Below are 288,358 nucleotides of genomic sequence, written 5' to 3'. Positions count from 1 at the left end.
TCAACAAAGATTATGCATACTGTATATTTATAATGCTAACTGATCTGAACTGTGAGGTGCCCCGAGTATGCTCATGTTTAATGCAATGTTGACGGAAATGGAGGGTTTTTCATTCACAAAGCACAAGCCATAATCCACCTATTTTATCCAAGTCCGCAAACATCTGCCGGTACTTTAAATATATGCAAAAAGCTTCAACTTTTAACGGCCTTTCCTGTTTTAGTTACTGATTCTGCTTTAAAAAATCCTCGGTTCTTCAATTAACATTTTAATATTTAGCAATAACATCGAAACCATTTGGCAAATTCCGCTGCAACTGCAATTCTGAGCGCAGGCCGGTGATGGCTAGTGGAGGGAGTATGTGTGTGTAGAGTTATCAAGAAATCAAAGTGAACGAGAGTGTTGTTTTGACTTTTGCAGATCAATAATGCTGATGAATAAATAGCAGTGGTCGCGCTTGGTTCTTCACTTGTAAATTCACTCCTTCAAGTCAAGTTGGAGACAAGGCCAGCGTAAAAGAGGGCGAGGGAAAAAAGCAGATCAGCCTCTCCACTCGCAAACAACACTTCTGTACTATTTATTTTTGCAAGCAGATTATTTTGAAGCTCGGTATTGTACTGATAGTGTACTTTTTCGCCAGTGTGGAGAGGAGAGACAGCCCCTGTGTCATCTTTAATTAGCAAATTCTCCCAGCGTTCGCGGACACCTTGTTGACACATCCATTCCACATGAGCTATCGCTGATTTCCTTTTTGAATGCAATTTACATAATTATAGCTCATCTAGTCCCCACCAAGCACATGTCTCTGAACGCCATGTTGCTCGCAGTGGAGGTAGCATCAGGAAAGCCATATTAGCAAGAAGGGGAAAAAAAACACTTCAAGGCTGCCGCTTCCATCTGCATTGTACGATACATAAGGGTCTTCGCAAAAACACCTCCCTCACAAGTACAGAGTGGATGTCTTCGCCTGCAAAGATGACCTAAATTCAAGTCGCTCCAACTATACATATCGAAGTTGATCCATCTTTAGTATGCAAAACCCGCAGTGCGCCGTTTCATTCCTAAACATAAATTCTCGTTTATATGCAAAAGTTTAGGGAGAGGGGAAAAAAGAAAAAGACAACATTCTTTTGCAGTCAGTGTTAATGGCAGCATTTAAAGTCAAACAACCACCAGTCTCCCCGAAGAACAATAAAAGATGACAGCCTGAATTGGCTCAGCGTACATTATCATAGCGCACTAGCTTTGCCTGCGTATCCTGTGTCCTGCTCCATCTAATAACTTTGTTTATGCCTGCTTTGGGAGACGTCTACAGAGACACCTTGAATGCTTCGCAACAGCTCTGAGCCCCAACATAAAGACGAGAAATGAAATATTCACTCTCCTTATTGTCTCCGCAACTCCAGGAGAAGAATCAATAAAACATCACATTGGCGTCTACAGTGAGTTTTAAGGTTTCCGATGGGGGATAGAACGGCTCTCCGCGTGACGTCGGGGAGAAAATGTGAAAAAATAAAAACGCTCTTTAGGCTCGCTGGGTGCAAAACAGCCCAGTTTTATTTTGATGCTTGGAATTAATCAGAGGAGTGCATCTCACAAGAACAAAAAGATCCGATGGTGCCTGAGGGAGCTTCAGCGGTCATTGGAGAATTGAGTAGTTTTAAAAGCGTAGTACGATATCTGTAACGTTAATTGATTTTTTTTCTCGTTTAGTACTCATTTTAAAACATATCAGGTCCCAGATGTGGAGTCAACCAACTTCAAAGTGTTCCAAATAAGTGTTGATGGAGCAAGGATTGGTTAGCAAAGGTCATGACCCCAGGAAGTGCGTCGAATCCTGCAACACAATAGGGCAATTACACGGATCAGATGAGCTGGGGTCTAGGTACCAGTGGAAGACAAAAGGCAGGGATAAATGGAGGAGCCAGTGACCCCATTACCATGTTGTGTGTGAGGTGGAGCAAATCCCATAAGCTTCTTCTCTATACATTAGACAAAGAGACTAAAAAGAACAATTCAGGGTTTTAGGTCGAATGTAACCCAGATAGTTGTATGTATATAAAACATGTTGTAATGCTATGCAAATCTCATATACAAGGTTGTCCATTGCACATATGGTGTTGACGTTTTAGATTTAAATTTAAAGGGGCGCTATGAAACTTTTCTGGTGGCGGTCCGATGTTATTGCTTATCTATCTTTATTTATTTATTCATTTACATGTTTTATTGAACATAAATAATGCATAAACAGGCTCGCCTCTCCAAAGATCTCACCAAAAGGACTGAGGAACATTTCAAGCAAAGCATTAACATCTTCATAGAGATAGATCGCAAACCCCCAACCAGGAAAGTTACATAACACAGCTTTATGCACGAACTGAGCAAAGCAATGAAAAGACTAGCAATGATTATTTTATTTCCTTTTTGTGGAGCATCTTAGTAAACAGAACATTTTAATTATTTAGGTTTTCACTCGTTTTGATGTCCGTTTTCTTGTCTAGTTGTTTGCCACTGGGTTTACCGTTCACAGCGATGCTTAAAACATATAGGCCCATCAAAGACATACTTTTAATTGCATTTCGTATCTGAACAAAGGCGACAAGTAAAAGATTCCAGCTGATGTAAATAAGCTCACAGGCACTAGCTGGACCAGGGGTGGGCAGTTATTTTTTTTCCATGGGGTCACTTGTGAAATAGAAAATATGTGGAGGGCAAGACCAAAATGCTTAACTCATTTCTGCATAATATTAACTGTATTTCTTTATTAAAAAACAAAACACTGTGAATAGCAGTGTTTTGATGAGCTGGTAAGACTTTAATGTTATGGTAAGAATTTATGTTATGACAAAGCAATGAAAAAGTGAGGTTGCCTTACAAAAATATCATTAAAAAAACACCTCTAAAATAAAAGCAATGCAATTTTAGTCCATGCATGAGGTAAAATTATAAGATATGTTTATTTTGTAATTCCAAAGTAGCTTAAATGGGTCAGTCAGAGTCAACCAAAGGGTCGTATGTGACCCAGGAGCTGTACAATGCCCAGGACTGAGCTAGACCAATGCTGAGATGGTGGAGTTTTAACAGTTCTGACATCTAAACTCAAACTCAGTCTTAGTTACAGGGTAAATTCTCTGTATGTAAAAAGCAGTTTTCTGTTGTTTTGTTTAGTTTTTCATAGGTCCTATATTACGCAAAATGGATTCTTGAGAGGTTAGAGCCATGTTAAAATATTGTTACATCATCAAAAACTTACCCGTAGTTGTGTTTTGTTTTTGTTTTTTTGAGTAATCCTTTATAGTTAGTTTGTCTACATCTTCAAAGCTTAAAATGCTCTATTTCACCTTGTGATGACATGTAGTGGTAGTTTTCAAGATAACTACTTAGCTACATCTTACCTTTAGTTCAGTAGAGATTGAGAATTCCAGATCTGAAATTATCCAAATGATTCTAGTGCATGTGCATGGAGTTTAAAAACACAATGGAGCATTTCTTGTATTACCACATGACATCACAAGGTGGAAAGAGTGTTTTCGGTTTGAAAGAAGAACTCAGTCTAAATATTCAGGGCTTGTGTGTTAAACATGTGTAAATGAAACAAAACATAACTCTTTTTTTTTTGATGAGGAAACAACATTATAACAGATCAGACGATAGTGTAATATGGGCCCTTCTGAACTTCAAATAATTAAAATTCCGTCAGTGCGATTCTTGTCACTGTGTTGTATAAATGTATTATTTGTTGTTATGTCTGTTTTGCAATTAAACAAACGTTCATAAACAAGGTCAAGACCTGCTTAGCTAAAAAGTCTGTTTAGAGTAAAAATATTGAACACTATTGTAGCAAATGGCTTGTATTTCCTTTTGCTGTGTTTCCCTGCGCTTCACTCCCGCACAGTGTAATTTGCCTGTGATTTCTAATCTTTATGACAGAACGCCGAGCCGAGTGCTTTCTCAAACGCAGACGATCGCGGCGTTTCTCCAGGCACATTATGGACCGCAGTGATTAGAAGAACTTAAAATGCAAAGGCATCCCTTGAAACTGAACGCATTTACAATCCCATTAAATATGGAATTGTGTCTGTGGGCCAACAGTAAATTTGAAATATCTTCCCTGCAAGACTTTTTTTTTTCATCCTTTCTTCGTACTATTTCCTTTTTGCTTCCTGCACTTTCTGAGGGATTCTGTTTGAGGCACTTGAATAATTGGCAAGTAACTTTTTAATGAAAATAGCTTCACTTGACATAATTATGTTGGGCGAGTCAAAAGGATGCTATCACACTTTTTGATCAGCATCATGTTGATAATTTTAATGACTTGATTGTGAGCCTGGGTAAGTGAGTCACTTTGGCAGTAAATGTAAATGATTTTATGCTAAATGTGTTTATATTTTTCCACTTATTAAAGGGCTCACATTATATTGGATTCTGATCTGTTATTATGTTGTTACCTCATCAGGAACATAGCTGGAGTTTCATTCTCATATTTAACATTTAACACACAAACCCTGGAACTGCCAATCTCTAATGAACTAAAGATCAAAGGTGTTAACTTGAAAACTACCACTGTATGACATCACAAGGTGGAACCGAGCATTTTGAGCTTTGGCGATTTATTCATACTAATATACCAGGATTACTGAAACATCTGTGAATGACACAAAACACAACTCCAGATGTGTTTTTGATGAAGTAACAACATTATAACAAGACTTAAAGCTCACAAGAGTTAATTTTGTGTAATATAAAATCTTTAAGGTTGTGCGTGGAGTATTTACAGACTGCCAGCACTGTGGTATTTGGCCAATGTTTGGATAATCACAGAACTAACACAGAGATAACAGATAATAATTTTTTCACTAAATTACTCCCACCAAATTTAGTAATACATCCAAAAACTCACCCAACACTGATGACAGTGTTGCTGAAATTGTTTTTTTTTTTTTTTGCTTGGATAAATGTAAAATCCTGCCTAACACCACAAATTAAAACCAAAGCAAATCTTCAGGTGATTAAAATCATGGTCACACTTTATTTTTCTGTAAACTTTACCAGTAATGTAACAACATGTACCTCAAACCGTAAACCCATAATTAATGACACATTTTGTAGCTTGAAATAAATGGAGGGATTTGGTAAATTCAGTAAATCAGTGGATATTAAACAGATTTTTCTTGTTGCAACTTGCCAGGGTAATGTGGGTGAAGTGTCTTGCCTAAGGACACAAAGGCAGCATGCACTCGGGTGAGGATGCTGTGCTGAATATGGAGCAGAAATTATTTACACTCAAAGCCAGCGAGCCGGTTCCAGAATTGAACCCCAGACCTCCTTTCTCAGAAGAAGAAGCACTAATTAATATGCAACCTGCGATTTTCTTTCTTTTTAAAATGTTCCTTTGTCCCTTGAACTGACAAAAATTTCGACAAATAGCTCGCAATACGAACAGGTCTTTGGGATCACAAAATCTTTCTTTTTTTTCACAGCTGAATTAATTCTCAGTAGTTTTCCAACCTCCCCATTACCAGACAGCGCAATTAAACTAGAATATGCAAATGCGTCTGCCGGTAACTGTTTACTCCCAGGAAGAAGCACCATCTGCTAAATAACCTTTACCACCGTTAAACAAGCATTTAGTAGCCTAATCATATTTACATAAACAACAGCGTGCCCCAGTTCAAGCCGCTCCTGCATTGTTGTACACAGCTAACTATTTATCACTGTAGCCATTTGACCTGGTTTAATGTAATCCAAAGAGACTCGCCCACACTGAATCCACATCACCTCTGTTCTCATTAGGAGAAAAATCAGCCTACGTATGAAGCCGCGCCAAAAGAAGAACTACTTTTTTTTTTTTTTTTCCATGCATACACCGAATCCCCCTAGCGGCTTCCTTCTATTGCTATGGCGGCAGTACTGTCAGATAATGTATGTCTCTACTTTGAAATTATGCATGACTACCGCAAGTGTGTTTAGGTTTTTTTTTTTTTTTTTTTTCCCGATTTGATTGTTTTGATACAGACAGGAGACAGCTTGAATTTGTTCCAATTATGAGGCAATGTAAGTTGAACAAAGGCAACCCACAGACTCAACAATAAAAGAAACACAGTGACAACAATGGAGTCATCTGTGTCTACAAAGTGCGCTTCTTTATTTTATTATTATTTGTGAATGTAAAGTAATTGGAATGTGGTTGGGTGCATCTGTTGGATTTTAATGGCATATTCGAAGAACTACGTGGGAGTCTCGTGTGGTTAACTGAGACGGTGTTGTTTACTCATCAAATATCATAGGCATATTTAGGGACAGCTAATCATCCAAGCATAACTGCATATATGTACTGTATATTTTGTATTTATGTCTATTTTCATGTACCTAATTTTAATGCATGCCCCTATTTTTATTCTACCGTAGTTTATATTCTTACTTTTTGTTTTATGTTGCAGCATAACACTGAAGCGAGTTCCTGTTTGTGGATTTTGTTCACTGACAGTGGCAGTAAAAATGATTCTGATTCTGATGTGGTTCTGCCAGTTCAAATGTAAAGTTTATATTTCTCGTTATTTTCTTTCAAATCCCTTGTGGATCAATAAAATGTCAACAAAAGTAATTTCACTCTTTTCCTGTCTGTCCCAAGCATAAAAATGACAAAGGTTACTGTGGGAAGTGCATCTGACTTAAACATATTTGGAACATGAGTGCAAAAGGAAACATTTTACTTCCTCATAAAGCAATTATTTTATGGACCCTCACTGAGGAACCCATCTCCGTGATCTTGCTGCTAATCATGGTCAGGACTTCCTCAGGATTGTACATATGATACTTGTTTTGGGTTGATGGAGGAAACTGGAGTCCCTAGTGGAAATACACCCAGACATGAGGAGAACATTCAAACTGTGCACAGAACGGACCCGGGATCAACCCTGGAACCTTCTTGCTGTGAAGCGTGAGAGCTGGGCAGTCATCCTCTGTGCTGCTTTGGTTCAGCTGACATAATTTTGGAGCTAGGCCAATAAAGTAGTTAAAGTAGATTTTTTTGTGAGTAATACTTATCCTGCTTTTGGACTGTTTTGTCAGTGGCATGAATTGTGCCAATATTATCATTTATATTTTCTTCAGTGATATATCATCCCTCAGAATGTGTTCGCATGACAAGCCTGTTTGGGCCGCTGTGAGAAAAACTACAAGTAAGATACAAATACAAAAAAAAACCCTCAAGGTGTCAGTAATGAGACACATTTGATAATTTACAAGTGAGTGAGACTTGTGTTCTTGTGGTTCAAATGTATAGACCGATTAGATCCAGTGTATCTGTCATTACAAAACAGAGCCAGTGCACACAGCTGAGGAGTGCACTCTCACACTTTTTATTTTGAACAAATCCTCCTGTCTCCACACAAATCAATAGTGAGACACAGAGAGATTTAATATAGAATGCTGTTATTATTTTCAGTGACAGACGTAAATGTGCCAGTGAGGGCTTTTGCTTTGGGGCTGCTGGAGGAACTACACAGTCACATGGTACACAATGTATCACTCAAATATCAGTCACATGATAAACTACGCAGTAAGAAAAATACTATGTGCTATTTTTGACAACCCAGAACAAGTATCTGTTGAATACTTAAAAATATATGACAATATTTAACCAGATTTAACCATGTGACCAAGTTATAGTACAGCACAGTATAGATTTATTGTTTAAGCGGCTCTTGAGGACAAAATAAGTTTGCTGCACAATTACTGCATCTAATTATAAGCCGTTTTATATTCAGATGATTAGGAAGAACTCGTTGGCATGCTAATTGTCGTTCTTTACTGTCATGGGAGTCAGTCAACACAGGTTCCAAGTGCTAAACTGCAGAGCAAAGCATTATGGGAACCGCTTTGTTCCTTCAGCTAACTTTATGAATCAATCATGGCCCTTTATTCGTTTGTTTGTTTATTTCTAATATATTTATTAGACTGTGACTCAGAGCCAGCGTGAATGTTTAAGTATGTTTTTATTGTCTTAATGTGCATTGATGCCAAACCTGAAAATTGCTGCAAAACAAATCTACCTACAGGTATAAATAAAACCACCTGAACCTGAAGCTGCCAAAACTCTGCACTGTTCTCTGAGAGCTGTGAAAAGCACTTAAGTAATTGCAGTGAATAATTATATGTTTGTAACCCATAAGGGAAGTGAGGAATAACTAAAATATATACATTTAAAAAATACATTTGGACAGCAAACCATTTAAAATCAGATAGTTCTCTTATTTCACTTTCCACAGGACACTAAAAATCAAGAAAAGAGCCTTCAACTTGCCAAATGTGATATATGACCACAAGGCTACTTCTAATAAACTATTCCATTAAGTCTAATACAGAAGCAATACAAGTTAAGCTTTAATAAATGAAAATAAACACCAGCATGTGTTGTTTGTGAAGGGGTTAACTTACTCATGTGCATCAGCCTGCTACATCTGCCAGTTTGCATCAGGTAAAAGCAATGTTGACGAATACTCACTATCTTTGTGTTAAGGTAATGGAGGAAATGAAGCAGAAACCTGTGGAGACCTGGTCTGAACTGCGGCGCTTTGATGGTGATGGTGATGAGGTTTGCCACAAGTGTCCCAGTCTGTCACAGCTGTCAGCGCTCGTCTGCTCTCACATGTACTGATGCATGTTTGTTTAACTGTAAGCACATTCACTTTGTACTGCCAATGGTCATTCCATCAGGGACAATAGTGCCACAGCTTATGGCCTGGATCAGCTCACAGGAGAGCACAGAATCATTTTAGATCCAAATATTTATTGACACGGGTTGATTGTTTCCAATGAGTAAAGCAAACACAAAAGTATTTTCATGTGGTTATTTTCTTTCACAATTGAATCTGAAAGTTTTTTTTTCTTCGCTTGCAATCAGTTTTGTTTTGAAAAACTAAGGTATGTAACTTACTACTCTTACTATCACAACAAGGCTTGGGTTGCCAGAGGACACATACAAGTTTTATCTCATTCTCACTATATGGACAAACCGTGGCTCATGTGAAAGCTCAGAACCTCCAGAATTCACTCACTAAACTAACTGGAAACTAACTGGATTTCAGCATTGAAACTGGCAACACAAATGACTCACGTGAGACTCAACATAAACATGACTATTACAGTATGTTCACAAGTACACTGTTTGGGCTATACTTCCTTGTGACACAATCCCAGTCTTAAACCAGCAACTCTCTGGTTTAGTCCATGCTTAAACCCCTACACCAGTGTTTCCCCAAATTTTTTTCTGGGGACCCTTATTTTAAAAGTTACAAACCTTTGCGACCCAAGTCAGTCACAATATAAAGGTGGATTTGACCATTATTAAACATTAGTGAAGATATTTTTATTGTTGACTGAGTGATTGTGTCTCTCTGAACAATTAGTTCAAGTTTTAAACAATAAAACACAGTAACTGAACCAGCAATAAAAGGGATCCATAAGTCACCTATTTAGACATTAAATGTCTTTTTCTTTTCAACATTTAATTGAGTCAGCAATATTGGAACAAAATAGGCAATAAAATACAAAAAGAATTACACAAATATTAGAAATTATTCAAAACATGTCTTAACATTTCAGCATGTGTCAGAACTGTAAAACCAAAATAAATCTCTCGCAATCCACCTGAGGGACCCACCTGATGAGTTCTGGGTTTGACTCCATGAGAACTGTACTAGTCATTTCACGTCTCGCACAGTAAACATCTGTTTCACTTTATGACTCAGTTATTTCTTTGCTATTTGCAAATAATGAAGATTGGTGACTTGTTTAAATGCTTGAAATCCAATTCAACAACATGTTTTCTTTGTTAATTAAATAACTGTGCCTCTAATTCACATAATACCCCATTAAGAATATTCCCCTGTATACAATTGCCTTTGGTACAATAAGTCATGTGTGCATGACTTTTTCCTCCTCCACTGCACAAGTCCCCACATTTGAAAACCTTTTGTCACAAGAAACTGTGTTGTAATCAACAAGTTAATTACAGTATTCAGCGTAACTTAAAATATTATCACGTTAACAATATAATCAGCCATGCCTTGTTCGCCCGGAGTGATAATGTGTATTTTATGAAGCAAATGCATGGAGTCATACTGGGTCTTTCCATTAGTCGTGAGGCTGCTTCAGTAATGTGTCCCTCCTACCATGTTGTTTACCAGAGCCCGTTCCATTCCCATACGCCTCAGTGGGGATTTCTACATTGTTTCAGATAATTATTGTTATTTTAACACCAGAGCTTTAAATTACACTTACTGCCTGAATTGTACCAGCGGCATTATAGCAATCTAATAAATCGTTCATGGCAATACGCTGGAGCAATTATTCTTAACTACCGTACTCCATATCCTATTAAAATGCTGCTCTAGATAGGAGATAATGTCTGAGCAAAGGTCCACCTATGTATCTTATTATAACTAACTATATGTCTAAGCTGCGCCTTGTGTCTGTGATCGCTCTGGGCTGCATTCGGGAAAATGAAGGGAGAAAAATCCAAACATTATTTATGATGATGAAGAAAAATCAATCAGAAACTCCAGCTGAGGTTCCGCACCACCTGACAGGAGCGCGCCTGCCGCCCACACCTAATTGGTGGAAATTCTGTCTTATTGAGATACGTGTCAATAACAGTCCGACAAATGTTTTGGTGCAAGCAGAAGGTTATTATATTTCGCTCATCTACAGACTAACGAGCTTTGACTTGTTGACTCCAGCTTACAGTGCCCTGAACCCAATGTGCATTCTACTGTAAAAGTACTTTCTATAGGCTATAAAAAGTGTGTACCAGGAAAGTTGGAACATGGTGTAAAATGTGTGTAAAACAGAATGATCTTTGCAAATCTCAGCATTATTTTTTTATATAAGAAAGAAAGAATAAAATACAAATACCACAGAAAAAAAGTGTATTATGGTACAGGTGCCATGATTCAGGCAATAACAAAAGTATATTTAAAAAAATGTTTGATCAGTTTTCTATTTTCTTTCATACATGAATTTTAATGTTGTGGTTGGTGGCTTCATATGCAAAATAGCCTATATATATATTTGGTTGAAAGTTCTTTTACTATATATTTTTCATCTGTTTCGCCATTTACAATCTGTTTTGGTGAAAATCTAGAGTATGTAGGTTGCTACTGTTACTGATTTTTTTTTTTTTTTTTTTTTTAAAGATCTATCACAACTGAGCATGGGTTGCCAGAGGACACATACAAGTTTTATCTCATTCTCATGTGAAAGCTCAGAACCTTCAGAATTCACCCACTGAGCTGCAGAGGCTGCACTAGCACTGATTCATGATTGGCTTGTGCATTCTACTGTAAAAGTACTTTGTATAGGCTATAAAAAGTGTGTACTGTACCAGGAAAGTTGGAACATGGTGTAAAATATGTGTAAAACAGAATGATCTATTGCAAATCTCAGCATTATTTTTATATAAGAGAGAAAGAAAATAAAATACAAATACCACAGAAAAAAGTGTATTATGGTAAAGGTGTTATAAATGTTTGATCAGTTTTCTATTTTCTTTCATAAATTAATTTGAAAGTTGCGGTTTGCTTAATAGCCTTATATGCAAAATAGCCTATGTATATTTTGGTTGAAACTTCTTTTACTATATTTTTTCATCAGTTTTTCCATTTACAATCGGTTTTCTTGAAAATCTAGGGTATGTAGGTTGCTATTGTTACTGATTTATTTTTTTTTTTAAAGATCTATCACAACTGAGCAGGGATTGCCAGAGGACACATACAAGTTTTATCTTATTCTCATGTGAAAGCTCAGAACCTTCAGAATTCACTCACTGAGCTGCAGAGGCTGCACTAGCGTTGGCGTCATGACTGGCTGTACTGTAAAAGTACTTTCTATAGGCTATAAAAAGTGTGTATCAAGAAAGTTGGAACATGGTGTAAAACAGAATGATCTTTGCAAATCTCAGCATTATTTTGTTATATAAGAGAGAAAGAATACAATAAAAAGACCACATATCAAGTCTGGGGTGACCAAAAGTGTATTATGGTAGTGGTGCCATCTCTCAGGCAATGACATAAAAAATGTAATGTTCAATGAGTGAGTGAGAGGAACTGCTGTGGTAACTGATAAAAGAAAGAAGATATAAATGCAGAGACTGTTAAATATTTTATGAGAAACTATAGCTATTGAATGTAATAGAAGCTCAAAGGGGGCAACAAAAATGAGTGGGTTAGCCTTGCCTTTATACTGTTGTACTGTACTGTGTTCGAAAATATTTAAAAGTGCACTACACAACTGCTTGTCTCCATGGGGATGATGAAATGTTCCACAGTATGTTGTTAAACGCAATAAATGCAATAAAAAAGCGGTAACTTACCCGGATGGCATCATCAGTATATCTACATGAAGAGAGATACTGTAGCTACATGGAGAGAGATACAGTATGTTTAATGCCATATTGTGGAACATAGCATATATACCATTTAAGAATGAATGAATGATTGTTTATTCGGACAGTAATGCTTAGAACATGCACAGAAAATGTATATTCATAGATATAACACAAAAAGTAAATTTTTCTTTTCGATAATAATAAACAAAAATAAATGTCATGCAGTTTTTACTTGTGTCCAAAAAAGGAGTGGGAGGAAGTAAATACTTATTTAACACCACTCCTTTTTTCTAATGTCCGAAATTACCAAAGAACATATAGACTTCTCAAAGTCAAAGGTCCTGTATTACGCAAAAATGACTGTTATAATGTTGTTACCTCCTCTAAAGCATACCTGGGGATGTGTTTTGCGTCATTCTCACATGTTTAAGTAACACTTTCTTATTAGTTTGTACATCGCCAAAGCTCAAAATGCTCTGTTCCACCTTGTGATGTCATGTAGTGGTAGTTTTCAAGTTAACAGTTACCTTTTATGTTTTGTTCAGTAGAGATATGCAAGTCCAGAGCTGAAATGATCCAAATGATTCTAGTGAAGGTGTACAGAGTTTAAAAACACAGTGGAGCTCTTCCTGTATTACCACATGACATCACAATGTGGAACAGAGCATTTTGAGCTTTGGCGATGTACAAACTAATACAAAAAGGTTACTTAAACATCTGTGAATGATACAAAACACATTTCCAGGTATGTTTTAGAGGCAGTAACAACATTATAACAGTATTTTTTGCATAATACAGGACCTTTAATGCTGTATATGCTACTGTATGTTCCATGATGTGTTTTCTGTTTGAGAGAAGAACTCAGGGTTTGTGTTTTAAATGTGCATGAATGAAACAAAATACAACTCCAAGTATGTTTTTGATGAGGAAACATTACAAAGTTGATAAGACAGATAGAAAATAGTGTAATATGAAGACGAGCAGCTGGCGATCCCTTTAACACGAAAGTTGCGTAGTCCAGCTTTAAATAACATTCAAAGATTATTGCTGGTATTTGCATTTTTATTGGGGTTGGGTCTGGTTAATACCCTGCATGACTAAACCTATTTTCCATGTTAAAACCCTTGTAAGTGACTTGACCCTCTTGCTCCTATAGCCACAAAAGCATTAGCGACATCTGGTTTACAGGTCTGGACACAGGGCTTATCTTAGGGCGCCATTTCAAGTTCATCCATAGGTTAACAGACTTGCCTTGAGGTCACGACCGCAGAGAAGTTAAAGATTAAATGCCAAATGTATTTTTTTTTTTTTTTTTTTACAGATTATGGTTTGGAGAAATCAGAATGTATATACAATTTTAATGTGTACAGTGGATTGTAGTCACTTAACAAAAATCCTTGAGCCCGTACACAAAAGCATATTAAGAACAATGGGATGACAGAAACAAATGTCCCTGGGCTGGCCTCATAGTGTTCTTGTGCAGATAAAGCATTGCATAAAAATACAATCTTCGAGCATGAAACAACGGATTTCTCCAATCCATAAAATATGAATGGAACTACTAGCGTGAAAATATGAGACAGTTTAAATAGATTAATTTCTTATTTTTTTCTATATTCACCTTGAGTTCATAAATTAAAGGGTCCATGTTACACTATTTTCTGATCTATGTTATAATGTCATTTCCTCATCACAAACATACCTGGAGTTGTGTTTGGTTTCATTCACATGTTTAACACACCAATCCTGCATATTTAGGCTGTGCTCTTCTCTCAAATTTATAACACTGTCTTCCACCTCGTGATGTCATTTAGTGGTAATACAGGAAGGGCTTCAGTATGTTTTTTTTTGTTTGTTTGTTTGTTTGTTTGTTTGTTTGTTTGTTTTTTTATACTCCATACACCTTCACTAGAATCATTTGGAAAATTTTAGATCTGGAATTGCCCATTTCTGCTGAACTAAAGGTAAAAGGTGTTTTAAGTTAAAAAAATAAATAAATAAATAAATAAAAATATTGCTTCGTGACATCACAAGGTGGAACAGAGCATTTTGAGCTCTGGAGATGTAGACAGACTAATAAAAAAAGGCTCAAACATGTGTAAATGAAAGAAAACACAACTCCAGGTATGTTTTTGATGCAATAACAACATTATAACAAATCTCACAAGAGTCAATTTGGTCTAATTTAAGACCTATAAGCCTGAACTGAATTCACTCAAAAACCAAACAAAAATAGTATTAGGTTAAATAATAATAATAATGTCTATTGTCTATATAATCCATAAAAGTTGTGTAAATGGACTTACTAACAGAGCTGTGAGCTCAGACACGTCATTGTCAGTGAGATGGAGAAAGATCAGCACCTTGGACAGAGCTCTCCTCCAGCCTCTTTAGGGACTGTATTCTCCGGAGACTCATTCAGCTCTGCTCCAAGACTGAATGTTAGCAAAGCTATTCATAACTTTTCTATATATACATCTAAGTGCACAGACATATTATGTGAAAATGATGGCTATTGTACAGGCCTGCATTTCTAAGAGCATCATCAAAGTTTACATCAGGTCGAAAGGGTCAGAAACAGCACAATACATGTTTACTCTGACTGGTTTCGCTAGCACTTTAACAGGTTGTTTTTAAAGGTGTCCTTAGGTCTCAGTTTTCAGATTTGATTGTGAAAAATGTATTAAGCCATTTTAGAGGTATTTTATTGACCGATAAACCCAGGGGGCGGGGCAAAGTGTATTTATTGACATATAGTGGGCTACTGAAGAAAAGCAAATCTGTACCTCATCGTTCATCTTTACGTCTCCTGTCTGGCATCTGCGTATGTAGATGCATATTTTATAGGACAGTGAGATCTGGATTGTACAAGCAGCAAAGTGCTATAAACCCAGGAGGCTGCACATTTCATGCAGACTCAAAAGGCACGATGACGTGTTTTCACCTGTTTCCTCAGTAACCCCAGAGTTACCTGAAATATGGTCCACGGTGTGTGCTTTTCCACATCTTCAGAAAGTGCCCTTTGCTGTAGACAATAAGTGATGGATGGGGCCACCGCTCCCTCACGCGAGCTGACAGTTCATTATGGACTATGTCACCCGATAATTAAGATGTTCTCAACCGAATAAACGCTCGCTAGTTAGAAGCAATTGAGCTGTCTATGCTGGTACCCGTGCGTAAACCCCGGGGCACGTAGAAAGCACTATCTAAATAAAAACATTTTTTTGGTAAATGTAGCCAGTGAGTCTTAAATAGCTGTAAAAAAGGTGATCCGGGCGCTGGTAGTGTCTCCAAGCAAGAGCCTATCGCTGCTGCGCTCTATTCTGTAAGTTACTCTGAAAACAGGCTTAGAGGGGGTATTTTTAATTCTAAAGCGAGGGATTGGTCACACTTCTTCTCATTAGCATGAGGAGTCGTATAAACCCCGCCACTGCAGAGTTTGGAGCTGTTGAAGGCGAGGCAACAAGCGTATCTGAGTGGCTGCTGCGCGCAAGGAGCGAGTAACTTTCACTTTGGGCACAGTTGTGAGTTGATTAGAGCGGCGGGCGGCTGTATGGAGAGCTGGCTCCAGACGTGAGCGCAGGGCTTTCAGAGAGGATGAGGCTGCGCACCAAGACGGACCGCTCCGCCAGCACGATGGGACTCGAAGACTTTCACTTATCTTAACCGGTGGATTTTCAGCCTTTTTCTTTATCAGTTTTTCTTTGTGTTTCTGAGTGCGTCTGAGGGAAATACTATCCGCTATCAGACTAACGAGGAGAACGCACCGGGTTCTGTCATCGGAAACCTGGCCAAGGACATGTCCTTGAGTCTGTCTCACTCCTCTAAGTCCAATTTCAGGATGATGAAACAATTCAACGATTCATTCATCAGGGTGAGAGAAAGCGATGGGGAGCTCAGTGTGGGGGAACGAATTGACAGGGAGAGACTGTGCAGACACTCTCCACAGTGTCTCATTACTTTTGATGTGGTCAATTTTTCAAAAGAGCGCTACAAATTGATTCACGTTGAAGTGGAAATAAAGGACATCAATGACAACTCCCCGGAGTTTCCAAACAGGGAGTCTATAGTGGAGATCTCAGAGAACGCGGTGGTGGGCTCCCGGATCCCATTAGACCCGGCTGTAGACGCGGACGTGGGCTCCAACTACATTCAGAGCTATCAGATCTCTGTCAACAGTCACTTCAGCATAGATGTGCTCCAGAGAGCGGATGGGGTTAAATATGCGGAATTGGTGCTAATGAAGGAGCTAGACAGAGAGACTCAGTCCTCTTACACTGTGGAGCTGGTGGCCACAGACGGGGGCAGCCCGCCCAGATCCGGATCCGCCAAAATCACTGTGAAAGTGACTGACTTTAATGACAACAGCCCCGTGTTTGACCAGAGCAGCTTCTCTGTCAGTTTGCCCGAGGACGCCCCAGTGGGCACCGTTATCCTGGACTTAAACGCAGTTGATGCCGATGAGGGACTGAATGGGGAAGTAGTGTACGCATTCGGAAAGGTTTCTCACGAAATAAGAGAACTTTTCCAAGTGGATAATAAATCAGGACACCTAACTCTAAAGAACCCGGTGGACTTTGAGGAGAAACGCACTTATGAGCTTGATGTGCAGGCGACAGATTTGGGCGCAAACCCCATTCCGTCTGTGTGCAAAATCATAATCCACATAACGGATGTAAATGACAATGCCCCAGAAATCAGCATCACCCCCATGACCTCCATCACCACGGGCATTGCGCACATCAGCGAGGCGGCGGAGAAGGACAGCCTCGTGGCGCTCGTCAGCACCTCGGACAGAGACTCCGGGGTGAACAGCCAAGTGCACTGCACGCTCTACGGACACGACCACTTCAAACTCCGCCAGGCGTACGAGGACAGCTACATGATAGTGACAGCAGCGCCGCTGGACAGGGAGAGAATCAGTGAGTATAACTTGACTGTGATGGCAGAAGATTTTGGGACGCCCCCTTTGAGAAAAATCAGCCAGTACACTATTAGGCTGACGGACGAGAATGACAACGCCCCCCACTTTAGTAAGTCTGTCTATGAGGTGTCAGTAGTGGAGAACAATGCCCCCGGCGCCTCTATTACCACTGTGGAAGCCACTGACGCAGACCTGGGGCTAAATGGCAAAATCACGTATAGACTGGTGGACAGCGTCATTATGGGCTCCCCTGTCAACACGTACGTCTCACTCAACTCAGTCTCTGGTTCCATATACGCGCTGAGAAGTTTTAATTATGAAGTTATGAAGCAGATAGACATCCACGTAAAAGCCAGTGATGGGGGGTCGCCGCAGCTCCAGAGCACGGCTGTCATCCGGCTAAAAATAGTGGACCAAAATGACAACCAGCCTTCTATAATCGAGCCCCCGCTTTACAAGGGATCTGCCGAGGTTTTCCTGCCCAAAGACGCACCTGCGGGCTACTTGGTAACCCACATTAAGGCCACAGATGCTGATGAAGGCATAAACGCGCAGCTGTCCTATAAAATAACCGAGGGCGGACACCTGGGCTTCTCTATTAACAAGGACACGGGGAAATTGCACGCGAGCCGGCAGCTTGCGTACGATATTTCAGACAATGTCAAAGTCACAATAGCAGTGAGCGACAATGGTTTCCCTGCGCAAACTTCCACAGCAGTCATCCACTTGAGTTTTATTGAGGGGAGTCTACCCAGCATGCCTTCCTCTGTGTCTGAGAATAGCAGAGAGGATTACTTTGAGTGGGACATGTCTGTGGCCATTATTATCGTCCTGGCAGGAAGTTGCTCTCTCCTCCTCTTGGCTATCGTCCTCATTACGACCATTTGCAGCCGGCGCAGGAAGGAGCCAAGGGAGAGCTGCTACGAGGAGAAAGAAGACGCACCAAACGTGGAGAGGAAAGTGGAAAGCGGCCATATTGATTCATTGATCGCCAACCACAAAGGCAAAGTGTTTGATGCCCATCCATTTCCAGAAACAGCTCCTCTGGCGAGCAGCACCACCACCACGGAGGCCCGGTGCGAGGACGCCAGGCAGACTCCAGGCATCTTTGAGCCCAACAGCAGGACGGTGGAGGGCAAATTAAAGGTACAATGTCATTCAAACACTCAGACAAACTTTGTAACTATGAGCTAGAAAAAGAATATTGGCTATAAAACATAAAAACGAATCACTTGTGCCTACTCCAAGCTTTTTACATTGAAAAACTCACAGATTTTTTGCACTTTATACATTTAGAGAAGGCCATTGAAGTGTTTTGCCCAAGGACACAAAGGCAGTATGCATTGTGTATACCTCAGCTGTACCAATGGCACACTACAAGATACACTTAAAAGCTTTAATGCGAAATGAGAAATAATGAGAAATTGTAAAAATCTGAAATAACTTGGGGTACACCTCTGCCAAGGCACTGGTCTCTTTCGTGCAATGGAATAATTTACAGCACAGGCCTGGCCCTGAACACTCAAAATGATCTAGTTCATGCATCATTTCTGTTTTTAAATAGCAAATAGTCCATGAAATACTGCTTTGGTACTACTAACATGCTCCTTTGACTCCACAGGGCTACTCCACTTTGCCGGGGTATGGCAAAGAGACAGTGAGGCCTATAACTATCTGGAAGGGTAATTCTTTCACCACCATCTCGGCCCGGGACCCCCACATCAGCGGTAAGGACAGCGGCAAAGGGGACAGCGATTTCAACGACAGTGACAGTGACATCAGCGCAGACGTCCACAAGAAGGAGTCTCCGCCCACAAACAGTAAGTCAGTGCAGGATAGAAAACAGAGTGATGAAAAGTTTGGTCCGTTGCCATAACAATCAACAGTTCAATATCTGAATATCATATGAAAGCTGAAATCCACGAGTAGATACAAAGGGTCAAAAGCCAGTGTACATTTTGTGTAATTCCAATGCATGAATAACTAAAGGGAAAGTTAAGAGTAAGTATTATTTTGAAGCTTTTTGGAACTGCTTTTTGGAGACATACTGCAAAAATTATAATAATGAACAATGAAGATGAAAATGTACTTCTGTCTAGTGATTTATAGTAATTAACCCATATAAAATATTAACTGCAAAGGGTGAAAATAATAAAAGTAGTAGCCTTCTTTGGCATCCAACGCACCACTCTAGGCATGTGTTTCATTTCCATAAGACAGAAAGCATCTTGCAATAAAAATATCAGAACGTAATTGGTTTTTTTTTATTTATGAGAAAACTTTTACAACATGTTGTTCTGATATCTGGGCAGATTAATGAGAAATTGAAAAAAAAAAAAAAAAAAAAAAAAACACTTATTAGAAATACTAGGAAATTATTTTTTAGAACTGGAAAAGAAATTGTTGATTCAAATCCTACATAAAGAAATGAATACAAATTACTGTGCATAGAAGGCAGACCGTTTTTGTAGTGACCCTGGAACAGACACATTGAATAGAAAGAAGGACGAATAAAAATGAATTGAAACATTCAAACATGACATTTAAGACTGTTATCCAATATGTCCTCTTAGTAAACACAGCCTAGACCATTCGTATAGCCAATGTAAAAGGTTGAGCAAACATGAATTGTGGGTAATAGGTAATAGAAAGGACACTTCAACGCTCTCTGCCCACTTAACCTGGCCATGCATTTAAATAGTTTCTCAACCTTCCTTCTTTCTATAGGTTTATGGGCTTGTACCAGTGAATGTAAAGTGCTCGGACATTCGGATCGCTGCTGGAGCCCCTCTGCGTCTAGACCCAACACCAGCCTGGCCTGCGCACCGCACCTGTCCTCGCACCTGTCCACGCACCTGTCCACTTTCAACAAGACTGCTTCACTCCCAAGGGACGCACGTCGGGAGAACTACTACCCCTCTCACATACCCAAGCCAAACGCACTGCAGAGCGTGTACGAACAGGTCCAGCACCAGGAATTTGACTACATATTAGTCGGTCCACCCACACCGGCTCGGATACAAGAGACAGATGAAATTTCCATCCCTGAATACAACAATTCATAAAAACTGTAAATGTTGTGAGAATAATTATGTACAAAAAAGCTTTCTTCATGTTGCGGTGTTTTTTGGTAATCCGTCATCTGTGTCTTGGCTCCCGTCAGACTGTTTATTGTGTAATATGCAAGATTTTGTATATAATATATTTTTCATATCCATGTACAAAGACTTTATTACGGATTTTCAAAAAGCATGTGTTATTAATATATTAAGGGGCATGAAGACCTGTGAAAAAATCGAAAGGGGGGAAGTCTCTGCTGTGAAAACAATCAACTTTGTTTGTGGAAGATTTTTGTCACACTGTTGCACAAATAAATGGTTAAATTAAATATGATTTCTGGTTGGAGGTGTGCGCACTGAGTAATGCAGACAGTCTCTTTGTCACGGCAGCTCTTTTTGGGTAGAATTGTAGTCAGTAAGCATTTGTGACAGAAGTAAAAAAAAAATACTAAGAAACTGGACAACTGGGCTCAACTCAAACCATGTTAAACGTCCTATATTACTAAAATTTACTTTTGTGAGCTTTAAAGGTGCATTATGTAACTTTTTGGCTGGGGGTCCATTACCTGCATGTTTCTATGGATATGTCATTGCTCTGCCTGTAATGTTCCACAATATGATATCAAACAGCTCTACCTCACATTTATTCAATTGCAGGTGCTTTCATAGCTGAAAAATACCTAGAAAAACAGGCATTCTAACTGTGAGCAAGGTTGCCACTCCACAGATCTGACCAGTAAGTTGATCTGATTTGGTCTCCATGATAATAGAAAGGTTTAATTCCATACTGTGAAACATTTCAGACAAAGCAATAACATCTCTATGGAACATGGAGCAAGCATTTGATGGACCTTTCATCAGAAAAGTTACATAGTGCAGCTTTAAGTCATGTTATAACATTGTTACCTCATCAAAAACATACCTGAAGTTGTTTGGGTTTTTTTTGGTTCATTTACACATTTGAGTAATTTTATTATTAGCCTGTTGATGTCTCCAAAGCTCAAAATGTTCTGTTCCACCTTGTGATGTCATGAAGAGGTAGTTTTTAAGTTAGTCAGTTCCTTTTATCTTTTGTTCAGTAGAGATTGGCAGTTCCAAGTTTGACATTATCCAGATGATTCGAGTGAAGATGTATGGAGTTTAAAAACACAGTGTTTCACTTTCTGCATTACCGCATGACATCACAAGGTGGGACAGAGTGTTTTCTGTTTGAGAAAATACCTCAGCCTCGATATTCAGGGTTTGTTTGTTAAACTTGTGTGAATGAAACAAAACACAACTCCAGGTATGTTTGTGATGAGGAAATAAAATTATAACATAAATCAGAAAATAGTGTATAATGGCCCCTTTAAAGTGTTTTATTGTGGTAACTTGGCAACATAGAATGCATGGGAGGCACAAATGGTTGAAAATTGGCAAGTGATTATGACAGAATAATAGAGAACACATTGCAGTTTGTTGGGTAAAACAAGTTGAAATCAGGTGAGCATTTTTATGTTCTCGGTGTCTCAGATGGGAGAGTCATTGTCTTGTTGAAAAGTTGGCGGCCAGCGTGTATTGTTATTGTGTCCTTGGGCAAGGCACTTCATCCACCCTGCTTTAATATGAATGTCATGAGAGGCTGTTGAGACAGATTGGCAGCCGCAGCTCTGTCAGTTGGCCCCCTGCAGCTACTGTTGGAGCTTACCTCCCTCAAGTGTGAAGTGAATGAAAATGAAATGTAAATGTTCTCTGAGTGTCCAGAAAAGTAAAATAATAATCCAAAGAAAAATTATATTATGAACACTTATAAGTAGGGATGTAACAATATCCAAATCTCAGGGTACGATATTTATTGCGATATTTTGTGGAGGCGAACAAAATTTGAATATGCTCCTCTTAAAATGCCTTGAAAAGACTTAATTCAAAGAATTAAGAACTGCTATTTCTTCATGTAGTTTGCACCAAAACAGAGCAAAGGATCTTGGTCGATGTAGTTCCCTCTGTTTCTTTAGCTATTGCTGCACCATAACAATGAATTTAAGCAAAGAAAGTTGTGATTTGACATATTGTGATGACCCACGATATTATTGAGAGACTTTTAATGATACAATGTCACTTTTATCACATATTTTGGTTACTGTTACACCCATTGTTATAAAAGTTTTGTCCAATCAGAACATCCTAGTCTTTTCTCAAAACTATCATTTCAAATCCAATGTCGAGAGGAAAATGCTCTATGCTCAATCGAAATTTTTAACAAACAATAATGAAAAAACAAAGTAATTTTCAACACATAAAATTGTGATTTCTTTGTGGTCCTATATTCCACAAAATGGACTCTTGTGAGCTTTAAACCATGTTAGAATATTGTTACTTCAAAAACAGACCTGGAGTTGTGTTTTGTTTCATAATCATTTGAGTAACATTTTATTATTAGTGTGTCTACATTTCCAAAGCTCAAAATTCTCTGTTCCACCTTTTGATGTCATGTAGTGGTAGATTTCTAACTTAAACTGAGTAGAGTTTAGCAATTCCAGCGCTGAAATCACCCAAATGATTCTAGTGAAAGTGTATGTATTTTAACACAGTGGAGCCCTTCCTGTGTGGCCATATAATATCACAAGGGGGAACAGAAATATATGCAGGGTTTGTGTGTTAAACATGTGCGAATGATGAAACAAAACACAACTCCAGGTCTGTTTTTGATGAGGAAACAGCATTATTGCACACACTAGATCAGAAAATATTGTAATATGGGCCCTTTAATATCACCATGTTACAAGTTTTGATACAGATCAGACTATGATTCAAATCTAGTTTTTATATTAGTTTTAGCATCGATCAAGCAGTTGAACAAATGAGACACGTGGTCATATTGTTTTGCCTGATGTGAATATACTTTGTCATGACCAGCAGTATTACACGTTATGGTCGTAACGTTTTGACTGATGAGCCGCTGTGTGGGTGTCCAGGCTTCTTGTTAACTCCCTATTGTCCAACACAATGACCTGATTTACCCGGCTGAATACATGCGTAAATCCGCTTAATCCACAAGAAATAAAACCTACTATGTTTTCCTATTTCTTACGATCACAGCAAAATTGACAGCAAGCATAAGCCAATGTCACTTTCTTTTCATGGTACACAATGTTGTTAACTTGGGTCAAAGAATCTCCTCACCTTTCTGATTGCTTGGCAGCCTAGCAATTATCCCAAAAATGTGCTCCAATCTGTTTCCAAGCAACAGCTGCATGGCAAATTTGAATCCATTTTATTCTTATGTGTGTTTTCTTCCTTTAAAAGTTATGATAAGAAGTAAGTAACCTTGACCAGGCCATCCTGTTGCCAAACCATAAAATTCGCTATTACAGAGGAATAATAGAGAGTGGGCCCAAAAAAGATGTTATTGTGTGAGGTTTTCATAGGTGAACTTGACATTAGATAAGGTGCAGCATGTTTCTGGGACATTCATTGGACAGTAAATAACATAAAAAAAATGTAATACTTCTGTTTGTCGCAAGTTGCTATCACTACGTAAATGCAGCTACTACTTGTATACACTTAAACTTGTATACACTTTTCATAATTTTTCTACTAACTTTTTTATTTCAGAAGTATCACTATTGGATTTTTGTATTTTATTTTATTTTTTACCACCACTATTGGATTTGTAATTTGGTGTGTATAAATTTGATACTTGGGGTGTTCTACATGTATCTCTAATGGTGGAATGTTTAGGAGTTACCATGGTGATTCAATGCACACATTAGTCAGCAATGCCAAAAAACGTTTTCAGACAGTTTGAAAACTCAACAAAAAGCACTAAATTGATTCAAACAACACATTATAACACATTTTCAGGAGTCTGTGATCAATACGAGTGCTCATTGTCCTGTTTAGGTGTTTGATTTTCCACACAAAGAACGTGATTAACTGAAAAAGTCTTGGCTAATGCTAAGTAGTTTGTGTCTGTTATTTTAAGTGAGAGGGACTTGTATAACAGCACAAATCACCTCACATGTAGTTCCGGTTAAATCAGTTTCAGATTGTGTTAAGACAAAGCTACTATTAAAGGGACAGTCTGGAATTTTGGACATAGGACCTGATTTCCTAGTGAGCCAGAGTGTGCGGAGACACTTTTTAAAAATATTCCATAAAGTCCTTGTATTTGCAGAGGTCGCTGGTGCTAGGCTAGCGCATGTCAATTGCTATAGTTATCCTGCCACTGTCTTACCCACTCCACAAAGCGTCTGAAGTAAATCTATTATTATGTCAGACTGCTGATGTGAATGTCTCTGTTTGAAATAAAATTAACCTTGCATCCATGGACTGTATATATGAGTGGACATAGCTAACGCGCTAGCTGCCACGTGCCAAATAAGAAGTGTGTCAGGAGGCTCTTCCAGCTCCTTCTGACTCTGGCTCCAATTGACTTACATTTGGATCTTGTGGCCTCTTTCTCTGTAACTGCTGCAGTGAGCCTCATCAGTTTGGTCTTAAAACCCACTCTAGATGATCCTGATTTTTTTTTTTTTTTAATTGTTGTTGTTGTTATTTTGTCCATCAGAAAAATCCTATTCTTAACATAGAGCCTGGCTCCAGATTCGCTTCTGTGACCATTAGCATCGCAAGCCTCATTTGAGAGGCACTGAATGCTATGGGTGACATCACACTCATGCAGTCCACTTCTTTTATACAGTCTATGCTTGCATGAATGAATTCATGAATTGTCGCATGTTGAGGGACTGTTTTCTCAGCAGCAGCGGAGTTTTACTTTGCCGGTAAGATAGGTGCTAGGTGATATTAGTCCGCCGCTGCCAAGCTTTCTATCAGGAAGTACAACTCGCTGCTGCTGCTCAGACATAAATCCTTCAAATGCAAGGTTGGTTTTACTTCTAAAATTATTCTATCAACACAGACATTTACATCGGCAGTCTGCCATAATAATAGATTTGTTTTGGATGTTTTGTGGAGCAGGTAAGACTGTTTTTAGTGGCAGGATAACTATGGCCATTGACATGCACTAGCCTAGCACCAGCGACCTCTGCAAATACAAGGACTGAATGGAATATTTAAAGAAGTGTTTCCACACGTCTCCAACACTCTGGTTAACTAGGGAATGAGGTCCTATGTCCAAAATTCCGGACTGTCCCTTTAAAGTATAGCTTGAGTTAGCATCACACCCTCAGGGAATGTTGACGATATGACATCAGCTGCAAAGTATCAACACTGCAGCTAAATACCTCAACAAGAAAGATTGTATACCTTCTATTTACAGGGTGGAAAAAAAAAAAAAAGGAAATACTACCAATGCTACAAAATCCTGTTGTTTAGTGTTTGTTTGTGTCTAAAATGAAGGTATATGTACTGTATCGCCATGGAGACGAGCAGGTAACATCACTAGGTCAGCTCTGTGAAGTAGCAACTCCCCCTCACAGTTTGGAGCTATAAGACATCTATAATTAGTGAAATGCCAGTTAGATGCTGTACTGTACACCGTTGCTTTTCCAACACTGTCGAGAATTCCTTTTCTTTACACAGCTTGAAGACATTTTACAGTAACGGTAGAAGGCAAAAGTAGAGCAAACTGCATATAACACTTCAGTAAAATGTCAAGAAGCACAATGCGGGTTTCTTCAAAACAAGCCACTTGATAAAACCTCTGAAAAAGTCAACATGACACACTGAAATCTGCTTCATAAATAATACAGACACGCAGTGCAAAATTGAGCAGATTTACAGCTGAACAAACTGAATTTCTGTCAAAACACTATAACAAACACCAGTGCGTAATTGCATTCAAATAACACATTTTACATTTATTTGTCTTAGAAAAGGTGACATTTGAAGAAGCAGAGAAGTGGGTGAGAGGTGTTTTCCCAGTATCATTTTTTAAAATAAAAAAAATAAGCTGGTTGAATCTTGTTTTGAGCACATTTCTTGCTGCACAAAATTGTAATGAACTGTAATTAACGGTGCACTGTGTAACTTTTCTGATGGAGTATAAGGACAGCCTCTCCATGCAGATCTCATTGCTTGGTTTGTAGGGATGTAATAGTATCCAAATCTCACGGTACAATATTGTCACGATATGCATCTCATGGTACGATGTTTACTGCAATATTTTGAAGAGGCTAGTATAATTATAGATGGGACACTTTTTTACTTATAAAATACCTTGACAAGATTTTGGTGTGAATTATTACTGTCATAATCCAAAGAATTCAAGTAAAAACATATCTCTTCCTGTTGTCTGCACTGAAATGAATCATGGGATATGTAGTTCCCTATGTTTATAAGCGGTTGCTACTGTAAAACCATGCATTTAAGCAAAGGAGCTTGTAATTCGATATTATTGTGAGACTTCTGATGATACAATATCATGATAAAAATAATGATACTGAAGTGCTGCACTGGATCAAAACTTACGCATACAAGTGTTCATCAAACCGGAGGGCTTCAATTCTTGTGGAGTAGAAATAAGGATGGCAGAAGCACTCTGATTTGCAGCTATTAATAAACACATCGCAAATCAGCGTGCCTCTGCCATCCTTATTTCTACTCCACAATATCATGATATTTTGGTTATTGTTACATCCCTTTTGGTTTGTAATAGAAAATTATTGTAAAATAATTGTAAATAAAAATTCAATTCTGTCACTGGACAAAAGTTTTAGATTACACAGACATTTCAGTTTAGAATGTATGAATGTTTAACATTTTATTTTGTTTTCATTGCTCAAAAATATGTAGTACTTACTGTGAGCCTCTCCCTAGATCTGACCCTTAACTTGGCCTCATCTCACCACCTGTATGATGAAGATAGATACATTTAATGCCATGCTGTGGAACATTTTAGGAAAAGCAATGAAGTAGGTAGCATACTCGCCACCAGAAATGTTACTTAGTGCACCTTTAAAATAAATCTCAAATTGTTAAGAACAACTGTGACACAAAACTTAAGAACAACGGAGAAACCTTACCCAGTCCAGGAATCCAACTCCAAACATTCTGGTTATGAGGCAAGAGTCCTAACCGCTGCACACATCTCAGGGGCTTAAAGGCTGAAGAAGTAATCTGCAATCTCACCAGATACCTCCATAAATTATGTATCCCACTCTTAGCTCTTTATATCCATACTATATATTGAATAATGAATTGAATTTTCTCTGGTAAACAAGTCGCTTTCTGAAAATGTGCTCAAATTTGTAACAAGATGAAAATTTAAACTGTCTGGAGATAAAGCAAGGGCTCCGTATCTCACTCACCACAAACTCTGTATAATTATTTTTTAGTTTGATTGCATTTTTGTTTGATTTTAATTTGAAAGTGGTTTACCTGTAATTCAAAATGCATTTATTTAACTCACAAAGATACACGATTTCCTGCAGCATTTCTAGTGTTTCATAAACACTATGCACAATACAAAAATGATAATTATGATCAAGGATGAAAAATACCTAGTGTACCTGAGTGTAAATTAGTGTAATTCCAGCATGTAATTGTACTTAGTTCCATTTAAAATTATACAATCATACATGCTCAGTTCCACCTTGTGATGTCACCAAGAGGTAGTTTTCAAATTAACAGCTACATTTTACCTTATTTTCATTAGGGATTCGCAATTCCAGTTCTGAAATTATTCATATGATTCTATTGAAGGTGGATGGAGTTTAGTGGAGCACTTTCCGTATCGCCACATGACATCACAAGGTGGAACAAAGTGTACTAAACTAAGTCTAAATATGTAGGATTTGTTTGTTAAACATGTGAATGAAACAAAACAACTCCAGGTATGATTTGATGTATAATATGGGCCCTATAAAACTATTTAATTTAGTTCTACATAGTTTAATGGATTTTGTGTTGTGTAAAAAGGTGATTTAAACTAGTCACTACTAAGGATGTAACAATAATCGAAATATAGTGGTATCATATCGTCAAAAGTCTCACAATAATATCTTGGGCTCTCATAGTATAACGAATTACAAGCTCCTTTACTTAAATGCTTAAATGGTTTTAAGGTAGCAACAGCTTATGAACATTGGGAACCACATATCCCATGATTCATTTCAGCGCAAACAACATGAAGAGATATGTTTTTTATTTGAATTCTTGGGATTATGATGGAAATAATTCACACCAAAATCTTGTCAAGGTATTTCAAAAGCACAAATGTGTCCTATTTACAATTATATTAGCCTCACCAAAATATTGCAGAAAATATCGTACCGTGAGATGCATATTGTGATAATATCGTACAGAGAGATTTGGATATCATTACATCTTTAGTGATTATGTAGTACATTGAGTAGTAATAGTAGTACATTTTTGTATAGTGTATTTGGCAGCAGTACTTCATAACTGAGCAAATCCTACACATGCAACTGTCCTTTCACGAGAGTACAAACTCTTTCCACCATTGATTATGATTGAGTGGGTATGTTGATTGGGGGGGCTTCAACCTCTGTATGGAACCGGTTGCCCTGACAACAAAGTAGGCTCTCTCTGGCCAGTTCTGAAGCACTTACCAAGAGGATGGCCGTCTTGCTTCAGCTGCCTATTACATCCCATATAAACGCCACAGGTAACGTTTATATGAAGAATGTGTTGCATCAACTGGACGTCATTCCCACATTAGTGCCTGCAGGCCTCCCAGCTTAACCTGAATCTGACAGAAACATCAGACTTATAGGAGAAACTGAACCAAGCACCATGCAAGAGCCCGGGGAAAAAGTGGACTGTTTCCAACATCCTATCCCAGTATGTAAATTCTCTATTTATACTGCACATTTAGTCACATTAATTCTTTTATTAGGGTGTGGAATAGATGTTAATTAACTGACTAACTCCAGATTCTTATATACAAGGTTACAGTGAGGTTACAGAGAAGGCTACCCATCTTTCTCGGAACAATTGCACATCCTCCCACTGTACTGTCTAATGATTGCATTTACCATAAGAGGTCAGTTTTGTAACTTTTGCATTTTCTTCAGTAATAATCAATTTGACCTTTCGTACAATGTTACATTATAGTCTCCTAAACACTCAACTAATAACTAGAGTAGACAGATATATAAAAAATGCATTTATATTCATAGTGCAATTATGTATTTTTTTAATTCAGTGCCACTTTATCATAACTACACCTTACTAAAGCATGAACAAAGATATGATAATGATAATATGATGATGGACAAATTATAATGGACAGTGGAGATAGAATGATTCAGGTTTACTAACGACTTAATTACTCTAACCCCTTGATGAAACTATTTGTTCCTTACGTCTTGGTTTGTGCTTTATTAAAGCTAATTCGGATTATTAGAAAATGTTACCACAACAATAACCATCGTTTGAGGGAAAGAAGCCTTTACCCCTGAACTAGAAGCTCTTACAGTACAACAATTATATACATATATATTTACCATTGCATAATACCATTGAATGCTAGAGACCAGTGCCTTGGTAGAGGTTGTTTTTGCATGTATGTTACTTTTGTATTCACATTGTAGAGTGTCAGATGAGAGGATGGAGCCTTTATCCTTGAACTTGAAGATCTTGCAGTAGGGCTACATTTATGGATACTATATTTACCATTGCATGCTAGGGGCTCAGTGCCTTGGTATAAGTCTTTGTGTGTGTGTATTTTGACTGTGTGTGTTTTTTTTGTTTGTTTGTTTTTTGTTTTTTTTGCCTTGTATATATGTATTCACATTGTGGAATACAAAAATAACCATTTGAAAAACAGGAACCATTTCCCATGGACTAGAAGATCATACAGAGGGCATGTCTAGATTCTACATACATCATTACTGGTCAATCTTCCAATCAATACTGGAACCTAAATGAACAGTTTTTCATTTTAAAAGGAGCCACATTTAATTCAGTTCATTAACAAGAAAGCAAAATATACACAAAATTGACTCATATGAGCTTTAAATCATGGCATAATGTTGATATCAGAAGTTTGAGTTACCCTGCATTATTAGTCTGTTTACATCTCCAAAGCTCAAAATGCTCTATTCCACCAGCTAGCGTTCACCTTTTGTTCAGTAGAGATTGGACTTCCTAGTGTACACACCACTGCATGTTAGGACCAGCGCCTTGGTAGAGATCTATTTTGTGTATACTTCACATTTGACTACTCTTCACCACTGTGCAACAAAACAACAATAACCATAATTTCAGAAGTGGAGGCCTTTACCCCTGAGCCCCTCTCCGTGCTCAGTAATGTGTATTTGCTCTCACTTAAAGGTCTACATGCCCAGCCCCGGCCGGTCCTCTGCGCTCAGCCCTCTCCTGAGATTTGGCGCCCTGGCCCTGGTCCTCGCCGCTATTTTATTGTTATGCGCATCTGTGGCTGCTTTGTTCTTCTGGAAGGTCACGGAAAGAAACGTAAGCCTTATCGCTAACACTGTTGATGAGTGCATGCAGATCCCAACACGAGATACAGTAAATGTTAATTGCAACCGAGTCTGATTAATGATGATAATTATGCGGATTACCATAATTACTAAAGTTACTGTGTGTAGATGGCGAGGCTTGCTTCGTTTCACCATACAAATTGCATTACGGGTAAATCACAAGAGGCGGTTTTAAGACTTTTTATTTGTCTCCTAATGAGCTTATATTTGTGAGAGTGTGTTCTTGGTTGCTTTTGCAGCTAGCATCTTTTTTTGGATTAAACTAACCCATCCTCTTTTCTGAACCGCCTCCAGGTTTACAATGTGCGCTACAGTATGAACATCAACGGCGAACTGAGGGAGGCATCGGCGGAAATTGATTCTGACAATAACCTGGAGAGATTTAAAACAGGGGAGGGGGCTGAGGCGTTGGAGATCCACGATTTTCAAAGTGTGAGTGAGTTTGTCCTTGTTCTGTTTTTTTTTTTTTTTTTTTTTTTTTTTCCGCCTGATGAGACTTAGTGTGTGCTTAGCAAAGTCGCGCGGGCCTGAGTGTAAATATGGCATCTCTGTGATTTGGAACAGGGAATAACGGGAATCCGCTTCTTCGGTGGAGACAAGTGCTTTATAAAATCCCAAATCAAAGACGACCTGCCAGACGTGGAAAGTGACAACACGGAGCTACTGACGCCCGACCCGGTATTTACAGAGACACAAATACGCGCACAGTGTTGCTATTTTGCGTTCCGTCTCAACTTTTTCAAGGAACGCTGTGTGCTTTTGTGCTATACAGAGAGATGAGATCCTGCCTGTGAGATCCGAGGAGCAGATCATGACATGGGTGGCTTTGGATCGGCCAGTGACGGACACAGAATTTCTGAGCAAAAAGATTATAAGCCTATGCAAAGGTCTGCCCATATACTGGCTCGAGCCTGCCTCCCCTAAAGGTGATATAACACAATATTCATTTCACAAGTCTAATGATGTTCTTAATGTTGCACTCACAGGAACAGTGTGAAAGAAAAAGCACTCACCTCAGAACTAAGACACACTCTGGACATTACAGCACTGTGTATTTGAAGGTACACTATGCAACTTTTTGGTTGGAGGTTCGTCACCTGTTTGTTTCTATGAATATATCACTGCTCTGCCTGGAATATTCCACAGTATGATATTAAAGGAACAGTCTGGAATTTTGGACATAGGACCTCTTTCTTAGTTAGCCAGAGTGTTGGAGACATGTGGAAACACTTTTTTAAAATATTCCATCCAGTCCTTGTATTTGCAGAGGTCACTGGTGCTAGGTTAGTGCATGTTAATGGCCATGGTTAGTCTACCACTAAAAACAGTCTTACCTACTCCACAAAGCACCCGAAACAAATCTATTATTACGCTAGACTGTCGATGTAAATGTCTGTGTTGATAGAATAATTTTAGAAGTAAAACCAACCTTGCATTTGAAGGATTTATGTCTGAGCAGCAGCAGTGAGTTGTACTTCCTTATAGAAAGTTTGGCAGTGGCGGACTGATATCACCTAGGACCTATCTTACCAGCAAAGTAAAATTCTGTTGCTGCTGTGAAAATAGTCCCTCAACATGCGACAATTAATGCGATGCAAGGTTAGTTTTATTTCAAACATTATTCTATCAGCACAGGCATTTATATTGACAGTCTGGCGTAATAACTGAATTGCTTCGGGTGTTTAGTGGAGTGGGTAAGACTGTTTTTAGTGGCAGGCTAACTATGGCCATTGACATGCGCTAGTCCTAGCACCAGCGACCTCTGCAAATACAAGGACTGGATGGAATATTTTAAAAAGTGTCTCCGCATGTCTCCAACACTCTGGCTCACTAGGAAATACGGTCCTATGTCCAGAATTCCATACCTTCCCTTTCAACAGCTCTACCTTACAATTATTCAATTACAGGTGGTTTTATAGCTCAAAATACCTAAAAACAGGCATTCTGACTGTGAGTGGGGTCGCCTCTCCAAAGATCTGACCTCTAACTTAGTCTGGTTTGGCCTCCGTGAGAATAGAAAGGTTTAATGTCATACTGTGAAACACTGCAGACAAAGCAGTGACATCTTCACAGAGAGAAAAGCATTTGACTGACCCTCCACCAGAAAAGTTACACAATGCATCTTTAAAGGCCAGTACAGTAATTGAGCAAAATTTGCCTTGTCTCAGTACAGATATATCGTATAAGCAGCTCAAACTATGTCCCCCGTGTACTGTTGATATCCAATTATAGTGTTTTACTCTATGATAATCAGGAAGTGCACTGTTAGCATGCTAGTTGTAGCAGTGAAAAGCTCTTATAAACTAATCACAGTGAATAATTAGGATACTTGGAATGCATAAGGTAAGTGAGGAATAACTTTGGACCACTGAAAACCTTTTAAAATGAAACACTGTATTTCACATTTACAAGGAGGTAAAAATCAAATACTGCACCTTTAATTTATAATAATGAACCAATTTTATTAATAAATCGTGACCCTCTTCCCTTCATTACAGCTGCAGTGTTTTTGTGGTTCATTAATAGATACATTTAACAACAACAATTAACAATAAAATAAAAAAAAATAAAAAAATGCTATGGTAGACAGATGAGTTGATTGTGTACTGGCACCATTACTTAAATCATGTACAAAAGCCCACTAGAAACTAAAATACTGTAGTAAATATTTTCATCTTGTGTATTATTTTCTCGTCTATTATTATCTTTACCAAATATTTTTATTGTTAATTTAATTATCATATTTATTTGGCATATGTATGTTTTAATTGATAAGTGCAGATAATGTCACTTGTAATTGTTTTCTGAAAATAATCCAATTATTATCACATGCAGTGTTGGTTTTAATTAATGTAAAACAACTACTAGATGGAGAAGTCCACATTTACCTTCAGTGTAGCCTTCGGAAAGTTTATGTGTGTTTATGAATGTATACTGAAGGTCAGAAGGTTAAGACTTAATAAAAGTTTGGATTTGTATTCAATCAATTAGAACATTGAGCTGTACCACATCGTTGAAAAGCCTGGCAATGAACCTGATCAGGCCTTGGTAAAGTACAGAAAACACAAACTTAATGGTACATCAGTGGTACGAAGATAATATAAGAAAGTATATGGACAGTTATATGGATCGGACGAGAAGTTAATTTTATTATTATGTCAAATAGTGCAGCGAGCGGAGTCAAGGCAATAATCTGTAGCCAAGATGTAGAAGTTTTAGTGGTTCTCGTATAGAAGGAAGAAAACAACAATGTTAAAGGTGCACTATGTAACTTCTTGTTTCTATATGAGTATGAAATTTCTCTGCCTGGAATGTTTCACAGTATGATATTAAATACAGCTTTACAGGTGGTTTTATAGCTCAAAAAATCTTGGAAAAACAGGCATTTTTACAGTAAATGTGGTTGCCTCTCCATAGATCTGACCTGTAACTTGTACTAGTTTGGTCTCCATGAAGATAGATTATGTAACTTTTCTGGTGAAGGGTCCGTCAAATGCTTTTATTATGTTATTGATTTGTCTGCAATGTTTCACCATTTGGTATTAAACCTTTCTATCTTCATGGAGACCAAACCAGACCAAGTTACAGGTCAGATCTGTGAAGAGGCAACCCCATCCCACAAATCAGAATGGCTGTTTTCTAGATATTTTTGAGCTATAAAACCACCCGTAATTGAATAAATGTAAGTTAGAGCTGTTTAATGTTAGTGTGATTTATCAGCTGGTTGACTTTGTGGAAACCGTCTGACCTCCCAGTGTTAGGATTCATTCACTCGACGGTAGGCAGGTGCTTTTTTGGATTTGGGTGTGACGTATGTAATGCTTCACTAACGGGGCTTACTGGAATATTAAGCTTTTCCCAAATCCCGCAGGAAGAAGGGCAATAACGTCTTTCCCCTTGATAAAATTCACCAAACATTCTCTTTGTTACAGCTTTAAATCCTCAATCTTGGAAATCGTTGTCAACACAGAATGTATGGCTCTTTGCTGGTTGGCTGGTGCCTGGACTTGCACTTCCAGGGTTCTTGCAAACCGTCTAGTATATTCCCATTCCTAGTAGCCGGACCTAGTTGCTGGAGAGAAATGAAACTGAGTGGAGGCACTAGGTGACGCCAGCTTGGCTTGTTTAATGTCATACAGAGCAACGACATATCCAGAGAAACAAGCAGGTGATGGACCCTCCACCAGAAAAGTTACATAATGCACCTTTAAGTCTAACTGAGTAGTGCTATCAGTTAGCTTCACACCCCCAGAGAATAATGATGACACCAGCAGCAAAGTATCAATACTTTTACTCAAGTATATCACACGATTTAGATGCAACCAAAGTCCAGTCCTTTCATGTTCCGAATCTAGTCCGACGCCCTTGTAAACTGTAAAAACCTTGATGTGAACTTGACTCAGACATCCTGAATATACATCGCATTTAGAGCCAAAACTCGTACTAATATTAAAAAAGAATGATGGTGAAATATGCAGGAGCACTTGCTAGTATCACTGCTGCTAATTGAATAATTCAGAAGGCCTCAGAGACGGCACAGACTATGTACGCCCCGCGCTGGGAGGACGTGCATGGCGCCTTGGTGATGTTGACCCAGTACCCAGCGTCCCTTGTGGTGGTCCTGACAGATGGAGCGAGGCAGAGGAGGAGGAGAGAGGCGGGGAGAGGCACGCGGCAGTTTAAACCGCGCCGGACCAGGCCAGCTGCCGGAGAGGAGAGGGGCCCCGACCAGGAAGCCCCCAGAGCCGCAGAGGAACAGGAAGACAATGGACCACAGTCTGCCGGGTCAGCATTCAACCCCGAAAACCCATACCATGTGAGTGCCAATGCATCCATATCACTGAGACTGAGAGGGAGGAGACTCCATCTAAAGCAGTAATAGCAGCACACAAGAAAGATACAAGTGCTGAGTTCAGCTAAGGAAGTTGCAACTTGTTAATTGATTTTGGAGAGACTCTATAAACCTAATTCAGACAACTGGTAGGACAGCAAAAAGGGGGGAAAGGAGCAGAAAGTTCAGAATGATAATGCAGATAGTTCTACAGGGAGTGGTTATCTGAGTCTCATTCTGCTTTCTTATTGGATTTTTTTTTTTTTTTTTTCATAAAATGTATTGCATATATACATAACACATTATTATAAACATACATATACAATAAACATTATTATTTGATAATTGGCTTGAGAACAAAATATCAAATGACAGCTTCAACAAACTGATCAATATGTACAATGTTTTTGTAATCAAGAGTACGTTAACCTTAAAATTGTCAATAAAAGCAGTATTTCATTTGAACATATTTACCTCACATCTGGGGAGAGAGACTAACCTGATTCATTAGCTGGTTTCACTACATGGAAACCGTCTGACCTCGCAGATTTAGGATTCGTTGACTCGATGGCAGGCAGGTACTTTTTTTTATTTAACTAATTGCTGCTATTTGTTCATGACGTATGTAATGTGCCAAATACCGTAGGAAGAAGGGCAATAACGTCTTTCCCCTTGATAAAATTTACCAAACATTCTATGTTGTTCCAGCTTTAAATCGTCAATCTCGTTGCCAACAGAATGTATGGCTTCTTCTACATCCATTTCGACCACTTTGTTTACTTTTGTGCTGTACCACAAAAGGGACCAGAGTGGCCTTTGACGTCATGGCTTCACAACTCTTCGCTGATTGGCTGCACGGTCTAAAACCTCCGAGGTTCTTGGAAACCTTCTAGTGTATTCCGATTCCTGAACTAGTCGCTGCAGAGAAATGAAATTGAGCGAAGACACTATGTAGCGCCAGCCTGGCTAGAGAGAGACAGCATTGTGTATGAAATTTTAAATAAACCTCTATTCTACTTTTAATCTAGGTGTGCACCAATCCAGCTTTTTCAGTTCTTATACCCATTTCGATACTACAGCATTAAGTATCTGGTAATATCCGATATAAACTGATACCAGTGCAGAGACTGAAAAAAGCATTTATTTCCTTAACAGCTAAAATAAAATCAGAGAAAACTGATACAAATGTGTCACGTAGCTGTAACTTATCTCTCAAGTAACCACAGAACAGCTTTGTATAAATAAAATTCAAATATTATCCGATTTTCTTGGCTGAATATGACCAGTCAATAGTCTTATTACATCATTTTCTTGGCCCAACCAGTGTACTGGGTGAACAGATTTTTGGATCAAAGTAGAAAAATATTTGCATTGGTTCAACATATATGGTATATAAGGTTACAGCTTGCGTCATACCCATAATACACAACATAAAGAGGTAGACAGCTAAATTTAAATTCAATCATTGTATTATCAGTGTTTACTAATTCTCCTTGCAGCTTGTACAGTGACCTTCCAGTTCCAAGAGGACATGAACTCCTAAAAAGTTGGGCGAGGGACACTTTGCTCAGTTAACAGGTGTTTTACAGCTCCAAAAAAAATCATTCAAAACTCCAACTACTTTATAGCTCTGCTCAGAAGTCGACATTGAGACGCACCTAGTGAGTAGCAGCTGTTGCTATAGAGCTGCAGTTGCTATGAGTAGGTGTGGTATTAGCTGTTGTAATTACAGGTCATGGGGATAGCAGATGCCATTTTAACTTGACGAACTTGTGAACTAAAATGGGCAAAAGTCTGGCTGCTTATAAATTTTCATGTTGCCTAAGAGAATAGACTCACATTTCGGAGCAGATGAGAAAGTTTTGGTGAGGTATTAGAATTGCAAATGTGGATGGATTTGTATAAAGACTTAGACTAAATGAGCAGTGCTTTCAAAACATCGAGTGTATATTAAGTCATGTTTCCATATCTAAGGAGGTTGATATGGGCCTGTGTGGAACAGAATGGCTTGGTAGCTATAGGTAACCTCATAAAGAGACCTCCCCTGTGCAGCATGGACCACAGCATCTGCTACCTGCACTTTCATTTTATCTTTCCTTTTGCCTATTTCTTTTTACAGTCATCATCTGGGCTAGAGATGGAAATTGTAGGGTATCGCGAAACATGATACAGAATGCAATACAACACAAACATTTCAGCATTTTCATAATATTTAAATTATACAGTATTACTGGAAAAGCAACCCACACTCTCTAAATTGTTACAATTGTAACTTAACATACACTTAACTTGTAACTCTCGAAATGAATCTGACTTCAGTTTATGGTCAAGGTACACTTTATTGTCCCCATAGGGAAATTTGTCCTCTACATTTCACCCATCGTTTAGTGTCGCCCAGGAGCAGCGGGCTGGGGACCTATCTCCATCATCATGTGCTTGGTTTGACCAGCTGGAGGACTTGACCTATTGTGCATGTTTTGGGTTGATGAGGGAGACATGTAAACTCCTCACAAGGCGACCCGAGAATCAAACTCGTAATCTTCTTCTTGTGTGCTTTCCACTCAGCCACTGTGCTGTGTTTGCATTAGCACAAAGCCAGTGGTGTTATTTGCTTTTTTTGACGTTTACAGAGTGTAGATTGGACATACAATTTTTCCATACTGAACAGAGAATGTTTCTGAATTGCTGATATGTATGTGCAAGCTTGAATAGTGTTTTTTTGAGTGTCCATTGTCCAGTTTCTGCATTGTCCTGTCCTGAGTGCAACCTGCCCCAGGCCCAGTGTAGCTGACTCATAAATCATGTGTAATGTAAACATATCAGAGAGCAGCAGGTGTCACACTTTATCTCCCACAACAATGCCACAACGGGCGAGGGGGGTCTGTCTATCATCACATGTGTGTGTCTCCAGCAGACTCAGAGCGGAGGGGCCAGCGAGGACGGCGCTATGACCTTTGACCCCATGCTGGACCACAGGGGGATCTGCTGCGCCGAATGCCAAAGAGGCTACACCCACTGTCAGAGGATCTGTGAGCCGCTCTATGGACACTGGCCCTGGCCCTACCACCACAGGGGCTGTCGGGTGGCATGCCGCGTGATCATGCCGTGCCGCTGGTGGGTGGCACGAATCCTGGGCCTGGTGTAGATCCAGTCAATCAATACTCTATTATTATTTTATATCTCTGTCAGCCTGCAAAATATAGATGTTTGTGAGGCAAATCAGGCTGTAGTGCACAATACAATTATGGAAAATGTTTTTATCAATTTTATCATCAAGCCAATGTACTGGCAATGTAACGTCATAATGGTACTGTGTAACTGAAATATGGACGTGTATATCATATCTGAAGATTAATGTTATCATAGAATATTATTATTATCCTGATCTCAACATATCTGTATTTTTTGTTTTAAGCTGAAATGACTTTGGCCATCTTTGCTATTTTTTTCATAACATTCTTTGCTGATGTGCACAGTGCTGTGTGCACTAATTAGAATCTTTCATTTATTTCAAAGCAAGAATCCCAAGACAGAATCCAACCAATTTATTAGCACCAAAGTAGGTCTGTAACCCATACTCCTCATTTACTGACCAAAACTGTGCAACATTTTCTCTGATTGTTTGTATATTACAACTGTACCATCCAATTTTTATTATGGAACAACTTTTTATTTCTGTCCTATTTTGCAAATCAGGTACAGAAGAACATTTGATCTGTACATTCTAAAATACTACATATCTGAATTTGTATTAAAAGAGCTGCATAGATAGCTGCATAGGGGACACAGGTGCATTTTGAATGAAGTGCATATTGGGCTGAATGAATTACTAAGAGCTTTCCACTTCCTTTCCCTCCCAGACGTGTACAACTCCTTCTGCATAGTCAGATTAGAGTACATAAATGCCAAATACCTCTTTGCCGTAGCAGATTTATCACTGTGCTATATACAGTACTATATTTGCTTCATGTAATACAGAGGCTTAATGCACTGTACTGTGAAAAGTATGGAGGAGATCCAATGTGCTGGAGCCGGCACCTTTTCTGCCTGAACTGGCTTCAATAAAATCTAATTACAGTACATACGGGCTTTGATGTAGATGTTTTTGTGTCACATGTTGTTTCCATGGTTCCACTGGGTGCTTTTCTGATCAAACTGAAGTGACAGCGATGGTTGCCATAACTTCCATTCACAGCTCCGAATCAGTCTGAGGGCAATGCAATTTGTGCACACTGACATCTGCATTGATGTGAACTAATGCGAGATGAGTGTCATGGCAGTGATGGAAAACATCCCACAGAAAGTGACGTTTTATTAAATAAATAAACATTTTCCTATAAGGCAAAATCTAGTATATTTGTAGAGGCAACAAAAACACCATAGAAATCTGCTTTTCTACTGATCCAAGCAGCTTGTGAAGGGGTCCTGAATGTAGCGAAATCAAAAGGATTCAGATGACTATCGCTAAAGACATGTGCCAAGTTTCTAAATAATTAAAGGGAGCATGTTGTGATCAAGACGATTTCACAGAGGGTGATTCGGGCTCATGAAATTACAACAGATGTGAAAGTGCAGCGAATGTGCGGCTAAAGTCTCATTGAACCAGAGCAGTGAGAGGGAAACACAACACAAAGAGATGCTTGTCTCCGTGTTCAGAGATGGTCGCTGGTTTTGGTGGGGGTAGAGGTGCTTATCACATCTGCACCGCTGATAAGACGGCCTCTGTGCTACCGTAGGCTATATAATATTAATCCCTCTCCCACGTCTGCACATGCACTTAAAGGAAGGTGACAAGCATGACATATCCAGGACCTCCTGATGGCTCGTGCTCTGGAGTGCAGCCGCTAAAAGAGCCCCAAGTACCCTCAAGTGATGTAAATTTGCAGGGGGAGTCCAATTTCCATCACAGCGCTGTCACTGCTATGGTCATTAAACTAAATCATCCTGCTGTGTGTCACACGGCTCCCATTTTAAAGTCCCCTCAATAATGGAGTTATACTTGGAGTGCAGATTGCAGCACAACACCGACTGTGTGACCTGACAGCGGCTCCACCACTATCCTCCACATTATTTCATCTCTAAAAGTCACCAGCTGACAGCGCCAACACAAGAACACCAGAGAATTATTAATGAAGCCCAGGCGTTTATTTTGGAGTCTGATTTGCATTGGCTCGAGCATAATGTGTGACGCGTGCTACTGCAGATCTGAATGTGACATGATATGTGCCTGTTGCTGTCGGCACTTTAAGAATATGTTGATGCAGCCGCACACGACAAAAAGCTCCAAGACTGAGCAAGACAAAAGGACATGAAACACACAAAGTGAAAAGGGGAGAACACTACAGCACAAGCAACAACTCAGAATGGCATTTAAACAAAAAATGTCTCTGAACAACAGGCATTTTGTTATCCTGAGGCCCTGTTTTTAGAAACGTGTTTCCTTTAGCCATTCCTCTTCTAAGAAGAGAAATGTAGCCCCACGGAGAATAAGAAAAGTAATGTGTTGAGGGCGGCTTGGGTGTGTGAGACAGTGGTGCCTTTTTGTTTGTGTCCGCTTTGGGCAAGGCTCACCCTGGGAGCCTCGCAGGCCGGGGAACAAACAGAGCTTTGTGAGCACTGACCCACTGCGCCCAGCAGACTCTGTGCTAACCTCCACTCCAGCGCTAATAGTGCAGCACAGGCTGAGCCCACGGCAGCCCAGGGCGAGGAGAGCTCACATCCACCTGTGCTTTCATCATGCCCCATCAAAACAAGCAGCAGTGTGAGAGCCCAGGTGAGCACTGAATCAAAAGCTCTATGTATATCCTCTTGGCCCCAGCACAATGCATTCAAGAGGCACTGATTTATTTGGTGTGCTAATCAAGGCTGCGCACTCCCCAGCACTCCCCATAAATATGTCAATAGCTTGTCATAAATTTGCGCGTTGTTGCCCAGGAGGCATTAGAAGTGTGAATAGCAGTGTGAAGTGAACCACTCCACTAACCCTGTCCTACATTTGATTGCATGTTTTCCATTACATCCAGGACATGAACGAAATAAATAGTAGTGACAGTCCATTTTGCACCTTAACCAGAACACAGAAACCCTTTTAGGTTCAGCTCATTATGTTTTTCTGCAAGAAAGCACTGCACTACATTTATGGATGCTGGCGTGCAGAAAAACCTGTAACATTCAGTTTTGCAGAGGTAGTAACAACCCAGGCACCTCACGCTCCTGTCTTTTTTTTCTTCGCTGAATTGGTCAGGAATAACATGGCGGGACGAGGGGGGGTCTGGTACAAGGCTTAAATGCTTTTTAATCCCACGCTTGAGTGACCACTCGCAGCACTGCCCGCTAGTACTCTGACTCCTGCTGCCATTTACTGGTCTCTCAACTTACTTTGGCATTGACTCTCGGCTTCATTCCACATATTCCCGTGCTTATTTAATATGCAACCTCCAAATGAGCATTAATGAAAAGCCCGGTGGTATTGTATGATGAGGTTGTCTTGTTTGTTTCACTTTAACCTGTAAATATTGTCCGTAGAGGCTGGCTGCATCCAGTAAATGGCACTGTCTCTGTAATGAAACATTATAGCCGTTCTCCTGGTAACTCAATTACAGGGCTCACTGCAGGCCCTCTCCTGCAGATTGCATAGGGTTGCATGGTGTCCTCTTCTCTCACAACCCCAGACCTGTGGAGAGATGTCGCTCTAAATTGGAAACAGAGTGGGACTCACACATTGTTTTTTTTTTCTCTCTTTCTCTCTCTCCTTTAGCTCACAGTGTACGTGTGACAGTTACCGACCACACTGCAGCAGATGTCAAGATTTACTTACTAAGCAGCTCACTTATCTATAGGACACAGCACAGGTCCTACCATAACTACATATTAAAATGGCCGACTCCCTGTCCATATTTATAGCCCAATCCGTCAACTTTATATAGAATATTTTTGAAGTATTCCCCACACTGTGTTATCACCATAATCATATTCCAGATTTAATTATTCATAAGCTCAGCTAATGGTGAATCAATTATTTGCATAACATTAACATACATTTGTAGATTATTTATAAGTCTTAAGTTGCTCTGTAACAAATATATTAGTCATCTATGAAACAGCACAGAGTATATGTTAGCGACTGTCACAAGCCTGTGCTGGTGAAGGTACATGTGCTAGGCTAAGTGCTGTCAAGGTAAACCATGCTGCTAGTTAGCACTGGGTTGGGGCAGAAATGTCACGTTCTTGGCTAATGCATGGGTGGATTAAATGACAACTAACCAAAACATTTTGGAGCTGGTCTGTGTTACTCTATTAGGTACACTACTCAAACAAAAACAAAAAAAAAAAAAATATTTGTTTGTTTTTCAGTCTACCCTTGATTAAGTACAATGTTATTACAGGCTGTTTCTTTGGATTACATCAATGACGTTATTACTCGTTTTTATAGTATACTGTGTTACTTTTGGGTTATATGTAATTCCAGGTTGTCATTTATTGTGTTATATTTGGGTTACATCTTATCAGTGTTGGGAGTAACGCGTTATAAAAGTAACGAATTACAGTAATGCATTACTTTTTGCTGTAACGCAGGAATGTAAGGCATTACAGGGGAAAAAATTGTAATATTTTACTCGGTACAAATGTGAGTAACACGCGTTACAATGTTGTTGTTTTTTTTACCTGGATTGAAGTGGTGGGTTTTTCTTCATACAAATTCGCTAAAATCACCTCGATATCAGCAGCGGTGAAACGCCGGAGATGCGCCCTCATAGACCTTCAGGAACTCCACGCTGTTTAGACCTGGTTTAGACCTGGGTCAGTTCTGGTTTAGACCTGGTTTACACTCGTCCCTCCCTCTATCGCAGTTCACTTTTCGCGGTCTCGCTGTTTCGCAGATTTTTTTTTTTTTTTTTTTTTTTTTGTGTGCAATTTTGCATGCCTTTTTTTTTTTTTTTTTACATTGTATGAATGCGTATTGCGTTCCTCCCGCTGCGTCCTGACTGGCCAAGGGACTCCTGTCTCCTGAACAGTACAGTACAGTATGTGTTCAGCTGCCAAATTTAAATACATGTTCAATCTCTAGCAGTGTGATTCTGAAGTGCTGTACGGTTGCAAGTTTTCTCCCCGACGAAACCCACAACGTTGACGAAACGTTCTGCACCGACAAAGGCTCCTGCGCTCGCACCCAAAAGACAGAGGAAGATGCAAACCATCACACAAAAAGTTGGACTTCTGGACACGCTGAAGGAAGGTAGAAGTTATGCGCTGTAACAGACTCTTGCACCGGCTCGGGTACCTGCAAATAGTTGCTGAAATCAGGGCCGCGAGCCCGAGCATCAGGGTGTCATAAAGAGCGATCGGGTGACAGCCGCTCTTACCTCCGTGAGGTGCGGAGCAGAGCCGCTCCTTTCTCCTGCGGTCACCTTCGAGCCCGTCCCGACAGTGAGTCCTGTTTTAGTCCTAGTTCAGTTCTGGTTTAGTCCTGGTTCAGTTCTGGTTTAGTCCTGGTTCAGACCTGGTTTAGTCCTGGTTCAGTCCATATACAGCGCAAAAGTTATTTTGGTGAGAGTAACTTAAAGTAATGCAATAGTAATGTAATGCCTTACATTTTAAATGCTGTAATATTGTAATGTAACGAATTAGTTTGAAATGACAGTAATAGGTAATAAATAACGCATTACAGTTTCAAAGTAACTTGCCCAACAGTGCATCTTATTACATGTTGTATGTTACATGTTGTATGTTGTGTAATGTTTTGGTTACAGGTTGTTACACAGTGTGTTACATTTGAGTTACAAAACATTATTATTATTATTATTATCATTAGTAGTAGTAGTGGTAGTAGTATAGTATTATTATTATTATTATTATTATTATTATTATTATTATTATTATTATTATTTTATGTATGTATTTAATTTTATTTAATTTTATTTTTTTACAAGTTTTTAAATAGTGTGTTATGTTTGGGTTACATCTTAATACATGTTGTTATATAGTGTGTAATGTTTTGATTACATGTGTTACCGTGTGTGTGTCACATTTGGGTTGCATATAATTACAGTTTCTAACTTATTGTGTTACGTTTGGGTTATAACATGTCATTACAGGTTGTTATTTGTTATTACAGGTTGTGCTTGAAGAGGTAGGTACATAAATACATGAAGCACAGTGTAACAACATAAAGTGTCAATGAGAATCCTGCCCACTACTATGGCCTCTTTGAGTTTATATCTGGAAATATTGCATTATTTCATCACCCAGGGCCTTGGTTTATTTTCCTACGTGCTTCCAAGCCACTGTGTTGACTGTCACATCGCCGGCCAATTAACCCTGATTGCCATGTGGTTTGTCACATTGTCGGCGAGTTGTCTTCACTTCAGTGTGATCTTTGTTGCTATTACAGTCAAGTCACACATACACAAATATTTATACCAAACAGTTGTAGTTCTTTGCTAACAATTTGTATTTGCCAAGAGGGTGGCACTGGTTTAAGCATCAACATTTTCCTAGCTACTAACAGAGGATTACCTTGAAAGATTTGCTCATGTACCTTCAGCTAATAACTCCTTGTATTCCACTGCGCCTTGACCAGAGTAACTTTGGATTATCTACTCATCAAATTAAAATCCATTCAGGTTGACAAAAATATTGTTACCAGGATGCTAATACTAACACTTGAATATTTAATTGGGTCAGAGTTGGACCATGCTATTCAGTTTTACAAGTAGACCACATGATATATTAAAGGAACTACGATTATTTGTTGTTGAAAATGATATTCAGTTCTCTAAAAGTATAGCATTTTATAAGGACTGTGGTATCAAAACATTTTTCTTGGTATGGAAATATATAGAAGCCTTTTAGTATTGTGACAGTAAAAATGAAGTGACATTCATCGTGTACTGCTGTGTGACATATGATTCTGTGTGAGAGGTACAGGCCTATAACTATAGCTAGTTAATCTTGGTTTTGGGCAGATGCCAATTTTCTGCAATCTTCCTCCATGTATAATTTATGGTGCTCATTTGAGCCGCAGATAAAAAGATGTTTTTCTTCATTGCCTCATTTCTATCCATTTGAGCTGAAGCATAAACCATTCCGACCACAGTACAAACCAAAGCAAGCCTCTCTATGGGAGTTGGTAAAGGCCTTTTTTATTGACGCTGATGGCTGTTAAGTGAACTCCAGCTGCTTGCCCATTACGGTCTGGGAGGTTTGTCAGGGTTGCATTGGGAGATGGTGTGTTGTTGTCAAGCTATTGGTGGCAAGTTTCGCCAACTTTGAGCAGTGCAGCAGAGCGTAGGAGCAGAATTAAGGCACTTGGGAGCCAGCACAAATGTCACCGTTTTTTTGTATTTTCACCAGAAATGCAACCTACTCAAACAACATGGAAATCTATGGCAACTTTCTCTGCAAGTGACCAAAAGCCAGAGTAGTACTTGAGATAGGAAAGATAAAAATATTGGTTTACTAAAATATCAGATGTTGGTGACATGCAGTAAAAAGTGTCTGGGTCCTAAAGTATTTGTGGACACAGTAGTGAAGGGGTAAATGAGATACTGTTGGATACTGTGGTTGTGTAGTCTGGTGATACACTTAAAGGGCTATTTTCTGATCTATGTTAGCAGAAATTCAATTTGTCAACTGGGTAAATGTTTATTTGGTCGAATACATTTTGCAGCTCATCCAAGATGCTTCTTCAGTTCTGGTCAGATGCTGGCGGACACTTCCTTATATCTGCCTGAAAGGAGGAGCTAACTACAATGAAACTACTTTGAAACTAACATATCTACTTGTTTACAGTTTCTGTTTGTTAGCTAGACCTATTGAACTTGCTCTGAGTGTGAAGTCTTATTAGCATAATCATTCAGGACCATAATGGAGCTTTCACACCTCTGGGTCTGACCTGGCTATCACAATTGTTTTCTTTGTTTGTTTTGATTTAGGTTTGAGAATGGAGTTGTAAATAGGAGATAGATGGTGTCTGAGTTCTTCATTTCTGTTTAACGAAGGATTCTCTTTCTAATTAAAAATAACTTCTTTAACTCCCCTCTCAAACCAATTCTTTTCTCTGGCTAAGATCTGTACCTCACTGTCCTCAAAAACGTGGCCCTAGACTTTTAAATGGAGATGCACAGCAGACTGAGGTCCACTATTGCTCTCTCGTCTATGTTGGTACATCCTCTGGTGAAGTGGCTGTCTCGTTTCTCCAATGTAGCACTCACTGCAGCCTTCACTACACTGAAAGGACTAGACCACATTGCTTTGTTTTCTCGTCAAAAACATACCTGGAGTTGTGTTTTGTTTCATTCACTTTTAACTCTCAAACCCTGCGTATTTATTCAGAATTCTTCTCTCAAACAGAAAACACTTTGTTCCACCTTGTCATGTGGGGATACAGGTAGTGCTCCACTTTGTTTTAAACTCCATTTCAACCGTGAAACAAAACACAAATCCAGATATGTTTTTGAGGAGGTAACAGCATGACTGAAAACTGAGATAATAGATAACTGAGATAAGAGATACTTTTGTGTAATATAGGACCTTTAATCCAATAAGGGTCTTGAAAAACATGACATAAAAATATAATGACAGTTCTCACTTTTGACATCATTGTTTTTATTACTGTACATTTTTAATCAATATTATATTAAGACTGTAAAATGTCAACACGTATTTCAGTAATAATTGAAAAGAGACCGGAAATAAGTATGAAAGTCCCACTGCTGTTACATCTAGGCCAATAGAATCAATATTAAACATATCACTGTGTGCATTAGTTAATACATTTTCAGTTGAGTTTACACTACAACGTATCCATCCTCCAGTGGAATACTTTAAAAGGAGCTATACATAGACTGCAAGCACAATCAAACCAGGACTTCTCATCTGCAAAGTGTGAGAGAAACGCACTGCGCTCCTCCACAAAGCTATGTCAAGGGGCTTCCTACATGAAAGCCAGAGTAGTCCAAAGAGTTGTGGGGAGTACTGACAAAGTTTATGAAGAAAAGAGTCAGTTCTTTTTTAATCCTCTGCAGCACGTGGAAATATGAAGGCATCTGCGGGGGTAGGCTCTGTACTTAAGTTTTTACAACAGGCTCATTATCTCTCTCCACTCAGATCAGATCCAGGCTGGAGTTTGTCACAGGCAGGCTCTGCTCCCCGCCACGAGGCATCACACCAATTCTCCTGCAACACTACTGTACATAATTGCCATATGGACAGCGTTTTGAGCCAGACCGAAAGACTGAAAAACCCTCCAGGCAGATTCCCCAGATAACTAAATGAATATTTTATCTCATTTCCATCTCATTTGCACCGCATTATTATACAGGACTGGAATTTTTAATTAATTGATAGAGCAGATCAAACACAGGTTTACACTTTGATTTTCGCCGCGCTGCTATTTTGATAATTTTCATGACATTTCCCCCCCTCCCCACTAAGCTAAGTTTCGAATTTGTTGCATCTCTGTAACTATAAAAGGACATACTGCAAATTAATGACTGTCAGTGCACGTGAAATGGTTGTCTTGGATGTAAGAGCGGCTCCAATGAGAAGTCCTTTTACCTGCCACCCCACTGATTAATTAATTTCACAGTATTTAATTAAATCCACAGTCTGGGGAGTCGGGGAGGCACAATGGGGGGCACTATCAGGGTGTGTGTGTCTGCAGATTGTAAAGGAGGACTGAGGCACTGCTCGCCTGACAGCATGAGGGTGTCACTGTCATCTGGCAGAGGAGCAGCAGTGGTGGCTTCAGACACCTACCACTGAGCTGTTTGTTCATTGTCGGATTTTATTTAAAGTGGCAACGTGTCTCCATTTGGGATTTAAAGGTCCCATATTATGCAAAATTCACTCTTGTGAGCTTTAAGCTGTGTTAGGATGTTGTTACCTCCTCAAAAGCATGCATGGAGTTATGTTTTGTTTCATTCACACATATTTGAGTAACTCTTTAATGGTAGTCTCGTTACATCTCCAAAGCTCAAAATGCTCTTTTCCACCTTTTACTTTTTGTTTAGTAGACATTGGCACTTACAGGGCTGAAATTATCCAAATGATTCTAGTGAAGATGTATGGAGTCTAAAAACAGTGGAGCACTTCCTGTACTACCAGATGACACAAGGTGGAAAAGAGTGTTTTCTCTTTGACATAAGAACAGCGTTTGTCTCCTCCTTTAAAGTCATTTCTGGGTTTCAGATGAGGTGTCAATATAACAACAATAGGATTAATTCTATGTTTTTCAAATGTTTATGAAATCTGCAAATCAGATTTCATAAACCAATGTCTTTATAATGCAAAACTCTGGCAGCAAGTCAAAAGTCCACTGTAACTGTAATGGACTGGTGTGACTTAGATGTTTGCCAATGATTGCGCCAGTGAACACTTTATAAGCTGTACTAAAAGCTCTAATATACATTTTTATATATAGGCGGAATAAGGATGAATAAATCAGAAAAGGAAATCAAATGGTGACTCACAAATATAAGATTCAGTGCAATACAATATCAGTCTAAGATGCGGAGACACTGCTATGGTTGTCTTTTTGAATCAAAACTGTAATGTTTTTTCACTGTGTTTTATTGATATTACTTATTGATTGATTCCTTTATTATCTTTAAATGAGAACAGAAACAATGAAATAACAATTAGTAGCTCCCTTTGATGTACACACCACATATGAAAGACACCACATTTAAAACAGAATTATTTAGCATACTGGTCGCTGTTTAATAATGAGTCTGGGATAAAGATGAATTGAATTATCTTTCAGCATGGACAATAAAATAAGCAGAACTTTTGCTCAACTGTAAAAAGTAGCCAAAACAAATACATTAATTTAAAAAAAGAGTGCATTATTTGCCCCTTCATTTATTTTGAATCAACACAACAGTTATGCATATTATTAGACAACATGTGGGGTACTATTTTGCTCCAGGCCATCGTCAATCACGGTGTTTGCCTTTTCCATCACACTCCTCTGACACATGCTTGGGCGCTGCATTGTTGTGCTGATCGTGCACAAACTTAAACATGTAATGTCTAACCACCAGCTTCATCATCAAAGACTGTTTGTCTGAGATCTCCCTGATGAGATTAGCGCACTCATTGCTATAGCTGCAAAACTACATTAAGGTCACATCTTCATCAGTGCAGGCCAGTATATAAATCAATATTAGGTAAAACAACAGACACAGTGCTTGAAGGTTGTGTCAGAGTATATCAAGATTAGCTCCGTACTGTTTTGGTCTGAGTAAAGCACTATAGGGAGGTAACAATAACTGAAATATTGTGATATTGTTTTGTACAAAATCTCACAATAATGTTGTGGGCTATCACAATATATCTAATTACAAGTTTCTTTGATTAAATTAATAGTTATGATGAAGCAACAGCTAAAAAAGAGGGAACTACTGTACATAGACCATGATCCTTTGCCCCATTTCAGTGCCGACTTGACATAATTCTTTGGGTTATGACAAAGCAAAGGATTATCAAGGCAGGAAAATGTAGCACAATGTTCACAGTTTTCCACAAAATATTACAATAAATATAGTGCCTTGAGATGCATATTGTGGAAATATCATGTCGAGAGATTTGGATATCGTTATATCCCTATAAAACACACCAGTAGGGGGAGTCAAGAGTAACTGCAGAGAACCAGAGCCTTGATTAAAAGGCCCATATTACACTATTTTCTAATCTATGTTATAATGTGTTTCCTCATCAAAAACATACCTGGAGTTATGTTTGTTTCATTCACACATGTTTAACACGCAAACCTTGAATATTTAGGTTGAGTTCTTCTCTTAAACAGAAAACACGCTGTTCCACCTTGTGATGTCATGTGGCAACACAGGAAGTTCTCCACTGTGTTTTTAAACCCCATACACCTTCACTAGAATCATTTGGATGATTTCAGCTCTGGAGTTGCAAATCTCTGTATCTGTTAAACTGAAAACCACAACATTTTGAGCTTTGGAGATGTAAACAGCCTAATAAAACAGGATTACTCAAACATGTGTTAATAAAACAAAACACAACTCCAGCACACAACATGCTGTAAAGCTCACAAGAGTAAATTTTGCATAATATAGGACCTTTAAAATATGTGAAATAAAGTATGGTACCATGCTGTCTTTACCTCATTATAAATCATTTTAGCTATCATAAACTGAGAAGAAAGAGTTAAGAGTTGCAAACATTTGATTTGTTTATGCTTACTTCATTCACTTTTCAATTACTTTTATTCCACGGTCAAATGAAATACCACAGCGCTGACTCTACTCAAATTGGGACTCAAAGGACCTTGTAAATAAGCATGCCCCCATGTTCAAATCAATTCTGACAAGCTGAAGATTCATTTAACTGAAGGAAAAACAAATGTGTCCTTGAGTAAAATATATATAGTATTTGCAAGTAACATTTTTCACCAAGGTTTCACAGTTTTCTGTGTGAATAAAGAAAGGAATAATAAGCGACTGTGTTCTTTTCTATACAACGTTCACCCTAATCAAGTGAGTATTTCATCAAAGTACATAGCATTAAATTGTACAAATGCTTCAAGTGTTGAAATTCGTATAAATGAATGTAGGTCACAGCAATTTCCACAGTTTATAAAGTCCAAATCCCACAAGAGTGACTCCTCAACACATTTTTATTCCCAAGTTCCGCCGGTTCAAAACGCATCCCAAATTGCCATCAAGGTAAATGAGCAGTTTGAACTCTCTTATCCAGCCCACTGAGGTTGAATCCAACAGCCAAAGCCTCTGAGACCCACTTCCTCTTATGTGAGAACAGAGAGGTGCAGGAGAGGGTATCTTTAAAAAGCACTGTGTGTATGTGTGTGTGAGTGTGTGTGAGTTGGGGTACACACAACTTACTTCCCTCCACTCATACTCGGTAGCAAAGCTAATCACAAACAAACACATTTGCAGTTGGATGCTCTGTTTGTCTTTACTTTACAACTTTAAAATAAGATGAGCAAACAGAAATGTCTTTAGCGACAGCCTTAATCAAATGTTTCTTCTCGGAGATAATCAATTAGATGCTTACACAGCCACCCACCAGCTTTATGTAAAATGTATAACCATTTTTTCCTTATGTACTTATATTTCTCGCCAAGAGCCAGTGAAGCAACAAATAGGAGACTGCATAATAGGCCCCATATCACAGCGCAAGAAAGCTTTCATTCAGAGCACTGTTTGAAATGCAAGGATTTCATGTCAATTTTAGCCAATCCCTTTAATATGCCAAACCATGTGAAAAAATTTACATATACTAATTAGTCAATTAAGTATGTACATGCATGGGCACAGGGGATTTTCTTGCTATTTAGAATGTGTGTATGATGAAAACATGAAATCAGCTTAAGAGCTATTCTTGTAAAAAGTACACGACAAGTCTGTATAAACAGGGAGGGTGTTAATAACTGAAATTGCATTCCACGCTGACAATGAAACTCTCTCCTGGCAGCGGCCGGTGCACATTTGGATGTACCTCAAGTCAGCTGGCATCTCTACAACATTTGTTCATTTGACCAATGAATTTACAGCAGCCCAACTGGGGAAAGATGTTAGATGAGATTCTGATTAGGACATTTTGGAACAATTCACGAGAATGTCCAGCCAAAATAGCTCAACATTAAAGTAACTGTAAGTGCTTGAACAACCCCTACTCCAGATTTGATTAAATAACAAAGGAATGGCTATTTGAAATACAGGTGTGTGTTTTAAAAGGCAGCACTGGCATTACACAACTGACAGGAGCTCAGTCCCAACAGCAGTCAGAGGTTGGTGGTGCGATTCCAGCTCCCACAGATGAATAGTGTCACTTGTGTCTTTGGGCTAGACATTTACCCTGCCTCATCCTCCAGTGTCTGCGTACACAGCTGTATGAGTGTGTGTACATGAGCGGTTCCTCTGAGTGCACTGAAGGTAGAGCTATAAAGAGCTATATACAGACACAGATACAGATATTGATCTTATAGAATCCAGACAATATATAGCAAACAAACTACGCATGTGTTTCTTTCTCCTCTGGTAACCTTTGCTAAAAGTTTTTATGAACATCCGCATTTACATAACATTTACTGCTTACACATAAAGGGTAATTCATTATTATAAAACAGTTGATTCAAAATGTGGTTTGTTTGCCTGAGCCAATTACCCCTTATCACTGTTTTCAATTGAACTTTCTGTTATCTTCCAAACAAACTATCAAACAGACAAACAAGTTAGACATACTTGGTCATTAAGGGTCTCTTACTATCTTATAATTGGTGTTTTCTGGACCTTTTGTGAAGTTTTATGAAGAAATTATATTACACACAAATTCTTTTTTGGTTATTTTTTTTTTTAATGCAATCAAATATTTTAAATTCACAGAGAACAAACAGGGGCTACTTCCTCTCTGGGTAAGCCACACGCTACACCCCAGTGCTTCACCTAATTACATATTGTGGAAAGGTTTATCAGAGAAACTAATGTTTTTTTTTAAACTGAAAGCAATTAGAGTGCACTGTACAGCGCAGGAGAATTTATGTAGCTAATACTTGGACGTGATAAAGTTTAACAGTACATAAAAGAGAAGAAATAGGTTTAATAACACCTTCAGAAGTGAAAATCTCTACACTACAAGAGAGTATAGAAAAGCCATATCTTCTTCCTTTTATCGCCTGTCTCGTTCTCCTAACATCACAAGGTCTTATTAGAGCATTTCCCTGATTCCTCACAAATAGTTGTGACTTGTGCACTTGCCATTCTTTGAAAACTTTTAATAGGCGTTCATTCCTGCGCACGGGTCGAGACAGTTTTGCCGACTGATCCAGCATTAGCTGTGGGAGCTGCTGTATTTGTGCTTGCCTTGTCCTGTGACAGAGAGACCTATCAGGTGCTCATCTCTACCCCCTCCCCTCTGTGCCTCTCCTCCTGACCTCATTCTGTCATCTCCGTTTTCCTTCTTCCCCCCTCTCAGGTCTTTTATAAAGTGTCTCCGTGCATTACACATTTAACAATGCATTAAAAATAGGACACCATCAATCAGTCATTCAGCACCAGAGACGCAATCTACTTGTGCTACTGGGTTTTATGCCATTCTCAAGGTTTCAACAGCCGAGGGAAGACGATAAACTCACTTGGAGCTGTGTGTGCGATAAAAACACACATTATTAGCCTGATAACTCAACAAATCTTTTCAGCAATAATCCTGACACACCATTGGTCAGATTTATGCAGGCCATCCATGTCCAGTCTATGGGGAAATTAAAGTTATTCAGTAGCCCGGCCATGACAAGATGTGGGCTGATGGGTGCCAGGTTAACATCATGGCCAAAACAATGATTTGAGCAGTACGCTGATGCATGACACAGGAAAGGTACGAGCTAAAATCTGATGTAATGGTTCGGAGTGAGTCAGCCCCGGAGGGCGAATAGTGTGAACGGTCTGACTCCAGGTTGCTCATGCTGGAGCAGATGTTCAGGCGACGACAGGAGTACAAAAGACGTGCACGACGACATTCACCTCGGCTTTATATAACCCCCCAAAAACTTCACAGAGATGCCACAAACTTGTGCAAGATATTACGTATATGTGGTATTACGATTAAATATTGCTGTCATAATGACCTGCTATATTGGGATGTTCCCTTAGGCATATGAAAAATTTAGACAATGTTGAAATATTTCTGCTTAAGTTTGCTCCGTTTTCCAGACTACAAAATTGGGATGCCCTCACGCTGCAGTTCAAGTAGTCTGTAACACTGCACACTTGAAAACAATTTGCACACATTAAAACACATCTCCGCCACACCCCCAAATAAGATTTTGTGACAACACAAAGGATACAAGCTAGCTTCAATCTGAGGCTATTAACACATCTTAAATTAGATGGAATAGGGTCAAAAGAAGGTGGGAATTCTAAGTGGTGCAGTTTTTATGTTTTGTTAAGCTATTAACTTTATAGACAACAAAACACTCTACACAGTTTAAATTTTTTTTGTCAAATTAAAGGTGCACTATGTAACTTTTTGGTGGGGTCTGTCACCTGCTTGTTTCTATGGATATGTCATTGTTCCACTCTATGACATTAAACAGCTTTACCTTACATTTATTCAATTACAGGTGGTTTTATAGTTCAATAATACCTTGACAAACAAGCATTCTGACTGCAACCAGGATCGCCTCTCCACAGATCTGAACTATAACTTGATCTGATTTGCTCTCCATGAAGTTAGAAAGGTTCAATACCATACTGTTAAACATTCCAGACACAGCAATAACATCTCCATAGAGACAAGCATTTGATGGACCCTTCATAAAAAAGTTTGACTATGCACCTTTAAGGATTCAAATGTCTTTATTAGCAAAAACAAAGGTGAACACATTCAAAAGCAAGAATTCTACATTGAGAAAATGACACAAACATAAATGACAAAAACATAACGTCAGCTGCGTGTTCTTATTTGTGACTATTTACAGAAAGGTGTTTGTGTTGTTTATGACAGGGAATCATTGGTGGTGTTGCTGAAAGTATTGTGCAGTTTATTTTTACATTTCACAGTGTCCTTCTGAACATCTCTGTTCACTCAAAACTATATACACGTACAAATATACACACAATGTACAGTACTGGCAGGGCTCCATCTGTGCTGTGGCGGTGCTCTGAGGTGTTTTCTCAGGTAGAGGTGTGGTCGTGGGAGTCCAGGCTTTGATGTGGATTCTCCGAGGCCTGATCATGCATTCTGGACTTCAAAACAGACTGCACTTCGTCACGCGTAACAGCTTGAAGAGGTAGACGCCAACTGCACAGGCATGCCTGGAGGGACGCGCACACACAAAAGGGGGTTTGTGCAACACATATTTACGACACAAGAAAAAAGGGGCCACATTAGAACAAGTGTTGAGTGGAGAAGTGGCAGTATAAATTAACTAGAGTGAAGTAATCGCAGTTCACTTTGACATTGTGATTTATGGAGAAAGACTGAGATCATGAACAGACTCAGAGTTACCTACCATCATTCCGTTTGATCTATGCGTTCTCATTTTTTATGTCTGTTTTAAGATTTTGTTTTTTCATAAGTACAAAGGATGCTGTACTTAACCCAAAAGTTGAATGCATACAAAAAAAAAAAAAAAAAAAAAAAAAAAACGAAGCGGAGGACGAACCTTGGAGTACTTATTTAAATGCACTATGCTCCCTTCTGATGACAGCTAGTGCGAATCAAAGTGTATTTTGGATGTGCACTTTTTGATCTGAGAGTACAATAAAATGCTTTTGAATTATTTCCCTTTTTCAAAATTGCCTTGAAGCCATGTTTTCTTGCACCTTGTAAGACATCACTCTGATTCACTGACAGTCTGTCTGGTAGCTTGCCAAGCATCAGCCGTGTTTTTTCCACACCATTCTCACTTATCCCCTAAAGACATTGTTTGCTTCTGTCTGCCCACTTTATAGACATGAGTCAATATGTCCTCCATGACACACGGGGCTAATCAAAATGGTGCCCTGATGATGTTCAGACACTGGCAAAACGTCATGTATAAATGAGTAGCAAATAAACCAGACCCAAAATCTAGTAACAGTAACAACATTGTAAATCTTATTAAAGGGTCCATATTGGGCTATTTTCTGATCTCTGTTATAATGTTTCCTTGTCACAGACATACTTGGAGCTGTGTTCTGTTTCATTCACACAAGTTTAACACACAAACTCTGTGTATTTAGGTTTGTATTTCCTCTCAAACGCAAACACTTCCACCTTGTGATGTCATGTGGTAAAGTGTTAACCAGGCTGGCGCCACCTAGTGCCTCCGCTCAATTTAATTTCTCTCCAGCAACTAGGTCAGGAATTGGAATACACAAGATGGTTCGCAAAAACCCGGAAGTGCGAGTTCAGGTACCAGCCAATCAGCAAAGAGCTATACATTCTGTGTTGGCAACGATTCCTGAGATCGAGGATTTAAATCCGGAACAAAGAGAATGTTTGGTGAATTTTATTAAGGGGATAGACATTATTACTCTTCTTCCTATGGGATTTGGGAAAAGCTTTATATACCAGTTAGCCCCGTTAGCGGTGCATTACGTATGTCATAACCAAATAGCAGCGATTGGTTAAATGAAAAAAAGTACCCGCCTATCTTCAAGTGAACGAATTCTAATGCTGCAAGGTCAGACAGTTTCTACGAAGTGAAATGGGCTGTTGAATCAGGCTAGTGATGTGTAAGTGCTCTACTGTGATTTTAAAATCCATCCTCCCTGACTCAAATCATTTGGATACTGAACTAAAGGTAAAATGAGCTGTTAATTTGAAAATTACCACTACATGACATCAGAAGGTGGAACAGATCATTTTGAGCTTAGAAGATGTAGACAGACTAAAAGTAAAAGGTTATTCTACACAACTCCAAGTATGTTTTGGATGAGGATGATGATAACAACATTATAACATAACTAGAAGCTCACAAGAGTCAGTTTTGTGTAATATAAGACCTTTAAAATCACTGTTACTACCAACAGGATAGAGCACATGAAGCAATTGTAATTATTATTGCTGTAATGTTTTAGATTTTGATGTAACAAAACTACAATATTAACTAGAGTAGGTAATATGATTAAACACTGTTCAATCAGCATTTTATAACTACTACTTATGCTCCAATTGAGTAATGTCTAGTCTAGAATGATGTAATGCTGCAAAACTACAAGCAATCAATGCATCCAATATTAATAAGACATTACTAAAGGTCCAAACCGAGTCATTTATGGACATGTTGCAAATACAAAAAGTGAAAAATTCTTCTTCAGTGATTTTTATAACTGCTTTGTAGCTTTTATTGCCCCATCAAAAATCTAAAATGTATTGCGGCTATTACACATAAAAGTCTCGCCTAATAAATTTTAAATGTTCAGCTGAAAATATAGTTATATGAAAGAGAGTTGCAAATGACTGTATTATGTGCTTAATAACTGAGCGATTACATCTTCATATATAAAAGTGCACTGTATTACTTTCTGGGGGGTCCACCACCTGCTTGTCTCTGTAATGATGTTATTGCTTTGTCTGGATTATTCCACACTATGCCATCTTATACTCATTAATTTAAAGTTGTTTTTATAGCTCAAAAATATCTTGAAATACATGCATTCTTACTGTGAGTGGGGTCACCTCTCCATAGACCTTAGCTGCCTGACAAAAAGTGAGCGGAGCCTCTACCAAAAATGTTACGTGGTGCATCTTTAAGCCAATAACCAGGGAAATAACTGAATACATGTGCCAATAATACATATTCTGAACACTAATTTTGAGTAACTGTATACTGATAACGTTACTCTTTTTCATTTCTTTCATACATTTTTTAAAGTATAAGGAACACATACCAGTACTTGATCACACAATTTATAGAAATGTATAATTTTTCCTTCTACGGTTATAGCTTTGTGTTGCATTTTTTTTGTATGAAAAGCCCTCTATAAATAAAATTTGACTGAGAGCAAACGTAAAAAACAAATATAAAGCTGTTTTTAACCTTACGTTGCGCACTGACACTAATTTAAATGCAACTCTGTGTGAAAATATTCAAAATACAGTGTTCTGATTGAATCTGATCAGAATATGTTACAAAATACATTTTAATACAGGTATTCAGTATTCTGTAACTAAATACATTTTCAAAGTATTCCTCCCACCCCTGGCAGTAACACAAAATTAGTCTTACCTTGAAACATCTTTTAAATCTTTTGCTGACAATGTACAAAGCAATGGGGTTGATGCAGGAGTTGAGTGATGCCATATTGATGCCAAAATAATCCAGTACCAGAAAAACACTGCAATGAAAAAATACTTAGAAAAACAATTTGAGGATGAAATAATTAAAATTTCTCTTAAAATTTCTCTTCATTTTGCACCTCAGAAGCTGACACCTATTGGGATCTTTGTGATCGTAAATTGTTTTTTTCAAGATTCTGCTGAGGTACAAAGGAAGCCAGCAGAGCGCAAAGACAATCACCAAACAGAAAACAGTCCTTGCAACTTCTCTTCTCTGCAATGGCAAAGATATGATCAGTCCAGTTAAGAGTGATAGTAAAGCTATAAAGATGATTTATGTGAGAACTGGGTACTTGGAAATAACACAAGTGACAAATGACCTGCTTGGTGTGGTCGCTTAGAGCCTCAGAGTTCTTCCTCAGCATTTTCGTCGTCATGAGAGTGTAGAATACAGCGGTCCAGAGCAGAGGCATACAGAAGTAGAAGCCAAAGAGCCACCAGTCCTTCCCTGATTTATACAACTGTGGATAGGGCAAGACAGGTAACTCAGTCAACCTATATGTGCAGCCTGACAAGACAAGACTCTGGGTTTGCTCTTTCTGTGTTCAACAATACATATCAGTCATACAAAGCTGAAGGCATGTCACTGCAGTTTTTCTGATGAGTTTTACATTTATGTTTAAAGGTGCATTGTGTAACGTTTCTGGTGGAGGGTCTGTCAAATGCTTTTCCCTATGGCAGTGTTAATGCTTTGTCTGAAATGTTTTTCAGTATGATTTTAACTTTGTATCATCACGGAGACCAAATCAGACCACTTTAAAGTCAGATATGTAAAGTGGTAACATAATTCATGTAAGGTAGAGCTGTTTAAAGTCATACTGTGGAATATTCCAGGCAGAGCAATGACATATCCATAGAAACAAGCAGGTGACGAACCCCCACCAGAAGGTTACATAGTGCACCTTTAAAAGAACTACAACTACATTAATTACTGCAGAAAAAATAGAAAAATGCTACTGCTTTCACTATTATTAAAATTTTTTAAGAATGTTTTACCTTCAATAACTTAAAATAACTATAATAACTTTAACATAACATTTGGTTACACGAACATAATTCTAAAGTCTAAATCAGTGTTTTGTCCTCACACAGTATACTCGCTGTCCACTATCTCAATACAAAAGAAATGTTTGTATCCGGTGGGAACAATCACATTACCTGCATGAACTTCGAGTTTTGCATGGGGTGCAGGAGGCATATTCTCAGATGTGTGCCTTTATAGTCCATGGTTATCATATCAAACCCCACCACTTCAGGCACAGCCAGTATGAGGGAAACAACCCATATCAGGGCTATTTCGACCGCTGTCCATGCTGAGACCCCGAGGCCTTTGATTCGATTCCAGGATACTACGGCACGGTATCTGCAAAATCAATACAAAAAACTGTTTTGGCCTAGGGGACTTTTGTCTGTAAAAGTGATACATAGTTTGGCCAAAGAACATTTCAAGGGCTAATGCTAAACAAATCTATCCGCACAGATGTAGATAGTGTGGGGAGATTGGGCACTATTCTCTTGTTGAGTACAGCTTATCTCCTTACCTGTCAACACTTAGCGCGCACAGACTCAACACTGTGATGCCTACTGAGGTTTTCTGCACAAAGGGGACAAGTTTGCACAGCACCAATCCAAAGGGCCAGTCCTCTGCTATCAGCTGTTACCAAAACAAGCACGGCAATCAGTTCAAGGTTAACTTTTAAATTGAAAAGAGAAACAGCAAAAGAGTTTGGGTTTTGCTTTGAACAGCTCACCCTGTAAGTGTTGATTGGGATGTCAATCACAATGTGGAGGAGATCTCCTAAAGCCAGGCTGGCGATAAGAATGTTGGGCCCACTTCTCATAGACTTGTTTGCAGATATGATTTTTAATAAGGCTGCATTCCCCAGGATTCCAACCACAAACACGAGGAGGGAGACGGCAGTATTGACATATTTGAAGGCGTCTCTGATTCGAGCTGGCTCTGAGCACATGGGAGGCAGCGGTGCTTTTGGTCCTGCTACTCGAGGTGGATGGATTGAGCTGTTGGATTTCTGTTTTTCTTGTATTAAAAGACCAGGGGACGTGGTGGTTCCAGCGAGTTCAATTACAGAGAGTGGTTGTGAATGCTGATCACTGCCTTCTCCTGTGACCAGAATATTTCCCAAACAAAGAGCAAGCAGCACAGTCCACATTGTTGTTGATTTTCCTCTCCAGGCACAGAAAGGATTTGGAACTGAAAAGAAAAAAGAGTGGAAATAATTAGCACGCTGAGATTTATAACACGCGCCGCCGGTGAGGTAAAGGATTAACATTAAAAAAGCAAACATAAATAAGCCTGATATATTGTGATACACTGAATACCAGTTTACCTTCAGAAGAACACCGCCAAACGCAGCATGAAATAGCTCTGTGTAATAACTACAAAACAGGCAAGATGTTTAACACAAAGACAGCTCTGCCATAAATGTTGGAAGCCTGCAGAGGAAAATGTGTCTTTTATAGGAGCCAGGTATTATTGTCAGCATTACTCATCGATCTGTCAGTAGTGACTGTAATTACTTCCCTTGATGCATCACCCAGTACAAAAGCATGCTGTTGTAGAGTATTGTCTGTTATCACCAAGTGAGATCATTTTATAGGTCTCAGGGAAGATCTGACGTTACAGCTGTTTGTCCTTCTCCTACTCTAAGGGCATTTTCTTATTTAATATAAGGTTCTATACAAGCGCATTTGAGGCAAAATGGCTGGCTCTTTTTAAAATCACCTTTTCACTCTGAGCTATTGTTCGAAAATATAATGGAATTGAAGCATATGACATTTTAGGCGAACAAGAAGCAAGGCTCCTGCCGGGCAACCACAGTAGAACAATAACAAAAATGATTCAAATAGAATCATACAATATTCACTGAATGTCCTCTGGAGGTTTCTGTTGGATGACATATTGTGTGTTTTTTTAAATGAGCCAGTCGGCAAGATTCTATGCGCGCGAGCGAGAAAGAGAGCATCTGAGAGTCGTGCTGAAGAAGGTGACTTCTTCCCTCGACAGCTTTATGACAACCTGCAGCGCCTGGAGGTGGAGCATGAAACATGTGACAAGCAGAAGGATCCCATTGTTAATATCATATCCGACACCTTCTCCTGCGCTCTTTTGAACATGGAAATTTGTGCTCCTCTAATGTCAAGTGACCTTCACGATGTATGTGCTGCCACTTCCCCAAGAACAACCGATTAAAGAAAGTGAGACAGCTGAGTGGGTAGGGAGAAGTATGACATGTGCACTGCTGTACATTCTGCATAGTCTGCATTAGTGTCACCTTTTCTTCTATAGGGGATTCGGAGACAGACGTGTCCTTCACCTGTAAAGAAACAAGAAGATAAGCTGCTATTTCCAATAGTTATGCCATAATACACATTATGATATGCTAAACACTTCATACTCACAAACACTTAAAATGGAAGAAGCATAGTTGCAGAAGGTTAGTAGAAAATGTTCAGGTAATACAATGTTTCAAAAGGACATAGTAAAACTAATAAATCAGGGAGCTTTCTAAAAATCTTGCAGTTCCTCATAATAACATAATTTCCATTTCCTACTTTTCTTTTTAATAATTTAAAATTGAATTAAACAGAAAATGGAAGCAACAATAGTGTACAAGGACATGACCAAACAATTTGAATCTTTGACATAACAGCTGGCCGGTCGCTACAAATTTCAATGCCACTATTTGTGCTCAAAGATTGAGAGTTCACCACAATTTCAATCTCAATCAAACTTTCCTGATTAAATAATGTTTAAATAAATATTATACATATTTTGACACTCCGTCTGTTGCCTTGGGGGTCTTTGGAAGCTACATTTTGAATTAAAACTTAATTTAAAACATTATTATCAAAAAGGAGATTTGGCTTCATACTGACATATAATATACACAACTGAACATCTACATATAAGCTTTTTAAAATGCATCGATTTCCATTTGCAAGCTGATTTTTTCCTTCCCAAAAGAGATTCTCACAAAATGTTCGATAAAACTTTTCCAGGTAATAACCTCTGCTGCAGTCCTTGCTTTCCCTCTTGCTATCTGTGCCCCATCTCCTGATCACAGTCAAGTTCATCCAGGCACAGGCGCACAGGGGTGAACATTCATTACTTGTGAGAGCCAGACAGATTGGAGGTGGGTGGAGCAGAGCCTTTCATTCAGCTGTCAGGGTAAGCTATGTCATCACTCCGGGCGCAGAGGGGGTCACCTGTTCCTGCCCTCTCCTGCCTCTCCTGACTTAGACATCTGTCAAATTCCTAATTATTTCTCTTTTTGTACAGTTCAAGAGAAAATCGAAACACCAAGGCACAAGTGCTGAACACGGACACCGTCGCTCATGTTTGAAAGGTAACCTGCTCCAGAAACTGTGTGCCAAGAGAGTGTCAGGCAAAATATTTCAAGTCAGTCAAAGATTTCAAACATTTGTACAGTTTGTGACATTTGAAAAAAAGTGAAAATTCTCCTCAGTCATTACTCTTAGCTGGAACATTTTATTACATAAGACAGAAAGGTGAAGCAAAAATGACAAAAATTCAAACTTGCACAATCACGCTAATTACTAGAATAATGCAAATTATACTCACATGAAATTTGTTAGTTGACGAGATTTGGGTCATATATCTTTATCTCAAATAATCACTAAATAGAAAAGATAAAAACAGTACAGTTTGCTCAATGCATATTATAAAAAGTATATTTTCAGCTTAATCTAGCTAGCAAAATTAGAAACAACTGGCTTCTGAGTGAGTGACACGTGGAACTAACCAATCACAGTGAAGTGTGAACTCTCAGAAATTGTGATCAAAGTAATCTGAATTACTTTGTAAAAATTAACTGATATGTTTTTTTCATATTGTTTAGAATTAAACAAACCGATGGCAGATAAGCTTTGGTGATATTGTTGGGCGATATTTAGGTAATTTAAATTTACTTCAAACTCACCCAAAGCCCCTTTTTTTTAACCATAAACCTTAAAGAATACTGTGTTGTCACTTTTTCAGCATGTTTCAGTTCTGTTTTTGCACTTAAGTGTTCAAATAAAGCTTCATGGTTTAGGCACCCAAAATATCAGACTTTGCTGGAGATGTAATGCCAATATCCAATAAGCAAAAAGACCAAATATCGGCTAATCGATACATCTAATTACTGGCATATGAAATGTTGGTAAAGTTCAGGAATACATTCTTTCATACATCTTTCTAAGGACATCTATCATTATATGTAGAACTGCACAGTATTCAAATAAATACTTTTCATTACAGACCTTACCGAAAAACAGGAAAACCTTATACTTTTAGCATTATCTTGCTAACAGAATAAAAAACTGTGTTGAAAATAGGCTCCTTGATAGAGGGTAAAGTGCATATATTCCCTACCTCTCGTCTGGGTGCGCCACACTCATCACAGCCTGAACAAAGTCCTCATAGTGAATAGGTACTGTCGATTTAGTCCAGTGGCTTCATATTGGTCATAGCGCCTGGAAATGATAGTGATGGCCTTTTTCATTTTCTCCCAGTAATAGCCCCATGTGCAGGCTATGATATCAGAGGTGGAGAGGTGATTGTGAATCTATTTTTCGCCGCGATGTAGGTTCCAGAGGTTGAATCTAAACAGGATGTGCATCTTGCTCCGACTGGCCACTGCTAGAGGCTTTGTCAGCCCATTCGCAGCCTGTGAACTGTTGGAAAATGAAATAAGGATTGAGAGTGCGAGGCGGGCCCTTTTTGGCACAACGAAAATAAATTCTCTCCAAAAATAATGAACAGTCGTGAGAGCTTTTATAGAATCTCTTTTTGTTTATAGCAACAGTCATTGAGCACGTTTTTTGTATTTTTAGCTCTTTTGTTTGTGGGTAAAACAATGAAAGACCTTATTATAGAATAGAGGGAGAAATAGGCACAGGAGGAGGCATACAGAGATTGGTGTGGAGCCTCATACAGCTCGAACAAGTGAGAGGGAATAGGGAGCAGAGAAAGAAAAGGCCAGAGAGAGGCGAGTAATGGGTTCTTTCTCAAAGTCCTTTCGGAACACATGGTGAAAAATTACCTGCATTTACTGTTACAATTTGCTACACAGGAGGCTGCAGATAACTATATATTTAGCTGGACTCCATTACATGTGCATTCGGACAGACTTAGTTCCACTAGCAATGTGGTGTAAGATATTTTTCTAATGTCTTCTTGTCTTCTATCTCTTAGCAGCTAGGAGTATGTATCTTTTTTTGCTTGTTATAAATACATGCTTATTAGGGCTGCACAATATATTGCAAAAGTATCGATATCGCAAAATTGACTGACGCAATAATCAATATTGCAACACATCGCAGGAACACAATGTTTCTCCATTTGACAGTTTTTAAAGTAAAGCAGTTTTTTTTTAAAGAATATGTCAACATTTCCTTAATTAAATCCTTATTAAATCCAAATTTAGCCTGTATTAAGACCTGGTTTTGTCTCACATAGTAAATTAAAGCATGTGATTTAAAAAAAATATTGTTTTATTATAATTTAAATTATTGCGATATTATTGTTTTGCCCTGATTATTCCACAGTATGGAAATAAAACAATGGAGACAGGTTAATGGTCAGATCTGTGGAGAAGCAAACTTGCACATGGAAACACTTGGAAAGAATTTATGCTTTTTAAGATATCTTTGAGCTATTAAACGCCTGTAATTAAACAAATGCAAGAGGAATATGCTTAATTAGCCAGGCTGGCACCACCTAGTGCCTCCACTCAATTTCATTTCTCCCCAGCAACTAGGTCAGGAATCTGAATACACTAGACGGTTTGCAAGAACCCCGGAAGTTGTAGACCATGCACTGGCCAATCAACGAAGAGTTGGGAAGCCATGACGTCAAACTCAAGCGCCTGTCTGAGTCCCATTTCTGGTACGGCACAACAGTAAACAAAGCGTTCCAGATGGCCGTGGATGTGCATTACATACGTCACAAGCAAATAGCAGTGATTGGTTAAATAAAAAAGTACTCGCCTACTGTTAAGCGAATGAATCCCAATGCTGCGAGGTCAGATGGTTTCCACGAAGTGATGAATCAGTCTAATGTTTAATGCCCTACTGTGGAACATTTTAGGCAAAAAATGTACATCTCCATGAAGACAAGCAAGTAGCGGACCTGCCACTGAAGAAGTTACGAGGTGCTCCTTTATCAGCCACATCGCATATCACAAAATTCTCCAATATCATTCAGCTGTAATATAGATTTACATAACATTTTGGACACTTAAAAACTTTTCATTGCATTATTATTCATTCACTCCCCACACAACAGATGCCCTAGAGTTGACTGACCGAGATGTGGCTGTCAATCTGCACCAATGTCCTCAACAACCACAATCACTCACCCACACACCACGTTCAAGGTGAAGTGAAGTGTTATGCTTAAGAAGTGAAATGATCCGCTGGCCAGAGCTGGGATCTGACTGCCAACCTTATGAGACACTTTTATCACCTTTTTTTTTTTTTTTTTTTAACACTGGATGCCTTTCTTGTTGCAACTAGCCAAATGTGAAGACTGACAAGAATGGCCTATTCAGGGGAGCACTGCTGGGAACATCTGACTCAATTGTCTAGACTTTTTCCAGTGCAGAAATCCCTTATCAACTCTCTATCAATGCAATTTATTTTCCTTTGAATGACTTTGTGTATGAATTGTACTATACAAATAAACTTGCCTTGCCTTCCCATATTTATGTTCCCATGTTTGAGGATTAGACATTTTCAAGTGAATTGGAAGGTTTACAAGTCTGAGCATATTATGTTGCCTAATGTATAATAAAAACTCACTAAGAAAAAAACAGCTTGATACTGAGGTAAGTGATGACTCACCTTGAAGATTTAAAGGTGTACCGTGTAACTTTTCTAGTGGAGGGTCTGTCAAATGCTTTTCTCCATGGAGACATTATTGCTTTGTCTGGAATGTTTGACAGTATAATATTAAACCTTTTTATCATGGAGCCCAAACCAGAACATGTCACAGGTCAGATCTGTGGAGAGACAAGTCAGCTCACAGACTGCCTGTTTTTCTAGGTATTTTTGAGCTATAAAAACACCAGTAATTTAATCAATGTAAGGTAGAGCTGTTTAATGTTGTAGTATTGCAGGTGGACCTTGTGAGAAGCAACCGCTTCACTGTTGCCATGATATCGGAAGTTTATGAAGAAAATTTCCACTAAACCAAGTAGTTTAGGTGCCTTCTATGACTGTCAAGGATGCACAACCATCCCCCGCTTCCCTTCAGCTCTCTGGGCCCTAGAGCTGATAGGATAAGATGGATAAAGACTTGTATGCAAGCAAACATTCTTTAACTTCTCTTATACAAAGACTCTCCAAAAGAGCTATAAGATCTACAATGTTTCTCCTACAAAGAAACCAACTGACTGAAGTAAATTCTAATAAACTGGCCATAACCAAGACAAAAAATCTCAGCTAATGGACTTTCTCCACAGAAAGAAGAGGAATGGTGTAAACTGTTCATGCGGTGAATATTGGCAACATTGTTTGAATATTGATCTGTAAATGTCATGTGAATATCTTTTATTTGTGTAAAACTGTTAACGGTTCCATTATAATGGTTGATTTGGTTTAACATTCCCCCACTAAAACTTAAGTGAGTAGTTACAGCAGGATATAGACTGTTTTCACTGAGAAGACCCCACTCAGTTCAACGAAACAGTTCAACTCGGACCTTCGACCAGAGAGGACAGAGAAACAAGGAGACACAGAGCAGCTCGTTATCTTCTTTGCTGGACAAAGAACATTCCAGAGAGACAATGCCCAAGACGTTAAAACTTCCAGTTCTCTCTTCCAAATTTGTGCGGGTCTTTTTGTAGGTTATCTGAACAGAAGCGAAGCTTTCATATTTTTCAAAATGTATATATATGCATTTTTTTAGTCAATAGCCTTTTTGGCTTAATGGGCCATATTCTGTGACCTGTGCTGTTCAGACCTTATGAACACTGGGAAGGTGTCTTCTGCTCCTCTTTAAACAGAAGACACAGAGGTCCTTCAGCCTGATGCTGCCTGAGTCTGGAGATATTGTTTTACATCACATGGCCTCTGTCCGTCTCAGCTTGTTTGATTCTTCAGACCTGATTCCCTAAGGACTTCAGACCTCCAAACCATTGGACCTCTGGACCACACTGTGGCGAACATCTCCACTCCCTCTGGTCATATGCACACGTATCACAGATAGGCTTAATTGATCAGTTTAGACTCAACACATAACTATAACTATAACTATATAACTTTTAAAGTTGTACCTAATCTCTAATCTTTAGACACCAATCTAGAGTATCTTACACTCATTTGCGTATTTCATATCTAAAAGCGGTCTGTCAATAAATATTCATAAACCACAGTTTGCTTTGGTGAATAGTGATGTTATTTCCATATGTGGGTCACTGATATGAACAAGAATTTACAAACATTCAGAACCATTGTTTAATTAATTAATTTACTTAGATAAATGGTTATATTGGTTTGGTAATATTTCTCAGCATTTGTTGAGTGGTGCCCCTATATTTCTAGTCAAAGCCAAACACTCACAAAGGCCAAGTGAGCCCTGCTTTAACTTAGAACTCTTAAATTCCAATCTTTAAAATTAACCTCTTTATTATTATTGCAGTGTCATACTGTGGAACATTCCAGGCAGAGCAATGATATAGCCATAGAGACAAGCAGGTAACAGACTCCGAACCCAAAAGTTACATAGTGCACCTTTAACGTTAACCAAAACAAACAAAACATACTTTTGATTAGAACTGTTTCTGATCAAAGGAACAAATATCAGTGTATTACCAACAATGTGGAAGTGGAAAAAGCACTAAAACACTAAAAGTTGAAGAAGATGTGAATTGTCATCTCACCTCATGTCCAGCTGGAACAAGTAATGTTTGTATCCTTTTAAGCAGGCCTCAAAGTGGGGATCAAGGACTGGGTCAAAGCACTTAACGAGAGGCGTCGCTCACTTGCTCCCTTTGTGAAGAGAAAAAAGGTTTGCACAATGTTAATGATCCTTAATAGTGCGAGTTGTCCTTCTGGGAAAGCTGCCATTATTATATGGTCTGTAGAGAGAGTGTTTCACTTACATTCTGTTGGAGGACAAGGACGTGGAGCCTTGCGTCAAAGGCATTTCACTGATACAGGCCACTATCACAGGAGAGATGGGAGTTACCAAGCAGCACTAAGTCTTTAATTGGATAAATAAAAGGCTACTGTTTGGTTATCTTGACATTAAACAAAAGATTTAGGAAAAAGTAAACACCATATAGGACTCCAGAGCATATAGGGCTGATTTTGAACATCGTCTGATAACATTTGTGTTAGAATTCAAAGGGTAAACACCACATTATCATATTCCTATAATAGCTATGGATATTTGAGTTGCTACAGTTCTTTTAGACCATGTGTGGCAGCATATGTGGCAGAAAACCTTCCAGAAAAAATACTTTGAAGGAATAGTCCATTTCATCACCAACCGAAACACCAGAGCGAAGTGAAGAACGAAACCTGTTGTGTTCACCTGGAGGACAAAGAAGGAAGGACACGTTTGGCTCTTCCTCTCCTCAAACTGCCCTGACACAGATCTGCTGACCTGACATGACCAGTCCTCATGTTAAACTGCACTGAGACCTTTAACTGTAACATAAAGGTGAGAAGAAGAGTAAATGTTGCTGATCAGTCAAGTATCTCTCCTGGAATTGGGACTGGGCCTTGAGATAATGGAGTACTTTTACATATGGTTGATATTTTTGTCTATTTATTATGTTCCATTAAATTTTAAATGTGTTGTTGATTGAGTGTAGAGCTGCCATAATCAGAAAAGCAATGAATCACCATACTTACCGTGCCACATTGGGCAGACCATTACAAGGTCGGACAATACAAGTGTACAATGCATTGTGTTTGGGCTGTTGTTGAACAAGGTAAGGTAAGGTAAACGTTATATAACTACACTGCAACTTTAAGACATGTATGACGTACAATTCCACACACAATCACAGTCACTCAGATTATTACATACAATTTAGCCCCATATGTAGAGGATCTGCTTCCTGGTTATAAGATTGTACAGATCTTCAGTATAATCGTCAAAACAATACAATAAACATTAATAGGCCAAATGTTAAATAAGTAATGCCCAAAAATATTACTAAGTTACAATTATCTTCCATCCACAGGTCATCACTGAGATACTATGATAATATAATCACTGAAATATGTTGCTCCTCTCTCTGTAACTGCTGCAATGAGCCTCATCATTTTGGCTTTAAAATGTTCGTATTAACCTGTTCTATATGATACTAATGATACAATATTGAAATCTCCAAATTCGCCCCTATAAATGATAGAGATATAGATATAGATATATATAGATAATAATATTTTTTATTTTATTTTATTTTTTATTTTTTTTGCATTTTTTTATTGCGTGAAAGTCTGACCCGGTGACCAGTGTAGTGCCAGTGATGAACTTTGGTAAATGGTTAAATGGTTTGGCTGGGTTGGCAGAGACGGTCTTAAAATGATCACAGCTTCTTGGCTTAAAACATTTTAGAATCTGTGGTCTCCTTGACTTGGGTTATTCTAGTAGGAGTCTCTTAAGTCCTCTTCTCCTCTTCAGTCTTATAGTCACCATAGACTATATAAAACATGGATTAAGGGTGCGTGACGTCACCCATAGTGTTTGGTTCCAGTTAAATAAAGCTCATGAGGCTAGTAGTTATGGGAGCAAATCTGGACTCATTGCAGCAGTTACTGGGAGAAGGGCGACAATTTTTCAGTGTAAAGTCAACTGGAACCGGAAGTGCTCCCATGTACTTCCTATTTGGCCAGCCTGTTAGCTCTGCCCATTTATATATAAAGTCTATATGTGCACAGATGTCTGCTGATTTTTCTTTTTCTTCCATTCATCCTCTCTCTGTAGGAGCACTATTTCCTTTCCATTTCCTATCTCCCTGCAGGCATTATTTATTTATTTATTTATTTTTTGACTTTCTTTCTTCTAACCAGGCTTTTGGCTTGGCCTGCCACTCCTCTTCTCTCTGTTGGTAGGTCTACATACTGACCTACAACTCCAGCTCTCTCTCCTCCTTCATAACTCCTTCATGCCTGAGCTTGTCTGAAGACAAAACACTAATCTAATTGAAGTAGGTGCATGGATTGGATTTGTGTCTGAATGTGATATTAAACAGAAATTTGCCACAGAATCCTTAAATTTGTTTGTTAAAATATTCTGAAAAGTTAAGCTCCACCCAGTATCCCACACCATGGTAAATGTTGCTAGGTTACAGTGTGGCCTTTATGTTATTATAAAAATACACACATATCAAGAGATACCGTAATGATCTCTTTTTCCCTGAGTTTTTATCACAAACTTTTTTCCTATTATAGGTACCATCTGAGGACTTTGAAAACTCACATTCAATTAATTTTTCCACTAATTTTAGATTTTTAAAAATAGCCACCACGTATTGTTAGTGCATAGTTTTGTTACTGTATACTGTGCATTGCACTGCTGTATTCTTTCATTCATTCACAATTGTAGCTGTAGTTATCTCTTATGGGTACAGGAAACAATAATGCACAATTGTGTTCATAATTGTTCTATTTATGTTATTTTCTAAAAAGTTTTATAAAAAATACAAAGTTCAAGGACAAATGCTTGGTCTATACATTTTTTTCAGTTGTTTAATGTAAATTAACACAGGTTATGGGCACTACAAACTGCAGATTGGTGCACAAAGAAAGAAAGAAACATTCAGTTCAGATCTTTTCGCAAATATTTCCTTTGATTATTTAGAATGATTAGAACACAGGCTCTTAAAAAAATAAAATAAGTAAGCAAACAGCCCATAAATTAGTATTTTGACGTTTGATGTGCACACGTGACTTCACCCACAGGCAACAAGACTCGTTTATCCATGTTATAAAACCAATGAGACTAAATGAGAAGCATATATCCCAATTTAGCTAACCGGAAGTGCCTAGCCTAATTGTTTTTTTTCATCATTAGGGCTATTTTTTACATCTGCTCACCTTTTCTAGGCTATAGGCCCAGTGTGTTCATCTCTGTCGTGTCTTTGGTAAAGGCGGCTCCAGCTGAAGGTCACTGTTTGAGTGGCACGAGGGTGTGGATTCTGACACGCCGTCCGCGCTCTTCCACCTCTCACCCTCCCTCTCCTCCCTCTCCTCCCTCTCCTCCCTCTCCTCTCCCTCCTCTCCCTCCCTCTCCTCCCTCTCCCTCCCTCCCCTCCTCCCTCCCTCCCCCTCCCTCTCCTCCCTCTCCCCCCTCTCTCCCTCTCCCCTCCCTCTCTCCCCTCCTCTCCTCCCTCTCCCCTCCCTCCTCCTCCCTCTCCTCCCTCTCCTCCCTCTCCCCTCCCTCTCCCTCCTCTCCCCCTCTCCTCCCTCTCCTCCTCTCCTCCCTCTCTCCCTCCCTCTCCCCTCCTCTCCTCCCTCTCCCTCCTCTCCTCCCTCTCCCCCCTCCTCCCTCCCCCTCTCTCCCTCTCCCCTCTCTCCTCCTCCCCCCTCTCCCCCTCTCCTCCCTCTCCCCTCCCTCTCCTCCCTCTCCTCCCTCTCCCCTCCTCCTCCCCTCCTCTCCCCTCTCCCCCCTCTCCCCCCTCCTCTCCCCTCCTCTCCTCCCTCTCCCCTCCTCTCCCTCCCTCTCCCTCCTCCTCCTCTCCCCTCCTCCTCCTCCCTCTCCTCCCTCTCCCCTCCTCTCCTCCACTCTCACATTCACTATACAGTCCGTGCTCTGTCCCTCCCCTCTCTCATATACAATATACCAGTCTATGCTCTGCTCTCACCCTCTCACCTTTACCTCTGTGGAGATGAGGCCACGGCCCCCGGATCAGCATGCCCGCGCCCCACGCTCCAGCGCGTAAACGTCACCTCCGTGCACCGTGTAACCAGAGCGCATATACAAACATGTGGTGGGTTATACGTTGTAGACCTGCGGGGCCAGGTCAGAGCCAAGCGAAAAGAAGGTGAAGTGAAAAACATCCTGTAAGTGCGTATTCTTGTTTATGAGATTGCTTTAGATTCTCGTTGTTTCTATATTTTGCGTTGAAAATATGCTAAGCCAGCTTATAACCTTATTTCCCAAGATAGGCTGTCTTTTTAAAGTAAGCTCTGGCTCCTCATTTCACCTGTATCAGCTAAGGAACAAAGGTAACACTTAAACAAATAGACTAGGTTACAATGTGTACCTGCACCTGTATCCCCTTGAATATCTATGTTCATTAGTCCTTGAAGCCTGTTGCTGGGCAGTCTAACCTCAGAACCTTATTTTCCTCGAAACATTAACAAAGAGTTGTCCCTTTAAAATGAACAGCCTTTTTGCCAGTGCATCTAAACTATAGCCTGCTACAGCCGTCTTGTTCACCTTTCCTTTCATCAGTCTTTCATCTCACATCACATGTGACATTTGGCCGCCCATTCTAAACGGCCTCACCTCTTTTCCACACTTTGGCCTGATGACCCTTTGTAATAGCCTTTCAAAGATTCTATTATTTCATCCTTTAGGAAACGAGTGCTAGAGTTGTGACATAACCTTGCCGTGTCCAAACAGACAACAAAGATCTTATTTAAAATGTAACCATCAAGTCGCAGCTCCCTCTAATCATTAGCAGTAAATCCAGTGTTAGCACCTGGAGTGTCCTCCTCTCTCAGACGTATTGCTAAGTGAGGTGTCCTTTTTCTATTGCAGCCCATTTGTCCACAGACGCTTAACTGGCCAGCCCTGGAGAAATATGTGGGGATGAAGAGCTCCAAGATTTACTCCGTGCCTGGCTAGATGCAGACCTGTGACATAGAGGCCCGCAAATCAGCACAACATTAAGCCCCAACTGCAGCAAGAGTCAGCCAAGGCACAGCAGGTAAGACAGAAATATATAGAGAGGGTCCTCGGAAAAGAAATGCTATGTAATTTAATAAACAAACAAGCATAAACTGTAAGCTGAAGAAAAAGTCCTTCAAAAAGAACTGGACATTGATGTTCAAAAGAGCCAGCAGGCAAAAAGTTATACTGTCTGGAGTTGGAAGGCTGATCAAACTAGTCTGTCCTCATTTACAGCAGAATGAAAGTAATTAAATAGAGATAATCTAAATCAAGTATAGAACAGGACGACTTCAGGTCTAATCTAAATCAGGTCTAAAAGTAGATTAGTTAATATTCATTGTAGATCTAAACAACACTCTAAATTACAGAAACCCACAAGCTGAACAAGAGCTGTCCAAGTACCACCTGAAAGAGCATATGCACCACCAATAGTCCACATCCCACAGTTTGAGAAACACTGCAATAGTCTGTCAAAGTCTGATGGTAGCTCTGTGCAACTGGCAGAGGACAAACTGAGCTCAAAGTAGACTTAAATGATGGCTCAGGAAACATGAGATGAGATCTATTTATAGACAACAGTATATGCCCTGTGGAGTAATGCCAGTCTGTCCCAAATACTACATTATTCGTTTAAAGGTATAGAAGAACAAAAGAGGACATTATGCACATTTAGGCTTGTTACTAATAGGCCATTACAATGTATCTGAATTGGTTTTCCATAAAATTAAACTGCGCTATTATCTTTTTTATTTATTCCTGTGCCTGCTGCTGCAAATTGAGGCTATTTTCAGCCATGTAAACAAACTATTAGCTAAAGCCGGCTAGAACATTCAGTGTTTTCTCACCCTTTATTTGCAATTAATGTAATTTAGCTTCTACCAAAGCACACGGGTTGTACACAAATCAATTAGCACTATCAGGACAAATTTAACACACTGCTCACAGCCCGCTATAACCATCAAACCATTCAGGACAATTTGTTGCTAAAAGAAAAGCAAGATATGATAAAATTGACTTAATGAGATTTATAATCCACTGGGACAAGCAGAGACACAAAGAGGAGATAAGAAAACAAAGGTGGATTTCAGGCTAATTGCAGTTTTCTGTCAGTCTCATACTAGTTTTAATGGGGGTCTTTGGAGACATATTGTTCTGCGGTGGTTGCTATGGTACAGCAGGAGCAAAACATGTTTGTATCTGACCACTCGCGAGCTGTCGGAATTCACTGTATCTTCATCTTTTGTTGTGGTTAGGGGGCTGGGCAGGGTGTTACCGGCTTATTTTCACAACATATCTTCGGGAAAATCCCAAGATGTTTCACAAAAACATCAAAATAAGAAACACAAATTGGTATAGATTCAACCCAAAATACAGTATTATATTTGTATGTGTTTATATAAATTTCACAAGTTGGCTGATTTTGACATGTCCAGATACTTTTAAAATTGTATTATTCTTACATTTATTTGTCTTATGAAGTCCCAGAGGCTAGTAAAATCACAGGGTTGGGTTCAAAAAGTAAACTTTGAAAACCAAGCCAAGGTTACCTCTCTCACACCTTTATCTTTCGACTGGTCTTGGGGCACAGTTGCATTATTCATTGACTCCCCACACACTGATGGCTCTAAGTTATGTGTAGACACTTTGTAGAACCTTGACTGTCAATTTGCACCCAGAGCCTCCTGCTTCAAAACAAAATCACGTGAACACTTTAATGCGAAATTGGGGTTGCATGAATGGGATTCGAACCTCTAACCTTTCAGTTACAGAGTTTGCTCCAGATTGGACTTGAAGAACTAATTACTGAACATTAGATTTGTTTTTAGGGACGCGCCAATGCAGCTTTTTCAGTTCCGATACTAAAGCGATACTAATGCAGAGACTGAGAACAGCATTTATTTAGTTAAAACAGATTGAAATGTTTTATGTGGCTGTTATTATTCCTCAAAACATCAAAGTTCAAAATATTATGAGACTTTCTGTGCCGCCTGCGACCAGTAAATAGTCCAACCAGGATATCTGCTGAACCGATATTTGGAATCTTTGCACATCTGATTCAGCAGATTTCTCAGAATTGGTGCCGATATTCGATATTGATATCAGATCGGTGCATCCCTATTTGTTTTACACGCATAATTTATTTATTGTTTAGTTTACAATTGGAAGAAAATGCAGTTTGAATGAAAACTTCTCATTAAATGTAACAATTGTAAAGAAACTGTATAAAAAATTCAATACTGATTCCACTATTCCAGTTGTTTTGGCCCATCATGGCAATCTATAATACATTAACACTTCACTGTTCATTCAAGTTCACTCACAGCATTGCTTGTGTCTCTTGAGGCATTTGCAAAGTACCGCATTTCCTATTTCCACATGTGTCTCTCTCCGCTCAACAAAACCGAAACAAACTGAAAACTTTGTCAAGGTAAGAGTAAGAGTTCAAATCAATAGGTTCTGAAATAATGTTCCTTCACGATAACATGCATTCATAACAAAAAGTTAAACTAATGCATTCCACAAAGCAAGTCAAAACAAAACCTTTGTGAGAAGCATTTCCATTAACAATAAGTGCCATTCTTTGGAGCATAATAGTGGAAAGAGATTTGTTGTGACAGATGAATTTTTATCACTGTCTGAAATAATGCATTCTATTGTAGTTAGCCTGTCTTATCAGCTGTATACTAGCCTATATATTGTGTATCTTATAATCTCCTTGTGGTGTCACCTCTCTGAATCCGCAACAATGGACGCATTTGACGGAAGAGCGGTCGCCAAGATCAGCACACTTAGACCGTGGCCCGCCGACATGAAAGACTGTATTGAAGGTGAGATTTGTACAAAATTTATGCAAATTATTAATCCCTTGACCTTGGCTGGTAAATGGCGGTGCATGTCAGAGATAATCTTTCATTATTTTTGCATTTGCAGGCCATAAATATTCAAACCGAGCGACATCAAAAGCCTCTTCGAAGAATTGGGAGGTGACATATGAGCAGATGCGTGTGTGTTAAGGTTGATAAATACAGGAGTTTTGGCTTCCCTGCAAGTATAAAGTCAGACTGTGTGGAATACCATGTCCTTGACTTGGTAAAAGCTTCACTGTGGGACACTGACAGGTGAGACGTATTCACTCACATCCTTTAATGTTTTCTTTACACACTTAGAACTCAATGCGATTTCTCCTCTTCTTAAAGATTTGTGAGCGAATTAAAGTTCTGCTTGCCTTCCCTGTCCTTGTCACTGCGTTTTATCCCAAGTTTTCTCTTATGAATGATGATATGACACGGTACCCAGAGACATTGAGTTTCGCGCTTGTGATTTATTCATATAGCACAAATCAACCTCAAAGAATTTAATACATTATGAACTGACTTTGTTTTTTTCTCCCTACAGAACATTCGTAAAAACATGAAATTGAAGATCTCCCCGGATAATTAAGTGGATTGGATTCACTTTGGAAAGGAAAATCTACCGTGCCCTCCTGCATGCCAACTACGAAGCGGAGATGTCTCCAACTAATCAGGACAAGGTTTGGTAGAAAAGTGGCATTCTTAAAATACCTTCTTTGTCTCTTCTAAAACTATAAATAGAGGATTCTTTTAAAGGAACGTGCAATTAGTCTACGATTTCCACATATCGTAACTGTCACTGATGCCGCCTGGCGTTCCAACATACCAGATGTTTTTTAAATACCTCATTAACTGCAAAATGTGACGGCTATTTGTACGTGACAGTAAAGGCAGAGTAGGGTTTTTAAAAAGGCACATTTTTGTCAATAATGTTTTCAGATCACACTCCCACGCGGGGCTCAAGAACGCTTCAGAAGGAGACAGTGTTGAACATTAGTTATAAGAACTGCCAGCAGGCTCAGAAACCCCAAGTGACCATTGATCAAACAGGCGGATTTGACCTAGAACAGCAGGGAGAGCTAGCAAGTTGACATTACAGTTAATATGGTCACATGAAAGACGCACTAAATAAGACATGTGGTATGGGAAATAGGCTACATAAAATAAACATACCACTTGCAAAGAATACTAAAATACCGTGTAATGTAAGGTCTGAAATAAGGAGACACATGGCTGGAGAATTCTGTATAGGTCTATTTCCAGTCTTATGGGTTCAGCTGTTAAAGGCATGAAGTTATCCAGACAGTTGATGAAGGGCGCGGCGTAGAAGAATCCACGCCTGATAGAAAACCAGTAAAGCAGAAAGGCCAAAGGTCAGGATCACCCTTGTCTAATACTGGTTTAAACACTAAATGGTTTTTAAATTAAATTCTATGCCACCGAAGCTCTTTCCCATTTTCAGAGTATACTTGAGACTGGCAAGGGCTGAACTTTGAAAGAATATGCAGCCGGTGTGCTGTGAGGGGTCATCCAGAAAAATGAATGGACACAGGTTTCAGAAAAATTTTACGCATTTATATTAGGTCTCTGATTAATATGTACGTATTATTGAAATATGACCTTTAAATGTCCAGGAAAAGTATGTTTTTAAATGTATAGTAGTAATGATGCACAAGCAGCTGTAAAACCTACTGACAGTGTATAACTTAAACATTTCATTCTTAACAATATCATGCAAACAACTATTTTGAGTACAACACTAAGAATATGTCTATATACACATTACACATTATTTCATTTCTCTGCATTTACTAACATTTAGGAGTGCTCTAAAAAGTACATTAGTCATGAGTCTGAAAAATGACATTTAAAAATCATATTTTTACTTCCCATCTGAAAATGGTTTACTACTTTGCCCACAGCTGTTCTCGGGGCTGTCTACAATGGTATTGATGGTCAAGGAAAACAACTTTCTCATTTGACCTTCACACCATAGGGAATTCATTAGTTATCTTAAGCAGAAAAATATTCAGCTTTTAGAGCGCCTACTTATCTGCGCGAGAGCAGACAGATATGATGACCTATGTGGATGAGGCAACAGCACTCTTCTATAATGCTTATTGTTCATGAGCGTCTTCTTATAATTAGGCTGAATCCAGCATCTTAAACAGGCACCTGGGTAGTAGTGCAGTGCCGCTGGGAGATGTGCTGGCTGGATAAGCAGCCAGATCCACCCGGGTAACCCCTTCGTCTGACAGTAAACCCCAACGTCAACCTCCAAACCCAAGGGAGCATTTACCCCACTTTCCCTGCTCGGAACCACACAGTTCACCTTATTATGAAGTCAAATGTAAAGCATCTGACTCTGTCGCGTGGTTAATATTCATTTGTAGAATGATGCAAGAAATTGACAGAGTTTTTGGCCAAATAATTGAATGTGGTTTGAATTTTTTATTTCCTTGCTGTCACAGTTGAATTGAGGCAAAGGTCTGGTGCTGCCAGGGCCTGACATGCTTCAGAGGTATTTGCAGCAGAAGAGTGCAGAGATCAATGCCCTGCTCTAGAACATGCGGTCCCTCATCACCTATCAAAAGACTGTCAGTCCACGGAAGGTCAAGCCCCAGCAAAGCCTCATCTCACAGATGGAAAGACAGAGGCTGCCAATGAAAAAGCCACTGTCTGCCAAGAAGACCCCTAAAGCCGATAGTGTCCTTGAATGGCGGCGCCTCATTTGTGTGAAATGACTCTTTAGTATTCTGTCAATGTAAATGCACCAGCATGCCTGGTAGAAGGAAAGCCACAGAGCATCATTAATCTTGTTTTAATCAGAAAGTTCATAAATAGTAGAGCTGTACAAATCATCTCACATAGAACACATGAAAACTAATGTTACTGACAAGAGTCCTGCTTCCTTTGTTACTCGTAGGAAACATGAATACAGTGCAAAGCTGCTTAGGCCAACAAATCGGTATTTTAATGAACCTAGGTATAAAACAAATGTATAAAACAACTCTTTATTTTTACATATTTGCAACAGAATAACAAAAATAGTGTGGGTAAGAATGTGGAAGTATGTTACAACTCAATTGTTGTGAGGCTTTTAATCAGGGGGGACCAGATGGGACCTGAGAGCCTGGAGTTCAACTCGTAATAGAGTTCTTTTAAATATTACAAGTCTGTTGCATTTTAAAATAAATGACTAAAAAGATTTTTGCAGCATGTTGTTTTTACCAATCCATCAAAGAAATCTAAACGAGTACAAGTTGATCAATAGGCCTTTACCTGGCTCATGAAAAACTCTTACCAATCTCCAGTTAGCTTTGTGAACAATGCATCTTCCCACCACCCTACTACACACTAGTAGTGTACAACTTCTTCATATGCTTTAAGAGATATGTGCTCCTTTATTCAGAAAGTTCTCTCCACTGCTACACATCACCCGAATGGCAGTATTTTGATGCTATAAAATAATACCAATTCATGTGACTGTCTTGAACCCACTAGAAGCCTGTATCTTTGGTCATGTGCAGATTTTCCCCGCTTGCACCGTTCCCCGCGGTTCTCTCGTCATCTCTCAGACCTGGCTCCTGGTCACGGCCGCTGTTGCGACATCACAGTGCCATCCAGCTCGTTCCTTTGCATTTCAACACCAAACTCAGGTATTACTTATTCGCAGACAGCAGAAGGTTAATCTGAAAGAGAGAGCCAGGGAGACGAGAAATTGAGTGCTTGATGCGGGCTTAAGCTGCTATGCGTTATCTATCTGGCAGTAATGTCTACTCAGGTTGCTGTTAGCGCTGAGGCTGTGGCGGGGATCTTATTAAACCATGCTGGGTGCCTTTTGGGGCTGTACCTGTTCCATAGATGGACATGCGATGATTTGAAGGTCCTCTCCGCTGTATTCCTCCTGAAGCAAAGAGTGCAGTCTCTGGAATACCTGCTGGATGTTATTCTGTGGAAAAAGCCATCATATTACCCCGTGGTAGAGAGAAATTAACACTGCATTTCCATCTGGCCTCCGTCCCCTCGCCATCCTGTTTCCATGTCAACCACTGAATTTTGTTTCTCCCCTCTCATTCAGGTTCACCTGGCACCTTGATGAACATTACACAGGCAGCACAAATATCCATCTATTAGAGTTCAATTATGCTAATAGCTCGTGGCTAAAGGCACAAGCTGCAGGACCGGCTCACGTAAAAAGGGTCAGAAAAAAAATCATTTCAGCATTCAGATTGGGTTTCTGTCCAACACGGACTAATTATGAAAAGAGGGTTATTTTTGTAGGACATTTTTGCATCGGATTGGATAGATTGGATGTAATACCTGGTACACCTTTTTATTTTAAATCTGTACTAAATTATTACTACTGCCATGTAAAATTCATCACTGTCTGAATTTAAAAAATGCAAGGGCTGCTATTAAATTTGTTTTGACCTTCCCTGTGTGATTGAATACGGCAAGTCGTTCAAAATTATTATGGTTTTCAAACAATACAAACTGGTGGTTTGCCTTTTTGCCCACATACCCGGACAGGCTTGAAAAGAATGAATTCAGTGTCTCTATTGGCCAAGTACAAGGACATGCTCTGCAAAGTGCTTGGCAGCTTGCTCTTCATCACTCGGTAGGTAGCCATCACTATATCGTTGATCTTTGCTGAAAAGAGAAAAAACACTGCTGAGGAAAAAAAAAACACTGACATGCCCTCTAGCATGTGCTATAGAAGTTTTGATGAATTACGTCGGGGAGCCAGTGGCATTTCCTAAGACAAATCTTACCTGGCTGTGCCCAAGGTTGCTGAGCCAGATTGTATGTCGGACCACCTTGAATAGCCGTCGTTTTAAGAGCTGCAACCTGGACGCAGGAATAACAGAACAGTATTGGATTAAGTTGTATCTGTATTGTAGAGATGTTTTGGCATTTGAGAATTTGTTCCAGAGTTTGGGGGAAAAAAAACAACTGTAAAACATTCTGAAAAAACATACCAAAAAACACAAAGATAAGTTTGGCTGTCAATATTTGAATGACCTGTGAATATTTTTCTTTGTGAAAGGTATTAATGGTAGATGGTGAAGGTCAGAGCATGTTATTGCTGCCCCTAGTGATGTCTTCCTTGAGCCTGGTGTTACCTTGGTGAGAAACTCCTCAAGGCTCCCCACAAAGATCTGAGTCTGCTGCTGAATGAACTGCTCACAGCTGAACTTCAAGTGCCGGTCCACATCCTTCTTAGAGTCAATGTAGTGCTCCTTTATCTCTGGTGTTCCCTGGGGGCCACAGAGAAGAGGCTTTAGCACTACCAAATGACGTTTGCCCATAAAGGGAGCCATCATAGTCTATAAAGTGTAGTGTGTCCTTAATAAAAAAGGGGCTGAAATACCCACCTCCAATAGGAACTCCAAGATGGCATTGTGACTGTTAAGGTGGAAGAGTTTGGGAACAGCCCTGGGGTTGAGGATTTTGAAGGCAGCATCTGAAACAAAGAACACACAGGTTACACGTGGGTTGGAGCAGCACCAGAGTGCCCTCTAGTGCCACAAATGTTGCATGACCTTGACTGGGATGCAGAGAGGAGGAGCTGCTCTGCCCCATCAGCCATCAGTTAATGTACATAATGGTGTTGCATTACACTGTAATTTCCACATTAATTGTTGCCACCGGTGCATGTGATCGGCACAAGTTGCTTAATGAGCATGAGAATGTAATGACCGGCTTTATGAAGCTGAACACCAATGTTCCCCTGCACCTTTAATTATCTTACCTCGTGTTTTCTTCAGGTCCAGTGAGATTTCCTTGATGGCAAAATCGGTGTGAAATGGGGCAATCTGTTCACGCATTATCAGCAGGTGCTTGATCAGGAAAAGTTGCCCGTCTATTTGTGTCTATGGAAAAAAAGATAGCGCACTGTTAAATCCACACTGCAGGCTGCCAAAACAAAAGGGCATCTGCTGACTATCCGAGCTTCAGAGGACATAAAAAGCACTGGCTTAGAGACGATAAGGGAATATCGCTAATTAATAACTGCTGTTTAATCATCGCTGCTGAGGGAGGTGTTAGTGTGACAAAAAGAAGAGGCAGCTTAAACTATTTATTGCTCAGCTAAAACAATGGAGAAAGACATCAGCAGTGGGAGGAGGAGACATATCCCTGGAGACTGATGTTACAGCTTTAATTTGAAGTGTTAGAATGAGATGGGCCAGTTGCCACGGATATTGACGGCAATTTTGAGGGTAAAAAAAATAAATCAATAAAGAAAGGTCTGTTGACTGCCTTGTAAAGCATATAATATGTCTATTAAATTACACTTGAAATGGCATTCCATCAGCATTAGTTAATGCTCCTTTCACTAGTAGCGAGAAAAATAGATGAAAGCAATATGATATTTTTGGGAATGGGACATTCCTAGCATTTCTGACAAGAATCTCAGAGCTAAATAGATAAATAAGGAAGAATTTGCACCTTGTTTTTGAGGATGATTTCTGAGGCTTTGAGCAGAGATTGGATGCAGGCAGATAAGGCTTCTTGAGATAAACCTTGGAAGACAGCACGCTGGAAAATCACAAAGTTATATGAAAAACAAAAAAATAGAAAACTCTTAAACAAAAAAACAAAAAAAAAATCCTGAAATTGAAATTGCAAGTTGGTACTGTAAGATTTTATAAAACATAAAAGTAAAAAAAAAATATCTACAACCATGCCCATGTGACAAATTTTGCATTTCACAGTACGGCATTGAACCCTTCTATCATCATGGAGACCAAGCCAGATGATGTAAGATCTGTGGAGAAGCAACTGCTCACAGTCAAAATATGTTTTTCTAGGTATTTTTAAGCTAGAAAACCACCTTAAATTTAATAAATATAATGTAGAGCTGTTTAATGTCATACTGTGGAACATTCCAGGCAGAGCAATGACATATCTATAGAAACAAACAGTTAATGGACTCCCTACCAAAAAGGTACATAGTGCACTTTAAATTAGCTCTTTATTTCCAGTTCACCTTAGATGTTTTTTTTCATATAGTTACAAGAAAGCATGTTTTTTGTTTATATCAAAGTGCATTCAGACTCACATCTATGCATCTGTAGAGCTTGGAAAGACAAACTAGTGTTCGTCTAACAGTCGGGTACCACATGCCGTGCAGATCAGCAGGAGAGATGGACGTTTGTAGGCGAGATGATTCCATGCTTCCTGCACAACATCAAAGGTGTTATTAGGCCAATTACAGTTATAGAAACTCACAATTCAAGTTCAAATGAGGAGACACTGACCAGCAGTACTGTTCCTTCTACTGTCACCTTCCTCCAGTTGGACATCAGAAAACGAGGCTTCCTGCGACATCTGCTTCATCTGCTCCTCCTTCAAGCTCTGAGCAATTCTCTGTAGAAAACAAAACATGGGGAGACAAAAGATTACATCAAAAGGGATAGATGTTAAAAAACTCATTTAGGCACGGCAGTCTCAAAGGCAGTGTTTCTTGTACAAGTGCAGGCATTTTCAAGACCTTGCACATTCAGATAATCAAAGCAGTCAACATAAAACAATGTGAGTCTTTCAAAGAGGTGAAACCTTGGCACTTGCAGATATTGAAACTTTAAAAGAAATGTAATTTAAGTTTGTGCGTTTCTGACATTTACAAGATCCACTAAAACTTTCTGTTTAATTATCCAACTTCCACCCATCACAGTATGAAGACCGAAATAGAAAAAAATGTGATTCAGAAAATGTTCAGTGTTAGGCTCAATATTATAGCAACACATAGTCCATAAGCAACGGAAAATGACATGTAGTGTATGCAATCACTGACTTACACTATTCATATACATGGAGGGTGAGTGAAGTGTGTTGCCAAAGGACACAACAACAGTTCGCACAAGAGTCACATGAACACAGTTTTAACAGTAAGAATAGTTGCACCATAAAATAAATTTGACTAGCACAAATTTAATTACAGAAATGTTCATTATACTAAACTTTCAAACTTGATTTTGATACTAAGGATTAGACTTGATACTCGGTACCAATTCCGATACCACAGTGATGATAAAAACACTCTTAGACAATGGAATGTGATTTTTAACATTAAATAACACTAACATACTTTATTTTACTTTACCATGCTGATTTATATCTGTGTAATCCCTCAGTCATCCAGATAAATCCCAGAGTGGTTCATGGGCGTACACAATGTGGTCTTATACTTGTTCTGATACAGCTCAACAGCTCAGGATCATTCTACAGCTATTCATGATGACTAGTTTCAATACTAGTTTTAGAATTTTAGTATTATTTAGTATTTTATGCTTTGACAACCCCAAAATTAAACCATAATGTTTTAATATTTCTTGTCATGCATGGGACAAACCTTCAATTACTGTTCATTCACAATCTTCATGCTTTATTTACATAAAAATCTGGTCTTGATAATAATATATTATTAACTATTTAAAAAATAGCAAAAATGAAATAGTTTTGAGTCTTTCCTTTTGATAACATTGGTTTCGATAATTTAATTCACCTACAACCTGGAGAGTTCCCTTATATTTATTTTTTTATGATTAATTTTTTTTTTTTTTTTAATGACATACCTCCATCATTTCTAATTTTTCCGGATATGCCAGATCTCCTGGAGCCGGGTTGTATCCCGTGATGTCTGTCTGGATGTAAATATGCGTTCTATACACAAGCCGTTCCTGAACATCCTCCAGCATCTGCTTCACCACCGCATCAAAGGCTCCCAACTGTGCCGCTGTGTAAGAGGAGGCAGAGGTCAGCTTACAGGTGCACCACTGACAAAACTCACAATCCTTGCCTCTAAATACATCTATTTGATACAAGGCCTGTGGGGTCCGCACACTAAAGAGACTGAAAATCGATGTGGGAGTAGGAGCGACCGTGAAAGTAAAAAAGGAAAAAAAAAAAAAAAAAAACTCTGAGCAGGTGACAGAATGAACAAGCCATGGTGGTGAACAATAAAAGTGTCAGTCTTCATGTTTCAAAGAAAAGCGGATCACGTAGCGGAGCGGGTTCCAAAAGCACATACTTTCACTTGGAGTTCTCTGCTCAAATAACAACCTACTTCACTGACTTTTTACTTGGATTTCTTTGTCACAGAAGCATTTAAAGTTAACATTACAGGAGGTAGGTGGTACAGGTGGGTGGTAATCAGTGTCTTTTACTCTTTTGAAAGAAAGTGTACCTCTAAGAGTAGTAGTGGTTCTTTTTTACTTGTAGTTATTCTTTAATATTGAGTATTCTCCCTCTTTTTTGAGGGAGAACTGGTAAGGCCTGTCACGGTAACACATTTCTAAGTGTGATATATTGTTCCAGAAAATACCACAACAAGCAATGATACTGAAACTACTTTATGCCACTGACACAATAACTCTAAAGCAGAGATTCCCACTTTAATTATTTATTTGATTAATTTAGCAGGGGGACAGTGTACATTAATCAACATCTCTGTAAATGAGAGGCTATTTTTCATCTGTAGTCCCTGGACAGATGGTAAACATGGTCACCCTAAAAACACAACAATAAGAGTAATCCATATTCCTAATGTTCAGTATAATTAAAAATAAACGAGGGGAAAAAAAATAGAATAGGCAACTAAATTTTACTTGTACTCGAGTAAGATTATTTTTAAGTAATGATACTGAAATATTTTTTGGGGTACTGTACCAGCCTAAATGAGAACTAAAATAAATTTCAATAATAAACATAATTTGGCCATTAAAGTTGGGCATACCATTGTTTTGAACGTGATCTTCCAACATTTCGTTCTTGAGGATACTGCAGAGCTCTGAGAGTGTTTCCAGGTGGATGATGTGGATAATCATTGGCCGGAGGACGTCATATAAAGACAAACACAGCTTCTCTAACAACTCGCTGTGGGAGAACAAAGACACTTTAATCATTGTTGTACTTAAGAATTATCTAAACTATATGTCCGTTTGCAGAGGCCAAACAAAAGAAAGCTAATAATGGCTCAGAGTGAATCAATAATAGAAAACAATGTGTCTTTACTGTGACAGTGAAGAGCTATTGGAACTATCAAGTACAGATTAGAGCTGAAAATGGCATATGAGCAAGGTGAGAAAACGCCTTCAGCAAACATAAAATTATTGTGTTGGCTGACATCATGTGATCATTAAGTGCTCATATTACGCTACTTTCTGATCTCTATTCTCTGTGTTTCCTCATCACAAACATACCTGAAGTTGTATTTTGTTTCATTCACACATGTTTATCACACAAATCTTGCATATTTAGGCTGAGTTCTTCTCTCTAACAGAAACAACCTTGAGATGTAATGTAGACCTTGAGATGTAATGTAGAAATATTGGAAGTGTGCCATTATGTTTTTAAACTCCATACACCTTCACTAGAATCATTTGGAACATTTCATCTCTGAAATTGCCAATTTCTACTGAACTGAAGGTAAAAGTACCACTTTTCTACCACTGCATGACATCACAAGGTAGAAAAGAGCAATTTGAGCTTTGGAGATATAGACAGACAAATAATAAAGGGCTACTCAAACATGTGACTGAAACAAAACACAACTCCAGGTTTGTTTTTTGATGAAACAGCATTTTAACATGACTTAAAGCTCACAAAAGTTTGCATAATATAGGACCTTTAAAAAGTATGTCACTTACTCTAGTTTGGGCGTAGGCTTGGAGAAAAACTCATTATACAGTTGGTGTTCATCCTGGCACACATGCACCATGAAAGCACAGCCGCTGCGAACCTGTACAAACAAAAGCCATGATGAGAACTGTTGACAATGCCTGATACAGTGTGGCTTTGGCTGTGCTTCAAAACACAAGAACACTTTGCCTGTAAATGACGCAGACACCAATTAGGACAATCATTAACAAGATGCATAACCTTTCAAGTTTCATTTAAAAAAGCTTGGACAGGTGGTGCGCCAAAGAGGACGCCTTTCAGTGCATGGAATTCTGACCTTTAATTATCACATCCCCATCAAGCCAATTAGTGTGATGTTTTAAATGCCAAAACAGTGTCAAATAGGCAGTCTGGTAAGGTGCCAGAATTTAATATTACTCTCTGTGAAGTGTCAAGAAAGTAAGAACGGGTTAGGCTGCAATTATTATGCAAACCCTTAGGTCAGTTTCATTTCTTATGACTGTGCAAACCACTGATTAATAGCACATTGTTGTTGAACACAATTAGCACGTCAGTAAAATGATTGAAAGGCATCATCAGATGTCTAGTCTTTTTACTCAGTAGAGTTTTCGCAATAATAATCTGAGCAATTAATCTAATCTAATATTCTACATACAATGTAAACTGGATATTCTACATACCAGGTATAAATGATAAATTATTGTTAATATGAAAATCAAATTAAGAAAATGTACCCTGAAAAGTATGTTTACCAATACTGGAGTTTTTAGAGCCCAGAGGAAGTAGCCAATGATAAGCTCTGCTGATATTAAAATTATAAATTTAAATTAGTGAACCAATAAATTTGTGTATCTCTCATACTTAAATTAATTTCAATAATTTACAACATATTATTAGCCAAGCAACAACATTTTGTAGTAACATCATCTTTGGGAATCCACAACACACACACACCAATGTATGCCTTTATTACAGACTTGTGTCCTTTTATGTCTATGACCAATGCTAAAATGTATAACCAACAAAGAGGATTTTTTTTGTTAATAGGCAGCTTTTGGTTTGCTAAACATCAAACATGAACAAATCTCACAGTAAAAAGTGACCACAGAGAGCCATAATAATGAACAAAGCTATTGGGTTGTCTGTAATAATCATTCATCATGTGCAAAGGGTGGAAAATTCTTGCAAAAAATACAGATAAGAAATGAAGCTGTGTCCTGGCCAATGTAACTCTTCTTAAATGTCACATGACAGCGTGCAAAGGGCAGCTTAGCCGTGCCTTACCAGAGCGCAGTGATCTTTGCTGTTTTGGTTGGTCAGGTCTGTAATGGTGGATGTAATACTGGGGCTCAGCAGCTGCTCTCTCTGGTCTAGGTAACACTGGTGAATCTCATCTAGGAGGTGCTGATATCTGCTCAGAAAACAAAAGAAATTCATTTTATGGAGCTATACGGATATAGTATAATGAAAAGAAATATATACTGCTTAGACTTACTCAGGAATTTTCTCTGCTCGCTGTTCAATCTGTTCAATTAAAGTCTGAAGAGGCATATGCAAAATTAATTGACAGAATTACACAGAGAAAAATGATTCTCCCATATTGTTTAGGAGAAGCAGTAAACTTACTCTAACTTTAGGCGCAGCTGCTCGAAACTTAACGTAATAAAGTGTAAAGGCATTGTCTGCATTTGCCAGGCCCATTGGATCCTACAATAGCAAAAGGCATATTCAGTTGCAGATATGCTAAACATTTATGAGAGCTGTGTTACTTACCCTTTTTGTTAATTGACTCGTAAGGTTCTGCATAGTGTTTACAATATGGATCTTCATAAAGTGCATAGCTTTTGAAAGACATTGTTTAAACTTGGCCATATAAACAGGATAATCCTTAAAATTAGGCTGTGAATAACAAACAGTATTAAATCCATTACAAAAAATAAAAACAGACAATATTTTGATACTATGCAACATCATAAGTAAAAAGCAGATACTTACATGGGAGGAAACATATTCAATGCAGTCATCAAGTTTAGAAAGCATTGGTATAAAGCCTTCACTATTTACAGACAATGTTGGTGAGTTTAGTTTCTGAAAAGGAAACAAAATATTTGAGAGGTTATGTTCTCTAAAAGTAGCATTAATATTCTGTTATTGACTGTGAATTCTAAATGAAGAAAAGTGTTTTCATGGGTTAATGTTGGAGTGCAGATTTAATTCTGCATTTAACAGATTTACAAAAATGTGTGAATGTTAATTTGGCCTTTGTGAATCATTAGCCAGACAGTAAATCTAGAAAAAAAATAAAAATAAAAATTACGCAATTAGTGAAACTATATAATATTTTATTTTTCTGCAACACAGAGTTTTCTTTGAAAATGCAACTGAAAAATAAAAGGTCAATTTTACAAGCAAAAGTAACTGCTTAACCAACAAACAAATTGTTATTGGCAGACTTACTGTGTTTATGTTTTCTAACTCATTAAAATATGACAGCTTCTGTTGAATGTTCTCAGCCAGGTCAACAAGCTCAGACTATGGACAGAAACACAACCCAGTATTACATGATGCCTTGTCCTTATAACCATCCTCTTATTAAGGTAGCAGCTTACCTGCTCTTTGAGGAGTTGTTCACAGGCCTCGTGGAGAGTACCGGTCTTGTTAGACACAAAAAGGTACTGTTTCTGAAGTGAGTCCAGCTGGTCTAACGCAGCACTAACATCTTTAAGAATAGCATCACATTGCTCTTGGTAGCAATATAGATCATCCCTTGTTTTCCTGAGGTTAAAATACATAGTTTGTTTTTAAGAGGCTGCTATACTTCATAGCACTTTAAGATTTTCAAACATTGTCATAAAAATGTATATTTAGAAGAAGTATTCCTATGTATCTACAAAGCAATGTTAGCTAACATTATCCCTAGCTTAAAAAGGCACAATATCTCTTATTACGTATCAGTAAAGTCAAGCACCTGTATTTTGCGATATCATCTTGGTCCATGCTGGCTTGTAACTTGGCAAACCAGGCAAAAAACTGCAAAACATGCAAGCCTCATGATGTCAACATCACTGTTTTTGACCAGAGGTGTACTGTGCAGATATTACATGACATTACGTGCGCTCACCTGCTGCGCGGTTTCTATCCTGTCATTCTCCATGTCCAGCATCTGAAAGCCCTTGAGCAGCACGTCCTCTGTGGACGCGGGCACTGTGGCACTAAAGGACTGTAAGGATCGGGACGACAGGCTGCACAAGTCTTCAATGGGGAGCTACAAAACACAACACTGACAGCTCATTTGTTTGAACACTTGACGTGGCGGAATGACACTTACAGCGTCCCACCATGCACATTATGAAACAGAGCGATGGCATATTTCTTTTTTCCATAACAGTTACAATGCAAGTTAAAGGTGGCACTATTATTATATTTATAATATCAACACAGACTCACAGTCTAGTAAGTTAGCAGCAGGCTAACTAGCCTTAGCATCTCACCTCAGAGGGGACAGGCAGCGCCTCTGCGGCGGCTCGCAGCTCCAGCACAGAGTCCATCTGCCGCTCCGTCAGAGGGGCCATGGCGTCCGTGCGGCGGTCCCACAACGACAGCTTCTCCCGGGTTTCTTTATCTGTCAGATCCAGGAGGGACTGCTCTATGGACGCCATCATCACTTTGGACAGCACCAACGTCAGCACGGCTCAGATACTTCCTGTTCCGGGATTGTGGGCGGAGTCTCGTGACAGAGCCACAGGGGGAGGGCGGTCCAGTCATACTTTAAATTTCACTATCTCACGTTGACCCATTATAAACATTATTATACATTATTCTGACTATGTTTTCTCATACAAACTTATTCGAGTCACTTACACTGGCTTTGACAAAAGAAAAATATATGATCCTGTGGTGGATCATGAAGTAAGTAGACCTTCTTACAGGCCCACTTTGATGACCATGGGCCATAGACTAATTTACCTAAAATAACCTAAATATTGTAAGTTAATATCTGAGAGCTAAATAAAAGGCCTTGCAAACAGGATCATCAATGGATTTAATAGTTCCATCTACTGTACCCATCAGGTCACCCAGTGGAGTTATCCATTAAACTACACATGACTACAGGTCCAGTAGGTGGAGCCATGATGTGAATGTCTCTGACATTCTTTCATTCATTTTTAATCTTGCATTTGTGTTTTACAAATAACTTGGGCTTAAAATCTTCAGATTCCCTAAAGCAGTTGATAGTCTACAATACAGCTGCCTGTCTGCGGGGAGTCTGATACACAGGTCACTCAGAGTTCATGTGTTTTTTTTCTCCCTCTCTCTTCTTTAGTTGAAAGGAGACGCTGCAAAATTCAAGCCGTGTTAGACAAGTACAAAAAGAGATGTCAGAGTGAATCATGTCATATAGGTTATATCTGGGTGTGTTATTTTAGACTGGGCTTTCTGGAGGAACTATGAAATACGAGTATATTTGTGTTATTTTGAAATCACCAATAATACAAAACACAATGAACATAACATATTGAATTTTATTGTCATAATTAGAAAAAAATTTGTGATGCATAATGAAAGATGTAGATAGCTACAGGGAGCCAAAATATTATGGGAAAATTAGAAAAATGGTTACAGAGCATTTTCAATTTTAGTAAATCACTGAAATATGTAATTATTTGAATGATTTTACTTTATTATAACAGGTTGTGTTACCTTAAAGTGCCATGGCTTAAAAAAAATGTTTTACACATTTTAAATTAGCCTTTAATACAACCCTTTCAAAGTAGAGCAAGTGCATGCTTGAAATTTAACAAACATCCTTATTGAAAACTATGGCAAAAGTACATAAAAGTGCAAATAAAATACATCTACAACCATATATGTTAAAAGTATTGTACATAATTTCATTTTAACATTTCTTGAGATGAACCTGATTATTTATTCAAACATCTTGTTTTTTTTATAGTCACGAGTGCAGACACTGTGCTGTCTTAGAGCACAAAAAGTAGAAGTTTCAGTTGTAGTCTATGCCGTCCAAATAGTCAGGAATTGGCAGCCCAGAGAGGACAGTTAAACATCTGTTCCACACATTAAAGACAGGGCACACGGGCTGGGCGAAAGCGATGTCAAACGTATACAAGTGCTGAGAGGCCACGGCATCATAGAACGACAGACATCCAGAGTCATAATCCAGCAGGACCCCCAGGCGTCGCAGGTGTGGGGATGGTTCAATGGGCATCTCCTTACAGTTGTGACGCACCACCCATGAGTTGTTACAGCGAGACAGTACCCAAGAGGACGAGTTCTTCCCAACCCACTCATGTCTAGGGGCTGACTTGTAGGCAATTCCCACAGCAAACCTAAATAAACAGAAAATGTCCATGTAAAGTCCTAACCAATGACAGAATGAACTAAGGAGCGAAATAGGCTCACCATGTGCTTCCTCCTATTAAAGCCTCCCAGTAATGACGACCGCTGTCAATGTAAACGTTTCCTGTTACTCCATAGCTGCTGTGACTGTTGAAGCGGTCCTGACTGTGGCTCTTCTTGGAGGAGGTTTCATCTCTTTCAACTGTCAGACTATCATGGGAGATTCTCAGCTTTCGGTGCGCTGTTCTCGGGTCCAACTTGAAAGGCTGACCTAAAAAAATAACAAAAATCAAAAATCTCCCATGGCAATAGAGGTGTTGGCTGATGTTGTGGCTACCTGGTTCACACACAGAGCTTTTTGTTTTTTGAGCTCAATTTTTAACATCATATCATGGGATTTAACCAACTAAGAAGTGAAGCATGTGCACTTCAAATGACACATGTAAGGGAATGTTGGATTTCGTGAATTTAGCTTTTTTTTTGTTCTTGTTTGTTGTTTGTTTGTTTATCCTATATCCATGGAGACCACGCAGCAGGCCAGCACAGGAGCTAGCTATGGACATTTGAGATGCTACAGGTTTTTTACACCATATGTGTCAGTAAATGTGTCAGAAGATCTTCCAAAAGAAACACTTTGAGGGAATTAATCATTTCATCACCAATCAAAATACCAGAGTGGAGTTCACCTGGTTCCCCCTGGACACTGCTGTGATGTCACAGGACACAAGGACACTTTTGACTCTTCCTCTCCTCAAAATGTTATTACACAGATCTGCTGACCTGACCAGTTCTCATATTCAACAGTGTAAATGTTGCTGCAGCAAAACTTGAATTTCCCTTGGGATCATAAAGTGTATTCCTCTCTTTCTATCTTTCTCTCTCTAAAGAAATATTGAGATATTGCCATATTTTCCTTATCTCTATTATGGTGTTGTTTCCTCATCACAGAAATGCCTGGTTTTGTTTCATTCACATGTCTAACACATTAAGCCTGCATATCTAGGCTGTGTTCTTCTCTCTCAAACGTGTGATTGAAACAGAACACAACATGACTTAAAGCTTACAAAAGTTAATTTTGACCTTTAAAAAAAAATAGATACTCCTTACTTGTGAAAAAAAAACAAAAAAAAAAACAATAATAAAATATTGTTAAATTCAAATGCCAAAACAATAGAGAGAAAGCTGTACAACATGACACTTACTGTTAGTCTTTAGTTTGACTGGCTCACTGTTGCGGTTTCCAGCCTGGTTGATAGCCTTCACTATGAAAATATACTTGGTGCCACACTGGAGACCATGCACAGTGTAGTGGTTTTGCTTGATGTTCGGCACTATCATCCAGCTATCAGCCGAGTTACACAGACCTGCAGTCAAAGAAAACACAGAAATCACAGCCTGGAACAAGTCAAATTATAATTAAACCTCTTGCTGAGCGGGGACCTTGTTCAGTATTCAGATGACGAAGAGACACAATCCCGTCTAATTGTACGGCCTGTTTCAATCTATAGCAGCTTAGTGGCACTCATTGAAGTATGCTTGAGGAATGAAGCAGATGGAAATAAATTGCCTGACTGAACAAGCTAGGGCCTTTTTGGAAGAATTTCCTCCATCAAGCTGTCTCTACTTAAAAACAATATTCACCACATGAATTGAATCTTATCATTTCCTTTATCTCTTTTAGATAATCCTAACTCATTAAAGACAAAAGCCTTGAAAGGCCACTCAAAGTCACAAAACAGTCGAAATTAAAAATCTCCTCATTTGATTCAGTCTGATTTTTTACAACAAATTCTGTTTGTACTTACTAACAACGTTTGATTGGTTGGTGAAAATCGTGTATTGAAGTTCATAGGAAACAACAGCGAACTCATCATCTGAAGTCCAGTGAACTGTGATGGTGTCAAAGGAGGCTGTACATAATTCCTCGCGGATTTGGGGCGGATTTGGAGCTGCAGAGAGAAAACAGAAACAAATGTTGTCCTGTGTTGGTAATCAATGTCGAATCCAGTCTGCATACACGAGTACAAAGAATAAGCAGTACCCCATGGCAATCCACCGAGAGCTACAAAACAAGGAGCCATCACAAATACACTGCACTCCCATTCAGTACAACATAATCACAGTTGGCGCTCAGTTTCATAGCTATTAAACTGCCAGTTCAAATATCCTGCTATCCCTGCCTTTACGCTACCTGCCAAAAGGGGTTTGTTTGTTGGCAATATAATTGGCACTTGTAAGGAAAGGTTAGAAATTATTAGGTTTTTCTGTGGTCCTGGAGCATGTCAACTATAGTTTATTTTTTTGTTGTTGTTTTTTTTTTTTCTTTTTTGTATTGAGACATAATATACAACACTAGTAATAACATCCACTAGAGGTCAGTCAAGGGACAAAATATTACAATTTTTTGTGTCATCACATGTCAAGAAATTTTCAGTTACCCTCATTAAACCAATGGAGATTTTAAATGTGCGCCATGTAACTTTTCTGTAGGGGGTCCGTCACCTTCTTGTTTCTACAGATATGTCATTGCACTGCCTAAAATGTTCCACAGTGTGAGAGTGAACAGTTCTACCTCACAGTTGTTAAATTATTGGTGGGTTTAATGCTGAAAAATACTTAGAAAAACAGGCATTATGGCTGTCTCCATGGAGAAAATAATGTGACGGATTCTCCACCAGAAAAGTTACACAATGCACCTTTAAGACGATAAATATTTTAGCTTTCATTCAAAACTATTCTGATACTACAGTGTGTACATTTATCGGTAAGTAAAAGCTACATACTGGGTATTTCCATTGCTCTATATTGTTCTGCTAATGCATCTTGACATTTTTTGATGTTCGATCCCAAGCTCTATTAGCCATTTAAAAATTCTGCGCATGCTGTTTTGGACCTTGAACAACCTTCTGTGACTTAACTTTCTGAAAGCTGTGCTGCTTCCATGTGATTCAAAATGAATCCAGAGTGTTTTGGAGAAAATTGTGAAGATTTCAACATCTGGTTTTATTTATAATTTCAGTGTTTCAGCATCACACAGTAATTCACCTGTGAGGTAATCCAAACTTTCCAACATCTTCTTCTCCCTTGTGAAATCCAAAGCGAAGGTATCAAAGCTATCATTCAAGTTCATTTCTGGCAGAAGGATTTGGGAGGACGCTGTTGCCATAGAGACTCTGTAACACCAAAGCAGAACAAAGCATCCGTTAGCGTCCTTCCGTCAGTATGGGGATTTGGTGGGAGTCACGCGGCGCCTGTTTTCTCACCTCTCACAGATGCTTTTGGCGGTCTGCAGGAAGCGAGCGTGATCCGTCTCCTTCAGGGTCTGGTCAGCCTGAGTGATGAGAGACGAGGACCTTTCAATGCACTGCTTACAGCTGGCTATCTGCTGGGCCAGTTTTCTCAGACGCATAGACTGACCAAAACAACACAAGACAGTAAGCATTGATTATCAAGCAGCTATTCATTCTTAATCACAACTTAACCTGTGCAATTAGATAGGAAATTAAGTTATGTTAATGTTGTTGTTAAATTTTAATTATAACAAAGCACTCAAAGCACTTGATGAGGAATCTCATTTATTTTAAAATGGTTTTCTAGCTTTCTATAATTATTTTTTTTCTTTTAGATTTTGCAATGATTAATACAGTAGCAACACTTTACTTTACAGCATGGTAATACTAATAGAATGGTAATAGCATGGTAAAGGTACATACAATGGTAACTAAATTATTACCACTTGTTAAGTAATATTTATTTGTTAGCCCTAAATATGTCATCCATAAATTCAAATGTTACAATGATTACATAGAATTAGGATACAATAGTATGAAGACTGTAAATAAATGGAACACTGTAGAATAACATCTACACAGTATTAGCATGCTGTGTTGTATAGTAACAAACAACTGTGCAGAATGTATCACAAAACATTATGAATATACTGAACAATCGATAGAGAGTAGTAATTTGGATGTTGGTAGTGGTATTTAGCCTCTAGTTTTAGCTGATACTGCCTATTCTATATTAACAAAATCTTCTCCTATCATTTTGTTACCCATATTATTAACATGATGATGCTCTGCTAGAAAACAAAACTCCCTCTCCCAAAGAATATGAAGGCAACTCCCAAAGTGAACAGCACATTGCCCCTCTAACGACATATAGGAGATGTGCAATGATTCATGAGCCCTGGCACAAAAATGTACACCGCTGATAAAGTGCCAGAAATACTTCAGAGATATTAGTAATGATTTAGTGGCAGCAGAAGATAAAAGCGACCCAGTAAAGTCTGAAGCGGCGTGTGGCATATCACTGAAAAACTCATAATATATGCAAACCTAAGGGGATGTTGGCACACACTAGATTTGGAAAAGCACGAGATCAGAGAGCATCCTTTTTGTGAGCTAAGATGCGATGAACTAACACAGCTTGCACAAGTCTATAATTATACAGCAGCAAGTGTGTCACTGTTTTTGAAATGTTAGTAAAAGTATGTAAACCTAAATTTGCGTCAGTTGTGTTGTAAATGGAGTGGAAATAAGATGAATTAGGTACAACTGTTTTGCCCGAAGCATGAAGTAATAGTTTAAAGACATTACATAAACAGACAAGGCAAAAAATATGACAAAACAGCTATTAGAAATTTTAATACCAAACCACCCAGGCGTAGACTGTATATATAAATGAACATAGCTAACCCGCTAGCCAATGTGTTCCGAATAGGAAGTGAACATGGGGGGCGCTTCCTGCTCCATCGACTCCAATTACACTTTACACTGAAAAATTGTCACCCCTGTCTCTGTAACTGCTGCTGTGCACCTCATCATTTTGGTCTTAAAATGTTTGTATTAACCTGCTCTACTAGTACATGATCTCAGTGTTTTTATTTTGCAATTTTGTCCATAAATAAGTTCCTTGGCTCCAAATTCATCCCAATATCTGCTAGCATTGTGAGCTTCTTTTGACTCAAGCTGAATGGTGGGGTGGGTGACGTCACACTCCTTTAGTCCACTTCTTTATACCATCTATGCTCACAGAATAGCTTTAGTATTTCCTTGACCCATTTTTCTAGTCATTACAAAGTGGAACATTGAAAACTCAACACATTCATCTTACTTTTTTTTTTTATCCCACCAAACACATTATGGTTCAAAGCAGTGACAAAATCTGCACTATGACTAAACCAGGACCAAAGCAAGTCTAAATTAAGACTGAACCAGGATAAAACCTGGACCAAAATACGACAGCAGCCTACTTTGGACAGAATGCATCTTTGTTCCCAGTTTTAGTGACCATACTGTTCTTAAGTCATGTCTGACCAAATAAAAGGAAATTAATGAACACTGAATAGTTAGGCAAGTGTCTGTTAAGGGCCCATACTATACTATTTTTTTTTAAATCTATGTTATAATGTTTCCTCATCAAAAAGATACCTGGAGTTGTGTTTTGTTTCATTCACACGTTTAACACACAATGCATATTTAGGTTGAGTTCTTCTCTCAAACGGAAACACATTGTTCAACCTTGTGATGTCATGTAGTAATACAGAAACTGCTCCACTGTGTTGTTGAACTCCATACACCTTCACTAGAATCATTTGGATAATTTTCTAACTTGAAAATGATCGCTTCATGACACGATGTAGAGAGACTAATAATAAAGGAAGGATAACTAAAACGTGTGAATGAAATGAAACACAACTCCAGGTATGTTTTTGATGAGGTAAGAGCATTATAACATGGCTTAAAGCTCACAAGATCCCACAATTGTCAAGCCTGAGTGGCCATTGTCAGTGTTCAACTCATCTCAAGCCTCAAACACAATCACTCATAAAGCACAAGTAGCAAGAACATATTTTCAAACACATCCCTACAACCCATTCAACCTTTTCAGTGCATTCATTACTCGCCTATTTAAAGTCAAATATGCCAGATTTCTATATTATGTGGCCTTCATCTATAATACATTTCACAAGCAGCCGCTGAATGTCATAGAAATAAACAGAGGATTCTCATTCATACAACAGAGGGGTTATAAACAATACCTTGCCTTCTTTTATCTTGCTGGCTATAATTTGTCTTCTCTGTTGTACGATATTAATCAGCAGGTCACACTCCTCCAGCAGCTTGTTTTCCTGTCTTGTTGCATTTACCTAGAGCACATATAAATAAAAGACATAAGGGGCACATAAAAAAATAATCTATGAAAAGATATAAGGTCTGAGTGGTAATGTAAAGGGTTAGTAATTTACTCGCCACCTCAATATATTATGCTGCAACGCGTCCATGGCTGACATAATTTTAGCGTAGACTGCATTACTGACTGCGCAATTAATCAATACGTAATAAAGCTCCATATGACAGGATAACTGCAGTATGGAGCTGATAATTCATATGCTGTCTTTTCTGACTGGCCAGGCTGAGTACAGCAATCTAGCCCTGATCGATTCATTTCACTTAATTATACCAACGCAATCGTCCCCTGACTTCATAAAGTATATGTTAAGCAAAGGCCAGTGAGATTAAACACTAATGCAGGAGATGATAACAATATAATATTTGAGAGTCAGTACACATGGGGTTTGTGGTGTATTTAAAGCAACCCCCGACTGTAGACAGTAATAATATTGGCATTTGCATTTTTATCTGTATGTTTTATGTATGGTGGTTGCTTCTGGGGATAGTGAAAACAGCATTATTTATTACTTCTCCCCGCTATTTTGTGTAGGGAAGTAGTTGGACATTTTTATCCCAATCATTTGAGAGCAATAAAAACACTTATTTTTTTCTTTATGGGTCTGGCTTAGGATTTTAGACTTGAGTCCTGAAGTAACCCAAACAATTTATTTGGTTTTGGGAATTGGGCAAAAACACAATTGTATTGTTAAAAAGTCAAGTAAGGAAGGTGTATGCTTCGCCATGATTTTAAGTTAAGTTTAAGGTGCACTTTACTGTCCCCGTAGGGAAATTTGTCCTCTGCATTTGCCTCATCCTTCAATACTGCTCAGGCATCAGGGCTCTGAGCACCAAGGTCTTGTTGCTAGGTGTGGTCAGAACTATCTCAGCTGGAGGATTTTACCTATCGTGCATGGTGGTTTATGGGGAAACTGGGGTGACTGGAGGAAACCCGCCCAGACACAGGGAGAACATGAAAACTCCACAAAGAAAGGTCCAAGCCACCCAGAAAGCAAACCCGGAACCTTCTTGCCCTATTTGGATTTGTATTTACTTATTTATTTACAATTTTTATATAGCATTTAAAAATAGTTCATACATTTACTCTATGAAAGTCTTGTAAAACGGATGTCCTCAGAAACTATCTTAGCTTATAAAACGTGCCCCATAGAGCCATAACTGAATAAAACATTTATTAGTTCAATGCCTAAATTATGCCAAATTAAAAGGTTGTGCTTTAATAGTTCACCAGTTAAACAAAAGTATCAAACCAAACCAAAATCTTGAAACTGAAACAAAAACTGTTCATAGTGATAAAATCAAAAGTCAGAGTAACAGATATAATATAACAGTTGGACCAAATTATTTCGTCTCTTTCAAACAACGAAAATGTTATTGTGTAGGTAGACTTTAATAGACTCACTTACTTACGTATTTTCTTGTGAGTAGTACACTACATAAATTATTAATATATTGACTAATGAGAACAAAAATGTGTTGACGTAGAGAAAAAACAATAATCTATCAATGTTAATAATTTAATAATGACTTCTTATTGTCCACAGAGTCAAGAGCTCTTTATCTGAGCTCGGACAGATTAACAGCCTCACCTCCACGTGCTGGCAGGTTTGGATAAGTTTGCCCATCAGCGTTTCCAATTCGCTGGTCCTCTTGATTAGATTGCTCAGATTGGAATCCAGGGCTTGCTGTGAAAACAAAATTGAAAAGGAATATTTCATTACACACTGTCTCCCCATCAAAACGCAAACGGCCGCAGTAAATCGTAGGGGCAAGTTAAGTGAGAAGGAACATTACTGTACAAAAGAGGAGGGAGCACACACACAGACACAAACACACACATACACGGCGGCAGTGGTGGAACATAACAAAATAAAAGTAGTAAAGTATTGCACTTAAGTATAAAATTTAGGCATACTTAAATACATTTTCAGGTCAATACTTTCTACTTTTACTTCACTACATCTGACAGCAGGTATCCACACTTTTTACACCACTACATTTTTTGAACAAGACGGAAAAGTAAAAGTATAAAAGTATTTTATTATTGTTTGAGACCTACTGAAAAGTCTGAGGGGTTTATTTTCAACACAAACAAAAATATACAAAGAAAACTGTCACAACATTTAAAGCTTTAATAGATCAGAAAATATGCGTCAAATACTTGTACTGTATACTCTTGAAGTCTTTTTAAATGGGTACTTTAATACTTTAACTTAAGCAGATTTTTTCATGTGATACTTTTACTTGAGTATTTCTTTGCTTTGGTATCTGTACTTTCCATGTAAGACAGCGCCTGGGTGTGTCTATGCTTGGTAGATTGCTTTCCCTGGAATGTGGAATGTACTACAGTATGGCATTAAACTTGCATATTATTTAATTATAGGTGTTTTTACAATAAAACAATACCTGGAAAAGTATGCATTCTACTGTAAGTGGACCCACCTCTCCACAAATCAGACCTATAAACTGGCTTAGTGTTTGTCTGTTTAATATCATACTGTGAAAAATTCCAGACAAAGCAACGACATCTCCATAGTGACAGACCATTCACCCAGAAAGTTACACAGTGCACCTTTAAGTAACAAAATCAAGTACTTCATTCACCACCGCTAACACAGTAGGGCTACTGGAATTGGACTGATTACATTTGGTTGGCGATGAGTGAAGGGACCCCCAGTGCTCACCGTGTGCCAAAGATCCCATGATTGTTGAGACTAAGGCCGCGAAGCTTAGCGGAGCATCTGCCTCTGATTTGGACAACTAAAGCCCAACTGTGCTAATCACTGAGTCACATCAAAGGCTTCTGTTACAAACGTAATCTCAGGCTGTAATTGGGCAGCACGATCACTATGTCCCACGGTAGACATGAATTACACTTCTAATCAGATTTCAAATTTTAACCAAGGTTTAATTGGTGATAACTATATGCCATGGAAAACAGGCAGAAATAATTGGAATGAGTTTACGAGTGATTATGTGTTGTAATTGTTATTGTTAATTTAAGGGAAGGGTAGCGCCCTGTGAAATTTGTCAACCTTTTTTTTTTTTTTTTGCCTGCACAGAAAAAATTGTATTGAGTTTTTAAAGGGACATATTATACTATATTCTGTTCTATGTTGTAATGATGTTTCCTCAGCAAAAACATACCTGGAGTTTAGTTTTGTTTCATTCACACATGTTTAACACACAAACCCTGTATATTTAGGCTCAGTTCTTCTTTCAAATGGAAACACTGTTCTGCCGTTTGATGTCATATGGTAACACAGGAAGTGCTCCCCTGCGTTTTTAAACTCCATACACCTTCACTAGAATCATTTCAATAATTTCAGCCTTGAATTTACCATTCTCTACTGTACAAAAGGTAAAGGTTAACTTGAAAACTACTGCTTCATGACATCACAATGTGGAACAAAGCATTTTGATCTATGGAGACGTAGACAGAATAATAACAGAGGGTTACTCAGACATGTGTTAATGAAACAAAACACAATTCCAGGTATGTTTTTGAAGAGGTAGTAACATTGTAACATGACTAAAAGCTCACAAATATAATTTTTGTGTAATATCGAACCTTTCATAATTGAATTTCAACATTACCACATTTTTTTGTTGTAGCATATCTTATTGTTTTCTATGTTTTTTAGTAGTTGTATTATGTTTATATTGTGTATTTTCTTGTACTGCGATTGTGCTTGTCTATTCAATATTTGTGTACAGCACTTGGCCAGCTGTAAAGTTTTTAAAGTGCTTAAACTTGGTATGGTATTCTATATAACTACTCAAACTTTCTGCCATTTTTGGCTGGACACATACTGCCTGAGAGCATCTAAACCAGCTTACCTAACTATATTTCCTGTCTATGTAACAGCCTTTTTTGTGGCGCAGTAGTGGAGGTGGTGACAGGATGACGTGTAACCTTTGACAACTGATAAAATTCCAAACTCGGACACAGGATCAAATTCCAGGTCCTGACAGTGACCCGTCCAGACCGGGTGAGGAAGGAAGAGAGAGTGGCCAAAGCAAAGGTGTGGGGCCATAAACTTTTCCATATCAAAGGAAGCTGCTTGTCTTTCCCCTCGTCAGCTCCAAATCCTTTTAGGAAAACACCTCCATTAGTGGAATACAGCACAATGCCAGCAATATAAAACTGTTCTTTGTTCATATTTTCATTCATTCTTTGGGGTTTTGTAAGTTGGGGAATTCCCTCTGTGTTTTGTCCAGAATGGCTTTCAGCACCATATTCAGTAGATAAATAAGTCATATTCTGCGAGCTGTGAAATTTAAAGTGCATAAACCTTATAAAATCACAATGCTCAACTCAATTCCCTTCACCTGTTTTATTACTTTTTCGTTTTGGAGCAAAAGTTGGTCTTAGTGCCTATATAAATACATTTTATATTAGCTAGTACTTCCTCATATTTTTTGTATTTTATAAAAAGGTTGAACATGCAGTTATATTATTATTAGCTCACATTATAATGGTTTTGAAAATATATTTGCACATTTATGCCTTGGAGACATTTACTTAAAAACCTTTAAAGGTGCACTATGTAACGTTTTGATTGGGGGTTCGTCATTTGCTTGTTTCGATGGATTTTTCATTGCTCTGCCTGAAATATTCCACAGTATGACAATAAACAGGTTAACTTTACATGTATGCAATTACAGGTAGAGCTCAAAAATACAGAGAAAAGTACATTCTGAATTGTAAGCGAGGTTGCCTCTCCACAGATCTGACCTGTAACTTGGTGGTGAGCCTTATTTGGTTTTCATGAAAGGTTTAGTACCATATGGTGAAACATTCCAACCAACCAATAATATCTCTATGGAGAAAAGCATTTGACAAACCCTCCACAAATAAAAGTTACACAATGCACCTCTAAGTCTTTAATTGTATGAATCAATGAATAAAATAGAGAATCAGTCATTTTTATCATACTGGGTCCTTGAGACGTCTACAGGCACTAATGGATCTGCAACCTGGACTATTGTAGCCGTCTTTGAAAATAACATTGAGCAACTGATCAAAAGAAAATAAAAAATATAGTCTATTTATCTAGTTAGAGTATCAGACGAGATTTCTTGACGTCAATAAAGTATTGGCAACCACAATGGTTTTATATAAAGTATTTTTTGTGTAAACTCTGTTACTTTACAAAAAACTCAACCAACTTCAGTGCTATGGTTAAGCGAATAATATCAAAACTTCAAATTCTGGTCAACAACTTTGATGGACATTTAATAGAAGCATTAGTTCTGGTGGGGGTCCCTTTTGTGCAATTGTGATGTTCCCAATGAGATGTAAAGGAAGGGCATTAGGTGTAAAACTGCATTAGAAGATAAACTTGCTGTAGAAATCCCAGTGAGCAGGAAGACGATAAGCACAACATTGACTGAACTGAATACAGAAGTCAAAATATTTCATCTGCCAAAAACAATTTAAATGTACTAATACAAACATAAAAATATTATTACATAGTTCATAAAATTGCATGCTGTCTTTATTTCCCCAGTTTATCAAGTACTAATTTTCCAGTTCAGACCACGCCAAATAGCACTTTTCCTTGGCTAACCATATTCTTTGTCACAAACCAGCAACTCCAAACACTAATTCGCACCATCTGTGTCCTGTCCTATAAGCCATAAAAGAACAATTCCACTTTCAGCCACTTTTCTCTATTTATTTATTCCCATTTAACATCTTCTAGTAACATAATACATGAAAGGAGATGCCTATTACTGCAATGTAAGCTGCTGCAGACTGAATGCGAGATCAAGTGGGAAAAGCAATAATAGCCGTAACAATTTCTAATGAGGTAAAATGGATTCTATTCATCTTAGCTCTTTTTGTGTGGCCCATAATGTAAACACAGCCCTGACAGATTAACTTATTAAGTGAGAGAGAATAGCGTTAGCACATTCATTAAATACTGAATCAGATAACGAGCATCTAGCAGCCTCACTACACAATGCCGCATATTAATAACAGTTACAATAGCGTGGCTCAGCTTACTGTGTGCAAGGGCCTATACAATGGTGCAATGGTGCAGTGTATAGTTACTTTCACCAAGTCTGTTGTGTGGAGAGCTTTTTGGGGATCATAATATTCACCAACTGTTAGACCTGTCATGATAATTACTGCTTCAATACATAACAGATGGAATATTTGGGGGGGGGGGTCAGAATTCATCGTTGTTCAGTGTTTTTTTTGCACTGCTGGGGAATTTGTAGTTATTTTTTTGGCTATATGGTCAAATGCTTTTCTCCATGGAGATGTTATTGCTTTGTCTGGAATGTTTCACGGTGTGGTATTAAACCTTTCTATATTCATGGAGACCAAACTAGACCAGGTTACAGGACAGATCTGTGTAGAGGCAAAACCGCTCACAGTCAGAATGCCTGTTTTTCTAGGTATTTTTGAGCTATAAATTCACCAATATGTAAGATAGAGCTGTTTAATGTCATATTGAGGAACATTCCAGCCTGAGCAATGACATATCCATAGAAACAAGCCGGTGACGAACCCCCAACCAAAAAGCTGCATACAGTTGTGTACCTTTAAGCCATTAAAGGTTGAATTAATAACTTCTATGACTCATTGCAAAGGCAAAATAAGTACTAAAGTGTTTCATTCTGCTCTTTATTTATTCTTTTTTGTAAGAATATTTCACATATACTATAGTTTTTCTGGTTTAAATCTGCTTTTGGGTTATTGCATAGTGGTGTAAATTTGTTTCAGTATTATCGCTTATCATCTATAATTTCTTCATTAATATATCGTGCTTCAGATTGTGTTATCGTGACAGGCCTACCAACAGGAGTCCCTAAGTGAGGAATTAGGTAAAGAAATGGTCACCTGGTTTTCATCCTGGTAAGAATCATCCCTCCCCACACAGAGAAAGCGTCCGGGGCGTATCTGCACCGCGACAGCATGATCGGACAAAGGAAAAAGGGTTAAGATGGCTCCTCTCTCGCCTACCCTACCTTTAAAGGAGAGCTGTTCGTCAGTGCCAGGGTGACCAAGCGTTGTGAAATAATGGGACAGGTACAGAGGGGCTCTAAGTGGCTTTTGTGATACAGTTTATATAAGCCCCTGTGAGGCGTGCATGGACAGTGCATATTCAAATGGACAAAAGGATGCTTTCAGTATTCATGCCATGCACCCCAGAGAATCCAAGGGCAGCTATAATGTATTAGAGCTATACATTATTAGTAATTATAACATGCACAAGTACATTTAGCATACATGCAGTGTACAGCAGGTTAATGCGGTGTTAGTTATAAAAATATATGACAATTGGGAGATGAAATGTTTTGCTAACCCAATGAATGAACCAGTGCATTACCGAGATGATTTTGTGTCTGGAATAATGTGACTTATTGTTATAAGAGTCTGGCAGAGGCATGATTATTGCGCTAATGGCTTTGTAAAAGGGGGTGGGGGCAAAAAAAGCTTCTCCCAACTTCTTTTGGGAATTGATTTGAAGACTATATTTGTGATTGGTAAAGTAAAATAACTTCCTTTATGTATCTGTTCATTATTGTTATTAACATAATGTAATTTATCATTTATCAAATGTCCATGTATTATTCATATTTCTATTTTTCTTCTCTCAATTAACCTATGAAATTAAAAAAAGTAAAATAACATCACAAAAAAACAAATTATGCTTTGAAGTGGGACTGTCTTTTTAGCCTATAATCATGTGATACAGTTTGCATCAAAAAAACATGGTGTTATATTTTGTTTCATTCATGATGTTTCAGTAAACCTAAATATTTATGGTTTATAGCTCTTGCTGAAAACACTTTACCCCATTGTCTGATGTCATCAGGTGCTAATGAACAATGCCTCTTTTGTTTTAAAGTCGATACACTCTCATCAGCAGACTCTTTCTGATCAAAACTCCAATGCCAGCAGTGTTTTAAACTTGAAAGACTGAAGTGAAGGTGTCCAATTATTTTAAAAACGCTGAATAATGTAGCCTATACGATTGAGAAATACTGGAGGCTTTAATGCCAGCACAGAGTCTGAGTAAATGACAGAAGCTCATACATTTTAAAATAAGAGTCTGAATTCCAACTACCTTGTTATATACTCTTCCTAATAGCATTTTGTCATCCCTTATTGATGTCACCCATCTGCTCAGAGAGAGACACCAGATCCCACTCAAACTGTGAGGGCCTGCTGCGCAAAGGGAGTCATTTAAGGCTGACCAAGAGGGAGAGCTCCTCTGAACCTCATAATTAATATTCTTCACTTGCAGATAACATAATGTGCGCCTGTACCAATTATCATGCAACATTCATGCTTTTGTTCAGAGCTTCTCTTGTTAACAGCACCCCTCAATTCAGAGCTTCATTTTAATAAGGCACACATGCGCAGCAATCTTTCACTTATTGATGTGGTCTTAAATTATACAAAATTAGATATTGCGGTTGTTGATAATTACAATGCGCGCATCTGGTTTGTAACAGGCTTTTCATGTTTATTTCCCATTCGACTTGCTTCTTTTCAATTGTCACAGTAAACAAGTCTCAGGGTAATTTTTATGTTTATTTATTTATTTTACATAGATTTTTCTTCTAGTCGTAACCAGCAACCGAGTATGTATCAGGGTGAAATGTCTTGCCGGAGGACACAACAACTGCATGGATTAGTACAAAGTTCAATCAATTTATAACAGAAAACAGCCTTAGTTTTTGACTGTTATCCCATATTTACTTAAATAAATAGATAAATTACATAGTCTATAATTACAAATACTATTAGTAATAATTAATACTTATTATTAGGGATGTAACGATATCTAAATCTCATGGTACGTTATTTTCACGATATACATCTCATGGTATGATATTTATTGCGATATTTTGTCGAGGCTAACGAAACTGTGAATATGCTACTTTTTCCTCTTAAAATGCCTTGACAAGACTTAATTCAAAGAACTAAGATTTAAAAGTGCTTAGAACTGCTCTTTCGTCATGTAGTCTAGACTAACAAGGAGCAAAGGATCATGGTCTATGTAGTCTGTTTTTTTTTAGCTATTGCTGCACCATAACAATGAATTTAAGCAAAGAAACTTGTGATTCGATATATTATGATGGTCCATGATATTATTGAGAGACTTTTGACGATACAAAATCACCATATTTTGGTTATTGTTAAACCCCTACTTATTATTTCAAATACATTATATTTTGCCGTTTACTGGTTGGCCATTGTCCATCATCTTAATTTACTAATATGTGGGCCAGACACTAATAAAGATACTTAATTTTTTCCAACATTTTGTTAAACTCTTTTGCTTATCTTCAAAGTACTTTGAGTTAGGACTGAGTGATTTGTGAAAAATATGTATTTGTGTTTTTTCTGGCGAGCGTTATGATAGCGATTAGATTTGCGCTTATTTTTTAACAGAATTCTTTTCGAGGTTTAAATTTTAAACATGTCCAGAAGAACTGACCAAAATACTGATATGATCTGACAAACTAATACAAGAATCACATTTCGTACTCATGTTCACGTTTGTACAGATCTAAACTGCAGGGTTAGCCGTTTTTATGCAGAATAAGACAGAGTATGTGGTTGTGTGCGGAAATTGTGGTACTTCAAAAATTGCAGCCTTTGCGATTTGCTAATTGCATTCACATTTCAATTCAATAACACTTAACTGCGCAGACCTTCTTTGGATACAAGTTTGTTGGAATACAAAAAAGCGTGACATGCCAGCATACCAATTTATAACCATTTTTCACTTATTACCTTGAGTTTGTCGTAACGGTCACCGAGTGCTGCTACCTGGTGGTCCCTGTGTCGTCCCACCAGCTTACACAGTGCACAGATCAGCTGCTCGTCCGTCACACAGTACATGTTGACCTTTTCCTCCTCGTGCTCCACACACATGAGCCCACGCAGATGGGAGTCCTGCAGCGGCTCGATCAACCGATGGCCCGTAAAAGGCTTCTTATTGGGGTGCGTGGCCTTGAGACACTCCTCGCAATAGGAAACCTCGCAGGTAACGCAGGTCTTGACGGCATCCTGCGGAGGGTCCTGTTCGCAAAATTGACATTGAACCCTGTCGGCCATCTTGGCGTAAGAGTCTGTGGTGGGGCGTTCCCGGCGCGTTTCGCTCGGTGAGTTGGGTCCACTCAGCGAGGCCTTCTGGTAACGGTCAATGATGTTTTGCAGGGTCACGTTTCGCTTGAGTCCGTCTAGGCCCTGGCGGGTGAGGGTGATGACATAGCGGCAGGTGGGGCACTGGAAGGCGCTGATGGAGTGGATGGGCTCACTGGGGGGGCAGTGGGAGACCAGGATGCGGTGGGCACAGTTGAAACAAAGGCTGTGTGCGCAGGGCAGCAGCAGCGGGTCGTCAAACAGCTCCAGACAAATTGGGCAGGTCAGCTCCGACTCCAGTGTTTCCATCTTCAGGCCAAACTCAGCGGGCTTGACAGCGAAATCCACGGAAGCTGAGCAGCTATCTGTGAAAACAAGAACACAAGACATTTCACTTTGAAGAGCTGCTAAAGGGGCAACCTGAACATTTGATTGAATGAACTAAGAGGAGAATATAAAAGGTAGTGCTTGTTTGATTTTTAGTGCAAGTTGAACTGAAGTGAATTGAGTTAGTGGCAGAGTGGTGCCATTGCAACAGGGCTGTGCTATTCATCAAATTTTAATTGAGACAGCTAATGCTCTGTCAGTAAAAGCATGTTTGGAGCAGAGTTCAGACTTTGGAGGAAGGAATGTTAAAATTCTGAGAGTTAATTGGCAATTAAATTGCATTTTTGTACTGTTTATATTCAGGAAATTAACATTGACATTTCTATTAAGACAAAATAAAATTGAAACTAAAATTGTGATTAATTAAAACAAAATAATAAATCTGATTTTTTTGGTCATATCTCCCAGTCCTAATATGCTTTTATTCATATGTACATCCTAATTTCCTAGTTTGAATTAGGGCTGTGCAACCAATCGAAATAACTCAATTAATTCTGTTTTTTCTTTTTGCAAAATCATGAAATCAAGGATTATAACGAAACAAGTTTACTCCTGACTTTCTCACCTGCAAAACAGGGTTATCGTGCAATTACAGTTAGATATATCTATACAAATGTAATTGAAGGCACTCTACAGTTTCTTAAATAACAGCATGTAATAAGAGTGAAAATGTACAGAGCTTCCCCTGTTTGAAAGATTGATAGTTCCTGCTCTGACTTTGATTGAAATTGATTTAAATCCTAATCGTCCAGAGTATGCAAATAAATCAAGATTTTACGTTTTGGCCATACTACCCAGCCGTAGTTTGAATAACAATCAGCAAGTCCTTCCCACTCTCTAACTGAATATATTATGTAAAAAATATGCATATCATCGAAATCTGATTATGATAATGAGACCAAAATACAAACCAGACTAGATAAAAAATGTCTGAGAATTATGCACAGTACAGCCTGTATGAGCATAGAAGCTACACTGATACGATTTCCATTTGGCAGTACTCTCCAGTGTCTAGCCTGTCCCCATGTGTCCCTGTGCGTACTGTATTCTCCGGCAGGATGGACAGCTCAGCCAAGCAGAAGTATATTGGCCTGCTTGCTGATGGCTGGGGCAATACACTCTTGCAGACACTGAGCCTTTGTTGTGAGCCATTGGAACACCCACAGCTGTGAGCGGACACTCTGCTCCATGTGAACCTTCTACCTCGCGCTCATTAAGTGTGAAGAAGCCAGCGCTCATTATCGGTACAGTGTGGGCCCCCTTTCAGAAGTCACAGGGTTAAAGTAATTATCTCAGGGCTACTTTGGTCAGTTCTTTTCAGCTCTTACTGGAATACCCGCAGATATTTAGCTGTGTCAGTGAACAGTAGCGGGTTACTGTGGCGACCGGCTGTGATGCACCTGTGGCCGTTTAATTCCACGCCACTGATTCAAAGGTGTGTGTGGGTTCAGAGCTGTGTTATGTAATACGGAGTGACAGTGTAAATGACTGATCTGGCATGGCTTTAATAGTTTCACAATGTGTAACTATAAAAATGACACAATTTATCTTATGGATGCACCGATACAGATATTTGTATCGGGTGCAAGACAATTTATTGGATCGGGTATCGGTTCCAAAATATTGGTTTTGTCAATATCCTGACTGGAAATATAATTGATATAATGAGACTATTTACTTGTCATAGTTGGACCAGAAAGTCTCATGATTTTTATCTTTTTAATACAAAGTGCTTCTGTAATTACTTGAGGGATAAGTAAGAGCTACATCATTTTGTCAGACAATATTTTTTGTTTTTAGGAAAATTAAGTCTATTTTTGGCCCCTGGACTAGTACTGGTTGATATTGGCAGATACTTAAAGCCATAGTACTGGAATCTGTATCTGAACTGAAAAAGCTGGATCAGTGCATCCCTAATTAAATTCATGACATATTCCATTGGGTTTGTCAAAACTGTGAACAGTGTACAGCGAGTACATAAAAATAAATTTTTTTATGACTTATACTTATGGTACTCCACCCTAGATTTCAAAGCCAAAACAAATACATAATTACATTTTACATGCACCTATGTCCTGTTTCTTTAATTAATTAGTTTTAAATTAGCCATCCTTTCACCATTTAATCCTGGTTTAATCTTTCTGAACATTTGATTGACATTTAATAATTCCTTTTCTGTAAATGTTGACGGTCACATACGGTCAACGTAACAAGAACACCTTAACATCTCAGTATAGTTCACGCAACTACCATTTTTATTTTAGATTTTCTCTCTGATAATACAAAATAAAGATTGCGTGAAAAAGTCTCACATGTTTTGCTAAATGTGTTACCTTATTCAGACCTAATTCCACTAGTGTCCTACATACAAATGTGTAAAGAGCTTTGTAAACCCAATACAATGCAAAGTCTAATCCTCTGATGTCATCGTCTATGTTATAAAATACCCTGAAGTCACCAAGCTATGTAAAGTAATATTGTGCCAAAGAGCTCCTGCTAACTGCCCCAAGTACATTACTCAGTCCATTCATACAAGCTTTACCCACCGATGGATTTCGCCCTCCTTTGCACTGCCGCCACATCTCTGCTGTTCACAAACTTCTCTCCAGATTCATGAAAATACACCCATCATAACATATGCATGCGCCCTAAAACCCAGAAAATCATAAGAGAGGGGCATCCAGATGGCACAGGTCCTCCCAGGCCAGTAATCCTGCAGGCTGAGCTGTCATAGGCAAAAAAGATTGGACCAGAGGTAGCAACCACAACAGGAAAAGTTGCCTGACAATTCCAGGAAAGCCAGCTCCACCTACAGCCGGAGCTTTGGCCAGTACTGGAAGAGAACGACACAAAACAGAGCAACGGACCGGGCATGTGTGTGAGGGATGAGAGCCCGGGCTACAATCAGCACATAACAGAGCCACAAGAATGCACAGAGTGGTAGCCAATGCCCTTACAGACAGGTCATGTGTCCTCAACCCCAGCTCATTCACGGCGTACCTAGATCGCTTTCACCTCTCCTTGTGTGACCATTTCTCTTTTCACAATGGCTTTTTTTCAGTGCTAGAGTTTCAAAGCGATGGGTAAAGGACACTTGAGAGCTGCTCACAAAGACAGATCCGAACCCTGAGTGATTTGAAACACTCCCATCAACCTCATGTAGCGCGCTAAGCTGTGGAGCTGAATGAGGGACGTGTCTGCAAATGAAATGAGACAGCAAGTTGACAGGGAGTGCTATGTACACTGATGTCCTGGCTAGCTTCTATCACTGAAGTTCCATCTGCTTACGGTGCTCTCCTTGTGTATTTGCAAACACGTAACCCCCGCTGGGCTAGCTTTGAATTCTACTGTCATTCAAAAAAAAAGGGAGGTCCCACGGGTGCTTATCCTCCAGACTGTAAATATTAAAGAAGTTCAGACAAAGTAGTGGGTGTGAGCCTGGGAGGCGCTCGGGGTGGGATCTGAACAGCGTTCCCTTGGTGTCAAAAATGAAGCGTTGAAAAGGGGGAAGGAGAGATGTAACGCATAATTAGACTGGAAATTAAAATAGACTAATTAGTATGTGTTTCTGTGTTTGTGTAGATGTTTTCCATCTGACCAAAATATACACAGACAGGGATAGATTTGCAAGCTCTAAATGTGGAGATTAGATTGACATGGAAATTGTATAAATAGCCGGCATGCATGAAATGAACATTGGAAAGCCTAGAAGATCTGAAAATACAGAGAATATATTGGGATGATTACATTTATTCCTAGTATTTTAGAAGACATAACTAAACAATGATTTGGTGTCTGTCTTGCTACGTTGTAAATAGTCCAATCTATGTGTGTTCCAAAAAGAGATAAACTTAGAGTCTTTTTTTTAGTAGCAATTTTGTCTGGCTTGCAATACTGCATTGTTTGTCATAAGATTTAAACCTTACTCAATACCTACAGATTTGTATTCAGCTCCAACCAGTTGTTTTGCTTGCACTTGTGGATTGAACTATGAAATGCCTGTAAGTTGTATTCACAGTTACAGGAAATATGTATTTTTTGGCAATACAGTTTTAATTAATTCATGCACAATGTAGTAAAACACACAACAGCTTCTTCAATCACTATTACCTCTATAATTGCAAATGGAGGATGTAAACACAATAACAAGTAGCCACATGACTGTTGACTCTTACTGTTCAGTGTCAATAATAATACATGATATCATGAGAGGTATCGTCACTAAAGAAAACATACTTTATAGCTCCATTCCCTAGCCTGACTCATCAGCCAGTTTCACTTCGTGGAAACCGTCTGATCTCACAGCATTAGGATTCGTTCGCTCGACAGTAGTCTTGTACTTTTTTATTTAACCAAGGTATTTGGTCGTGACATATGTAATGCGCCAAATCCCATAGGAAGAAGGGCAATAACGTATTTCCCCTTGATAAAATTCACCAAACATTCTCTTTGTTCTGGCTTTAAATCTTCAATCTCGGGAATCGTTGCCAACACAGAATGTATGGCTTCATCTACATCTATTTCGACCACTTTGTTTAGTGTTGTGCTGTACAAAAAAAGGGACCCAGTCATGGCTTCACAGCTCTTCGCTGATTGGCTGGTGCACGATCTACAACTTCTGGGGTTCTTGGAAACCGTCTAGTGTATTCTGATTCCTGACCTACTTGCTGTAGAGAAATGAAACTGAGCGGAGGTACTAGGTGGTGACAGCTTGGCTACCATTGCCCCTCTGATGTCTAAAAATATTGCTGGTGTCCGGTGACATAAGATTTTATAGACATACTAACATTTAATACCGATGGGGACAGATAAAATGAATACTGTTAAAATGCAGGCTTTAGTTGTAATATAATACGTTCTCGTGTCTAGTCACAAAGAGAAATGATCAAGTTCAACATTTGTGAATTTACCATTGAGATATTTCTTATGAAAATACAATGAAGTCAATTGGAAAAACTGTCTCTTGGCCGCCAAATGTCAACTGAGAGCATGAGATCACATGTATAATTTGAAAAGTCCCAATAGCTGGATTTGCTATATTACACAAAATTGAACTGTGAACTTTAAGCCATGTTATAATGTTTGTTACCTCATCAAAAACATACCTGGAGTTGTGTTTTGTTTCATTCACAAATTTGAGTAATCCTGTATTACTAGTCTGTCTACATCTCCAACGCTCAAAATGCTTGGTTCCACCTTGAGATATAATGAAGCAGTAGTTTTCAAGTTAACAGATCCCTTTTACCTTTTGTTCAGCAGAGATTGGCAATTCCAGGTCTGAAATAATCCAAATTATTCTAGTGAAGGTGTACGGAGTTTAAAAATGCAGTGGAGCACTTGTATTACCACATAACATCACAAGGTAGAACAGTGTCTTTCTGTTTGAGGAAATAATCCATCCTAAATATGCAGGATTGTGTGTTAAACATGTGAAACAGCAACATTAGTTGTAATAATGGGGCCCTTTTCACTTATATAAGCAGTCTGGTCTCAAAGTACCTATGAGTGAAGTTTAAGTGCAGCATTGGCTCGGAGAAGTGACATTAGGAGTTGGCCATAGGAAGAGAAATTTGACTGTGGAATAATAGGTCAGTGTGAGATTAAACAATTACACTCACACACAGTCTATTTCCAGCTAAAGCACTTTCTAATCCTTTCGGTTCTGGTCTTTTATCGACCTTAATGATGGTTTAAAGCACGAATTCAGCTGCCCCACAGAGCCTGATATTGCGCTTTGTCTTTCTCCCGGAGCGGACTCCTACCATATTTATTCTTAATCCTGTCTGAGGCACCAGTGTGACCGATTGGTGGCTTGGTGCTGGCTCTTCAAGATCCTGGACTAAAACCATTTACAACTGTGGCTCCACTGGTCATCTGATTACAGGAGAAAACTACCTGATCCACAGCTGCACACATCACTGCATTAGTGGAGAGCGGCCTGGCACGCGCTGGCGACAATTAAAGGGCATTTTATTACACCGCACTATGAGCCATATTAGTGGAAAATGAAGAGAGACAGACTGGCAGAGTAAAGCAATCATATACTAGGTCTATATCAGATAATTAAAAAGCAGTAAGCATAAATTTACAGTTAATATATGCACAATGGAGCTAGGGGCTGTCATAACTTACACATCGCATATTAAGTAAGGCGTGATCTAGTGTATTGCAGGCACATTTTTTGAACTTTTAATGCAAAAATATAAGCTAATGGCATTGACGATGCAATGGGAGTCTGTAATACGACTAGATTTGAATAAGCTGTATTTTTCTATCCAGTTATCCAGGGGTGGCAAGATAGTTGGTGTTCATTAAAAGCTGTACTGTGTAACCTTTCTGGTGGGGGGTATGCCACCTGCTTGCGTTCATGTAGATGTTATTGAGCTGCTGAAAGGGAATGTTTCACAGTATGGATTTTGCCCTAAGTATTAAGTCTATAAGACTTCAGTCTTAAGTATATAAACCTTGAATTTGCTCAATTATAGGTGTCTAAAATACCTTGAAAACATGTATTATCATTACTGCGTCTGGGGTCGCCTCTCACAGATCGGATGTCTAGCTTGCTCTTTTGAGTGTTTTAATACTTGTTTCATAAAGTGTCTGAGTGTCCTGAAAAGCACTATATAAATAAAATATATTATTTATTATAATTATTTTTATGTCTCCATGTAGGCAGAGTTTAATATTGTGGAATATTCTAGCCAAAACAATAACATATACATGGAGAAAAGCAGCTGATGGACTCTTATTACATTGAAGTTATTTTGTAAGAATTCTGTGCATGTGTGTTTATTTTAAAAATAGTCCAGAACACATCATGCCAATACAAACTAGCTTTTAGTTAAAAGGTCTTCTAGGTATAGGACAGGAGACATACAGTCTTAACTAAAGTAACTAAATCTAACTTTTCAGGTATGGGATCCGCTACCATCTTGTCTTAATGGAAATGTTACTTTTTTCCTGAAATATTCCACAGTATGTCATTAAACTGATCTATCTTATATTTATTCAATTACAGCTGTTTTTACTGCTTAAAACCTCACAAAAATGCATTATTATTGTAAACAGGGGGGTCACCTCTCACCAGATCTGACCTGTAACTTGATGGATAAATAAGCGAAATGCCAGACTGTGAACCATTCTAGGCAAAGCATTCACATCTTCATGGAGACAAGCAGGTGATGAACTCTGACCAGAAGAGATACACATTGCACCTTTAAAACACAGCTATCATGTTTATTTTTGCAAGTTAACTTGCCAACTGAGCAACAGGAAAAAGGTGACGGTTGTCCAATTGAAAGCTCCACCAGATTCATTTCCTCTTGGCACACTTGGCATGTGGCTTCTGAGGGAAAACAGTATCCTTCCCACTACCACAAGAATTCACTCGCTTTCAAATCCTCAGCCCACGTCAATAAAACTGCTGTGAAAATATGCCAAAACCCTCAGAAAGCCAAATGTGAGCTACACGTGCTATCCCTATTGATATTATTAGTTAATTTGATGCCCCAGCAAGAAGTAGACAAGTTGGCTGGGTAGATCTGGATCAAGGACATTAGAAGAGAGACATCATGTGGTAGTAAAGAGTACTGCAAGTTTTAGATAGTAAACACAAGCTGGTTTACTATGGTTTTAACAACATATACATTGAAATATGAATCAAAATAATAAACAATGTGACTACCAAACAGATGAGTTAATTTTCAAAACTTATGTGGTAGTAAGAAGTACCAAACACTAAAGAAAGTACTAAATACTAGCTGGTTTTAACAACAGATATATTCAAATACAGACAGATAATATAGATGAGAATAATAAGAAATGTGAATACCAAACAGATGAGTTATTTCCAATGTAATAATAAAACTGTCACACTTGTTGATCAAAGCCAGTGGGGGTGGATGCATGTTATGTATTATGAGTGAATGAGTTACAAGTTGTATGGGAAACCACCTACTCAAAAGTAAGGCTCAGACATTTTATTGCCATGTTAAAGCAATAAATCAACACACTGGAAGCTTTCAAGACAAGAGTTCCTTATCTGCTATCTTATCAGGGAATGAATGGTATGTATATCTTTAGGTCAAGGTTATATAAATTGCAAATATTATGCTAAGTTATACACAAACTGTGAATACATATGGCAGTTTCAAGAAATTCAATTTAAAAAGTGTAAGACTCAAAGAATAGCTCAACCAAGGTCCAACTACTTCTCGTCTTTTCCATGCATAACAATTATTAAAAAATTCCCAGAAACTTCACATTTAGTCACTCTATCCCTCTAGTATTATGTGCTGCTAAACATGAAGGAATATGCGCTCAAAACAAGGCCAAACAACCCCTGCTCTTGAAAACAGCCCTGGCCCGCAGGCTTTGAAACGCACTCTGACTCACTATTTTGGTCAGGAAGAGAAAAAAAATTTAGAAAGAGAACAGTGAAAAACATAAATCTGACAAAGACTTTACCTTCGACTTACCTGGGACATGGTGACATCCATACACAGGCGTGGAGAGGAGCTATTTGTCAGTTAGCGCTGATCTACAAAGGTGATCCGACAAAACTACTTCAACTCCCAGAGCAGCTATAGGGTTTCCAGTGTCTTTGGCCCTCTAACCCTGTTGTCAATGCCGGCATCGAACTCAAAAGGATGATCGAAACTTTCCGCCCCTTCTCAACTCTCCTCTCTCACCACTGTACCTATCCCATGCACACACTGTGGGCTGTAAATTGTTACACTAGCCAATGAGAGCAGGGAGGGGCTGGACTAGGGCTGTTTCAGTGAACCACCCGGGGCTATGAGCACATGGAGTTTTGCCATAGTTACAAACAATAGATTTTTGTCATGTCGAAATTCCAAATATTGAAAAGCCAGACACTAGATACCATAGAACAGTAGAGCTATTATCAACTACAATGGAAAAAAGTGACATAGTAATACACTTGATCCATCTGACTAATGAACGAGTGCATGAGCTAAAGTAATGATTATAGGAGAACCTGCACGTGTGGGAATATTTCCGGGTCACTGCCTCAACATAGCCTACCCACCATGCTGTGAACTGAACTTATTGGAAATCAAAACACTGTCATGTTCATGTTTAAGCTGAAAATAGGTGATGATTAACAAAGGTTAAAAAGTTACATAAACATTGTTGTCAAGTATATAAATCAGTAGAAATCCACTATTTCTCAGAAGAGGGACAAACTGTGTAAAATATGTCTTAAAGGACCCATATTAAGCTATTTTCTGATCAGTTATAATGTTGTTTATTGACCAAAAACACAGTTGGAGTTGTGTTTTGTTTCATTCACATAAATCCTGCATATTTAGGCTGAGTTCTTCTCTTAAACGGAAAACACTCTGTTCCAACTTGTGATGTCATATGGTAATACAGGAAGTGCTTCACTGTGTATTTAAACTCCATACATCTTCACTAGAATCATTTGGATAATTTCAGCCCTGGAAATGGCAATCTCTACTGAACAAATGCTAAAAGGTAGTTTTTACCTTTTACTTGAAAACTACTCCTTCATGACATCACAAGGTGGAACAGCTTTGGAGAAGACAGACTAATAATGCAGAGTTACTCAAACATGTGTGAATGAAACAAAGCAAAGGTAACAGAATTATAACATAGCTTAAAGCTCAATTCTGTGTAATATAAGACCTTTAAGTAAAAATGGCAAATGATTATTAATAATGTAAAATAAATTTCAATTTTAAATAGATGTACTAGTGCTTTATTTTAACACTACACAGCACACAAAGTGCTATTATGACATAATCACAGGCTAAATGTCACACCCTAAGATTAATTTTGACAATAAATGACATCTTTGTTTTCTTTGTGGCTACATTTCCAAACATAAAAGCACACAGGAATGCATTGTGGCAGAAGATGTTGACTTAGAAAGTGTTGAAAGTTGTCTCAAGTTTCCTTTGGCATCTGTTCTCCAGCTTTTGGCACCATCAAAAATGTTCCCAAACACAAACATGTGCGGACAACTGCCATCCAAACCCAAGAAGATCCCATAAAGTTTAATCCATTTCCTCACTCATTCTTATATTCTTATGGGCCTATTACCTGACACAACCTTGTCACACACACCATGTTTCTATTTTGGATACAGTGTTAAACAGATGTTATTTTTATGTGGCCAGGCAGCAGCACCGAGCACAGGTATTGATTTGAATTAACTCCAAACTCTTGCCAAGCCTCCTCAAGTTTCAGTTTAGCCCACGGCCTTCAATTAAAGTATTGAAAGAGCAATGGAAACGGCTTTGATTTGGGCGTTGTCTGGGTGTAAAGATAATCGTTAAAAAGTGCTGCGTAAACACTTAGTAACTTTAGTAAAAAAGTTAAAAGATTGTAAAAGAGCCAATTGTTCAATCCTGGTGGAATTGCAGAGATAATTTTGTTCCAGCTATTGACTGCACGTGGTTATCAAGAAAATCTATAAAGTATACACCTTTCCTGAACTTTAAAAACACTGCACACTGTCAATCAATGAACACATGTATCACTGGACACCTATCTATGTCATACTGCCTGAGAGTTTGTTAAGATTTGAAACTATTTTTAAATTATTAGTATTAGTAAATCTTCTATAACTTTTAAGTTGTAGATATGAGTGAAACATCTCAAAGATTTCAACAGCTTTCAGCTTAAACCGTCAAGATTGTTGAGATATAGTTTTCCAAATACTTCTAACCACAACCTTTAGAAATGATCAAAGGCTTCATGACTGACTGGGTGGCTAGCAATTTCAGATCATATGGTACAAACATGTAATAAACTAACTTTAAATTAAAATTTCAAAATTCAAACTGAGTTAGTTGGTTTGTTTAGTCAGCTTGCTGGGTTAATTACAAGAAGTTCCAGGTTAAATCCAACCAAAACATCAACAGTGGGTAGAAAGGAATTCCTCATCACAAGTCTGTCTTAGATTAGGAAAAAGGTTCCTGTGCAGTGATGTCCACTAAATCCACTGTCTTATTTTCCTACAGGGGTCATAAAGTGTGTCTTGGACAGACACTTTGGTCCATATCTCAGAATATAGCAAAACTCAACCACACAAAACATGAGTAATTGCTAAGAATTGTGTTCCAACTACTTATTGTGCCATTGTATATGCCATCTATAATTTACTTTTCTAGACTTTAAAAGCACTGACTGTCACCCAATGGAACAGTTAGAACTTACCTCCCAGTTTGCAGCAGGCAGTCCATGCTGTTGGTGACAGATGAAGACACAAGCAAAAGCCAGGGGGGGAAAGATTTATATAAAAAAAAACAGTGGCTTTCCTCACAAACCTCCTTTTTAGCTTCTCACTTTTCCGACTGCCTCTCCGCCGCTATCTCTGAAATTCCCCTCACACAGCCCCTCTGCTTCTTCTAATCCCTTTCTAAAGCGAGCCCAAAACTGCTCCAAACGCTTCAGCCGCGCACCCACTTCTCAGGCTCTTTGTATGATTTTGGCTTGGATCATTAACTTAGTCCCATGAGACAGAGAGAGAAAGAGCATGGGAGGTAAATGCCCCCCCCCTTGTCTCCCTTCCCCTCACCCACCTCGGCTTCCTTTGGGACGCTGTCAATCACCTCTGATGACGAGGTGTGGAATCGGCTGCTGTTTTAACAACCAGGAAAGATGCTGCTGATTGGCCACAGGGGGAACAAGTGCACTCTGTGACAAAAAGCAACGCTGCAGACCTAAGGATGCTAAGTTCATAATGAGACAATTAAACTTAGTTCTTCACACATTTAGGAGGTGAGAAGAATGAACATTTGGCATACATACTATCAATATATCAGGTAAAAAGGTGTTTATGAACAATGTGTAACATTTCAGTTAGAGTCTGTCACCTTCTTGTTTCTGCGGGTATGTAATTGCTCTGCCTAGAATGTTCAACAGTATGACATTAAACAGCTCTACATCACATCTATTCAATTACAGGTGGTTTTATAGCTCAAAAATACCTAGAAAAACAGGCATTCTGACATTCTGAGCGGGGTCGCCTCTCTACAGATCTGACTTATAGCTTGGTCTGGTTTGTCTCCATGAAGATAGAAAGGTTTAATGCCATACTGTGAAATATTCCAGACAACAGAAAAGTTACACAAGGCACCTTTAAACCTGCTCTATTTTGTTATGATAAAGAAGATACAGAGACCTTGCAGTGGACATTAATACTGAGGAGGTAGTACTCCCATAATAAAATCTTATTGTAATTTTTATGACCAGTATTACTAATGTGAACAGAATTTAGGTGCTAAAGTAATACAAAAATCCCATACATATTGTTTAGTATTTTGCTTTGAAATAAATAAAATTATGTCCTGCAAGAGGAAAGTTGAATGTTTAGACTGCAATTCTGGTTAAATTAGATAGTGTTTATCTATTCCTTTTATATGTCATAGTATTAATTACAGGGTTGTCATAAGTATCAAAAATCGATCTAACTGTAATTTTTCTGATCACTGTTATTAGTGTAAACAGGATGTAGGTGCTAAGCTAATACAAAAACCCCATACATTAGGACAAGTTTGTAGAGTTTGATTTCCTGTAGAACGGGCCCCCTATGCAATTTCCACAATGCAATGCAAATAGCAATTTAAAGGTGCACTGTGTAACATTTCTAGTGGAGGCTTGTCTCCCTGGAAATGGTACTGGTTTGTCTAGAATGTTCCACAGTATAGATTAAACCTATCGATCACGAGGGAGACAAACAGGTTACAGCACTACACTTCATTACAGTTCAGATCTGTGGAGAGTCGCCCCTTTTCACAGAAGGAATTATTGTATTTTTGAGCAATAGAAACACACGTAATGAATAAATGTTTGATGGATATGTTCAATGTCAATCACTCAATCAATCAATCAAACTTTATTTACAGAGTGCTTTTCATACAAAAAAATGCAACACAAAGCGCTTACACGATGTCAGACCATGGAACATTCCAGGCAAAGCAATAACATCTCCATGGAGACAAGTAAGTAGCGGACCCTCCACCAGAAAAGTTGCGCAGTGCACCTTTAAATTCAAGTGCAGCCTTACTTTATAGTTACACTACCCAGACCTAGTCAGTCAGATAAATGTTTAGTGAGTAAGTACCATAGCTCGCAAAGTGTCTAAGCACTTTAAGCCTTGTCATTAATACCAATACGATTACTCATCAGTTGTTTTTGTTTGAGATTAACGGATAAATTATAACTTTCAAAACTTTCACACAATGAGACCAAAACAGCTCATCATGAAGATATTTCTACTTAAAGAATGGCTGGCCATGGCTCCGGGTCAATTTGAATAATTACGACATCTTTAAATGGCCGTTTGGTGCAGTCTGGACACTCAGCGGGGCCACTGGGGAGGAAAGCGCGAATCTTTGGTTGCCATGGCGGCGTGACAGGAGCAACTATGCATCTTGGCGTCGCAGCCAAATGCCACTCTAATCTTTTCACTGGCAAAACCCTCTCAGCTCTCCTCTCCTTCACAGCTTGTTTGTTTCTCAGTCGGGCCCGCTGCTGTCTGTCACTCTCCACTTCCTTCAAAACATCTCGTGCCAATCCACAAAAAGTCTGTAGCGTTTTGTAAAGACTGTTAGCAGAACAATGCTGAAGAGGGCTAATTCTCACCATGACTAAATTTCCCAACAGTGAATTTGTTGGCAAATTAGGCAAAGCCGACTTATATTGGCTGTCTCAATCTGCGAGGCAGAGAAACTTAAAAGGGCCTATATTTTCTTATCTAGGTCATTATGTTGTTTCCTCATCACAAACATACTTAGAGTTTTGTTTTGTTTCATTCACTCATATTTAAGCCACAAAAGCAGCTAATTCCTCTCTCAACATGAAAACACTCCACTTTGTAATGTCACGTGGTAATACAGGAAGAGCTCCACTGTGTTTTTAAACTTGATACACCTCCACTAGACTGGATCATTTCAGACCGGGAATTCCAAATCTTTACTGAACAAAAGGTAAAAGTTTGCTGTTAAAAGTGCATTGTGTAACTTTTCCGGTGGAGGGTCCATCAAATGCTTTTCTTTATGGAGATGATATTGCTTTGTCTGCAATGTTTCAGTATAGTATTAAACTTTTCTACCTTCATGGAGACCAAACCAGACCAAGATGCAGATCAGATCTGTGAAGAGGCAACCCCATTCGCAGTCAGAATTTTCTAGATATTTCTGAATTTTTATGAAACATTCTAAGCAGAGTTATATTCAAAGACACAAGACAGTGACGGACCCCCTGAAAAAAGTTAAATAGTGCACCTTTAACATGGAAACCTACCCCTTCATGACATCACAAGGTGGAACAGAGCATTTTGAGCTTTGGAGATGTAGGCGGACTAATAATAGAGGATTACTCAAACATGTGTGAATGAAACAAAACACAACTCCAAGCATGCAAATAAATATATGTAGTTGGGGCTCATTGGATCACCACTAAGTGAAGTAACAATCAGGTGCTCTTCGGAGATCCCAAGTGGGTAGAATGACTTACTAGATGAGAGAAGAGATCCAAGGCACTCTCACTCTGATATGCTGTGCTATAATTTTATTTCACCTCAAACGCCAACACGTTTCAACTTGCGTCTTCATTAGGACACGTGACAACTCCAGTATGATTTCAATGAGGCAACAACATTCTAAAATAACTAAAAGCTCACAAGAGTCAGTGTTGCTTAATATAACTTTAACATGCAAATAACACATTATTCTTCCTCAATAGTGACAGACATCATCTTATTGCAGCTGACATAATTCCCACACCCCGCCTTACAAGAATGACACTGGTCCAATAACCAGCAGTAAGGAACAAAGTGTTACCGCCACAGCCCCGGGGCCAAAGACGTGTCTGAAACCACACACGTACACAGCACATATATTCCAACACACAGACCAACACTAAGACTCAGCAGTTCAAAGACAAAGAGGTTTCATAAGAAAGAATAAAATTGTTTACTATTTGAAATAAATACAATTATGTCTTGGAAGAGGGAAGCTGGATGTCAGGGCTGCAATTCTGGATAAAAAAAAAAGAAAAAGTGGCTGGTTGAGTTAAATAGTGGTTTTCTGATATTTTTATGTGTATTAGGATTAATTGTAGGGTTGTAAAAAGTCAAAAATAAGTTACTAAACTGTACTAAAACTAGATACTCGTTTGAACAAGTATCAATATTAATAAGTCATTCATAGCAAGTATAAGAGCACCTAACATACGTCCATGGACCACTATGGAACCTACCTGGATCACTGAGAGATTACACAGATATAAGGTCACATGGTAATATAAAAGAAGGTACTATGATTTAAGATCAAAAATCACATTGTATTGTCTAAAGAAAGAGTGTTTTTTTTTTATCACAGTTAATATGATTAACTGAGATTCAGGAGCTGGACCACGCCTCAACCTCCTCTCCAGCCAATCACAGCTTACCTCAAACACGCCTTCAGTTACCCAGAAGGTCTATTTATATGGCCTATCCCGACAATACTATCCGCGTCAGCTCTCTTGACATCTTTCGCCCATCCTTCAGTCCCAAGACGTCATCTTCGAGGAGGGGAGGGGAGGGGGGGGGGAAGTCTGATTCAGCTGCGTGACCATTTTGGATTGGAGATTGTACCCCCACCCTGAGTCTCCCCCCAGCCATTACATCTGTCCACTGTCAATAAACATCTTTATCGTATTCCATTGTTGTGTCATGGTCCTTGCTAGTGAGTGAGTTTTGGGACTCCCGCATATTTCATAGTATCGAAATTGAGTTTTAAATTTTAGCATTCTAATACTGCAACTACGGGCTTTGAATAGAACACGCCACAGACATACTGTTGTCATTTGTGATTGTGACATTGCACTTACTGTAGAAAGTATCTGTAGTATCCAGACTGCCAGGGACCATAGATAGAAACTAGACAATGTGTTAATTCTGGCATATTTACTTTGTAAGTTCAATGCTCTGTCTCTTAAAAAATCTAAATCAATCTAATGCCAAGAACACTTTTGCTGTAATATCTATAATAAAAGAACATTCAGATCTGTCAAATGGACAAAAGAGTGTATGAGCAGCAAAATGTCTTAACGTCTTAACTCTAAAACTTTTATCCACTTTTCTTTTGCTATGAATAGACAATCCTACCCCAAAGTGTACTTATGGAAAATAAACTTCTACATTATGCATCAAGAGTCTCCTATCTCTCTTTACAATTCATCGGCCGTTTGAATTAGCCTATTTCTGCAGGGCCCACACATACAAACACTGACAGTTTTTCACTCATATATCAGTTTGTTAGAGGCGATTTGGATTCATTATGTATTTCTGTGATGAGAATAGAAAAAAAAAACAAGAATAGACATATAAAAATGGTAATTTTCCAATCAACAAATAATAACTTGAAGCCACAATTAAATAGTCTTGAATGAGAAAATTATCACATTTTCTCAGTAATTCAGTAGTCTTTATTGTATAATTGCTAAAGGAATACATTACATTGTGCATTCTGTATGGCTTATCATTCAAACACAGGGCTTGAAAAGTAAAGATAAGTCAGTACAAATAGTAAATATGCATCTCTCATCTTTAATAAGGCCATTTCCTGCTAGAGGCAATCTCTGTGTTGTTGGCTGACAGTCTGAGCGTTAGAAATGGAATAAAGAGGGGACCAGAAAAGCCCTCTTGAGGCACCAGATAAGAATTGGCTGCAATCTGATGCTAAATAAACTTTAATCAGTAACAGTGAGACGGAGAATTTGTCAAAGGGACAGCAGTCATTTGTTACCTGTCATCACGAGACAGGGCCATGCTTCACCTCCCAGTGCCTCCATTATTACGCTCATTTACATAAAACAAAGAAGATAGCGTGAGATATACATTGTGCAGAAACCATAGTTGAACATGCACAGAATTAGGTCATGGGTGTGCAACACTAATTAAACTAATCTTACACGCGTCCAATTAAGACACAATAGCATTCAAACCAACATAAATGCAGCCAATGTATTGATGGACCTATGCCTGTGACGATAACACATTTTGAAGCATGATTGCTACAGAGAAATATTGTGATAAGCGATAATATTGAAACTACTTTAAGATTAAAATAAAGCAAAATAATCCAAGAAAACCCTTTTTAAATAGACAGTATCATTAATAGGAATGAAATGCAAAAATAAAATGCAGAATGAACCAATAATTACCCATAAGAGTGACTTCATTTAACCTGCTATAGCTCAAATCTTATATTACAATCTCATATTACAACCGTAGACTGAATATAGAAATGGACATAGCTAATGCGCAAACCACCGCGTTCCAAATAAGAAGTTTGCATGTGGGCTTTTCTGGCTCCTTCTGACCTTGGTTCCCACTTATATTCGAATATTGTGGCCCCTCTCACTGTAACTGCTGCGGTGAGCCTCGTCATTTTGGTCTTAAAATGTTCGTATTAACCAGCTCTGCATGATCCTGATCCATTATCATGATTTTGCTATTTTGTCCATTTAAAAAAATCATTAGCATCGCGAGCTTCATTTGAGTGGAGCTGAACACTATGGGTGACGTCGCACTCGCTTAGTCCACTTCTTTATACAGTCTATGATTAAAACTAAAATAACAAAAAACTCTCCACTTTTGCAAAGGTAAATACTGAGCTCCAAAACATATTGTTCCAGCGTCTATATACTGAACAACGAGCCGATACTGTAATTATGGTGACAGGCCTAGATCTAGATGGTCCTTCTTTGTATTGCTCCTGCTACTTCAAATTTCATCCTGAGTGTTCTTTTGTGCCTGGTTTATTACAAAATGAACCACACTAAAATAAACAAGGTCATACTTTTGACAGTCTTCGTAATAAGCTTGTTTGGTTGCCCATCTGTCTCCAAACAACATTAGAGAAAAGGTCACAGTCTTATTTTGATTTGGTTTTCAGGTAAGGTCAGGAATGGGCCAGGGAAAACTATGTGTTTGTGCTGTGGGTCCTAATCACAGTGATGATCCAGGATTAAAGCTTTATTTGCTGTTGTGAGATATGAAGAACAACTCAAATCAATTAGAAAGTTTCAGCCAAAGAAAAAAGAAAAAAAAAAAAAATCAATATCCTATTCTGAAGATAAAGTCCAGGTATATAATGTGATAAAGAAGTCCAACAGTCTTTGCATTATTCTTTTATTCTTTTTGACTATAATCCTACTGGAATCCTAAACTTTTGCTAACTGGAAGCAATAGTAGTAATAATGCTGTAAACTCAAGTGTTTCCCAAAAAGGTACTTCGAATTAATTTAAAAGAAAGGTGGAATAGGATAGTATTTGAATATAAATTGTTCTCTGTAGTACATTTTAGATCTCTAATAATGTTTCCTGTGGGATACTTTTGGCATAAATATTATTAAAACAAGAACATATAATAGTTATAGTAGGAAAATATAGTGGTACACAGATTTCTAATGACTTAAAAGTGCAGTGTGTAGCTTTTTTGGGTCCGTCAAATGCTTTTCTCCGTGGAGATGTTATTGCTTTGTCTAGAATGTTTCACAGTTCGGCATTAAACCTTTCTATCTTCATTGAGACCAAATCAGATCAAGTTACTGGTCAGATTTATCAAGAGGAAACCCCGCTCACAGTCAGAATACCTGTTTTTCTAGGTACCTGTAATTGAATAAATGTAAGGTAGAGCTGTTTAATGTCATACTGTGGAACATTCCAGGCAGAGCAATGACATCTCCATAGAAAAAAGAAGGTGACAGACCCTCAGCGCACCAAGAGCAAGACTGCCAATCTGCACCATCAAGCCCTCCAACGACAACCAATCACTCACGCACACGTCGCATACTTTACATACTGGGCAAAGTGGGTGGAGTGTCTTGCCCAAGGACACAGCAACAGTGCGCACAAGTCGGTGCATGGTTTACCACAGCCACATTTGGTTGAGAAATAGTTTACCATACAAACTTGATTACAGTTACGAAATGTTTCTCTGATTTAGGCCACAGAATACAAAAGTCTAGAAAAGTCATTGTAGTACTACCAGTGGTGGGATGTAACAAAGTAAAAATATCAAAGTACTGTACTAAGTTATACTTTTAGGTGTCTGTACTTACATTTTAAGGTGGAAACGTTTTACTTTGACGTCACTACATTTGAGAGCAGGCATCTGTACTTCCTACTCCACTACAGTAAATTTTTGAACTGGATTGAAAAGCAAAAATATTTATTACAGTTTGAAAAGGTTGGGGGTTTATTTTTTAACATGTTCATAATTTGAGCAAACAAAAATTAACAAATAAAAAATTTTTCAGTTGTTTCAGCTGAACCAAATCCAGCACAAATCTGTATTAAAATCACTATTAAATCTGTTTTTTTTTTTTACTCATTACGTACATTTTTAAATTGGTACTTCAATACTTTTACTAGATTACTTAGTAGATTTTTTCATGTGGTACTTGAGTTTTGTTTTTGTTTTGTTTTTTACTCCACTATCTGTACTTTCACTTAAGTATGAAAATTGAATACTTCTTCCACTTTTGCTATAGTACTACCCACTGAGGCGATATATGACAACTCGAATCAAAGAAGCAGGACTTACATGCTGTTGTGACCGGCTATGATCTCCAAAGCAGGTGAAAGGTGAAGCTCCAAGTGACAGCTCAATCTGGCAATGCTGCTGGACACCCTATTACAAAAACACAGGGAAGCCTCCTCTCTCATCTCTTCTTTCCTCCCTCTTATTTGTGGCGCTCCCAACCTCATGCGCCCCACGCTGACTGCTGCTCGGGCAGGCGTAAAAACCCAACCAGGAACTGCCTCTTCCACTGGGTCACTCCATGGATACAGACAACATTAGTACCCCAGCCACAGCGTACCCCTCCCTCCCAACTCTCTCTCCAGTGCTACGCAATGAGACAAAGACATAGCAAATGGACAGAATATGCGGGACTGCATTTGCACCTTGGGGAACGCGTTTGTGATGGAAAAACACCAGAGCAGGCCTACAGCAGATGGGGTCAGTCTCTAGGGTTTTGATGCATGGCTACGTCTGATATACATTTACATGGGAATAAATCACGCAACGCAATATACTGCCCCCAATTAGATCATGCTTAGGGGATGTCTCTATCGCGTTGTTCACCCGGTGGGGCGTAATTGGACTAGAGTTGACTGAACGCTTGGCTGAACATGTTTTCGCATTGTCTTTAGGAGGGCGGCATTGATCTAAGGGGCTAATAATTGTTTCCTAACTAGAATACGTTCGAAACTGCCAGCTCTGCTTTTGGCAATAAACACACAAACATAACAAATGCATAGACCGGCCTAATAATGGCAAAGGTTCAAGATTTTAATTACTCCCTTCCCCAAGGCGCACTGTCCATAACTTAGCAACCCACAATCGAACATCACCAGAATAAACAAGCTCAATAATAGCAAGCCAATTAGACACCTATCTCAACTTTAAAACGATTAGTGTTTCCCTTGCAATTAAATGCTCTATCTCACATTATAACATAGGAAATGCAGTATGGGCAAGTGCATTTGTAAATGTCGACTTGTATTTAGTTTATTGTATGACTAACCAGCAGAACATATAGGACTGTTGTGGCCATTGACCTGGAATTGATTCTGCTCCACTGAGTGATCGGGGGCTATGTTGGAAGAGGGTTCAGAGAAGGGTCAGCAAAACAATCAATTTTCACAAGAAGATAAATAATGCGCACTAGACTCTATCTAATGATGATTTGAGGATGTTATATGGTCTGTAATATTGTGTTGATACAGGTCAAAACTGTGTTAACTGAAAGAGACACAGTTCTCTTTGCAAAAAAGTTACTGAGTTATGTACTTTGTTGGCAGTAAATCTTTTTATTTATTTTTTATGACCATAGACAGCCATTTGCCTACACTTTAATAAGATAACAATATCTGTAAATGTACAATTGCAATTTGTTTCTTTCTTGCGGTAACTTTTAAAATCCCATTTAGTCCTTGCAGCAAATAGCTAAAGAAAAGTCTAGAAGAATGATGGACAATTAACATAATTGCTAATGAGCTATTGAGAATTGTCAAAAGAAAGTATTGTTTGAATGATGACGATTACACAAAATTGTACCTATAAATTGGAAGCTGAAGCTCATATCAAATAGTCAGATCCATCAGCTAGTTTCACTTCGTGGAAGATTTTGCAACATTAGGATTTGTTTGCTCACCAGAAGGCGGGTACATTTTTTATCTAACCAGTCGCTGCTATTTGGTCGTGACATATGTAATGCGCCGCTAACAGGGTTAACTGGTGTATTTAGCTTTTCCCAAATCCCGTAGGAAGAAGGGTAATAATGTCTTTCCCCTTGATAAAATTCACCAAACAATCTCTTTGTTCCGGCTTTAAATTCTGGATCTCAGGAATAGTTACCAACACAGAATGTATGGCTCTTTTCCGATTGGCTGGTGCCCGAACTCGCATTTCCGGGGTTCTTGCAAACCGTCTAGTGTATTTTGATTCCTGACCTAGTCACTGGAGAGAAATGAAATTGAGCGGAGGCACTAGGTTGCCCAGCCTGGCTAATACATGAGATGTTTAGATCTAATAATCTGTGTGCATACCATCGACTGTATAAATGGAAAAAGCTAACCCACTAGCTGTCACGTTCCAAATTGTTCTGGTCCCAATTGACTTAACATTGAAAAATTGGAACTTGGCTCCAAATTCCCTCCTGTAACTGCTAGCCTCGTAAGCTTCATTTGACTGGAGCTGAACGCTATGGATGACATCACACTCCTTTAATCCACTTCTTTCTACCGTATATGGTGCATGCCTGGTTCCCAAAAGGGTGATCAGTTCTCATATTTGTAGTGTGGAAACCTGGGCTTATTCCCTGATGTCCAAGTACTATTGGCCAATATCAAGATAAAAGTGCAATCTGGCAGGGTTATCAGAAAAAACAGCAAAAGGAAACAAACTTTTCATTTTGTTGACCCCTGTAAGAAAACAGCAGCAAAAATGTACGTGTCTCTTATCAGTATTACTTACTTGTATGCTATAACACTATATACAAACCCAGACAACAGAGCCTTGTACTGATAAGACCTCAAACATTGGTGAGTATCAGCAAACGGGCCCAAGAACAATTCATTTTATCGAACTTGAAAGTAGCTCAGTGAATAAAATAGAAACTTCCCATATACTATTGAAGTGCAGTCTTTTGAAATTCTAAAATAGTAGTCATCTTCGAATTGGCTTGGACAGATAGAAGCATTTGTTCTCAAGATACCACATTGAGCCCAGCTATACTTACTCAGCTATAGTCGATTTCCCACTGCTTTTGTTATTTCTATGCAGTCTCCGTTGTGTTTTTGTGTCATATGTTTACTCCTTCACCACAGCCCGCAAACTGCAAAATTCTCAAAAACAGCCTGCTTTTTTGAACGCATGTGGTGAGCGCCTGTAGCATTCTGTGCCAGAGGAACTCTATAATTGCCTCCAGCTTTTGAACAATGCAACGTGAGAAAACCAGTGTCACGTCCTTATAATTACAGCAAACAAGTGATCAGTGACGACTCTACACAAATATCCGTCCTCACCTCACACTTTCAACTGCACCTAAAAACGGTCGTGGGAGAAGTACTTGAGTAAAAGTACAGATAGAGGTGCGAAAGATTACACAAGTAAAAGTAAAAGTGTCACATGGAAAAATCTACTTAAAGGTGCACTGTGGAAACTTTTCTGGTAGAGGGTCCAGCTCCTGCTTGTCTCCATGGGGATGTGATTTTTTGCCTGCAATGTAATGTTTTTATTGCTTAAAAATACCATGAAAAACAGATATTCTTACAATACACTGAGACGCCCCTCCACAGATCTGACTGTATCTTGGCATCTAGTTTAGTTTCTGCTCATCTTCATGGAGATAGATGAGTTTAATGCTTTATTGTGGAACATTACAGGCCAGCAGTCGGCAGACCCTCCACAAGAAAAGGTACGCAGTGCACATTCAAGTAAAAGTGTTAAAGTAGCAGTTTAAAAATGTACTTAAAGAGTAAAAAGTAGAAGTATTCACACATATTTTGGTTGAATTTTGCTCAGTAGAAACAACTGAATATTTTTTTTTTCTTTTGTATATTTTTGTTTGCTCAAACTATGAACTTGGAAAAAAAAAAAAACTCAGCTTTTCCAGCAGGTCTAAAACAATAATGAAAAATACTTGTACTTTTCAGTTATTTTCAATAATGTAGTAGAGAAGAAAGTACAGATACATTCTCTCAAATGTAGTGAAGTAAAAGTAAAAAGTATCCATTTAAAATCTACATAAGTAAAGCACAGATATCTATAGAAATGCCCATGTAAGTACTGCACTTTATTACTTTTAATTCATTATTCACCACCACTTCTAAACACTCACAAATGAAAACAACTCGACAGGGAAACACGCAATGTTCAATACACAGCGGCCCTTACAGCATACATTGATCACTATTACTTCCCTTTCTCCAAGACTCACTGGAGGAAGTCTGAACATCTGTTGTGCTGGGATGCATTCGAGGAGACTGGGAAAAGCCAAGGGCACAGACCCAGCTGTTTGCGACTGCATGTGGGCCAAAGGACGTTTTCATTTGCGCTCAATAAGAGGCTTGTGTTGTAGAGAGTGTTATTGCTGGTAGATCTAAGAGGTTTGTTAAAAGCACTTGTGATGGATCAAAAGCTGCCTACTTCATTTTATATTCATTTTTCAAATCCTTGACATCCTAGCTAAGATTTTCCAGTTCACTATTGGGAAAATTCAATCGAAATTACTCAAGTCTTGGCCTCCAAAGTATATTCTCAAACATGTTTCAGCTGAATTAATCATTTTCAAGTAATACTGGTAAAACTTGAGGATATGAGAATATGTTTTGGTTTCCTGGTGTGGCTATGGGGAGTCCAAAGTACATACAAAAGAGCATATTTTCGCCCCCAGTTATTGGCGACGGTACAAGCATTAACTCTGTCACAATCACTAGGCCCACAGCACTCACAGCTGCACACAGAGCTGCAAAAAACTAAGCCAAAGAACAATGGTTTATTTATCATTTCAAATAAGAATAAGACATGATGCACCACTAGTAGATGAAGTTCAAAGGTGCATTGTGTAACTTTTCTGGTGAAGGGTGCGTCAAATGCTTATCTCATGAAGATATTATTGCTTTCTCTGGAATGTTTCACAGTTCTATCTTCATGGAGACCAAACCAGACCAAGTTACAGGTCAGATCTGTGGAGAGGCAACCCTGCTCACAGTCAAAATGTCTGCTTTTCTATGTTTTTTTTTAGCCATAAAACCACCTGTAATTGAATAAATGTAAGGTAGAGCTGTTTATTGTCATACTGTGGAACATTCCAGGCAGAGCAATGACATATTCATAAAAACAAGCTGGTAACAGACCCCCAACCAAAAAGTTACATAGTGCACCCTTAAACTCATGACAAAACTTCATATATTGTAAAATTTTATTATTAAAGGAGCACGTGAAAATCTTAACAGAAGGTTGACCATCAGTATCAAAACATAGTTGTTGACATCAAACTCAGAACAGATTACAGACCGTTACCGCTCTGAATACACAAAATATGGTGATTTTTTTTTTTTTTTTTTTTCAAATTGTCATCCTCTATTTTCAGTCACAGTCGAGCCTCCTAAAATGTGGTTTATAAATTCAGTGCAGGTATGATTTAGTGAATAAAAGGAGCCTGTAAAACTCACCGTGGTATTTGCAATAACAGCAGAACCAGATGTTTTGGGGAAGTACAAACTGAATCACCAGATTTTCCAATCCACAGCTATTTGGCACAAAAGACTGAAAAAGTTCTAACCAAAAGTACAGTCCCAATGTAGCAGAAAAAGGGATGAAAATATCTCCTCAATGCAAAACCTTTTATTATTTTTAAATTTGGGGGAAAATTGGTCATTTGTTTGGTATATCTATAACTTTTTGCAGAATAATTTAAAGACACATTTATCATCATGGCTATTCATGGTCAAATTCTGAAAGGATGTAAAGGTGCAGCTCTCCACAGATCTGACCTGTAATTTAGCCTAGATAGATAGATAGATAGATAGTTTTAATCTATACTGTGAAAACCAGAGAAGTTGTGCATTGCACCTTTAAAATGAAATATGTGATTTGAATTTGGCAAGGTGGTGGTACATTCAAAACTGTGCATTTCATGTTGCTGATACTGAACCGAGATGCTTTTAACTGTGCTGATGTCTTGACATGACTGAAAAAGACATCTGTGCTCTCAATGGAACTGTAAAATAAACTCAAGTAACTCCAAGCAACTCTGTGCTTTATAACTAATACAAATTCCACTCCACTCTAGTCAGAGAGGGTCATAGGGTCAGCTCTTGTCGGAATTGAACCCTCAATCTCCATACAGTAATACAGGCAGGTAAGCAGATCTGCCACAGCACACTCCCTTTACATTTATCAATTTGTATTAAGACAGAGAACTATATTACACACTGCTCTGTTCCTTGTAGTAGCTTTGATCAAGTGTCACCGCATTCTCTTGGTGATTGCCTTACCTGCCGCTCCATGGTGAATGTCTGGTTTAATTCTATCCTTGTTCGGAGTGCGTCTTGGAGACAGCTGGCACTTTCCCTAAGGTGGAACAGACAGGATCAGCGGACAGGAGCAGCATACAGGAGCAGCAGGCAGGAGCAGTAGACAGGGGCAGCAGACAAGAGCAGTAGACAGGAGCAGTAGACAGGAGCTGGAGGTGAGATGTCTGCCTCCACACTCAGGGCTGATGGTTGGGGCGTGGACACAGCTTGCTGACACATGCGAGTGGGGCCTGTCTGTTGAACTGCAGGTTTACACAGGAGCAAGAGGGAGCTGTCGGAGTTAACCTTTCAGATCAGAGACAATGGGGAGACGCACAGAGTTTGTAAAATACATACAAAGTTTTAGTGTAAGATGTATGGAAAAGTACAGCAAACTGCAGTAGGCAAGTCAAGAATTTAGAGGGGCAATTGGATGCACTGTCATTGGTTGGTCAAATAAAGGTTACATAATATGAAACTTTAACCAGGCAATGGATAATACCTTAAATAATGTAATAATAATAATGAAATAGTCTACAATCAATTGAGTAATCAGAGCTGCCATATCTGGAAATAAATCAAAATATATTAATGAAAAAACAAATTAATTACTTAATTTTATATTAATGTGGTTGCCATTTAGTGTAACATCTCATATCAACGTGCCTTTTGCAATGTCATGTTTAATCAATCGTGAAAACATGAAAAAATATTCTGCTGAATAATGGATTAGCAACCTATCTGTTAAAAAAGACACCTGAAATGCACATTCTCGCAGGTTTATTTCATGCATGTGGCTACTTAAAATGCTGTTTATCAACATTTATCATGCAATGTTTACTCCAGGAAGTGTAAAGGTTAATACTTCAGCAATCTTACATTACAACTTGAAACTCACAGTCAACAAGCTGTCATCCCCAACACATAACATGTAAGTGACATTACATTCAAGTCAGTGACAGTGAACACGATGTACAAGGTGCTAAGTTTTGCCTCGGACTTATTCCTCTTGGGTGCCTAACAAATGTAGCAGTGTGATTGGCTGTCACTTCAGTATTGTCATTTATCATTTACCTCTGCGTGTGCTGCGACTCGAATACATGTGTAACCTGTCACTCTCTCAAACAAGCGTGCAAAGGAAATAAACAATGAATCCACCCTTTAGAGAGACAGACATCCTGGAGCCTATGCACCTACTAGTATACACAAGGTTTCTCATCAGTAACTCCTCCATTGGTCCTCTTTTCTGTGGACAAAGCGGAGTGGAAAAACTGGATCTGCCTGTGATGTATTGTAAAGCGGCCGTTAATATAGATAAAGGGCTTTGCTTCATTGCCAGAAGCAGCCACATTAAGTTATCAGCCGAGGAGCAGAGAAAAATAAGGTTTGGGATTCACTGTAGCCAGCAGGCAAAGAGCAACCAGAAAGAAAAATTGTTATTTAGCAAGGGAGTACTGTCCCCGCCCAAATGAGGATTCATCCCCTGACATATGAGTCACTATAAAAATGCAATTCTAAACCTGCACAGATGAGATCATGTTAGAGAAATTAGGATTCGCAAAAAACTAGATACTAGCAAGTACTTTGTTCTTCAGACAACTATAATTGAGCCATACGCAACCTGGCTCAGAGCAATTTAATGTGATAATTTGCATTTCCTCACTAGAAAATAGCTTTTTTATTGTACAATCGTAGCAGGTGTCCCTACATTTTGGGCAATTTTAACAACACATTCTAACTGTACTCCAACATGTCTAATGAACGGATCACATTAACTCACGGCACGTATTTACGGAGCTAAAACAAAACAAAATACTTTTAACACATGAAAGCAACATTTGCCTAAAACTAAGAGGACACCAGAATGAGTACAAACCCAATTAACTCTCTTTATTATTACAATATTACGGGACAATTAGCGGTGCAATAATTAACCAGTGAGCTACAGCTGAGTCATATTTGCGAAGTATAAGATCGCAGTACAAGTCTGGAGCGGATGATTTTTACGCTTGGTTAAGGATCATAATGACAGCATCATCACCATCAGCACAATTACTCCAGATTATGTCAATGAGTGCCAGTCTCTTAAACACAGCAAATGGGGAAGTTTCTGACGACTAATCCAACACAAAATTCAGGTGGTGCTAAAATGTTTTTGAAGAACGATAGACCGGAGAAGGCCAAGTTCACATGAATGAGTATTTTAAGATGTGAAGCATGTACTCACTTCCTACGAACAAGTTATTCATATGACCTCTACTGATGATTTCACCTTCAGTAGGAGCAGAAATAGTTTTTATTATCCTTCAGTATTGTCACATTTATTGAGGCTGTAATTGGCTGGCACTGAGTTGTTAGACATTTAGCAAAATTATTAAAAACACAGTGGTTGAATTTTGTTCAGTTCATGGCATCATTCAGACCAAATAAATAAATTTCATATTCATGCCATTGTAAGAAAAATGTCACGTTGCTCTTTGTTAACAATAAAAAAGTAAATGAAAATCCACTGCTTGCTACGATGAACTGTCACTATGAAGAGGCAAGGCAAGTCTGACAAAACTTTACAAAGACGAGTGGATCTGGAGCCATATCCTGTCTCCCTGATTTCAGAGGGCGTGACTGACAGGTGGATTAACCAATCAAAGAGCCGCATGGTCTGTTTGCATCAAAATTAAACTGCGCCTTACAGATAAAAAAGGAGAAAATCTACATAAAAGACTGAAAAACAGGGCAGATTTTTACAGAACCAACAACTGAAACACCAAACTATTACTTATCTCAGGTAAAAGACGAAGAGGAATGATACGAGAATTTCAGAGAGATGTCTTCCACATTTGAGAGACACATGTTACAAATTAGTAGCCTGATTCATCAGCCGGTTTCACTTCGTAGAAACTGTCTGACCTCGCACTGTTAGAATTCATTCCCTCAACGGTAGGTGAGTCCTTTCTATCATTTAACCAATCACTGCTATTTGGTAGTCATGTATGTAATGCACCGCTACCAGGGCTAACTGGTATATTAAGCTTTTCCCAAATCCCGGAAGAAGAAGGGCAATAACGTCTTTCCCCTTGATGAAATTCACCAAACATTCTCTTTATTCTGGCTTTAAATCCTCAATCTCAGGAATCACTGACAATACTGAATATATGGCTCTTTGCTGATTGGTTGCTGCCCGAGCTTCCACTTCTGGGGTTTTTGTGACTGTTTTTCTGTTTTTTCCTGACCTAGTTGCTGGAGAGAAATTAAATTTAACGGAGGCACTAGGTGGCGCCAGTCTGGCTAACAAATTAGAGGCTGTAGTTGGATCTTCTCAAGTTTGGATGGAGATTTTTCACGCTCTATTGTCTGGTGCCAGTTGCTTCTGGGTTCAATGAGAATGTAGTAGCGACTGGCTGTTCAGGCAAGGCTCTCAGTTCTGCAGTTTTGAACAGGAAATCAATGGACCCCTTTCTATTATTAACCCATTTTAGATCAATAAAGTAAGTGTAAAATTATGATCTATGTATGTTAAAAAGCATAATGTGTTCTTTAAATGTGCACTGCGCAAGTTTTCCACTACCATATATCATTTATTCATTACAGATGTTTCTATTGCTCAAAACATACAGTAATTCCTTTAGTGAATTGGATCGACTCTGCACAGATCTGAATTGTAAAGCAGTGTAGCGCTATAATGCTTGTCCCTCTACTTGTTTCGCTCGTGATTGACAGCTTTAATCTATACCGTGAAACATTCGAGACAAAGTAATAACATTTCCATACACGAGCAGAAATGTTACACAGTGCACCTTTAGCCACAATTATTTAACAGTGATTTTGGGACTTCTTGTACTTTCTCCCTGAAAAAGTATGAATGCCATTTCTTGAAGATTCATGAGTCTTGGGGGTGTCTGGGGAGCTCCTGTCTACCCCAGTCACTGCACTCGAGGGAAATCTATGGACTTTAAAAAAAGCCTACAGCACACTGACAACTACGAGTTCTAAAGACTCAGAAACACACTGAGAAAGAACTTCAGACGCCCATAATTTGACTAATTTAATCACGGTTATTAAGGATGAACTAGACCTGATTATAATCATAAGCTTAGGAGGAGAGTCGAGGTTGTTACAGATACAGCAACCATAGGGCAAATTTTAAGTGCTTTTTGATTGTGAAGTTTACAGCACTGGCACTAAGTCATTAATTTCCAATCCCACCCACTTGACATATCGAGGCTGACCTAAGTTGATCTTGCATCACGCCCGGTACTCACTCTGAATCCCAATAGTTATGAGAATTTAAAACTTTTGTGGTATAGTTTTCAGTATTTAGAGCGAGTTCTGTTTTTGTCCAGTGCAGTGACAGTGCTAGAAATAATTACCTGGCTGTAGGTGGAGAAGCGAAGACTCAGAGGTCCATGAGTGAGCAGACAGCAGCGGTCTAAAAGAAACAGTAAGAGAAATGTGATGGGTGAGGTTTTTTGCACACTGTTTAAAGGAGATGGTTAAAACTGTGGGCAAAATCACATACTGAAATACTATGCTGAGGCCTTGTAGCTTTTCTTGAACTGAGAGCTCCATTGTGTTTGGTCGGTTATTTACACGAGTAAACAGAATGCAGTGGCAGTGGAGGTCTTACTGAGTCTAAAGCATTGATATTGTTATAGTCTCTGGGTCAATACTGGGGCAAATGGAAAACTGTTCTGCTTTCAAAACGTAAGCTGATTTGAATTAATAAAAATACACAAACCCAATCCAAAGAAATAAGAAATGTTTTCAATAAAAGTTTTGGCATACAAGAATAACACATTTTAAAGGTGCACTATGTTATTTTTTTAGCAGAGGATCCACCACCTGTTGTCTCTGTGGTTTGCTTTGCCTGGAATGTTCCACAGTATATATATACATATACACTATCTTCCATTTATTGAGTTGCACATGTTCTAATGCTAAAAGTAAACATGCAAAGAAAACGTCATTGTTACAGTGAGTAAGGCTCGTCTCTCCACAGATATGACTTGTAACTGTCACGTCACCAGCTCCATATGTTTATGTCAAACTGTGGAATATTCCAGGGCATGTAATGATATCTCCATGGAGACAAGCAGGAAATTAAATACTCTCCTTCAGAACAGTTACACGCCTAGTGCACTTTGAAGGATCTCTTGAAATTTTGTTTATTAATATATCTAGCAATTCCCATAGCTGCGATGCCAAACTATATAGAGTTTGCACGTTCTCTCTGTGTCTGAGTGGGCTTCCTCCCAAGATACAAAATTAAAGGGACGGTTCGGAATTTTGGACATAGGACATCATTTCCTAGTGGGCCAGAGTGTTGGAGACGTGTGGAGACACTTTTTAAAATATTCCATCTAGTTCTTGTATTTGCAGAGGTCACTGGTGCTAGGCTAGTGCATGTCAATAGCCATAGTTATCCTGCCACTTAAACAGTCTTACCCACTCCACAAAGCACCCGAAGCAAAACAATTACTATGCCAGACTGTCGATGTGAATGTCTGTACTGATGGAATAATTTTAGAAGTAAAACCAAGGATTTATGTCTGAGCAGCAGCAGCGAGTTGTACTTCCTGATAGAAAGATTGGCAGCAGCGGACTGATATATGAGAAAATAGTCCCTCAAAATTCATGCGATGCAAGATTAGTTTTATTTCAATATATTATTCTATCAACGCAGATATTTACATCAATAGTCTGGCGCAATAATAGATTTGCTTTGGGTGTTTTGTGGCTTGAGTAAGACTGGTTTAGTGGCAGGATAACTATGGCCCATTAACATGCACTAGCCTAGCATCAGCGACCTCTGCAAATACAAGGACTGGATGGAATACTTAAAAAAGTGTCTCCACACGTCTCCAACACTCTGGCTGACTAGGAAATGAAGCCTTATGTCCAAAATTCCGAACTGTCCCTTTAATCCACCTGTTAGATCCACTGGTTGTCCACTACTCTTTACAGGTTACCCCAAATGATGAAATACTACAATTAATATGCCTAAACCATAACTACAAGGCATTTACCAGATAACTAACAAAACCTTGACATGCTTATTTTACATAATTTCATTCCAAATATAACTTCTCATTTACTCAGTGTACAGAACAATAACCTTAATGAGTTTAACCGGGGGCTATTTTGGTCCTGCTGAGATTTATGCATCCATCTCGACCTTGACGCAGCCGGGGCCAGCGCTCTCTTGTAACCGGACTTTGGAGTCTCTTTTTGGCTACGTGACCTTGCTCTGTCCTCCCTGGAGCGCCTCTTGATGGCAGGGAGCAGAGGCAGACGGGAGATGGACCCCCTGTTGAGAATTCACTGCCAAAGGATCAGCTTACAGCCATCAGAGCTGCGCAGATAAGATGTGAAATTAAATATTTGATGTTGATCGCCTTTTTTTTAGGAGACTGAAGAAAGACGCACTGCCACACTTCACTCCTGGCTCCTTCTTTAGCGTTTGGAGAAGGGGACCGTAGGAAGTCTGTCCTTTGTAATAAAGCTCAGAGAGAATTGAAGGGAGAGACTGAGGCATGAGTTCTCTGTAAAATACATCCAGACATCCTGTTCTGTCGCTTTGCTTTCGTCTGAAGGAGCGCGCACGGGCCAAATGGAGCGCCAGCCCAAACAGACGCAGACTTGACCTAGAACCGCAAATCTGGGTCTGAAGGAAATCCCCTGTTGAGCGAGCAAGTGGTTTATCAGGTCGAATAGAATTATGCTTGTTAATGGGTTAATGCTAAAATCTTTAATACACCATAACAAGTCTGCAGTGAGCACACCTCTCCACCTACCTTTTCTCACTGCTAAGATGCTTCCAGGTCATTGCTGAATTTCTTACTTGGCACACGTTAATTAGCCTGTGCTGTAAACTATTTCATCCAAGTGATTAATAATAGTTTGCCATTAAAAAGACATCGAATTTCAAAAGATATGTACCAAGTTTCAAATGCCACAGGCGAAGCTCTCCAAAAGCACGTGTCTGGCTTTAATTGCTGGTCTTACATTGACATCTAGTGGTGAGTCAGGGTACTTCATGCATCACTTCAGGTCGTTTGATACTAGTGCATGTTTGAAATAGGTTATTAAAAGTTCAGTCAGTCGTTATTTGCCTAAAGCTTTGGTCTCGTGGGTGGTTATGACTTGAAGATCACACAGGAGTAAAGGACAATTTTAATAAAAGTAACACAGCAAAACATACATTGATGACAACCTTAGGCAGAGAGGCATGACATGTATCGACACAATCCCTGAATAAATTACAAAATACTGAGTTACACACACTTACATATTGATCAGAGAGGTGTGACATAACTGTAAAGAAATAACAGAAAGAGATTGGGAACTTTAATAATACCAAGTAATAAGGACATTACAGAATTAAACAAGGAGTAGCTATGAGGTACAAAAACAGATTTAGAATAATGTCTACATTCACCATCAAATACCACTTAGTTTTTAAATATACAAACATACAGTACATATCATAATATTAAAATAAACATTCATTGTTTATACAGTCAGCAAATGACCACTGTGCATTGCAATGGACCAGGACAAATATTGAATACTGCATCTTCATACTAATACAAGTCTCTAAGTTTCTGTCTTATAGTGACAGGTGCGTCACACTAGTGTTTCTGGCAGAGCGTCTGCATTTTCCTTGGACAATATTTTCCACATATGCCACCTCTCGGAGTTCCATTCAAGTGCGCTGGGGTCTGCTCCTCCCTGCCCTGGCCCTGGCAAACGGGCAGTGGGAGCAGTCTCAGAGTCTGTGCTCTGCTGGGACAAATTCTGGCTCTGAAAGTCAAGACCTTGTGGCTGATATTTAACAAGTGAAGGTGTGGAGTGAGAAATGTGGCTCTCTCTCAGCGCTGCACAGCGATAAAGAGGAGAGTGGCCATCTGTCCTGACCTTAAAAAATGGCCCCGCTGAGTGCCCTGTCCTTACTGCCAGGTTTTCTGAACTGAGTGCTCCTGATTGGCCGCTCTCTCCTTGATGTAATAGTGATTCTGTTTGTCTCTGTCCTCTGTGGTCTTGGGGCCCGCTGCTGCTCCGAGTCACTGGGAGGTGTGGCTTGAATTCCAGCCCACCCAATAAGGTTTTTGTTGTGGTGACGGGCTGCTTGTTGTTGCCTTGGTGACTGCTCAGCCCCTCGGATGATCCATAAGACTCGCATTCCGACGCATCTCCAGCAGAGCCTGGGAGAAAGCACTAATTAAGGTCCGGCATTCATTACGCCTCAAGAACATCTGCAGCGGAGAGCACAGACGGACTCACCGGTGACGCGTTGACCTCTGAAGTCCTGGTGGAACAATTCATGCCAGTCGTCCCAGAAAGGGTCATTGGTGACTAGAAGTTTATAAAATACATAAAATAAAGTTAATTTAAATACACTTGTGTGTAATACCTAGACCATAGTTTGTGAAAATACTAAAAGAGTAAGCATGATGACCTGAAGTACTGTAAAAATGGATGCAATCACAGCAGTATTAGTATATATGAAGTGGTAATAAAAATAATGCATGTTATTTATGTTAAAGTCTGTGCATGAAAATATACAAATGCTTATATAAATGTTTAGCTTCAAATCTCCAGGGAATGTTGATGACTTCATCTGCAAAGTATCAATATTACTATAACTACTAGTACTACTACTACTACTACTACTACTACTACTACTATTACTACTACTACTACTACTACTACTGCTATTACTACTACTACTACTACTACTGCTTACATTGCTGGGTTTCAGATGGCATCTAAATATTCTATAATTCATTTTTGATTTTACATAATCATTATCAATATGTATAAACTATAAAATCAAAGAAAAACTGCCCTCCTGCTCGAATGACATTATTGCATTCCAGAAACAAACTGTAAAACAACTTTACAGGGCTGTAAAATTATAGGGGGACCCAGTTCTGCTACATTATTCATACATAATATACAAAAAGTAATTTGGTGTGTACCTAGCTTGTCTGTTGAAAGTGTGGGAGAACTGTTGCCTGAAGAGTGGTCTCTGGGCTTGGATGACAGTGAGCTGCTGTCGCCTGTATATTCACACATCCGGTGATTGGAAAAAACTGGTGAGTTGTTGTCATAGGGAGACACTTCTCCACTCGACGCTTTGATAGAGTCACTGGATAAGCACCTGTCAGTCAGACACAAGTGCTCCTCCGGTCTAATGAGATCTGGATTTCTAAAAAGAAGAAAACAACTGAGTTTAAAATGCATTTGGAATCAGATACACTAAGTCATTTGTCATGTTAGCAAAACCTTACGAATTGTGTGAGGCCTGTCTCCTCAGAAGGTAATCGACAACATCTGGATCTGTTTCAAGCAAACTCTTCAGTACTTCATTCTGCAGGTCAGCTGGGACCTGGGGAAACAATTGTGCTTTTATTGGAAGTATAAAAAATCTAGATTTGTGTTTACTGTGATTTCATGACTGCACACAGACATTGTCACAGGTGCACTGTGGAGAATTTAGTAGTAGTAAAATTCTATGACTTCCCCAAATGCCTGAAATAAACCATGAAATGGTCTTGTTGAAACCAATTTAGTCTCTCTATTCTGGGCAACAAATTTGGCAGTGCAACCTGGTAGATAAAACAAACTACTCTATTTAAAATTTAAAAGTCTGTTGCTGTACTACTTAGGCAACAAAATGTGAAAAGTGTGAACATTTTTGAAGATTTTGAAGAAAGTAAAAGTATTTCATCTTAATAGCAATATTATCACTATTAGTATTATCAATAACAATAATACTTAAATAAGAGCTGTAATACAGATAGCAGTATTAGTTGTTGAAGTTACGTAATTTATTCAACATTTAAAAACTTAACACTTGAAAACACTTCAAAATGTACATTTAAAATAGCACAGACTTTGTAATACTTTGCAAAAATATAAAGTCAATCAACTATTTGACTTAACCAGATTGAAGGGCATCAAAGTAAGTGCATGAAAAGCACATATAAAATCTTGAACAATAGCTAGTATAATATAAACACTCCCATTGTAACATGAGCAGTAAACAGAGCAGTAAGGATTTAACAGCACTTAGACATCAGCACTAATGATGCATAGAGAGTGTCTAATGGGCTTTCTGCCTTTTGGCATTGTTAATGAAGATTTTCAGAGGTCTAATAAAACGTGCCTGCACTTAAGATTCTATTTGAAGACACAGAGGGCAATAAAGACGAGCAGTCTGACCTTGCACACAGTCATTGCTTATGAACAAATGTCTGTGTTTAAACATGTGGTGTATATTTCACTGGGCACTCCGTGGTCAGTTTTCTGAATTAAATGTTAAAGTGGTTAGAGTGTCAATGAATTATATGCATTCTTAGTTTCATTATTTCTGCTTGCTTTTATAAGTGATTCTATAAGATCGGTAGTTACAGCCTATGAAGCTAATTTCACATTTCATTAGATGGTTCCACTTTGTTAAACCCAGGCATGACCAATAAACCAGTCCATACAGAGAGAATACAAATGACTAGCCGTGTGTAGCAGTTTTCAGCAGATACTTCCAGGGCTTTCTTTGGCCCTGCTGAACATATATCAACACCTTGACACTGTATAGGGCCCTTACCATGAATAGTGTGTCATAGATATCGATCATCTTCTGCACCAGGCTGATGATGGCTGTGCTCTCCTCCACACGAGCCAAACTCTCCACCACAAACTCCTTGTCTGAGCTCTTGAGTTTATGTAACAGGTTTGGTCCAAATACAGTGGCTAAATTCAGCGACGTCATTTTGTTTCCTGTTACCTACACAGAGGAGAAGACAGATTAATTTATTTTGGCAATTGTGATTATCTTTGTACGTGCCTGGTGTGGGAAATAATTTATGAGAAGATATCATTCAAAAGATAATTGCACTAAATTGTCCTTTGCTTTCTGTTTAAGAGCTTAACACGATAAGGTTGAAAAGGAGGAGGTCACAATAATATTATAAGAGGTTTTGTGAAAGACAGGCTGCTTATTGCTCTGGGAATGTGTGCCTAACAAGTATCTGCCACTATCAATAAGACTGGCTGTTAGTAGCGCTGAGTGTGCCCTGGTACAGTATGTATGCTCTAGGACTGGGGCCAAGAATAAACTGCTTTCATATTCGTGGGAAACCATTATGTTTGGTTATGAGGATGTTTAAAGTTTAACAGATAATATGAAACACATATTGAACTTTGCTTCTATTGATTTAAAAGCTTGGAATGGTATTATGTACTCCTGTGGATTGCATTGGAAATTCGGAAACAAAGCAACATTTTTTATTAATAAAATATAACCTTAGAAAAAGTTTGGCTTTACTATTGTTTCATCAAATCATATCTTTTCAAAGAGCTTTGTATCAGAGAAACTGGAGCCTACTCCATTAACTTTGAGCCTTTCATTGGGTACATAAGCAGCCAGCTAGTCTGATACACATTACTCAGGCTACTCTTGTTGTCAGATTATTCTCTGATTTCTCTAGAGACAACTCAGACAACTCCCACTTGGTCCAGTCTACGCACAGTTCAAAAACTGAAATTCCTCCATGTCCAATGTTTTCCTAGCTGTTTCTTGACTTTTGGCACGAGGGGTGTAACAATTCTGGGCCCTGGGTACAAACTATCTTGGTGAACCATACTACATGTTGCCTAATGAAAAAGCACATTACAGACTTGTGAGGCCCTGATTAAATGGTACCCTTTACCCTCTGCAGTCTGACGCTGCTGATTGGCATAATAGTGTGAAATATACATTGCAGAACAGTTGCAGAAATTTGAATTCAGGCCTCCCAATCAGACGCCAATATTTACATAGAGTAGGATACCTCCCCTCAAACCACTACCTGTCTTTGGGAGGGTGTATTTGTTTCTGTTATTGTAATACATATGTCCTTTGTTGTACAACATTTTGCACTGCATTTCGTATTTTATTTTACTTTTGTCTCAGTCGCTTATGAACTCTGGACAAAGTAAAAAAATTAAATATTTAGCTTCTTTACCTCATGTCCCTCTTTGTCCACTGTGTCTTTTGAATGTTTAGCCACAGTTGACAGCAAACAAAGCAGCCGCTGTAGTGTGTCACTGTTACACGGAGGAAGCAGAAAGAGCAGGAGCTGAATCACCCTGTCCTGGTCTGAGAAATCCAGCACTGTTGACATAGGAAGAAAAGCAAATAATTACAAAGCAATTAAACAAAAATAACATCATGTTTTGTTTGTTTACACTTACTCATCGTATGGATAAAAGCCGTGTAGAGCTCTCTTGTCAGAAGTGGGTCTGGCATATCCCTGAGAAATTCTTTGAGCAGAGCCGCTACATCATGAACACTGTGCTCCTCATCTAAAGTGACCTCCCACCCTTGGTCAAAATCCTCACGAAGCTAAGGAAAAGAAACCGCAACAAACCATGAAATCAATAGCGGTCAGTGGTTGCGAATGAAAAATGCGCATTCCTAAATGTCCTTGAAACCTTACCTGCCTTACTCTTTTCTTTGAACTTCCAACTCGAAATATTCCCACAGTCTGGAGCCCTAAAGTAGAGATGGAGAAAGTTGAATGTGCAAAATTGAAACCTATATGTCTTATATGTATTTCCAGTTTCCCTTTAAACTCTCAAAGTGAAAGTGTACCATATTTTTCCAGGTGTTGGCAGCAGATCAACTACTCGGGGCACCTGTCTGTAAATGGGGTTGAGGCTGAGCTTTTTGTCATGATGCTTCTTCCTCTCCACAGGCAGAGACAGCTGCAGGGCCTCCAGTAGACGGGACTGGTTATCATCAAGGTCAGTGATGCAATCCACAGACACCCCACCCTGGCAATAGAGAAGTGACCGCAAAAAAGTGAATGAAAACACAGCTGGAGATGCAGGAGGCCGAACCAATCCTCCATCACGCTAAGAGAATATCCAAAAAGGTCAAAGAGAAATCAAAAGTGCAAATCTAATCAGACACATCCCCTGCTGCTTGTGACATTGTCTGATTTATTCATCGCTGCGGTGTAATGAAGTAAAAGTGTATTGCCATTCAAATATTTATGTGTCTTGAGACTCTTGACTTAATATACTGTATAGGCTACTTTTCAGCAGGAGCTCAGTAGAAAGAGCAGCTTGCCCACATATTCTACAGTTGGTATATTGATTCCTATCAGCTAGTTCCAGATTTGGATGTGGTGTTTTTTTGGCAAAACCTTTCTCCTAGTATTGTAGACTGTGTATATATATATGGACATAGCCGCGGTATTCCAAATAGGAAGTGTTCAAGGAGATGCTTCCTGCTCCATCGGCTCTGTTTCCAATTGACTTAACATTGGAAACTTGTCTCCCCTCACTCCTGTAACTACTGCAGTGAGTCTTGTCATTTTGGTCTTAAAATCTTCATATTAACCTGCTCTACAAGAACCTGGTGTTATTATTTTGCCACTTTGAATGCAAATAAATAGCTATTTCTAAAATGGATCTGGCTCCAAATTCACTTCTATAACTGCTAGCTGAACGCTGTAGGTGATGTAACACTCCCTTATTCCACTTCTTTATACAGTCTATGGCTGGTATATGTAGGTGTAAGTGCATCTAACTGGTGTAATCATGGAGCCCAAGTGGTTGTAGACACTAGACACTACATTGTATTGATTACAGAGAATATCAGTGTAATTGGATCTTGTGCTTCTCTTTGAAGATAAGCAAATACAGTACATTGCCACACTGTAAAACATCACAAGCAAAACAATAGCATCTCCATACAGACAAGCAGGAACAGATCTTCCACCATAAAAGCTACTTCACTAGCGAGGACCACGCCAACAATGACACAGAGCGAAGAAGAAGTTTATTGATAATGTACGAGGCGGGGCGGAGATGACTGGGTTGAGACTCTAGGTGGGGGGCTCCGTCTCAATCTTCAATTGGCCCAGCCGGAACAGGACCCCCCTCGTAGGCGTCTTATGACTCAAAGACGAACAAGATAGGAGGTGGGAGGGTGGGGTTGAGTTAGCTGAGAAACTGGGATGATGGGAAAGGCTGCTACAAATATGCTTCTAGGAAATTAGAGGTGTGGTCGAAGTGAGTTTTGCTTTGCTGGTGAGGAGAGGGAGGTTGAGGCGTGGTCCTGCTCCTGAATCTCACTTAATCATATTAATTACACATAGTGCACCTTTGGATTAATCAAAAGCTTGGTACAAGTTAATAATAATTAAAAAAAAGATCATATTCAAAATTTGCTTTCTTTGGTCATAGTTTTATTTTGGAAAAGTTTGAATTTGAACTAATAAAAGAAGGCATTTACATCTAGTCAAATTAAATTAAAACTGGATTTTTCTTTTTTCACACAAACTTGTCAGCAGTGATCACAATGCATTATAAATTCCAAGTGGATTTACCCAAAAGGTCACTAACACTCCATCACATGTAATCCGACACTGCCCCTGCTGTTTTTGTGTGTGTTTGTGACAGGAGCAGCCTTACCCTCCTGCGTGTCCTGGGAGCGGGGTCGGGCGTGCCGCGTACAGGGGACTCATTAGGGGTCTCACATGTGGAGCTCAGAGACGAGTTGCTGCTGGACAGATCTTTGTTGGTCCTTTTGAAGCTGGATGTGAGGTGGAGGAAGGAGAGCACCAGTTCACTGGGGTCACTGTGCTCCGCCCTCAGGGGATCGTGGCGCTGTTTGTGCACGCGGTCGTTGGCTATGACCTGGGACAGTGCAATACCAAACGCTTGAGGCGAAGACTCTGTGTGAGCGAAAAGGGCAAGAAGAGTTTAAAGATCACGTTGTGGGTCGGGGTCCTTTGAGGGGTGTTGAATATGAATGAGAGTGTAAGACCAACTACACCATGTTCTAACTAAAGGCGATAAGGATTTGTACATGTTCTTCTCGACTTAAAATAATAGAATGCATATATAAATGGACATAGCTGATGCACTAGCCACTGCGTCGCAAATAGGATGTTCAAATGCACTTTGACACTTCCGGCTCCTACTGACCATGGCTCCAACTGACTACACTGGAATACTGTGGTCCCTTTCTCCATAACTGCTGCAGTGAGCCTCATTTTGGTCTTAAAATGTTCATATTAACCCACTCTACATGATTGTGTTTTATGCCCATTAAAAAAATCCTATTCATAATATCGAGCCTGGCTCCAAATTTGCTTCTGTGACCGTTAGCATCACAAGCTTCATTTGAGTGGAGCTGAACACTATGGGTGACGTCACGATTGCTTAGTCCACTTCTTTATACAGTTTATTCTTAAGACAGGTCTAAATCATGAGATAAAAGATGGATTAAGAGAAAACAATGTCTCATTCAAAGATACACTCTGTAACGTTACTGGTAGAGTGTATGTCTCCATGGAGATGCTATTGTTTTGTCCGGAAAGTTCCACAGTATGGTATGATGTATCTGTCCATGGAGTCAACTTATAAGTCTGATTTGTGGAGTAAGAATGTAATAAAAAGCACCTTTAATTGAATAAAATGTCATATACAAAAATAAAAGTTACATAGAGCACTTTTGATTAGGACAAAACAGGGGTCAAACCAGGTCTAAAGTATGATGGAACAGTTTTTGAAGGTCCTATATTACAAAATTGACTCTTGTGAGCTTTAAGCCATGTTAGAATATTGCTATCTTATCGAATCTTACTTTCTTATGAGGACACAACATTATAAGAGAAGAGAAAATAGCGTAATATGGGACATTTAAAAATAAGAAAAAATTAAGAAAAAAAGAAACAGCATCAGTCAATATACTGACAGTACTAAAATGATATAAAACAAATGCATACAATATAAATATCAAAATATTTCTTTTATTTGAGTAATTTCATCTTTGGCATTGTCAATATAAGGAGTATGTCATGTTTTGCGGTGTACAGTCTTAGCTCAGAGCAGAGAGCGCATAGTTTTAGAAGTTCCTCTGTAAACAAAAGAGCTGCAGAGGAAAGAGGGGGCTGGCCTAAGCAGAGGAGTGGCCCGTAATGAATGAACGACCACTTAGGATTGTTTTGGTTATTTCCCTCGGCTCCCTGTCTGACAGAAACATGACTTTCCTGCACGATATTGGAGGAAGGCAGGGCAGCTCTGAGCCCCTATGAGACATCTTTTACTGTACGGGAGATTTAAGTAGCTGTGGGGCTAAAATGTGGAGAATGTCTGCTTTGGTGATTTTATAGAGCCTTAGCCAAAAGGATCAAAGTGTCTTTCAAGTGTGAGAAGGTGGGATGGGGCTGCAACTGGAAGTGGGAAGGAGTCTCGCAAAAGTCAGAAGTGCAGCAAAAGTACAAAAAACGAGGTATGTGGAACACGCTTTGAACATCAGACATCAAACAGGAATATGTGATGTGAAATTAAAGTGATCACAAAATAAAGCTATTAAGCTTTACAAGTCCATGTTACCTTTGTCTTTGTGTTTTTCTTTGGATAATGAGTCCAGTTTCTGCCTCAGGGACTTCTTGTGCTTCTGGTCATCTAAAAGGCAAACAAGTGTAAACAAATAATATTTATTTTTCAAATATTAGTCTTACTAAAATTACATGAACTTTTTTGGTCTTAAAATGTTCGTATTTTGTTTCACTATTTTGTCCATGAATAAATTCCTAGTCCTAATATGGAACTCAGTTCCAAATTTGCTCTTCATTTGACTGGAGCCGAATGCTGCGGGTGACATCACACTTCCTGAGTCCACTCCTTCATATAGTCTACATCAAAAACATAAAACATCTAAAATTCAAATGATCATTTTGATTCACATCAAATCTTAAACCTGATATTCTCTGAGTGTGAGAATACATTTGTTTTATTTCTTATTCAACAAAGTAGTCATACGACATAACACAGTTACTGGCTTTGTTTTGTTTGCGTTTTATTATTCAGTTCATTTGCATATAGTTAGGTGTATTTTATTATCCGTAACAATGTTATTGCTTTTTATATTAGGAGTCCACCTGTCACTCACTCAGACCATGACGGTGACAGACCACACAGAGAGGACGGGGAAAATACCTGAGCTTTAGAGCTGCATTTCACAGAGAAGCACAGAATCACAATATGAAGAAATGGCTGAAATAGTAAATCATGAGAGGGATCAGATCTAAATTTAACTATTTTATTTTTGAACAGAGAAAAATCCTGCACACCATCTTGCAAATTGTGAAGTCTGTGGGATTCTTCTCTGTTCGTGTTTATGGGCCGCTCCCTCTCTTCCAACGCACCCGTTTCAAGAAATAGATGTGCAATGTTCTTATTCTTTAATATCGATATATTTTTTGGTCAAACTGCCTCGCTCTATTTGATTTTTTTTATGTATTTGATATCATAGGTATTTTACATTTAAGGTTCATTCCTATGTACTGCAAGCGACTGGTCAAGTTTCCCCAAGTAATTTCCGTTAGCCATCAAATCACCAACAGACACTGTGGCTCTATCTTATTGCAAAAGTAATGAAGGAAGCATCTGCCTTTTGCCTGAAATGGCCTAGTTAAAACCCAACTGTGTGGTGTTTGGTGTGTGTGTGTAAGTGTGTGAGTGTGTGAGTGTGTGTGCATGTATGAGAGTGTGTGTGTGCATGTGTGAGTGTGTGTGCATACATTTAGGTATGGTGATGTGGCAACCAAGGTCACAGTCCTGCAGCAGTCTTCTGAAGGCCACATCCTGCAGACGGACCCTCTCCAGCTCTGAGAGGCTTTGCAGTGGGACTGGCTTCAGGCCAACGCTCCGTCCTGACACGCTGCTCCAGGTGAAGTCATCCTGAGCACAAACAGGCACCCAGTAATAAATGAGATCATATCAGTAGCATGAATTCATCACTGCCATGTCTTGTTACGCAATCACAAACTGCTAATTTGTGCATGCATTATGGGGATTTATTACACAATATTTGCTAAATGATACAGAATGTTCACTTCACTAACTTTAATTTGCTGTTTGTTATATTTTCCTATTTATTATGCTGTTAATAATCCCGGGAATACTTAATTTTAAATTAAAAAAGAATTCTATTTTATTCATTTTCTACTCCACTAATTTGCCTACAGCATTTAATTTAGTTTCACTCTTGGTTCGTTTTTGAATTATTCATCATCAGCAAAAGATGGTGCACAGCTCATTAGGCCTGTTCATTGGTAAACACAGTTAGCAAACACACTTTCTTGGGCATAAATACCAATAATGGGTCAAATCATCTGATGTGAAGACCTCCACCTTTGAGCATCTTCTTGCTGGAGATTACAGGCCTTTGATCCAGCACAGTCAAGCCAATCATATGAGCCATGTACCAAAGAGGCTTAGTAAGTCATTATCAGGATAAGACTCACTCCTATTAAATTAGAATTAAGGACTTCGCCAGCAACATGCTTTACAGTGTACAGACGACTGGAGCCAATTACAGATTATACAGACATGTCTAGCCTGCGATGCATCATATGCGCTTACAAAACATCCATCTTTTATATATTTATTGTCATGGCTTCATTTACTTTTGCAAACAGGAGACAACTGTGAGATTGAAAGGTCCTATGTTACACAAAATGGACTCTTTTTTGAGTTTTATGGCATGTTAGAATATGGTTAACTCCTCAAAACATACCTGGAATTGTGTTTTGTGTCATTCACAGATGTTTGAGTATCCCTTTATTATTAGTCTGTCTATGTCCGTGTTCCCCAAACTTATTTTCTGGAGACCCATATTTTTAAAGTCACAAATCTTCGTAACCCAAGTCAATAGACATCATTCGTAAATCACAAAAATAAATTTGTGACCATTACTGAACATTAATGACGATATTTTATTGTCGACTGACAAGTGAGGAACGGAATCTCCCGCTCCTCACTTTTTCGGCAGCACCTTCTTGTCTAACCAATTTTCTGTGGGAAACACTGATTACTGTTTTTCATTGTTTAAAACTTGAGTAATACTAATTGGAGAAGAAGTGAGGAGCGGGACATTCCGTGTACGGAGAAGAAGTGAGGAGCATGGAGGTGAGGGGGGGCACTACATGCAGATCGACCCAAAAGAAATTTCTTGTGACCCACCTGAGGCTCGCAACTCCACTCTTTGGGAAACAATGGTCTATATCTCCAAAGCTCAAAATGCTCTGTTCCACCTTGTCATGTCATGAAGAGATTATTTTCAAGTTACTGTTTACATTTAGTTTAGAAGAGATTGGAGATAATCCCAGGGCTGAAATTATCCAAATGATTCTAGTGAAGGTGTGTGGAGTTTAAAATCACAGTGGAGCACTTCCTGTATTATCACATGACATCACAAGGTGGAGCAGAGGTATGTTTTTGATGAAGAAACAACATTATAACATAGTTCAGTAAATAGAATAATATGGGCCCTTTAAGAAGTTAACACTCGACAAGTTTCACAGCAAGTTGCAGACCTGACTCAGACACTGACAGACACACACTTTAGGGCGTCTTAAAGTCTCCTATTAACTTTACATATGCATGTCTTTGGATGTTGGGAGGAAGCCAGGGTGCTCCCAGATAACTCGAGATAAACTGAAGAGGAAATACAAACTAAGGGAGAATATGGGTTGGCATTATTTAGACATGGAAAAAGTATTAGGAAAACAATATAACGTTTTAACAACTATTTACAGTTGACATTGTCTTTATGTCATTAATGGCTGTTAGGTATATAGTGTGAATACTGTATTGTCTTAGCTAAATTTTTTACTTCTGACATTCCACTTGCCTGACCATAGAGGAAACTTTTATCTGATGCGAGGGTGAGTCTGGCTCCCACAGTTTGTCTTGTAAATGAGTCACTCCCTCAAAACAAAGCAAACAAGGACTGTTGTGCAATTACAAATGAATATGCAACTATTGAAAAAGTGTAGTTTAATAATAATGTCTATTTAGCATCTTAAGTGTGGATGTCATTTCTGGAGTCAATGGAAATACTGCACAAGAAAGTTAATGAATATAATCACTTAATTGAAATACTTTCCGAAATTGGGGATAATTTTCCAATCTAGTCACACACACACACACACACACATACTGGGGTGATAGCAGAGGGGATAAATCAGTTTTGCATGTCTTACAAAACAAACAGGTCAGTTGTTTGTATTACAATTTATATTTTTTTAAAACATTCTCACAATTGACAGATACTTCACATAAATGCATAAAAACGCTTCAATTTATTCACAGTTAATTTGTTACTTATTGCATATTATTCCAGAGCTTCAAAAAAAAAAACGTGTAATTGCTTTATGTTGAACCTAGCAGTGCCTAATTCAAAGCTGACATAACAATGCGTTTTTACTCACAATAAGAGGAAGCTTGCGAGGTAGCTTATACAGAATAGAGAGATTGAAATGTAAGATTACACGAATGAAGCCCACTTGAACTGAATCCAGCAGCGTGAGTGATGCATATTCTTCAGAGTTCAGGAAACTATTCAATGGAGCAGTACATAACAAACTTTCCAAAGCACTCTTTGTCATAAGCTAAATAAAACCCACCCACACACTCACGGGAAAATAATCAAGGGATATTATTATTATTTTATATTTTTTCATACAAAAAGTGGATTAATATTGGCCATAAAGCTATTGGCGAGCGACCATAAGGATGGGGGTACGTGGGATGCGAGGCTGTAAAATAATGGAAAATGCGCACTTTTACGCACGCTAAAATGTTAAATACAGAGCAAGCAAGATAGTAAAATACAGTTAGATTCAGCACCTTCAACTTTTCCCTGAGCTAAGAAAATGACTAAAATAATTAGATAAGCGGAACAAACCACCGGAAGCAGCAGTTACTCACACGATAGGAGATGTTTCGCAAGAAAAAAGGTTGCCCCATCATGTCGCCAAGTCCAACAGTGGCGGCGGTCCTAAAGTCACTTCACCTTCATAACTCCAGAAGCGCACAACTTTGGACCAATTACCCAGAATGCATCCTGCCCCACGGCTACAGTCAGCGCACGAAGCCCACCGCTTCAGGGAGTGATTAAATGACGGCGCGACGGAGTTCTATGAATAACATTAGCGCTGGCACTGATAAATGAACAGGGAGGGGTTTTGGCGGGAGGGGTCAGCAGCCCCATAGTGTCAGGTCACAAAGAAACAAAAGGACTTATCAGCGGAGAAAACACGACCAGCGTATCCATTTACCTGATGATGCCACCTGCACTGGATGCCAGTGCGCATGGCTGAGCGCGTAATGTAGCTAATATATAGGTCTGCTGTTAATGACCGCTACTTTATAACACGAGCGATTCAAACAGGCTAATAGATTTATTTATTGATGGATATTAAGCTTGAGGGAAGGTAAGATGTTACCAAAACATATACTTTGAAACTGAGATTAAGAACATCTATTTCCATAATGTGTAACAAAGTGTTTGTTAAAAGTAATGCGGAGCTGGAGAGAGATATTGAATCGTGTTTCTTAAGGTCCTGTTACGCAAAATTGACTCTTATGAGCTTTCCGGCACGTTATAACGATGTTACCTCATCAAAAACATACCTAGAGTTGTGTTTTGTTCACACAAGTTTGAGTAATCCTTTATTATTAGTCTATCTACATCTCCAAACCTTAAAATGCTGCACCTTTGCACTTTGTGATGTCATGAAGCTGCAATTTTTAAGTTAACAGCTGCCTTTTACCTTTTGTTTAGTAGAAACTGGCAGTTCCATAGCTGAAGTTATCCCAGTCATTCTAGTGAAGGTGTATGAAGTTTAAAAATACAGTGGAACACTTCCTGTATTACCACATGGCATCAAAAGGTGGAACAGAGTGTTATATGTTTGAGAGAAGAACTAAAATATGCAGGGTTTGTGTGTTAAACATGTGTGAATGAAACAAATCAAAACACCAAGTATGTTTGTGGTGAGGAAACAACATAACATAGATCAGAAGATGGTGTAATATGAGCTCTTTACGTCAGCTAGATTGTGCACACATCTGGTATGCACGTGCAATAATGCAAAGTTACATTATGGCCTTTATTTTATGGGGGGATTATAATGATTTGTGTAACTCTGATTAACTGATCTTCCTGGGTAGCCAAATGAGCATCTTTAGCAAGTGCACCGTGTACTGCAGCGGTAAACAGGAAGCATGCAGAAAACAAATCATTTTGAAGACAGTAGAGGGTGGAGGACTCTCTATTCACTGGAGACTTGAGAGGAGGATTTTTGTCCAGATAAACACACAAAAGTCCAAATATGTGGCAAAAGAATTCACAGGAATATTTGCATGACATCTGAATATAAGTGACAGCTTGAAGAATAAATTTATCTTGCAGGGATGTCAAGATTATCTGGTTAATTTATACCTGTCATGTCACAATATGGTCATGAGCTAAAAAATAATCCATTCCATTCATTAACATTTAAAGGTCCTACATTACGCAAAGTTGATTATTGTGAGATTTAAGCCATGTTACAATGTGGTTACCTCCTCAAAAACATACCTGGACTTGTGTTTTGTTTGTTTCACACATAGATTGTTTACATCTCCAAAACTCAAAATGCTCAGTTCCATCTTGTAATGTCATGAGGTGGTAGTTTTCAATTTAACATCTACCTTTTAGTAGAGTTGAGGGGCTGAAATTATCCAAATGATTCTAGTGAAGGTGTATGGAGTTTAAAAATACAGTGGAGCACTTCCTGTATAACCACATGACATCACAAGGTGGGACAGGGTGTTTTCTGTGGAGAGATGAACCAGTGATCTGTCTGTTTATGTCCCACCATCAGTGGGAAAGTTTAATTTCATAAACCAGGTCACATACTGAAACAAATTAGATCACAGAAATAGGTCTGTCACATTAAATCCTATATCGACTTATCGTTCAATAGATGAAAGCTGGAACATTATAGTTAGGAGCTCAGTGTTCATTGTGTGTTAAATTTCTTGGCAATAGTGAGGAGATTTTTGTCATTTGTATATAATAACATAAGACTTGAACTTTAGAAGGTAGAATCCATAACTTCTATGGATAATTATTGGTTGTGCCATTTATTTGTTGCAGCTCAAGCGTTTTAATGATATAGTTTAGGTAATAATAGGTTTCTGGGATTATCCTGCTTTGTGTCTGTGGCATGAAATAGTTTCAATAATATCGTTTATCGCTATATTCTCTGTAGTAATATAATGTGCTTCAAAGTTTGTTCTTATGACAGGCTTAAAGGGACACTCCGGTATTTTGGACATAGCCAGTGTGTTGAAGACGCGTGGAGACACTTTTTAAAAAATATACCATCCAGTCCTTGTATTTGCAGAGGTCACTGGTGCTAGGCTAGTGCCTTATAGTTATGGTCTAGGCATATTTAATTGTATTTCATCATTTGGGGTAACCTTTCAAGAGTAGTAGACAACCAGTGGATCTAACAGGTGGATTAAAGGGATAGTTTGGAATTTTGGACATAGAACCTCATTTCCAAGTTAGCCAGAGTGTTGGAGACGTGTAGAAACACTTTTTAAAATATTACATTCAGTCCTTGTATTTGCAGAGGTCGCTGGTGCTAGGCTAGTGCATGTCAATGGCCATAGTTAGCCTGCCACTAAAAATAGTCTTACTTACTCCACAAAGCACGCAAAGCAAATCTGTTATTACGCCAGGCTATCAATGTAAATGTATGTGTTGATAGAATAATGTTTGAAATAAAACTAACCTTGCATTGCATGAATTGTCGCATGTTGAGGGACTATTTTCTCAGCAGCAGCGGAATTTTACTTTGCCAGTAAGATAGGGGCTAGGTGATATCAGTCTGCCGCTGCCAAGCTTTCTATCAGGAAATACAACTCGCTGCTGCTGAGACATAAATCCTTCAACTGCAAGGTTGGTTTTACTTCTAAAATTATTCTATCAACAGAGATATTCACATCGACAGTCTGGCGTAATAATAGATTTGCTTCGGGTGCTTTGTGGAGTGGGAAAGAAGTTTTTTAGTGGCAGGCTAACTCTGGCTGTTGACATGCACTAGCCTAGCACCAGCGACCTCTGCAAATACAAAGATTGGATGCAATATTTTAAAAAAGCATCTCCACACGTCTCCAACACTCTGGCTAACTAGGAAATGAGGTCCTATGTCCAAAATTTCAGACTGTCCCTTTAACACAGAAATGAAAGTTCCCTGTCCTTTGGTCATGCGGTCAATAATCATGAATAATCACTAAATCATGGAATTATTTCTCACATTAATCATAATATTAAAATTCTAAATCATGACATCCATCCATCCATCCATCCATTTTCGTCCGCTTATCCGGGGCCGGGTCGCGGGGGCAGCAGCCTAAGCAGGGACTCCCAGACTTCCTTCACCCCAGACACGTCCTCCAGCTCCTCCGGGGGGACCCCGAGGCGTTCCCAGGCCAGCTGAGAAACATAGTCCCTCCAGCGTGTCCTGGGTCTTCCCCGAGGCCTCCTCCCGGTGGGACATGCCCAGAACACCTCCCGAGGGAGGCGCCCAGGAGGCATCCGGAACAGATGCCCGAGCCACCTCAACTGGCTCCTCTCGACGTGGAGGAGCAGCGGCTCTACTCCGAGCTCCTCCCGTGTGACTGAGCTCCTCACCCTATCTCTAAGGGAGCGCCCAGCCACCCTGCGGAGGAAACTCATTTCGAGCGCTTGTATCCGCGATCTCGTCCTTTCGGTCACTACCCAGAGCTCATGACCTTGCCTCAAGTGGAGGAGTTCAAGTATCATGACATCCCTGCTTGTAAATTAATTTAATGTTCTTGGGGTGAGTAAGCCAATCCCTTCTGACCGCAAATACTAAAGGTACAATGTGAAACTTTGCCTAGAATATTCCACAGTATATTAAACTTGAGCAAACTGGTTGAGAAGATGGCACAACCGGTTAAAAGTCACATCTAGGAAGAGGCAAGCCCAAGCACAGTAAGAATGCATGTTTTAAACCCTGGTATAAAACCTAACGCAAAACAAAACAACTGCAAAGGCTCTGTATTTGTGTTGTTATACCATGGAACATTCCAGGCAAAGCAATAAAATCTGCAGACCCTACATCGGAAAAGTTACGCAGTGCCCCTTTAATTGAATTCTTCATTTCTGTAAATGGTAATAAACATAAATGGCACAGTCATAAACCAGTTTGTTGAATGTTATTAGCAATTCTCGCTCCAGTCTTGAGTAATTAATGGAAAAAAAGTCAGATTAGATATAAAAATCATTCAACAGCTTGTGAAATCCATGTGGTTTTGCAAAATAAGCAGTTTTCGTCAATGTTTAGATCTTCAGGCTGTTACTGCTCCATGGAGCCCACAAGAATGCCAGTGACATTTAGCCCTAACAAGCCAACATTACCTGTCAACTGTTGCTGTCCCTACATCATCAGATATTCGGCAAAGAGAAACAAACACCTAAGCAATGGAGAGCAGAATCGGGTAACAGCTCTTGGACCTATTTCCCTGGATGACTCATCGGGAACACACGTAACACAGTCTTACAAAATTATGTTTTTAATTTGGACTTTGTTTTTTCTTTCTAGATGTGGTCATTTGAGACAGCCATTTACAAAGCACTGGAGAATGCTTTGACATGCAGTAAGTAGGCCATACGGTATAGTTACATAACAGTGTAAAGATGTATGACAGTGAGTTCCCAGTGAATCAATGCCAAACTCTGACCTATAGCCGTAAACTCCATTGTATATTCTTTATTTATTAGCAGGCTCAAAGTGGACACTCCGCAGTGGCCAGCATGTTTAGTGTCTTGCCATGCACACGGAGGTTCTCCAGTGGGAAGAAGTATTTGCCTTAGGGACTGTAGCCAAGGATCAGGTCATGCTGCTCAACTGTGAGAAATAAGAGTGGAGGCTTTCTTCATGTAAACCAGATGTCCCTGTTTTCCATCTCAGCTCACCCCTGGACCCCAGTGAGTACACCTCTAATACAGAGCACTGTTCAATCTAATGGGAGGTATAAAGTAATTTATTTAGAACACACTAAAACACAACATAACAAATATTCAACACTATGCAAAAATAAACAGTTCAGCGGTATAAAGAGCCTTTTTGTCAAGCTGATGCTACTTTTGTCAAGATTTCTACTTAATTTAATAGTTTTTTTTTTTTATTTGTGCACGTGTCATAGTAGTCACTGCATAGTTTTAACAAATAGGGTTATCGAAACTCAGACACTAATCAATACAAAACTAATACTGAAACTAGATACTAACTTGAGTAAGATCAATATTTAAAAAGTCATGAGAAAAATTAGAAATGAGCCGTTCCTGAATAGCGTTAGAACGATCTTGTGCTGTATCAGAACAAGTATAAGGTCACACAGACTACGCCCATGGATCACAAAGGAACCTACCTGGACAACTGAGGGATTACACAAACGTAAGGCCACGTGGTAATATAAAAGAAAGTACTACGATGTTGAAAATAACATTTTAGTGTCTAAAGAAAGAGAGTTTTTTAATTATGGAATCAGTATAAAGTATTGAGTCTTTTCCTTAGTCAAAATCAAGTTTGAAATTTTGTATTAACAACAGTAGTACTTCTCTAACAACAAAATGAGTTAATTGTAAGATAATAATGATGTTTAAATTTACATTAGCGTTAATCTAAGATATTTTATTCACAAAAACTTCACCTTTTTATTGCTTCTTAACCTTCTGTTGCACATTTGCACATCTCTATTTACCTTAAAACAAGTCTATTCAACCCCAGCACCAGCACAGACTCTACCTGGTGACTGTGCATTGAAGGATATCCTATGATCCTATCTACACCGAGGCTTTGCTTTGTGATTTACGCTCCACTAAGCATATTTTGGAAAGAACTCCGAAAGACAGTATTCCAAGAGTTGCATAACATGTATAAGAGTCCTATAGTGTACAGCTAGCCCCTGGACTGAGTGAACGTGCATAAGTGTTGCTCGCAAAACGGGAATACTGTGAACTTTAGCTGACTTATGCTTTTGCGATGATCTCACAGCCAAAATCTCATCACCACGGAGCTTGACTTGAAATTTGCATTGTGTATCGTCAGGTGTTTGTTTATGCTGTCTGCGCAACTTGTCGTGTGAGTGTCCTCCTAGAATTTCGTACCTTCACCTCATAACAAAAGTTGGCAGGAGCACAGCTTAAAATAATAGTAAATACATGACCTTATTCCCTTGCCAGTACATTTTCTAACTTGCGGCGATGTGAAATGTGGGGCACTTAAAGGTCCTATATTACACAAAATTGACTCTTGTAGCTTTAAACCTCTTACCTCATCAGAAACATACCTGGAGCTGTGTTTTGTTTCATTCACACATGTTTGAGTAACTTTTTTACTATTAGTTTGTTTATATCTACAAAGTTCAGAATGCTTTGTTCCATCTTGTGAAGTCATGATCTTTTACGTTTAGTTCACTAGAGATTGGCAGATCCGGGGCTGAAATAAAACAAATGTTTCTAGTGACTTCATGTATTACCACATGACATCACAGGGTGGAACAGTGTGTTTTCTGTTTGTGAGAAGCACTCAGCCTAAATATGCAGGGTTTGTGTGTTAAACATTTGTGAATAAAACAAAACAAAACTCCAGATGTGTTTGTGATGAGGAAACATTATAACATAGATCAGAAAATAGCATAATATTGGCCCTTTAAGTCTGAGAAATGTCAAAGATTGTAATCTGCTGAACATGACAGTGCATGGCAAGACACTTGGGTGTAACACTGCGTAGGGCAAGTACTGCCTAAAGCACATAAATTGTATTAGATATGCTCACTGGTACACAGCTGTCTTCAGCATTAATCAGCACTAGCCAGATTTACTGTGATTACATTTCTAAGGGCTCTGGCAGCAGAATGGGACCAGCGCTGATGGCCGTAACAGAGAACAGATACCTGGTGTTCATTAGCTGGCTCTTATACTGTATGTAATATATTTCCATTAAACAAACAGTGTTTCCATGACAACCAGAGCAAGAATAGCAGAACAGATTTTGGCGAGTCGCGATTGAACGTCTTGGACACGTTGTGATGTCATCGCTCCTGCACTCAGTGACTTCTTCAGTGCTCCAGATCAGACGTGTACCGTTATAAGTTCTGTAAAAACTACACAATATTTTTTAGCTGTGAGATAATGATAAAGCCTGTAGATCCTTTAATCTCTTGAGTTATTTTCAGCCCTGTCTGACCAGTAATAGAAAAGGAGAAGTGCAAGTACAAAACTACTGACAAAGTAAAGTACTGTTTTCCGTGGCAACTCCAGCAGAAGTAAACATACTGATCATAACTATTGTTTAAGTAACCTAAAAGAAGTAGGCTAAGCACACAAATTGGAGTGGAGTAAAGTTTAACACTATACTATATTACCACTATTAATCCAAAAACAAAACAAGTTATACAAAATCACTAAGGCATGGTAACTTCTAAGTCTATCTTATAAAATGTGTTGTTATTGTGCACATCTGATAAGATGAAATGTTTGAAATCCTATTTCCATGTAATAAAAACACAGCGAAGTGAAAGGAATGAAGAAGACAACTGCCAACACAAATAATCAGTTAATCCATCATCTGCTTTGGCACAGCAGAGTTTTACCATTTCCAGAGCCACGCCTTCCTGGTGATGTGCGGTGTTTCACCACTGAATCAATTTGGAACAATGTGACGGCGCAACAGCAACACTAAACATAAAGCTGCAAGTTAACACACGCTGCGCTCAGTCTGACGTCGTTACATCCGAAAGAATGCACTGAATCACTCGTAAAATGACGAAGCAACAACATGGAAAAGTTTGGCACTGGTTATAGTCACTGGCAACAAGTTTGTGTGGAATTCCCTGATACAGCTTTTTTAATTTGATAGATCTAAAGAAAGTCCTGCACAGTGTTTCCAGTGCGTAAAGATGCGCTTAATTACTGTATGAAAGTTTTTCTACCTTAGTAAAGGTGACAGTGCAGTTATGCATCATCACCATACACACAAATCAAAGAAGCTTTAATAGCAGCGCAATATTCTATTCACCTGAATCATGTATGGCCTCTTCGGCTTCTTCTCATCCTCATTTCCGAAGTGTCGTATCAAAGCCGGGTCCAAACTCCGGGTCTGCCTCAGTCTCCGCTTGGATATACTCTTCGGGCTCAACGAACACGAAAAAACGCTACTCAACAATCCGTGCGCCGACATTCTGTGCGTCTCGTGTAGTACCTGTGTGCGCTTGGTTTGATTTCATAACTTAGCCACAAGTCCAGGCGGACAGGAGCGTCTGTGGGTCCCCGAGCGCGTCATTCCACTTGTGAAGTAGGCTATTGAGAAACGCGCGCCTGTGCCACTGGATTCCATGCGCAAACTCCCCCCCTCCCCTTTCGCGCTCCTCCACAACTTCCTACTTGTACCTACAAAGTTTATTAGACAGAGAGGCGCTTTTCTAGATTGTCTGCATTGTTGTGGTTTACAATCAATAAAATAACCACCGCCCTAAAGAAGCCTAATCCAAATATTGGCAACACTTAATCTATAGACTAAAAATAGGCATCAGCATTAGGTTTCAATATGAAAGAAAATATGCATTGTGCAGATTGTGTTTTCCCCCCAAAACTTTAAAATGACAACGATTACTTTAACTTGTATGCTTTTAATGACATTACTGTTTGGTTTATTACGATATGCGCTTCTAATTGAACTTTTTGCATACATAGGCTATAGTTAATATAATACTGAGCCGACTTACTTACACCTCTTGTTTCAAATTAAACAAACCAAGCAAAGCAGAAAATGCAAACTAGGTACTAAATGTCCCTATGGTAAATATTAGGCATAGGATGTTTTGTGTATTATGATCACAGATTAGATTTCAAGTGCAATAATCCATGTTTAAATGTTCTCTCTATTTAGTGCCAACACTTCCTTGCCTTGATCCTGGTGCATTTCACTGGAGTGGTCTGGAGGGCAGGGGGATGCTTGTTGTGCAGTGCCCAGGGAGCGCACTCTTCCTGTGGGCGCCCTCGGGAAAGGACCTGGGTGATAACATGACATGTGAACCAGCAGTGCAGGGCCTGGATAAGGCTTCATCAGATACAGCAGTCCAGCAAACAGTCAGGGGAAGTGGAGATAAGGCCCCACTCACTGTTTGATCCACTTATTTGGTCGAGCTGAGGTTTAGAGTAAAGACTCCTCCGGCAGAAGCATCTCATCCCCTTCCCCTGGTATCATGTCTCTGTGGGAGAAGTGAGGACTCAGCACCAAACCATCATTTGGATTTTAACTCTGAAACCCATTTTTAGCTGCTGTTTAGTTAAAGTTTAAGTATTTATGTGATCATAACTGCATAATAAACCATTCTGATATAACAGAATTTTATCAAATAATGTCACTTTTCATGCTTTTAAATGTAAAATCTTTAATGTCACTCCTGTACAAAAAAATGCAGTGACAGTAAAGCTTTGTATGATGACATATTTTTAAGGCAGTGAGAAAATTGAGACCCTAAAAGTCTGAAGTGATTCCAGTGTAATAACAAAGAAAAAAAAAAAATCATACCATTCAAAATACCCAGACGCTTTACATTGGAGACAAACACAGAAAAACTAAAAATCACGTTTATCGTCTTATTTCAAATACAGATGGCAGAAGCAACAGTTTTACAAATTTGCTAATATTTTCTAGATACAATTTATCGAAATGTACTTAAACAAACAATATCTTTACTGTGTTTTTGTTTGTTTTTTTCAAACCAGCAATATTTTACACACATTTTCTTAACACACAGTTTCTTAATTCATGTCTATTATATAAATCGAAGAATGTATTTATTAATATATTTATTTTTTGTAATGAATCATTGGGCTACCTGAAAATATTGTACTTATTCTAACAGCAATGGCGTACTAGCTATGTGCGATTCTCGTCCAGTCCACTAGATGTCGGTAGAGGACATTTAATATTGAACCAGGCGCTGTGAGGCATTCTGGAGAGGTGGATGTTTCGGGGATGTCCAGTTAGAAAGTACCATCCAACATAACGCACGTGGTCACTTCACACAGTTTTAATTTAGCTTGCCAAATTTCAATTGTGGTTGTCCCAATGCACCCAAAGAACTTTCCCTTTAAACAGAGAACATATAATTCATTTGTGAGAGTTTCTATCAGTAGCTGCAAAAATATACTTCTGTTTTCTGGTCACCTACAGTTACGGTTACAGCCCCTCCCATAAAATTAGTTCCCACTGTGCTTAAAATAATAGAGGGGAAATTTTGATAAACTGACTACTGACTGAATGCACTACTTCTGCTCTTTATTAATCTTTTCCAAATAACACAATTAAACCCTGATAATATTTCTCTATTAATTTCATTTGCTATTTAATGCTTTTGAAGTTATGTATATCCTAATGGCAATGTGCAAATGATATTATGGGTATGTATCAAAATGTGCATTAAATGTGCCTCTAAAAGTCATGGCTGAAATTTCACAAAAAATTTAATGAAGCATCAGCTCTTTTTGCAACCTTATAGGGCCCTTATTTCACTATTTTCTGATCTATGTTATGATGTTATGATGTTGTTTCTTCATCAAAAACATACATGGAGTTGAGTTTTTTTCATTCACACGTTTAACAAAAAAAAAAAAAAAAAAAACAGCATATTTGGGCTGTATTTTTCTCTCAAATTCAAAACACTCCGTTCCACCTTGTGATGTCATGTGGTAGTACAGGAAGTGCTCCGCTGTGTTTAAAAACTCTATACACCTTCACTAGAATCATTTGGATAATTTCAGCCCTGGAATGACCTATTTCTAATGAATAAAAAGTAAAAGGTAGCTGTTAACTTGAAAACTACCACTTGATGACATCACAAGGTGCACAAGGAGCATTTTGAGCTTTGGAGAAGTAGACAGACTAACAATAAATAACCCAAACATGCATGAATGGAAAAAAAAACACAACTCCAGGTATGTTTTTGATGAGATAACAACATTATAATATGTATTAAAGCGCACAAGGACCAATTTTGTGTACTATAAGACCTTCAAAAATAGGATTAGAAGAGAAGATTAGACCTACTTGATATTCTAATTTGTGTTTCCATAACAACAACAGCTATTTTTTGATCTATATCCCACCTCTTAAGCCAAGTGGTTTTTCACAGTAGGCATAGAGTTTACATTAAGCCATTTAATTCTCTCACAGTGCTGATATACCTATCACCTAACAATACAAGATTACAGTTTCCACTCTAAACATGCTGTGTCACCCACATACAGCCCATGTGGAGATACAGAGCAGCTCTAAGCAAGTACATTACATTTATCTTTGGCACACAGAGACATTAAAACTGAACCTGATATTCTATCTGTTTTCCACCAGCGCCTCTCTATCAGATCGTTGGCTTCCATGATTACTCACATTGCCATCTCCTACATTTGATAGCGTATCTCTGCATCGAAATGGGGAGTAATGGCGAGAGGAAAATGCAATCTAGATGTCAGACAAGCACTTGATTAACCACTTACAGAAGCAGAGGAAAGGCAAAGCGGCTCAGGTTGCCACTCAAACCTCATCCTTCAAACATTACTGGGCCCGCAATATTGATTTTTCATTCTTCTCCATATCCCATTGCCATTAATAGAATTTACAGCAGACTATCAATGTTTCAAGCAGGCCTGTCCCCTCCCTTTACTGTATGTGAGCGGGTTTGTTTTTGTGGTACAGAGACTTCAACCACAGTCACAGTGCACCTGGATGGAGAGGACATGGAGGAGGAGAGCGGAGAGAGTGTGGAGACCAGTGCTGGGGCGGAGGAGACAAACCACGAGGAGCCAAGGTCAGATGTCTTAACTTGTATCAACAACTACTATAACTATTTTTTACTAATAGCTGAAAACAAATCTCTTTTAAAGGTGTAATATTTCTGATTGGGGGTTTGCTCCATGCTTGTTTTCATAGAGAGATGTTATTGCTTTTCTCGACTAATGTTCACATCATGGCATTTAACTTGTGTGTCTTGTTATTTTTTAAGTGTTCTACTATTACAGATGTGACTTGTAGATTCGTCTGGTCGAATTACCTGCTTGTTTCCATGGAGATAGGTAGACTGAAATGCCATACTTTGGAACATTCCATGCATAGCAATAACATCTTTATGAAGACAGACCCTCCATCAGAAAAGTAGTAGACCTTTAATGAAGCACAAGCTTATGACTTTTTGTGTAGCTCAGTGTTTTTATGTGCATTGTCCCTGATAAATAAACAAATAAACTAAACTAAGGCAAAGGCAAAGTAAAATTTGAATTAGAGCTTTAAACAAAACAAGTATGTCATGTCTTTCTATGCATTTTTGTATCAGTTTGATCCTCCATCCCAATAGCTATTTGCCATATCAGATGTTTGCCCTCCTATGTATATTAATAGATTATCAAAGTCCTTATTCAGCTCTCCAAAGCCAATTATTTCTCTGAACAAGCTTATAATTATCGTAATCCCTCGCTTTTACACAATTTTTCACAGCTACTTGACTTGATAGAAGCTCCAAGCCTCTGCCCCGCAAGCATAACAAGCCTCTCATTCTGAACGCCAAAGTCGGCTTGGTGACCTTAGCAGCTTTCCATGGGCGCATTGATTTTTCTCCCACATTACAGATAATTGCTGGATGCTGTGAATCCTATCCTCCCCGGGCAGAGGGGAGGGGGGTGGAGCCTGTGTGTTATGTGTGCGAGCTGACGGGAGAGAGAAAGAGGGCCTATCTGATTTGAGGAATGCGATATCCTGCGATCCCATTGACAGCAATTGACTTCTTTGTACTTCCTGTCTATGGGTATATTTAACTGTGTATTGGTGCAATCTGGACTAGTTGTTCCTGCTTTCATGGCTGATTGCTGTGATGAATGGGGAAGTGGCTTGATTAAATTGTGAGTTTTCAACGTTTATTTTTAAAGGCATCTGAAGAGTTTTGTCCAGCTGGGTTAATGGCTTTGTGGCATATTTAGTCATGATTAATAGCCAGTTTGACGTTGATGGAAAAAATAATTACCCTGAATCCCAACATAGTAGCCAAATGCTATTATATAAATAAAGGTGCTTAATTGCTTTTACAAATCACGGAGAGGCAGTCGCTTTTCAAACACTTCTCTCATCTTGTTGTGTATTGAACCACTGTCATCATTTTATGCAAATTAGTGTCTTCTTGCTCCACTCAAGGAACTAATGGAAATGTAAAGAAAACAAATGACTTCTTCTGGTCTTCTGTGTGGCACAATATGTATCTCTTCATTATCACTTTGCCTCAGGTTCTGCCTCAGCTTCTGTTGGTTCAGTTCAGTCCATTCATTCTACTCCAGATGATATAACTTTCTTCTGCCTTTAAGTGGTTTTGTTAATTAATGAAGATATTTAGGGCCATGCACGCTGTCAAAGCAATTTTTTCAAGGGAGAATTGTTGCATGTGAACAAATGAGCTACCCATCCATGCAGAGTTGAATGAGTCTTGCCTCTCAGCTGTGTCTTGACTCATGGCGGCAGTGACCCTAAGATGACATGCTAAACATGATCCCTGGTGATGTGTGTGTTGGAGTTCTTTGCGTACACTTATATATATATATTTATATATGTGTGTGTGTGTGTGTGTGTGTGTGTGTGTGTGTGTGTGTGTGTGCGTGTGTGTGTGTGTGTGTGTGTGTGTGTGTGTGTGTGTGTGTGGAAAAAACAGGCCACAGTGGCAGTGTGCAGTGGCCCGAGGGGCGCGTTAGGTCACATGACTGACCAGTGTGGCATTATCGCACAGAGAGGCCGCCTCTGTCTGTTTGACTCACCGCTCTGCTGCTACAGGCAGGACAGGTGGAGGAGATACAGACCACAAGTTAGACGCAAGGGAAGCACTGTATTTACACTTTATGAGCTTATCGTACAATGTGGTTCCTCAATTCATGTGAACAAAGAATTACAACAAAGTGAAAGAGAACTCGAATAATCATCATCATCATTTATCGTAGTACTATTTAGTGATAAGGGAGCTCAACAGTTCCAAACACTTTTTAATTTCCAATTAGTATTTTCATAGACTTTAAGAAAAAATTAAATATAACAGATTTAAGACTAACAATGTTTTCAGTTCAAAACTTTAACAAAATGCTTATATAACATAATAATACTTGAATAAGCTTCAGAAACAAATTTGAAATAAAACTGAGTGGTCATTAGTTATCTCAAAGCTCATTAACGTAGCCCAGCAAGCTTTCCAACTTTAAATATAATTATTATTTTTTTAAGTCTATGGGAAGAATACATGTGAAATTCCCTTCTAGAACCAAGGGGTGGGCAGTCACTGTTGAGCTCTTTTACTGGGGGTGATGTGCCACAGCTGCCCTGGGGCTGGCTGACAGAGAAGTGGCCATTTAAAACAACACAACACAATCATTCATTCATTCATTGCTTAAGGACAACCCACCTTAGAATGAGAAGCATCTCTATAACTTAAATCTGTAACAATCTTATTTATAAAGTTCTTATCTGTTCCAATACTATTTCAATTTAGAAATGGCTACTGTCCATTATTTATCAGCCTGTCACGATAACACATTTTAAGAGCAATATTTCTGAAGTAAATATAGACAATTCATAATAATATTGCAAATAATTTATGCCACTGACATAATGATCACAATGCAATTTAAACCAGAAAAACTATTATTAAAATAAAACTGTAAAATGAGTACTTAGTTAGTTTCTGTAATAAGTTCTAGATATTTTATTCAACCTTTTTAAATCTTATTGTATGTCCAAAAATAAATAAATAAATAATTAATTCCAAATACAGCAAATAAAAATACACACAATAAACATTGACCCTCAAAAGAATTGAACAATAAGTCAATATAGTAATTATCGTAACAGGCCTGTGTGTCAGTGTATCATTTTATCCGTGTATGTGTTATTAGAGTGGACATAGGTCAGCTCCATAGTCTTGAAGCTGTCCATGCCGCCTGCTGCATACAGTATCACTTAAATACTAGCAGGCACATTTGAACACTTGATGTCACTCCTTTTCACTGCCAGTACAAAAAAATGGCAGAAGTGCAAACCACGGGAGCGTCGCTGTATTTTATGAGCCCACGTTTAGCTGGCTACAGTGTGGATACGCAGCATGGGATGTGTTACGCAAGCAGCTCCCTTTGCTCACAGAGGCAAAGACACGTGCTCAGTTCATAACTAATGGAAGAGTGTGTGTGCCATTCATGCATGAGTGACTCGGCATGGCATAATCCAGCGTGAACAATCATGACGGTCTTCTATAGTATAGTAAAAGCACTCAAATACACATGTGCTTAAAGGTGCACTGCGTAATATTTCTAGTGGAGGGTCCTCTACCTGCTTATCTCCATGGAAATGTCACTGTTTGACTAGAATCTTCCACCGTATAGCTTAAACTTGTCTATCACGAGAGAGACAAGCAGGTTACAGCACTACGCTACATTACAGTTCAGATCTGTGGAGAGTCGGGCCTATTCACAGAAGGAATTATTGTATTTTTGAGCAATAGAAACAGCCATGATGAACAAATAGATAAATGGATGTGTTTCTCCAAGGAGACAAGTAGGTAGACAAGAAAAGTTGTGTGGTGCAACTTTAAGTTACATGGAAAATACTGGGGCATACAATAGGAATATGATGTAAAACACTGAATGCAACTGTAGTATTGGGGCTAAGATCTAATTTCCAGGTTTATGTGGGATTTGGTGCGTCTGGTTATGGGTGACAGTTGGCAGGCAGCGAGTGATAGAGCTAGGATTATGGTTTTAGCATTATTTTAAGCTCTGATGGACGGTAAAACACATGCCATGTCCACACAACCTGGCCAGGAGTCAGAATAATATTTGAGCAACTGCAGAAGTAGCAATTAGGGCCGGGAATAACAGGGTCCCTCATGATTTGATATGATACACAATACACGGCTCACAGTACAATATTATCACTATATGGTCATACATGAGATAATCAATATATGTATTGTGGTGGATACTTTTGCTTACTTTTAATTCCTTTATTTAGACTTGTATTTTAATTTGGGTGCACACTTTTTAGTTCATACAAGTCTGAATTATTTACTTACACTTGTTCTTTTTTTTTGTTTGAGTTGCCAGACGGAGGACCCTTGGCAGAGTCCATCCAGGCCGAACAAAGAGGGGGAAGCACTATTTAGTTTGTTTTACTAAGTTAATTTGTCTAGTTTGTTTAACGTCACTTTATTATTACTAATTATTTTCTGTATTACACTTATTTTCCTTCTTGTTACTTTGATTAAGTTAGTAGTTTAGTTAAATATTTAGTATAATTCACCCCTCTTGTGTTCAGTTTTAGTTGGTCCTCATGAATTTATACAAACTTGTTCCTTTGTCTGGTTGGGTTGGTTTTGTTCTGTTCAGTTTGATTTAAGTTATCTCAGTTGGGAACGGCTTTTTGTTAAGAATTAACCTAATTTCAGCCTTTGTTAAATTACATCTTTTTTTACTTTATTACCTCCGCCAAGGAGGTTATGTTTTTGCCAGCGTTTGTTTGTTTGTCTATTAGCAACATAACTCAAAAAGTTATGGACCGATTTTGATGAAATTTTCAGGATTTGTTGGAAATGTGAAAAGGAAGAACTGATTTCATTTTGGGGGTGATCCGGAAGAAATCCTGGATTCTGGATCACTTAGAAATTTTTGTTAACATTGTGGTAAATGGGGCCAAAAATTTTGTTTCTCAATATCTCGGTTAATTATTGACCAAACCCCATGAAATTTGACTCAGGGATGGACAATGGGATCCTCGTTCATATACCAAAGGCTGATCCGGATCTGATCCAGAAGACTAATTTTATCGCAATTTATATAAAAAATGGGGGTAGTCCTTGGCGGAGGTCTGCGCTCTCTGAGTGCTTTTCTAGTTACATTTGCACTTCTTTTTACACCCTGTCTTTGCCTTTCGGTTTGGTCCACTACATATGATGTGTGATGTCTGGCAGATTGCTGCTTTTCAAGAGCCAAATACATTTTAGCAACAATATTTCTCTGTTAAACTACTACTTGTACAAAGTTAATATGAAATACATCTATTTTAATCATCAAAACAGTGAATATGTCAAGTGTATTGCATAAACAAGTTTTCTTCCACTAAATAAGCAACAAAACTGTGGTGCGGTCACACAAAAAATGCTAAAAGTTATCCAAAAAATACTCTTGGATGATAGATATATGAATACAAAACCCGACAATAACAACATTATCACCAAATTCAGTATCACGTTATATAGATATTTTTATATATTTGTACACCAATAGTAGCAATGTATAATAGCCTTTCTTATTGCTAAATATGTTTTTTTATCACAGTATTAAGATCCACTTTTAACACCAATGAGTTGTGTGGTTCTCTCTGCTTTTATTGATTTAAAATTTTTATTGTTTGCTCTTATTTGATTTTACTGGTTTTATTGTTTTAGAACCAGTGAAATTAAGCATCTGGGTATTTATTAATTGTGTGTTAGTATTTCTTTTCTCTGTGCAACATTTGGAAACTGTTTAAGTAAAGTAGATGGGATTGTTGTTATGATTGTTAACTTATATGAATTCTATATGTTTTGTATATTGTTCAGTGGAGCAGCACTAACCAGCACAGAGTCATGGGAGTCCAGCTGCTCACCATTGATCCCTGTGTGTTTTCTGATGCACTGGCCTGGAATCTGATGTTATTTCATTACTCTCCTCCCCCCGGGCACTGGGCGCTCACTGCTGCAGCCACACTGTATGTAATCATAACTGCTGAATGCCTTAGTCAGACTGTTGCCTATGGAAAGTCTAAATCGAGTCGCAGAAAATCGGGAGAAAGGAGAGCTCATCAGTGAAAAGGGCTCCAGGGCCTGCGTCCAGAAAAACACACCAAGTAAGCTCTTTACGGCCGGACGTCAACAATGGACTCAGACGACAGTGATATAGGCATCTTCACTGTGATTCAGTGAGTAGCTCCTGGTTATTTATCTCAAGTTATGTAATATTATCAACAGAATGGTGACTTAAACTGGGTGTGATCTGATGAAGTATGTGCATTGGTTATGAAGGAGCAGAGCAGATTGGTGAAAAATCAAACACTGTATTGCGTTTTGTAAATAAATGATTGATTTATTGTGTTGTCATGGTGTCGATGTCAGGGGGTGAAGGTCAGCAGTTTTACACCAAATACTGCCTTTTGTGTGTTTTGTGGTGAACAGTGTAAATATTGGTTTTAATCAGCAATACTGACATAGAGGTGCAGATTTTTGTTTAAAGGCCTTGTATTACGCAAAAATGACTTTTGTGAACTTTAAGCCTTGTTAGAACTTGTTTGAATGTTTGAGTAACCCTCTATTATTAGTCTGTTCCACCTCGTGATGTCATTGAGCTGCTTTTTATCTTTTGTTTAGTAGTGTAGGGAGTTTGAAAACACAGTGGAGCACTTCCTGTATTACCACATGACATCTTAAGTTGGGACAGTTTGAGAGAAAAATACAGCCTAAATATGCAGGATTTGTGTGTTAAATATGTGCGGATGAAGCAAAACAATACTCAAGTTATATTTTTTATGAGGAAACAACATTATAACATAGTAACATAATAACACATGATTTTTTTCTTCACATTCAGAACTAGAATTATTTTCAAAGCCTGAATTTTGGGCCAATAGTGTCACAAGGTCAGATTTGATATGCCCCAATGCTGGCAACATTAAAATCTATTATTGATGGTTGTGCTCATAAAAAAAACATACAGGTTCAATAAAACCACACATCCTGTGGCAGTAAGTCGTCAATGAGGAGCGCTATTTCCAAAGGAGGTGAAAACTCAGCAGACAGGCAATGGCAAAGGCTTAGGCAAAACAGAGTCTGTAGTTCTTCATGCTTGATGTGTTAAATCGCATTGGTAAACAATACTCTTGAAACTTTTGTGCTACACACTTTATCTCACTTACACACTTCTCTAGAAAATGAAGATGTTTTTGAATCATCATAAAGGCATAATTAATTTATTTGATCAAAGTCGCCACAATATGTCAGCTAAGAGCGTAATATGAAAACAAAGACACAGACGTAACATTGTTTGATTACATCTGGTTTGATTATATCCGTGATTCATTAAGTCACACTCTACCATTATAAAAGTACACACAGCTGTTTACCGCAATGTAAAGGGGCTTATATGTAATCCCATTGACATTTAAAATGTCATTTATGTCATTGAGAATAACAGTGCCCTAATAATGTGCAACATTTATGTTCAAATTTGTCTGTTTGCCCTTTAGCATTTTCCCATGATCCCACATGACCCTCTTTGTGGGAAATCTGTACAGGCTTTTAAATGTCAGAAACAGTGCAGGTCTTAGTCCTTGTTTAGTGTAATGTTAAATCATTGATAGACTGACAGATGGGGCATTAGACTGTTTAGTACATCCATAGTTACTTGTTCAGTGAGTTGTTATGTGTTATGGACGTGGCCGCTGTCCAGAATAGAGCCAGCATTTTGCCCAGTGCATGCTGGGACATCATTTCCAGGCAGCTCTGAATGGCTTAAGCGGATGGAGCAAATAAATGGATAGATGGATGGAGTACACTTGTAAAGAGCCACAGGGGCATGCTTAGTGTTAAATAGACACGAACCTGCAGGCTCCTCTTTTGGCAGTGTTTGTGTGCACTCGTCTTCTCTATATCTCTCAAACAGAATATTATGTTACGTCCTACTCTGTACTTCTACTTTAAACTTCATCGGAAGGCAGAGCACAACTGGAAAACTAAATCACTAATCTTTTTAAAGCATAGCATCATCCAGCCAGGTAACACTTTTCATTCCACTTAGTCACAGGGCTGAATATGCAGGCTCAAACGATCTTTAAACTGCTCTCCTGAAAGCTCTTTAATTCACTGAATAAATCAGCCTCCGCGCTGCTGTAATTAGTGGTGTGCTAGCAGATTTGGAAAGTTAGCATGTTGAGATGGATCGGTGGATAAATGCAGGGAAAGTGCCAACACAAATGGGCAGAGCAGACTGAGCTGGTGAGGTCAGGGGTCGTCTTTGCTGTGTGGGATGAAGTAAAAATTTAAACTTAAATTTAGGCAAATACAGAATAGATAATCACTGATACATTTCAATGATTTATTTTTTCTGAAAATGTGCATTGTAATCAGCAATAGAAGTGGCTAGAGTTGTCATAAAGTTCAAACTTGATTTTGATACTAAAGAATACCAATTTTTATACCAAAATGAACATTTTAAGAGCGATTTTTTTAAAAACACAAAATAATTGTATTTGTCTATTTTACCATGTGATCTTACACTAGTTCTGATAAACCTCAAGTTGAAACTGCTGAGGAAAGGTCAAAATGTATCCAGTTATGTGATTTTTTTTTTTTTACTATCGATACTTGCTTAAATGAGTATCTAGTTTCAATACAAATTTTAGTATAAAATAGTATCTGATTTTCGATACTTTTGACAACCTTAGAAGAGATGTGCAATTACTGAAACAATTGTAAATAAGACTTTTGACTGTATCTCTGCCTTCTCCAATTTGGGCATAAAATGTTATATTGATGTTTAAATAATTAATTCTCAAACTGTTCAAATAGATGTAAATCTGAAAAGCTGCTTTAGGACTAAAATGAGTTGTAAAATGAGTTTATCATTACACTGCATTTACAGCACTTAGAGGTTTTTAGTGGCCAAAAGTGAAATACTGAAAAACTGAAATGAGCTGTTTGGAGAGAGCACACACTCAGAGGAGGATCAAGGGGACAGAGTTTATCGGACAAAAGCTCATGCGTCTATATTCTCCTCAGATCAGGCTCCTGTCTGACCCAAATATCCCCTGTCTTACACTTTTGCCCTGCAGGCTGCCAACCCAAATGAACAAACACAACTGGCCACACAGTACGCTGACTCCCCCACATCCACAGAGCTTGCATCTATAGCACTCTTCCTCTGATGTTTGAAAGCCATGATCAAATAAAATGTAGAACTGTCAGGCGAAATCAAGAGGTTTGACTTGGACATGGGACATTATATCTATGGTAGGGGGCCCTGTATAAGCGGGACCCTGAGTAGAAGTGACAACATTCTTTATGGCCTGGATCACTTGTAGCAAAGACACACTGACTCACCCCGCAGAGGATGATGAACTCTGGCATTTTAATACTTCCAATGCAAGTCCAATGTGGAAGTTGCTTAAAATGTGACCAACATTTGAACTCAGTGTGATAAGAATTAAGGCTGTCGTATGATATTCAATTAAACCGTTAAAGGTCCTGTATTCTGCTACTTTGTCTTTACAGTTTTTTTAAGTATTTCTTTATTTTAGTTTTTCAGATTTGAGTTGTCTCATGTTTGAGTAATCCTGCATGTGTAGCCTCTCTCCTTATGAAGAACCCCTAATGTTTAGTCCCACTGCATGATGTCATCACGTGGTGTTTAAAGGGCACATATAACATTGGTTTCTGATCTATGTTGTAATGTTGTTTCCTCAACTAAAACATACTTAGAATTGCGTTTTATTTCATTCTCACATGTTTAACACACAAACCCTGCATATTTAGGCTGAACAGAAAACACCCTGTTCCACCTTATGATGTCATGTGGTAATACAGGAAGTGCTCCATTGTGTTTTAAACTTCCTGTGCCTTCACTAGAATCATTTGGATCATTTCAGTCCTGGAATTGCCAATCTCTACTGAACAAAAAATAAAAGGTAGCTGTTAACTTGAAAACTACTGCTTTGTGACATCACAAGGTGGAACAGACCATTATGAGTTTTGGAGATGTAAACAGACAAATAATGCAGGATAACTCATGTGTGAATGAAACAAAACACAACTCCGGGTATGTTTGATGAGGTAATGACATTATAACATGGCTAAAAGCTCATGAGAGTCAATTTTGCTCAATATAAGACCTTTAGGATTTTTTTGAAAGTCCAAACATCTTTAGCGTTTCAGTGCTCAAACTTTTCTGAATTCTAACCAACAAATGGCTGACCGTCTTGATTAATATTTTACATATTAAACCATTGCAGCAGTAGTTCGGTCATTGCGCCATTTGATTGCAACAGTTTTTTTTAGTTTTTTTTTTTACTACAGCTGAGTATTGATTTGTTCTCAAGTGTAAAATATGGGACCTTAAACATAACGCCAATAATTAAAGATATATTTGGCAAGATAGGTCCAGTCATTGCCAAATCCTTCTGACTTCATCAAAATCACAAATATATTAAAATCGCAAATTGATTGCAACAAAAAAAAAAGGTTTGTATTCTATCTATCTCCCCACATCTCCAGGAGGATAAATTACTGCTCCCTATCCCCCAACAGTCTGGGACACAAGAGTAAGTGCCCACCTCCTTGGATGAGAAAAGAGGTTAATTGACACTTGGTAGTTTTTCAGCCAAGGCATTTCATCTGCCCTGTTTGATTTATGGAGGATGTTTTCCACTCTTTGGGAAGCCGGCTTGTGTAGTAGACTTTTATATCAGTGAAATGCACCTTATTGTATTCAGTGCTTCCAGTTGTATAAATATTTACTCTCCCACCTGCATATAGGTGTTCATCATTTTCAGTTTGCACGTACGCAGGTGATTTATCTGTTGCCAAAACCTTCGTAGTTATTGCTTACATGGGAACAGTCGTGAGAAATAACCCAGCATCTTTGCTAATGAGTTAACGAGAAATAGGGAAATGTATGAAGATGTGTTTGCCTCCATAGAAATACCACAGAGGAAATTAGAAGGCTTGAAGCATCTGTCAGCACGCCGCAGACTACTTCAAGCACAATGAATCACAGCTTTTGTCTTCCTCCCATGGACATTGATTAATCACACAGACATTCACTGGAGGTTGTTGCCGTCGACGATGGAATGCCGTTGCGAGCTAATATTTTCAAGCCCAAATCTTTTTGAAGCCCTCTTGTGAATTGCTGGAGCGTTTAGCGGCAGTGTTTTAGAAAGGTCACAAATATTGCAGCGTACCGAGTGGGCAACCTAATGTGAAGCAGTGTGGAGAGAGTGGGACTCATTATGTGCGTGTCCCTTTATCACTGAATGTTCCCACAGCACATCGTGGGAGTAGTACAATTTGCCATTAAAATTTGAATAACATTTGAAATTAATACAAAGGTAATTTATTGTGAATTTGGTGCTTTAGGAGTAATCATGTTTGCAAAATTGTAGCTTTTCAGTTTAACAATTAGCTTGATTTGTTTATAATGAAAATCACAGAGATGTGTGTTATGGACAGCACTAATATAATGATTCAGTTTAAGCAAATGCATCTGCAAAATAAGGTTCTATTATGGTGGGCATTCATTTGGATTTATAATTATCAACATTTATGTGATTAGTGTATTTTGTTTGGACAAAAAATATTATGCTTATAAAATAATTTGTTTTGGTGGTGCTGGGTTTATTTTTGTGCCATGATTTAAAAAAACATGTAATTAACTAATGTGGCTTTTAGCAACAAAGTTCAAAAACTAAAATGTAACTTGTTTTACTAAATTATATTAGAATTAAATTGTGAGGGGAAAAATGCAAAATAATCATGGCGCTCCTTCCTTCGGAACTTTTTTTTCCCCCCTTCTCCCTAAACTTGGTCTCAGTTTCTCAGACTTCCAAACTTGGGTACTAGGCAAATTGTTTATAGTAGTATATTGTTAAGTACTATTATTATATTTTGTTTTAAACTATGTTGGTGTCCAGAATCCTACAAAATATTCTTCAGGATGTAACATTTACTGCTTTTTAATTCAAATACAATTTTTTATTTATTTATTGTTTTTATCTGAAACATTCCAAGTACTTGATGGTTGGGAACACTGGGCTATTGATACTTTGCAGCTAGTTTCATCAATATTCTATGGAGGTGTGAAGCAAATTTATTTATTGCACATATATATTATATTATTGTTATATATTATTATATCCATGTATATAACATGACAATAGGAAAAAAAAAAAAGTAGGTGCCAGAAGAGGCAAAAACCCAAAAGGGCTTATTTTAAAGCCTCCACCTTTTGAATCCATTAACAATTGAACATTATTACAGCTTGGATTAAATTCATTTGATTCAAACATGGATTAAAATACAATGAAACATCAACAACTGAATGATTATCAAACATAATCATGAAATATCAAAGATTTCCTCACCCTCTTCTTAAACAACGCCTCTGATCTGCCGTCACTAACCAGATGTGAAAACTGGCTCTACAATTTACAGCCTCTGTATCGTAAACTAACTTTCAACTCTGCTCTGTCTGAGGCTCTGTTGTACTTTAATCAGAATTTTTTTCAACACAGTCTGACCAGAAAGAGTTGACTTAGTTGGAACTACAGCAGTTAAGATCATCTGTGCTCTTAAACAAGTCTGTCACACATAAAATTACAGCAAAAATCTAGATAGCATTACCTAACTGTTTTTTTCAGTTTGTCACCCTCACCGTTTTTGTTGAAAATCATGCAACTGAACAGGACTATGAACACACATTGTTTAAATTGTTGTTATTTTTTGTTAGCTATTTTTTGTATTTTGACATTCTGCTTATATGTCCATTGTGTCTCCATGGTAACTGCTGAACACTCCACCATAAGCATACATGCAGAACACCCCTGTGATGCCACTGCAACGCAACAATGGGTTTCATACAAATTTGTTAATGTATGTAGAAAGCAAGTCACCCTAAACTGAACTATTAAAAACAAGCAGAATTTTGTGTTTCCCATTAATAGACGAGACTATGGTGCTCCCCCGTAGTCTAAAAACAATCTGGACTATACATAAATCACACTTTCTTGAATACGGTTTCATTATAAACAGTTAAAAGTAGCTATTCTCAACTAAAAGGACTGCTTTAAGATAAAATTTAAAAATAAATGTCATTTATTCTGCACAAATCATAAACAAAATAAAATAAAATTATTCAAATCTTGTGCTGCTACAGTTTACCCGAGAATCAATGAGAAACACTGCAGTGAGTAAGTAAAAGCTATGTAAAATAGTATGTTAAAGGTACCTACTTAGTAGATACTCAGATATTACTAGTCAGTGAGCAGACCTGTTCAATGTGACACCATTTAGCAGACTGTGTCACTGTTTGCCCCTCGATCCTTTCCAACCTTTTCCATTTGGGAGCTGAGACCTGCCTCTCGGGAATCCCACACGGCTGTCCTTTAGTAGTGGCTTGTGTTACCCCTGCGCACATACACACACAATCCCCCATCCCTGTCCACTTCCCTGTCTCCCTCCCTCCTTCTCTCTCCTCCTCCTCCTCCTCCTCCTCCCTCACCCTCTCCTCTCGCTCTCCGCTCCTCTCCCAAAGCCGTGCTGCCTACAGTGCGCATCATTCCGCCGCCATGGAAATTAAATGAAAGGTGGCTTAACACGGGCTAAACACAGGCATGCTTTGAAGGATGCGACGGGCAAAGGGTGGGGGGAAAACTACCGGACTGCCAGATTCCCTTTTACCATCGGGCTGTGGATTTCCAAGGCACGGATACAGCAAGCACTCAACCATGCCCAAGCTGAGACAACAGGACTAAATCTCTCCACAAGACTTGGGGGAGGATTTTTTTATTTATTTTTTTTAGCCCCTGATAATAATTTTATCAGACAATGCTGCTGCGATGAATTGTGCAAATTGGTAGCGTTTGATTACAGCACATATGGATGTTTTCAGCTTCGTTAAGATGCCAAAGCTGCCTGGGTGAGTCTAAGAAATATTGCTGTCTTATATATATTAGTGTGTTTCATATACGCACGCTGAGAGTCTTTTTACCCTTAGGAAATACATGTAGGGTGTGTTAAAACTGCTGAGTTACTGTGACAACTTGTGCAGTCATGTATGATGCTATATGAATGCGAGTGGGGGTGGATGCAGCCAAGGCACTTATTCAAAGTTGACTCATTCCCTCTGAATTGTGTTGTAGTTCCACCAAATATTCCACTCTGGTCTTCAAATGATAATGACGCTTCCCTTAAAATCAATTGGCGATGTTGAGGAATAACTCATAAGCTGGTAGTGTGATATGAACATCTGATTTGAAATATCGACCCATCCTGGAGTAATTTATGTTGACGTGAGACGAGTCCACATACCATTTGCGCATAATGTAAAGATGTATGCAGCCAACGGTATCAAACATAAAATAGATAGGATTCCTCTGTCATCTTTTAGCATGATAATAATAATTGCAATGGACTGGTTTGCAAATATATGATGACGTGAGTGCTTTGCCAAGGCACATAACTCAACTCGTGCCCTCTTGGATCTGCTAGATTGGTTTGATGTGCCCCGGCGGACAGTAATCCTCCAGGGATTTGGGTTAAATGAGGAATTATTAAATCAGATGCTGTAAGTGTCAGATATAGTTCTTTCATTTTTACCTGTGCGTCATCTTTGCCTGTGGCTTTATTTCATTCTTCTTCAGTGTTTTCACAGGAAAGAAAGGAGTCGATGGGTCAGTTTGTTTCATTGTTAGCATCCCTGAGTGTTGCTTTTATGTGAGGGCTCCCAGTGGAATACCAACATCACTGCATGCTGTCACTGTTAATAACACTACACAATGCTATCCGTGATTACAAGTTACCACTGCTCTGCTTCTGGGCTTTTCTGTGTCCCATTCTTCCCTCACAGCTGCCAACAGGAGCTCCAGTCTGCAGGATATTTCTAATCTGGATAGGACATTTCAGTGAACAAACTGTATGTAGTATATGTGAGAGGTGCACGCGGTTGGTTCCTCCTCCGCAGCTTTACGACGCCCCCAGATGTGTGGCCCACTGCTGCTGGAGACAAAGAGACTGTTCTGTTTGCCTGTCTATGAGCTGTATGGATCCAGCAATTCCTTTAGGTCCTTTATTATGCAAAATTGACTCTTGTCATCTTTAAGGCAATGTTGTTACCTCCTCAAAAACATACCTGGAGTTGTGTTTTGTTTCATTCACACATGTTTGAGTAACCCTGGTTTATTAGTCTGCCTACATCTTCAAAGCTCAAAATGCTCTGTTCCATCTTGTGAGGTCATGAAGAGGTAGTTTTCAAGTTTTACCGCTATTTCAGTGGAGACTGGCAAGTCCATGGCTGTGACAAATGATTCTAGTGAAGGTGTGGGGATTTTAAAAACACAGTGGAGAACTTCCTGTATGACCACATGACATCACAAAGTGGAACAGAGTGTTTTCATTTTGAGAGAAGAACTCATCTTAAATATGCAGAGTTTGTGTGTTAAATGTGTGAATGAAACAAACACATGTTTGTGATGAGGAAACAACATTATGACCTAGATCAGGAAGTAATATGGGCCATTTAAAGGTATTGTTCTGTGATAGTGGAAGAGATATCAACAGCTTTTAATGGAAAGCATAACTACATAGAATTGTTGTTCAGTGGTTACGGCTGGACGATGATGACAAAATCACACTGATATTAGCTTTAAAACTACTAATAATGTATTTTAAATAAGGTTCACGAACATGGACAATATAGGCAGTGTTATTTAAAGGGACAGTATGCAAGATGTGTCCACAGATATGATGAACTTTAAATCACATGACTGACAATAGTTGGACATGATGGCCAAGTTGTTTGTTATAGTTCAGTATTTTGGATTTCAAGATTATTATCCAATCAGAAAGCAGAATGAGTCTCTCTCATTTCGGTTGCCAGTTTCAATGCTGAAATCCAGTTGGTTTAAAAAACTCTGTCTGATCTGAATTGTCACTACCTAAACCCCAGTACCCACAGCCAATAATGAATCAGTGCTAGTGCAGCCTTTGCAGCTCAGGGAGTGGTTCTAAGCTTTCACATGAGGCTTAGCCACATTTTTACATCACCCATAGCGTGACGTTACACTCGTCACTGTGAACTTCCTATTTGGAAGGCGGTGGCTAGCACTTTCCAGATGGTGTATGGTTTTTACTGACATGGGGTTGGCTGGTAAAGCATAATGATGGTTTACTTCTATGCTGTATATGCAATGTATATTTCTGATCCACATGAAAAATTTCAAGTGCAAATTACAGAACAATTCCTCCTAGCGTTTATGTGGTCCTTTTATTATTAATTAGACAATCAGACAAAGAATTTCCCCTTGGGGATGATTAAGAGTAATGATGATTCTGATCAAGGCAATCTTTTATCTGTTTTGTTTCAATAGTTTTAAACCAGTGGGAGCTCAAGCCACAGAAATAACTACAAAGTATATAACCAAGGTAACATAAAGTGCACACACACACAGTCATAGTTTGGACCTTTGTTTAGCAACCACGACTGTTCTTAAAAGAGGAAACTGTGTTGTATTCAAGGCAACATTGATTTAGTCTACTTTTGTGCGCTGTTGTGCTTTGCCTAGGGGCCTTTGCTGCTAACAATATTTGTACCATAGTCACAGTATGCAGACACATTGATTAGCCTGAATATTCATCAGTACGCTGCCCACAAAAGAGATGCCATAGTTACATTAGTGTCCTGGACAGAGAGCGGGTTGGACCTGAGCCCAAACATGAGCTGAGAGTTTTTACTTTTATTCTTCAGAGATTTGAACTGGAAAGTGGTACAGTGCATTGTACAGCCTTGGAAAATCAATGGATGCAGGGTAAGTGCATTTTAAAAGCTTGGTTAATGTTTATTACTGGGACAGGGCTGCCAGAGTAATCACAACTGAATGAAAAACTTAACTTTGAAAGGCTGCGATTAGCAAATTGCAAAGCTACAATTATTTGGGTAATAAAACACCTTTAGAAAACAATAGAATGTATTCATCCTATATAATGTGTTAACTCTGTAGTTTGACATGAATTGCAACCTTAGCTGGAAAAGTAATTTTTCTATATTTTTGGGGGACATTTATACATGATTGTGTTAATAGTTGCTCATGTAACACCTGTTGTGGTCAGTATTAGGAAGTAACTAAATGCATGTACAGAAAATATTCTGATACAGCTACTTTTTCATTTGATGGTTTTCAGAATAAAGTTACTTTCCTAAATTTAAAATAATACATGGAGGTACTGAACTGCACAGTATTAGTGGGGAAAAAAGAAAACACAGCTCATGTGGAACGTGCAATTTCGTCTCTATTTAGACACAAATTTATGCATAACAAACAGCGCAACAAAACTGAAGCTGTTTGTAATTATGTCATACTATAATATGACTGCCAATCGGTGTAAAAGTGTTCAGAATACAGTTCTCTGACTGACCCATGTATCAGAACAAAATACATTTAAATTTGGGTATTCAGTATTTCATAACACAAGTACATTTTCAAAGTATTCTTCCCATCACCGGTTGTGGTTGGGAGCACACTTGATGTGTGCCCTGCTGCAGTCTGCATGCTAACACACACAGAGACACAGACACACACATAGATAGTGGAGTGTGTGTGTGTGGAGGGGAGCAGGTGAACAGGAGCTGCCAGTGTAACACATAGCACATGCCTCATGGTGGGTGGCTGTTTCCCAGATGCTGTTTTATTCTTACCCAAAGCAGATTAACAAAACCCAAACCACACCGTATCGAGGCAAGCAAGCGCACGCACGAGAGAGAGAGAGAGAGAACGAGCGCCGCTTAGGACAGTGCTGCTGTTGCCCGTAGCAACAATATCAGTGGTTCCAAAGACAAACGTCGGTATACAATATTCAGTTAGAGTAATGGGGAGAAATAGACACTGTTATCCTCAAGCATGTCCTCCTGGGTGGTATTTTTGCTGTAATGGCAATAGCAATAGAAGGTGATTTGTAGTCTCCTATACAAATGTGCTGTGGTGGAGATAAGACAGTTTTAGATGTTTACTCAAAAGCAGCAGTGTGTTCTTCTTGACGAGTGGAGGTGGTTCTGCTGCAGAGGGAGATGACACATAGTCTATGTAAATTAATTGAGGTTTTAAGGGGCCACCAAAGGAGCAAATTGTTTGTTTTAATTGATACACATGGTTACAATGGTTACTGCTATTAGGCATTTCAACATTTCTTTGAATGAATGTGGTTATGGAGAAGAGAAAGAATAAGTAACTGCCAGTTTTTTGTAAAAGTGAAAAGAAATGAGATTGAATAACTGACATTTCAAAACACATGAGCTGTTTGATGCCAGTGTCCCAGTGACCCAATGTTTGGAGCGACACAGGGGGTAAAGTGTCCTCACACAGAGGGCAGGGCACAGGAGCAGGGCTGTGGCTGTGGCAGAGGAGAGAGGCTGTTAATCACACAGGTTCCTCTGTGTCTGCTGCAGCCTTGCCTCCGGAGATGGTCATCTCATCTGCTCCCTCTCTGCGCCTCTCTCTCTCCAGATCTCATATCCAAACAGAATCACATTAGCACACTATCTGTGCATAAACACCTGGTTTAATACAAGAGCCTCTTCACTGCTGTGTGTCACCTCATTCTTGTAAAATGCACCCCTCACATATTCATTGATTAATAACTGCTATATTTAAACACAAGAAAACATTTTCTTTGGCTGCTGCAGCAGTGTCACATATCTTTGAGGAAGACAGTTTTTCATAAATACAGCTACGCTCCATTAGAGCCAGTACGGTAATGCTTAAAATCTGAGTAAAGATAAAACTAGAGCAAAGGTCCAAGTGAACATAGTGCAAGCAATAACATAATGCCATTCCTGCAGATAAAATACCCATTTGCATATGACATGATTGTAAATAGAATTGATTGTAATCCTCAATATGCCTAATGGCAGCCACGTGGCCACAGGCTGTGGTTTCACATAGCGTTCTGGATGCAGATTGTTGATGTAAATAATTCAGAGCTGGTGAGTGTCTGTGTTGGAATGTTCCTCTCAGCTGCAGCTTGTTCATAATGCATAGTTACTTCCCACATTAGCAGTTTGCTCAGCTTTCATAACAGTAACAGTCCAGTGCAGCTCACTGTACAGGTCTGCACTGTCCAGGGAAGAAAGCAAAAGTGAAGCACACAGATAAGGCAAGGATCACTTCAGTCATGCAACTTTTATTAAGGGCTGACAAGTGATCTGTACCTCGCACCTCATTTGCTCCAACTGAAAATAAAATGGTAGACTGGGATGACAAATATATATTTTTCAAATATATATTGTTACAAAGAAACAAAGTCCATAATTTTCCGCACTAAAAAGTGCAACGGTTTAAATACTGTTACTATTTAAATCATTGCACTTTGAATACATGTCAGTAACATTCTAACTCCAAAGAAATGCATGACACCAGTAATTTCAGTAAAATAAACAGCACTTTATAATCTATAAAATTACTTGAGGAGCTGAATTGTCCAGCCTTGTCCTCCCTCTGACTCTTGGCCAACCTGATCATGAATTGTACAGCATAGCTTGCCCACTTAGCGCTCAATTACTTAGTCCAATGTGACTGCATGGTCATTATTTATTAATGCAAACTAAGCAATATCAGTTTCACTGTCCACTAGTGGATGAACAGACCTGCTCCACTGTTGTGGGAGTTGTGAGAGCTGTGACTCAATAGGATAATGCCTCTGCCACTGGCAAACAATGGAAATCAAAGATCACTGCTATGAATGAGGCAAGAAGCTGTGGCCGGGAGACACGCACAAAATGGATGTTTTTTTTTTAGACTCAAAAGGCTCAGCTCCTGACCCTGTGAGTAGAGTGCGCTGGTATGTTGTATTCACACAGAGTTGTTGTGTTACGTATGATTTTTAAAGCTAACAGCACGAGCATGTGTAGGCTAATCGATGAAGTGAACATTGATCAAAGCTTGTTGGGCAGTTTCTTTTTTCCATCAGTCAAGCGGGAGTTTTCTAAATGTTTTTCGTACGTCAGAATCCTAAAAAATCCATAACTGTGTGGAAATACTAATACAGCATACAACAAGGCTCTGTATTGGTGATGGTGACATTACAATTGTTTCCATTTCTGAGTTCTAGTTACAACCAGACTAAAGTTCCACAGTCACCTTTTGTACAATCACTTAAACTGACTCATATTAGGCCTCAGCTTCACAACCTAAGAACAACCTAATAAACTTGTAATAGTCACTTTAGAACTATGGGATTATTAATATTTTTTTGAGAAGGTCAGCCAACTTTGACGCAAAATAAGTGAAGCAGTGCTCTATCCATTACTAATTCACAACTGTTAGATATTAGAACGGTTTTGAAGATTGATGAAAAATGCACTTCTTAATCTGGAGACCATATCTGTTTTACCATCAGTCAACAGGAATAGCTTATTTGTATAAATCAGTGCTCAATTTTAGTTTGTTAAAAGCGTGTGTATTGTTTTTTATTATTAGCTAGTATCTGCTTCTGGATATTTTCCAAAACGGCAATCGTAAAAGATAATACCCATTTCCTTGCGTTTTGGGTTCTGTGTTAGTAATGGTCATTCTATAACATTCTAAAATCAAGTTTGTTGGTTTGTTTATTAATAGGATCCCCATTACCACAGACAAGCTGCCACTATTTTTAACGGGATCCAAATAAGATAATTACCCAAAAATATACAAGCCAGCCATGTACAAGTTCATTAAAATAAATAAAATGGATAAGTATAAATTTCAAATAATAAAATCTTTCAGTACCTTCAATGACAACAGTATTCACAGTTTTTTTAAGTTTGTTGTACTCTCTTTTCTGAGCTCATACACCTAGTTCATGATGCAATCTTTCACAGAGACACGTGCACGGAAATGTAAAGACAAAGTGAACGCACAAGCTCCGATATACACTGCGACGCAATTTATTATCAGCGGTACAGTAACTGGGGAAACATTTAGAGGGAGAGAAAGAGAGGCTTTGAATAATGAATGTGAAGAGCCCTGTTACACAGCAGACAAGGCTTTGAAGTGACATAACTTACTGCCAATGCTTCCATAGCATCACCCAGAGCCCAGACACAAAGACTAAGATAAAGGCAAAATGAGACGAGTGGTGAACAAAGAAAGTGATGAGAAATTTTAACCAATTATAGATTTCTTTTTCTAACTGCACCCAAATAACCTGTGATACAGAGGAAACTTTTTGATACATGAACATTTCTCACAGTTAGATACAATATAGAATAAAGCTGGATTGTACTGAAAATGTATTTACATTAACCAATTATAGATTTTTTTCTAACTGTACCCAAATAACCTGTGACATAGAGGAAACTTTGTGATACATGAAAATTTGTCATATGTCATATCATGTAAGATACAATAAAGAATATAGTTTGATTATATCAAAAATTACATTATATAGGATTATTACTATGTTATGGAGGTGATAAAGGACTTTGGAGTTTTTGGGTTTTTTTAATGGGTGAGATTTTTTCCATTGTGGTACAGAAGTCTATACTTTCTTCCTAGTATTACTAGTATAGGTTTTGAACATGGGAGAAAGTGTTTTGAGATTCATATAACATTGAATAATAACCTTTTAGCATGCTTTGCATGTAAGTCTTATTTTAGGAGCAAATATTAATGCTAATTATTAATAGCAATGACTATACAACCAATTAATCAAACTACACATAATTAAAATCCTGCTTTTATTAAGTATGCAATCCACTGTCATCGCCAAACTAAACCAATTTCATGGCTCTCAAAGCTCCGGAGAGAGCCATGACAAGTCGGTCCGAGAGTGCAGCTTACGTAATTAATGTGATTTGTATTCCATGAGTGAACAGTGGCTACTGAACATTGTTTATCACGCTGGAATCAAACCCCCTCCATGATCACTGTGTGTTTTTATATCACTCTCGTTCACGTGCTGATGTTTGGACATGTCACACTGAGTAACTGCTGCTTTGAAGGGCACTTGTAAAAGTCTCAGCATTAAAGTTGTACAGCAATAACTAAACCAGTGGTACTTTTTGTGATTGTTGTGGGCCAGAATCTTATGCCATGCTTCGTTTTTAAAAAGTAATTTACCATTGTTAAATGTCACACAAAAAATGCACTTTGTATACCTGCTCAGAAGGATATGTTTGCAACACAGTATGAGTTTCCTTGAAAACACAAGGATAATTAGGTTTTTTTTGTTTATTTTCCTGGCCAGCTAAAATTATTTACTTGTTTTATGTATACTATGAAAATCTTCCAAATGAAATACATAGTAAGAGTCTGTGGATTTTAAAGGAGAATTTTAAGATTATATAACTGAATTTTCAAGAAAGATGTGTTTTTCCATTCAGAACCCTTCTGAAAGGGAAAGCCAATATAGTTCATGTTTGGATCTGAGTCCACATCATCTATAATTTTAGTCATTACACACACAGCAATGAAGCAGGGTCTAAGATGAGTAGGCTGAAGCAAAAAAAAAATCAATATAGTGAATAAACCATATATTCTCTTAATGGATGTTTCCACAACGGATATTATCAAAAAAATAAAAAAAAAAAAAATTGGTAATGTTTCCCCTGTTTTTTTTACTCTAACACATGAGCAATCAAGGACCCCATCTCATGTTATTGTACAAGCAAATAGGCAAGCTGCTAAATATTGTGCTTTTTGTCTCCACAGCCACAGGACAAAGTCGTCCGGCTGGCCGCCCCCTTCAGGGACGTGGAGTGCTTCGCAGGGACCCCCAAATGGGTGGGACATGGGCACCAATAGAGAGGGCCGTGACTGCTACATCAAGTAAGTGCCCTGTGTTTAAGAAGAGAGGCTTGTCAGGGGCAGAAGGGGCACAGAGCTCTGTTAGACCCAGATGTTTTAGACTTCACTTCTAACCCGTGATTATTCCAGCCACGTCACAGCCTCCACACTGTCTCCATCTGTGCATTCAGAATACTGATTCTGCCGCTGCGCACTCCCTGCCCACAGAGACAAGAGAGGGAGCTGTCTTCTCTCTTCTCTCTGGCTCTATCTTGCTCTCACACTCCCGCACACCCACATTACTACTCATGCAGTGCTCCAAATGCACAACAAGGGGCTCGGAGAGTGAGGCTCTGCGCACCATGAAGATTTCACCTGTTCGGGGCCGCCTTCTCCTCTTTGGGAGTTTAACTGATCCTCACTGACGGACACTTTCACAGCAGGTACAGGGAATATCAACTGGTTGTGTGTGCGGCTGGATGCGAAGTTTGGACGTAGTGTAGTGTGTTGCATCTTTTTAATTGTCACACTTGAGATATAGCTGTTACACTGACACCTCTATCTATTTTAGTAGTTGTCTATTTGTCATAATTGCGTGGTTTTCTGCTGAAGGTGTCACACATGGGTTAGAGCACGAGAGCGTGATGTCAGAGCAGTTACATAAGAAGTAAGGAGCGGGGAAAGTGCTGGCAGAGGAGCGTGTCTGCTGGAGGAGAGGGCTGCGTCGACACACTGGTTTGCTAAATTTGAGGGAGACTCATGAATAATCCACTGTCTGTTTGTGTGACTGTCAGTGCTCGGGCTCTGGGATGCTGCAAGCGAAATTGTTTTAAATGTAACACATGTTTAGACAGCGTGACAGGGACACATGAATAAACCAGTATGTCTTTAATATTTACAGTGTGACAGTGCGTAATATATGATGTAATAGAATCATCTTATAGTGTGGGTATGCATCCATCTGCTGCTTGAGGAGAAACTACTGTCCAAGCCTTTAACTTATGCCTATAAATCTTTGTATCTTTGTGTGTCGTTTGTCATTGCATTCATCTGATTGGCTTCATCACAACATTTACAAATGAACTGACAGAGATTGATTACCACCTAGGCGGTCTGGCAGATCCACAGCTGGTTCTCGCTCTGCCATCCCTGTGAGAGAAAAAACCCCAAAACAAAACGATTCTAATTGTGTAATTTAAGAAGGTTAACATCCAGGAAAAAGCAAATATGACCACAGAGTTTGGCTGAATTGTCTGTGGCTCTTTAGGAGTCAAAGTAACAGGATAATACTGCAGCTAACAAGATTTTCTGTCTGCCCGTCAAAAATGCGCATTAAGATTTGTACACTTTATCTGTTCCTATGTACTCACCAGTGTGTCTTTTGTGATTGCTGCATAGATTGTTGTGGAGCTACACTAGTGGCTAATGAGTATGATTAGGCACCATTTGATACATGGCTGTCCGCACAATGGGAATGTGGCCATGTTTAGCAGGTGGCTGAGGGGAGAGGAGACTGTATTCTTCCTGAATGCACAGGTCCATATGGCCGTGATTTGTACCCAAGCTGTTGGAGATGCAAAACACAAATCCAGGATCAAACCACAGGAATTAGCCTGAAGGCCCTAGAGGTTTGGAGATTTGTGGAGGTGACTGACTTCACTTAGCATGGTTAGCTTAAAGGTCTTATATTATGCAAAATTGACTCTTGTGAGCACATATCAAACATATCTAGAGTTGTGTTTTGATTTATTCACCCATGTACGAGTAATCCTTCATTATTAGTCTGTCTACATCTCCAAAGCTCAAAATGTTCTGTTTCACCTTATGATGTCATGTTCAAGTTAACAGCTTTTAACAGCAGTTAACATTTTACCTTTTGTTTAGAAGAGAGTTTAAAAACACAGTGGAGCACTTCCTATATTACCACATGACATCACAAGGTGGCGCAGAGTGTTTTCTGTTTGAGAGAACAACCTAAACATGCAGGGTTTGAGCCATTTAATTTGAATTTCATTGCTGATGAACAAAACGTGTCTCAAAAATTTCTGTAGCGCCATGGGCCACTTGACCTCATGTGCTAATAGTGTAGTGCCTACATCTTCAGCTAAAGTACAGTCATCTTTTTAAAAATAAGCTTTGAAACATGGTAGCAGCAGACCCTTGAAGAGCTCAGGTGAACATATAGTCAGCTCTTTCAGCAATGCCACAATGTAAAAATCGTTAAGAGAAAGCTAGATGGAGATTTCTACTCCAATGTGGTTCACAATAGTCTAGGTCCATCAAGTTTATGTTTGGCCTGCAGCAATTCAGTCTCACTTTCTGTTCATCATGACACTACGCTCAAAATGTTATGCTATTTTCTGACACCGTAGCATTTGGTACCTAACACCACAGTCGAGAATATTGTACTATATATGAAGAGTCCAATTGCAGAAACGGATATCTCCTTTTTGAAAAGCTCCTACAAATATATATTTTTCTTTTTGTTACCATCTACAGATAATAACAATAATGTATAGTGGATTTTATCAAGGAGGAAAGGAATAATATTTAGATGACCTTAAAGTATACTTGGCTTTTTAAAATATATAAAGAGTGCAAGCCGCACATATCTGTTTTTGCAAATTAACTCTTCATAGGTACATAAATCAAATTGATTATGTGCAATAATGTGTATGAATGAAGACAAAATAGGTATTAGACTTGATGATCACACATCACAATAAATATAATAACAAAGAGCAAAAATATAAATGTAATAATACATTCAAAATAAGTAGCAAAAATAAAGACAATTGTGTAAGTACAAGTAAAAATAAAAATAGAAATAGAAATACAGTAAATATATAGTAAATAAATCTGGAGTAAATGTGAACAAACCAAAATGAAGTAATGCTGAAAAGACCATAACAACGATATGAATCCAGGAGACCCTGAAATTTTACAGTGTGTCTACATGCGTCACTGTCTGAGAATCGTCATCACAGAACCTGCAGTACTTGTGAACAACTTGAACAATAATCTTTAAAACAAATCTCCCAAAATTATGGCTTTGAGACAAAATGATGATACATTTTCTAAATGATTTTCCTTGATAATGGCAGCTCTATTCAAATGGTATGAGATATTTCAAAAGAATGGTTTATTTGGACACATTACAACAAAGTAGAGGTTTGAATGTTTATAGTGCAGGTTTAGACCTACTCAGTGAAACAGGTTGTTTTCCTGAAATTGCCTTCAAACTCCACACTTATAACCACCAACATGTTATTCTGGCTGTTAAATAAGAGCTTTTATTATAGCTGTGTCAATAGCTGGAGCCATTATTGAATCTTTTCCAAGCTATCGGTTGACAGTTATCTTTGAACATCTTGATTCTTTGGCTGTTTTTGTCAAAGCGCTGGGATTGTGACTGACAGATCGCACTGTGTCTTTGTGCTATGAAAGATTAATTGTTAGTATTTGCGCACAAATAGTACATGCTTGGAGAGTATCTGTCAAATTACACACTGTCTGCCCACGGCTTGAATTAACCCAACAGCACTGGCGCCATACGGAGCTGTCGATGCCTTTGCAGCCGGAGAGGAATAAGTGAAAGACGCTGAGGAGGGGGAGCAGCGAAGGACTGACTATGTGAGAACAACACGAGATATGCGCATTTTTTATCCGCACAAGGCACGGGAGAGTAATTCAATTGCAAGGATGAGGGAAAATGCACTGTCAGGGTAAATTGCAAGGGTAAGTAAAGGGTCAAATAGGGTTCAGTTTCAGACTGCAGGTTTCTGTGTGCAGCCAAATAGTGATGGCAGCAATCCCGGTGTTCATATCCAGGACTTAAAGAGGTAAAAGAGGTCTGACACTGTTGGTGCTGCACAGCTTATCATTAAATAATTAAGCAAATATTACATTCAATTACAATTACAGATTTTTTTCATCATGGTTCAGTGATGAGAAAATAGCCAAAACTGAAGTATTACTACAAGCAGAACACACACAATCCATTACTCCTATAACCAGCTGTAATAGTTCCTCTTCCCCTAATGATGAACTGGTAATTTTTGTAACAATAGTTGGACCTTCACCTGTGTTCAGTTTTGTGTTTTTTCACTGATCAAACCATTAACTTATTTCTTTCAGCCACGTGTCCCAGAGCAGCTCCCTGGAGGAGGTGCGTTTGGAGGGGGACAAGTTTGTGGCACCTGCGCCCCGTAAGGTGGAGATGCGACGGGACCCAGTGCTTGGCTTTGGCTTCGTAGCAGGCAGCGAGAAACCTGTGGTGGTGCGTTCAGTCACACCAGGTAAAGTGCCCCAGCTGTTTTCAACACTTTAATGTTCAACAGTGGCTTATTTCGTCCATGGCCAGTGCCCTCTCACTCCCCCGAGGAGTTTAAATCCTTCTAAAATGAGCTCAGGAAAGAGGAGGGAAGCCTATCTAGTGTTCAGCTTACGTAGATGATTCATTGATTTTAACTGTGCTCGATGAGTAAGCATTCATTAGTGCTGTGAGCCACAACACTAGAGATGGATAATCGAGTAACATGATTTAGCTGTAGTGTGTAGACCTAAACTCTTTTATTGGTGTGATGTCAGGTGGTCCGTCAGAAGGAAAGCTGTTTCCAGGGGACGAGATCATCATGATCAACGATGAGCCAGTCAGCTCAGCACCCAGGGAGAAGGTCATCGACCTCGTCAGGTATGACAGTATTCAACAGGGCCAAATAGAGCCTTCAGAAAGTAATTTTATGAGAGCTTTCAAGAGTATTACATTTGCAGTAGTATGTTCTATTTATAGTATAGTTCAATAGTCCATAGTCCAGGCTATTTGTCTGTAATTGTCTGTCACTTTCATAACTTTGTATAATTCACATTTTCTCATGAATATAGCAGTCATAGACATGGAGCATGCTTCAGTTACACTTGAGCAACATTGTTATTCAATTAACTCAATATCATACTATAGATAAACTCTCCAACAGTTTAGATTGCAATTAGCATTTCATATCGTTATTTTAATTCTTCTGTAGAAGCTGCAAGGAATCCATAATGCTGACCGTGGTCCAGCCGTATCCAGTAAGCCCCTTTTGCATTGTTATGGATTGTTTGAGTATGTTTGGATCTGATTACTTTGTTGACTATGCAAAGACAACTCATTAATCACACCATATGCTAATGTTGGCAGTGCTATAGTGAGGACATTTCTGAGAGTAAAAGCTTGGCTAACACCAAAACAGGGGAGATCTCAGTACTGTTTCCAAGTGTGTTAGATCCTCAGCAGACCCCACATGAACTTTCCGACTCAACATTCACAGGAGAACCAGATGGTGGTGTGCAGTGCCAGAAGCATATATTTGGCTTTTGTTTACAGTCTACATAAAAGTCAGAACAAATACAGTTACGCTTGAATTCCTTCCAAAAATAGGCAGCACCATCAGCAGAGCTAAGACATAGAAAACAATATGTTTCTAGTTGGTTTTATAAAATTATTACATTTTAAAAATACAGACCTAGTCATTCTCTAGATTTAAATATATATGAAGCTCAGTAGTGCTTGTGGTATAAAAAGGACCTGTCATGTTTAAAGAGAGGAACATGACGCCCTTGAAAAGGGATCCATGAATATTTTATAAATGAAGTGATCTTCTTTACTTTTCTCTTCTCTCCCAAAGTCCCCTAAATCAGCGTTCATCAGTGCAGCCAAGAAGGCCAAGTTAAAGTCTAATCCAGTCAAAGTGCGCTTCGCAGAAGAGGTTATCATCAATGGACAGATCCCGGTAAGACTTCTATTTAATTTTCTCTGCATAAAAGTTCTCCCCACAGACCTAAATGGACAACCTAGCTTCCATACTCTCAAAGATGAAATGTTCTATTTGATCTGGCTGGGGCTAGATAGACATTATTATTGTATGTCCTACATGTTTTAAATTATGTTTGTGTTATGTAATATTGTTTCTCTGACTGTATAGGAAACTGTGAAGGACAACTCTCTTCTTTTTATGCCAAATGTTCTGAAGGTGTATCTGGAGAATGGGCAAACCAAATCTTTTAAATTTGACACCAACACATCCATTAAGGTAGGTATTATTAGTATTGATATAATAATGACCTGAAGATTTATAGTATAATATACAAACAACATCTTATAAATTGTATTGTGTTCTCCTCATCTTCATGTGTCTGAAATTGTCCATTATTATCTCTTCTGAAAGGATGTCATCTTGACCCTGCAAGAAAAACTCTCCATAAAAAGCATTGAGCACTTCTCTCTTATGCTGGAGCAAAGAGCAGAAGGATCAGCAAGTAAACTCATGCTCCTTCACGAGCAGGAGATGTTAACTCAGGTAAGGACAAACCTACCTTCTGTCGCCATAGTAATACGTGTTATACAAAAGCCAACGTGATTATAGGCTCAAACCGTTACATACTGAAGCATTACTGAAAGCACTCGCCAAGTCACAACAGGTTTCAGGGGTAAAACACAATATAAGGAGTGACTTATGAAACAGGCTCATGGCAGATGGGGACATTGACTGATGGCTTTCTATTTATCTCATTTATGTGCTCAAGGTGACGCAGAGGCCAGGGTCACACAAAATGAAGTGCTTTTTCCGCATCACGTTCGTCCCAAAGGACCCTGTAGAGCTGCTAAGACGAGATGCTGTGGCGTTTGAGTACCTCTATGTGCAGGTTAGTATCTAGAGAGAAAGGCAATGGTGTGTGAGTGATAATGGACTACAGTCTATGGGTGTTTGTTATGGTTGCTGCTTCTAAGTAAAGTGCAGTGTAACCTATCTGTGTCTGTCTCCTCTAGAGCTGTAATGACGTGGTATTGGAGAGATTTGGGTCAGAGCTGAAATACGACACTGCCCTTCGTCTGGCTGCACTGCAAATGTACATTCTAACCATCAACACCAAGCAGTCCCAAAAAGTTTCTCTCAAGTACATTGAGTAAGTGGACTAGGTTTTATGTTTAGCTAAACCAGTGAACAACCCTTTTAGGAAACTAGTCTGTTTACGTTACATCAGTGTAAAGTATTTCTGCCATGACTGAAGATTCACCAGTGCTGCCCTTAATGACTAATTTGAGCACTGTCACTTAATCAATGCCCCACCCCTGGTCAAACTATATTGATTATATCCTTTGAGTTACAACTTCAATTATGACATGAGTGAGTAAGGGACATCCTCTAATGTTTATGAATGATGTCTCCATAGGAAGGAGTGGGGTTTGGGATTGTTTCTGCCTCCTGCTGTGCTTTCAAGCATGAAAGAGAAAAACATCAAAAAAGCTCTCACTCACATTCTCAAAACCAACCAGAACTTGGTGCCTCCTGGTAAAAAGGTACCACTCCTCCTTTTATTTAGTCATTGTTTCAATTTATGCCTTATTATTCTATGATGTTGCACACTAGAATAATTGGTGTTAGTAAGTTTTATATTAGTTTTTCCTCAAAACCTTATACTAACATCACTAAATGTGTCATTAAGAGACACATTAGGTTGTCTTTGCTTTTATCTCTGATTGACATGGTTCTGCAATATATATTTACTCCACACTACCACCTAGTGGAAGATCATTTTTTAAGTTTCATTTCTGCAGAATAAATTTCTATTGCCTATTCTGTTCACTCTGTATAACACTGAACACTTATTCTGAACACTACATTCTACTACTTCTCAAATATATTGTTACTTGTTGAATGTTAAATCACATTACTGTTTTTGTTCCCAGTGCTAAAGACATAAAACATTTTGTGTTACATTTCATTGTTTTCTCATTTTTATTTCAGCTGACTGCTTTGCAAGCAAAGGTTCATTATCTCAAATATCTCAGTGACTTAAGACTGTATGGTGGTCGGGTTTTTAAATCGACGCTTGTCGTAAGTATTATCATATCATAAATATATTTAATCAATAATGCCTTATACATTTAAAACAATTATTTACTTGATATTTACAGCAAGGTGAAAAGCACACAGAGGTGACTTTACTAGTGGGACCCAAGTATGGAATTAGTCATGTGATTAACACCAAGACAAATCTGGTAGCACTGTTGGCAGATTTCAGCCATGTCAATCGAATCGAGATGTACACAGAGGACGAGAAAAGAGTCCGAGTGGAGCTACACGTCTTGGATGTAAAGGTCAGTATGTTAAATATTTCACAGAAGTGTGGATTGTATGAGTAAAATCAGTTCATTTTGTAGGAACGTCAGTCATTACCACCTCATTCTACACCCCATTTATTTCGTACTTTTGTGATTTGCTTATCTGTGTGTTTCACAGCCCATCACTCTCTTAATGGAGTCTGTGGACGCAATGAATCTGGCCTGCTTGACTGCTGGCTACTACAGATTACTGGTGGACTCTCGACGTTCCATCTTCAACGTGGCCAAAAACACAGACACAATGGATAAAAGTATGTCTGCAAATTTTATTTGGCTTATGTATAAATCTAGCAGATACAGACATTGACATTTTTTCACTTTGCAGATAATGCTGCAAGGCTAAAGCAGAACTTCCAGTCTATAGAATGTACCTACAGCACACCTCATAAAGGATGTGAAGACAGAAACAGCCAGAGGTACAGCCAAGAATTCTCAGAGCAGGACTGTGAATACCTCAACCACGCTCGGTGTGAAGGCCAGCCAGTCTACGTCACTGAGATCCACCAGACTCAGCACACAATGCACACAGTGGAAAGAGCAGAGTGCTGCCGAATACCCTGCACCCAAACTTACCTCAATGTCCCAAGGTCCAAATCCCAAGAGACCTCCAGGAATGCAAAAGTTTCATTCATTTTTGGTGACCCACCCTTGGACAGTGTGAATCCTCAAAATCTGGGTTATCAGAGACTTATGGAGGACAACCCAGAGATCCTAGACAATCATAGCCACATGTACAGGCGGCTTGAGGAGGACTATAAGTTGATGGATGCCATAGAAGACGGAGACGGATATCAATATGCCACAAAAATCTTTGGTCAAAGTGAGTGCATTGAGGAGCCACTGTTACATGATATTTGCTACGCCGAGACCACGGACGACGCCGAGGATGAGGACGACATCAGCTGTGAGGAAGACTTAGTGATGAGTGACATAGACAAACCCATGCTGCTCTCACTCTCAGGGTCCAGCGACGACATCATCGACCTGACCTCCCTCCCTCCCCCACCAGAGGGCAACAACGAGGAGGACAATGACATACTGCTTCATTCACTTAACATGGCCATCGCAGCCCCTCCCCCGGGCTTCAGGGACAGCTCCGATGAAGAGGAGCACCCAGGCCCCGGGAGAGGAGCGCCGAGCAGCGATATCCCAGTGTCCCTCATAGACTCAGTGCCCACACATGGAGCAGGGCCAGAGGGAGCACCGCTGGACCATGCTGTGGTGTCTACTTTGCAGGCCCTAGAAGCCCTCGCTGCGTCTGAAGAACAGAGTCCTGCCCAGTCCGAGAACAGCACAGGTTCTACTTACACTATTGTCACATTCATCCATTAACAGCCATTCAGATCCATTCATTGTTTATTTTTGTTTTGTTTTTTTCAATAAAGCCCTTTTCATCAGTTTCTATTTGTGTCTTTGTCTTGTTTTCCTTTTTTGCATATCCAGTTTTTCTTGTCACTGTATATTTTTGTTAAAATTTGTGTTTGCATTTTTTTTTGTCATTGGTTGTATTGTTTTCTTGTGCTAGATATTCAGACATTTTTATTTACAATGTGTCATGTTTCACTGAATTTAGAACAGTACTTGTCAAATTAGGCATGTATTCATCATAAACATTTGTACACTCATTTTCATTCATCCATCCACTTCATCATCCAATTGTTACTTGGTTCTAAATTTGACATTGTTAACTTGCTGCCTGTCTCTTTGTGGCATACAGGTGTTGAAATATCACGAGCCTTTAGCCCAGAGTCGTCCGATTCCGGTAATGAAACAAACTCTTCTGAAATGACGGAGAGCTCAGAGCAGGCGTCCGCTCACAGGCACCCGGAGAGCCACCTGAGGTTCCACACAGCGCAAGCAGAAGGATACCATGTTGCCCATGACGACCAGACTGAGGCCCCATCCGCCGGTGACTGTGGAGCAGGAGCCAGGCCAGAGACAGAGGAGGACAAATCTGCTAATGTTGCCTCATCACAGATTTTCCATTCAGATGGCGGTGAGATGGAGCCAGAGACTATGGAGATTAAATCCGTAAGTGAATACTTTACTAAGATGCATATGGGGCCAGTGATGAGCAGGCAGAGAGGTAAACAGTGGGAGTCAGAGCCAAGAGACACCTGTGAATCCCCTGAAGGTTCTTCCCATCCACCAACCCAGGACTCCCCAAGAGAAGATACCCCACATTTAGTCGGCAAGTATCAGGCTTTCACTGTGAGAGACTCGTATTATGTGAACCAGCTCGACCTGGGGCGAACCCACTTAAAAGACAAGCACCAAAAATGGCAACGCGCACCTGGAAACAAAACAGCAGAAAATCCATCTCCAGATTGTGGAAATGACTCACAAACTTCCAGCACCTCCAGAGTGACAATAAAAGGAGATAAACAAGACTTGATCGAACGAAATCAGCAATTAAATATCCACTCGCCATCAAAAGGGCCAGTCCCCAGTGAAAGTCCCACCTCACAAGAGAATGAGAAAACGTCTTCAGAGCAGGAGGTGGCCCGGTTGCATGATTTCTATGTGAATAAGCGCATGTCTTCTTTACAAAGTGAGGGCATCCATTCACTCCAGAGTTCGCAGTGTTCTTCTATAGATGCCGGTTGTAGCACAGGGAGTAGCAGCTGTGTCACTCCCATGGACTCACCTCTTTGCACAACAGAAAACGTGCACATCATGTCAGAGACTGCGGTGAAGGCTGTGGGCTACGGAGCAGGTGAAGAGAAGAGTTACCCAGGCCCGTTTAAGGCAGGGCATCCCATGGACCCCACACTGCTGAGGAGGATCCATGCAGCTACAAGCGCTGAGCCAGGATTTTCTATTACAAGGGATGGAACTCACAGAATGGCCAAGATAAAAGAAACCACAGGTAAAGCCTAACAGAACAGTATATATAGTATATATGCCATGTTATGTGTTTGATATATAGAATTATTTTTTTAAACAAATAAAATGTGACCAGTGACATAAATATGAACATAAATATATGAACATTAATGAAACACAAAAACACACATACAAACAAAACGTTTCAACTGCTCTGCCATTACTCCATAAACATTATTAATGATAAAAAATAATGAAATAAGATACAGACTAATACAAATTACACACTTATGAATGTCTGAGTGAATGGTTGAATGCATGAATATGAGCTTTGTATCAGGAAGATGCTTAACAGTTCTCTGTGTTCTCCTACTACCCCTAGTGTAGCTTGCACACAGCTGAAGAAGGTTGAAGTGGAGTCATCTTTAGCTCTCTGTACTGAGACCACCACCACCACAGCCATGTCACCATCATCATTAACAAGTAGCACAGAGCACATGGGGCTCACAGCGGGCAGCCCGGAGCCCGACCCGCACGCCACGGCCTTCCCCCCGAGCGGATCATGTACATGTGCCCACAAAGCTGGAGGCCTCCGGAGGTCACACAAGGTCCGCCTACTCAGGAGGAGCTGGAGCAGTACAGTGCCAGGCGCCAAGAGCTTCGAAGCACTGTTTGAGAAGACCAAAGCTACACTGACAGGAAGGAGTGGTGGTCAGTCTGAAGACCCGCTGAAGTCCGGCAGGACATTACCCAAGAGCTGTTCCCAGGGCTCAGTCTCTTTGAATTCTTCAGGTAGCAGGCTTTTGAGAGGAGCTTCATCTCTGCTGCCACAGATGGACATGAGCACACTGAGGTGCCATGGACCACTTAGTCACTGCTTTTTGTGGAGAAAGGAGCACAGTCAAGATGAAGAAGACCCGACGATTGGGCAGGAAGACACAAATGCTGTTCTGAATGACATGAGCCTCAAAGCAAGGTTGGCCTGTGTAAATGCAATGAAGGGAAAAACATACAGTCTTCACACAGGGTTTGCACTGGCACGGAAGGATGCCTTAGATATGATTGCTTTGCTACGTGCCAGTGTAGGCCACTCAGGTGAACGAGCAGAGGGCCCAGGGGCGAGTGAGGCGGACACAGAGACGCTCTCCCAGCTGCTCCTAATGCAGGTCAAAGTGCTGAGCAGCGCCTGCAGTCGGATGGTCGATGAGTACGGAAGCCCGGAGGAGCTGCTACTCACCCTGACCCACAGCTTCCATACCCTGTGCTGTGTGGCTCAGGCCTGTATGTCTCTGGCGGACAGTTTGAGCAGTGAGACCAGCCGTGCTCAGTTGGTGGTCCAAGTGGACGAGGTGGTCATGAACTACGTGAGTCTGCTGAAAGCTGCAGAGGCGGCTTCAGGACGATCCCCGAGTGACCAAAGTGTGGACGCATTGACACACCACTCTGCCACCATGTCCGCTGTTATCAACGCACTAACGCACTCACTGACCACACAACTCGACAAATAAAAACTGTAACCTAAGTATTGATTTTAAAGCCATACATAAGAGACATATAAGAGAACTAATGTGCTGACTGCTGTGAAAAAAAGATTGCCTTGTGTATACAGTATTTTAATATATAAAGTAAAAAGAAATTATATCAATTATTAAAGTTTTAAATAAGCTCTATTAACTTGCCACCCAGACACATATGACCCTCGCCTCTGAAATATATCACCATAATAAATTATTGATTATTTATACATTCAGTATTAATGTAGATTATTTAGATTACTAGAACCTTGTTTATAATTTGTAAGATATTATGTTGGGAACAAACCAAACACTTTATTAGCTACTGACAAATCATTGCACAGGACATGTTTATGGACAAATAAAAGAGATGCCTATGAGTTTTGCTGGGTTTGGACTAATTTATTGCAGTTTACCACTAAGTATTTTCTTGTTATTTTGTCAACAACATTAAAATCTAAAGAGTGTTAACACAACTTTTGTCTATTTTTACTATGTAAAATGTATTGCTTTTAAGGTGCCTAGTTTCCAAGTGGCATCCTCTTCAAAGAGAATTATTCATTCAGAAAAGTATCTTGACCTGTGTTTAGTTTTAGAAGAATGTTTAATAATTCATGATTTTACCATTTTAGCCGAACCGAGAGTTGGTAATGTGTGCTCTAATGATGACCATGGCCCATTTTACTTGCTGCAAAGAAGAATGTTCATTTTTAGCATAATAAGAATTTGCTGCAAGTTGCTTTCAAAGAAAGAAGGAGCTCTATAAATACAGATATTGAGAGCAGTCTTCAATAAGATAAAGTGGTACTAAATGTCTTTAAATTAGCATCAAGATGTGAATGTTAAGTTAAATACATTTTTGATTAGACTTATTCACATGCATGATAAATTATCATGTCTGTTGCGTGTGATTAAAGGGAAGTGGTGCTAGTTAATAATACACATATGCACCTGTTACTTTCACACAAACTTCCAACATCATAAACCTCAACATCAGTTTTACAATGCTTTGAGTACTACATGAAGACAGGACCATAACTTTTGTTCAATGATTTTGTGAAAATGTTCCCCCAGCTGGTAAGTAAAGATCATTATTGTAATAAGATTGTTAAGTGTTAATTGATGTAACCAATGCCATTAATTACACTAATTACCATTTTAAAATCTGAACACACTTTTTGAATTTATTATTCTTCTTGATAGATTATTTCCATTGTAGATTCTCAGTGAAGGCATCAAAACAGTAAACAAAGTAAACAAAATCTTAAAATAGCTTGTTTTACATTTTAAAATATATATATTATATAAATATATAAAGTTACTCTTTATTTTGAAACCTGCTTTCAACTGTTGGCATTTCTCGACCTTAACATGGCACAACTGTGAAGTGAAAACCATTTTAGGAAGGTTTTTAGCCCTGTCAACAAAGCAAAGGGTGGCTAATTTGAGGATTTTAAGATATATACATATATATATATATATATATATATATATATATATATATATATATATATATAGTGTGTGTGTGTGTGTGTGTGTGTGTGTGTGTATATATATATATATATATATATATATATATATATATATATATATATATACACACACACACACACACACACATATATATATATATATATACTTGAGTATTTGTTGATTTCTTTATGTATTTTTTTTTCTTTCTACATAATTCCATATATTTGGCATCATATATTTTCTTTCTTCTGTATATAAAATATATAATATATTCCATATATAAATTGTAGAAAGTAGTAAACATTGCAACACATAAAAATAACATTGAATGAGAAGGTGTGTCCAGACTTTTGACTGGTAGAGTAATGTAATTACTGCTTTAGATATTTCCATGTTATCTAAATCATGGCATTTTGCTCACTGCTTTTGAATAGATCCACGTGGCGGTGCTGGGTCTGTGGTTTTCCTTCCCTATGGTGACCGCTCGGATTGTGTATCCAAAGATGTTGCCATGTAATGTCACAGAGCGTGGCAACAGCAGCGAGGTGACTGTAGACTGCACAGAGACAAATCTCCAGGTCATCCCACCGGGCATACCACAAGAGACCACCAACCTGACCCTCACCATAAACCATATCCACCATTTAAACTCCTCCTCCTTTCAAGGACTAGACAACCTGACGGAGATAGACTTCAGGTGCAACTGTGTGCCTGTCAAAATCGGCCCCAAGGATAACATTTGCATTAAAAGTGTGGAAATAGCAGATCACACCTTTTTAGGCCTTGGGAATCTCAAAGCGTTGTATCTTGACGGCAATCAGCTCTATGAGATACCAAAACACCTGCCACCAAATCTGTTGTTGCTCAGCCTGGAAGTAAACCACATATATAGCATTTATAGAGAAAATCTTACCGGCCTCACAAATGTCGAGACTCTGTATCTTGGTCAAAATTGCTACTTTCGAAACCCATGTAACAATTCGTATTACATAGAGGATGGAGCATTTTTACAACTTAACAATTTAATGCTTTTATCTGTGAAGTCAAATAATTTATCCTATATACCACACAATTTGCCCACTAATCTGAAAGAACTGTACCTTTATAACAATAACATAAGAGAAGTCACAGAAGAAGATTTCAAAAACTTGACCAATCTGGAGATACTAGATATTAGCGGCAACTGTCCTCGCTGTTACAATGCCCCTTTTCCTTGCACGCCCTGCCCAAATAACTCCCCTCTAAAAATACACCCTAATGCGTTCAAAATGCAGACAAAACTTACAGCCCTGCGTCTCCATAGCAACTCTTTGACAGAAGTTCTCAAGGATTGGTTTAGAAGTACAACGAAGCTCAGAGTTCTAGATCTTTCATCAAACTTTTTATCCAAGGCTGTGGGAACTTTTGACTTTCCCATTGTTCTTGGCAAACTGGAAGAACTGGACCTTTCGTTTAACTATGAACTGCAGAGATATCCTCAGACTCTGAATCTGAGCCAACACTTCTCACGACTGAAATCTTTAAGAGTTCTCCGAATGAGAGGTTTTGTTTTCCAGCAGCTAATAAAGGAGAGCATTGCACCTTTAAAATCTTTACAAAATTTAGAAGTTGTTGATTTAGGAACAAACTTTATTAAAACTACAAATCTTAGCATCCTTATGGAATTACAAAGTTTTAAAATAATCAATTTGGCTGATAATAAAATCTCGACTTCCTCTGATGAACAGGGGACTCTGGGTTTATCAGCATCTGAGTTAGAAAGGTGGTCTCCTATGTCGTCTGGGGTGGAGTACGATAGCATGGATGTAAGAGAAATTCACTATTTCAGGTTTGACGAGTACGCACGTAGCTGCAAACACAAAGACAAAGAACTAGGAACGGTCACCTCTCTAGTGAACAAAAGGTGCAGTAAGTTTGGAAAGAGTCTGGACGTGTCTAGAAACAACATTTTCTTTTTGAGTCCTCGCTTTTTAAATCTTGAGGACCTGAGGTGCCTTAATTTGTCCAGTAACCTAATGAGCCAAAGTCTGAATGGCTCCGAATTCTCCAATCTCCCAAATTTACAATACCTCGACTTTTCCTCAAACCGCCTAGACCTGCTGTATTCAACTGCCTTCAAAGAGCTAGAAAACCTGGTGATTTTAGATATAAGTAATAACAACCATTACTTTGAATCAGAAGGCCTAACGCACATGCTCAATTTTACCAAACACCTCAAGAATTTGACCACACTGCTAATGAACAACAACCAGATCTCTACTTCCACTAACACTGAGTTAGAAAGTGAATCGCTGGAGAGGTTAGAGTTCAGGAATAACCGTTTGGACATTATGTGGAGGGACGGTGACACCAGATATGTTAATTATTTTAGTAAACTATTCAATCTGAAAATCCTTGACATCTCTAAGAACAACTTACACTCCCTCCCTCCTGAGCTGTTTGCCGGCCTGCCAAGCAAATTGTCAGAACTGTACTTGAAAGGCAATGGGCTCACATACTTTAACTGGACGAAGCTACAACATCTGCGTTCTTTGCAGGTTTTAGATCTGAGTGGGAACAGCTTAAGTACTGTGCCAGATGTGCTGTCAAACTGCAGCAACTCTCTTGTACGGCTAATTTTACACAAGAACAAAATAGTGACACTGTCAGTAGATTTTCTCAAAGATGCTTTCAATTTAAAATATCTGGATCTTAGTTTTAATTTGATTGAGTATGCTGAGGTATCCAGTTTTCCAGATAATGTTGTAAAAAATATGGATATGCTGCTTTTGCACAATAATAGCTTTAAATGTACTTGCAGTGCCACCCCTTTTATTAAATGGCTCAACGATACAATGGTAACGATTCCCAAACTGGGTACAGATGTAGCCTGTGTTTTTCCAGAGGCACAAAAAGGCAATTTGGTTTTATCAGTGAACTTGTCAGCCTGCCAGCACAGTTACCTGTCCATTGTCCTCTACACTCTGATGACTTCCTTCATTCTGTGCTGCATCACCCTCCCTATATCCAGTCATCTCTTCCTATGGGACGTGTGGTACATCTACCACTTTTTAAGGGCAAAGCTCAAAGGCTACAAGCGCCTCACCTCCCCGTCTTCTGTTTATGATGCTTTTGTGATATATGATAAAGAAGACGCCGCCGTGATCGAGTGGGTCACCAAGGAGATGTGCGTTCAGCTGGAGAGGCGTGGGGATCGCAGGCTCACACTGTGCCTGGAGGAGAGAGACTGGATACCTGGATGTCCACTCATTGATAACCTGTCCCAGAGCATCCACAAGAGCAAGAGGACAGTGTTTATTCTCACTAACAAATATATAAAAAGTGGGAACTTCAAAACAGCTTTCTACATAGCAAATCAAAGGCTTATGGATGAAAAAGATGATGTTATTATACTGATCTTCTTGGAGAAAGTGGTGTGTAATTCGAAATACTTGAGACTGAGGAAGAGACTGTTTAGTAAATCTGTGCTAGACTGGCCCACTAATCCTCAGGCCCAGCCATACTTCTGGTTTTGTCTTAGAAACGTGCTGGCTACAGAAAGTCACAAGCAATACAACAACCTTTTTAAAGAGACTTTGTAATTCATTATGCATAAACATAAAACGGTTCTTTTTTGTTAAGTAGGCTTGACTTACTGTTAAAAAACCCCAAAAAGCTGTAAAAATACATTTTGAGACTCAAAATGTGTATTTCTTTGTAAAAGTATGGAGACTTGGGGAATTTTTGTTGTAATATGATAAGATTTGAGCTGTAGATGGTTGAAAAAGTAACTTATGTGACAAATTATTGGTTCACTCTGCTACTTGTCTGTCACAGTTCAGGCCTTTTGAATGATACTGTCTATGAAATCGTTTATCGCAGTATATCTGTAGCAATATATCGTGCTTCATAATTTGTTATCAGGCCTAATGTTAAGAAACTCTTTCAAATAAATACAACTCATGTTTTCCATTCTATAGTGAAATTTATTACTTCTGGGCTGTGGAGGAATTTGAAACTGACAGCTAAAGCTTGTCAATAAAATGTGGAAGTGAAACAATCTGACTTCTTTATATTCACACACCACTTCCACTTCTTCAACTGTGTACCAGTGTGGCAGCTAGACACAACTTCACTTGGTGATGGACACTGATGCCATGTAATAATGGTAAGCTTTATCATTTTTATTTTGAAATCTACTTTTAACAGACCACTCAACAGAAATATTAATGAAGAATATTTAAAATGTATGTTGTTAGTTTCATTTAGTGATAACATTGTAAGTACGAATACTTGCTAATACTATGATACTGTTGAATGAATCCAAAACTAATTATTAAATTTAACCGTGTAACTGTGACTCTTAACAGATTATAAAATAGTTTAACTTAATGGTTACCGCCCCCTGGTGGATATATTTAAAATATTATGCCTCTTGTCCATTTACAGGCAGTCATTATATGGTTCTACTTATTGATGAGTCTGGAAGTTGGATGTGACTGCTATGAAAACCAGACCTGTAAAACCATCCGCATGCCACGTAAATTTCCCTGTGATGTAACCGAGTGTGGATCGAATGTCACGTTTGATTGTTCAATGAGGCATCTGAAGAACATCTCTGACATTTCAGACAGCATATTTACGAATACAACTGAGCTGAATTTGACAGAAAATGTAATTCCAAATATTCCTCAAAATGCATTCTCAAAGCTGTTAAATCTCATTGTGCTGGATCTCAGATGGGTCAACGGAAATGAAGAGGTGAACATTGATAATAAAGCATTCAAGAAGCTGAGTAAACTTCAAGTCCTGAAACTAAATGGCATTCACCTCCACAATATTCCATCACACTTGCCAGTCAGTTTGCAAATCCTTGAGCTCAGTGAAAATCACATTGTTCATCTGGACAAACAGCAACTCTCTGCCATGGAAAATATCACAAAACTATGGTTACCCAGAAACTGCTTCAGCGAAAATCCATGTGACACTTCTTTCACAATCAAAGACAACACTTTTGAATATACGGCTAAGTTGGAGCATTTAGATCTGGCCTTCAATAATTTAACCCGTGTTCCTAAAAATCTACCCAGCTCTCTTTTGAAATTAGACTTGGAGACAAACCGCATAGAGTATATCTCTAAGAACGATTTTCAAGGACTACATAATTTAACGCACCTAATGATCCAAGGAAACTGCCCAAGGTGCTCGAATGCTCCGTATTCTTGTGTTCCTTGCAAAAACACTTCTCTTTTAATTCATCCTCGTGCTTTTGGTGATCTTACAAATCTGACCACACTTAACATGGGAGGAAACTCTCTTAAGTATTTGAGCCCTTCTTGGTTTTTAAACATGCCAAATCTCAAAAAGCTTCTGCTACCATTTAATCTCCTATTCAAAGCAGTTACTGGGAAACAACTATGGTTAAGATGTCTTCCAAAACTAGAAGTACTAGATCTCTCATTTAATTATGAATTGAAGATTTATCCTCGAACACTGGATCTCTCTGAGGATTTTATCCATCTCAAGTCACTTGTTACTCTGCATTTGGAAGCTATGGTTTTTAAATACATTTCTCTTAAAAGCCTCAACCCTTTATATCAACTCAAAAACCTCTCCTCCTTAAACTTGGCAACAAACTTTATAATTCAAATTGAAGATGATGTTTTCAGCAAATTTCCACCACTGAAACTGATATTACTTTCTGAAAACAGGCTGTATCCAATTACTGTGGAGAATACATCACATCCAAAAACACAATATGATCAAAAGCACAACAGCATTTCCATTTCACCTCTCACTAGAAGAATTCCAGACTATAAGGTTCATAGGCATATCAAAGAGGAATGCTATAATGCCGGAAATGCTCTTATTTTAAGCAGAAACAATTTTTTCTTTATTTCTGATTATCAGTTCAAAGGTTATAAAGACATTGCATGTTTGAACCTCTCACATAATGGATTTTCTGTGGCACTTAATGGTACTGAATTCTCCAAATTGCCCAATCTGACCTACCTGGATTTGTCTTTCAATAAAATTGATCTGGCTTATAACTGGGCATTCAAAGACCTGCCAAAACTAGAAGTACTAGATATTAGCTACAATGCGCATTACTTTGAAGCAGTTGGAATAACACATAATTTGAACTTCACACTAAACCTGCCAGTTTTGCGAGTTTTAAATATGAGTTACAACAACCTTAATGCATTAACCACAAAAGAGATGTATAGTGAATCCTTATCAGAACTTCAGTTTCAACAAAATAATCTTGGGGAACTTTGGAGAGACAAAGCCTATTATAATATTTTCACTCATCTGTCTAATTTGAGCATATTGGACATATCATACAATGACATTGCACAGATTCCTCATAAAATTTTAAAAAAACTGCCTCAAAACCTTACCCACCTAATCATCAGCCACAATTCACTTTCACATTTTGAATGGAACATGCTTAAATCTTTTCACAGACTTCAAGTTCTAAACCTAAGTCACAATTGTTTGTCTATGTTGACATTCAGATCCGAAAATGCTACTTCACTGAAAGTGCTAGACTTGAGCCACAATCAAATTATGAAACTGAATGAGCAGATTTTATCAGCTAGGGGTAACCTTAGTACTCTTTTTCTGAACTACAACAGGTTAACTGTCATCAACCAATCATCGTTTGATTCTGATCGACAAAGTGAGATAACTTTGTACATTGATAATAACCCTTTTCAATGCACCTGTGATTCATTCGATTTTATTCTGTGGTTGGAAAATAGTACTGTAAAAATACCCCGACTGACAACTGATGTGAAGTGTGACACGCCAAGGATGCCAGAACAACCGCTTCTAATCAACTTTGACATTCAGCAATGTGGTAATGAGGCTTTTACTTACTATATTATCACAAGCTCTTTTATTTTTGTTTTCATGTTTGTGACCATGGCTGCCCATCTGTTCTACTGGGATGCATTCTACATTTTCTACCTTTTAAAAGCTAAACTCAAGGGATACAGCTCTCTGCACTCACCTCAAAGTGTGTATGATGCCTTTGTAGCTTATGACGCCACAGACCCATATGTGTCTGAGTGGGTGATGGAGAAACTTGTGGTGAAACTGGAGGAGGAGGGAGAGAATCCTCTGTGTCTGGAGGAGCGGGATTGGTTTCCAGGGACACCTCTTCTGGATAACCTAAGTCATAGCATCAGAAATAGTCGGAAAACGCTCTTTGTTTTAACAGCGGACTATGTGAAGACTGGGATGTTCAAGATGGCCATGTACCTTGCTCACCAAAGACTTCTGGATGAGAATATTGATGTTATTTTGGTTTTGATGCTAGAACCAGTGTTGCAACATTCCCCTTTCCTACGCCTGAGGAAAAGGCTGTGTGACAAAAGTGTAATGGTATGGCCCAAAACTACAGCGGCCCAGTCCTGGTTTTGGCAGAACCTGAAAAACATAATCAACGTGGACAATGAGTTCCTGTACAACAAAACATACATTCACTATTTCACCAGCAGATAGAGTGTTTGGAGAATTACAGAACATTTGTACACAGAAATAGGATGGCATATTTTTACACCGCTTAACTGTTTGTTTTGTTTTGTTTAGTTTTTTTGCTTTTTTTGAAATTCTTATAGCTTACTTTATGCATAACTTAAAAATTGTATTTGTTCCAATAAAGTAATGTATAAAATCAATGTGTGACTTTAATATTGTCCGCAATTTAAATCACAGAAGTCTACAAAAGAGCAGTTGAAGTCTTACTTATAAATTATCACTGTACTACTACTACTACTACTACTACTACTACTACTACTACTACTACTACTACTACTACTACTAATAATAATAATAATAATAATAATAATAATAATAATAATATATGTTATATATTAGGCACCTTTCTGATCACTTAAGATCGTCTTACAACAACATAAGCAAGTTAATTAAATACTATTAAAACCTACAGTTAAAAGCATACAGTTAAAGTGGGACAGTATTTGAATTGATTGATTGTATTTGTGTACTCTATATAACACTATTATTATGTGTACTAGTATTTTTACCACTCAGTTTTGTTTGTGTTGTAGATAAACCCGCTATTTTGTTTGGCCACATGGTGTCGCTGTTACATCATGGAATAGGTCTATGTTGGCTGCAGTCTGACACTCATCGACTGCACAGTATATAGTCTATATATCTCTACATTCAATGCTGGCACCCGCTTATTGTAGAAAGAAAGAAAGAAAATGGGTTTGTTAATTTGTGTTTTCACCAGTGTAATGTATGTTCGTGAATTTTGTAAAGCGTGTTAAAGAAAAATCAAACGCATTTAGGACGTTCTCTTCCTGCATCGGGGCGTGTATCCCAGGTCATTTGCATACAGCATACTATTTAATGGCTGGAGGCGACAGGAAACTTCACTCTGCAGCCTGGTCTTCGAGTGATTCTTTCGTGTCTGAGTGGTCCTCGTCTGGTAAGTTTATGCATGGAGATTTTTAAGTTTTATCACATTTTGCCCCGTGTTTTTTCTAAAAGGAATTCAGATGCATGAGCACGTAAAGCATGTTGTATTTTGTGGTTTAAACACTGCTGCAGGTAGGGCTAATTAGACTCATCATTTTAACGTGTGAGCTGTGCAACGCCTGCAGCCATTAAGTTCCTCAGTTTTGCACATTTACACCAGGCTACCAATTTCCCCAAACTAGACCGCTCAAAGTTTACGGACGCAGTTCTCCAAGTTTTCTCGTTCAAAATGTCCAAATTTTGCGTTTCTTTTTAGAACTCGTGAAAACATGGGCGACAAACCAGACCTCAGTGGGGTGGAGAAGTTCGACAAGTCGACCCTGAAGAAGACCGAAACAAAAGAGAAGAACACACTCCCAACCAGTGAAAGTAAGTTTTTGTTATTTTAATTGCATAACTATATCTAGTGTAATTTAATTGTCCTTTTTGAAGATGTAAATAATAAACTGCGTATCTCTTGCAGCAATCCAGCAGGAAAAGGAACAAGGCGGTTCTGACTAAACATTCCACCATGTTCCATCGAGCTGCAGTACGTCCATCACCTGCTGTACACCTCCTGCCCTCATCTGCTCTACAGAAATGGAAGTCTGGCTTGGACTTGTTTTGTGGTGCAGGATTATTGCCTCAAACACTTCGAGGACCTACGCTCAATGAGATGTAGCACACTGGGCACAAAGTTATTTTTGCAAGCGTTTGTGGGAATGCACATGTTGTATATGCAAATAAATATGTAGAAGTAAACCAGTTTTCTTTGTGTGGGTACATTCTATCTGGTGTGATGTTGCATACTTGAAGGGAGCTTTCTGTGGTGAGCCTAGGGTGTACCTAACAAATCCAAGAATTTGAATGCCACACTAGCAGTTTTAACAGCTAAATGCAAACACTTAAGGAGTGGAGGGAAATTAGTATTGCATAAGTGCACAGCATGCAGTGACTGGTGCAGTAGTCTCTTTCCTATGAGCAGAAGTGGGTTGGTTGGGGGAAGCTTCTAAAATGTTTCATTGCTTCATCTGTTAGTGTCAGATTAGGAGTCCTAATTTAAAATACAAGTGGCAGTGCATTTTCTCAAATTTAAGACTATAGAGTGTGCTACTCCATGCCCATGGAGAGTTGTTCAGTTGCTATATAAAACTTAAGACTAATGAACGATATGAGGGGTATGATGAAACAAATGAGTAACAAACCAATCCATGATGTATGAAATGGTCTCTAGCATCTTTTGTAATTCAAACAGCACACCCATCTTGCCAAGCTACTGTCTTTTAAAGAGGAACTAGAGCAAAACATGGTCTGATCTTGCATGTTATTATTCCGTAAGAGGAAGTGACTGCATCTGCAAGCTGCAACATGATACACAATGAATATCATCCTTCTTTTTGCGCTGTCAGAAACCCCACACATCTTGTTTACCTGTTTTAAGGTCAAACCGATTTTGCTAATAGGTCATGATCTTGTCAGATATAATTAATAAGTGACAGGTCCTTCTAAAGTGGCATGCAGACGTAATATGCTCATCTTTTCATTTCATTTCTAATCTTATGGGCCAGTAGTTACCAGAAAACAATGCCTGTCAATGGTGGTTTGAAAACTCTCAGTTCTCAAGTGAGGAATGCAGGAAGTGTTGCCTCTGGGAAAAGTTGTCAAAATCTCTTACGTGTCCTGTCAAGTTTTAAATGCCACAGTTTTACAGCATTACCATTAGTCCCATTTTGCGCAGGCTACATTTATTATAATGTTTATTGTTACACTTTGTTCGAGCATTAAATTTAGTTTAGAAAACAAAACATGCCTCTAAAAACATTACTCTATTTCATGTTTAATACATAAATTCTTTGTGTGAGGTCATGTGGCAGTACAGGAAGTGCTTAACTGTGTTTTAAACTCCATACATCTTCACTAGAGTCATTTGGATATTTTCAGCCCTGGAATTGCCACTTTCTGCTAGACAAAAGGCAAAAGATAGCTGTTACCAAGAAAACTACAGCTTCATGACATCACAAAGTGGAACAGAGCATTTTGAGTTTTGGAGATGCAGACAGCCTAATAATTCAAGATTACTCAAGCATGTGTGAATGAAACAAAACACAGTATGTATTTGATGAGCATTATAACATGACTTATGCCATCAGGAGTCAGTTTTGCATAATATAACTTTTAACTTAATAATATTGACATAAGCTCTTCCTTTATGAAGAGATATGGAGGTGCAAGTCTTTGAGCCTTTTACTCAGAATTCTCCAATAGCAGGATTTAGTCTTTGTCATTTCATCTTTGCCTTCTTTATTTCAACCGTGATGGGAAAAGTCAGAGCTATTGTGGTAATTGATAGGTGAACCCACTGGCGCAAACAACAAACTGGCCAATCCAGTCTGACACAGTGTTTTTCCATGTAAACAAATCATTGAATTATATTGAGTTAGGCTAGTTTTGTAACTGCATACACCAAAACGTTATTCAACAGTTCAAAACAACACAATTTGCCTATGTTTATCTAGTGAATGTTACAAAGTTAATATGTTACATGAAGTTGCCAGACAAGTTTCAGTCCGCTGGTGGGCGGTAGTTAAAATGATGTTGGACTGGCAGGAAGTGAAAGATATAATGAGAACAATGTAAAGGTCTTATATATTCTCTGTTCTCATAATAACGCAAATTGATTTAATCCCTGCATAGTAGGGTTTAAACAGGTATTATAGAGGAAGATTATGTCCATCCAAACAGATGGAATCTTCCAATGCTAGCCTAACCTGTCATAGCTTGTTTAGGCATGTTTTGACACAGAAACAATTACGTGCACAAATAGTCAATTAGCAATAACATGCAATAGCGGAGGACATAAACTGCCAATGGGATTTGCCTACAGGTTGCAACACTTTATTTTGAATTTTGTACAAATGTGTGCATATAAGCATGTATTTGATCAAACAAAATCATTGGAGCTTATCTGTTTCATCACTTCTCTATCTCACAGAATGTTGTCTTGTATTGTTCCCTAATCTGTAGCTAGTGTTGGTGCAATCTTAATAGGACCTATATTACACTATTTTCTGATGTAAAAACTTACCAAGAGTTGTGTTTTGTTTCATTCACACATGTTTAATACACAAACCTTGTATATTTAGGCAGTGTTCTTCTCTCAAACCTCCACCTTGTGATGTCATGTGGTAATACCTTCACTAGAATCATTTAGATGATTTCAGCTTTGGAATTGTCAATCTCTATTGGACTAAAGGTAAACGGTAGCTGTTAACATGAAAGCTACAACTACATGTCATCACAAGGGGGAACAAAACATTTTGAGCTTTGGAGATATAGACAGGTATATAATAAAGGATTACTCAAATATGTGTGAATGAAACAAAGCACAACAAGCTCACAAGAGTCAATTTTGACTACAGGACCTTTAAGTGGTAGCCATGACATTTTGACCAATGTATCCCTGATACTATGATTGAAAATACAAGAAAGGCGCATGGAGGTGTAACAGGATGTGGTGAGAGAGCAGAGTTACAGCTTGAAGTGACAAGTGAGTCTTGACTATGAAAAAATATATATTCACATGGGGGTAGTTTAGAAGCTCATATTTCCATGTAGCTAAGCAAAAAGCTGAAATAGCTTTTATAAATTGTTAGTTAGCTGGATACACAAGAAGCATATTCTTGGATCAGGCTTCATTATAAAAACTTTGGAATGTGCTTAGCCATCATTGTTCCTAGTACTAACCCCTACAGTTTATTGGCCTGACATAGGGATATATGCACAGATCACACACTTACAGCTGTGTTTACATTTGTAGTAGCATTAATAAATCTCCCAAAATCCAGTTTAAGATAACCTGGTAGTCTGTTTGCAGCAAGGATAAATAATGGCTTACTCTGAAACAGCGGAAAGCCTAGAGCCCTCACATTTGGGTTAACAGGGGTTTAATATTTGACTAATTAATGGTTACACTGAGAGGTGTGTTTTTGCAGGCACCATTTACAGTCAGTAGCCTAGTTTAGTGGAGGCTAAATACAAGTACGACTTCTGCTATTTGGTATTTTCTGATATTCCGTTGTTTGCAGACTATTTCCACTTCATGTGCCATTAGAGGAAGTTTTTAGCACAGAACATTATCTAAAACAAAACACTACTCATGTGAAAAGCTAATGCAATTAGGTTATGCAATAAAAGTTGAAGAAAGTTGACATTTCTACCATGTCAGACTACATCACACAGAAACCATCTAGGTCAAGAATATACACTACAACAAGCTTTCAATAAATCATGTGGCTAAACGCATCAAGCCCTGAGAGAGGCCTGGTGCTTCTCCATCAAACCACCATTAAGTAGTACATTATTAATGGGTTGTGTCCAGCTGAAGCCACCACGGTCACTCTGAAGCAGACATCCTCAGTCCCTTAAGGTACATGTCTCTGATTTGTCTCTTAACAGGAGCCTTTAGTTGTGTAATCAGTGGACAGCAGATGTTCCAGCACCAACACCTGGACCAAAATGCAGTTTCAGGGGGTCACTGTTGGGTCAGGAGGAGGTCAAAGACATATAAATACTACTCAAAAATTAAAATGTATAAGGTGCATTGTGTAACTTTTCTGATAGACCGTCTTTTACTTTTCTCCATGGGGATGTTGTGGCTTTGTCTGGAATGAATCTATCTTCAAGTAGACCAAACCAGAGTTAACAGATCAGACCTGTGGAGAGGCAGCCCCGCTCACAGTCAGAATACCTGCCTCTCTACATATTTTTGAGATATAAAGTCACCTTTAATTGAATAATGTCATATTGTGGAACATTCCAGGCAGAGCAATGCCATACCCATAGAAATAAACAGGTGACAGACCCCTAATCAAAAAGTTATATAGTGCACCCTTAAATATAAATGTAAGAATTTGCTGAATTTTTGTGGAAAGACTATCAAGTCAAACTAAACTATAGATATACTACCTGAAATACCAGCATGTGTTAACCGGTGCTAGCTTCTTCATAGACATATACTGAAATCACATGATCTTAAAAGTTACTTTGCTGTCTTCTTGCACAGTGTCAACAAACTAAACTAAAACAGCTCCTTGGTGTATATTTCACCTTGTGTCGCCTATACACTTCACAAGTGTGCCGTTCAAAGCAGGATGTGGTTCTGTACATCACTTTCAAAATAACTCTTCAACAGCCTTATCTTTCCTTTTATAGTCAAAATCTTACTCAATACATTTCTAAGATTGTGAACCAAGTCAGCAATTAATACAAAGTAATCACTATTGCAGCTAATGCTTTGAGACTAGTGCTAGATTAGTACTAATAAGTAATTGCTAAGTCAAGCACGACAATAAAAACTGTAGACAAGGCAACTTATGTTATTCGCAAAATGAACTCTAACTCTATTATCCAGTCAGTTCGCGGGTTTTAGATTCCTGTTATGTTTGAGGATTTTTTTTCAAAATCTAAATAAATTATATTTAGTTAGACAACTAATTTATCATCATTCTAAGCCCAGACATAGGAACAGTGTAGTCTTCTCTGCATTACTCTTCTGTAAGTGTCTGTCAAAAATATATACTGTAAATGGTGAGACAAGGACCTCTAGTGTGAGAAAAGGAACAGCACAGGAACAGGGTTATTTTTACTCAAGTACATTTAAACACATTTATAAATGCAGATTTTAGCTTAGTTTATGAATAATAATTTGTTTGGTAAGTTTTAAAGGAATAATATTACTTTATTAGCACTCTCCAAGGGTGGCAATCACAACAAGCAATGGGTGTAGATGAGATATCCCACTAAATACTGTAAATACTACAATGAGCAATCAGTTTCCTCCATGAGCACTGTCCCCTTGTCCCCCTCCTTCCACCTAGGTCCCCATATAACCCTTCAATCTCCACACCTGTCATAACTGTCATAACTGTCAACCGGACTCTGCCTTGCTGCAACAAAGAAACTCATCTGCACCGTGTACTGCATATCTACCTCTGCCTTCATGTCATGTTGTTGTGTTACTGCTATAAGTACTTCAATAGTATATATGTTTACAGTCTAGTATTGCACTGCTACTGTTTGCACTAGCCACGCTACTGTTGGAATGTTCTTAATAGAGCCCGACCGATATATCGGCTTGCCGATATTATCGGCCAATATGGACACCTGGAGACATATCGGCTATCGGCCGATATGCTTGCTGAAATGGGCCGATATTTCACGTGGGCATGTTATACCTCGTTATAAAGCTTAGACTCTCTACATTATGTTCATTTAATCCAATTTACAGACAGATAAATGTCCTAATATGTGGCTCCGCATCAGTATTTATCTGCTGTGTAATTTGTCTGTGTCCGTACTGTCCCTGAACACACCACCAGAGTGACGTAACTTCACTCGCGTGTGTTTGTTTACACCCGCAGACATGCGCAACATTGAGATTATATTCTTTTTCGGACAATCGGTTTGAGTCTGGATTAAAAGGACATTTATTAGTGCAGACTTGTGATGTGAGGAGGAGCCTGTGTGAGCGGTGAGTGTTGGAAATACATCGACTTTGAAGCTAGTTTAGGTTTTGTTAGCGATTAGCTGCTGTAGCTCCCGCACATAAACAGGCTGTTTTCTATTGGTCTATTGTAAAGTGACTACATTGGCCGTATATTTGTTACTGGACCTGCATTGATATGTAAATGAGCTGTGAATAGACGTGTGAATGATCCACATTTATGCATATAATTAACTACCGCGGTGCGCAGCATTTATGGCTAAAGGCTAATAGCGATAGTTTACTAGCTAGGAGTTATGGGTCGGTCGCGATTCTCTTCATGCCGCATGTAGACCCATAGTTTGACAGCGTCTGAAAATGAAACTTTCAGAAATCTGCGTGTGCATAGGATACAAAAAAAGTGCATATTTGGCTGCAGTTCAGCATAAAATGAATAAACCAGGACTAATCTTGGGCTCGAGTGCCGACACTCAGTCCTGGTTCAGTTCTGGTTTAGTCCTGCTTGCAACAAAACAATCTCAAGAGTCGCTTGGGAGCCGAAAGAGCCAGCTGCTTTAGTGAGCCGAGCCAAAAGAGCCGGTTCTCCAAAAAAAAAACTGAAATACCCATCACTAGTAGCTAGAATGTGATGCAAAAATGCCATTAGGCCAATCTACTGTATGTAAATATGATGTAAAGAGTCAAAATAACAATAAATGTTGCCTAAATAAACCTAATTTAGAATCCACTAGAGCCAAACCTAAGTTTTTTAATCAATTCAAGATTTACAGTGAATTTTTACATCACTAAATATATCGGTGATTATATCGGCTATCGGCAGCGCAAACTCCCATTATATCGGTTTCATATCGGCCACAACAAAATCCATATCGGTCGGGCTCTAGTTCTAAAATGTAATTGTGTTGTTACTTGTGACCAGTGTTGGGGAGTAACGGATTACATGTACCGCCGTTACGTAATCAGAGTACAAATTATGAGTAACTGTATTCCGTTACAGTTACTGTTTCAATGAGTGGTAATTGGATTTCAGTTACTTTGCTGAAATAAGTGGATTACAAGGCGGTATTTTCCTGTTTTCACATTTTGTGCTACATCCCATTTATTTATTTTTTTATTTCGGTAATTTCACTCATTGCCTGAAGCCCAAACAGAACGCGCGCAATAAGAGCGATGGAAACGTCATGTTAAAGTTGGCGGTGTCAGTCACACAGTGGAAGCAGCAGTGCATTGGTAAAAACGCATTTGTGTCTTGGAAATTCTTCTCCCGATGTGAGATATATATATATATATATATATATATATATATATATATATATATATATATATATATATATATATATATATATATATATATATAAAACAAATATAAAATCGCCTACAACTTAAATGTGAAACCGGAGCTACTGGCACTGGTGAAAACAACCTGCATAGACTCATAATATCTGCACTACTGTCCTATAGTGACCTGCCACATGAGTGGACGTGCACACAAACACACACAAACACCTTCATCATCGACATCAACCTGAGAACCCGCGGACCACGTTTCCTTCCGTAGTTACAGCGCGGACACCGCCATCTCGTGCGCCGCGTGTGGACCGTGTTTTCTCGCGTAAACCGCACTTCCTCCTGTGCGCCTCTAAACCAGAACTAACACCAGGACTAAACCAGGACTAACCCAGGACTAAACCAGGACTAAACCAGGACTGAACCAGGTTTAAACTAGGACTAAACCACGACTAAACCAGAACTAAAGACCTGGTCTAGACCAGGTCTAAAAATCAGGACTAAACCAGGACTAAACCAGGTCTAAACAACATGACACCTAACAGTAGGTTGACATAATTTAAGGTGATCTCATATAATTTCTCTATCAATAATATTTTTTAATCTGGTGAAGGAAAAGCTTATCTTGTTACTGTCTTTTAACAGACAAAACCTCTTATATTAAGATATCGTGGTCTTTGTTTCTCTACAGCAAACAGTTGCTTATTCATGGAGACTTGGGCTCAGACAATTTGAAGACAACAAACAAGAATTTTGAGGATGTGGTTGCTACATTCATGTCGTTTAAAAAAACATGACAATATCAAGTAATCCAAAGTAATCAGATTACGTTACTCACTTTAAGTAATTTAATGGATTACGTTACAAATTACATTTTGGGGTGTGTAATCTGTAATCTGTAGGGGATTACATTTTAAAAGTAACCTTCCCAACACTGCTTGTGACAATGACAAAAAATCCTTGAATTTTGAGTTTTACTGCAGCAGACACGTCTTGAACAGATGAGGGCGCTGTTGTAAGGATGAGCACTTCATTACAGTTGAGTGACATGCCTTGCACATGCACCATGACATGCATTCACTACACAGTGTTGGTCAGTTGACATGATCCGGATGCTTGAGATGTCACATGTACAGATTCAGGTTGCAAACTATAATTGGGAAGTAAGCCCACATGTTTGACCTGGATGAACATTGACTAAATGGTGACAGAGAGAATAAAAAAAAAAAAACAGAGACTACATTTTTCCATAACTCTTCAATATGCAAATAATAGAAAATGTCTTTATGTTAAAGCCAAGAAACCATTATCTTTACATTAGCCTAGGAAATAGTGCTTTGTGTGGTGGAAAAGAACAAAGCATATTTTCCTTAAGCTTTCTAAATTTAAAGTAAAACAAAAGAGCATCTTTAAACAAGTTAGTAATTTGATTTGAGGAATGTTTTACATTCTAGTTTGTATTTTTTTTTTCCATTGTCCTATTTTTGCTGCTTTATATTATTTTGCTATTAACTGCAAGGCAACATTAAGATGCAGAGATGATTTATTTTTGAAGAAACTGCACTTCAGAGTAGTTTTACTTTTACTCGATTAATATTCTGTGTGTAACAATAATTTGAGTAAAAGTTTTGTTTTTTCACTCACTTAGAGTAAGTTATCAAGTGTCAAAATCTTTGTGTTGATTTGAATTATTTGATCATCTGCGTTTCTCGCATCTTACCTTCGGTTATGATTTGGTTTTGTAATTTTTGGGTTTACTCTTTGAAAATACCAGAAACTATGCATAAATGTGTATAAATTAGACTTTAATTTACTCTAAACTGTTTCTCAGTACTCAATTTGTAGTTTCTCCAAATACTTCTTTACTGTTAACTGACTTATCTGGGTACTACTTTTTTACTTCTACTTGAGTAATTTAAAGATATTTTAAAGTAATAGTTAAAGTTACTCTTACTTGTGTAGAAATGTTGGTTACTGTACCGAACTCGACAAACGACAAACTAAAGAAACAAACTGAAGATAAACAACAAACAAACCAGGAACCCCACCTGTCATCTTTAAGAGCTAAGCAGAGCAGAAACAGATGTGAGAACTGACCCTCGAAGTGTCAAAAAACCATTAAACATTTTTATGGTCAGTGTTGGAGCTAGCATCTGAGGGGCTTTTAACATGCAACCAGTGACTGAGAAACACATCAAAGAGAGTGCAGCAGCTAATAACAGGCCTATGCTTCTCACAGTGGTAATGATACAGGTATGAAGGAAATCTGCTCAGTTGAATTGGTGAGGAGCTAAAACTCTATGTACAATTGAAAAGGATTAGAAAAGGTTCCTAATCTTCAAAGTGGAAGAAAGTTTAATATGGACTTGTGTTGTGTGTAGAGGAGAGCCCTGAAAGCTAATCCCCACCCCCCACCACCACACCTCCCCATACCCCCCTTTTGGTAAACCCACTCCTACTTCCACAAAGTCACAACCTATCCCTCACAGCGCTGTGTCACTCCAGTCTGGAATTTCAGACAGGAAGAAAAGCAAGGGAATTATGGCACAAAGAAAATAGTTAACTGCAATTGGAGAGTATATTTTTTTTCCCAGAGGAGCAATTACTTTTGAAATCGCATTTTGGACATATTACACATCAAACAGCCTTTTTCCTGGCCAAGCACTTTGACCCTAAGTGGACTAGTCGAAACAATAACAAAGATCCCTGTGGGAACAAAGCTCTTGCAGGTTACAGAGATGCAGCCTTTAAACTTGATAGGCACGCTAATTCTTTTGCTGTACATCTACACAGACTGTGCAGATGCCAGTAGGTAAGTCAATTTTGTATTCATATTTGCAAGAGCTAGACAGTCGCATGCACAGATATGTATTCTATGGAGTCGAATGATAACGAAAAAATAATTTACACAAATAAATTAGGCTTTGGTTTCAATATTTTTGTTACTAATGCCTTTACTAAAAATGTCTATGGGAACGAAGATGCTGCTAAATGTGGCCCAGCAACTGTTGATAACTCAAAAGCACCTGTCACACTCATTTGAAGGGCTATTCTGGTGGATTTCTAGGCTCAGATTCCCTTTAGACCCACTGGAGCCAAGCTGCTTTTAAGATACTCCAGACAACATATAGATCATTCAGTGTTATGGGCTTGATGATGTGGAGATGACAGAAAGCATAAACCGTGATATATAGTGCAATGTCTTTTAGCATTATGTCTGAAATGTGCCCAGCATCAACTAACTAACCAGTGATGGGTCTGGGCTGTTCAGTGCCATGTTTTGTAATGCCACCAAAAAAAGTTACAGATTGAAAAATACCGCAAGAGACAGAAATTCTTGTTGCCGGTGAAAATAACTTTACTATGTTCTCATTTTACCATAAGTTAAATAGATATATGAGACTGCAATGCCACTATATTATTAGCATGCTTCTCTTCACCTAAAGCCTATATCCTGTCAGCTGGCTTCTGTTCTACAGGAGTTCATGCTTTTACAAGATGAGTGACTTTATAGAGCTGTTTTCACTTCACCAAAACTATAATTACGGGCATAACCTTGTTGGCTTTAACCTTGCGTTTTACCCTCTGCACAAATCGCTTTTAGGACAGATTTATGATTTTATGTCTGGGAGAGAGTTGTTTGAATTATACATCATACCTGATATCATGCTGTACTTGTCCTCTGCAAAGGCACTATAGGCAAGTCCTCACTGGAAGCCAACCAGGTGTGTGCCGCTATGGAAGGAGACTGGAGTGCTGCTATGGCTGGAAGAAAAACAGTAAAGGACAGTGTGAAGGTAATATTATACATTTATATATGTTCACACTGCAAAAAAATAACATCTAGGTATGTGTAAACTACTCAAATTAAAAACATTTAACTTGATCACAGGTAATTATCTACCAGTTACTATTTCTTATTTTAAGTGCAAAGAATTGTTATTTTACTTATCTTTTGTGTAGCAATATGTATTTTTTTATTTTAAGTACAAAAAGTCTTGTTCCATTGATAGATCATTTTACTTGGCACGTGAAATCAAGATAGCATTTTTTCTTTCTGAAGTAATTTTAACTTGGTAAGATTTTAGCTTTTGCAGTGCTCATCCAGGTAACTGGTCATTGTTACATTTATTTTGCGTGTTTTTTGTACAGTGTGTTGCAATTTTCTAGCTGGAACCGAATCACCATTCTTTGTCTAATAGGAAGTGGTGGTCTGAAATTTTCCAACCAAAACTATTTCTGCTGGTCATTTCTTCATGCTCAATGTTTTTACAGCTCAGTGTGAGCACGGATGCAAACATGGAGAGTGTGTAGGACCAAATAAATGCAAGTGTTTTCCTGGATACACTGGGAAAACATGCAATCAAGGTAAACAACAAATGAATACTGTAAGATCTTCATATGTCATATTATGTTTACATTTCTATACTTTTCATAGATTTAAATGAGTGTGGGTTGAAACCACGTCCGTGTGAGCATCGTTGCATGAACACTCATGGGAGTTACAAGTGTTACTGTCTGAACGGGTACACTTTGATGCCTGATGGATCTTGTGCAAGTAAGTAACAGTTAAAACACAAAGAAAAAGAGCACTTGAAACCATTAGTAAACCTGTAATTATGCGGCTTTGTTTAAATGAAGATTCCAGGACGTGCTCTCTGGCTCACTGTCAGTATGGCTGTGAGGAGGTTCAGGGGGAGATCCACTGTATCTGCCCCTCCACTGGCCTGCAACTGGGACAAGACGAGAGGACATGTGTAGGTGAGTTTAAACACAAATAAGTGCAATTATCATAATTCATAGTTCATAATGTTTACTGGGCTATTTCTCATTACTTGTCAGACGTGGATGAATGTGTTACTGGCAAGAACCTATGTCCCTATAATAGACAGTGTGTAAACACATTCGGCAGCTACTTCTGCAAGTGCCAGGAAGGCTACGACCTCAAATACATTGATGGCAAATATGACTGTGTAGGTAAGGTACATAAAATACACTTTTTATGAATATTAGTCTCTCCCTCTGCTTATTACGTGTACTTCTTGTGATTTCAGATTTGGATGAGTGTGTGAGTGGCTCACATAAATGCAGTCACCATGCAGTTTGTCTCAATACTCAAGGATCCTACAAATGCAGATGCAAGGCTGGATTCAGAGGCAATGGCTTTGAATGCTCAGGTTAGAATACTATGTTTATTACTGAATCTGTACTTTAAATGAATTATGAGGTAATAACATTTTTTAAATGTATAATTACTGCAGCTATAAAATTGTTTCAAAAATAGGTTTACCATTCAGTGTGAGTGGTCAGATCAGCAACATTAAACTCCTGCTAATAAGTAGCAGTTTCCTGCCTTTTGAACTTGCTCTTCACTACAGATGTGAGCTCAAGAGGGCTACAGATTAAAAACACACTTGTAAAAATAGGACACTGAATAGAAGCCAGCTCTTTGAAGATAGAGGGAAACCTGGCTTGCACTTTATATAGAGCTGTGGATTGGGTGTGCCTGATAATAACTCCACTCTTAGTATCATGATGACTCAATTAAACATACCTTTATTTTATAGTCAAACCATTTTATCTACGACCTGGAAGAAACCCAGATGATTTTCTCAATGGTGAGATGTTAAAGCCACTGCTTTGCCTGTTAGCACCATTGCAACCAGCTTTGCTACAGACTGTAATATTGTGTGCAGCTGAATAAATGTAAAACTCAGCATGGCCCTGCAAAACTATAACTAATAATGTGCTGTGAACATTTACTCAAGCGTTGTTCCTGCAGTGTTGAAAAAATAAAATAACAGCTGTTAGACATGAAAACAAGGTAACATTTGGACCCTGGGCTTCCTGCTTGTAATGTCTAATGCAGTTGCCTTCCTTCCTGCAGTCATCCCTGAATCCCCAGTCAAGCCTGGCAAACATCAGAACGAGGACATCAAAAACATTATCCCAGAGCCAGCGGTGACAGAACCCTCAAAGGTCAGGCAGCAGCCCTTTGACTATGATGGAGAGGTTTACATCGGGAATCCTGATGAGGAGAGACCAACAGAGATCACAGAGGAAGATGAGGAGGAAGAGAACAACCAGCTCAACCCCAGAGGAGATGTGTTCGGTGAGTGTCATTACATTCATTAGACCCCCCACATCTCCAGCTGGATGTCATTTGGTTGATACGTATCTATGAATGAAATCCCCATATAAATCAACCACCTGAATTTGAACTGAATGGGGGGGGGAAGGGGGGGAAGCCTGGAGACATCCGTCACCTCAAGGGAGGAATTTTCCTCTTCTGACATTTGAAGGCTTACGGATACAACTTATCCTGGGACAGCTTCATCTCTCTAGAGCAGCTCAGTCTACAAGCCTTTTATTACATTTCCCAAAACAGCTGTTGTGCAAACAGACTTGACTCCAAGTAGGGAGGTCTGTCATCAGCCCTCCAGCTTCCTTAACACTAGCCCTGTGCGGCTGTGAAGGTTCAATAACCCCAGCTGTCACTGTCTGACTCTTACAAGGGGGGGAGGTTGTTCCAACAGCATTTAAATGCTTCAGGGGCTTCATCCTCAACTTTAAGTTCCCTCTGAAGACATGAGTGACAGCAGGGCAGGTCTACACCTGCTGGCTAAAAGCCCCTTTCTGCTTATTCTTTTCTATTGACTTGTGAAGAGTGCTTTCTATATAAACCATATATGAATGGAGACAAAATTTATAACTTATAATAATAGTTTTAACTTCCAGGAAGTAATTATCTAAATGTAAATATTAATTTTAAGAAAATTCACATAATTTATTTCTGTAATCTTTCTGTAATGTATGAACAGTTTCAGAGGACTTTGAATCAGTGTTTGGCCCCACCACAGAAGTCAAAGAAATTGAGATAGTTCCAGTTCAGGAAGGTAAGAGAGACATTATTAAATTTGCTTTTATGAAAATGTTAATGTTAATTATGTTAATAATGAGTTTTTCCTCCATAGAGTTTATCATGGATTGCAACTTTGATCAGGGAGGATGTGAGTGGGTTCAAGACAAGAGTGACGACATGGACTGGAGTGTTGCATATCATGACAGTGGTAACACAATGATATCACAGAATGACCAAAAAGTGGCCAAGTAATTCCAACATTAACATATGATCTTTGAAGGGGCTGAGTACTACATGGCCATGAGTGGTTTCCTGGGAGAGCAACAGGACATAGCTAAGCTCAAGTTGCTCCTGAGTGACCGCGCCCAGCAGGGCAGCTTCTGTCTCACCTTTGACTTCCGGGTTGTGGGCCACAATGTTGGCACCCTCAGAGTCCTCCTGGATAACAATGTTTATCCAATCTGGGAGCAGAGTCAAAGCCAAAACCACGCCTGGCAGACGGAGTTCCTCACTGTAGCCTGGAGAGAGAAGGCACCAGAAATGGTAAATCATACATATAGGCTAGCTGCTTCATGTATTTTCTCTGCTAAAATATATTGTAGGCATCACCAAAGAAGGCCATTTATATGTTTAAAGATTTGCACTATTATGTTATATTAGTGAATGTATTAAAAGGTAAATATTAATGCAGCAATTTCTCATACCAGATCATCTTTGAAGCTCAGCGAGGAGGTGGTGTTGGTGGAGAGATCGGACTGGATAACGTTGTGTTGACTTCAGGCCCATGTCAAGATGATACTAGCCCAGACTTTTAGGAAGCTGTTATTGATTATTATGAAATGTGATGTAATTATTTTGTTTATTTTTTCCTTTTGAACCATGGTCATGTGATCTCGTTCAAACACTATTTAGGTCCACTAAAATCTAATATTAGGTCTACTCTGTCAATAAAGCTCAGTTCAGTTTTATTATGGAGCTTCTAAAAAAGCTCAGGGACAGTGACAGATAAAGTCACAGTATTCAGTTTTCTTTAGGCCTGTGTAGCTATTAAGTGAAGTAATCTAAAAAGTTTTGAATTTGAATTAGGCCCAATGTAAATTCTCTTTAAGCATGTAATTGTAATTTCCTGAAGGCTGCTAGTATATTAGTAGTATTAGTAATGGTGCATAACTGCTGTAAATGTTGCTTATTATGTACAAAAATACAATAAATATGTTTTTTTTCTATAATGTTTTCAGTAGTTTATGATTAGCAAGGTTTATAGAGCTACGTGAACAACTGATTGCTCACTGGCAAATCAACACAATAACAAATAACTACAGAGAGTTTCTATGCTACTTGGGGTTAGTGTACTCACATTATGTAGCCCTGTTTGTTCCCATACATAGCAGAAAAAGTTATTTGTTGAGTTAATGACCAACCAGTTCACCATTTCGATCTATGCTGCAGTTTACCGGCCCCAGCATGTCAGTAAGGATTATTCTAAACAACAGAGTAGGCCACCTTGTGGTGGTTTCTAGTATTGCAACAAGCGACTTTTGAAATATAGTTAATAATCGGATGCCGTGTTAAGTAATGGTTTTATATTATATGAACGTAGAAAAAACATAAACATGGATTTTTAAAAATGTAATTAGTCGCGTTTTATTAAGTGGTTGTTACGCCCTTTACGTATGCGCGTACAGCATGATCACATGATCTCTGTAGCCGTCGTTAGCTTGATGTGCTAACTGCTTTGTGCATCGCGTCAGGAATATTACAGGAAACACAGCCCAGTTGTACGCTGTCCTGTCCCGTGTTACACCTAGTGTTAACTATTGACATATGCTGTAATTGGTGCGCTGTTGGTCGACATAAAGAAAACTTTAATTTAAGACTGCACGGTAAGATATCATGCACGAGTTGCATCATGTCAGTTCATTAATGTTTCAGCACGGTTCATGTTTGTTCTTACAGCCTAATGGAGCTAACACAAAACTGAAACATTTAAATGAGTTACAATCGGTTGTCTTGTGCATCCTGGTATACAGGTGTTCTGAATATATAGCCTGTTCATCCCAGTGTTTGCGGTTATTTGATGTACATGTTGTCAAACGACTTCCTTGTTCGTAATGATTCACTAATGTTTGGTTCTGTTATTGTGTTACAGCTGATTAAACGTTAAGCCACAGAGCTGCTCCTTTCAGCATGATAAAAATGACCATGTGACTGAGAAAAGAGTCTTGAATACATGATCTGGAAGCAAAGAAGACCCAGTATACCTTGGGTAAGGTTTACGCATATAATCAAGACTTAAACGCTGTAACATACCTGAATTATAACATGCTGATGTATGTGTGTTTTTTTGGTACACCCAATAGATCATTATTATTGGATTGCTGCACAAAGCTTAACATCATGGCGTCCAAAACATCCCTGCTGAAAGTTATTCTCCTTGGTGATGGGGGAGTTGGGAAGAGCTCCATTATGAATCGGTATGTCACCAATAAATTTGATGCCCATCTTTTTCACACTATTGGAGTTGAATTCCTCAACAAGGACTTGGAGGTTGATGGCCACCAGGTAACTCTGCAGATCTGGGATACTGCGGGACAAGAGCGGTTTCGAAGTCTGAGAACTCCATTCTATCGTGGCTCTGATTGCTGTCTGCTCACGTTTAGTGTTGATGACAACCAGAGCTTTCTTAATTTGGGCAATTGGAAGAAGGAATTCATTTATTACGCTGATGTCAAGGAGCCAGAGAAGTTTCCTTTTGTGGTATTGGGCAACAAAGTAGATGTGACGGAAAGGCAAGTGTCCACTGAAGAGGCTCAGCAGTGGTGCCAAGAGAATGGTGACTACCCTTATTATGAGACTAGTGCCAAGGATGCCACCAATGTTGCTGTGGCATTTGAGGAGGCGGTACGCAGGGTACTGGCAATGGATGAAAGAACGGACCACCTTATTCCTACAGACACTGTCAAGCTTCACAGAAAGCCCCGGTCTGCTGCCACTTGCTGTTCATAACATGCGCAGGATTAACATTAATAATTTTAAGGCTTTGTGATTAGGGATTCCAGGGGTACAGTGCTGTAAAAAAAAAAAAAAGAAATTATGCTAATCCTACTGGCTTTGTGATTATAATTATGAAAATAGTCAAAAAACCTGAGACATGGATTTTGCCTAAATGGCATTAAACAAAACACTAAATACATACTACATTTGAATTGAAAGATTGTGGAGTGGGTATTTCACAAGCAAAAAAGCTGAATATATTACTAAAATTGTAATGTTCCCTTGCTAATCATTGCATATTTTATTCTTTTATACAGACATTTTTGTGTTGCTTCTTGTGTATAAAATTGATTTGCGATGCCTTTTGTAAATGCATTCCCTAACATGATAAAACCATGTATTTATCAAAACATGTATTCTATTTAATACAATTCAGTAACAATACCTAACAAATAACTAAGGTAGATATTTGAAACTAACAAATCAAGGTTTGTGATGATTGCACTTTATAAGGTTGTCTTTACATACTATCTGTTTAGGTTGTAGGTTGTCTGTTGATGGCACTGGGAGACATGTATAATACTTGCATGGTGAATTGAAAACAACCAAAATTATTATTTTACTTAATCAGAGAAATATACAGGAAATATTGTTGGATTTGTAGGTTGAATACAAATCTGACAACAACCCACAAACTTCCTTGGAATACATGATCATCTTAAAAGGAGATATTAAAAAATTCAAATAATGTTTATTACTGGAATGTCACTAGAACAATAAATCTCACAAAAAACTTGTGGTTTTTTTTTCTCTTGTGTCTTATGATTAAAAGGATGGCAATTTGATAATACAGATATACATGACGTTACATAGACAGTAGTAAATGAAATTTGAAAAATGTCTGTGGAAATGTGGGCAGTAGACAAGATTAGTTTAAACTGAGGGCATATTATACAAGCGAAGGGCATATATACCCAAAGCATCTGTGGGTTAAAGGAGTGGGATCAGCTCAAAAGATGTTTCTTCCCGAGAAACTGCACTTTTCTCTCGAAAGCCGTCGAGCGAATTGGAGCATTGATTTCATAAAAGGGATTCATAGCAAACTGGAAGAAAAACATAATTTTAATAAAATATAAAGATTCTGCATATTAAATAGCGAAGCTACTTACCTTAATATACAAGTCATACACATCATTAAAAAAGTTTTTGATTCCATCTTCTTGTCTTACATCATGGAGCATAATGAATCTTATATGTATAGTTAGTTAAAGAAAAGAGTAATGGTAACAAATTCATAATATGGAGATATCTTATTTAAGTTTCAGAAGGATATGTCCTGCGGTGACAAAGGCAGAGACGAACCACTCGTTGAATTTGTCCACAGTTTTTAAATACATGTTATTGGACAACCACATATTTTCATCCACTAAATCCAGAGCAGCGTGTGCAATAAACTGGTTCAGGTGTCGATGATCATCCTGTGAACAGTCACATCCACAAATGTTATACAAATCTTCAGATCATTGTGATCAACCTTCCATTTAGGAAATTAACCTGCTAAAAAATGTTAACTACACCTTTTAAATACTATTTAGCTTAGCTACTGTAAGGACAGGTTATGAGAAAGACTGGTTTGTGGGGTTTTTTCACAAAAATTGTACGATTCATGAGGAAAAGGGGAAGACAAAAGTGGAGTTCCAGAGAATAAAGGGATGGCTGACGAAAATACATTACTATCAACATTTCACTTGACAATGGTCACTGGAAATGTGTAGCGGCAATTATATATGGTAATAAAACGTGTTTATTTACGTGTAGTTGTAAATAAACACGTTTGTTTAGATACACAAGGGCAAAACAACGAGTTGGCAAGACCGAAGACAAAATTGCAGCATTGTGAAGTTTATACCTTTGACTCAGGCTTCCCAGCTGGCAGGAATTCCATCTCAAACACGGGGTTGTCATGATGCCCAACCATGACAAAATAAAAACTACCAGACATCTTTTATCCTGTAATCCTGAGCTTTAGCTGGAAGGAAATAATCATGATAATATTAGAAGGAAAGGAGAAGACTTTTGCTTATAGCGGCTAAGCTAGCAGCCGCTTTATCATAACTATCCGTGGTAATTCAAGCCGCGTCATGCGCTACTAGGAACATATTACACATCCACGCACTTCGTGCTTTTATAACTTCCTAAAATCAAAATTCTTATACAAAACGCAATCATGTTACAGTTCTTTTTTCACCATTTGTTTACCTGTCAAATGGTTCCTTGAGAAACGCTAAGTTGTCGCAAGATAATGACGTCAAAATAATAGCTCCATAAGAGCTAATAATAAATAAAAATGCAAGGTGGTAAAATATATACGCTGGTACAAAAATAACAGCACACACTAATGTAATCATATCTATGCATTTATGCACCGTGTCGTGCATCCAGCTTAAAAAGCCGCTGAAAAATCCAAAACAATGTGACATCATAACTAAGTGCCTGAAGCCAATTTTACGTTGACGGTTTAAATGAAGACACGCCTCTTCAGTGATCGTCACGGGGATTTGTTTGTAGCTGCTATAGTTTAGCTTGGCCGATGTGAAGTGGTCCTCCGCTTTGGAATATGTTTTAAATGATGTATTTTTGACCTGATATGATTGCATTAAATTGGACAAGGGATCGAATGAGGATGGACGCGGTGGCATGATTCGAATCTAACAAAATATCTGTTTTTTTAATCAACTTCTTAAGCAGGCAACAGTTATGTCTGCATCCAGGGAAGAAGCGCTGTCTCCCGACGAACTAAGAAAGAGACTTTATCAAACATTTAAAAGCAAAGGACTGCTTGATACATTAAAAGTAAGTCACATATTTTTCGCATCTCTATTTTCTGTGCTTTGTTAACTATTCGTCTCCTTTAGACGCAACTGAGGAATCAGCTGATCCAGGAATTAAAGCACCCACCTTTGACAGAGGGCAAGTCATCTGTTAAGAGTGATTCTGGTTTGGCCACAGTTTGTAACAGCATAGTGGCTGATTATCTACGAAACTCAGGTTATGAGTACAGCCTGTCTGTATTTAACCCAGAATGTGGTCTGAGCAAAGACAAGGTAAGTTCTGATTTGTTTTATCTGTTTATATAGCTTCCCGTTGATAGAGACTGGTGGACTCCCATAGTCTAAAAACTAGCTGAACAAAATATGGTAACACAAATTATAGTTTATAGTTAATATTGAGCACTTATGCCACCATAAACTTGTATAAACCTGTGGGAAGCACTCTATAATGAAGTCACTCATTGTATTTATGAAACTTTATAGATGCTTACAAAAGAAGATATTCTCCAGTTTGTGAAAATTGCTCCAGAGTCGTCTCTATACAAAGCACTGGTACGCTACTGAGTCTCTTTGAAAAGCTGAATATTTACTGTCAAATAGTAATACTAACAATATCATGTTTTTCAGTTGGCTCAAGAAAATTGTGATAAAAGTAAGAATCAATTTATAATTATTTACAGTATGTTGTAAACTGACCAGGCTTTGACCTTTTCCATCATACTTCCCAATCAGGTTTCCTAATGTCTCTCTTGACGCAGTTAAGCCACACTTCCACCCAAGAAGGCAATGATGTGGTCACTCAGACAACCAACATATCAAGCTATGGGGAATCACTAGGTTTACTTTTTATATGCCTTTTTTTATTTGTTATGCCAACATTAGTTTTTAATCAGTTTTTTTTTTCTCTTTGTTTTCCCAGTTGAAAAGATGAAAATGATTGACATGGAATATGACAAACATACTTGCAGAGGCAATACATTTTTCACTCTACAGTCTAAGCTGGATTCATATAAAAAAGAAATTGAAGAGCGGCTACAAGATGAAATGAAAATAAAGGTGCTTTTTACTCAATACTGCAATAATTTAGACTTACTTTAAATACATCTTTCAAGTGATGCTAAATGTATTATTTTTTATTTATCATCTTATCATTTGCTTCATAGTTGCAGCACTTTAAAGATGTTGAAGTTGCTAAAGTGAAGATGGAAGAACAAGCCAAATTTAACAAAGAAATGGTTAAACTCAAACATGAACTGGAGGAGACATATGAAATGAAGGCAAAAGCTCTCATGGAACGTGAAAAAAATGCAATTGTCCGGTTACAAAAACAGCAAGAGGTAAAGTAATACAACATTGTGCTTGCTAAATGTTGTAGCACTATTTTGATATATAATGCATTATTGTTAAAGATTGAAGAAAAAAATGTCTACATGCAAAGACAAGAAGTACTTAAGGAAATTGAAACCGTCCGGAACCGGGAGAGTGAGCTGAGGATCAGAATGGAGGCTTTTCAAAAGTAGCTACTCCTTTTTATTACTGTCTATCTTAGGTGATGAGCTATTGTAAGAAGATATTATGAGAAAAATGGGTTTGTGTTTTTTCACAGAAATTGTCAGATTCATGAGGAAAAAGTGAAGACCACAGTGGAGTTGCTGAGACGAAGGGAAGTGGCTGTGAAGACCTTGGAAGATACGCATGACCAAAGACTTAGAAATGAACTTTCTAGGTATGATATGTCATTTTGAAATTCTACTTGAATATTAAATCTATTTGAAAAAAACGTGTTTCAAAAAAAAAAGTCTTGTTTTTTATCAGATATCAACTTGAACTCAAGGAAGAATTTGTCAAGAGAACAGAAAAACTGACAGAAAATGAGACACGAAATAAAAGTATGTACAAATTATATTTTGTAAATTATAATTGAACTACTACTTGAACTATTTTTGGTCCATTTTTTTGTAGTGGAAACAGAGCGTCTTTTAAAGGAGTCAGCTGAGCTTGACGCCAAATTGGAAGAGCATGTTAGAGCATGTTCAGAGATCAAAGAGCTGAAGGTAAACACTATTATATCTAGTAATCAAATACTCATTAATTTTTCACATGTTGACTTAAGAATTATGCCCCACGGCATAAGATTAAGCAAATAATACAAATGCTCTTGTTCTTGTGGCACCATAGATGCAGCAAAATATATGTGTCTTATTAAGAATGTTAGGACAGACGATACCAACAGTATGGTGGATGATCTTATGTGTGGAACATCTCTGTTTCTGAACAGATTGAGCTTAACATGGCACAGCAGCAGCAGTCTATACTGACTGAACAAAAGGAGTTACTTAAAGAGAAGCTTGAAACCATGAATGACTACACAAGCCTTAAATCAGAGAGGGTGGAGCTACAGGGCCAGCTGCGACTGCTGGGCAAACAGCTGGAGGAGGCGCTGGAGGAGAACAGTCATCTGCGTGCGGGTAAGAGTCGCTTCATCCCAGGCATCAGCATACATATGATATAATAATTGTTTAATAACAATCTCCTCTCCTCTTGTGATGCCATTACATTATTGTATTTATTTATATTTGTGTTGTCATCATTCAAAGCAGGCTCTTTAACTGAACATTTAACATATTATCTATTCACTGTTTTCTGGGACAACGGTGCATTTTTTCCCTCAGTTGTCTTGCATCTCTGCTGCAAATTTGTATCTTGGCACAAGTCTCTAAATAAAAGCTAAGTGTTTGGATGAGGAAAGGGAAGCACACAGAGCAGATAGAGGCCTACTCTTCTATCTCTAAGGATACAGGAGCCTTACTGTACAAGGATGTGGCAGGGGACTTGTGCGCTTGTCTTTATCTAACCGCAGCTCACTGATGTTAAGGCACAAGGTCTGTGCAATACAAACCTGGATCCATACAGTGTTCAAAACCATCTTTAAAGTCAATCAGGCGTAATCAGATAAAAAGCAACAAGGGAAAGCTTAGAAAGTTTTAATTATATAATTAAAATTGAATTATAGCATAACAAACTGGATTGTTCAATTTCATCTTGATTAATATTGATCATAATAATCAATATCCATTTTTAATTATAATATGTAACAATATGAAAGCAAAAAAATTATAATAATTGATAAATCATCACAATGTTACATTCATTTTAAGATTAATGACCCACTTCTGATTTTAACCATAATCTGGCCTGATTTTGCACACAGATCTGCAGAGGATCCAGAGCGCTCGAAGACAGGCTGAAGAAGACTGGGACAAACAGAAACAGGTGCTGCAGGCTCAGCTCCAAAGTGAGGTCAGCATCAACACAATATCTGACTGTGGGAAAACAATGCTGTGAGCTAAACTCGGTGATGGCTTGCCTTGGAGAGCAATCATTTATGTATTTCCTTAATCTGCCTCTGAGGACCACCAATAAAACATTACTCACTGACAGTGTGTGTGTGTGTGTCTGTGCTTGTGTGTGTCTGTGTCTGTATCTGTGTGTATGTGTGTGTTCGCGTGCAGGTGGAGCACAGTGCTCAGCTCAGAGCACATCTGATGGAGTCTGAGGAGAAGGCCAAGTGGATGAACAACCATGTGGACGATATTAAGATGCAACTGCAGCAAACACAGCAAGGTACATTGTTTTATACAGCACTGTGCCAAACAGGTAAAAACTCATCAGCACTTTAACAAATACATTTTTACCGATTTAATTGAAAATGTAAGTAATGAAACAAGGAGTTTACTTTTAAGCCATTAGGTTAAACATGCTGAATAAAGGATTAGTTGTCATATATTTGTTTTTACAGATTTTATTGAGTTTAAGTTCAAGCAGCCCAACTCCATTTTCATTTACCTGTGCTTTGGCAGATAGAGGTAGAATTTTAGATTTTCTTATTTCCTGTGCCCTTTACAGTTACACATGACTATGGGACAACAAAGCATGGTATATTTCTTTTTTTCAAAGCACGTTGCATGGAATTGTGTTATTAGTGATAGCTTTATATTAGTTGTCATTACTTTTGCATCACATGACCCTATCAAAGATTAATATAAATCCTTGATAGCAGAATAAGATGGACAACAGTCTTTCTATTGTCTTTTCTATTCTCATGGTGGTTGGTTGTAGTGCCTATGTAGTGTTCATCTTTCCTTGCTCTTTTTTTTTTCTTTTCTCTACAATTCCTCCCCTAATGGCAGCTCTTGAAAATGAAGTGCTGCGTAATCCCAAGCCTTCTCTAGTTGACCGCTCTATTCTGGAGATCTGCTCTGACCACCTGGTTCCTCCTGACATCTATGTGGACAGAACCGTACTGAAGAACACAGCGCATTATGATTTGTCTAAAGCAGATGGATCCTTGCATGGAGACACCTGGGCCAACGCATTAGAATCTGACATGGATCTTATTGCTGATGCTAAAGCCCGAATGCTGGAGTTACAGAGAGAAGCTGAGACTATTGAGGAAGCCTATAGGAACTACCAGCAGAGGGCAGTGGTGTCCAACATCTCACACATGCTCATCCGGAGACCACTTTCCCCACAGTATCCTGCTCCTCGCGCAGACTCCCCACTGAGACGGCCACACAGAATGGTCTCTCCCAAAGCTACTAGGACCCCCTCTGTAACATCATATGACACCAGAAAACCCTCTGAAATTCAACCTAAAGTGACGTTTTTAGAAAATCCTGCCGGGACTCTACCTTCAGGGTTTTTAGCTGGTCATGATGCACATCAATTGACTGAGACCTTATATGAAAGAGACCAACACTTTGGGGATGTAAGGCCCATTCCAGCAAGACGCACATCTCTTCCTCAAGAATCACCCACAAGAAATAACAGTCAAAAAGTAACTGAAGGTAAAAACACATATATAACCATACTTTTTTTTACAGTATGAGTTGTAGACAAATAGAGGAAGGCCATAACCATGTTGGGAAAAAATGTAGTTTACTGACAAATGTTAAAAAATTTTGAATAATTATTTTATTGTATCAGGCCCACTGACAGCCTTAGTAGAGGATGCACTACTCTCAAATCCAAAAGCTGTTCCTTCTGATGACTTCCTCTCTGAACTCAGTCCACCTCTCAGCCCTCAGCTCAGGAGCACAGCACGAGATACAGCCAGGTGAAAGTTTTTTTTGTTTTGTTTCAGGTTAGGATATTCCAAAAAGTGCATGTATTTTGATAGTGACTAATCTATGCCTTTTCTTCACAAGCCCACCAAAACCGAAGCCTGCTTTCTCCAGCTCAGAGTCCTCTCCTCAGCCAGAAAAAATCACCCTGGAGGATCTCACAGAGCCACTGCCAGGTAACCATGTGCTAGTAATTCTTTATTAATATTTTAACAACATGCTGATAATATGTGTTGCCTCAAAGCTATTATTAAAGCTGTTGAAAATTAAATAAGTCTCCAGGTTTTGTGAAGCAGAACAAGCGCCCATGTCATTAAAAAAAATTATTACTTTTATTTTTTCATTTACACTATTTGTAATTTATTTTAGGTGTGTAATATTACCACAACAAAAAAGTTATTCTAGTAGTTTTTAGGCCTGTTGCTTTTTAATGAGTGTGTGACTGGCCTCCAAAGTGTCCTTTCAGTGGACTCGCACAATGGCGAAGATGAAGAGCCACTGATTATGTATTCTGTGGCACTCCTCTGGCCCCGGTGCATTATGGTCCGGCATAAAAGCTCTCTTTGTGCCCGTCCCCCTCCAGAGCAGAGCCACATTCCAGAGCTTCTCCTGGACACTGGCGTCCCAGAAGGCCTCACTGTCCCGCGCCTACAGAGTCCACAACATCTACAGCAAAACCCACCACCAGCCACACAGAGTCCTGAGGGTGAGACCCCATTGTTGGAGAATGAATTCTCTACATTTACAAGCAATATTTATTTTATTTTTTTTTTGTGACCTCAACAAAAACTCATTTTAAATCAGCTTTAAATTACTATATCTGATCTTCTTCAAATTTACATTAAGTACACCTTATGAAATGTTGTTGGTGAAGTTCACATTCACACAGTTCTTATAAAATAATTTTGAGGAAACATTTTGAACAAACAGAACAGTCATTTTAAGGAAAAAAAAATATTTGTACTAGTAACTCTGAACTTGTCAGTGTAATAAAACATGGTGCAGTAACTCTTAACATAACATAAACATTATTTTTGCTCTCCACCAGTTCCTCACTTATGACTCACTCATGCCCAGCAGCAATATGAAAGAGAGAGATTTAAGGAGAAATTGCCTTTAGATTAAGAGGAGAGGTAGAGCGCTTCACTGGGTCATAAAAAATATATATCTTTAAATCACTGTACAGGTGCTTTGCAAGGGTTAAGTTCAAATCTCAGCAGAATGTGGCTCTTGCTTGATAATGTAAAAATGGGCAAGGTATAAACCCGAGGCACACCAACTGAAAATATTAAAGGCCATTTATTTCTTGGGGAATGACACCGGTGTGTTTCAACCAGCTAGATGGTTTTTGTCAGGGGATAAGTTTTTTGAAGATTTTATGTTGCTAAATGTCTTTTGTATTTTATTTTTTTTTTAGATTTGCAATCCTCATGTAAACCTTCAGTGGCGGAGCAGGAGGATGACAGGGAACAAACATGGGAAAGAGAAAGAAAGGAAAGACAAGAACAAAGACTGAGAGAGCAAGAAGAGGCCAGAGAGAGGGAGCTGCAAGAACTGGAGCGACTAGAGAAAGAACATGCAAGTTTACTTTTTACATACTGAATAATTAAAAGTCTTACTGCACAGTTTGCGATAGTACGACTTTGTTCTTTCAGCTCTTGCAAGAGGAAGACCGGGCAGCAACAGACGAGGAGGTAATACGGAATGAAAACTGTGAGAGACAAGAGGAGCAAGAAGCAAAGGATGATGGGAATGAGTCTAAACCTGAAGAGAATCCCCTGGAAAAGTACATGAAGATGGTTCTGGAAGCAAGAGAGAAGCAACAACAGGCAGTTAGTAAAGATAGGAATATATACAATAAATTAACCTGATAACTGGTTAAAGCTAATGGGAATTTTGTTCTAATTTAGAGTCCTGAAGAAGAAGAAGCCAAGCCCCTAAGCTTTGAGGATAAAAGTCTGTCAGAAGCAAAAGATGAAAGGTAACTGCAAATCAACTTTTTTTTTTTCATTCAGTAAAATATACTACAGTATACTACCATATACTATATAAAAAAAGACTTAAAATAACAGGCCATATCTTCAAAATTTTCAAATTTTTTGTCTTTTTCTTAGCATTGCAGCAGATTCTCACAAGGATGAAGATGATGATTTCTGGTAGTATTTTTTTAAGGGTTGTAATTTTAGAATGTTGTTTTTTTTTTAAATATTAATTGCACATTGGTACTTTGCTATATAACTGATGTATAAAAAGAATAAACACAAGACACATGATTTTTCCTTTGTTTTTTTTTTATTTTCATACAAAATGGTGGACATTTTTCAAACATTTATTCAGTCATAATTGCCTTAGGATTGGGTCTGCCTAGTGATTGGACAGCAGCCTTTCCTTTGGTTTATTCAACAAGATGCAGAGCAGGGGTCAAAACAGTTTATTTATGCTACATAGTGTAGGTAGCCAAGCATGAAAGGCAATGGCATTTTTACTTTGGCTAAAATAATCATGGAGACTGAATCATGAAATGTCAATTATACTATCACAAAAAATTAAGATTAATATGTTCATAAATGTAGATTGTGTAAAAAAGCGTTTTTAGATACAACAATCAAAACCAAAAAACGGTAAGCATAGTCAAATACTGGAGCCAGTACTGTATATAACTGCTGTTAAGTCTGTAAAGGAAAAAAATATGCTAGAAAGAGGTTCTATTTTTGCATCTGCCTAGTAACAAAATACCAGCATAAGGGCTTTAAACATTTCATCATGATTTATTTAGAAAACAAAACTTTACAATAAAAGAACAGCAACATTATACTTGATTAACTCTAAATGTTATATAGTCTATAGTACCAAAGAAAATAAATGAATTCATTAGATGAATAAGTCACATATACTAGAGAAAGTACTTTTTACAAGTCAAAAAAGTCAAAACAATTAAAATTCTATATACATGTTAAATCAGCCAGTCCCAATTTGTTATACTGAAGAGGTGTATCTGTGTTGTACCCAACATTTTTGAACTGGTGTAAATGTTGATCATAGGCTCTTCTGCACACCTGAGGTAGGAGTTTTCAGGTCACAGGAACAAGTTTTAAATCGTTCAAATACTGTGTCTCCTCAGCTGCACCGTCAGTCACAAATGATCCTGTTGCCATTGTATGTAAATTACTATAAGGCTTATTTACTTGAACGTTGGCCTCCACAGATCACGCAAACATTGTAAAATTATTTGTAATAACTGCTTGTGAACTTCATCAATGATTTTGTAAAGATGACAAAATTAGAGCTTCATTTGAAAATGGAAAAACCCAGCCAATATCTCACAGTTCCACCTGCATGTTTTGGGTGTTAGTGCAGAAAAAGCATATTAGTTTGTTAGAAGCCTGATTAGTGCAGTGTCAGGCTGCTGGCAGATAATTCAGCATTGGTCCAAACAGGCCACCATACTTGGCTGTTAGTGCCTCATTGTGTGTGTCTGAAGTGTGACCGCAGTGTGTAATATCCTTATGTGTAGGAATTGAGGCATTCCTTGGAGCGTGACGTGATGTCCTGCAGCTCGCGCTCCTCCTTCAGTTTGATGTCTTGGTAGGCATGCATGTGACTGGCGTCCTTAAGGTAGGCCCAGTTTGCAGAGAGAATCATGAGGAAGTGGATCTGGAAGAGAGGGTGAAGGTGGATGGCGGTGAGCATGTCAGAGATGCAAAGCAAGCTATAGAGGTCAAAGCTACAAATATTAGACATACACACAAGTCAATAAACATTGTAGTTACAGAGTTACAGTGCAAGGTAAATATGGAAGTTTTTTGAACGGTGTATTAGCCATATTATATGAATCATTACTGTAGCTCAATATAGAGTACACACATGTTTTGTGTTATCATTTGCCAATTCTAAAATGTATTAGATCAAAATAAAAGCCAAAAAATATGGCATCACTGATCACTGACTATGAATACGTTTTAGTTTTTTACCAAGAATTTAGTGACCAGTGACATTTTTATTATGTAATGTAATGTTGCTTTTTACAAATGCATTCATTTAATGTAAAACATACAAAAAACTTCCATCACTAATAGTGGAGTTACGATGGATTTATATAATCTTAAATATAAATAAGAGGTTTTAGGTTATTGGGGGATGAGATAGGACAGCAGAGACGTCACATGCAAGTGCCAAAGGTTAGTGCAAAGCCAAGACCCATGACTGTCCCTGTGGAAAATAAATCAACCAAGTGGGAAAATTTTGTAAACAAAGATTGTTTATTTTATACCGAAAGTAATCGCTACAGTCCAAAACTTAGGAGAAAATTAAATATATGAAAAATTGAGTATAAGAAACTAAAACACATCAAAAGCATCTGGAATATTAAGCATGCAGGCTCAGTGTTAAGAAAAAACAAAATGGCTCTTTTATGGCACTTGGGAAAAAGAATAGAAAACAGACTTCATAGCCAAGGCCTGTCAGCATCAGCACTCGTTCAACTGAATATATGTACTTCATCTAAAAGAACTGTATTATCAAACATGGAATGAAAAAAGGCTTATGGCCCCATTGGGATCGATGGGTACAGGCCTAAACCTTCAGAGTGCTATTTATGCATCTAATAATACACATACGGTCGATACTACTCATGGATTTAACACCTTAAGTTCAAAACAAAAAATACTGATGTTTTGTAACACTTCATGGCATCAACAATAATACTCAACAGTTGACAGTTGTAAGAAATTAAGAGAAATCTGTCTTAAAATATTTTTGATTTGAAGTAATAAGATCTTCGAATCAGTTTGACCTATGATAATGTGTGAATTAAGTGAAATTTCGATTCGACTCTCTAGCTGTCCCCTCAAATCCTGCAATACTTCTGCGAGTGCCAGAAAAAGCAAAAAACAAAATAAAAAAATCAGACATTGCTGAAAAATCACCCTTGGACGTCCCTGGATGCTAAAGAACGCAACAATCAGCTATTTACACTTGTGATCACTAATATTTCCTATTCTGATTTTGTTAAGTTCAAATGTTGTCAGTGACTAATCAGTACAGCTTTCAAATATATGGAGCACTGTTTAAAACTTAGTGCAGCAATCTTCTCGACTCTTAAACTTCAAAACGGCAAAGTTATAAGTGGTAGCCATCATGTAGATCAGCTGGTGGAAAAGAACAGAGAGGTATGGTGAGAGATCATGCCGCCCACTTCCTGGTTATTGGACATGTGACAAATCAGCAAAGACAGTTTTCCAGCAGTCAAAGGCAGTAATCAAGTATAATTTAAACTGATTTTGTTTTGTTTTACACTAAGAGACTAAAAGCAACTACACTATGATATAATGAAAAGCAAATGAAGTTGACATTTGTTCTTGTCAGTGAACAAAAATGGTAGAGAAGGGTTCACAGCACACAAGACTAACTAAAATACAGATTTAAAGGGCCCATGTTACGCTATTTTATAATCTATGTTATAGTGTTGCTTCCTCATCAAAAACATACCTGGAGTTTTTGTTTCATTCACACATTTAAACACACAAACTCTGCATATTTAGTTCCACCTTGTGAGGTCATGTGGTAATACAGGAAGTGCTCCACTGTGCTTTTAAACTCCATACACCTTCACTTGAGTCATTTGGATTATTTCAGCCCTGGAATTGCCAATCGCTACTAGGGGTGTGCAAAAATATCGAAATATCAATATATCGTATTGTTTAATGTGATGATACAGTATCAATATTGTGGGCTGCTGTATCGATATATCAGCATGAGTATTTTTTTGGTATATTTTACTAAATTATTTTGCTACAGAGCTACAGATTTGTTGCTTGTTCAGTGAAAAGAAACTTGTTTATGCAACAGATTTGACATATTCACTGTTTTGTGATTATTAAAATGGGTGTGTTTGATATGAACTTTGCACAAGAAGTGGTTTAACGAAGACTTTTAGTATCACAGCCATCATTTAGCCTTTGGTTTTATTGAACGGTATGGAATTGATTTGAAATATATATTCTATTGAATCAAAAGTGCATTGAATCGAGGTATGTATCATATCGGCAACTTCTTAATGATGCCCAGACCTAATCTCTACTGAAGGTTGCTGTTAACTTGAAAACTACCGCTTCATGAAATCACAAAGTTGAACAGAGCATTTTGAGCTTTGGCAACTTAGACAGAATGATAATAAAGGATTACTCAAATGTGTGAATGAAGGTATGTTTTTGATGAGGTAACATGGCAAAAAGCTCACAAGAGTCAATTTTGCATAATATGGGACCTTTAATACTTGGAATATTGTGGAAAATATGCCAGTAATTCATTGTGTGCCTTCATGTGTAAGCCATAAGGAATTTGCAATTTTAATAAAAGTTTAATTTATGTTATTTTCCACAATACTTTAATGTAATCTATTGAATGTATGCCTGTAAAATATATGGATGCAATGAATGAAAATGCATTTTAGAAACTTTATTTTGGTCACTTACCAGAGCAATGACAGTGGCTCCTGCTCCAGCACATGCAACAATGTACAAGTGATAGGATAGGTAGAACTGTAGAGGGAAGAAAACAGACATTTGTGTTAAAAAATATTATTATTATTATTACTATTTTCTTACAGACGTCTTAACAAGAAGCAGCATTACCTCGCTGGAATTGCAGATGTCTCCTAGTGTAGATCCACAAGCCTTTCCTGGTGTGGCATTCCATGGAATAATACCTGGAAGAAACAAATGATAAGGTTAAAGGTGCTCTGCGCAACTTAAAAAAAAAAAAAAAATCACTACGGGTGCTTCTACTGCTCAAAAATGTAGGGGCGACTCTCCACAGAACTGAGATCAGTTGGCGAACCCTCCACTAGAAATGTTATGTTTGTGGCTACGTTTATATGACGACGTTCTGAACAGAAGACGCAAAAGTGGCATCGCGTCTTCACTTTTTATCCTGCGTTTAAGATGTGTTTTCAGGAGGAAATCTGCGTGCATACAGTGACGCAAAAGTGTGTGGAATTCGATTGGGCATGCATGCCAGGTGGCGACGCTAGGTGGTGATGTATGTGACGTAAACGTGTATGCGACAGATCTGATCAGAGTTTTGCGTCTTGGGCAGTGACGACGGAGCGTATTAAATTTTTCCGCTCTGGAGGGTGATTTCAAATTTTTGCGTTTTTAAGCCCCAGAAATGCCATCACCGTCTTAACGAAAGGCACTTCCGATAAAATATTTTGTCGTTTTTACCCGCAAGCGTTTTCATGTAAACAGGCCTTGTACCTCTCCACCCCTTAGCTTCATGAGTCAAATCTGATTACTGACTTGACAGACCAACTTGTGTTTACATTCAGCCACAAACTCAATAAACAAAAAGTGGTTTCTTAATATGAGCTCATTAGCCTTGAAATCTGAGGTTTTATGGCAGACAATATGGACCTCATCTGGATGCTAATACTTATGAATGACATGATCTTTATGAATTCCATTTCTGTGGTTATTTAGTTCGTCAGTAGTGGTCAGAGTTTCAAATATTGCAAAACAGTTCAATTATGCCACAACTTACGGTCTAAGAAGGGGTGTGCAGAAATATCAATATATCGTGATACTAAATTTGGTAATATAGTATTGTTATCATAGGCTGCTGTTTTGATATATCTGCAACAGCATTTTTTTTTTATCTTTTAGCTTTTATCTTTGATTTTTTTTGTAATCGCAAGACTTATTTAATGGAAGGAAACTTGTTTGTGAATTACATTTGACATATTCACTGTTAGGATGATTTAAAGTTTCTAAAGTGCTGCACAATACAGATAAAGCAATACAATGTTAATATAAAATAAAGATCTATTTACCTCCACTACTCCTAATTAAGACAAAAAAAAACAACTAGTAAAATCAAATAAGAAAGCCAAGTATCATGCGTTGAATCGTAGGGAACCCCATGACTCCCAGCCCTACGTCTTACCATACTGACGGACATCGACACAGATGGAATCAATGCTGGTGAGGTTTGCCATAGGGGACTTCATGGTGTTGCAGGTGTACCACATATTGTAGAAGAGAAAAACTGGCACCGCAGAGAAGCCAAAGACGCCGAGCCAGGCCACACCCAGAATGTATGTGAGGAAGACAAACTGAGGACACAGGCACACAATTCATATTTAAAAGGCCTTATATTACGCTAAATTGATTTTTGTGAGCTTTAAGACAGGTTATAATGTTGTTGCCTCATTAAAAATATACCTGGAGTTGTGCTTTCTTTTCATTCACAATCTGTCTGTCTACATCTCCAAAGATCAAAATGCTCTGTTCCACCTTGTGATGTGTGTGATCATGAAGTTGCAGTTTTAAAGTTAAAAGCTCCCTTTTACCTTTTGTTCAGGCTGAAATCATCCAAATGATTCTAGTGAAGATGTATGGAGTTTGAACATCCCAAGAGAGTTTAGACTGAGAGAAGAACTCATTCTAAAAATGCAGCAATTGTGTGTTTTTGATGAGGAAACACATAATGTAGACCAGAAAATAGCATAATATATGGACCCTTAAACACAGAGCTATTTTTATCAGTGAGTGTATAAGAAATAACCGAATGAACATGGCAGGGTGGTTCTGCTAACATACCAATCCACTGATGCAGCGGCCGCAGATGGTGGTCTTGAACTCGCTGTGCAGTTCTTTGACAGCACTGGTGGTGTAGAAGCCCTCTGCCAGCAGGATGATCCCGTACAGGAAGAAGAAGGAGGCAATTCCATAGATGACGTACTGCATCAGCTGGATTCTGTCAGCAAGAAAGATAAGATCGTAATGTTTTTTGTTGTTTTTTCCTCTCAGAGTTTAGTAGCTAGGTCCCAGTCACCGTTAATGGGGGAAATATTAAGATAAAGTCAAAAGTGCTCAACTGTAGTAATTATTCATTCACTTTACACTCTGATGATGAGCTACTACTGTAGTCATAGCTGCCCTGGGACAGACTAACGGAAGTGAGGCTGTCAATCTGAGCCCCTCCCACCACCACTAATCATTTACACACACTCACGCACACACACCCATACACACCACTTTGATACTAGGAATGGTGGGTAAAGTGTCTTCCCTAAGGACACAATGACAGAACTTGGTCCTAGTGGGAGTCAATTGTCTGACCTCAGATTGGGGGACCAGTATATCTTGTATTTCTTAATTTACACAAATTTTTACTGCTCAAAAATATGTTGAGCAACATGTATTAATTATTATGAATGGGGTCACCTCTCCAAAGATTTGATCTGTTTTTGTACTTGGTCATGGTGGCAAGTTTATTAATATACAGTGGAAATAACATCTCCATGACAACAAGCAGGTGGACCATTAATTACACCTATAGAGTAAACTTTGCCAAAATTAATCTGATTATTTAAACTTTTCAAAACATGAAGACTAATGCCAATAGTATCTATGATATGGTTTATGTCATTGATGCAATTTTGCACAACTATTATCTAACACCACTTTGATTAAACAATGTTCTTAAACTCAAACATTTTAGTTTTGGTTTTGTGTGACAAACTGCAAGCTACTTAAAATTAAAACAAGAATCTGCATTTTTATGTGGAAAATACTTGTACCAAATGTGTCTTTTCCATTAAATAACCTGCATGGGCTGATTAATCATCCCCAGATGTGTGTGATGGAGCCAGCAGCTGGGATCCTTTGTGAAGTGAAGCCCGGTGAGGTAACAGGTGAGGCATGTCTCTGCTAACCCCCAGGACACTTCAGCTCCACTCAGACATCAGACACACGCTCAAACCTGGCTTTTGTCACTGGCCTTTTATTCTATAACTCTTTCAGATTTGTACAACCTCCCCATGTTTGGACTTGTTTTAGTGATAAGATAAGGTTTACAGGAAGCATTATCATCTTAGAAGAGGCACGTAAAAGCACTACTAATCTTACATTTGGAGCAAGACAAGAGTATTTTTTCCACATCACCACTACTATATCAACAATGGATTACTTGGATGAGACAAGTCTTAAAATTAGGAGTGGTCTGATATGGATTTGATGTTTTGTTTTTTGTTTTTTTCTTCTATAACAGAGTCCCAAAAGAGTAAAGTTGTGGTTATTTTGTATATAGCCAAGATATATTGTATTATTATATTTCTATATTTTATTTTTAGTTTTTACTTTACTTTACATATGTCTTATTTGAGTCTCTTGATATTTTTGCTGCTTGTTTATGATTATTTAACAATTACATCATTATACAGTATATTGTGATATGTGAGCTATTGTGTCCCCTTGTGGATCAATAGTTTGTTTCAGTTTTTTATACTTTTTATGGGGATTCTGAGAACATACAACTTCTATACCCATTAGAATAGCAAAATCTGAAAGCAAAATTATTGGCCCATTATATAGGGTAATTTCAGCATATAATATTTGAAATAGCTTACATGTCAGTGAGCATGGCATGGTCGGAGGCGACTTTGGAGAAGTGCGTTTCCAGGATGGTGACGGTCCCGGTGAGGGCCACGTGTCCACAGCCACAGAAGAGGGCGACTCCAGAGAAGCACAAGATGGTCGCCACGAGAGACGCGTACGGGACGCCCCCTAAACATTTGATGCAGCACTCGAAACAACCTGCAAAACACAAAAAAATACAAGTTGAAATAACGTATATGGATGTATTTGGTTTGACCAGGTAAGGATTCTTTCTATTGTTTTTAATTCACATCATAACAAATATTTTCTTGGTCCCACGGTGATGGCTCAAAGTTTAAATAATGTAAGTATGGAGATATATCAATGCCCCTTATACCAGGTGGCTGATATTTGGACTTTTTAACATATTAGCTATCGGCCTTAAATCTCATAGCACAGGTCAGTATTTTGTTTTGGTCAATTTGCTGCCTAAAAAATACACACAAAGCTTTATTTTAACTTAAATGCAAAGATATAACTGCAGAAAGTGAGAATACATGGCTTTCTTGTAGTTTTATGGTTAAAAAAAGAGCTTTGGATGAGTTTGTAGTAAATTCAAAAGGCATAATTTGAAGAAAATAATCAAAATCGGTCCAAATATATATAGGCACAGCTCATCGACCATCAGTTTCTCTGGATGCTAAACAATCATACAAACTATAACCCATATCGTCAATCTCTCGTTACTAACATAGTTGCACCCAAAAGCCAAAAGGCTGTTTTGTTTTCATTGTTTTCATTTTTCAAAAAATTACCCTACATTCCAGAAAACATCAATTTTCTCACTAGCTCACCCACGTGTAAATAAATAAATGCTTTCATGCCCCTGGTGAATAAACTGGAATTATGATTACGAGTATCATCCAGTCTTCCAGTAAATAATCATTTGTTTGCCAGGAAGCTTCCATAAAAATGCATTATATAATTTATCAGAATCTCTGTGCCAGTGAATGCCAAGGTCAAACCACTGTGATATCAAACAAGTATTACTCATAAAGGAATACATACAACAATGGCTAAATGCTTGTGTAAGACTGCCCCGTCAAAAAAAAAAAAAAAAACTCGTAAAGCTACATAGGAAACAACATGTCCGGCCTCTTTACAATTCAACACTATTTTAAAGGGCACCAGCAAACGAATGGGTCAGAGAGGATAGTCCACTGCCAAATTATCAATCAATGTTTACTCAGAATCAGGTAACCTACATACACAACCACCATCGCATCCAACCCTGTGTAGAGCCAGTGACTACAATACACATTGCACTGTGAAGGCCCATAGACACTTTACAAACAGCCAGTGAATGCGTCCAATTAGATCCACATGTCTGACAGGATGTTGTCTGTGAGTCATCGGACACCAAGGTCAGTGCCTGTTTACGTGAGGAACACACATTAAACCTGATGCCACGTCGGGAAGAGCCTTTACAATCGCTCTTTGCTCATTAGCTGCGTGAGTGGTATGTTTTTGTTGAAGCTTTGAGCGATAAAGTTGATAACAGTCAAATTAGAAAGATGTGCAGTGACTATTAGCAGATACAGAAGTGGTTGGGGGTTTGTGAAACAGTGCGTGACAGAATGCAGTCTGAAATGATAACTTGGGTGTCAGAGTTTAAAGCTAACAACACTGCAGAGGATAGTGCTGATAGGAAAGGAGGAGGCCAGGGAGAAGGAAAATAAACAAAGAGCCAGTTCTTCAGTCAAATTACATTGTACTCACCTTAAACGAGGTCAAGACATTTTGAGGGATTTAAAATGTTATGTTGCATTCTTTCTCTGTTCCAGTGAAGTTTTACTTGGGTTTTCAAAGTATGAAAAGTTGAATCACAATCTACAGTACAACTTTGGTTCCTCAGATAAGTCTTTCCTTTACAACGTTACACAATTTTCAATGATTTTGGACATTTATTGATTTCAAATGTCACAAAAAAGCATTGCAAAAATTAAATGGTAAATGGAAAGGAACCCCTCTCACACACCATTGGTAAGGAAACCACAAACACATTCATAGTCACCAGTGTATGCAGACAATGAAGCAGAGGGGGGGTTTAAGTGTCTTGCCCAAGGACACAACAGCACTATTCATCTGTGTGAGCTGGAATCGCACCACCAAACTTCAGATCTGTGGACAAATGCTCTACGAACTGAACTACTGTCTCTTGCAAACAGAATAACAAGTCAAGCAACCATATTCAAGCAATACAATTCTCTTTAAAAGTTAATAGGTCACTTGTTTCTATTCTCAGTACAATTTTATTTTATTGTAATTTTGTGGTATTGGCCTTGTGCATGTCTGCTGATACCACCCCAAACCACTGTCCTTATAACAAAAAATACGCAAAACTCAAGAGTCTTTTTACCATGACAGAGCAACTAAAGAGATACACGGCTACCCAGCAATGTGCAGTCAGATGCTTGGTCCTCTCTGTTTGTGTAGTACAGGGAGATCAAAAAGCATTTCTGCCCCAGGATGGGTGAAGAAAAGCAGTTGCCATGACAGCAGGTTAACCACAGCTCAATGACTGGTGAGCCCAAAGCGGAGCAGAGGTGACTCGTACCACAACCCACATCGCACCAAGGCTCACAAGATATTGAGCCCTTATGCAAAGTAAATACAGCATCTTGTTCTTGTATTAGCGGTCACTGTCAGGTAGCCAGGCAAGAGACTTATAAATCAGCAGGCTCTCACAGTCAGGAGCGTCAGACGGCTTCCCCCTGTCACACTACATTCCTGGTCATAAAGTTCGTCCAGGCTGAAAAAGAAAAAATATTTTCCGATGGTTTATTTCTCTAAGGGTAGAAGGCGCGGTAGCTTGTTATGAATCAATTTGAGTGCAATGCTTTTTGGCACGTCAGGGACATAAAAGCTGCAAGGGAGTCCAACTCGGGTATCTGTTTTGCTAAAAAGACTTTGATCAGGTTTGCCCTCGTCCAAGTCCAGAGGCCAGTGTGGAAAAAGAACATATAGACACATGAGCAAAAGAAGGAAGACATGATTTAGGAAAAATAATATGACATTGTAATAATAGCATTTCATTCTGAGTATATTGCCAGTGTTAATACATTAAAAAAAAACTTGCATTTAAGAACTAAATATTAGAGGTCTTAGAGGTCCTAACAAGGTTTGAATTTATGTTTTTGTAGAGATAGCCAAGCATTCATGTTGAAAGTTAATTGAGACAAATAAGATTGAAATAATACAACAAATCGCACTAGAAACACAAGATGAACCAAGTGACATCACCTCATTTTTTTTTTTAAAGCTCTGCAACATTTTTGGGCAAATATGTAAAGCTGATTTATCCAATATGAATTTACAAAAAACTCATCCACAACATTTGTTTACTACTAACTGGATAAGAGAACAGTGTAGTCAAATTTTTGCAGTACCCTATTTTAGCTAAAATGTTCAGATAAAGCTTTATGCATCTATTCTTTATGCCTATTGAGGCTACATTTACATGATGACGGTCTGAACAGAAGACGCAAAAGTGCCGTTGCATCTTCACTTTTTATTCTGCATGTAGACAAATGTGACGTTAATCTGTATGCGACGTGAGTAGATCTGACCAGAGTTTTGCATCTTGGGCAGTGCAGGCGGAAGCGCTACGGCGGAGCGTATTCAACTTTTCCACTCTGGAGGGTGATTACAGATTTTTGTGTTTTTAAGACCCAAAATGCTGTCACCATCTAAACAAAAGGTGCTTCCGATAAATTTTGTTGTTTTTAAGAGTTCTCATGTAAACAGGCTCTTAGGCAGCTGGTTGACCCAAACAAAAATGAGCCTTTGCAGAGGATTTAAGGCCAATAGCCAAAGGTCTATCTACTAATCATAGGTATTTGTTAGCTTCACAGCACGTATAGCCTCTTATATTTTAGCACTATATTCTCAGAAACTTCATTGTGGTGGGTGACCTCTCCTTCTCACCTCCAGTACTCTTAATAAATCCTGGAGGGTATTGTTTTCACAGCTGTACGTGACATGTTGGCACTTGAGTCCAACAGTTCTGAATGACTGGGACAGCACAGACACATAGCATAAGCTGACCACTCAAATAATAATCATTTCACAAAAGAACCATTGTAGACATTCTGTACTGTATTTGACATTAAAAGGACAGTCCAGAATTTTGGACACAGGACCTCATTTCTTAGTTAATCAGAGTGATGGAGACGTGGGGAGACACTTTAAGGTTGCTGGTGCTAGGCTAATGCATGTCAACGGCCATAGTTAGCCTGACACTAAAAACAGTCTTACCCAATCCATAAAGCACCCGAAGCAAATCTGTTACAACACCAGACTGTCGATGTAACTGTCTGTGTTGATAGAATAAGTAAGTAAGTCTTTATTTATATAGCACTTTCACAGACATTTTCTGTCCCCAAAGACGCTTTAGAGAGCATTATTCAGCATTATTCATTCAGCATGTTATATGTATATGTATAATGTTTGAAATAAAACCAACTTTGCGTAGCATGAATCGTCGCATGTTGAGGGACTATTTTCTCAGTGGCAGCGGAATTTTATTTTGCCAGTAAGATAGGTGCTAGATGATATCAGTCCGCCGCTGCCAAGCTTTCTATCAGGAAGTACAACTCACTGCTGCTGCTCTGACATAAATCTTTTAAATGCAAAGTTGGTTTTACTTTCAAAATTATTCTATCAACACAGACATTCACATCGACAGTCTGGCGTAATAATAGAATTGCTTCGGGTGTTTTGTGGAGTGGGTAAGACTGTTTTTAGTGGCAGGCTAACTATGGCCATTGACATGCGCTAGCCTAGCACCAGCGACCTCTGTAAATACAAGGACCGGATGGAATATTTTAAAAAAGTGTCTCCGCACGTCTCCAACACTCTAGCTAACTAAGAAATGAGGTCCTATGTCCAAAATTCCGGACTGTCCCTTTAAAGGTGCATTGTGTAACTTTTCTGGTGGAAGGTCCATCAAATACTTTATCTCTTGCTTTATCTGGAATGTTTCACGGTATAGCATTAACCTTTCTATCTTCAGGGAGACCAAACCAGATCATGTTTTGTTTTTTTAGGTAATTTTGAGCTGTAAAATTATAAAATGTAATAAATGTAAGGTAGAACTAAAGCAATGAGGTTTGACGGACCCTCTACCAGAAAAGTTACATAAAGCATTTAAACTTATTGACATATTAACAATTAAAACAACAAAAACAACAGTTTTCCAGATTGCTCCAAAACTAAACAAGGAAATTTGACAAGTCATAGTCCTAAAATAATCCAATTACATTTACCTACTTATCTGTTTTCATGATCAAATACAAAATTGAGCTGTTTGATAAGAAAACAGTTCACAGTGATTATCTTTGGTTACGCAACAGAAACCAGACTTGCCACATCCACATCACGAGGAGGACAGCAGATAAAGACGACAATGTGTGTGACAAATAGAAAAAAGTCCTGACTCCTCATACAAAGAGCCAGTGTCCAGTGCCAGAGTGGACATTCTGGACAGAGCGGACCCTCAGGGGACAGGGAGAATAGCAGTGAGTCTTCCGGCACACAAGAGGAGAAGTGGATTGACCCACCGCAGAGCTGCATCCTGTGTGCTTTTCCAACACTCAACACTGCAGCCACAATGGACATAATGCAAATAATGACGTTTCACTGAGTCAAATCGAATCAAAAGTTTCATTCAAAGGTTTTTTTTTTTAAATATATATATTTACTTTCTACATTTAATATACACACAGAAATCTTCAAATATACAAAGTAAGAAAAACTGTACTAAATATTTTTTGACAAAGTAGGGGTGTGTAAAAATATCAATATACTGTAACGTTTAATGTGATGATACAGTATCGATATCGTGGGCTGCTGTATTGATATATATCGCCAAGAGAACTTTTTGGTATATTTTACTTAATTATTTTATTACAGCACTACAGTTTTGTTGCTTGTTCAGGGGAAGGAAACTCATTTAAGCGACACATTTGACATTTTCACTGTTTTAATGATTAAAATGGGTGCGTTTAAAAAGAAGTGGTTTAACAAAGACTTTTGGAATCACAACCATGATTTAGCCTTTACTTTTTATCAATTCGTGTCGAATTGATTTGAAATATATCGTATTGAATCATATCAAATCGAAAGCTCACTGTATCGAGATATATATCGTACTGTGGCCTGTGTATCGAGGTATGTATCGTTTCGGCAGCTTATTAATGATACCCAGCCCTAATTCAAAGTAAAAGTATATTCATAACTTGTGGGACATTTTGTATACATGACTTCCAGGCACTATGTAACTTTCTGGTGTGGGGTACCTACTTGTTGCTGTGGAGACGTTACTGCTTTGCCTGTAATGTTCCACAGTCTGGCATTAAACTTATTTATTTAGAATGTATTAAGTCACATGTTCTAACACTCTGAAAACATGCATTGTTCCTGTAAGCGGGGTCGCCTCTCCCTAGATCTGACTGTCGTAATGCCATACTGTGGAACATTTCAGGCAAAGCAATAGCATCCCCACAGTGAAAAGCAAATGCTGGAAACAGAAAAGTTAAATTCTGTAACTAGGAGGTGGTCATAAAATACAAGTCACCATAGGAATGTATGATTCAATAACCACTATAATTCTGTAATGACTGTGTTCTCACTTTTGATTGTGGCATTTGAATGGGCCATGAAGGAAGCATTATTCACCGTTGATACAAAGGGGAACAATGTGTGATATAATTATGTTCAGTGTATTATACAAGATACAACAATAGCAAAACAAAAGGCCATGAAAACTTTTTAGCCACACTTTCTCTATCTTGAAGTTTGATTGTTACGAGAAAAGTGACAAACAAGGTCAAGGGACACTTTAAATCTATATTCATTCACACTAGAGTTTGGAGTCTCAATGATTTTGGAAAACTTTGGAGAGTTTTGAGAATGTTTCGAGCTGTAGTTAATTCTGACAAGGAGTTACCACTTTTGAATTGTTTGAAGAGGCGCTATATTAATCTTACCAGTGCCAAAATAATTGCACCAGGATTGTCAACTGCATCAAAAATCAGATACTAATCAATAGTAAAACTAGATACTCATTCAAGCAAGTATCGATACTACGAAGTCACAGTCACAGGATAGACATGAACCTTTCTTGAATAGCTTTAGAACAGATGTGGGCATTGTACAGCTCCTGGGTCACGTACGGTCCTTTGGTTGACTCTGACCGACCCATTTACAATCATTTAGAATTACAAAATAAACATATTTTATAGTTTTACCTCATAAATGGACTAAAATAGCTTTTTTTTTTTTTTTTTATGACATCTTTTGTAAGGCAACCACACTTTTTCATTGCTTAATCATAACATAAACTCTTAACAGTCTTACCAGGTTGTTACCAGGCATTTTGGCCTGGCCCTCCACAATATTTTCTGTTTCTCGTGTGGCCCCATGGAAAAAATAATTGCTCAAAATAATTGCTTTAGAATGATCTTGAGCTGTAACAGTATCACATAGACTAATATGCGCACAAGGCCCACTGTGGAACCTGCCTAGACGACTGAGGGGAATGTTTAATGTTGAAAATCACATCTTATCGTTTAAAGAAAGTGTGTTTATCATGCGTATTGGGTTAATTACTTAGTATTGGAATTTTGAAATTTCAGTAATTTCAGTAACAACACTAATTGCACCCCAATTATTTAAACAGAAATTCAACCTGGAGAGACTCAGACATAAAGAGAAAGTATCAGTAGCTTTGGCTCTCAGACCCCATTAGAATGATGATGATGAGAGGATGAGGAGAGTGAAGGGGATGATGAGAGGATGATAGAGAAGGGGACAATGAGATGATTAGGAGAGAGAGGGGGAAGATGAAAGGATGAGGAGAGTGACAGGGAAGATGAGAGGATGAGGAGAGTGACAGGGATGATGAGAGGATGATAGAGAAGGGACAATGAGATGAGAGAGAGGGGGAAGATGAGAGGATGAGGAGAGTGACAGGGAAGATGAGAGGATGAGGAGAGTGACAGGGATGATGAGAGGATGATAGAGAAGGGGACAATGAGATGATTAGGAGAGAGAGGGGGAAGATGAGAGGATGAGGAGAGTGACAGGGACGATGAGAGGATAAGAAGAGTGATGGGGGATGATGAGAGGATGAGGAGAGTGACGGGGACAATGAGAGGATGAGGAGACTAAAGGGGACAATGAGAGGATGACGAGAGTGAAGGGGGCAATGAGAAAATGAGGAGAGTGAAGGGGATGATGAGAGGATGAGGAGAGTGACAGGGACAAGGAAATGACGATGAGAGGATGAGGAAGATGGGGGTTTAAATTGGGCAAAAAGAGAGCTGGTTGGACGAGGTGGAGGTGCGGCGAGCAGTGGTGAGGAGTATTTGGAGTGAGATGATGAAGACTGAGAAGCAGGTAAACTCTGGAGAAGCTGTGAGGTAGACGGGAGCAAAGTTAAGTCATCCAGGCTGAATTTACACTAACTCAATTTTTGATTACAATTGTGGTTTATTCAAATCTACATTAAAGTTTTAAGAGGAAAACTGACACTACTTCAATAGACACGGTAATTGGGTTTGGTTCTGCTTGAAACACTGTGAATATTTACATAGCGCCGAATTTACTTGTAATCATCATCACAGTGCCATTTTTCTGTCATCTCCAACATTGACTTTCAAGCATCTCCAACTCTCCGACAATTTACCCATTCACCACTCCAACCATTACATCTGGACTCCACTGTCACAACACTGCGCTGAAATCTTCCAACAGCTGAAACCTGCCACGGCGTATGGAAAAATGTCTAATTCTTTTTCCCATATCCACTGAGCACTCCCCCCCATCTGCTTCTACTATCCATTCCTCGACTAACATGCATCTTCATTGCAAGCAGATGTGTGTGTTTACAGCTAATGCTAATGTATTGTTGTTTTGCTGCACTGTAGAGAGAAGCTGCCAAAACACCATTTATGAAAACTGCAGTCTCATTTTCCACACTTTGAGGGGAGACCACGCTTGCACACTAACTATAATGGCTTTAATGGGTGCTCATGAGTGGATCAAATATGCGTGTTGGACAATTTGTCAAAAGTGCATTGTTTACCATTCGAAGAGGCAAACTCAGATCTATTGCTGGATCTATCTGGTGACAGCTGAGTGGAAATTCTACAGTAATAATGCCTTGTAATTGCTTTAAAGTGGAACAAAACAAGCAGATGAGTGCAAATGATAAGTGGGGTTTCTATTTGACAGCGACAGAATTGGCTCGTACGAGTTTATACAGACCGATGTAGCAGCACTGGTACTGTCAGCGTTCTTTACGAGGAGACAAGGGGCCCAAGGGATTTAAGACACTAACCATGTAATCACAGCAAAGAAGAGCCACGATGGGGACCCTTGTTGTTCTCTCTGTTCTCATTTCCCGTCTGGCAAGGTAATAAAGTCATAACATGTCAAAACCTGGAGGAGGATTGGGGTTGCGTTATTAAAATAGATCTAATTGAAAATGAGACCTGCTCAAAGAAAGTTTAAGTAGAACTGGAATATGGCAAAACAACAGTGCAAATGGCAAAACGTTGCTATTTTAATGACAGAAAAAGAAGACTTAAACCATCTGTATTGTTTAATTTCATTTGTAAATAACAGCTAAGTTAATTAAGTGCGAGAGTATAATACAAATTGCACATTCTGAAACTAATTAACCAAATCTGAACACTTAATGTGAAAGTGTGATTTTCTAAAAATGAATTAAACCAATGTTTATTTAATTAAGCATGCTTATTTCTTCAGTAAGAACACTGAGTAACTACGAGTCATGTGCCTTCACTCTTAATTAAGTCATTGTCTGTGTCAATTTGGTTATTTTTCAGTAATTTCATAGCAAGCGTTACTACTGCTGAACATCAGATTTTCAGGCAAGAATATTTCCTTTGTTGTCTTTGAACTGCTGAGTAAAAGAAATAATGTTGTCACTTAAAAACACACATCTTTGGACAATTATTATGTGGGTTTTTCGGTATGAGTATGTATAATCTATCTCCCTGGAAGAATGACACTTGGTCTACCTCCTGCCCTTAGGAGATAACCAGGTCAAGGATCATTACACCTTTGAATACAACCAGCCATAATAAAACGCCTACTCTTCTCTTTTGATTTATAGCTTTAAAAGTCTCAACAAAAGGAGGGCCATCCAAATCTCTGTCTTTTATTTGTTTTATTTATGTGTTTACAGCTGTCAGTTTATCTGCCTGGTGCTGTTCGGTTCATTTATCTCCATCACTGCAGAGCCTCCTCATAAATCAGCCCCACAGCTCAGACCGTGCTGTGGAAATGAAGATACAGGTTCTTGAAAGTGGTAAGCAAATGACTGCAGTCCAAATCCAGAAGTAGCAAACAAAATCTACTATGCACAGTATATATTAGGACAAATATATATCACTTTAGCCTTTATATGAGAGATTATAAAAAGGGTGAGAAAAATAGCAATTAGTAGAAGGTGTTTCCAAGTCAAATTTGATTATAATAACATCAGCCATCAACAACAATGTGGACAAATAATTATTGTAATAAGTTAGCAAGAACAAAAAAGAAAAAAGTAAAGGCACGCAATGGCATCAACAAGTGAGTTTTGTTGCAATGCAGTGAGATGAGCTAATTCAACAAAACGCTACAAGTTAAAAGGTGCATTGAGTAACTTTTCTGGTGGAGAGTCCATTAAATGCTTTTCTCCATGGAGATGTTATTGCTTTGCCTGGAATCTTTCTTCTGAGCTATAAAACTTTAAAATGTAATAAATGCAAGTTAGAGCTGTTTAATGTCATACTGTGGAACCTTCTAAGCTGAGCAATGACATATGGATGGACCCTTCAACAGAAAAGTTACACATCGTATCTTCAGTTACGACAAATTGTCATAAAAAAATACTTATTCCACAAATCATTCCAAATATAGAAGTTCTCAGTTGATGTACTCTCTTTAATAGCTCTATTTACAGCAACTAAACCGTAAATCCTTGAGAAACAGTCCCTGGGCTCCCCTTTGGCCTTCGCTATTTGAGAAAGTGGAGTGAGTGTGAATAGCAGTTTGACAGAGGCACCTGAATGGCAGCTCGGTGTGGACTGTGGAGAGGCTGCAGTCGGGAGACAGGGGACCCTTGAATTGGCTGAGATTTTTTACTCATGGCCTAGTTTCACATTTCCCATGATAGCACAATCAAGACAGTGTGCCAAAGCAGGTTTAGGGGATTATTTGAGGACTAAAAGTTATTTAGAGGAATAGAACTAAAACTTGAAACTTAAAGTAGATCTCCAAAAAACTTAGAAATAAATGTACTTTTCCCTTGCCAGGATTTAAATACTAATCTTCAAGTTGAGCTGTAAATACTCAATGTTTAAGCAGCACCAACTCTATTATTACTCCACTAATCCACTTAGTCAAACCCCTAACTCTAACATATTGATAATAATGTGTTTATATGTGTTTATATAAGATATCTATAAATGGGACAAAGTTGGGTTTTTCATTTTAGAATGGCCTTGATCTTTAAGAGATCACATGATAAAAAAACAAGATAATAAAATGGCTTTCATTTGGAGCTGAATATTGTATTCTATAAAAAAATAAATGTTTTTACTTTTATAGCATAAAACACTGCATACAGCATTGAGCTTTTACCTTAGTATTGAAATCGAGTTTGCATTTGTGACAAAACTAGACTCCATATGGTCCGATCTTGAAGCAGTACCAAGAAGAAACGGTAGTTATGAGAGTAAGAATAGCTATGTTGTTGGCCATTCGTAGCAAAAAAAAAAAAAAAATGCTTAGAAAAGTTCAAGTCCAAAAGTAGAAAAAGGTCATTGAAATGTTAAAATGTAATTTGTTTAAGAAGGATCAAATCTGACAGGCCTACAGCAGATAAGGTCACAGTTATTTAGCGCCATATGCCCTCTCCTCCACTAGCATACATTAGCAACATGCACTGAGCTGCTTTCCATCTGGCCACTTCAGAAAGGATGTAGGAAGCGAGAGAGAGGGCTGCTACGTTTCCATGACAGGGGAACAGCGCGTCCTTTGGGCTGATGTGAACAACAGAGGAAGAGGGACATTTAAATCAAGGTAGAATGTGTAATCTGAGAGGCACAAGTTTTTAAAAATAACAGAAGATGGATGAGTAGAGAAGAGCAGACAGTGCAGGAGAGAAGGAAAATAGGACTTGGTGAGAGTTTGTTTGGCAACAGCCGTCGGTAGGGACCCAGGGGCATGCTAATGAGGGAGAGAGAGGTGGGGGTCTTCTCACGGACAGAACAGCGCATAGAGGGGGGCACGGGGGGGGACAGAGGAGGGGCACAAGAGGGGGGGTGCTTAAGGGGTCAAGGGAAGTGAACTTAGTAGGGATCCCACAACAAATGCACAGATATTCTTGAGTTTCTCCACTTCCAACATTCAGTCTTCACTACACGATGTAACTTTTCAAGTGCTGTTGTCACTTCCTAACTTGGAATGCTCCTCGGTATGGCCTTAAAGGTGCACTGCACAGCTTTTTGATGGAGGATCCACCACCTGCTTGTCTCCATGGAGATGTTATTGCTTTCCCTGAAAGGTTTCATGGTATGAAACATTTCCATCTAGCATTTCAAAATCTGTGCAAAATACTTTTACTTTTTACTCTCAAAGAAAACAGGCACTTTAGTTCTTTTGCTTAAGTAGATTTTCTCATGTGATACTTTTACTTTCACTTGAGTGATTTTCTGCTCCAGTATCTGTAGTTTTACTTAAGTAACAAAATTGAGTACTTCTTCTCCCACTGAGAAAATCCAACAAGTCGCTGCAAAGAGGGCAAAAAAAATCAGGCCATCCATCTGCAAACTTTTAGACAGCATGGACAACAAAACACTCAAGTTTATAGCGCTCATGTAAAAGGAAATGCCAAACGCATGACTGGGCCTAGAACCACAGAGGTTTTATAAAGCCGACTACAAAGGAAACACAAGCTTTGTTTTGGAAATTATGATACATGAAGGGACCATGAACAACATCCTTTGACCAAATTTTCAAATTCAATCAATCAATACACTTATTTTGAAAACGGACTTTAAATGATTTTCATCCATTCCAAATACAGAAGATTATTTCTCAGTACAACTCAATGCATTTGATATAGTGTACCATTTGCTGCAATGCACATATATTTGCAATAAAGTATGGCAGGTCACATGACGCCGTCTCAGAGGCCCAGTATTTTTTGGTAACAGAAAACTAAAACCATGCACACATTAGGCCTGTCATGATAACACATTTTAAAGCACGATATATTACTATAGAGATATATTGTGATAAGTGATAATACTGAAACTATATTATGCCTCTGATAATAATCACAATAAAAACATTTTAAAATATGCACTATGATTAAAGCTGCAACAAATAAATAGCCAAATTAAGCAATAATTAGCCACAGAACTTTAATTACCCCCAAACTAACCTGTGCACTATAATTACTATTGCAAGATATTTCTTTAGGGGATATCTGCTTGGTCTGTCTTGATAATTACAATTGTAGAGATCTGTGCCTTAATATACTCTATACAGTACACACCAAAACTGCACTCACTTTCAACCCTTTGTCAAGAAAAAACATGAATCTAAATGTTGGATAGGAGCAGCATCTTTGCCTGGTTTTTCTCCCACAACCAAGCTATAATATTGCCTCTCATTAAACACAGAGTTTTTGCAGATATATTGTGCTTTAGCATTCTTAACCATTAGGGGATCATTTCCTTGCATTAATGTGAGCACAGTCACCACATGTGTGCAATCTCGGCCAAAATTTGAACTCATGTTTTCCCCCTAAACATATTCTTTTATTCATTCCCACGATTTCAGAAGGTTGGTTATATACAGACAGATGGTGATTTATTTGAGTGGAGGGAGGATTTAACTGTTCATGGTGTTTTGTGATATCTAAAGTGGTGAACAAGAACAGAAAATAGCTCTTTAGTAAACTTATAATTCAAGAGGGCTGGGAATCACAGGGTCCTTCAAGATTCGATATGATACGTAAATACATGGCTCACGAAACTGCATAGATGTGATAATATGTTGCCCATAATATATTATATAGCACATTTTAGCAACATTATGTCTTTGTTAAACCACTACTTGTGCAAGATGAATATGAAATACATCTATTTTAATCATCAAAACAGTGAATATGTCAACAAAATTGTAGTGCAGATACCAAAAAACACTTAAATATCAATATAGCTGCCCAAGATAATGATACAGTATGATGATAAATCGATGTTTTGATGTTCTGACACACCCTTACAATCCAAGTTTATAAACAGCGGAAACAATGCCTGTGTTTTGACCTGTTTTTACATAACAATATAACTGTCAAATGGAGTCATGAAGCTAATTAAAAACTGACATGGGTAAACTGAAGTGACAAGTAAAGTGGTTGGAAACTCCATCACATGTGCACTAAGAGCCACTCCCCTGCGCTGGGATACGTGCTGAATGATAATGAAGCTGATACAAATGGGGCTGGCTGCATTGTAAGATTAAGAGTTGTGGAGAGGGTGGGGGCGTGGGGGGGTGTACATTGAATGGTCCTCAGTGTCCGCTCACCCGTAAGGACCTGCATCTTGGAACAGTTCTCAAGGGAAGGTGCCTCACTTGTTACACCCTTAAGGCCTGGGAACTAATAAGTGAGGGTATTAGACAAGCAAATCAGATATAGGATCATAAAATCTGAAAAACATGGTGCTGGTTCTTGTAATGCCACAGAACAAGAATTAGACCAGTATTTTATAAATGACCTGCTTCAGCCCGATATCCGACTGCCTTGATTATTTGGACCAGTTTGTTAGCATCTGTAAAAGCTATCAATAAAAAAATGTCACAATTTCTCAATGAATTTAACATTTTCTTATAGGGTTGTCCAAAACAAACAAATCCATACTGAAAACAAGTACTGCAACTAGGTACTGAAAACCAGTATTGAAAATAGACAAGCAAAAACATTGGATACTCTTAAATAGTTTTATAATGGTCTTGATCTATATAGGAACTTGTGTAAGACCACAAAGTAACATTTAGAAACAGCTATTAGTTTGTTGAAAACTACATACATTTTTTTGTAACAAGGCCATGATAGCCTGATTCATCAGCTGGTTTCACTTTGTGGAAACTGTCTGACCTCGCAGCATTAGGATTAGCTCGCTCGATGGTAGGCAGGTACTTTTTTATTTAACCAATCACTGCTATTTGGTCATGATGTACAGTATATAATGCACCACTAACGAAGCTAACTGGTATATTAAGCTTTTCCCAAATCCCATAGGAAGAAGGGCAATAATGTCTTTCTCCTTGATAAAATTCACCAAACAGTCTCGTTGTTCCGGCTCGGGAATCGTTGCCAACACAGAATGCATGGCTCTTCGTTGATTGGCTGGTGCTCAGATTCGCACTTCCGGGGTTCTTACAAACCATTTAGTGTATTCTGATTCCTGACCTAGTCGCTGGAGAGAAATGAAATTGAGCAGAGGCACTAGGCGGCACCAGCCTGACTATGATAACACTAATTTCTTATGACAAATTGAGTGTGTCCAGTTGCCAATAACACAGAGTAAAACTAACATTTGTGCTTGAAAATAAAGCTCAATAAGTTATTTTCAAACTCTATAATAAACATGATTATGAAAACAAATAGGAGACTTTACACATACGCAAACGCTTTTAAAAATATTGATGATCTTGTACAGTAGCCCTAGTATGTTGGCCTACTGTGGCATTACTGACCTACTTTTTAAGAGGTCAATTAGCTTCATGTCCCCTTCATGTCTGCCATGATGTAACTGATCAATTCAATGAGAAAAACACATTAGAGAGATCTATTCTTTCTGTGACCCACTTTCTGTTTGCTGACACTGGACAATTTATTTTCAAGTTCAACAATTACAAAATGAAATACTATGATCCTTGTTTAGGGAAAATAACTGTTCTTTTCATTACGCCTCAATCTAAGTCAATAGATGGGAGGTCTTGTTGCAACAGTTGGCAAGTAAACCTAGAATTCTTTCAATTTTAAAATGCTAGCAAAATATGTTTGAGTTTAAGACTACTTCCAGATTCTACAAACTAGAATCCATAAAACAACAATGAGACAGTCAATTGTAGCATGCAGAGTTTCAACTGTCAGATCTTGATCACCCATCAATTTGTGGTTCTGCAGCCCGAGTTAAAGACCCCTAATGTTATGCTTGAACACAATGGTAGCCTGCCATATAAAATTTCAACCATTTTCTAATTGAGACATGTTTTACATTGGCTTGGGATGCATAAAGTTCTTTCCATTCACCAAACAATGCCCACGGTGCACCAGTCAGCACTTCTCTAATTACATGTTTGCCTTGCTATCATGTAGTTCTGCAGACGGAGCCACACTTCTGAATACCCGACGGCCATGTTTTTCCCCTCTCAAAATGACTTCACGAGGCTGGCTCCCTGGCACCTCTGCAGCCACTGTGGTTTTGGCTGAAGGGCTTTTGAGCAAGACACACAAACGCTTCACATTATCCAGGCGCTAGCATTTACAATAACTCAGGGACTGCCAACATCGTTTTGACTGGGCAAGGATCCGAGGGTCTAACAAAACACAAATTCTGAAATTGTATTTTAGAGGCTAATGAGTGTGATTATGTCAGGGTCTAAACTAATGCGTATTGGAAGATTTGATCTTTAACTGCTGCACAGTGTAACCCAACATACAGACCTCAGCTTTTGATACTCCAAGGAAGAAACAATGCAATATTATCCTATCAAAACGCAAAGAGTTTATTTGCAAAACCTAAAAGCTGCAAATGTTCTTGGATATCTGCAGCCTTGAGTTGGTGAGTTGAATGCCAATTTGGGCTATGCAATTAATCAAGATCGAGATTCAGACATCAGCATCCATAATCAGTAAAGGCCTTTTTAATGGAGAGGCCTACACAGCCAATCCAGGGTCTATAAAAGCAAAACCAAAGTTTGGATGTCTGCATTTTTGTGCAAGATTGTATTGTTCAGAAAATGTATATTGAAGCACTAGATCATGATACATCTTTTTGTGATATCGGTCAGTCCTATAGGACCAATCATATCTAGTTAAAGTAAACCCCAAGTCATCCACAAGACTAGCCTGGTCATGACATATGTAATGCGCCACATCCTGTAGGATGAAGGGCAGTAATGTCTTTCCCCTTGATAAAATTCACCAAATATTCTCTTTGTTCAGTCTTGGGAATCGTTGCCAACACAGAATGTATGGCTTCGTCTACATCCATCACGACCGCTTTGTTTACTGTTGTGCTGCACCACAAAAAGGGACCCAGACAGGCGCTAATTGGCCGGTGCGCGGTCTACAACTTCTGGGGTTTTTGCAAGCCATCTAGTGTACTCCAATTCCTGACCTAGTCACTGGAGAGAAATTAAATTGAGCGGAGGCACTAGGTGGCGCCAGCCTGGCTACCGCAAAACAGCCTCACAAAGAAAATATATTATGTTCATATCAGGCAAAACTTGATGGCCACATGCTTTTTTTTCCCAGTTGATAGATAGGAGTCTCAACTTGAGGACGTCTGTGCTAGAGTGAATAGAGATCACGTTTCCAAAAGAGCACCTCTCCAATGACAACAACAAAAAAGTGAATCAATGTCTGAATGGGATAAAATCAGATCAGTGTTTTAATGCTATCTTAAAGTGAACTCTCCCATTGTGATGTACACTATGTCCACAAACCCATTTTAAACCTGGCTGTCCAATTCAAGCACCCTGTGATAACCTATAAATCACATAGGACCCGCTTAGCTGGTAGTCTTCTATATATAACATCGCTCAATGTATTTAACGTGAAGACCATGTCCTTTTTATCTGAATGAGGGAGAATCAAAGCTATGACAAGTGTTATCTTATATTACACATTTTTTAACAACCTGATGTATTAGGCCTGTTACAATAATTACTATATCAACCTATCTTTCAATACATTACTTTTTTTTGTTCTAGTGGGACAATATTGGTTATTTTTCTATACAATCATAAGATATGGGCTGTTGAGGGTTGATTAAATCACTATGCCTCATCATCTATGCCTCATTATAGATACAAACTAATTAAGTGTTGCATTCTGTTATACATTTATACATTTATTGCAATTACAGATACATACTTTCTGGGGATAATCCTGTTTTATGGTTTGATATCAATATAAATCATTTAGTTTATCATCTATATTTAGTTCAACAATATATAGCACTTCAAAATGTGTTGTCATGACAGGCCTGTCATGTAGTATGTAAAATGAATTTGCACAGCACAACTCATTAAACAAGACAAAGATATGATTTGTATGATTGAAACAATATCCTTGAAGCTCTGCCAACCGTTCAGTCCTCTATATATTCCCACTTGTTGGATGGCTTTTGCATGTCAGCGTGCACACAATGGTAGAACTAATGAAGAATAAGACACGCAGACACAGACTCCCCATGTGATGCATAGGATTTTCCCACGCCCCCCACCCTCCCCTCCGCACTCACTTCCAGCTGCTCAGATCTTTTTTCCCGCCAGCTCCATTGTCCTCCAAAACTCCTGCTGCAAACCCAACCTCTCACCTTTGACCCAAAGACTTCTCCTGGCAGCCCCCAAACCTCAATTAGACATAGGCACAACCACAGATCCCACAACCGTGTAAGGATTCGCAGCCAGCGCTATGACAACAGACCCTCACGGATACTTTTAAATGGCATTGTTGTGGAGCCCAGGAGTCAAAGCCAGAACCCCAGGGCTGGAGGGGAAAAAAGGGGGTGTCCGTAACCTGAACCTGACAGTTCTAACGTCGCCCCCCAGAAAAGTGCCCATTGATTTCAAAAGCAACACAAAAAAAGTTAAACAGTTAGTCAAGAAGAGTACGTTGTTAGCTTTGTCTTGAAGGGAAAATAGTTTCAACACATTTCATTGGAGCATTAGGCGGCACTTGGTGGAAAATCTGTACAGCTTCTCATGTATTTAGAATAGGCTGGGTGATATGATAATGGTGATAAAAATCATGGTCTCTGTGGCAATATGCTATTTGGGTAATTTCATATTAAATGAAACAGAGAATGCACACAAGTCCTTAAAGAGGTGCAAATACGAAGAGTTTACCGTGTTTTATTGGGGCGAGGTCCAATAAACATCAACCTTTTATACACAAAGAAGTCAATCCAATACATATTATTGGAGCTGTGAATGTAAGACACTGGGTGAATCCTGTTTAATTAAATACTCTAACCTTACTTTGACCTTGTCCGAAGGTCTGTTCTAATACCATCACAGTTTGTAAAAGTTCCCTTCAGCTGCTGCGGCCTCACTATTGTTTTCCCAGATTCTGGAGCGTGAGTGGAGGTCAGAACCAGAGACATGCACACGGCGTCTGTGGTGCAGCTACTACAGTGGGCTGCGTGTGGTTACAGGGTCAAACTGTTTTTCAGACACAAACATCTGGGGTTTCCTTTCCCTGAAGCCCCAGCAGTATTTCTAAGCATTACTGAAGCAATAAGTGACAGAATTGAACACTAATGACAAAAACATCTTGACAGAGTGACCTAGTTCAGATAGTCTAGGCAGCATTTGGAAAGTGAATTAAACTGTACTTCGTCTCTAAACACTCGCTGTGAGGCAAGTCCCAAACTGTGGTTCAGCTATTGGGTTTCCTGCAGCTGTCGCATTATAAAAGCTCAGAGTGCAGATTTTCATGTGTTTGGCAGTGGTGCCTCTTCCTGTCCATCCTTTCCCTCTAGAGAATCATAAGCAGACAATGAAAACTCACTCTTGGAATCTCTCCTCAGGCAGGAAAGTGATTACTGGCAGCAGCAGCAAAGTCTGTGTCCACCGGCCCCAAACTCCAGCTCCACTGTGTCACATGAAGAGAGACAGCCTCACTCCACTCATGTGCATTTCCTGCAACATCCCTGGAGTAGATAGACATTTGTCTGGAATTCCATTATGTAGAAAAAAACAATATCAGCAATAACAATTTCAGCCAGATTATGATTTAAATTTTATCACAATTCATGAGAGCTTGGTAAGTTTATGTTGTTTTGAAGAGGGAACTACAGTCGTCTGCTGCTTCTAAAAATTCCCACTTTATTGCAGCTGGTCAAGTCCACCTGTCACTCACTCAGAGCATTGACGGGATTGACCAATAGGAGGTTTAAGTGGGGAAAAAGTATCTTTGTGCAGAGAGCATAGAGCTGTGTTTAAAAGTTTAAAAGAAAATTTACTATTTTGATAAAATCGTCATATCGTCACAGGAATGAGTTTGTGATTATCATATCACCATATTGCCCAGCCATAATACATACACATCTTCAATGTAAAAACATGCTCTGCTGCAGTATTGTTAAGCTCCTTTTCAACAGTTTGCATCTTAAGTTGTAATGAAAGGCTGAAAAAACAAAAAACTTTAAATGATGTAATCCTTTAAAAAAATGCTGAATATTGAGAACATTTGTGCAAACTTTTAGAGCTCCAAAATCCCTCCTGCAGGGCTTCTCTAGCTCCACCAAACACAATGATCACACCAACACACGCACACAAACACAGTGGGTGAAAAGTGTTGCCCAACTGAACCCACACCAAAACTGACGCGATCCTAAAATAATGGCCTACTTTCCACATTGTTCAGGAAACACAAAATTCAAACATACAAGCCACAAAGTCACTTCAGAATTACATGGGTCAATGATATCGGCCATTTTCTGACCATGGCCTTCATGTCTTGGCCATTTTAAACATGAGTTTTGGCAATGTTTTTGATGGCGCAAATTCAGTGGAAAGGCTTTAGTCATTAGCCTCACAGAGATGATTCATGCAAAATAACTCATTTTCACAAGAACAAATGACATAGACTGTTACTTTAAGAGGGTGTCAAAATAATCCATGTGAAACAGGCATTTACTCAAAATGACAACGTTATAAACCTATTGGTACTTTGTTCTTTGCCATGAAATATCGGAAAGGTAAATTCCTAAATATGGAACCTGGTCATTTCTATTATGATCTAGACCAAAGACATTGATATATTAAAGCAAAAATCTGCAGTTTTACAATATTAATTTTAGCTGCCCCATCTGTATGAAATCATTTTGGCCTAGAAAATGCTATGACGTCATCTGATACCCAGCAGTGGCATACCCCAACATGACAAACACGTAAATAACTGTTCAAAAATTATAAATCAAACTGTATAATAGATTAACAATAAGAGTTTGGACTCTCACTTGGCCATTTCTGATCCGTCACTCCTCGCTTGGGGTGCATTTGCGAGCGGAGAGTGTGGTACCCCATATGCTTTTGTCTTAGGGTTGTTTAGCAGCTGCTTAAAGGAGCGGGGACAAAGAGCTGTCTGTGGAGGCTTGAATACACTCTATGGGCACAAGGCCAACAGCTCAATCCTGCAGGCTCCCACAGTCCAGAGGCAGCTAATGCATTCTGTTCTCACTCATGATCTTACAAGTGGAGGCCCTGCTTCAGTCCCACACCTCGGCTAACTACTTTAACATCTGAACTGTCAAAGCCGACACCAAGTAACTGGATCCCTTGTTACAACCTGAAAATATCCACTATTGTTAACACATACCTGTTTTTCCCAGCAGTTTGTGGGGTCTATTACAATATTTTGTCTTCTCTTTCCAGGCAAAGTATGCATAAAATCAGCAAACATCAAAAACTGGTCCTGCTGTCTGCGAGTAAAATGCTTTTAATGCATTTAGACATCAAATAAGTTCCAGGAGTGAGTGGGAAAACAAACTACAAACATACCTAATACTGCAGATTGACTTTTATGACTTGGTCTCAGTGTTACTCTTTATAGAGCTATACTAGCGTTTATAGACTGTGACAAAGGAGTCAGGCAGGTGTAGTAGCTTAGGCCAAACTGACAATAAGTTTAACAATAAGAGGTCTTTTTTTTTTGACAATTACAGTGATCAGGCATAACGTTATGGCCACCTGTCTAATGTGAAGCCCTGTTCACTTTATTCTGTTGTATTCTATTAGAACTAGCACACTGCAGCAATTACCAGACCAATAAGAAGGTGGTTTCAAGCTCTCTGTCCATAATATGTCACCAAAACGTTCAATAGTTCATACTTAGATAAACTTTACTGATCCACAAGGGAAATTATTTGGACACAGTAGCTCACACATAACAATATAATATAATAATAAGGAGCAACAATATAAATGGTAATAATACAAACAATAATAAAAGTTAGGGTTGAGAAAATATGTTATACTGTATTGTGTAGCCCTTAAAGACTACTAAATTTTGATTTGGAAATACTCAAACCCCTTTTTCCTAGGAATCAAGTTTTCCTTTTCTGTCCCAAGTTGATCTGAAAATGACTTATCCAGTTTGACCTGCTTTATCCCATAGGATTTTAAGCATAGAACCAGATGCCATGATCAGAAACACTTTTACTTTATTAGTATCATTTTCTATGTTGCCATGTTTTTCCCTAATGCTGCTGCCAAACTTTTAATTTCCTTTGGGATCAATAAAGTATCTAGTATCTATTTGTGTGTTTCAGAATAATGAAAAATTAGACCAGAGTGATTTACAACAACAATTTAAAACAAAACATGATATCTTTTCAATGGGTAAAAAGTTCTCAAAGTGTTCCAAATGGCAGGGAGCTGAAACCCATGAATAATGTTATGCTTGGTGACTTGAATGTGATGGCAGATTTTGTACTATAGACAGCAGGGAATGTTTGATGAATGGGTGATCATCTGCTGCACAGGGGGGCTCTTTTTGCAATTTTTCAGCACAGGCGTTCAGGAACAATCCAGCAACTGTGAACCGAACAATGAGAAAGAATGTTGCAACACTGAAATTGACCAATGGAAGTACAGCAAGTCTACTATGGACGCTGACTCTGAAGGCCTGAGTTGTAACCTCTGCATTTCTTACACTGTGTTCAGACTTCAGCTTCCGCCTCATATGTGAAAGGCCCCAGTCATTTGCCTATAGAGAGAATTTTTAGATATTTAAATGCCAACTCAATATGCCCAGCGCCCACACAGCTGCCCTGCTTCCCCTGTGCTCCTGTGAATAGGCTTTAGTATTGAGTCTGCTTGCTCAATCAGGCCTTTCAAGCTTCTGTGATTGATAATAGTACAGTTACTAAAAGTGACACTGTTACGGCAGTGTTTCCCAAAATGATGAGGTCACGAGACAAAAAAAGTGTTGTGGAGAAGTTGAATATGAAAGTAGATAGTCTGAAGCTCACAGTACTGCTTTACTTGCCTAAGCCTGGATAAATGGATAAGTTTAAAGTAGTAAAGATCGACCAATATGTTCTTGTTTTTTTTCATACCTATACGATACCTGTTTACAATACAGAGCAACCATCTGTCGATAAGCTCTGCTAATATTTTAGGGCTGATATTAGGGGTAACGATATCCAACTCTCAGGATACAATATTGTCATGGTAAACCTCATGGTACGATATTTACTGCAATATTGTTGGAAAGTTCACAATATGGTGGTAAGGCTCACGATTAGGGATGTAACAATATCCAAATCTCTCGGTACGATATTTTCATTATATACATCTCGCGGTACAGTATTTACTGCAATATTTTGTAGAGGCTTTCCTGTTAAAATGCTTTGACAAGACTTAATCCAAAGAACTAAAACTGCTTCAAATTGTTATTTCTTTCTGTAGTCTACATTGAAATGGAGCGAAGGATCATGGTCTATGTAGTTCTCTCTGTCCTTTTCTAGCTAGTCTTGGTCCATAACTCTTAATTTAAGCAAAGAGACTTGTAATTCGATATATTTTGATGGTCCATGATGTCACTGTGAGAACTTTGACGATACAATATCACAATATTTCTGTTATTGTTACGTCCCTGGCTGATATGTAAGGCTAATTTTGCTTTTTTTACTTTTTTCCCCCAAATTATGGACCTTAAATGTACTAAAAACTCATCCACAACAATTTTTTCAACACATACTCATTGGAGAGCTGTGTAGTCATGTTTTCAGCAGTTATCTCTTTGCACTAAAGTGTTCAAATAAAGCTCTATGAGTACTTTTAGGCTACGGGTCACACAAAACAAAATATCTGCCAGTGCTGGAGACAGCTGATTTGCTAAAAAGTCCAAATATCAGCACGATATATTAGTCTATCTCTAGAAAATACCAAATAACAAATAAATGCTCTGTTCCACACTGTGATTTCATGAAGTGGTCATTTTCAAGTTAACAGCCACTTTTTAAAGTTTAGTTCAGTAGAGATTGTCAATTCCAGGCCTGAAAATACCAAATAACAAATGAAGTCACAAAAAAACTTCAATCCAATGTTTTGTCAAAAGTCAAATTAAAATACTTTCAATCAAAGTTGGAAATATTTGTGAAATGTCTGTTTTGAATTGAGATCTGCAAAGTTGCTAAACCATACAGTCTTGGCTTCGTTTGTAATTACCAGAGATGCTGCTCGCTGCTCTGCCAAATGGATTCAAGCCCGAATTCACATCAAACTATGACAGCCCTGACCTCATTATCATCGCATTCTGTGTAATTAATGATTTCAGACCGAAGATGAAGTATGAGGAGTACTTAGCGGGTACGTCTATATCCTGATTAGTAATTAAACTTTGCCTTTTGGGAGACAGAGGTTTTGCTGAATGTATTGATTTGGACAAGACAAAAACCACTGTGATTCACTGCTGCATGACCTACAATTTACCCCACAGGCCAAATCTCCATGACTCAACTGAAATCAACAGTGTTATCAGTTTGCTATTGCCTGGGCCATCACTTGACACATTGTTGAGAGGAAAAAGTGCACAAACACCTCAGCTGGCACAGTGTTAGACCCCGTGGGCCCTTCCTCTCCTCCTCCCGAGAGCAGGATACAGGGGTCAGAGTTCACATCCACTTTACCATATGTGAGTGTGACAGTAGAGTGCTGATGTGTGAACTAAATAATCAGACATTAAGCAGACATCCGAGTGGTGAACAGGAGTGCTGAAAAATATGGAAAAACAGACTTGGGCAACAGCAGGAAGGACCGTTTATGTTTGGGGATTTTGGTAACTTAAAAAAAAAAATTGACTATATTTATGTTTCAATCACCACTGTCCATTGAGAATAGTATTGGATCTGACAGACTCAAGAGTCAAAAGCAATGAGGTGTTTCGACGTTTATAATACAATGAACCAAAGTTAACCAAATAAACAATGTGTCAAGTCTGCATGTTTATAGAAGATGTCCCTCCAGGGCTACCATAAAAACTCAGTCTGCACGAGTAAAGGTTTCGTCATGGCTCTATCATGCCACATCTGGATGTTTATGTTCGCCTTTTTCAAATCAATTTCATTTTTTTTCTACATCCATAAACCATCCATAAATCTGCTTACATGAAAGCACAACTTCTTCAGCCAGTGTATTTACATTAAAAATATTAAATAAGCAAGTACCGTTGCATTCATAGGGTAATGAAATGACAAAAGTTGTTTGACCAATTAGGAATCTGGGGATGTAAAACTGACTCTTGTGAGCTTTAAGTTTAATGTTGTTACCTCCTCAAAAACATAAAAACATACCTGGAGTTGTGTTTGAGTAAGCCTTTATTATTAGTATGTCTATATCTCCTAAGTTCAAAATGCTCTATTTCACATTGTGATGTCAAGAAGTGATAATTTTCAAGTTAAAAGCTATTTTTTACCTTTAGTTCATTAGAGATTTGGGATATTTTCAGCCCTGGAATTCCCATTTTAGAGGAGAGCTTCCTGTATTACCAAATGACATCACAGGGTGGAACGTTGTGTTTTCACACAGCCTAAATATGCAGGATTTTGTACGTTAAACATGTGCGAATGAAACAAAGAACAACTTTGGCTATGTTTTCAATGAGAAAACAACAACATAACAGATCACTAAATAGCATGATGTGGGCCCTTTAAAAATGCAGGAAAACAAAGCCTCTTGTGGAAAATCAAAGCAAAGCTCATAGCACTCTCTTGTCTTGCATTTCTGTAATCTTTTCAAAAAGACCAGAATGCACCATTGACCAAAACAAACTTGCCTTCAGGCCCCCTGCATCTGCCTGTTTGAAGAATAGCAGCAGTGTTCATAGCCCTGTCTATAATTGCCTCGATTTGATTAGTTGCAACTCCAGTCATAAGACGCCTCAGATGTTAGGCACGTAATTAAATCTTATGTGTAGAAAGGCATAAATTAGAAAGCTGGGTTATTTAGAAACTTATTTTTAAACGCTTTCTCCGCTGTCTTGAAACCACTGCCAAGTACGTAGTAAAACTAAATGTAGTCAGGATTTGCGGTTTCTAAGCAATAATGGTAATGTGATGGTATAATACTTTCGCAGATAATTTGTATGGCGATTAAATGGTTTAGAACAGCTTAAAATGAAACCAAAAGAAACTAAGAATTGTCGGGCAACGGAAGACATTTGAGCAAAAATGACTGTCTCCTTTTGAATTAAGAACCGCAGGACCGAAGCCAAGAGATCCTCCCACACGCCACACAGGCCATTGCACTGTGAAATCACTTTACTCTCTCTCTCTGCAAGAATATAACACCCAAGTAAAGTTCAGAGTAAAAACAAATCAAGTTTAAAAGTTATGCAACCACGTGAATAATGTTGTACAATTTGCAGCGTGTTTATTTTGGGTTGAGCAGTTTCACGCTCAAGGTTCCCCCTCATCGATTTCGATCACTGTCCACTATCTTCAAATGGGATCTTATACAGTTGTGGAAAGTATTCAGATCGCATATGTCAACACATGGGGACATTTTGTAAACAAATCTTAAGATAAAAATATTTTGAGGATGGAATTTTCTCAAGTAGATCATCAGAGTATTTTTGTACAGTACTATGGCAACCATTGCTGGTTTCGCTTGGTTTACTTGGTGTACTTTATTTTGTTTTCCAACCAGACTAACCAATTTGTGCTTTTTTTTTTATTGAAAGCGCATCTGGTTTAAATGAATATACAAAGAATTTCTAATTATTCCAGCAAAATAAACCAAGAGAAGTTTTGCTTGGGTGAAATTTGGCATATTTATTTACTTTTGACCACAAAGTTGTTGCCAAGTCCAATATTTGAGCCATAAAGATAGTCGTGGCAGAACTGGTAGTCGGACTTTCTTCTTCCTTCTGTTTAAAGGTCAAAGTGTGCAACTTTTCTGGCGGAGGGTCTGCAAACTACGTACACACATCCCTTTAGCATTTATTCATTACAGGTGTTTCTATTGCTCAAAAATACCATAATTCCTTCTGTGAATAGAAGCGACGAAGTAGTAACCAGCTTATCTTCCTCATGATAAATAGATTTAATCAATACTGTGGAACATTCAAGACAAAGCGATAACATGAAGACAAACAGGTAGCGGCCACTCCATTAGAAATGTTACGCAGTGCACCTTTAACCCTTTAATTCCAACCATCATAAGTCAGACTCCTCCTCAAGGCAACACATTGTACTTTCCACTCAACGCCTCCATAGAAAATTTAGGCACATAAAACTGCACACAAAGGTCAGTGTCCGTTCAATGCCTCAGTATGACAGTGAAAGAGGGTCTTTGGGGAGAACGGTTCACGGGCCATCCGCTCTGTAAAACATGCGATTCACTCTAAACTTCTTCTCTTCTCTCCCTCTCTCTTCTCTCTCTCTCTCTGTGCATTAAAGTCCTGCTGAAGTCCTACAAAGAGACTCGTCCAAATTAGGAGCACAATGACCCCTCTGTGAGCCCTCCAGAGTGAATTAATGAGCATCGATACACGTTCTCACACACTGTTCTACCACCCTATGGCCTCAACTGCACCAGAGCGGGGCAACTCAATATCTTCATTGGTGCATTAGATTAGGGCATCATTAGCAGTAGTGTTGTTTACAGTGACATAGGCCTGTCATGATAACAAATTTTGAATTGCGATATATTGCTGAAGTAAATATAGATGATAAACGATAATAGGGAAACTAATTCATCACACTGACAGAAAAACCCAAGAGCAAATTTAAACCACACAAACTATTTTAAATTTAGAATATTGTTAAAAATACAATAAATAAATAACAGAATGCAAGCGTTAAAGGTACACTGTGTAACTTCTAAGGTGGGGTGGGGGCATTAAACATATTCTCCTTGCATTTGTTCAATTACAGGGGTTTTATAGCTCAAAAATACCTTAATAAGCATGAATTTTTACCATGCACAGGCTTGGTTCTCCATAAATCTGACCATTAACCTGTCTCCATTGTGCTTACCAAGTTTATTTCTATACTGTGGAAAAAAGTAGGTAAAACAGCAATATCTCCATGGAGACAAGCAGGTGACGGAGCCTCCATCAGTAAAGTTACACCGTGCACTTTTAAAGGAGTTAGTTTGCGTTTATAATTAGTCATAGAAGTTCATAATTCAACCTTCTACAGCTCAGATCTGATTGGAAAACAGAAAAACTATACAATTTTCCCATTAGTGCAAAGATAAAGTCCCCATGATAAATCCTAACCCCCATCTGTCTTGTATTGAATGACAACTCCATATAGTATTAATTGTGACAGGTTTACAGTGACATTTGGAGTCTTGGAGACATTTGGAGTTACTCAACAACAGTCATGGTATGAGCAATAAGGATAGGAGCACAGATGGTACACACTTGGTGATGCCTTTTCAGCTCAACCCTGTCCCTGCCTTAAGTTTGCAATTAACAACTCTGGCATGACCAAACACCACATGTTGCACCACTTTTTTTTTCCACTTCCACCAAAACTAACAAAAAAATGGCAGATTCTGAATAATAAAAGAAGCATGTAAAATAAAGTGGAGCGTATGGTGTGAGATTTGCCTTTAACACCTTCACACAGTAGTAGTGGTGGTTGCCTGTTGGAATCCCTAATCTCGCTAATCGCTTTCCACAACTCTCTAGGCTGCACCACTAATGCCCAAGAAAACCGGGTCAGGTAAACAGCGCTTGCACATTCTTATTTTAAGCGCAAATTTCATTCAAAAACAACTTGTAGCGATAATGCCAGACAGTTCGCACGTCGAGAGTTTTGCGTAAAAGTTTTGACAGCTACAGAGCCCAAAGAGTACAGCGTGCGTCTGCGAAAGTACAACTCACCCATGTTGTCTGTTGGCTTCTAGTCCAAAGTTTGGTGTTGAGGAGTGAAGTTTTTGAGCCCCAGCTACGGCGGATGTTGCGGTGTCCCGGGGATGCACGCACGCACGCTGGCCGCTGCTGACTGCCCACACCAAACTCACGCACCGCACTTTGGAGACGGACAACCCGCGTGACGTCACAAGGGGGAGGGGGGGAGAGGCCTGCCCCTACATCCACTATCACTTGTCAACACTTTTCACGGGTCCTAAGCCCGCGTGCAAAGTCCCAAAAGCAGGTGAGTATCTGTATTGGCACAATCATCATCGCCATTGTTGAGTATCCGCTTATCTGCGCTGGTGCAAATAAAAGGGGTCGCTCAATAGGAACACTTTTATGCAGTAGAGAGGTGTTATCTGTCGTTTCTGTCCATGTGATGCAAGATTAAAGGAATTACAAACAAGGCGCAAAGAACCAAGAGGTCAAAGTTTAGCCCATGGTCTGCAGGCATCTATGTCTACAGGTCCCGGAATGTGAACTTTTTTGTAGAATTGGCTGTTTGTGAAAATACACACACACATACACAAAATAAAAAAAAAAAAAAAAAAATAAACCGTATGCAGTGTTCAGATTCTACAATGTGACGATGTCATACTCCTAAATTTGGGGCAAGAGCCTGGCAATTGTACTTTGCCACTCTGCCTTTTAAACTTTAACCTTTAAAACTTAGTCCTAGACCCCATTATTCGCTATATAACAACAAAAATATGAAATTCATCAATATACATTTTTACTGCTCTCCATCTGTATAAATTAAAATGGGCCTACAGAATGTTATGTTGTCATCTAAAATTTTGTAATATTCTGGTGAGGGTTTCTTCATGCATATTACATTTTCTTAGTGTGAAGGGTCAGCAGCTCTACTCCAAGCTCCTCCTGGGGGTTTGAGCTCCTCATGCTATCTCGTCTGTCGGTTCTGTCATATTCCACAGATTATAGCTTTGGGCAAAAGTAGGAAATATCATGTGGAAAGTCCAGGAGAACAGTGCGATACTTCAGTGAAAAATATCATGAATGCTTCTTTTTACACCCTTTTATTTGAAGTCTCATGGTCACATAAAGGTCTTTGAAATCCTCTGTGGTAAAAGCATATTAGTCAAGTGAACACTATACAGAAGACTATGTCTGCGCGTTAGTTGGTCCCAGGCCCCAAAACACTTCAAAGTACCACTGCTTTCTTTCTCATAAGCAGCTATTGCACCATCAATAAGAGTCTCTAAGCCCATTTTAATGTTCAAAAGTAGAAGACTTCTGGTTTGGTGATAACTGGCCTAATACATCCACTGGAATGTATGCCACACTGTAATTTGATTTCTGCCCTGAACCTAAATAAACTGCTGAGATTTTGGGGGTCCTTCTGTAGACGGATTGCCAATCAGTCCAGTGTTCTGGTATCCGGTATCCAAGGAGGCCTGAGCAGCCTCTAATCCAACCCAGGCTTTTCATTGGTCGCCAAGTGGGCAACTCTCAAAGAGCTGTTTGATGGTCAAACAGGGCGACTACCCAACATCCTCAGAACAAAAGACACTGAAAGCAAATATTTAACTGGACAACTTTACACATAGAAAAGATCAGACTTCTCTAAATGTACCAGAAACGTTTTAATCGGAAAATCTTTTGTAATTGTGTGTTATTGCTCGGGGATACATGGGAACATTCCAGTGGTGTGTGTTAGAGGCGGCACAGCAGCTGCAGACAGCAGGCATGCATCTGTTAATAGGATGGACCATGTCAAACCAAAACATCACACACACAGATCATATGTCTGATATGTTACACATGGTCACTCCTCACTTCAGTTTGACTTGTTGGAATGTTATATTAATCTCTACACATAAACATTATAGTCAGTGACAGTGTGTAAACGGTCACCCCTTCTTCAGGATGTAGTTTGTGTCATTCTGTTGATATATTTGAATTGGTTAAGGTACACTTTGTTGTTCCTGTAAAGAAATGTGCCCCTGCATTCGACCCACCCTTCAATGCCAGGGAAAGCAATCTATCTCAAGATCTTGGGCAAAGCTTGGTCAGGACTACCGCAGCTGGAAGTTTGCCTATTGAGCATGTTTTGGGTTGATGGGGGAAACTAGAGTGCCTAGAGGAAACCCACCCGGACACAAGGAGAAACACGCAAACTCAGAGACAAAGATGATGTGGGATCTCCACATAAATTGTACCTAAAGGCAAATGTAGAAAAATTTGGTTTTTTACCAAACATTACAGCTGCTATGACTACAGAGTGAACTGGGATCATGTGGTGACTGTATGACAATTCTTGGACAATTGCCCTGTAAGGCAGTTCTGAGTGGGCCCTTTCTGGCAGTGGTTATTGCATGGACATTTTCATGAAATGACAAATTGATTTTAGTCATATTAGTCTGGCAAAAGCAGCTCTAAAACATAAAATATCAAGTTCTGTTTAGCATCAACATTTAAAGCTTTTCAACAATATGGTTGAGCCAGAAGAAACTGCTGACTTGAGTCACAGGGCATCAGTAACAATGAACTATTACTATTTTTCCCCTTTATATTCATTAAAATTAAAGTATGCAATCATTGTATTTTATGTCCTCTCTATATGTATATGTTTCTATATTTTATGATTATAATATCTCATAAGTTGTTGTAAATAATTACTTCACTGATACTGTTGTCAGGATAGATGTCTCTTAAGTAATCTTGGAACATTTATGATTTCGTAGCGGGAGGTTTTTCAAACGCATAACATCACTTTAGTGTTGACCAAGTCCAGTGTGTCAAAAAGGTTTATGCAGATACAACACTGATGCAGCCAACGCTTGGGCCTCTGAGGCCCAAGCAGGAGGGCACTTACCACATACTTTTATACAGACAGGAAGGCGCATCCAGACTCATCCTCACTGTAAAACAAAGGAATTCAAGCATAGATGGGTCAAGGTCTCTGTGGCAGAACTGTTTTGGTTATAGATCTGGTTTTGTTCTGGTTGAGACTTTAATCGTGGTTCATGTTTCTGTTTTTGCTCAAGCGTAAACTGATGTAGTCAGACTGAGTAAGTCCCTTTAACCTGCCTGTTTTCTGAAGAGCTGAATCACAGTTTCAAATTTACCGTAAGAAGTTGCTAAGATTTTTACCCACACTAGTAGTCTGCGTAAAGCCTCGTAAGACGGCCTGTGGATAATTGGGTCAGTGCATCTCTGTTATTCTCTTCCGTATACATCCCACTCAGAGTTTGGCACCAATGGCCCTGGGTTAATGACAGAGTAACGTAAATATTTGTAAAAGTTGCCTTCAGAAACGTGACTGTTTGTGGAATGCACAGATTTTCTCACGTAAGATGCCAAAGACCAAGAAGCGTTTGATCTAAATTAACTCTTGTATTAAATAGGCTTGCTGTACATATGTGCAGAAATAAACATTGTGCTGGCCATAAGCATGTACGTGACTGTATTATGCTGCCATCTGGTGGACAAATCTACAATGTCACGTAAAATGATTGAAAACAGGCTACCAATTATAAGTATACAGACATAAAAACACAAACGTCAGGTGTTAGTATGAACACAATAAGCCAAACCCATCAAAACTAACTGTTGTTTTTACATGAGTTTATTTTGGGGTCAGTTTGTAGACCTATTAACAGACCTGTATTATGCTATGTTCTGATCTATGTCATAATGTTTCCTCATCACAACCATATCTGGGCTTGTGTTTTGTTTCATTCACACATGTTTAACACAATAACCCGGCATATTTCCTTTCCATAGTTCCTTGCTTAAATAGAAAAGACCCTATTCCACCTTGTGATGTCATGTGGTAGTACAGGAAGTGCTCCACTGTGTTTTAAACTCCCAATCAACTTCACTAGAATCATTTGGATGATTTCAGCCCCGATATTGGCAATTGCCAAAAGGTAAAATGTAACTTGAAAATGACCACTAGATGACATCACAAGGTGGAACAGCGCATCTTGAGCTTTGAAGATGTAGACAGACCAATAATAAAGGAGTACTCAAACAAAACAAAATATGTTGGTATAGCATGACTTAATAACATAACATAACAGAGTAAATTTTGTGTAATACAGAACCTTTAATGTTACTGCTTCACATTGAAAACACAAAGAAAACTTAGGGAGATAATGATCAATATGGGTCACAGTTAATTTGACATTCAGTTTGATTTATTATGTCGGTCTAATTACATTTACACACACTGTACTGGGACACTAGGCAGATGCTTTGTGTATGGCTGCGTGCATTTCCACAGATTTTGCCTGGTATAGCGTGAATGCGAAACCAGAAATCTAATCTCAAAGTCCATTTAACTCAACTCTTTGAAGTTCTAATAAATGAATTGGTTTGCCCATCTGTATTCCCACAGTGAGGCTGGTGAAGAGTACAGCCGTGATTAAAACTGAGGGCTGCTGATAATTCTGCTCCAAAGATACAGTGTGGAGGTGTTGGATGCATATGTTATGGATGTAAACATTATATCATTATTTTATTAGACTATATTCTAGGTTATTTATTGGCATATGGGCTTTTGAGTGTGGTGAAGTTCTTTTACACATTTTAATTTCTTCTTATTGAAAACATGCATTTTTAAAGCAGTGGTGCATTTGTGTTACAAATTATGAATAATTTATTTGTGTGTTTTACATGTGTTTTGAACAGATAAATCAATCTTATCTTTTTTTAAAAAGAGCTATTGTGGCATTATAAAAGGGATATTTAAGTTTATAGCTTTGTTTATCATCTGGAAACTGGTCTATTTATTTATATTTTATACACACATTATTATATTCAGTCTAATTTCAAACATTTCTCATTTAAATGCGCAGATATTATGCAAAATTGAGCTTTCAGCCATGTTAGACTGTTATTACCTTGTCAAAACATATTTGGAGATGTTTTGTTTCATACACATGTTTGAGTACAAGCTCAAAATGCTCTGATCCACCTTGTGATGTCAGCAAAAGGTAGCTCGGCTGGCACCACCTAGTGCCTCTGCTCAATTTCATTTCTTGCCAGTGACTAGGTCAGGAATTGGAAACACTAGACAGTTTACAAAAAAACCCAGAAGTGCGAGTTCAGGCACCAGCCAATCAGCCAAGAGCCATATATTCTGTTTTGGCAACTATTCCTGAGATCGAGGATTTAAAGCCGGAACAAAGAGAATGTTTGGTGACTTTTATCAAGGGGAAAAACATTATCGCCCTTCTTCCTACGGGATTTGGGAAAAACTTAATATACTAGTTAGCCCGGTTATCGGCGCATTACATATATCACGACCAAATAGCAGCGATTGGGTAAATAATAAAAAGTAGCCATCTACCATCGATCGAACGAATTCTAATGCTGAGAGGTCAGACGTCAGTTTCCATGAAGTGAAACCGGCTGATGAATTAGGCTAATCAAAAGGTAGTTTGCAGGTTAATAGCAAAATTTTACCTTTTGCTTAGTAGAGTTTGGCTATTCCAGGGCTAAACTTATCCAAATGATTCTAATGAAAGTTTATGCAATTTAAAAACATAGTTGAGAACTTTATTACTACATGACATCACAAGGTGGAGCAGAGTGTTTTCAGTTTGAAAGAAGAACTCAGCCTAAATATGCAGGAATTGTATGTTAAACATTTGTGAATAAAAACAAAACATAACTCCGGGTATGTTTTTGATGAGAAAACAGCATTAGAGATCCGAAAATAGCATAACATGGGCCCTTTAAATGTAATGCAATGGCAATTTACTGTAACCTCCACACAGTATATTGTTATTTTTCTGACGTAACCAGCTTGTTTTAGGCAATTTTAATTCACATTTTACACTGTCACTTATTCACTTACCAGTTATTGATTCATTTTTGTCAACAACATATTTACACTCATATCACTTAAGTCCTATTTCTCTTCTGTGAGCAGATTAAGTGAGCAGCCGTACCTGGGGGAAATCTTCACCTGATTGGATGACAGGACTTATGGAGTTTGAATGGTATCACACTGAAGCAGCTGGTACTACCCTTGACTCCGCCGAGTGTCTCTCAAATGCTATGTGCGCTTTACATCTCTATCCTTTGTGAACCACAAGATTTACATGTTTTTAAAAGCGGAAACAGCGTGCAGAGAGGAGCCAGGCGGCCGCAGTATTTTGAATGGTGTGCCAGTGTTCATATCAGTGAAAAGCAGAGGAGATTATAATTAGTAAGACATGCATGTATGTTTTAATGCCTATATGTGCGTGTCATGCAGGAGTGTTTTTATAGCACGTAATAGAATTTAATTAAATGTGAAAATGGAATCGCTGGAAAGATGTCTTGTGGCTGTTAATTTCCAACAACCATTTAGATTTCTTTTCTTTAATTTTTATATCTCAGTTACCGATCTGATTATATCCTATATGACACAAAATTGACTCTTGTGAGCTTTAAGCCATGTATTTATGTTGTTACCTCATTAAAACCATACATTTTTCACACACTCCCACATGTCTGAGACTCTGAGTAACTTTTTATTATTAGTCTGTCTACATCTCCAAAACTCAAAATGCTCTGTTCCACCTTGTGATATCATGAAGTGGTGGTTTTCAAGTTAACAGCTACCTTTTGCCCAGTAGAGTTTGGCGATTCCTGAAATTAAAGATCCCAGTGAAGGTGTATGGAGTTTAAAAACACAGTGGAATCAGAATACACTAGACGGTTTGCAAGAACCCTGGAAGTTGTAGACCGCGCACCGGCCAATCAGTGAAGACCTGAACCAACCCGAGTTGCGATAGCAGACTGCATACACTATCCTCCTTTGAACTTCCTTTGTCAAATACAAACTTCGCATTTTTTATCTTTTAATTTGCAAGTTCACCTTGCAGAAACGGCAATGATTGTTGACAGACAGGTTCACTCTCTGCTTTGTTTGCTGTTGTGCCGGCAATTACTTGGACACCACTGAGAGTTCCAGCACATTACATACAAATAGCAGCGATTGATTAAATAAAAAAGTACCCGCCTACAGTCAAGCGAACCAATCCTAATGCTGTGAGTTCAGATGGTTTCTATGAAGTGAAACCGTCTGATGAATCAGACTAGCATTCACCCCCCAACCAAAAAAGTTGCCATTTGTACAACTATACACTGTTATGATGGTGAAGGATTGACTGGATGAGTGTTAGTATTAGTACAGTCTCTACATACATCGCATTTTATTGGTGTGTATGCTATTTTTGACTACAACTCGTCAAGGGACTGCAGATGGAAAATAGAAATTTTGCTGCAACCTGACAACAACTTACTGTATTTCCTCTTTTTTGTAGGTCAGTGTTTTAAGTTTCCCTGATAAATGCACAAATAAACAAAGTGTGGCTGTACACTTGTTGATACTTGGAGGGGCATAATGCGCAGATTGGCATGCATGTTTTATCACTGAATTATTATTGATGTGACAAGTATTATGTTGCTACAATAGAGATAGATTCACTATTTTGCCTTTTTAGCGTATTGGCTATTTTTCCCTATATCTCCATCATAGGCTGATATTTTGTTTTGGTCAATCCGCTGCCTAAAAATATACACAAAGCTTTATGTTAACACTTTAATACGAAGAGACAGCTGCACAAAACATGACTACACAGCTCTCATATACATTTGTGGAGAAAAAAAGGGCTTGAGAGGAGTTTGTAGTAAATTTAAATGACATAATTTGGGGGAAATTATCAAAATCTGTCCAAAATATCAATCTAAAATCATCAGTCGATCTCTAGTTGCTACTATCACATTCACAACAAGCTATTTTATCATGTTCAAATTCAGAAGTAGCAACTCAAGCGTAAAAACTGTCTCTTCTTTTGCGATTTTCCAGAATGAGGCTTGCATAACTGTATCACGCAGTTCAAAAGTTCAAGGCAACATCTATGGATTTTCTGTGCTGATAACTTGTTGAAAATATGTACCATTTCTGTAATAAGCAGTTGCATCAAATAAACTAGCAGCATCATTCACATTTCATATTGACATTATAACACCCATTTGCAGCCTCATAGCCCCTTCCAGCCTTGAAGACCGATAATTGCCCTAATACGTCTTCTTCAAACACGCTGTCAATACTAATTAGAGAACAATGCCTCTGCCTCATATTTTATTCATCTTTGCTTTAAATCTTTCGTGTTATGCTTTATTTTTAAAGCTATTTCTGCGAGATTTTTTGGTTTTCATCACAAGCGAGATCAAATGAGGGCAGTGTACAGTGTGTTAGCAGCATGACGATAGCTGGATCAGACAGGGCCTCACCTCGACCTCTTCATAAACACATGAAATCAATAGTCTGGCATGCCATCGACTCCGTCCTGCTCTAATATGCTGTTTGTAGGGCTGTTAGGGGGCCTGTGATTGTGATGGAGCTCCAGGCCTATCCATATCAAGGACATGGGGAAGCTAAGAGTTGGAATGTAATATTGTCTAGTGCTTCTACTGGGAGATTAAGACTGTAAAATAGATGGTAAAGCTATGGTAAAGCGTATCATATTATACATATATTTTCAGTAAATGTTAGTTAATGTAATAGCTATGTGCAAGAATTTTTTTTAAAATCATTATATTTTTACTGCACAAAATTGTAAATGTAAAAATACTGTAAATAAAGATCAAATTACAAAACCGAGATATTGAGGTGTTATTGACTATTGTGGGCAGCTGTTATGACATTGAGAAACAAAGAATGTTTCTGGTATCCACTGAGATATTATTGTTTTTTCTGGAATGTTCCACTGTATTGTATTCAAGTTATGTATCGCCACGGTGACGACCAGGTCAAGATACAATACAGATATGTGGATAAAAATGCTTGTTTTTTGCTTGCATTTTTGAGCAACATACACACAAAAAAGACACACACAAAAAGCAACATGGATAAGAATAAAGCTGCACTGTGGAACTTTTTTGATGCTTGTCTTCATAGAAATTATTATTTGCCTTGGGTGTTTCACAGTATGGCATTAAACATCTATCCAGCATCTAACAGCTTAGTCTCCACTAGAGATGGGCTACTTTTTCATCTGCAACCGCATCGCAAAACTCATCATCCGCCCGCTATCCATTTGCAACCACAGTTTTTAACCGGTTTTCAAAACCGCAAACGCCCACCATCCGCTCGGTCCCCTCCCATTTGCTCCGAGTTCAGAGATTTTTATTTGAGTAGTGAAACCGCCACCTGCCCGAATTTAATTAAAATATTATTTTTCGTCACGTCATCCGCCCGACCCACGGTTTAGCTGCGGAGTCCGTGGCTGTAACCACCATCCGCACATCTCTAGTCTCCACCTATATCCAGCATCCGTCCAGCAATGCTTGATTGTGCCACCGATCTGTGTTCTTGGAGTTAGATTACTTTAAAGGGACAGTTTGGAATTTTGCACATAGGACCTCATTTCCTAGTTAGCCAGAGTGTTGGAGACGTGTGGAGACACTTTTTTAAATATCACATCCCGTCCTTGTATTTGCAGAGGTCGCTGGTGCTAGGCTAGTGTATGTCAATGGCCATAGTTAGCCTGCCACTAAAAACAGTTTTACCCTCTCCACAAAGCACCCGAAGCAAATCAGTTATTACGTCAGACTACTGATGTGAATGTTTGTGTTGATAGAATAAATTTAGAAGTAAAACCAACTTTGCATTTGAAGGATTTATGTCTGAGCAGCAGCAGTGAGTTGTACTGCCTGGTAGAAAGCTCGGCAGCAGCGGAGTGATGTATGAGAAAATAGTCCCTCAACATGTGATGATTCATGCGATGCAAAGTTAATTTTATTTCAAACATTATTCTATCAACACAGACATTTACATCGACAGTCTGGCATAGTAATAGATTTGATTCAGGTGCTTTGTGGAGTGGGTAAGACTGTTTTTAGTGGCAGGCTAACTATGGCCATTGACATGCACTAGCATAGTACCAGCGACCTGCAAATACAAGGACTGGATGGAATATTTAAAAAGTGTCTTCACACGTCTCTAACACTCTGGTTAACTAGGAGATGAGGTCCTATGTCCAAAGTTCTGAACTGTCCCTTTAATGTCACACTGTGGAACATTCCAGGCAAAGTAATAACATCTCCATGGTGACAAACAGGTGGTACATTTTCTCTACCACAAAACGTACCCAGTGCACCTTTAATGCTGTACTGTCATTCCAATAACATCTCATTAATAACAAAATAATTTGCTGTGTAAAATAAAAGAGTGGAATTAACTTTTGTACTGTTGACCCATGAGTCTTTCTGAATTCATGCGCTTGGCTGTCTGTAAAATGGACATGGTAAAATCATTTCGGTTTCGGTTGATTTCATTCGCAGGCCTTCCATTTGAACTGTGAGTGAGGAACAGCTTGCAGCGTCTATGGCTCGTGTCCAGTTATAGGTCCATTATTCTCTAAGGGGTTTCGGTTCATTAGAAAAGCCTTCGGAGGACCAGCTAGTTCATCATCATTTACATGTGGCACAGAGCTGGAATCTTACAAGGACGTTTTCATTTGCTCCATTTTCCCCAATAACAGACAATTTTACACCAAGGTCCTCCCTGGAAGTCTTAAATACTTGTACTGTCATTGAGAAAAATACATTTCATATATATTTTTTTTATATTCTAGACTTTGACAGACTTGCTTTTGAATTAAACGGTCCATTTTACACTATTTTATGTGTAATATAATTTATGATATAATGCTGCTCCCTTATCAGAAATATAGCAGTTGTGTTTTGTTTCATTCAGGCTACATTTATATGATG

At 38.6% G+C, this 288,358-nt stretch overlaps 15 protein-coding genes and 1 long non-coding RNA gene across 21 annotated transcripts; 9 read left to right on the top strand and 7 right to left on the bottom strand.

The window, feature by feature from the left end:
- The first annotated feature begins 15,793 nt into the window (after positions 1–15,793).
- si:ch211-199f5.1 (protocadherin-8) lies at positions 15,794–20,377 on the top strand. The gene is made up of 4 exons (XM_020939123.2): positions 15,794–15,888; positions 16,004–18,458; positions 18,934–19,132; positions 20,040–20,377. The coding sequence occupies exons 1-4, from the start codon at positions 15,794–15,796 to the stop codon at positions 20,375–20,377; spliced, it is 3,087 nt and encodes a 1,028-aa protein (XP_020794782.2).
- Positions 20,378–29,068: 8,691 nt separating this feature from the next.
- On the top strand, positions 29,069–38,756 carry cnmd (chondromodulin). The gene is made up of 7 exons (XM_055151860.1): positions 29,069–29,116; positions 30,611–30,751; positions 31,075–31,212; positions 31,345–31,458; positions 31,553–31,706; positions 35,409–35,596; positions 38,526–38,756. Exons 1-7 carry the CDS (start codon positions 29,069–29,071, stop codon positions 38,754–38,756), a joined length of 1,014 nt encoding a protein of 337 aa, XP_055007835.1.
- A 16,388-nt stretch (positions 38,757–55,144) lies between these two features.
- Positions 55,145–61,016, bottom strand: ednrbb (endothelin receptor type Bb). Its single transcript, XM_055150297.1, has 8 exons — positions 60,775–61,016; positions 60,178–60,638; positions 59,968–60,080; positions 59,585–59,789; positions 58,747–58,887; positions 58,507–58,640; positions 58,317–58,425; positions 55,145–55,416 (listed from the first exon to the last, which is right to left on the bottom strand). The coding sequence occupies exons 2-8, from the start codon at positions 60,595–60,597 to the stop codon at positions 55,276–55,278; spliced, it is 1,263 nt and encodes a 420-aa protein (XP_055006272.1). The 5' UTR covers positions 60,598–60,638; positions 60,775–61,016; the 3' UTR covers positions 55,145–55,275.
- A 629-nt stretch (positions 61,017–61,645) lies between these two features.
- On the bottom strand, positions 61,646–63,960 carry LOC129407870 (uncharacterized). The gene is made up of 3 exons (XR_008631750.1): positions 63,822–63,960; positions 63,030–63,084; positions 61,646–61,761 (listed from the first exon to the last, which is right to left on the bottom strand). It is a non-coding gene; the product is annotated as an uncharacterized LOC129407870 (long non-coding RNA).
- Positions 63,961–78,961: 15,001 nt separating this feature from the next.
- cog3 (component of oligomeric golgi complex 3) lies at positions 78,962–90,504 on the bottom strand. Its single transcript, XM_020939135.2, has 23 exons — positions 90,295–90,504; positions 89,925–90,068; positions 89,772–89,833; positions 89,413–89,578; positions 89,261–89,335; positions 88,799–88,891; positions 88,577–88,702; positions 88,430–88,510; positions 88,299–88,342; positions 88,088–88,214; positions 86,812–86,903; positions 85,899–86,038; positions 84,739–84,899; positions 83,422–83,530; positions 83,223–83,341; positions 82,610–82,699; positions 81,912–82,032; positions 81,535–81,623; positions 81,283–81,417; positions 80,932–81,007; positions 80,682–80,809; positions 80,010–80,108; positions 78,962–79,848 (listed from the first exon to the last, which is right to left on the bottom strand). The coding sequence occupies exons 1-23, from the start codon at positions 90,463–90,465 to the stop codon at positions 79,819–79,821; spliced, it is 2,478 nt and encodes an 825-aa protein (XP_020794794.1). The 5' UTR covers positions 90,466–90,504; the 3' UTR covers positions 78,962–79,818.
- An 802-nt stretch (positions 90,505–91,306) lies between these two features.
- On the bottom strand, positions 91,307–134,454 carry mid1 (midline 1). 3 transcript variants are annotated; one of them, XM_055150366.1, is made up of 10 exons: positions 134,412–134,454; positions 108,122–108,837; positions 99,945–100,040; positions 98,205–98,312; positions 95,425–95,573; positions 95,207–95,334; positions 93,967–94,110; positions 93,364–93,525; positions 92,225–92,432; positions 91,307–92,151 (listed from the first exon to the last, which is right to left on the bottom strand). In XM_055150366.1, the coding sequence occupies exons 2-10, from the start codon at positions 108,779–108,781 to the stop codon at positions 91,806–91,808; spliced, it is 2,001 nt and encodes a 666-aa protein (XP_055006341.1). In that variant the 5' UTR covers positions 108,782–108,837; positions 134,412–134,454; the 3' UTR covers positions 91,307–91,805. The 3 variants fall into 3 exon arrangements, with proteins under 3 accessions (XP_055006341.1, XP_020794815.1, XP_020794816.1); XM_020939156.2 differs by lacking the exon at positions 134,412–134,454 and adding an exon at positions 117,337–117,526; XM_020939157.2 differs by lacking the exon at positions 134,412–134,454 and adding an exon at positions 111,406–111,452.
- A 7,139-nt stretch (positions 134,455–141,593) lies between these two features.
- On the bottom strand, positions 141,594–163,646 carry LOC110173159 (rho GTPase-activating protein 6-like). Its single transcript, XM_020939142.2, is given in 14 exon segments — positions 141,594–142,630; positions 142,710–142,781; positions 143,408–143,637; positions 143,720–143,817; positions 145,036–145,215; positions 146,435–146,583; positions 146,664–146,814; positions 146,909–146,964; positions 147,064–147,089; positions 147,091–147,245; positions 148,893–149,155; positions 150,822–150,893; positions 152,012–152,171; positions 163,379–163,646. Coding segments are annotated over 14 exon segments (2,352 nt in total). The 5' UTR covers positions 163,541–163,646; the 3' UTR covers positions 141,594–142,052.
- Positions 163,647–181,057: 17,411 nt separating this feature from the next.
- Positions 181,058–202,432, top strand: frmpd4 (FERM and PDZ domain containing 4). The gene is made up of 17 exons (XM_020939126.2): positions 181,058–181,098; positions 189,860–189,976; positions 194,072–194,232; positions 194,525–194,627; positions 194,959–195,004; positions 195,601–195,705; positions 195,898–196,005; positions 196,141–196,272; positions 196,499–196,618; positions 196,743–196,879; positions 197,147–197,273; positions 197,722–197,811; positions 197,892–198,074; positions 198,217–198,349; positions 198,424–199,395; positions 199,816–200,967; positions 201,312–202,432. Exons 1-17 carry the CDS (start codon positions 181,058–181,060, stop codon positions 202,430–202,432), a joined length of 4,848 nt encoding a protein of 1,615 aa, XP_020794785.2.
- A 959-nt stretch (positions 202,433–203,391) lies between these two features.
- Positions 203,392–207,864, top strand: tlr7 (toll-like receptor 7). Its single transcript, XM_020939129.2, has 2 exons — positions 203,392–203,515; positions 204,346–207,864. Exons 1-2 carry the CDS (start codon positions 203,501–203,503, stop codon positions 207,490–207,492), a joined length of 3,162 nt encoding a protein of 1,053 aa, XP_020794788.2. The 5' UTR covers positions 203,392–203,500; the 3' UTR covers positions 207,493–207,864.
- A 134-nt stretch (positions 207,865–207,998) lies between these two features.
- On the top strand, positions 207,999–211,492 carry LOC110173146 (toll-like receptor 7). Of its 3 annotated transcripts, XM_055153541.1 has the most exons (3): positions 207,999–208,058; positions 208,340–210,572; positions 210,655–210,785. In XM_055153541.1, the coding sequence occupies exons 1-3, from the start codon at positions 208,056–208,058 to the stop codon at positions 210,660–210,662; spliced, it is 2,244 nt and encodes a 747-aa protein (XP_055009516.1). In that variant the 5' UTR covers positions 207,999–208,055; the 3' UTR covers positions 210,663–210,785. The 3 variants fall into 3 exon arrangements, with proteins under 3 accessions (XP_055009516.1, XP_020794786.2, XP_055009518.1); XM_020939127.2 differs by having other exon boundaries at positions 208,340–211,490; XM_055153543.1 differs by lacking the exon at positions 207,999–208,058 and having other exon boundaries at positions 210,518–210,572; positions 210,655–211,492.
- Positions 211,493–212,202: 710 nt separating this feature from the next.
- Positions 212,203–213,148, top strand: tmsb4x (thymosin beta 4 X-linked). Its single transcript, XM_055153585.1, has 3 exons — positions 212,203–212,354; positions 212,661–212,773; positions 212,868–213,148. Exons 2-3 carry the CDS (start codon positions 212,674–212,676, stop codon positions 212,903–212,905), a joined length of 138 nt encoding a protein of 45 aa, XP_055009560.1. The 5' UTR covers positions 212,203–212,354; positions 212,661–212,673; the 3' UTR covers positions 212,906–213,148.
- Positions 213,149–222,701: 9,553 nt separating this feature from the next.
- egfl6 (EGF-like-domain, multiple 6) lies at positions 222,702–227,866 on the top strand. The gene is made up of 12 exons (XM_020939214.2): positions 222,702–222,984; positions 223,863–223,969; positions 224,448–224,540; positions 224,611–224,730; positions 224,814–224,933; positions 225,015–225,149; positions 225,227–225,349; positions 226,060–226,284; positions 226,994–227,068; positions 227,147–227,242; positions 227,315–227,577; positions 227,742–227,866. Exons 1-12 carry the CDS (start codon positions 222,911–222,913, stop codon positions 227,847–227,849), a joined length of 1,539 nt encoding a protein of 512 aa, XP_020794873.1. The 5' UTR covers positions 222,702–222,910; the 3' UTR covers positions 227,850–227,866.
- Positions 227,867–228,739: 873 nt separating this feature from the next.
- On the top strand, positions 228,740–230,125 carry rab9a (RAB9A, member RAS oncogene family). The gene is made up of 3 exons (XM_020939153.2): positions 228,740–228,917; positions 229,184–229,300; positions 229,395–230,125. The coding sequence occupies exon 3, from the start codon at positions 229,432–229,434 to the stop codon at positions 230,038–230,040; it is 609 nt and encodes a 202-aa protein (XP_020794812.2). The 5' UTR covers positions 228,740–228,917; positions 229,184–229,300; positions 229,395–229,431; the 3' UTR covers positions 230,041–230,125.
- A 632-nt stretch (positions 230,126–230,757) lies between these two features.
- Positions 230,758–232,445, bottom strand: trappc2 (trafficking protein particle complex subunit 2). Its single transcript, XM_055153579.1, has 5 exons — positions 232,288–232,445; positions 231,938–232,057; positions 231,364–231,506; positions 231,198–231,285; positions 230,758–231,131 (listed from the first exon to the last, which is right to left on the bottom strand). Exons 2-5 carry the CDS (start codon positions 232,028–232,030, stop codon positions 231,033–231,035), a joined length of 423 nt encoding a protein of 140 aa, XP_055009554.1. The 5' UTR covers positions 232,031–232,057; positions 232,288–232,445; the 3' UTR covers positions 230,758–231,032.
- A 118-nt stretch (positions 232,446–232,563) lies between these two features.
- ofd1 (OFD1 centriole and centriolar satellite protein) lies at positions 232,564–240,255 on the top strand. The gene is made up of 22 exons (XM_020939151.2): positions 232,564–232,881; positions 232,944–233,132; positions 233,343–233,411; positions 233,487–233,511; positions 233,592–233,696; positions 233,779–233,915; positions 234,023–234,196; positions 234,269–234,375; positions 234,466–234,585; positions 234,675–234,748; positions 234,822–234,913; positions 235,138–235,327; positions 236,071–236,159; positions 236,372–236,483; positions 237,050–237,706; positions 237,846–237,975; positions 238,067–238,158; positions 238,566–238,688; positions 239,400–239,560; positions 239,638–239,814; positions 239,893–239,963; positions 240,097–240,255. Exons 1-22 carry the CDS (start codon positions 232,786–232,788, stop codon positions 240,140–240,142), a joined length of 3,036 nt encoding a protein of 1,011 aa, XP_020794810.2. The 5' UTR covers positions 232,564–232,785; the 3' UTR covers positions 240,143–240,255.
- Positions 240,256–240,303: 48 nt separating this feature from the next.
- Positions 240,304–277,721, bottom strand: gpm6bb (glycoprotein M6Bb). 2 transcript variants are annotated; one of them, XM_020939098.2, is made up of 7 exons: positions 277,586–277,721; positions 248,391–248,577; positions 246,580–246,736; positions 245,924–246,092; positions 244,615–244,688; positions 244,456–244,521; positions 240,304–241,636 (listed from the first exon to the last, which is right to left on the bottom strand). In XM_020939098.2, exons 1-7 carry the CDS (start codon positions 277,587–277,589, stop codon positions 241,487–241,489), a joined length of 807 nt encoding a protein of 268 aa, XP_020794757.1. In that variant the 5' UTR covers positions 277,590–277,721; the 3' UTR covers positions 240,304–241,486. The 2 variants fall into 2 exon arrangements, with proteins under 2 accessions (XP_020794757.1, XP_020794758.1); XM_020939099.2 differs by lacking the exon at positions 240,304–241,636 and adding an exon at positions 242,223–243,129.
- Positions 277,722–288,358: the final 10,637 nt, after the last annotated feature.

Source organism: Boleophthalmus pectinirostris, unplaced genomic scaffold (genome assembly GCF_026225935.1).
Source record: "Boleophthalmus pectinirostris isolate CB_2022bp ecotype Guang Dong unplaced genomic scaffold, ASM2622593v1 HiC_scaffold_1, whole genome shotgun sequence".
Taxonomy (NCBI): Eukaryota; Metazoa; Chordata; class Actinopteri; order Gobiiformes; family Gobiidae; genus Boleophthalmus; species Boleophthalmus pectinirostris.
This window is presented reverse-complemented; position numbering and strand designations above follow the sequence as displayed.

Bases quoted from the DNA above. Each gene is read 5' to 3' on its own strand.
- mid1 (XM_055150366.1), bottom strand. From the start codon at position 108,781: ATGGAAACACTGGAGTCGGAGCTGACCTGCCCAATTTGTCTGGAGCTG. The intron at 95,574-98,204 runs GTATTGTTTATA...TGTTTTGGTCAG, and splicing joins GCAAGATAAAAGAAGGCAAG to TCTATGCGTCTGAGAAAACT. The intron at 93,526-93,966 runs GTAAGTACAAAC...CTTTGACTGCAG, and splicing joins CAACCAATCAAACGTTGTTA to GTCTGTGTAACTCGGCTGAT.
- tmsb4x (XM_055153585.1), top strand. From the start codon at position 212,674: ATGGGCGACAAACCAGACCTCAGTGGGGTGGAGAAGTTCGACAAGTCG. The intron at 212,774-212,867 runs GTAAGTTTTTGT...TATCTCTTGCAG, and splicing joins CACACTCCCAACCAGTGAAA to CAATCCAGCAGGAAAAGGAA.
- rab9a (XM_020939153.2), top strand. From the start codon at position 229,432: ATGGCGTCCAAAACATCCCTGCTGAAAGTTATTCTCCTTGGTGATGGG.
- ednrbb (XM_055150297.1), bottom strand. From the start codon at position 60,597: ATGTGGACTGTGCTGCTTGCTCTTTGTTTGGGAAATATTCTGGTCACA. The intron at 58,888-59,584 runs GTAATGTGATTG...CCCTATCCACAG, and splicing joins AAAACTCGAAGTTCATGCAG to TTGTATAAATCAGGGAAGGA. The intron at 58,426-58,506 runs GTGCAAAATGAA...TTTTCATTGCAG, and splicing joins AATAGGTGTCAGCTTCTGAG to TGTTTTTCTGGTACTGGATT.
- cnmd (XM_055151860.1), top strand. From the start codon at position 29,069: ATGCAAGAGCCCGGGGAAAAAGTGGACTGTTTCCAACATCCTATCCCA. The intron at 29,117-30,610 runs GTATGTAAATTC...TCTCACTTAAAG, and splicing joins GTTTCCAACATCCTATCCCA to GTCTACATGCCCAGCCCCGG. The intron at 30,752-31,074 runs GTAAGCCTTATC...AACCGCCTCCAG, and splicing joins GGAAGGTCACGGAAAGAAAC to GTTTACAATGTGCGCTACAG.
- si:ch211-199f5.1 (XM_020939123.2), top strand. From the start codon at position 15,794: ATGAGGAGTCGTATAAACCCCGCCACTGCAGAGTTTGGAGCTGTTGAA. The intron at 15,889-16,003 runs GTAACTTTCACT...CTGCGCACCAAG, and splicing joins CTGCTGCGCGCAAGGAGCGA to ACGGACCGCTCCGCCAGCAC. The intron at 19,133-20,039 runs GTAAGTCAGTGC...TTCTTTCTATAG, and splicing joins GGAGTCTCCGCCCACAAACA to GTTTATGGGCTTGTACCAGT.
- cog3 (XM_020939135.2), bottom strand. From the start codon at position 90,465: ATGATGGCGTCCATAGAGCAGTCCCTCCTGGATCTGACAGATAAAGAA. The intron at 89,834-89,924 runs GTGAGCGCACGT...CATGTTTTGCAG, and splicing joins GGATAGAAACCGCGCAGCAG to TTTTTTGCCTGGTTTGCCAA. The intron at 86,904-88,087 runs GTAAGGCACGGC...TTGTTTGTACAG, and splicing joins GCAAAGATCACTGCGCTCTG to GTTCGCAGCGGCTGTGCTTT.
- trappc2 (XM_055153579.1), bottom strand. From the start codon at position 232,030: ATGTCTGGTAGTTTTTATTTTGTCATGGTTGGGCATCATGACAACCCC. The intron at 231,507-231,937 runs GTATAAACTTCA...GACTGTTCACAG, and splicing joins CTGGGAAGCCTGAGTCAAAG to GATGATCATCGACACCTGAA. The intron at 231,132-231,197 runs GTAAGTAGCTTC...TTTTTCTTCCAG, and splicing joins TGTATGACTTGTATATTAAG to TTTGCTATGAATCCCTTTTA.
- frmpd4 (XM_020939126.2), top strand. From the start codon at position 181,058: ATGGATGTTTTCAGCTTCGTTAAGATGCCAAAGCTGCCTGG. The intron at 196,006-196,140 runs GTAGGTATTATT...CTCTTCTGAAAG, and splicing joins ACACCAACACATCCATTAAG to GATGTCATCTTGACCCTGCA. The intron at 198,075-198,216 runs GTCAGTATGTTA...TGTGTTTCACAG, and splicing joins TACACGTCTTGGATGTAAAG to CCCATCACTCTCTTAATGGA.
- ofd1 (XM_020939151.2), top strand. From the start codon at position 232,786: ATGTCTGCATCCAGGGAAGAAGCGCTGTCTCCCGACGAACTAAGAAAG. The intron at 237,707-237,845 runs GTAAAAACACAT...TTATTGTATCAG, and splicing joins CAGTCAAAAAGTAACTGAAG to GCCCACTGACAGCCTTAGTA. The intron at 239,964-240,096 runs GTAACTGCAAAT...TCTTTTTCTTAG, and splicing joins TCAGAAGCAAAAGATGAAAG to CATTGCAGCAGATTCTCACA.
- gpm6bb (XM_020939098.2), bottom strand. The intron at 246,093-246,579 runs GTATGTTAGCAG...CTGTGTCCTCAG, and splicing joins GCCGCTGCATCAGTGGATTG to TTTGTCTTCCTCACATACAT. The intron at 244,522-244,614 runs GTAATGCTGCTT...TTCCCTCTACAG, and splicing joins ACATCTGCAATTCCAGCGAG to TTCTACCTATCCTATCACTT.
- egfl6 (XM_020939214.2), top strand. From the start codon at position 222,911: ATGCAGCCTTTAAACTTGATAGGCACGCTAATTCTTTTGCTGTACATC. The intron at 225,350-226,059 runs GTTAGAATACTA...TCCTTCCTGCAG, and splicing joins CAATGGCTTTGAATGCTCAG to TCATCCCTGAATCCCCAGTC. The intron at 227,069-227,146 runs GTAAGAGAGACA...TTTCCTCCATAG, and splicing joins GATAGTTCCAGTTCAGGAAG to AGTTTATCATGGATTGCAAC.